Raw genomic sequence first — 258,392 nt, 5'->3', positions numbered from 1 at the left:
TCAATTGATGGGGCATGTTGAGAGTGTGAAGTAAAAGCTGTTCAGTTGCCTTCCAGACATTGTTCACCATTTTTTTTCAATTTATGGCCAACCTGTATGGACCCGACTGTGTTTCATTCTGATGCTGGTCATTCTCTCTCATAATATCCAGTCTGTATGCCCCACATAAGTGCTTGTGGACCTCTTTGATACTTAGTACAGAGCAACTGAAAACATTTTTGATATATTTTCCTCATGGATCCATAAACATTTTGCACAATTTGTTGCTCAAATTCACTTAAGTTATCTTGTGCTAGTCTTCACATTTGTGACTTTCATGTACCAACTTGGCCTCACAAGGAAATACTACAGTTACAGTGTGATTGCTCTACAGTTAATGATTTCATAACTCATATATTTTCTCCAGATCAGTAAGATTCAAAACAAAATTTGTCTCTGTACCTACTCTTTATGTTTGTTAGTGTTCAACCTTCCCCAACATTTTTTATTACAGAGCTTATTCCACCATACATTGTTGAAGAGTGATGCTTAATTCTTAATAAGAGATTTAGAAATTCGGTATGTGGGTTCCATTTTGGATCCAAACAAAGGCAGGGAGACAAATGTTGACTCTGGAAGTGCCCTGTCTTTTCAGGCAAGTCTAATGTGGCTAACATGTACCACATCCTCCAGCAGTTGCCTGTGATCAGTTGAGGAGACATCAGCCTCCTCTCCGACCATGGGACTCAACTCACCATGGCAATGTGTTCTCACTTTCTCAGTGGCATTTGACATGTATGAAATTTAGGAGATAACTCAACATCAACAAGTTCCAAAAAACTTGGTCCATTGCCACATCCAGTGGTGGTCACTGAAGCATGCTGGAAGCTCTTCATAACAGAGGAATGGTAAAACTGATCAGTCTCTGAATGGTTAACATTTAGCACTACCAAGAGGAATTACGTAGATTGTGGGATGCAAATAGCAAAATATGTTGCAAGTATGAAGACAGTAAAAGTAAAAGGAAATGTCAAATGGAAAAAAAGGAACTGTTAATGAGGAAATGTAAGTTCAGGCCAATGATAATAGGAACTTAATAGAATAAACCGAAATAAACAAAACTACTTGGAAATAACTTCGAATGACTGTGAGGAGGTACAAAAGCACAGTAAGAGTGTAATAGAAACTAAACACAAAGTAGGCAATACATTTCATAAGTTTACATGGCAGGTGGAACAGCAACTAACGACTGAAATAAAATTTTATGAGGCTGCCAAGATTTATTTAGATGTCTGTATAGTTCAAGAGATAAATCCAACCCTGACATTTTAATGATGAAAGTGACATTCCAAAGTAGTGTCAGAAGTTTATGGGCAGGAAAGGTGAACAGAAATGAGGATGTTTCAATGTACTAATGTCGGAGAGAAAACCATACAGAAGGAACTTGCAAAATTATTCATGGAATATCTGCACAGTAAGATAGTTCTACAAAAAGGAACAATATTGTGAGGATATTACTCAGCAACAAAGGAGACACACAAAAAAACTAAAGACCAGCCAGCCTCCTCTGTTTAACATAAAATATATTTACTAAATTTACACTAACTGTGTAGAAAAGCATAAGGTTTTAACCAAATAAGTGAACAAGCTGGTTTTAGAATGTACAGAATCAAGGACAATGTGCAATTAATAAATGAAATTATTGAACCCAATGATGATGGCGAAATACTGCTTTGGCAGGGCCCATAGATTACAAGGGGAGGGGGGGGGGACGACGACACTGATGACTCAGTTCTGACAATGTATTTACAATAAGATGTTGAAAATACAGCATTCTCTGCTAGTATATTAAATGTTATACACATATAATAGAAGGAAACATTCCACGTGGGAAAAATTATATATAAAAACAAAGATGAGGTGACTTACCGAACGAAAGCGCTGGCAGGTCGATAGACACACAAACAAACACAAACATATACACAAAATTCAAGCTTTCGCAACAAACTGTTGCCTCATCAGGAAAGAGGGAAGGAGAGGGGAAGACGAAAGGAAGTGGGTTTTAAGGGAGAGGGTAAGGAGTCATTCCAATCCCGGGAACGGAAAGACTTACCTTAGGGGGAAAAAAGGACAGGTATACACTCGCACACACGCACATATCCATCCACACATACAGACACAAGCACCCACTTCCTTTCGTCTTCCCCTCTCCTTCCCTCTTTCCTGATGAGGCAACAGTTTGTTGCGAAAGCTTGAATTTTGTGTGTATGTTTGTGTTTGTTTGTGTGTCTATCGACCTGCCAGCGCTTTCGTTCGGTAAGTCACCAAATGTTATACACATCAATGCAACAGCTTACACTAGACCTAACAACAATAGTTGGAAACTCAGAACTGAAAGAGGAGTCAGACAAGATTACTCTTACACCCTTAGAGTGGTGGTCATCAAACTGCAGCCCAGATCATGTTTTCATGCGGCCCGGGACCCTCCCCGGCTTCGCACGGGTAACATTAGTTATCTACCTGTCTGGTGTAGCGGTGTTTTGTTTAGGGAAACTGCATAGTATTGTGATTAAAGTCGGGGAAGTAATTAAGTAACTGAAAACCATCAACCACTTTCATTTAATGCACCACTTGCCGGTGTTTCGCAGTGCTAAAGGCGTGAGCAGCCTGCTAGCCAACAATGTGAGCCGTGCATCAAACGCGCCGCATGCCCACGGCCGCTTGTAGAGGAGATGTGTTTCACATTAGCAAAGATGAAAGAATGGTCATAGCTCCTCAGGTACGCAATTTAGAGCCCACGTTTACTGGACATTTTTTCTTGTTTTTGTCCACACTACCACCACTGAAAGTTACCAGCCCTACACTCTTCGCAACACAAGAACCGGTACATGTATTCAACTGTCAGATGTATCAGAATGGTTTTCATTTATAACTTTCAGCCCATTCGTTTCTGGTACAGTGACCCTTACTTCAAATTAATACATTTATCATTCTCCATCATCCTAGAAAGTCTGTAACATCATCATGGAATCACCCCGTGTACACGTATATTTACAGACGTCCGTGCCTATAACTTTGATGCTCTGTAGTCTCATTGGATGACGTTTCCAGACATGGGTTCCTATTCAAAATACGATGTACTCACTCCACTCTACAAGTCCTAGAAGTCTGTAACAGGAATTCCCGACCACCCTGTAGAGATGGAGAGATGGCCAGTCATATTTGGTACATATTTTTTTTGTGTGTGTGTGTGTGTGTGTGTGTGTGTGTGTGTGTGTGTGTGTATATATATATATATATATATATATATATATATATATATATAAAAAAAGAAAGATGATGAAACTTACCAAACAAAAGTGCTGGCAGGTCGATAGACACACAAACAAACACAAACATACACACAAAATTCTAGCTTTCGCAACCAATGGTTGCCTCGTCAGGAAAGAGGGAAGGAGAAGGAAAGACAAAAGGATATGGGTTTTAAGGGAGAGGGTAAGGAGTCATTCCAATCCCGGGAGCGGAAAGCCTTACCTTAGGGGGAAAAAAGGACAGGTATACACTCGCGCACACACACACATATCCATCCACACATACACAGACACAAGCAGACATTTGTCTGTGTATGTGTGGATGGATATGTGTGTGTGTGCGAGTGTATACCTGTCCTTTTTTCCTCCTAAGGTAAGTCTTTCCGCTCCCGGGATTGGAATGACTCCTTACCCTCTCCCTTAAAACCCATATCCTTTTGTCTTTCCTTCTCCTTCCCTCTTTCCTGACGAGGCAACCATTGGTTGCGAAAGCTAGAATTTTGTGTGTATGTTTGTGTTTGTTTGTGTGTCTATCGACCTGCCAGCGCTTTTGTTTGGTAAGTTTCATCATCTTTCTTTTTAGATATATTTTTCCCACGTGGAATGTTTCCCTCTATTATATATTTTTTCCCCACGTGGAATGTTTCCCCCATTATATATATATATATATAGGACAGATAAAGGGATGCAGAGATGGTGAGTGAGGGGAAAGTCGAGATGGATGACAGAGAGTGAGGGAAGGGAGAGACAGAACAACATAAGATTGGAATAAATACATACCTTGGCAATGCCAGGTACCTCATGTAGTATGAAATAAAATTAAGGCTGTTGTAGTTCAGTCAAGTGAGTTGAAGAAAAATGACTTTCAAAATATGTAGAAAACAGGTGTGATCACGTCTCACGATACATAATACATTTAAGTATAAGTCCATTTGCTGTTGCTAACCATCTGTTCACAAAGGCAATGCAGCAACATTCTGTCAGGCAATTACAGTGTTACAATTTACGGGTCATTGAGGGTGGCAACAATCTGAAACAGAGAACATTCTACACCTAGTGGTCCGAATGGTATCGACTTTAACGATAAGTGCTAGAAAGTCAGTGGTAAACCTCTCACTTCTTTACTGTAACTAGTCTATTGGAGGTACATAAACAACATTTATGTGGTTTTCCAGTTAATAAAAAGACCTTTAAATATGCGGCCCGAGGTGCCTCATCATATTGTTAGTTTTGGCCATTGAGCAAAAAAGTTTGATGACCATTGCCTTAGAGGAAGTCATCAGATTCCTAGAATCAATTAAAGAATGAGGAATAGTGTTAAAGAAACATATGAGAGCCTTCTTTGTTTACCTGATATTGTGGTATTTGTCTCTAGTACAGTTAAATTTTATTGGCAAATGGATGAAAGTAGCAGAGTAAGTGTAAAAGTAGGCCTGATTAGTCAATTTTAATTAGACTGAAATGCTGTGTATCAATACATAAAAAATAAAATTGTACAAATTAACTTTCTTCATCTACATCTATACTTATATTGTGCAAGCCAGCTTAGGGCGTGCAGTGTAAAATACTTCTGGTGCTATTACCATTTTCCACATTTCTTGTTCCATTTGTGAATGGTGTGCAGGGAGAATGGTGGTCAGTGTGTCTCCATATGAGCTCTTATTTCTCTGATTTTTCTCCTCTGAGGTCATAGAATCAGTTGATGATTTTTTTTTTTTTCTGTGGGACAGCTACTGGGTGAATGACAAAAGAACTAACAAGAATAATAAAACTGGGCTACAGTGTTTGTGGTAAACCAATGAATATTTTCAAACTCTGCTCCCCATTTGTTTGGAACAGGAAGTTTACTCCCAATATTTCTTAACAAATTTGACGTGTGGCATTAAAACATGTACTTTCTACACAAGAACCGTTCAAAACCTGAAATGAGACTGTGAGATGTTGGTCACAGTTGCACCATTTCACAATAAGGCCCCTTCATGTCCTTTATCACTAGTTGTGCCTCCTTATGTAAGTTTTGATAAGATGATAGGACATTTCTGATAATATAATAATGTCATTTTCCCCCATTTTTCTGCTGTATTCCTTGCTTCCAAACTTACATTCAGGATAGCAACCAACTCCTGGAAGGAGATTCTTGCGTCTTATTGACAGCATTGTAATTGTTTATGGCTGCGCCCTTGTGCCATGTTGGCAGGAGTAAGAAATGTGATGGCTTAACTGGCAACAGCATATTTGAAAGTGCGGCTGACACTAAACTTGGAAGGTATGGGAGGAGGCTTGTACCATGGACAGAGCACACCCAACCCAAGTCCCGACATTGCATCTTGCAAGCACCAGGGAAACTGCCCCAGAAAACCGGGCACAGGATACATCTAATGGCACAGGTAGGAGCATGGGGGTGCAGGTAACTAGCCAACAGTGATGGCATTGATGTCCCTGCGAGAGGCAATCTGCAGAGTTGGTGGCAACGGCGTTGCAGTTAGGCAGGCTGAGACTTCCATTGGGAAACAGCCACAGATGGTGGCACCTGCTCAGGAAGCTGTGTAGCAGCAGACAAATCTGCCCCAGAAAACCAGGCACAGGTTGCATCTAATGGCACAGGTAGGAGCATGGGGGTGCAGTTAACTAGCTAACAGTGATGGCATTGATGTCCCTGTGAGAGGCAATCTGCAGAGTTGGTGACAACGGTGTTGCAGTTGGGCAGGCTGAGACTTCCATTGGGAAACAGCCACAGATGGTGGCACCTGCTCAGTAAGCTGTGTAGCAGCAGACAAATCTGGCTGCATCACAGTGGCCAGACATCATGCAGTAAAGAAATCTGAAACAGTTTGATCTTTGGCAGGATCGCTGAATTCATGGAGTTTTAGCTGATTTTGTTGGTGCTGATGTGTGCCTGCACTGCCGCAAATAGTATACTGTACTCTGCTAGCTGATCTGAGAACAACATAAGGTTCCCATAAGTGTGGCCTGTTGTACAGTACACTTGATGTTGAACTCCATGATGAAGTCTGAAGCTGGAGCAGAATGGTAAGGACAAAGCAAATGCAGTAAGGTCTGACGGCATCTCCAATGCAAATATTCTGTTGGTGAAATGTCAGGATTAGGCAAAATATGGCATGAACTCAGAAACACCAGTAAGGTATCTTCATGTGAATGTGGAACATGAAGTATTGGCTTTTATCTCTTGAGCATTCGAATGAAACGTTAGCCTTGCCGTTTGGCAAGAATGGTGCTGTCCTGACATGCTGGATTCCATTGTGTTTGTAACATTGTGCAAATTCCTTGAAAGAAAAAGGAGATCTATTCAAAAACAATTGTGTGTGGCAATCCTTCTGGAGAAAATACAGCATTCTGATAGTGCTGGCAGCATTCATTGAATGCACTGGGGTATTTACTATAGGCATCAATGCTGATCAACCAATATGTCTGCCAAAGGGGCCAGCAAAGTCTATATGGAGACATTGCTGTGGAGTGTCAGAATGTGATCAGGAAAAACATTCCTGGTGCAGAGTGGCCTCATTCTCTTCATAAGTGCAACATTTTACCATCACATACTGTATTTGCTTATCTAACCCAATCCACATACAATGTTGGCACGCTAGCTGCTTAGCGCGAACTGTTACCCAATGGCCTCTATGTAGAAGACTTTAACACTTGCTGTTGCTGTTGCAATGGGGTGGGGATTAGCACTATGGTCTGGTCATTAGGCATGTGAAGCAGAATCACATGATTCAGAAGAGATAATCAGTTGTAGAGCACAAATTATCTTCACACTAAGGGATTGGAAATACATTTTTGAGAGTACCTGACCTTTTTAGCAATCATAGTGATCGGTCCTGCTCTGTGGCTTGGGCAATCCGTCGTGAATAAATAGGAAAATAATCCAGTGCATGTGAATCAGAAGAATCAAAATGTAAACAAGAAGCTTCTGATGTGTCGATTGCTGCATCTGTGCAGACAGATAAATGAGAAGATCTGTCAAAATTTGTGTGTTGAAATTTGGTCTGTGGCCAGGAAAAATTTTCTACCGTACAGGTAATGATGAAAGTTGGTGTCAATGTGTATTATAGCCAGGGTTTCCCTCTCCAGCTGACAGGGTAATCTGAGCATTGTTCAAAGCTTTGGAAGCAAATACAATGGGGCATTCTGTTTTGCCAATTTTGTGGGATAAAAGAGCCCTGATGCCATAGGATGAGGTTTCTACTGCAAGCCCAAAGCACCGTTGTTGTCAGTTATATGTCTTAAGTACTCATTCATCGTGTTGAAAAAAGAATGTTCCTGCAAGTTACATTTGAGGCGCACCTCAGTTAAAAGTTGAATAAAACAGTCCAAATTTTTAAGGTGTTATTCCAGTGTTTGTCTGGAGATGATTATGTCATAAAACAAGAAGGCACTTGTTCAAGAAATGTTTGAAACAACACAGACATGGAAGCACCTCTGAAAGGTAGCCATTGACATTCAATCAAGCTGACATGAGTATTCACAACAAAAATTTTCTTTGTTTCTTTATCCAATGGTAACTGAAGATGGAATTCTACAGAATCAATTTTTGCAATGCACATTTGAAATGTAATCCAAAGTTTTCAGTGTGTCCCCTGAATATAGTTGTCCATTTCGTGTTGAGAAAAACTTCTTTATTTCCATCTGTGTACTGAATTGTTTTTGTGAATTTCAAGATTGGGAGAGGCTTTTTGAGGTGTGTGGGTCTGATTTTTGAGGAGGTGGCGGCACAGAATCTTAAGATGAAATGACATTGATTTATTTGTCCCTGTTTTGCTTGATTCCTGTACGAAAGAGAGGAGGGCTTTCTAGTCTTTTGCAGGCAGACTGTTTTTGCATGTCCCATGCAATGACAAAACTTGCATTCAGCTTGTCTGAAGAGCCAATACCTTCACAGAGCATTTAATCCTGATAAATTGCACTACAGACACAATTGAATTTACAGTCTCTAGCCATGCTCTGTAAGTCTGCAATCCATTTCTTATAGAACTGATCATTCTGATGTGTGCAGAAAATTTTATACCGTGCAAGAGCAATATGTATTTGAATCGCAAAATATTCATCTAATTTTGCAATTACAACCCTATAGGGCTGGGTTTGGGGCTCAATGAGGGGAAATAATTTCACTAAAAGTCAGTAGGTGTGCACTTCCACATATGAAAAGGAAAATGAATGGTGTGATTCACCTATGATTTCGTAGGCATTGAAATGCTGATGCAGCTGTGTTATGTATTCTTTCCATGTTTCCTTTGTCTCGTCGAACTGTTGGAAGAGTGGAGGCAGCAGCTAAATTCCTTCTTTAGCTTCTGGCACCTTTTGCTGCTGGGCTGCTTACACTTGTGTGAGGCAAGAAACTGCTGACAGCAATTCTGCCATTTGTTCGCTCTGAAACTGAACAACCTATGTTAGATGCTGCTGAAAAAGCTCCTTGTTCCACATACCATCCTTGTTGCTAGTCTGTTGTGACTTCCTTGCACACTGTGTGATTCTTCAGTGGATACAGGAGTGAGGAACAGATACTGTTCACGAACAAAGAATTCAGGTATTAATTTAGTCTACATCTAATATCAATAGTAAAAATAACACACAACTTTGTTGCTGTGGTTGCAGCATCTGTTGCTAACAGTAGCTATGAATGGTAGAACATATACAGATACTGCACATTTACAAATCAGACAGTCTTCAATACAATAACTATTCCGTAGATGACAAACCCTGGCCACTATGAAAGTCTGTAAATGTTATTCAACTGGCAAACACACAAAATGGGGGCAAGTGCGTGGATGTTCGAATTTAAGTACACCTGCTGCTGGAGCTCTGGATAGGGGATGCTTGCATCTCTTTGATGGTGGCATAATCATTCATGGCACCACTTTCATGTCACGGTTACAGCTGTGGGAAACTCTGCAGCATAACTGATAGGGCATGTATTTGAAAGTGCGGCCAAGAGGTTAGTAGCCGATACCGCATACAGGTAAGGGGATGTTCCACAGACCACAGTTGAAAGTAGCAACACACTACTGATACACTGTGCTCAACATACACACCAATCTGTTGATATTTTCATACAGTTTCCCACAGGCTCACCATGTGACCACTTTAAAATGGCTGAAACTGTTCAACCGGAGTACATTCCTGTCAGTGTGACATGTTGTGTCCCAAAATGAATGTTGCAAACAGTATTCACCTCTAAGCACAGCAAAGTTACTGCCTGCACAGCCAAAAGAGAGACTGCACAGACCAACCTTGTGAGTTCCACCTGCTCGCCAATGACTTTGTCAAATGAATCACTAACACTACAACCCATCAGTATGCACAGTGCCCCTGAACACAGTCTGTGAGGGTGCTGCAGTCTTTCTCCATCAGTGTACCAGTAACGCATCACTGCTGCTTTTTTTGCTGTTACTGTTGCTGTTGATGATGGTGCCATATAGCAAGATTGATGAAACTCCTATTTGGAGCCCACCGTGTTGGATTGCTCAGAGGCCATCACAGTATACATGATGGCTAGTGAACTGATCGTAATGTCAGCTGTGAAGAAATTCCAGAAATAGGCCTTTGAAAGTATGTCATTCTTCCACAATACAACATTCCCCCTCCTTTTGGAAAATTTGAAAATTTCGTCCCTGAATTTTACATCATAGTTAGTTCTAAAGACTGCATACATGTGTGCTGGGAACAGGCTCAGTTATTTGCTACATCTATACGTTTTGGCTCCAACTGTTCTCACTGTCCTCACTTACTACTCTTACTTCAGCTATTTACACTGTCCCACAAAGTCACTGTTTAACACTAGTCCATGCAGCAATGGCACTGTGTCAAATTCCCTTGCCTTTATGCAGCAATGTCAGTGTAGGCTTGCAGAATAAGGTAGCTTGGATTTTGACTCGTGGGGGGGGGGGGGTTTCCTTCTCTACCTATAATTACAATATCTCTACATCAGCAGCAGCAACAGCACCACCACCACCACCACGAATGCTGCTGCTGCTGCTGCTGCTGCTGCTGCTGCTGCTACTATAATATTTTATTTACTTATTTTCATTACAGCCATCTATGGGCTCCGTTTACACAACTTCCGTCACTTTCTAAAGTTCCCTTCCTTCCTCTTTCGCCAGTACTCCTTCATCCATTGGCTCACACATGCACATTCTTCTGCCGAGAACACTCTGTTCTTACTCATTTTCTCCTTGAAGAAATCCTTCACCTCCACAACCTTTTTCCTTAAGATCTGTCTGTTCACTATTTCTTCTGCCATGATCCTGCATTTTTCTAGATCCCAGTGCACCTATGGAACTAGCATCTTCCTGTTTTCCTGGAAGAGAAGAATCTTGTTGGTGAGCCTCTCTGATTCCATTCTTTTAATATGTCCATAGAAAGACAGTCTTCTTTTCTTCATGGTGGTGGTGATATTTTCAAATTGTTGATAAAGTTCTTGATTTGATCTTAGGCACAACATAAATTCATTAGATATTTTTCTGGGCCCAAGAATCTTTCTAAGGAATGTCCTTTCTTTCTTTTCCAAGTCTGAAAGTCCCTTCCTGGCCATTGTCTCTGATGCATATAAATATTCAGCTTTGATGTCTTTGCTGTAGTGTTGGAATTTGGCCTGGTATGAGAGTAATTTAGAATTGTATGTGTTCTGACACAATCTGAATGCTATTTCCATTTTTATTGCCCGTTCTTCAATTGCTACCTTTTTTTATTATTGTTTGGAGTCAAAATCTCTCCTAGGTACTTGAACTTTTGAACTCTTTCGATGTCGCCATAATTGGTCCTCATTGTCCAGTCTGGATCAGTGGCATTTATGTTCATATATTGTGTCTTCTCAAAAGATATTTGCAATCCTGCTTCCACTGCTGTTTCCTTGAGGACTTCAATCTGGTTAGTTGCAATTTGCAGATTCTCTGCGAAAAACACTATATCATCTGCAAACGCGAGGCATTCAACTGTAAGCCCAGACTGTTTGCGGCCTAGCCTGATTCCATTTGGAAAGTTGAACCGACTCATTTCTTTTTGCCATTCCCTGATAAATTGTTCTAAAACACAGTTGAACAAGATCGGAGAGAGTCTGTCTCCTTGTCTCAAACCTGTTTTGATTTCAAAGTGCTCTGACAGTTCAACTAAAAATTTAATTTGTGATTGGGTGTTGGTTAGTGTTTGCGGAATGAGCCTCATTGTCTTATTATCTATTCCAAATTCTTTCAGCAATTCTATTAATGTGTCTCTATCTATGGAGTCCATAAATGTCGTGATCACTTTCTTATCAGCTGCTAGTGTCTTTGTTTTGATTAAGGTTTTGATGGTAAAGGTGTGCTCTGCACATGATCTTCCTGTCCTAAAGCTGGCTTGATATTCATCTAGTCGTTGACCTATGTGTTGTTCTATTCTATGTTTGAGAGCAATGGCAAAGATCTTGTATGCTACTGGTGGAAGTGATAGTCCTTTGTAATTATTGACATTGGATTTGTCTCCTTTCTTGTGCAATGGGTGGATGACAGCGTCTCTCCATTCTCCTAGAATCTCTCCCGTGAGCCAGATTTTTTTGAAAGAGTGTTTCAAGTCATTTCTGGAAACTGTCTCCTGCATACTTCAAAAGTTCTGCAACAATTGAATCTTTGCCAGACACTTTGTTGTTTTTCAAGCCCCTGATGATCTCTCTCGTATTTCCTTTTTATCTGGTGGGGTAGAATCAGGAAGTTTGTTTTGTGGTATATTATTATTATTATTGTATCATGTATTGATAACAGCCCATGGGTATCAAAGTTGGCAACGAATTGTATCTGTCAAACACCAACAGCAGTTGTGCAGGATCTGGTGGACCCAATGGAGAATGTACACTGAGTCATGCCCAATGGCTCTGGACTACAAGCTCCCCCTGCCATTGCAATATAGGATGGCCAGCAGCAGCCACTTGCCCCACTCGCATTTGAAACCACTTCACTACATGAAGCTATGCGCATGCCACCTAGTCGAGGCTCCAACACTGACGTCCATGCTTTAGCTCATGGAGCCTCAAATTTGTGAAAGGTGGTTTCTGTTCCTTTCTGCATTATTTGTGATACGTCTTTGTATTCTTGGAGTAATACAAGTTAAGTAAATCTTCTGTTTATTGTGTTAACTTGTTCACTAGTCATTTGTGTTCCTGTCCAGCATTACCATGATGACAGTTGCTGCACCACTCTATAGCCCACTTTGCCTTACCATTGTGCACAAAGTCATACACAACAGTAACAACAAGAATAATAACAACAATAAAATCTCAAAACTGCACATCTTTTAAAATAAACTAAAAAAATTCGTACTGTAACGGTAGAATTCTACGGCCATAGTGCTGTGTGCTTATCATGCGCAATGCAGACGGGAAATGCAATTTGAGTCGCGCGCCGTGGCGTGTGCACAGCCACTGGCTATGAAGAGCAGTCTGAGACCGGCCAGTTGCGAACATGTATCGCTCTCAACACAGTGATGACGGATCACCAGACGCGCGTAATGCATTGTTGCACCGCCTTAATTAATAAATGGTAAAAATAAGTTTTCTGTGTTCCACGCATCCCATCCTAACAGTAAATGGACGCAATAACATTTTACTCGGCTGTCCAAGAGACCCTATTAGGATACAATATAATCATCTCTCTCGTACCACCACTGCAAGCTAATATTGGTTACACGTACGAGGGTAATCCCAAAAGTAAGATCTCCTATTTTTTTATAAGTACATAGACCTGTGTATTTCTACAATGTTTTACATCAGTTTACAGCTTGAACATTTAGCTGTTTTTCGACATAATCACCATTTTTGTCGATGCATTTTTGTAGATGCTGTGGCAGTTTTTGTATGCCCATGTCATACCAGCTCGCTGCCATGCTGTTCAGAAAGTTATGAACCTCTTCTTTCACCTCGTCATTGGAGCTGAATCGCTTTCCGGCCAAATGTTCTTTTAACCTAGGGAACAGGTGATAGTCACTGGGCGCCAAGTCAGGACTATAGGGTGGATGGGTGATTATGTTCCACTGAAACTGTTCCAGGAGAGCAACGATTTGCCAAACAATGTGTGGGCAAGCGTTGTCATGGAGAATGTGTATGCCAGCATTCCTCTTCTCCGGTTCTGAATTGCCCGTTTGAGTTTTTTCAGAGTATCACAGTACCTGTCAGCGTTAATTGTGGTTCCACCAATTGTACCTGGTGATGCAGCCCCAGTTGCTGAGCAGTGGAATGTGCAGTCACCAGCTGGAGACCATCGCATCTGGTGAGGCACTGTCATATTCTCCGCACTGCCCACTAATAATTGTAATCAAGCCTCAGTGAAGAAGTCATTGTAACCATTATCAGCCCTTCTTCAGCTGCCCAACAACCCCCTTCAGCAGTGAATCCTAACCCACACTAAGCCATCAGAATCATCCAGTTATAATATAAATACATATGGGCACTTAATATAAAGAGCCTGCTAGTAACAACCAAAGAGATATTGACTTCATGCATCATACGTGTGACATTGTGTATCAGTTTTTACACTAAAGTAATGTTTTGGGTTATGTACTAAAAATGAGTGAGGCATTGTCCAGTTTCATTACAAACTCCACCTTTACCAAATTTTAGCCAACTTCTCTACATTTCTCTGGAGTGGCTTACCCTGGTGTAGCCAAACTGAGCTGCATGGCATGACAGTGAACACATCCATCTTGACTCCAAGCATTTTCAGCTCGGGCTCAAACTCAAACTTTATAGAGAAGATAAAGTAGGTCAATACTATCAAAATCAAGGGGAAACAAACTAAGGTTTTTGGGCAGTGTATGAATGTACAGTACAGTCTGGTAAACAACTCTGATACTTCCATGATGGCAGTGCATAAATTCTATATTCTATCGGATGTCATCAATGGAGCTACATCTGGTTGCACATTCTGAAATTTGATTTCTGTGACAACTACCGTTTAGTGGAACCAATGATGTTCATAAGTAGCTATAGAGTAGACTGACAGAAAATAGAAACATGTGACTTTAGAAAATTATTTAAATTATGAATGCCTCAGAGATAAGACCAAAAAGATTCTAAAAACAGGAAAAGAAAAAAGTTGTACCAAAAGGTTGGCTTATTGGAAGTGTGGAATAGAAGATAAGCTTTTCACTGCAATCACCACAGGAGAAAATTCAGGCATAGATGATTCTTCTTGACTAGAAACCTTCTTTGATAATATCAATGGTACCAAGGTGGTTTACTTGAAATCCAACATGAACAGAATCCTATATCTCTTGAAATGGTATCTTGCATAGGCAAAACCTCATAAAATTTTATAAAACAGTTCCTTGAAGAGAAAACTGATAATAAACACTCTGATCTTTTTATATGCAGATATTTTTAATGCACTCACACAAAGAGAAACTATAACACCAGCCTTCTTGGATATTACTAAAACATACAATATTGCTTAAATTTTTGTATTAGTTTACAAATGGGAAAGACCGAGACTACCAATCTAGGTTTTACTTGGTATCTACAATTTCATATTCAAAAGGATATCGCTGTGTGACATTGTTGTTATTTTGTTTTGGTCTTCAGTCGCAAGGCTGGTATGATGCAGCTTGTCATGATAGTCTATCCTGTGCAATCCTCTTCACCTCTGAATAACTACTGCAACTTGCTGTACTCATGTTTACATCTCCCTGTTCAACTGTTGCCCACCACACTTGCTTCCCTAACAGAACTGAATATTCCTTGAGACCTCACAGAGTGTTGTGTTAACAGATCCCTTCTTTTAGAGAAACGTTGTGCCATAAATTTCTGTTTTCTTCATTTCATTTCAATTCAGCACCTCCTAATTAGTTATTTCATCTATCCACTTAATAATCAGCATTCCTTTATTGGCACTACATTTCAAACACTTCTGAACTACTTATATCCATGTTTCACTTCTGTGCAAGGCTACATTCCATATAAATAACTTTAGAAAAGACTTCCAAAGATTTAAATTTATATTAAATATGAATGAAATTCTCTTTATTAGAAATGGTTCTCTTGCAACAACAAGCCTGCATCAGTTATTTTGTTGCTCGAATAGCAAAACTCATGTACTATAAGGGACATTCAAATGGAAATGAGATAGATGAGAAAAAAGTAAACTGTTTATTATTTCAAAAGTAATCACCATAACTATAAATACATTTGTCCCACTTTGTGACAAGGCAGTTGATGCCTTCATGGAAAAAGTTTGCAGTTGCCTATAGTACCATGATTGTACCCTGCATGCATCTCTTCGTCCAAAGGAAATTGATGGCCATGAATGTCTTTCTTCAGGCCTCCAAAAACATGAATATCACATGAGGAGGGATTGGGTCTGCACACTGATAATCCAAAACATTGTGATCACTGACCACTGTGATGATGGATACCACCAGGTGGCACTGTGGGTATGTGACATGGTAACAAAATTATATAAGCAGAGCAGACATGGATGCAGGACTGCCCTAGTGAAGATATGAACTGCAAATGGGGAAATCCATTTAGATGAGTTACTTTGAAAAAGGGTAGATTATTATTATACAGAGCCTGTGAATGGTCAGATTATTATTATGCAGAGCCTGTGAACAAGTGTCTCAGAAACAGTAAAACTGTTCAAATGTTCATGCACTGTTGTTGTGAGCATCTATAGGAAGAGGTAGAAGGACAGTGAAACTAACACTAGAAGCTAAACGGCATTCAAAGGAGGTTACAGCAGAATTAGCCGCCATCCCAGGCTATCCCAATAGCAAAAACGATGAAAACTCAACACTAGTAGAAGTAAGAGTAACATCAACAAAAATAGAGGCAGAAACACCAGCACAACTGCCACCAGTGTCACTAAAAGCAGCAGTACCAGAAACAGCAGACACAGCACCGTCAGCAGCAGCACAATCAACAGAAGCAGTACAGACAACAGGAGCAGCAGCAGTTCCAACATCAGCAGTGGCAGAAAAGTACACAACCTCACATGGAGCAACAAGCAGACGGAAGAGAGTGCCTCCCTCCCATCTGCGAGATTTTTTAGTCACAAGCATGATGAAAAAGAAACCTCCAAGATAAGTAACATTAAATCTCTAACAGTGCTTCACCAAAACATTCAGAGTATAAAAAGCAAAGTGCAACAGCTAGAAGTTGAGTTACAATCCTTAGACAGTCCAGTTATCTGCATCACAGAGCACTGGTGCAAAGTCAATGAAATTCAATACATAAATTTGCCCTCATATGTACTAGCTTGTTCTTATTGCAGAAACTCAATGAAAGGTGGAGGATCATGTATTTTTGTTAAGAGTGGTATTTCATTTAAAGTCAGGAATGATATTATCCTACTAAGTGTAGACAAGCATTTTGAAGTGTCAGCAGTAGAGATACCAGCTGTAGATATGCCCAAAAAACTAATTGTACTATGTGTATACCGTTCTCCCAGTGGTGATTTAGAAACATTCTTTTCAAAACTTATGCAAAGCCTAGAACAAGTGTCATCCCTGAAAAGTAATATACTCTTGTGTGGTGACTTAAACATTAACACAGCTAAGGCAGATGAAACCAGTAACACTTTTCTGAATATTCTGAATAGTTTTGGCATGTCTTCTTTAGTTAATTGTGCAACAAGAATAACCAAACACTCAACATCTACCATTGACCATGTAGCTACAGATATAGGTGGGGAAAACTGTGTCATAACTGTCAAAAATCTTGGACTGTCAGATCATTTATGCCAAATCATAAAAGTAAAAGCTTCTGTAGAAAAACCAGTAAACCTCCACATGTTTAAAAGAGTCTACTCAGACGCAGCAATACAAAAATTTTGCTTACAATTAAGACATGAAAGATGGGAAGAAGTATATTCAGAAAATAATGTGAATCAGAAATTCTCCAAATTCATGTCGGAGTTTAAGATAATATTCGAAGAAGCCTTCCCCAAAGCACTAAGTTCTACTGGAACATCCACCAAAAATAAGTGGATTACCACAGGACTTAGAAAATCTGCCCAAACTTTTAAATACCTAAACTCTATAAAAAACAACAACAGTGATCCAGATTTTCTTCATTACTACAGAAACTACAAAAAAATCTATAGGAAGGTGCTCAATGTTGCAAAAAAAAAAGGCCAATGATAGACTAATAAATCTAGCTAAAAATAAAAGTAAAGCTACATGGACTATAGTGAAACAAGAGACAGGAACAGCAACACAAAGGCAAATAAACACCCAAATCAGGAACAAAGAAAACCTAACAAGTACCCCAAAAGAACTAGCAAACTTTGTTCATTCTTACTTTAGTAGTATAGCTACAAAGTTACAGGAAAATTTTTCAAAATCTCATAATCCACGAACACGGGAATATACATCAAATTCAATGGTATTGCTACCCACTACTGAGGAAGAAGTATGTAATGTGGTAAGGAAATTAAAGAGCAAAAATTCAGCAGGTTTAGATGAAATTCCAATGTCTGTGCTGAAAAAATGCATAAATAGTATCAAAGCCCCCCTAACCAATATCATAAATGAATCTTTCAAAGCCGGTTGTTTCCCTGATTATCTGAAACATGCAAAAATTTTACCTCTACACAAAAAAGATGATGTAGAAAACATTGAGAACTACAGGCCAATTGCCCTACTGTCATCATTTTCCAAAATAATAGAGTCCATAATGAAGAACAGACTTATGAGCTATCTAAATAAATACAACCTTCTTTCAAATGACCAATTTGGTTTCAGACCAGGCAGAGATACAGAAATGGCAATAGCACATTTCACTAAAGTGGTTCTAGAAGCACTGGATGAAGGCAACTATGTATCTGGCATATTCCTTGACCTGTCAAAGGCCTTTGATACAGTTGACCACCAGAATCTATTACTTAAGTTAGAAGCACTAGGAGTAAGAGGGGTAGTCAACAAATGGTTCCATTCATACCTTAAAAATAGAGTACAGTGGGTAGAGATCTCGCATGTCTCCAGTAGATCAAAGTTCATAGAAAAACACCTGTCAGATCCACAGCATGTTAATATTGGGGTCCCTCAGGGAAGTGTGCTGGGTCCGGTGTTGTTCTTGATTTATATAAATGACTTTCCACAATATATCCGACATGGAGAGAAGATATTGTTTGCCGATGACAGCAATATTATAATCACCAGTGAGACATCAGCACAAATGTTGGAAAATTGTAATGAATCACTGAAAGATGTCTACAAATGGTCTACAGAGAATAAAGTGACCTTAAATATTAAGAAAACAAATAGCATACGCTTTAGAATAAACAGAAAAAACAGTCCCCTAAAGTTAAAGCTACATAACACCTCTGTAGACGAAGTGCCCACCACAAAATTCCTAGGGTTGCATATTGACAGCCAGCTTAGGTGGAGTGAACATGTTAAAAAACTCACAAAAAAGGTATCTACAACGTGTTACGCACTTAGAGTTCTCTCCTCAGTATGCAGCGATGAATGTCTAAGAACTGTATATTTTAGCTATGTACATTCTGTCATAAGCTATGGGATAATTTTCTGGGGAAATAATGTACTCAACTTACAAACAGTTTTTAAAGTGCAGAAGAGAGCAGTCAGAATTATAACTAAAAGCAGTAAGTGGGCTCACTGCAGAGAACTATTCAAAATACTTGGTATTCTAACTGTTCCCTGTTTATTTATGTTCCACACTATAGTATATATAAAGAAAAATATAGTGAATTATAGTACAAACAGCATTTTACACAGCTATAGCACAAGAACAAGCCACTGCCTTCATCTAGATAGGAGAAACAAGCATAAGACCCAAAAAAGTTTCTTGTATCAGGGTGTAAAATTTTATAACAAGCTGCCACAGGAAATCAAAGAAATTAACAGCATGTACTGTTTCAGAAAAACTCTTAAACTGTATTTTCAGGAACACTGTTTTTACACAGTAAGTGAATATTTAAATGTTTGAATGTAATTTAAGTGACATAATGACATTGTATTGTATATTCTGTAAATGTATAACAAGCTGCACAGGACATCAAAGAAATTAACAACATGTACTGTTACAGAAAACCCTTAAACTATATTTTCAGGAACACTGTTTCTAAACAATAAGTGAATATTTAATTGTTTGAATGTAATTTAAGTGATAAATGTCATTGTATTTGTATACTCTGTAAATGCATATAAAAGTGTCAATGTATCTGCAAAAATCACTGTATCCAAACTGACAACATCCATACATTGCAAAATGTCTACGGATGGCTAATCAAATAAATAAATAAATAAATAAATAAACTGAGTGTTTACAGGAGGCCTGGTATGTATCTTGCCTTCTTGCCATATGCTTCACACCTCAGTCAGCTTTAGGTTAGACTTAAGCTTTTACACTTTGACTTGCTCCCTAAAGCATTAGCTGTTTAGAGGAAATAACGCGAGCTAAAGTCTTTTGCACTCACTGAAAAAGTGTGTAGAGGTTTATTGTAAAAATAAATACTGCTACAACTACCACTACTTCTACTACACAAAAGCAAGGAAATATGGCCTCCCTTGCCTCTTCCAAGCAATCACCACTGTATTTAGGTACATTTGTTACAATATTCCTAACACAGCAATGGAGATGTCTAGTAGCTGTCACCTTCTTGTGCAAAGACCTCCTATGCTGGATGTAGTAATCATAGGAAGATGACAATGAAACATCCGTATCCGACAATGACATGACATTTCCGCATTCCCTCTCCTCCTTTACAAGTACACTCTCCATACTTACAAATGGGCAGTGAGCAATATGGCAACCAGCATTAACAACGTGTAAATGACTTATCATTGCCTTGTTTCCAATTATAAACTCATTAGTAACAAAAATTATGAAACCTCTACGTACAATAGTGAGGCCAGAATTATATTTTTTGCAGTAACAGTTAAAGGAAAACCCTGTAAAATACATTTCAAATCAGAAGTAAATGGATGCCACTTCAACCAGCCAGACTCATCAAATAATATTAATTTATGAATCTTTGACTGAAAGCTGCCAAATCCAAATTCAGCTTTGACTGACAGCTGCCAAATCCAAATTCAGAAAAAAAGGCATATAGCATATATAATTTATTTTATTATCAATAAGGACAGTGGAGAAATGTATGTAGATACAGGTATGCACATATAGGTACCATAATTTAAGGAAAGCCAAATTTCTACTGTTATGATACAAATATAAACGATTATGAACCCTTAACCTTAACAAAACTGTTCCACCTAATGTGTAAGATATATGAGACAGGGTATATATTCCCAGACTTCTACAAGCTTGTAATAATTCCACTTCAAAAGAAGGCAAGTGCAAACAGGTGTGAATACTACCAAACCATGAGTTTAATAAGTCACTGTTATAAAATACTGAAGAAAATTATTTATAAAAGAATAGAAGGACTGGCAGTAGTGTTATCTAGGAAGATCAATGTAGAGAAAGGCAAGAAAACAAGAGGCAGTACTGCTGATATGACTTATCCTGGAATATAGGTTGAAGAAAGACAAAACTAATTTATAGCATTGCAGATTTAGGGAAGATGTTTAACAATGTTGACTGGACTACACTCTTTGAAATACTGAAGACAGCAGGGATAAAATACAAGGAGCAAAATGTTATTTACAAGATGTACAGTAACAGGGCTGGATTCATAAGAGTCCAAGGACATAAAAGGAAAGCAACAGTGGAGAAGTGAGTTAGATGGGGTTGTAGCCTATCACCAATGTTGAGCAAGCTGCAAAAGAAACCAAAGAGAAATTTGAAAAGGTAATTAAAGATCTGTGACAAGAAATAAAAACTTCCATCAGGATGTAAATGTCTTTATGTGTATGAATCAAGGAGTTGACCTAAAAGATTATTGGACCATGAATATAGGTCTATTGAGCATATGTGCAATAAGAGAGAACAGTTTAGGAAACTGGACAATGTGCAAAGGTTACTGAAAATTACTGTGGGTTATGATAAACTCCATGCTGTGACTGGGCATGGTACTGTAATAGGATGACCGGAGTGGGTGACATGGTCGGGGTTAAAAAGCTGATCGTAGTAGCTGATATTCCCCCTGTGTGTCATTAAACTTTGACTGATTAGCCACCATGGAATGAAGTTCATCAAATGTATCCTCTAATTTACAGATTTTGCCGTCAACTGCCCAACTGCTGGTCTTACCAGAACATCATGCCTCCTGAGAAACAAAAGAAAAACAACTCACATTAGCTCTTCCTTTTTACATGTGGCCTAAGACCATAATAGCATGTCTGATCGCTTTCACAATTAGCTTGGTTCTCTTGTTTATCTACTCCTTTCTTATTCTTTTTCTTAGATTCATCTTTCTCTCCACTAGAAGTTACTGCAGACAAAGAAGGAAGTTCCTCAAAATTCTCCTTGAAAGGCCTAATTCGGCTCACATGCACAATAGTAGGGCGAGTTGGAAGCTGTAATTTTACATTCACTAGCGATGTCATCTCGATCACCTCGAGAGGACCTTGATAACGGGATACAATTTTTTTTGTTTTGCCTTTTGGCACATGCGGATTAGTCATCATCACCCATTGCCCTACATGACATTTGGGTAAAGCCGCCTTTCTATTGTGAACTTTGTCCTGTCTCTCTAACGCTTTAGTGTTTATTTTTTTCACCTTCCACCAGATTGTTTTCAACTTTGTGGATAAATCCTTAACAGCCAAAATATCGGTTCCTGGTGGGGTCTTGATCATTTCAAACGGAGATGGCATCTTCCGACCGAACAGTACTTCATATGGAGACAATCCTATACTTCATGCACTTTTGAGTCATACACTGCAGTTACAAATGCCAGTAGGGTACCCCAATTGTTGTGTTGCAAATTTACATAATAACTTAACATCTTAGCTATTGCAGGATGAACACTCTCGGTCCGACCATTAGCCTGTGGGTGTAACGCGCTTGTTCTCAATTTCTTTACATGCAACAACTTGCATAACTGTTTCATCAAATCAGACATAAAGTTTGTCCCTTGATCTGTAATTATAGTTTCAGGTGTTCCAAATTTCAATATCCATTGATATACCATGGCATGAGCCACTGTTTCGGCTCGGTGGTCTGGAATAGCTGTCATAGACACATAGCATGAAAAATGATATATTATTGTTAAAACATAGTGATTAACCGCTGGTGTTTGCACAAACGGTCCCAAGACATCTAAGCCAAGTAATTGAAAAGGTCTATCCGCTTCCGGTAGTCATTGCAACACAATTTTCTGATGACTCAATTCTGCCCCTTGAGCACACGGAATGCAATTCTTTACGTACTGATCAACATCTTGCCTACGTGTTGATCACCAATAATGCTGTGCTACCCTCCTTTCCATTGCTCTTCGACCTAAATGACCAGAAAACATTGAATCATGTGCTTGCCTTAAAATTTCGCTTCGTAATTTTTCTAGTATGACTATGCATGGACCGTTCCTAGTTTTACGGTACAATATTCCGTCTTCCACGGCGAACTGTCACTGTGAGGTAAATCGTTGACAATCTTTGTCGGCGGTTTGTGCCTCCTCCCATTCATTCTCATTTATTCCTGTGCATTCCATGGCGCTTACTTTATGAGTCAGACCATCCGCGTTTCCGTGCTATTTACCCGGTCGATGAATCACTTCAAAATTGTACTCAGTAAGACGCAAAGCCCACTTAGTTAATCTACTCGTTGGGTCTTTAAGCCCTAACAACCACTTAAGTGCCGCATGGTCAGTTATCACCTTGAAACGTCGTCTGTACAAATAACACTGGAAATAGGTTATTCCGAAAATTAATGCCAATAACTCCTTCTCGGTTGTTGAGTAATTTTTTTCTGCATTGTTTAGCTGTCTGGAAGCATATGCTATCGGGTGTTCTTGCCCATCTATTTCCTGAGCTAATACAATACCCAAAGCAAAATTGCTAGAGTCACAAGATAATATAAACTGTTTACTAAAATCTGGAAAAGCCAAAACCGGACTAGATGTTAACAAATTTTTTAACTTTTGAAAAGCCTCTTCGATTTCTGCTGACCAGTGAAATTTTGCTCCTTTCTTCAACAACTGTGTGAGGGGCCCTGCAATTTCCATGAATTTTGGAATATACCTCCTGTAAAAATTGGCGAGACCTAAATAAGACTGCAACTCTTTTACTTTTGTAGGTGTCGGAAAATTCATTACCGCCTCTACAAGTTTTGCATCTGCCCAGACACCCTCCTGTCCTATAATATGACCTAAATAATGGATTCCTTGCAACAAAAAATGACATTTTTCCATATGAAGAGTTAACTGCGCTGCTTTTAGACAATCAAAAACTTCGCGCAAACGGCGCACATGTTCTTGCACGTCATTTGAGAAAACAATTATGTCGTCCAAATATACCATACACTGATCAGGTTTCAGCCCTCGTAACACGCTATCTAGTAACCATTGGGAACGTTGCTGGAGCATTTTTGAGTCCGAAAGGCATTCGCCGATACTGAAAATGACCTCTAGGTGTTGAAAAGGCTGTCTTCGGTTGATCTTCCGGGGCGACCTCCAACTGGTGGTACGCGCTTCGAAGATCCAAGGTCGTGAAGTACTCACACTGACCCAAATTATCCAGAGTTTCAGTGATATTAGGCATTGGGTATGCATCCGATACAGTTTTTTGATTCAGGAAACGATAATCACAACAAAAACAACATGCCTTGCCCCCATCAGGTGATTTTTACCCATTATTATGACAGGAGTGGACCAGGGACTACTACTAGATTCTATTATCCCATCCCTAAGGTGTTGATTAATAAATTCTTCCATGACAGGCTGTAAACATTTTGGAACACGATATGGACGTTTATACACCGGTGCTTCATTCCCAATGTGGATGTACTGCTGAACTAACGGTGTGGCAGGCAGTGGACCATGAGAATTAAATAACTCTTTATATTCCATTAAAAGGTTCTCCATGACTTCTCTGTCTTGCCCTTCTAAAAGTGCTACTTTAACCCTCAGTGCGGACCAGCTGACAGACTCTCTGAGCATTGTGTAATCTGCTGCGAAATCCTTATCCAGTTAATCTTCCCCTATTATCTCCAGATTCGCTATTACGGTACCCCGTGCTAACTGCACCTCTTCAAGGCCAAAATTATCAATACTGTCAGGCACAACCTTTTTTACTTCTATCTCCTGCACTTAGGACATGCTATGGTGCGAAAAACACTTCATTTTATCCAGCGGCTCATTCTCAGACAAAGGTTCAATGACACACAATGAATTTACCGGCACGCTAGCTCCAACATCTGCCCAGATTATTTTCCCTGTACCCTTCGGTATAGCATCCCGCGAGTTAACCCTAAGGGACCTTGTACGCAGTTCAGGTGGCCCACCCGATGTCTGGGCGGTTCCTTGCGACAGTAATGGTTTTTGGACCGCAGAACCTAGGCGAAATTGCATTCCGTCCAGTTCTACTGTATGCCATTCCAGGTTAACTTTTGCGTGATGCGCAACCAGGAAATCCAATCCAAGTATGACATCATAACTGCTGCCAGCAACTGGAAGAACTTCTACCTTCACCTGGAAGTTCCTCATTTCCACTCGGAAGTTTAACACCGCTGATCTGAGTGACTTCACCTGTTCACCACCCACGCCACTTAACGTCCAGCGTGGTGGTTTTAATTCTACTTTACTGAGTACATTTCTACTTGCCATGGATACCTGAGACCCGGTATCCAATAAAAATTTGCACGGTCTGCCCCTCACCAAACCGATTAGAAAAAAGTCTGCCACTGATTCTGCACTAACATTAAACCTTACTGGGGGTGTTGCACAGTGGACACACCACCCCCTGCCCCGTTTAACTGAGGGGGATGAAGCCCACCTTGTGGTTTCCTATCATGTTTCTGCCAGGATCCATTGCAATTACGCTCCCGATAACCCCAACGTCTGCATTTTCTGCACTGTACTTCCTTGCAATCATGTCTAATGTGTCCCATCTGACCACATCTGAAACATTTTATTTGTGCATTAAACGCTGCTTTCCTGTCCTGTGTTGTTGTTACTGCTTCAACTTCCTCTAACGCCACAGCGATTCTGACTGCCTCATTGAGAGTCTTAGGGAATTCCATCCTAATCTTGCGGGAGGTTTCATGTTGTATTCCCCGCAAACTCCCCAAACATGAACATTATTGAGCATATGTGGAAAGCCTTGCAACGTGCTCCGCCCACTAGTACTCTACGGATTTATGGACAGTCCTGCAGGATTCATGGTGTCAGTTCCCTCCAGCGCTACTTCAGACATTAGTCGAGTCCATGCCACGTCGTGTTGCGGCACTTCTGCACGTTCGCGGGGGCCCTACAGGATAGTAGACAGGTGTACCAGTTTCTTTGGCTCTTCAGTGTATGCCGATGATGTATTATTTCCAATACTTTTAAAAATACTGCACAATTATGCGCACAAATGTCTTAACAGTGCTGTCAACGCAAAACTTCTATCAGTTTACTCCCCGGCGAAAAGTCAGTCATTGCGGTGCATTGTCCCTGACACTGCCGAGTCCACAGCATGAGCTTCTGCTTCTGCCCCACTACCAGTTCTCACGGTAATTGGTTTCAAATGAACCACGCCTTTAAAAATGTGCTGGAACTCAAACAACGTGCTCTTCTCCTTGGAGTGAAAAAAAGTTCAGCAGAACCGATGTGGGATTGCCACTAAACGTTTCCTGGCTGATCTCAGGTGATAAAGCACAGGAACGTTACAGGCGAGGAAGGTGCGAAATGAATGACACGGAGATTTATCAAAAAGAGTAAAAAATTTATTTAGAAAAGTGTCGCTATGTACAAAGAGAGCGGGGCCGCGTCAGGCGGCTTCCGGGGGCGGGGCGCCGGCGGCGTTCTCCTCTGCGACCTTGACGAAGGCGGCGCTCAGCTCGCCGCGCAGCCTGCTCACCCCGCTGGCCGCCAGGTCGTACATCCAGATGTCCTTGTCCTCGCCCGCAGCCGGCTCCGACCTGACAACAACAGGGCCGCGTTTAAGAACCACGGGCTCCTACAATGAACCTGTGGTTCGGGTCATCGCCTGGAGAAGTTTCGTGATAAGGAATCCGCAAAAATAGCATTAGAGCACAGTGCGGCTCGTACATATACATTCTGGATGTTCACAAATTTTTAAATTCAGATAAATGTGAGAGAGCGAAATTAGTAGCATCTGCTATATAACAGTTATGCTGAGCAACATATTTATACGACTTCAGTTGCTGTCAATACTAATAATAACAGTAATAATAATAATAATAATAATAATAAGCATAACTTATCTGAATAAAGAACGAACTGTTTTTGTGGAGTTTTGTTTTGTACATAATTACGTACAGTTTATGGCAAGAAGGAAATAATGTTTAAGCTTTCGATACTGCTGCGGAAATTAGATTAGGAAATGAGACGCTTAAAGTAGTAAAGGAGTTTTGATATTTGGGGAGCAAAATAACTGATGATGGTCGAAGTAGAGAGGATATAAAATGTAGACTGGCAATGGCAGGAAAGCGTTGCTGAAGAAGAGAGGTTTGTTAACATCGAGTATAGATTTAAGTGTAAGGAAGTCGTTTCTGAAAGTATTTGTATGGAGTGTAGCCATGTATGGAAGTGAAACATGTTCGATAAATAGTTTGGACAAGAAGAGAATAGAAGCTTTCGAAATGTGGTGCTACAGAAGAATGCTGAAGATTAGATGGGTAGATCACATAACTAATGAGGAGGTATTGAATAGAATTGGGGAGAAGAGGAGTTTGCGGCACAACTTGACAAGAAGAAGGGACCGGTTGGTAGGGCATATTCTGAGGCATCAAGGGATCACCAATGTTGTATTGGAGGGCAGCGTGGCGGTTAAAAATCGTAGATGGAGACCAAGAGATGAATGCACTAAACAGATTCAGAAAGATGTAGCTTGCAATAGGTACTGGGAGATGAAGAACCTTGCAAAGGATAGAGTAGCATGGAGAGCTGCATCAAACCAGTCTCTGGACTGAAGACCACAACACCAAAACCTCTCCGTTTCGCATTTTCGTGTAAGTGGGAGTTTTCGTGCATTTTTCTTTTTATGGACAAAAGTACAAGTTCCCTAATTCATGTATTAGTTAACCAACACACCTAACGTACAGGTAATGCAGCACGATCTTAACTGATTATTGTTATGACGAAAACTTCCGTAATCCATGCTGACTTACCGAATTCTATGGTAGTCAAGATGTACAAGAGCCGAGAGGGAATAAAAAGAGTGGAAGACCAAGAATGAAGTGCCCAGATTAAAAAGTGTGTAAGATAGGAATGTAGCCTCCCACCCTTACTGTTCAATCTGTACATCGAAGAAGCAATGATGGAAATAAAAGATAGGTTCAAGGGTGGAATCAAAATTCAAGGTGAGAGGATATCAGTGATAAGATTCGCTGATGACATTGCTGTCCTCAGTGAAAGTGAATAAGAATTACAGGATCTGCTGAATTAAATGACCAGTTTGATGAGTACAGAATATAGATTGAGAGTAAATCAAAGAAAGACAAAAGTGTTGAAAAGTAGCAGAATGTGAACAGCGAGAAACTTAACATCAAGATTGATGGTTACGAAGTAGATGAAGATAAGGAATTCTGATACCTAGGCAGCAAAATAACCCGTGACAGACGGAGCATGGACGACATAAAAAGCAGATTAGCACTGGCAAAAAGGGCATTCTTGGCCAAGAGAAGTCTCCTAGTACCAAACATTGGCCTTAATTTGAGGAAGAAATTTCTGACAATGTAGGTTTCGGCCACAGCATTGTATGGTAGTAATGGAAATGAGCGTTTGGTGTAGTAACCACAACCAACAGCGGGAACGCCTTGGGCCGCGGATCGGAGCCGCCAGGCGGGGAAGCCCCCGGCGGTGGAGCACGCACCACCGGGTAAACACAGGACGAGTCGGACGACAGACCAACGACAACTGACAACAACCGACCACGACCGACTATGAGCGACACAACAAGGAAGAGATAAACAACGGAGGCTTGTGGAAACCACCACACCAAACACCAAACGTAAATCCACTCGGAACCAGAGCCAGGCAAATGTCAACAACGAGCAACGACCAGAACGCAGTACCGCCGAGATAGAAACGAAATCCAGAGTGAGTACCAGACTGGCTGGACTAGGGCAGAGGGGGTCCCTATATACGAAACCAACCGTAGGGAGCGGCTATTGGCTGCTGTCTGCACTTGGCTTAGCGGTGGCGCCCTCGCTGCGCGAAATTGCCGCCGCGGAGGCGGAGCCCTCTATGGGCTGACCACGTCCATTTGTTCTGCTTCGTGTTCGACTTCCGTGGCGGAAGGTACTAGATCCCTCCCTCCCGAAGTTGGTGCATAGGGGCAGAAATGCCCCGGACGATGCCAAGGCGGGTGGAACGAGGGCACGGGTTGTGAGACGTCCAGAGAGACCACTGAGGGAGGGGAGGGCAGACTGTCTGCGGCATCCATCAAGGTGTCACCAGAGGGCAGGGGGTGACTCTATACCCCGGCGAGGCGGAAGGGGTGCCTGCAGAGCCGGCGAGGAGATGGAGGTTGAAGGGAAGGGCCCCACCTCAAAGGACGTGTCTGCACCAGGAAGCAGGGAAGGCGGTGGGGGAGGAATCAAGGCAGGGGCCCGAGGGCGGAGTTGGTTATGGTGGCGACGCTCGAGCCCTCTGTGTCTGTACGGTGGTCACTCGCCGACTATGAGCCGCTGTCATCGTAGCGGGCGTCCATGCAGGTGTGCTGCCATAGGAGCGGGCCCACACGGCCATACCTGGGGCGTAGCGCTGGGAAGGGCGAGAGCGGGGCCCAGAAGGGGATGGTGTCAGCAGGTGGAGGAAGGTCCAAGGTTGTCGCCGGTGAAGGAGTTCGGCAGGACTATGACTGGCCACCGGTGTAGTGCGGTAGGTGCTTAGAAACAAGGTGAGGGCCGAGGTGGTAGCCGACGGCTCCACTGATTTCATCAGCTGCTGTTTGAAAGTGCGGACCAGGCGTTCCGCCGCGCCATTGGATGAAGGATGGAAGGGGGGAGAGCGAATGTGTTTGATACCATTAGCGGAGCAGAAGGCCTGGAACGAGGACGCCGTGAATTGGGGCCCGTTATCTGTGACCAACGTCTGAGGAATGCCTTCAATGGCCAACACCTGCGCCAAGGCGGTGAGGGTGGCGTCAGTGGTGGTGGACGCCATGCGAACCACATATGGGTATTTGGAATAGGCATCAATGATGAGGAGCCACATGGAGCCTAAGAAGGGGCCTGCAAAATCGAGATGGATCCTGTCCCAGGGTTGGCTGGATGTTGGCCAAGGTGCGAAAGATTGCGTAGGACTAGCCTGATGACGTGGACACACTGTGCAACCACGGACCAGGTGCTCAATGTCTCCATCGACCCCTGGCCAATAGACACGTCGTCGAGCCAACGCCTTCATGCGAGACATCCTCGAGTGTCCGCGGTGTAGTAAGTGCAGGACGCGGTGGCCTAAGTCCGGAGGGATGATCACCAGATGGGCGTCCGAGTCCGTGGACAACAGGAGGACGTCCTCCATCACCGAAAGTCTGTGTGAGACATGACGCCACGGGCTGAAGTCAGTTTTCAAACGTCGGGTAAGGTAGGGAGGCCAACCATGGGTCACATAGCGGAGGACTTGCCACAGAATGGGGTCCCTGCGCGTGGAAGCGGCGATTTGCGTGGCTGTCAGAGGAAATCCATCGAGAGTCTCCTGGCGGGCAGAGTCGATGTGGAAGCACAGGACTTCCTGCTGGTCGAACGCCGGATCGGGTCCTGCTGGGAGACGTGACAAGGCATCTGCATTAGTGTGTTGACTGGTGGGCCTATAGCGGATGGTGTAAGTGTAATTACGCCAGAACAACGCCCAGCGCTGAAGACGCTGAGCCGTCCGTTCTGGGAGATGCGAATGGGGCCCGAAAAGCGACACTAAGGGCGTGTGATCCGTGAGGAGGGTGAACTGCACCCCAAACAGGTAAATGTGAAATTTCTGAACTGCAAAAATAATGGCAAGAGCCTCCTTTTCGATCTGAGAGTAATTCCTTTGCGCAGGGGTTAACGTCTTGGATGCATATGCCACAAGTTGTTCCGACCCATCCTCATTCCTGTGTGCCAGGACTGCTCCAATCCCGTACGCTGAGGCATCGGCCGCCACCACCAAGGGACGATCCGGAGAGAAAGGCATCAGGCAAGGGGCAGATTTCAGCATCGTCTTCAGGCGGGTGAAAGCCTGATCGCAGGCAGAAGTCCACGTGTAAAGTACCCCTTTGCGACGCAGGCGATTTAGGGGATGTGCGATGTGGGCAGCTTGGGGTAAGAACTTTAAGTAATAATTGACTTTCCCCAAAAATACCTGGAGTTTGGATAAGTTTTGTGGACGGGGAAGGGCATCGATGGCTGCGACATTGCGATCCGAAGGGCGAATGCCATCTTTACTGAGCCAATGTCCTAAGTACTCCACTTCCGGTTGAAAAAAACTGCACTTCTCCAGTCGACAACGTAAACCCGCAGCCTGCGGGGCGTGAAATAAGGTACTGAGGTTGCCCAGATGTTCCTGGCGCGTGCGCCCCGTGACTAAGATATCATCGAGGTAGCTGACACAAACCGGTATTGGTTGCGTAAGTTGCTCGAGATACCGCTGGAAAATCGCAGGGGCAGAGGAAATGCCAAACGGAAGACGCTTGTATTTATAGAGACCGAAAGGCGTGTTGATGACGACGACGACGGCCTGCTATTCCTCATCCAACGGCAATTGGTGATGGGCTTCTGCCAGATCAATCTTAGAAAAGTACTCGCCACCTGCCAGTTTAGCGAGAAGGTCTTCTTGTCGAGGAATGGGATAAGTTTCGACCAAAGACTGAGCGTTGACCGTAGGCCCAAAATCCCCACAAAGACGAAGCGATCCATTGGGTTTCTTGATGACCACTAAGGGCGTTGCCCAGGCACTCGATTGTACTGGCTCGATAACCCCCGCAGCCTGGAGCCGATCGAGTTGCTGCTTGACGGCCGCGCGCAAAGCTACAGGAATAGGCCGAGCCTGACAAAAGCGAGGCCGTGCGTTCGGCAGTAAAGTGATGTGTGCCTGGAAATCGGAAGCGCAGCCCAGGTCTGCCGAAAACAGAGAGGAAAAGGACGCGCACAGATCGTCTAGGTCCTGAAATGGAACCGCAGTCGAAACGAACTGCACTTCGTCTTGAATGGAAAAGCCAAACCGTGTGAACGCATCGAGTCCAAAAATGTCCGAAGCCGACGGGTGGTCCACCACAAATAGGGTAAGGGGCCGGGGAACGTTTTTGTAGATGGCCATAACAGAAAACTGCCCACGGAGAGGGATGGAACCGTCGCCGTAGGCGACCAACCTCCGAGAGGGTGGGGACAATTCTAGAGACCCGAGACGTGCATACGTCGTCAGATTGACCAAAGAAACTGTGGCCCCCGTATCGACATGGAAACGGACATCCTCGTTAAAGATGCGTAGGGTGAGGAATAACTTTTGAGCCTATGTGTCGGTCCGAGGAGCGACTGCGTGTAAAGCATGGACGGCCTCCTGTTGGCCCGCAGGGTCGTGACGGGGGCGGGTCGAGCGGCTCTGACAGACAGATCGAAGGTGGCCCTCTTTCTCACAGAGCGAACAGGTCTTCCAGCGATGGGGACATTCAGCTCGAGTGTGGGCAGAGAAGCACTGGGGGCACGACGGGAGGGGGCCACGCGGCCGACGTCGAGAGGCGACCGGCGGTTCGGACGCCATAGGGACGTCAGACAGTGAGGAATCTCGACGACGGTGCCCTCTGGAGACTGCGCCCAGTCGACGGCGATAAGGAGTGGAGCGGGAAGTGGACTCGACCGCTGCCGCCTGGGGCCGCGCCATGAGACGTTTGTTCGGCGCTTGAGCAATTTCGAAGGAATGGGCAATATGCAGAATGTCTTCCAACGAGGTGTTGTCCAACTTTAACGCCGCAGTGCGGACCTCTGGATCGGGCGCCAGTTGAACGACCACATCCCGAATTAACGAATCTGCATATGACGCCTTGCACTGCTGATTGGTGCACGTGAAGTTGCATTTGCGGCTGAGGCCTTGCAAATCCGTCACCCAGGAACGGTAGGACTGACCCGGCTGCTTGTAGTATTGATGGAATTCCAAGCGAGACGCAACCACATGGTATCGCTGGGAATAATAGTTAGCAACACACAGATCTCGTGAAAGGAGAGAGCCACGGGGTCGGCCAATGGTTCCAACTTGCGGAGCAAGAAAAACGTGTCCGGTGAGGCCCAAGACAAGAACAACGACCGCTGCAGAGAGTCATCCGACACCTGAAAGGCCGTGAAATGTTGCTTCAGACGATGCAGGTACGTTTCCCAATACTCTTTTGCGTCGTTGAACGTGGGAACGACGGCGAACGTGGGAACGTGTCTGAAAGCGGGGCACCTGGGGAAAGAGGTGGGAGGGAATCCCGCTTATTGACCCAGTCCGAGAGTAACTGCTGCTGCTGCTGTCGCATGAGCTGCTGCTGTTGCTCTAAGAGAGTGAGCAATTTCTCTTCCATACTCCTATGTTCCGTTTACCCCGTCGCCAAATGTAGTAACCACAACCAACAGCGGGAACGCCTTTGGCCGCGGATCGGAGCCGCCAGGCGGGGAAGCCGCTGGCGGTGGAGCACGCACCACCGGGTAAACACAGGACGAGTCGGACGACAGACCAACGACAACTGACAACAACCGACCACGACCGACTATGAGCGACACAACAAGAAAGAGATAAACAACGGAGGCTTGTGGAAACCACAACACCAAACACCAAACGTAAATCCACTCGGAACCAGACCCAGGCAAATGTCAACATCGAGCAACGACCAGAACGCAGTACCGCCGAGATAGAAACGAAATCCAGAGTGAGTACCAGACTGGCTGGACTAGGGAAGAGCGGGTCCCTATATACGAAACCGTAGGGAGCGGCTATTGGCCGCTGTCTGCACGTGGCTTAGCGGTGGCGCCCTCGCTGCGCGAGAGCCGCTGCGCGGAATGGCCGCCGCGGAGGCGGAGCCCTCTATGGGCTGACCACGTCCATTTGTTCTGCCGCGTGTTCGACTTCCGCGGCGGAAGATACTAGATTTGGCGTCATTGGCTGCGAGGCCCCTTGTGGGGCCACGTCCGGCCGCCTTGGTGCAGGTCTTATTACATTTGACGCCACAGTGGCCGACCTCCGTGCCGGATGGGGATGGAATATTGATGAAGACAGCACAACATCTAGTCCCTGAGCGGAGAAAATCCCCGACCCAGCCGGGAATCGAACCCGGGCCGTAGGACGGCAATCCATCACGCTGACCACTCAGCTATCGGGGCGGACATTGTATGGTAGTGAAACAGGGACTGTGGGAAAACCGGGACAATAGAGAATTGAATCATCTGAGGTGTGGTGCTAGAGACGAATGTTGAAATTTAGGTGGACTGATAAGATCAGGACTGAGGGGGTTCTGTGTAGAATCGGTCAGAAAAAGAATATATGGAAGGCACTGACACAAAGAAGGACAGGATGACAGGACGTCTGGTAAGATGTCAAGGAATAACTTCCACAGTACTAGAGGGAGTTGTAGAGGGCAAAAGCTTTAGAGGAAGACAGAGATTGGATTATAAGCAGCAAACAATTGAGGACATATGTTGCAAGTGTTACGCTGAGATGAAGAGGTTGGTACGGGAGAGGAATTCGTGAGGGGTCGCACCAGGCAAATCAGAAGACCGAGCGATGACTAAAAAGGTGGTAGCCTACGGTAGTTTTACAACTCTAGTGACAAGCATTACGAAAAAGACGACAAAGTGATTTTCGAGGTGGAACGTTTCCTGAACAGCCGAGAGGCTATCTGGTAAAACCGAAGTCTACGTCAAGGCATCCATCGTTGGGAAAAATATGTCATAGAGAGTAACGATCACCAAGTTTCATGTTCTATGCTAGATTTTCCCTTCCTACGAGGGCCACTCCAAAAGAAATGCACACTATTTTTGTAAAAATACTGTTTTTGTTCTGCAAGTTTTACAGTGTGTAAACAGAGAACCGACTCGTGGAGATAACATCTTGGACCTACTGATAACAAACAGACCCGAACTTTTCGAATCTGTATGTACAGAACAGGGAATCAGTGATCATAAGGCCGTTGCAGCATCCCTGAATATGGAAGTTAATAGGAATATAAAAAAAGGGAGGAAGGTTTATCTGTTTAGCAAGAGTAATAGAAGGCAGATTTCAGACTACCTAACAGATCAAAACGAAAATTTCTGTTCCGACACTGACAATGTTGAGTGTTTATGGAAAAAGTTCAAGGCAATCGTAAAATGCGTTTTAGACAGGTACGTGCCGAGTAAAACTGTGAGGGACGGGAAAAACCCACCGTGGTACAACAACAAAGTTAGGAAACTACTGCGAAAGCAAAGAGAGCTCCACTCCAAGTTTAAACGCAGCCAAAACCTCTCAGACAAACTGAAGCTAAACGATGTCAAAGTTAGCGTAAGGAGGGCTGTGCGTGAAGCGTTCATTGAATTCGAAAGTAAAATTCTATGTACCGACTTGACAGAAAATCCTAGGAAGTTCTGGTCTTACGTTAAATCAGTAAGTGGCTCGAAACAGCATATCCAGACACTACGGGATGATGATGGCATTGAAACAGAGGATGACACGCGTAAAGCTGAAATACTAAACACCTTTTTCCAAAGCTGTTTCACAGAGGAAGACCGCACTGCAGTTCCTTCTCTAAATCTTCGCACAAACGAAAAAATGGCTGACATCGAAATAAGTGTCCAAGGAATAGAAAAGCAACTGGAATCACTCAATAGAGGAAAGTCCACTGGACCTGACGAGATACCAATTCGATTCTACACAGAGTACGCGAAAGAACTTGCCCCCCTTCTAACAGCCGTGTACCGCAAGTCTCTAGAGGAACGGAGGGTTCCAAATGATTGGAAAAGAGCACAGATAGTCCCAGTCTTCAAGAAGGGTCGTCGAGCAGATGCGCAAAACTATAGACCTATATCTCTTACGTCGATCTCTTGTAGAATTTTAGAACATGTTTTTTGCTCGCGTATCATGTCATTTCTGGAAACCCAGAATCTACTATGTACGAATCAACATGGATTCCGGAAACAGCGATCGTGTGAGACCCAACTCGCCTTATTTGTTCATGAGACCCAGAAAATATTAGATACAGGCTCCCAGGTAGATGCTATTTTTCTTGACTTCCGGAAGGCGTTCGATACAGTTCCGCACTGTCGCCTGATAAACAAAGTAAGAGCCTACGGAATATCAGACCAGCTGTGTGGCTGGATTGAAGAGTTTTTAGCAAACAGAACACAGCATGTTGTTATCAATGGAGAGACGTCTACAGACGTTAAAGTAACCTCTGGCGTGCCACAGGGGAGTGTTATGGGACCATTGCTTTTCACAATATATATAAATGACTTAGTAGATAGTGTCGGAAGTTCCATGCGGCTTTTCGCGGATGATGCTGTAGTATACAGAGAAGTTGCTGCATTAGAAAATTGTAGCGAAATACAGGAAGATCTGCAGCGGATAGGCACTTGGTGCAGGGAGTGGCAACTGACCCTTAACATAGACAAATGTAATGTATTGCGAATACATAGAAAGAAGGATCCTTTATTGTATGATTATATGATAGCGGAACAAACACTGGTAGCAGTTACTTCTGTAAAATATCTGGGAGTATGCGTACGGAACGATTTGAAGTGGAATGATCATATAAAACTAATTGTTGGTAAGGCGGGTACCAGGTTGAGATTCATTGGGAGAGTGCTTAGAAAATGTAGTCTATCAACAAAGGAGGTGGCTTACAAAACACTCGTTCGACCTATACTTGAGTGTTGCTCATCAGTGTGGGATCCGTACCAGGTCAGGTTGACGGAGGAGATAGAGAAGATCCAAAGAAGAGCGGCGCGTTTCGTCACTGGGTTATTTGGTAACCGTGATAGCGTTACGGAGATGTTTAATAAACTCAAGTGGCAGACTCTGCAAGAGAGGCGCTCTGCATCGCGGTGTAGCTTGCTCGCCAGGTTTCGAGAGGGTGCGTTTCTGGATGAGGTATCGAATATATTGCTTCCCCCTACTTATACTTCCCGAGGAGATCACGAATGTAAAATTAGAGAGATTAGAGCGCGCACGGAGGCTTTCAGACAGTCGTTCTTCCCGCGAACCATACGCGACTGGAACAGGAAAGGGAGGTAATGACAGTGGCACGTAAAGTGCCCTCCGCCACACACCGTTGGGTGGCTTGCGGAGTATCAATGTAGATGTAGATGTAGATGTACACCCTTCCCGCCTGTTTTCAAACTTAGTTCAACCTGTTCCTGTGAGTGGCGCCATCACAGCATGTCTTCAAGATGGCTGCTACACTTGACGTTCGTCAGAAGCAACGTGCTGTCATAGAATTCCTGTGCTGTGAAAACGAGACAGTGGGAAACATCCACAAGAGGTTGAAAAAAATGTATGGAGATGCTGCTGTCGATCGCAGCACAGTTAGTCGGTGGACAAGCAGGTTACGTGATGAAAGCGGGCACGGCAATATTGAGGACTGTCCTCACAGCGGCAGGCCTCGTACTGCACACACTCCAGACAATGAGCAGAGAGTTAACGAATTGGTGACTGCTGACAGACGCATCACAGTGAACGAATGGTCACGCTACGTTCGGATAGAGGAAAGAAGTGATTGCAGAATACTGAAAGTGTTGGCGTTAAAAAAGGTTTGTGCCAGGTAGGTTCCCAGGATGTTGACAGTGGCTCACAAAGAAACAAGAAAAACGGTATGCAGCGAATGTTTGGAACAGTACGAGAATGGTGGAGATGAATTTCTTGGAAGAACTGTGACAGGTGATGAAACATGGCTCCATCATGTTTCACCAGAGACGAAGAGACTATTGATGGAGTGGAATCATGCAAATTCACCCAAGAAAAAAATTCGAAATCACACCTTCTGCTGGAAAATTTATGGCTACAGTGTTTTTCGATTCCGAAGGACTCTTGCTTGTGGACATCATGCCAAGTGGAACAACCAGAAATTCTGATGCATATGTGACGACACTGAAGAAACTTCAACCTCGACTGAGTTGTGTTCGACCACATCGGCAAAAGCAGGATGTTTTGCTGTTGCACGACAATGCACGGCCACGTGTCAGTCAAAAAACCATGTAAGCGATCACAAAACTCGGATGGACAACACTGAAACACCCGCCTTACAGTCCTGATCTGGCTCCATGTGACTATCATCTCTTTGGGAAACTGAAAGACACTCTTCGTGGAACAAGGTTTGAAGATGATGACTCCCTTGTGGACGCTGCCAAACAGTGGCTCCAACAGGTTGGTCCAGAATTTTACCGTGCGAGTATACAGGCGCTGGTTCCAAGATGGCGTAAGGCAGTTGAGAGGGATAGAAATTATGCGAAGAAATGAAAATATTATTCCTAAAGGATGCCTCTACACACTGTAAAACTTTCAGACATGTAGAATGAAAGATGGAATTTAAAAAAAAGAATAGTGTGTATTTATTTTGGAGTGACCCTCGTATGACGTAGTGAATTTGAGTAATCTTTGAAAGAGAGCCTGTAGAATGTGGCAGGTGAAATGGTGTGGGTACTCACGGCGGCGTGACGAGCAGCACGATGCTCTGCTTGGTGGAGGGCAGCTGCCTCTCGGCCGCCAGCCAGTCGTCGATGTTGTTGCGGTCGGCCACGGCCAGCACCTTGGCCAGCCTCGCGGGCAGCGATGGGGGGTCCTCGTCAGAGCGCGCGCTCGCCGCGCCCTCCTCCTGCAAACAGGGAACAGCGTCAACCGGCTGCACGGTAGCGGCAGCCACACCACCTGGACGAGACTCCGTGCCGGCAGCGTAGACCTACTGTCAGGTGCCCCACTATGACTGCGACTAATAACCAAAATACGATCACGCGGACAGATGCGATTAGCTAGAAGAAGTCTTAAGTAATAGAACCCGATCGTTATATCACGGCACAATAGGCCATTGTTAAACCCCCTCATAAGAGAGGTGACTGGAGAGACGTCAATAAGTACCTACCTTTATCAGTAAACTCTTCCGGGCTAAGTTGCCGTGGTCGATCTGTAGAACTTCTTCTCCCTGACGTTTCGTTCTCAACTACGGAGAACATCTTCCGAGGTGAGTCGACGACTGGCTGCTAGGAGCTGGGGCCGCCGCTTATATAGAGATCGTAGGGGGCGCCACCACACGTCACGTGAAACAAGCGTGCTAGCGAGGACGTCGCACTATTATACACGTATGTATAGAGAGGCAATTGAAATCCACAAACATCAATACAATTTTAATCGTAAAGAAGAAGGATTAAAATTGGATAAGATATGGCGGTCGACGTTGCATCAATCACGTGACAATCGATTGCCTGCAATCGAGAGAACAGACGATAGCCAGAGATAGCTGCACATCGACGCCACGTGACGTGTGGTGGCGTCCCCTACGATCTCTATATAAGCGGCGGCCCCAGCTCCTAGCAGCCAGTCGTCGACTCACCTCGGAAGATGTTCTCCGTAGTTGAGAACGAAACGTCAGGGAGAAGAAGTTCTACAGATCGACCACGGCAACTTAGCCCGGAAGAGTTTACTGATAAAGACGCCGGCCGTGAAAGCCTACATGGAATGAAGTACCTACATGTTCGCTAATGACATCATTCTCCAAAATATCTGAGAAGGCGATGTACTCTAAAACAGTATCTTACAATAATGTCCTTAGTAAATAGCAGTTTGGGTTTCATAAGAGCAATCACCTGAGAAGCATTACAAGCATTTTCTGTGACCTATCTAACACATTAGACTGTAGGAATCACAGTATCATCCAGTATAAACCGAGGCTTAACGGAAGTGATGATATAACCAAGCAGTGGATAATGCTAATGAAAAGAACGCTGGAAGCTGTATTTAGTAATTCAACCAATGTAAGCAGGAGAAATTCTTCTGAGCACACACTCACACACACACACACACACACACACACACACACACACACAGGCAGACAGACACAATATTTGAACAACAAAACCCAACTCATATGCCACGACACAATCAGCCACTGTTAAACTCCTGTATAAGAAAGGTGATACATGGTGGTTCAGCTGCCCCTGCCTATAGATTTTATGCAACCTGCAACGCCTTCAAAAACCATATTTGAAATTTTATTATTCTCTTGCTCTCTATGTGCAAACTATTAGTGCTACAGATAAAATTAACAGGACTTTTCATAGGAAATTTAATTTAGTTAGATTTTATACTGGGATATGCTTTTGCTGATTGCCAGTTTTCGTATTATTCAAGAAAAACCTGTTTAAAGTTCACTTTTGCACGTTATTTTTGAATAATTCGGAAACTATGGTCTCTGGCGAGAACTTATCATAGTACAGAATGTAACTACATTAAATTTCTTGCCGAAAGGTCCTGTTAATTTTTTTGTAGGACTATAAGTTTGCATGTAGTGAGCAAGAGAATATGAAAATCTAATGCTTGGTATTTGAAGTCGTTGTGGGTTGCAAACCCATAGGCAGAAGCAGCGAATATATATATATATATATATATATATATATATATATATTCGCTGCTTCTGCCTATATACATATTTATTGCCTTCCTCCGAGCATAGAGGAAGGCAATGGCAAACCACCTCCGCCTAAGACCTTGCCTAGTCGGCAGTGCAGGTCTCCTGCATCGTCCCCTACACTCCTCGGAGTATGGGACCTCACCACCACCGCCATAGATATGCTACCCATTCACAAGCTTTTCCTCTAAAAATGACTAATTATTTCGATTCAAAACCATACAAGAATTTCTCTATTGTATAGAAACTCTTGTTAAGGAGGAACATATTTAATCTGCATATTAAAACATTTCTACTACCCGTCAGATATTTTATTTTCATCAGTAGGTTGTCAGAGTTGCATAGCTTCATATTTCACACATTTATGTGCCAAAGTTAGTTACATTAAAGGGCAAATGCGGATAGTTTATCCTTCTAATCTTGTACTTGTGAATATCTCTGTTACTGTCAAACTCAGATGGATTGTTGATAACAAATTTCAGTGAATAAATGTATTGTGGGGCTGTGGATAGTATTCCCAGCTGGTCAGAGAAGTGTCTGCAAGCTTTAGAGAAGTGAACCACGCACATAATTTTAATTAGTTTCTTTTGTGCAGTGAATACTTTTTATCTGAGAGGAGAGTTACCCAAGAATGTTATCCTTCAAGATATCAGTGAATGAAAATATGCAAAATATTTTAATTAACTGTCTTCTGCATCCCCAAAATTGGGTATTATTCTTATGCCAAAAGTAGGCAAACCTAAACTTCTTGGCAAGTCTACTAAGTAGTTTTCCCCGTTTAAGATTTCATCAATATGGACACCTAAGGCACTGAATGAATTGCTTTTTTTCTTGTTTCTCTTCTTTTTAGTTTAAAGCTAGCACATTCATGCAAAACCATTCAGTAAATTTGAGAAAAAGATAAACTAGTATTCTCTCTGTTCATAGTTTTTTCATGGCTTCACAACAATGCTTGTATCATTTGCAAACAGGACTAATTCTGCCTTCTGATGCAAACAAAATGGCAGAGACTTGACAAAAGAAGGTGTTTCAGGGTTTTGCTTCAAACATCTAGGGGTGACAGAACAAGTCATGGGGAACAACTTTTGTCAGGGACAATATGCTCACTGATAACTCTCGGCAATGCTACATTTCTTTTTACTGAATTCGCCAGCATGTGATGACGAGGTTTCTCCGAACTATCAGTATCTACTAACTACGTGTGCTGCGTTTGCATACTAACTACTCCAGTAAACTGATAGAGTGATTTCCAACAAGAAAACCTCAAGAATGAGTGTCTTTAATTTGGAAAAAAGTATTTTAGAAGTAAATCAGGAACCCATCCTACCCCCTCTCATGCAGAGCAGATGGCTGGATTATTTAAGGAGCAGTCAAATGAAAAGCGACCATGCACCACTACGAGACCATGGGATGGTTATATTGAAAAGTGATCGCCACATGTTAATATATTTATTCCACTTGGAGACGAGATGAACAATTTCTGTTTCGTAGAACGCGGTTGCCTGTTGACAGATCCACAAACACAGCCACTCTTGCACTTCCTTGTCCGACTAAGACTGATGTCCACACACGTCTTTCTTCAGGTTGCCAAAGCTTTAAAAATCACACAGTGAAAGACTGGGGTTCTACAGAGGGTGTTGCAGTGTTTCCCAACCAAACTTCTGAAGAGTAGCCTTCGTCCGATTGACAGTATGGAGGCGGGCGTTATCGTGTATCTTACAGGAACTTGAGTGAATAGCTTTGGATTTCGTTGACGGTGGAGATGTGGGATATTTCCTCCGACTGCTTTGTCATTGAGCTCGAGGTGATGGCACCACGTAAGGCCATGATGACCTCCTTGTTTGACTGTAGGCACCCTCTGGTTGTCGAGTTCCTCGAGAATGGAACCACAATCAATGCATAGTGCTACGAAGACACTATCCAAAACTACGACGTGCCATAATATCTAAATGCTCAGGAATGGTGTCAGATGGAATCATCCTGTTGCTAACGCTCGTTCCTCAGTGCCAATCGGACGAAGGTTACACTTCAGCGATTTGTTTGCGAAATATTGCAACATCATCTGTTCACCCAGGATCTTTCAGTGTGCATGAAGAAAGACATGCACAGACGTTGGTTTTGGTAGCTGACCACGTTCTATGAAAGAGGAATTGATCATATTGTCTCCTTGTGGGATATATGTCTTAACATTTGTGGTGATAGTGCTGACGTAAGCTGCTGCCAGCACAACCATCGGCAAAAATGTAGCAAGAAGATCGATAGTAGGCCGGATGAAGCTCGCATATCAGGAGAGAGGCCAAAGACAGACTCACAAGCAACATGCCGCCAACGCCCTCTCGACCCCAAGTATTTAGATCGCCACCGCTGACTGGACGGCTCAGTCTCAGTCACTAGCTCAGTCTCAGTCACTACCTCAGCCACTCAGTCACTGGTGCACTAACTCACACTCTAAATTGGGATCTGTCAGTATGTTATGTTATGTGTGCCTCACTGCTTTTTTTTCTTTAACTAATTTGTGCCTGATTTTATTCTGAGAAGCTCAGTAATGTATGTAACTACCGTAAATGTAAATATGATTAAACAAAAAGCGCAGCTGGACAGCAAGAAACTCTTTAGCGCGCAGTCCCCACAACGATAGTATTAGAGAATCTTTGAGTATGGACTCTAAAAAAGAAGACAATTGATTTTATTTAAAAAAAAAGACTGTTAATCGGTATCTTGTGGAAAGAAGACGTGTTGCTAGGCCGTCGCCCAGAACGTGTTGTTACAGTTAATGAAAATTGATAAAACCGAGTAAAGTATGTGAAAGAGTTGCCACACGGTTAAGTATGCAAATTTTCTGGAAGTGAAGAATAGAAACATCTTATTTTTGGAAAAGGACTAAACTTCATTGTCGTTGCCGTCTATCAATCGACGGAATTGTAAGTGTACAAAGTTCACTAAAATTCAGGAAAAGAAATGCATTCTCTATAGTTTTCATTCAATAAGTAACAACCTCTCAAATTTCTTAATTACAGTAATTGGATTATGTTCTTGTACAATAGTATGGTGCTGAACTCCACTGACCAATTTTAATGTAGCAGGACGTGTAGTTTGAAGGAAGTTTGTGTGCCAAGCAATCTCCTTTTCTCACGGAAAGCACATTGCTGTTTGATCTTTCTTACTTACAACAGTGGTCCCGTAGGTACGAAAAGCTGCGAAAACTTGGGCTCAAAGCTATCCGCAATACGGCCAAATAACTAACAGAGGCGTATTTTAAACCTTAAAGAACAATAACTTCCTCCAAATTGCAATACGTCAACAACTGGTGCAGAAGCTGATCATTCAAGGAGACAGCAACCAAAATTCAGGTACCAGTTACGACTTAAAGCAAAAATCTCAATCAAAAATCAATCTCTCTCTCTCTCTCTCTCTCCAAACACATATATAATCATTGATATTATTATTATTATTATTAAAAAGTCATTTTTATAAGTACACTGCGACCAGATTAGTGTAAATAGCGGGACTTGTACTTCACCAGCAGTGAGGCTAACGTGAATTAATATTGAAGAGCTTGTACCCAACACATGGATGCTGTTAAAGTATCTGCTATCTGTTAAACTAAATAAAGAAGCCTGTTAATACACGTGTGCAGTTGTGTTGTAAAAAGAGGACACCGGCCACCGAACAACATCCTCTTCCTCGACTCCTATGGTACAACACTCTACCATGGCAACGAGGATACAACAGTGATTATTTTTGAATGCAACGATTCCAAGGCACCATTGTGGCAGGTGTTCTGTTTTCATTTGACTTGCCCTGATAGGTAACACACATCTCACACACAAGCTGCATGTCGCTGGAAAACGCTAGCGAGCATTTTGTCTCCAACAAAAGTCGTTCCCGTGTGGTCCATTACCCCTAGACGTTTAATACGAAGACTTTTCTCTCCAAGTGTCAGTACCACCCTGGTCTGCTCTCTTGTATCTTTTTCCCCATGGGTCCCACTTTCACAGCTCCTCTAACAAATTCATTTCTAATCCTGTCCTTCCTTGTTACCCTACACATCCACCTCAGCATCCTCATTTCCACCACTTCCATCTTCCTTTCCTGGGCTGCAGTGATTGGCAGAGACATGGTCATTTCTTGGCCTACTGCGATTGGCAGAGACATGGCCAATCACAGTTGCCCGGGGTAGGAAGATGGAAGTGGCGGAAACGAGGATGCTGAGGTGGATGTGTGGGGTAACAAGGAAGGACAGGATTAGAAATGAATTTGTTAGAGGAGTTGTGAAAGTCGGTTTAGCCGGCCGCAGTGGCCGAGCGGTTCTAGGCGCTACAGTCTGGAACCGCGCGACCGCTACGGTCGCCTCGGGCATGGATGTGTGTGATGTCCGTCCTTAGGTTAATTAGGTTTATGTAGTTCTAAGTTCTAGGGGACTGATGACCACAGCAGTTAAGTCCCATAGTGCTCAGAGCCATTTGAACCATTGAACCAAAGTGGGTTCAAAATGGTTCAAATGGCTCTGAGCACTATGGGACTTAACTTCTGAGGTCATCAGTCCCCTAGAACTGAGAACTACTTAAACCTAACTAACCTAAGGACATGACGCACCTCCAAGCCAGAGGCAGGATTCGAACCTGCGACCGTAGCGGTCGCGCGGCTCCAGACTGAAGGTGAAAGTGAGACCCATGGGGGAAAAGATACAAGAGAGCAGACTAAGGTGGTACAGACACTTACAGAGGAAAGGGGAAGAGTATATCGGAAACAGAGTTGAAGATATAAAGATTGAAGGAGCGAGAAGGAGAGGAAGACCATAGATGAGGTGGAAGGATAAGATATCCGGGGACCTAAGGGAGAAAGGATGGAAGAAGGAAGAGGAAATGGATAGAGTACTATGGAGGAGAAGGATCCAGAAGAGCAACGCCGACCCTACGTGACGTAGGACAAGGCGACGATAAAGAAAGAAAGAAGAAAGAAAGAACGTTTAATACGAAGACTTCGGAACTCCCCGTATTCCGAGATCAGATGTACGCCAAAGACGTAACTTTTCGCAGCCTGCTTGTGAAGCAGCGGCGGGGTGTTTCGTGGCTGACCTGGGACGGGCTCTCGAGCGGCGCGAGGATGACGACGCTGGTGATGTTGCGGCCGCGCAGCGCGTCGGGCACGGGGAAGGCGGCGCCCGCGACGCTGAGCGGCAGGTAGCGGCTGTAGCCGGCGGCGGCCTGCTGCAGCTGCGCCTCGGCGCCCGCCTCGCCCGCCACCACCACGGCGCGGTCCAGCGTCTCGCGCGCGTCCGCGGGCGCCGACAGGTGGGACTCCACCACGCGCCGGCCCTCTGCTGTGCCGGGCGTGTACCGCACCACCTGCCGAAACAACAGCACCGGCGTCACACTCGTGTTTCTCTCTCTCTCCGTACAGACGCTGCACAGTCGTTCATTCCGAGAAAATGACGTAGGGTAAGTTCGCTCAGGTCCGACCCCTTAAGAGAGAATTAGTTTTGGTTCTTTTTGTTATTCTCGAGTCAGAAACATACAAATTTACAGTAGCCATATATATATATATATATATATATATATATACAGGGTGAGTCACCTAACACTACCGCTGGATATATTTCGTAAACCACATCAAATACTGACGAAACGGTTCCACAGACCGAACGTGAGGAGAGGGACTAGTGTAATTGTTTAATACAAACCATAAAAAAATGCACGGAAGTATGTTTTTTAACACAAACCTAAGTTTTTTTAAATGGAACCACGTTAGTTTTGTTAGCACATCTGAACATATAAACAAATACGTAATCAGTGCCGTTTGTTGCATTGTAAAATGTTAATTACATCCGGAGATATTGTAACCTAAAGTTGACGCTTGAGTACCACTCCTCCGCTGTTCGATCGTGTGTATCGGAGAGCACCGAATTACGTAGGGATCCAAAGGGAACGGTGATGGACCTTAGGTACAGAAGAGACTGGAACAGCACATTACGTCCACATGCTAACACCTTTTTATTGGTCTTTTTCACTGACGCACATGTACATTACCATGAGGGGTGAGGTACATGTACACACGTGGTTTCCGTTTTCAATTACGGAATGGAATAGAGTGTGTCCCGACATGTCAGGCCAATAGATGTTCAATGTGGTGGCCATCATTTGCTGCACACAATTGCAATCTCTGGCGTAATGAATGTCGTACACGCCGCAGTACATCTGGTGTAATGTCGCCGCAGGCTGCCACAATACGTTGTTTCACATCCTCTGGGGTTGTAGGCACATTACGGTACACATTCTCCTTCAACGTACCCCACAGAAAGAAGTCCAGAGGTGTAAGATCAGGAGAACGGGCTGGCCAATTTATGCGTCCTCCACGTCCTATGAAACGCCCGTCGACCATTCTGTCAAGGGTCAGCCTAGTGTTAATTGCGGAATGTGCAGGTGCACCATCATGCTGATACCACATACGTCGACGCGTTTCCAGTGGGACATTTTCGAGCAACGTTAGCAGATCATTGTGTAGAACCGCGATGTATGTTGCAGCTGTTTGGGCCCCTGCAATGAAGTGAGGACCAATGAGGTGGTCGCCAATGATTCCGCACCATATATTTACAGTCCACGGTCGCTGTCGCTCTACCTGTCTGAGCCAGCGAGGATTGTCCACGGACCAGTAATGAATGTTCCGTAGATTCACTGCCCCATGGTTTGTGAAACCCGCTTCATCGGTAAACAGGTAGAACTGCAACGCATTCTCTGTTAATGTCCATTGACAGAATTGCACTCGATGATTAAAGTCATCACCATGTAATTGCTGATGTAGCGACACATGAAACGGGTGTAAGCGGTGACGATGCAGTATGCGCATGACACTACTTTGACTCAGTCCACCGGCTCTCGCAATGTCCCGTGTACTCATGTGTGGGTTCATGGCAACAGCATCTAACACACCAACTGCACCCGCTTCTCCTGTGACGGGCCTGTTACGGACCCGTTTGCGTGCTGTTGCATACAGTTGGCGGTAGATGTTTTGCAATGTGCGGCACGTTGGATGCTCTCTGTCCGGGTACCGTTCTGCATACACCCTGCAGGCGTCAGCTGCATTTCGTCGACACTCGCCATAGATGAGTATTATCTCCGCCTTTTCAGAGTTCGAATGCACCATGGTCACAGTTCCTACAACACTGCACTATCACAGACGTCTGGTAACACGGTGTACTACAGTTGGTCTGCGTGCGGAGACGAATGCAGAATAACAATAGCAGCAAGCGCTACATGCGGACACTGCGACAGCTAGACCAAACCACAACAGTGCACTACAGCCACACACGTAAACACGGTCGTCATCGTAAACATGTCCCTGCAGATGCTGCTCGCCGACCGTGGCCCGTGTTTGTTACAACACGCAACTGAACGTCGTAGGTTTCAAGCGTCAACTTTAGGTTACAATATCTCCGGATGTAATTAACATTTTACAATGCAACAAGCGGCACTGATTACGTATTTGTTTATATGTTCAGATGTGCTAACGAAACTAACGTGGTTCCATTTAAAGAAAACGTAGGTTTGTGTTAAAAAACATACTTCCGTGCATTTTTGTATAGTTTGTATTGAACAATTTCACTAGCCCCTCTCCTCAAGTTAGGTCTGTGGAATCGATTCGACAGTATTTGATGTGGTTTATGAAATATATCCAGCGGTAACGTTAGGTGACTCACCCTGTATATACAGGGTGTTACAAAAAGGTACGGCCAAACTTTCAGGAAACATTCCTCACACACAAATAAAGAAAAGATGTTATGTGGACATGTGTCCGGAAACGCTTAATTTCCATGTTAGAGCTCATTTTAGTTTCGTCAGTATGTACTGTACTTCCTCGATTCACCGCCAGTTGGCCCTATTGAAGGAAGGTAATGTTGACTTCGGTGCTTGTGTTGACATGCGACTCATTGCTCTACAGTTCTAGCATCAAGCACATCAGTACGTAGCATCAACAGGTTAGTGTTCATCACGAACGTGGTTTTGCAGTCAGTGCAATGTTTACAAATGTGGAGTTGGCAGATGCCCATTTGATGTATGGATTATCACGGGGCAATAGCCGTGGCGCGGTACGTTTGTATCGAGACAGATTTCCAGAACGAAGGTGTCCCGACAGGGAGACCTTCGAAGCAATTGATCGGCGTCTTAGGGAGCACGAAACATTCCAGCCTATGACTCGCTACTGGGGAAGACCTACAACGACGAGGACACCTGCAATGGACGAGGCAATTCTTCGTGCAGTTGACGATAACCCTAATGTCAGCGTCAGAGAAGTTGCTGCTGTACAAGGTAACGTTGACCACGTCACTGTATGAAGAATGCTACGGGAGAACCAGTTATTTCCGTACCATGTACAGCGTGTGCAGGCACTATCAGCAGCTGATTGGCCTCCACGGGTACACTTCTGCGAATGGTTCATCCGACAATGTGTCAATCCTCATTTCAGTGCAAATGTTCTCTTTACGGGTGAGGCTTCATTCCAACGTGATCAAATTGTAAATTTTCGCAATCAACATGTGTTGGCTGACGAGAATCCGCACGCAATTGTGCAATCACGTCATCAACACAGATTTTCTGTGAAGGTTTGGGCAGGCATTGTTGGTGATGTCTTAATTGGGCCCCATGTTCTTCCACCTACGATCAATGGAGCACGTTATCATGATTTCATACGGGATACTCTACCTGTGCTGCTAGAACATGTGCCTTTACAAGTACGACACAACATGTGGTTCGTGCACGATTGAGCTCCTTCACATTTCAGTCGAAGTGTTCGTACGCTTCTCAACAACATATTCGGTGACCGATGGATTGGTAGAGGCGGACCAATTCCATGGCCTCCACGCTCTCCTGACCTCAACCCTCTTGAATTTCATTTATGGGGGCATTTGAAAGCTCTTGTCTACGAACCCCGGTACCAAATGTAGAAACTCTTCGTGCTCGTATTGTGGACGGCTGTGATACAATACGCCATACCCCAGGGCTGCATCAGCGCATCAGGGATTCCATGCGACGGAGGGTGGATGCATGTATCCTCGCTAACGGAGGACATTTTGAACATTTCCTGTAACAAAGTGTTTGAAGTCACGCTGGTACGTTCTGTTGCTGTGTGTTTCCATTCCATGATTAATGTGATTTGAAGAGAAGTAGTAAAATGAGCTCTAACATGGAAAGTAAGCGTATCCGGACACATGTCCACCTAACATATTTTCTTTCTTTGTGTGTGAGGAATGTTTCCTGAAAGTTTGGCCGTACCTTTTTGTAACACCCTATATATATTACACGTGCCCAGTACTTTGCAACCTCCAAGTCGCTTGGAGTGGCTTGCAGATCAATCTTCGTGCAGGACGCAGGGCACAAAAGGCACTGGAGAATGTGGCTTGTGGTTTCTTCTTGTCCACAATCACAGGACGTATCTTCTGTTATGAAGCCCCATCTCTTCAGGATGTCTCTGGATCGTCCAACTCCTGATCATAATCTGTTTAAAGATTTCCACTCGAGCCACCTCTCGTTGTGTCCAGGTGGTAGTTATTCAGCTTCTGGCGTGTGCAGGTAGCGTAATTTACACTGAAGCGCCAAATAACTGGTATAGGCATGCATACTCAAATACAGAGATACGTAAACAGGCAGAATACTGCGCTGAGGTCGGCAGCGCCTATATAAGACAACAAGTGCCTGGTGCACTTGTTAGATCGATTACTGCTGCTGCAATGGCAGGTTCTCAATATTTAAATGAGCTTGAACGTGGTGTCACAGTCGGCGCGCGAGCCATGGGACAGAATCTCCGAGGCAGAGATAAAGTGCGGATTTTCCCGTACGACCATTTCACGAGTGTACCGTGAATATCAGGAATCCGGTAAATCATCAAATCTATGACATCGCTGCGGCCGGAAAAAGATCCAGCAAGAACGGGACCAGCGACTCCTGAGAGAATCGCTCAACGTGACAGAAGTGCAACTCTTCTGCAATGTGCTGCAGATTTCAATGCTGGGTTATCAACAAGCCTTAGCGTGCGAACCATTCAAACAAAACATCGTCGATGTGGGCTTTCGGAGCCGAAGGCCCACTCGTGTACTCTTGATGACTGCACGACACAAAGCTTTACGCCTCACCTGGGCCCGTCAACACCGACATTGGACTGTTTATGACTGGAAACATGTTGCCTGGTCGGACGAGTCTCGTTTCAAATTGTATCGAGCGGATGGGCGTATACGGTTATGGAGACAACCTCACGAATCCATGGACCCTTCATGTCAACAAGGAACTGTTCAAGATGGTGGAGGCTCTGTAATGGTGTGCGGCGTGTGTACTTGGAATGATATGGAACCCATGACACGTCTAAATACGATTCTGACAGGCGCGACATACGTAAGCATCCTGTCTGGTCGCCTGCATCCATTCATGTTCATCGTGCATTTCTACGGACTTGGGTAATTCCAGGAGGACACTGCGACAACCCAAACGTCCAGAATTGCTACACAGTGTCTCCAGGAACACTCTTCTGAGTTTAAACTTCCACTGGCCACAAAACTCCCCAGACTTGAAAACTATTGAGCATATATGGGATGCCTTGCAACGTGCTGTTCAGAAGAGATATCCAACCCCTCGTACTATTACGGATCTATGGACAGCACTGCGGGATTCATGGCGTGAATTCCGTCCAGCACTACTTCAGACTTATCCGAGTCCATGCCAGGTCGGGTTGCGGCACTTCTGCCTGATCACGGGGGCCCTACACGATATCAGCCTAGTGTACCAGTTTCTTTGGCTCTTGAGTGTAAATAACACAACTTGCTTTGCGTACACTGGATCTTTATTTTTTAAGCTATAAATTAAAAACTCTTTCCTCAAAACCAGTTTTCAACCTTTTACACTGGATCTTTATTTTTTAAGCTATAAATTAAAAACTCGTTCCTCAAAACCAGTTTTCAACCTTTTTCAGATCTATACCCTCGGTACAGTGAAGGCGCCAAGTTTCCTAATCCGAACCCCCTATAGCCTAAGCCGCACTTAGGATGCGAAGTCAGCGACGACGTAATAAATCCATAGAATAATGCAACAAAACATCACAATAACAAATTAAAAACTGTAAACGTTAGCTTACTTCCACAGCTAGACGTAATGAAATTACACAAAATAAACAAAATATAAATTCTCAACAAATTAAGTTCCTTAAATTTGCATATCTTAAACTGACTGATTTGAACATAGATTTCACTGAAAGATCTCTTAATTTTGCTTTTCACACCTAGCGCGTATGTCACATATCCAAACTTTACATTTCGTACACTGAATCATGTCATCTCAATCTTCCTTACATAGCTGACGTAACTACTCTGTCCTTCATTTTTTCATTCCTTTTAAAGTCTTCATCTATCTGTCTCTTTTTTACAGGTCAGTGCAAAGAATATGTTTTTTTATTTGCCCTTTCTGTGGATTCTATTTCATTTCTGCAAGGACTTGATGTTAATTCCATTGCTGGCTCCGGTCGTTTCGCATTTTTCTTGATTACTGTTGTTATATACGGGATGGGACGTAAAGTGTTCAACTAAGACTTTATTTATTGGCTGTTCATTTCGGCAACTGATGCAGTATTATTTTCGGATCCATATTCTTGAGACATTGTAGAAAGTCCACACTGATCATATTGCAACATTAGGAGGCCTACCAGATTCTCTCATTGTCGCTTCAGTTTCACCGGCCGATTCTTGATATGATTGATCAATAATATGTACATAATAGCTACAAAGTCCTCTTCTTTCGCGACATTTCGATCACATGGCCACAGACCTTCTGCCTGAAAACTGCTTAGTTCTGTGTCCATGCAAACTGTTCTGAAGTATGCATTCGTCAGGGGTTCTGCAATGTTAGTTTGTTTTATGACATTCCATGGTGTGAAGGTAGCCAAGGAGATGCCACTTCACTGTAGCTGGTTTTAATTATTTTAAAGAATGATCTGTCCAAAGGTTGTAGACGATGACTCGTTTGAACAGGAAATGACACCATGATTATACCACAACCATGAGCCAGCTGAAATGTCTCTAAATTTTTGGTGTGTTTACTATGATCATCCAGTACAAGCAAAATTGGTTTCTGATCATTTTTTCTACTTTTGGACGTTATATGAAATGTTCAAGTCACCGGACAAACAGTTCTGATGTTATCCATCCATTTGTCAAGCAGCCAAATGCTGTATTTGGTGGAGCTCCCCTTTATAGCACCTCATTCATTTTGCTGCACTTAAATATTAACATTGGAGGTATGAATTCGTCTGCTACATTCATTACACGTACGTATGTCATTATAAGACTTCTTTCTCCACTTGTGATTGCGTCCATCTGTTGTTTGCTTTTCGGGCAACTTCTTTACACGGTTTGTGAACTGTGGATTGTGGGTTTTCATCCATGTTATGTATTTGGTCAGCAGTAAACTTACGTTCATCTGGTATTTCCTCATATTTATCAAAAAACTTACTACCACAATCTTTTTCAACCCCCCCCCCCCCCCTTCGTGGTATCGATATTGTTTCAGGAACTCGAAAGGACGAAGTGGGATGAGTTTTCAGAAACCTGTAATACCATTTTTTACCTGCCATCTTTCGTTCTTTATTGAAGCGATGCGCTAGATGACATTTCTGGGGAAATTGGTAGGCAAATGTCCTTAATTGAGTAATAGTTACTCTGGAAAAGTAGACTCTTAAATTAACTATATGCTGTGCTAATACATCTTCTCTTTCTGCTGTCATATCATTAGGTCTTCCAATTTTTTATGTTTTATTTAAACCCTTCAAATGCAGTGCAGGCTTTAGTATATTATATCTTCTACACGTTTCCTTAAAACCAATTTCACCATTCTGATTTTTCAGTAAAGCTTCGTCCATATCCTCCTGCTTCCACTTATTATTCGCTCTCTTCGCCATATTAATCAGCTGAAACAAATAATTTTTGATTGCTATGTAATTTGCATCAACGCCTAAGTCGTATTGGTACGATTAACGAATTCACCACAGTTACGACTTAGGCAATGAGACCTCTACCGTTTCAAACCAGAACTACAGACATAACCTCAAAGTTTTCTACCGTTTGATTATGCTTTAATGAATGGCAGAGTACTACGAAAATAGACATGATATAAAACTATCACGACATTATTTCCGGAAATTACTTACGAATGAATGAGACGGTGTAACAAAAACAGTCAAACTTATTTGTTAATTGTTCGTCTGTCAGGATACCAGCGGTCCTTTTACTTGTTTTTAAGTCTTACACCACTGTTTAGTTCAGTTTTATACAACTTGATGTCGCATTTTATAAAAGTGGGATCAGATATTACTGGAATACGACTTAGGATGTGGTACGACTAATACAACCTTACCCTACATAGAGTTCACGCAAGATAACGTCGCACCAGTGTTCAAAAGCATTCTAGTCGTGAGCATTCAACTATTCCGAAGAGGCGACAGCCTCAGCTAATTGTCACCTGCCGAGCTGCAGACCTCGATCGCTGCCATTTCTATCTCATTACTTTATAGCATGGCAGAACAGTCCTTGACCGACCCAGATAGCTGAGAGCATTGAAATGCTGCTTCCAACATTTGGGGAGGCAAACCTGCTCGGGACGCATCTGCCTCGCGGATTAACAACGAGGGATGGTGAGTTGGCTAGCCTGGATATGGTTTTCAGATAGTTTCCCTCATACAACTAGGTACCTGTGCTGTGCCACAGATCCACACAACGAAAATATTCTCACACTTACACAAGCGATTTACTCTGGGTGCATACAGATGGGGTACACGAATTTGGTCCCAGGGAGAGTGGTGGCGTTAGGAGGGGCATGTGGCCACCAACTGCCACAAACTGTGCAATTTCAACCCGTTAGAGATACAAGAAAAGGCGAGAAAGGCAGCAATACAGTCTTCACAAACCTTAGTTGCAGGGAAGGTTTCCTCATAATCTGGCCCAAGAATCTGCCACTGTGGCCGAGGTCGCTAACACACACTTCTGTGGTGGCACTTGATCCAGGGGTAAGTCGGTTCAAATACTGGTGGTGGAAAAAGTTGTCACTGCGACCATTTGGCTGGTAAGGGAGGAGAGGTAGTAGTGTGAACTTCCTGGTCACCAGACTTTGTACTAATGTCCTGGTTTAAATATGAAACCTGTCTATAGTGTCTCATGAGGTGAGGACATGTGACACAGTTAATGGTGATTCGTCTGTCAGATGGGGACATTAAGCGTGGCTATCCCTTTAGCATTATTCGCAAGGAGTAGGCTACGTGGTGGCACTGGGTTCACCCTTTCCCTTCTCTCACCATCATTGTCATCATCATTATACAACAGAAATACTGTAGTACACACACACACACACACACACACACACACATACACACACACACACACACACACACACATACATACATACACAGTACATGCACGTAGTATTACAAGTATTATAATGAGCATGTTGCAAAAAAAGAAAAAAAAAAGAAAAAAAGAAAATAAAATCAGGCACAAGTGATTATATGCAAGGTCATCTAATTTTTGTTGTAAGAGGAAACGAGGAAGCAAAAATTGCTTGAGAGGGTTGCAGGGACCACTAGCAATTCTAGTTGCACTATAAAGAGAAGTAGCCTGTTCTCTGCAGCTTCGACTGTGTATGCATTTGACACATATGTTTAATGCACCTCCTTCTCACCCTACCTGTATCCACCTCTTCCTTCCTGTGTCTGTCCTCCTCATTCTCCCAACTCCACCTATCTCTGCCTCCTAACTCTCTCTGTCCATTTCCTCCTCCCCCTCACTCTGTACAGTCATCCTCTATCTATCTCAACCTGTCCCAAGCCATACGCATCAGTACATGTAGCTCTTGCAATACAGCAAAGCAGTAAGTCAGTAAAGCAGGCTGATGTTACACCTTCAACACACCAGACATAAAGGGCACGTTACACATCAGGGGATTGACCTTCATTTGTTTGCTCCTGAAGTGCAGGCTGCCATGCAAAGCAGGCTGATACTACTACAACACAAGACATTTGCCATGGATGGCAGCCTGCATGTTGGCGACCGGAAAAACCAGTTCTTGTCCCTGACATGTAGGCTGCCTTGTAAAGCAGCTTGATGCTGTTCCCACATAGCGTACCTATCATGCCGGCCAGCCTATGTGCCAGGGGCTGGAATATAAATATTTTACTTAATAATTCAGTCAACATGCACATTGCGAAAGAAGTTGAAAGAGAATAGATTATCCAGGCGTTTAAGCGGATGAAGGTAGGAAAAGCGGACGGGCCTGATGAGATCCTACCAGAATTCTTGAAGGAACTAGGAACATTGGGAAGAAGGTGGTTGGCCAAACTCTGCGCAGAATGCATCAGAACAGTCACAATCCCTAAGGTCTGGAAAGAAGCAGAAGTCATACTGGTGCTAAAACCCAAAGAATTTCAGACTAATATCCTGCTGTGAACCTCCTACAAACTATTTTAGAGAATATTACTGACTAGTTTAACTGTATACATCGAAGTCAACCTTCCTACATACCAAGTGAGTGTTAGAGCAGGTAGAAATTGTTGCGATCAAGTGCTGTCCCTCATAATCTGTACTGAGAAAAGCTTTTAAAACAAGACGAAAACCGGTATGATCGTAGCTCTTACATCAGCTTACGATACAGTATGGACTGAGGGGCTATTGCGTAGGCTAATTAGAATCATAAGATGCAGACTATCTTACACCTTAGTCAAAAACTTGTTAACAGACAAGAAAACCAAGATTTCCCTTAACGGCTTGAACAGCAAGACCATGGTTCTCAATAACGGCCTGCCACAGGGTTCGGCACTAGCACCCATTCTCTTCAAACTATATATTGACGTCATGCCAGACACAAATGACAACTTGGCCATCCAATATCAATGTAAAAATTTTAATGACCTCGACAAAATATTGAATGCAGACCTGGAAGTACTGAAAACCTACTGCCTCAATTAGCATCTACATCCAATCCGCTGACCAGCACCATAACGCATCTTAACAATAGAGATACAAACAGAATACTACAACTCTCTATTAATGGCCAGCACATCAGGCTTGAGGATAAGCCTAAATACTTGGGAGTGAAATTAGATCGCATTCTAACGTATAGCTCATCTCTAGAAGATAGAAAACAGAAGCTAAAATCCCGTAATGCTATCCTGTCGAAATTGTCTGGAACGGCAAGGGGTTGTGGATTAGATTAGATTAGATTTACTTTCATTCCAATTGATCCGTAGTGAGGAGGTCCTCCAGGATGTGGAACATGTCAGAAAAACAACAATACATGACAAATATTTACAACTAAAACAAATAAGCTAATGTACCATTCCACAGGTCCCAAGTGGAATGATCGTCATTTTTTAATGAACACTAAGAGTCATTTTACAAATACTATTGCACTGAATTTAAAATAAAAAAGTTTTTTATTTATTTATAAGGTAAGAAACATGTAATACAACTACTGTAATACTTATTTACAATGAACACATTACTGCACTGAAATGGTGCAGAAGTTAGATTATACTTACACACACACAAGCACACACAAGCACACACACACACACACACACACACACACACACACACACACACACACACACACACACACACACACACACAAATTTTCAGTGAACACATTACTGCACTGAAATTGTGCAGAAGTTATGTTGTACTTATATACAAATCAGTTGGTTTTCCTAAGAAATTCATCAATGGAGTAGAAGGAGTTGGCCACCAATAAATCCTTTAGGCTTCTCTTAAACTGAATTTCATTGGTTGTTAAGCTTTTTATGGCTGCTGGCAAGTTATTGAAAATGTGTGTTCCTGAATAATGCACACCTTTTTGTACAAGACTAAGTGACTTTAAATCCTTGTGAAGATTATTCTTATTTCTAGTATTGATTCCATGAATTGAGCTGTTGGTTTGAAAAAGTGATATATTTTTAATGACAAATTTCATTAAGGAATAAATATATTGGGAAGCTGTAGTTAGTATCCCTAGTTCCCTAAACAGGCTTCTGCAGGATGTTCTTGAGTTCACACCACACATAATTCTTACTGCACGTTTTTGTGCCCGGAAAACTTTAGCTTGGCTTGATGAATTACCCCAGAAAATAATCCCATATGACATTATGGAATGAAAGTAAGCATAGTATGCCAGCTTTTTCATTTTTATATCCCCTATGTCTGACAAAATTCGCATTGCAAACAGAGATTTGTTAAGACGCTTCAGCAGTTCTGTGGTGTGCTCCTCCCAGTTGAATTTATTATCAAGCTGTAATCCCAAGAATTTAACACCGTCCACTTCTTCTATCTTCTTGTCATCATATGTTAGACATATACTCTTGGGACACCCCTTACAAGTTCTGAACTGCATGTAGTGTGTTTTTTCAAAGTTTAGTGACAAAGAATTGGCTAGGAACCAGTGATTAATGTCCACAAATATTTTATTGGCTGATCTTTCTAAGACTTCACTTGATTTGCTATTTATTGCAATGTTTGTATCATCAGCAAACAAAACAAACTTGGCATCTGGTAATGTTACTGATGAAAGGTCATTGATATACACAAGAAAAAGTAAGGGCCCCAAAATGGAACCTTGTGGGACCCCACATGTAATTAGTTCCCAGTTGGATGATGCCTGATAGCTTGATACATGTCTCTTTCCTAATAACACCCTTTGTTTCCTGCCAGAGATATAAGATTTGAACCATTTTGCAGCATTTCCTGTTACACTATAATATTCTAGTTTACTTAAAAGGATATTGTGATTTACACAGTCAAATGCCTTTGACAGATCACAAAATATACCAGTTGCCTGCAATTTTTTGTCTAATGAATTAAGTACATTTTCACTGTAAGTGTAGATAGCCTTCTCAATATCAGAACCTTTTAGAAATCCAAACTGTGACTTTGACAGTATGTTATTTGAGATAAGATGGTTATAAAGACGACTGTACATTACTTTTTCGAAAATTTTTGAGAATGCTGGCAACAGTGAAATTGGACGGAAATTTGATGCTATTTCTTTATCTCCCTTCTTAAACAGTGGCTTAACTTCAGCATATTTCAGCCATTCGGGAAATATTCCACTGATAAACGACTGGTTACACAGATAGCTTAATATGTTACTTAGCTCAGAATCACATTCTTTAATTAACTTTGTTGATATTTCATCATACCCACTAGATGTTTTTGATTTTAAAGATTTTATGATGGACGTTATTTCTGTTGGGGTAGTGAGGGTCAAATTCATATTATGGAAGTTACTTGAAATGTCTGGTCTAAGGTAATCCATAGCAGCATCTACCGAACCTGACAACCCCATCTTTTCAGTAACAGTTATAAAATGTTTGTTAAAAAGTTCTGCAACACTATACACATCTGTCACCAATGCATCATTTACTCTTAATGCTATTTGTTCCTCTTCATGTCTGGTTCTACCGGTCTCCTCCTTCACTATATCCCATATTGTCTTTATTTTGTTATCTGATATGACTATCTTTTCCTTGTAATATATTTGCTTTGACATCCGTATTACAGTCTTTAATATTTTGCAGTATTTCTTATAATGTGCTATAGCATCAACATTGGAAATGTTTCGGATTGACAGATACAGTTTTCTTTTTGTTTTACAAGATACCCCTATTCCTCGAGTAATCCATGGCTTCTTTGTAGACATTGCTCTAACCTTGGTAAGTTTTGGGGGAAAGCAGTGTTCAAATAAGGTAAGCACTTTATTAGCAAAAATGTTATATTTTTCATTCATGCCATGAGCACTGTAAACATCAGTCCAGTGAATGTCTCTGAGGAGTGTCCTAAAATAATCAATTTTTGGCTTACTGATTACCCTCTTGAGCTCAGATTTAACAGATTTTATATCCTGTTCAGTATTAACATTTAACAGAAGGAACTGCATGTCATGGTCTGAGAGGCCATTGACTATTGGTTTTGTAATATAATTTTGTTCATTTGACTTTTCTATAAAGATATTATCAAAGGCTGTTTGTGAGCAAGTGGTTATCCTAGTGGGGAACTTTACTGTGGGAATTAAGTTGAATGATAGTGTTACTAACTCAAATAGGTTCTTATTGGGAGAGTCTTTAAGGAAATCTACATTGAAATCACCAGCAACCACTATTTCTTTGTTTTTGGTTGTTAAATGGGCCAGTACAGCTTCAAGGTGGTTTACAAACAGATTAAAGTTACCTGCAGGTGCTCGATATACACTTAATATTATGAAAGATTTTTTGTGAAAATCTAATTCTGTTGCACATGCTTCCATATGCTGTTCTAGGCAAAATTTATGAATGTCTATGTTCTTAAATTTATGACAGTTCCTGATGAATGTGGCAACTCCTCCTTTCTCCATTTCTGATCTACAAAAGTGAGATGCTAACCTAAACCCTGTAACACTTAAAAGTTCTATACCAGTGGTCACATGATGTTCAGAGAGGCAGATTATGTCAGCTGGGTTTGAAGACTCTAATTCATCTATGCAGATAGTTAATTCATTAATTTTATTTCTCAGTCCTCGAATATTTTGATGCAATAAAGATAGCTGACATTTCACATTGACTGACTTAAAATTGGGTGGAGTTAAAATATCTGCTGACAGTTGAAAATTCTTAACCAATGGCTGTTTATGTTGATGTAATAAGCTGGAATTATGTTTTTTGATTTCTTTCTCAAACTGAAGGTTTGTCTCAGTTCTAACTTCTCTTAAAATTTGTTTTCTTTCTGTCCTCCCTACCCTAAAAAAGGGTCTTTTCTGAATCCTATAACCACTGGTATTTTACCACTCATGACAGTGCCTCCCCCCTTTAACTTTCTTGCTATTTCCCCAGCCAATTTACCCTTCCCCTTCCTGTTGAGGTGAAGGCCATGCCTAGTATAATCCCACCTACTGATAGAATCAACATGAACCACACCAATGTGTGACCCCGCACCCGACATGAGCAGCCGTTCCAGCTCCAAATTAACTCTCTTGACAGAAGAGTTCAAATGAGGTCGGTCATGGCGCCCAAGAACAGATACAAACTCAACACTGGTATGCCTCGATGCTGATGCAATCTTCGCCAGGTCACACTCTATGCTGTACCCAGGATCTCTGTCAATACTGTTACCTGCCCCACCCACTATAACCACGGTGTCTTCCTTAGTGAAATCTTTGCAAAGTGATCCTAAATCCTCTGTCACCTGCTCCAGACCAGCACTAGGTTTAAAAAAATTGGTGACCTGGTATTCTGATCCTAGTTCATCCTGCAAGAGTTGGCCAACACCTCTTCCATGGGAACTACCTAACAACAACACTTTCTTTCTCTTTACTGATTTCCCTACATTCTTACTTTTCAATTTGCTGCTGAAAGTTTGTTGTGCCCTGTCTACACCTGTAACTGCTTGAGGCTCACCAGCTTCTAACTGAAGCAACAGGTCAAATCTATTTTCCACATTCACCATAAAGCTGTCAGACAAAGTTCTAGGCCTGTTCCTCCTGTTGCCTGTTGCCACTTCCCACCTCTCTTTACCCTTCTCCCTCCTTAACCTGTCAAGATCTCCCCTGGCCTTGTCTAACTCAGCCTGAAGGGCAGCAATTTTCCCCTCCTGTTCCAGTATCTTCCTATCTCTACTACAAATCCTACAAAACCACTGATGAGTCTCATTTACTTCCCCTATTCCCACGCCACTACAGTCACCCACATGGAAAAAACTACAGCACCCAAAACACCAAAGCCCCGACGTAACAATTCTACGGCAAGTCAAGCACTTTTCACTCATGATAAACGTAATAATTTATTAAGAATAAGTCAGTTAAATTACAGATAAACACGAAAATATGGTTACACAAATTTGGCCTATACGCAACTGTGTGTAAACAAAAACAAAAGTGCAAAGTTTCTGAAACAACAAGTTAAACTTTACGCTACTTTCCGGAAATGCTAGTTAAATAATGAAGAGGTACGCTAAGTTAAATTGCTGGAGAGAGCAAGGAACAACTAAACGAAATTCTATAGATTTGCTGCAGCAGAACGTAAACAGAAAATACGACTGTACGGTCTTTTCGCGTTTTCTGCTATATTACGTAAAGAGAAATGAAACCTTTAATGGTACACTTAAACGGCACACTAATACACTTATTTACCACGTAATCAGTACTAATCTATGTGTTTTATAATCTAAAATAACTTATCTTTACGAGAACACCAAACCTCGCACTAGTCGCTTGGCTGCAGGGCTGCCAACCTAGCGAGCATACTGAGGACTTCAGCACTAGCCTTTGGCTACAGTGCTGCTGAATACTGTTTGCCAGTCTGGGTGAGAAGTGCTCACATAGAGGAGGACTTCCAACTGAAGGAGACAGTCTGGATAATCTCTGGAACACTCAGGGCTACACAATATGACGGCTGTCCGTCCTAGCAATCACAGAGCCCCCTGAAATTAGGTGATCTCAGTTAGTCACAAGATTATACCGAAAAATCATAGACGACCCAGAACTCCTCTACACCAAGACCTAGCAAAGCTCAATAGCCTTAAATTCAGGTCGCCTTTACGGAAAACTGGGAATAACTGCAAGGCTTCGACTCGAAGACAGCTTAGAAAGAACTATGAGCTTTAAGCAGGCATAACTTAGTGGAGGAACCCGAACAAGCAGATCGACGGATTCAATCTCCCGAGGAAATTGTGGAAAACTTTGAACTGTGTCAGGACTAGTCTTCACAGATATAAACAACTGATGTACAAAAGGGATCTGTCAAACAGTCGTGAATGTGAGTGCTGGGAAATTCAGTCAACGGACATTTACTGGTCGTGAAGTTCATGGCTATGAGGGAGATCTGAAGAACATACACAGACCCTCCGATTCAGCAACAGAGTGGCTCAAGAATATTTTTGATACTGTATAGTATTATAAGAATATTGTGACTTAGTATAGAGCAATCAGAATATTTTAATTAATACGTTGTATGATGAATACCTTTGTAAACCCCGAACGAGTAAATAAAGAAACTCTCTGATGACTTTATGCGTGTATTACTAGGATCACCTGAATATCTTTTATCTGTGGGAGGCACATATACTCTACATCTGGAACTGTGTACGGAAATGTCATATGAGACGATGCAGAAACTCGTACATACAGAGCATACGTAATTTGTCTTGATCTTAGTGAGAGAATACTCTTCGTATTCACATGAAGTGTTTGAGAAGACTAGCTTGTTGCTGAGCGCTTAGATTGCCTCAAAATAAGACGCGAAAAATCTGTGGAAGAGTTCTCGTATAAATGTTGCAGTCAAATTACTGGTTCTCGTCCCTTTATTTAATGCTATTTGTCACATTCGATCTGAGAACTGTAGATCGACAAAATGTTACCCATGAATGCACTGTTTACGTATTACTGTTAAGGAAGAGTAAGTGCTGAACAGTCAGGAATGAGACAAAATAACGCCGTTGTTAAACTGCATACTACGGTCCTTAGATTAAGGAAAGCACGCTAGTGCCACTAACGAGAGGAATATCGTTGTACAACAGATATCTTGTACGCTACTGGTAATTTCTTTTCGCAGTACCTTTGGGCCAAGTATCAAGGTGCTGCTGCTTTCTACACTGAAGAGCCAAAGAAACTGGTACACCATCCTAATATCGTGTAGGACCCCCACGAGCACGCAGAAGTGCCGCAACACGACGTGGTATGGACTCGACTAATGTCTGAAGTGGTGCTGGAGGGAACTCACACCATAAATGCTGCGGGGCTGTCCAGAAATCCGTAAGAGTACGAGGAGGTGGAGATCTCTTCTGAACAGCACATTGCAAGGCTTCCCAGATATGCTCAATAATGTTCTTGTCTGGGAAGTTTGGTGGGCAGCGGAAGTGTTTAAACTCAGAAGAGTGTTCCTGGACCCCTCTGTAGCAATTCTGGACGTGTGGGGTGTCGCATGGCCCTACTGGAATTGCCCAAGTCCGTCGGAATGCACAATGGACATGAATAGACGCAGGTGATAAGAAAGGACGCTTACGCACTTGTCACCTGTCATAGTCGTATCCAGACGTATCAGGGGTCCATATCACTCCAACTGAAGACGCCCCACACCATTACAGAGCCTCCACCAGCTTGAACAGTCCCCTGCTGACATGCATGGATGTGTGTGTTGTCCTTAGGTTAGTTAGGTTTAAGTAGTTATAGTTTCTAGGGGACTGAAGACCTCAGATGTTAAGTCCCATAGTGCTCAGAGCCATTTTGTCACGCAGGGTCCATGGATTCGTGAGGTTGTCTCCATACCCGTACACATCCATCCACTCGATACAATTTGAAACGAAACTTATCCGACCAGGAAACATGTTTCCAGTCATCAACAGTCCAATGTTGGTGTTGACGGGGACAGGTCAGGCGTAAAGATTTGTGTAATGTGGTCATTAGGGGTACACGAAGGGCCATATCGATGATGTTTTGCTGAATGGTTCGCACACTGACACTTGTTGATGGCAAAGAATTGAAATCTGCAGCAATTTCCGGAAGGGTTGCGCTTCTGTCACGATGAACAATTCTCTTCAGTCGTCGTTGGTCCCGTTCTTGCAGGATCTTTTTCCGGCCGCAGCGATGTCGAAGATTTGATGTTTTACTGGATTCCTTGTAATCTCCCCACGGAAAATTACCCTCTACCACGCAATAATTAATAATGGTCAACCAAATCATCCACATGTATTTACGTTTGAAAAGTATCTGATCAGATTTTCTAGTAATATATGCGCCGACAGCTCGTCGCCGCCAAGGTATTTTTCTAGTACGTTTATTCTTTGGAACAACAGAGGTACAGAAATGTATGCTCCATGGTTATTATAGTGAGAGAAAGGAACAGCTTCGGAAAGTATCGGTTGGAAGATTGTCGGATTGCTAAAGGAGATTTATTTACTCTTCTTCGCGCTAAAGCGAGCTAGGAAAGTTTGTGCCGCTAGCGTGATCGATAAAGAGAAAGAAAAACCTGTAAAAGAAAATTACATGAGACTTGGAACCAACAGAAAACGGAACATGTACGGAAATGGATTCAATATACAATTTTCCTCAGAAATAAGGTTTGTGACCATTTTATTCTAGAGTGAATGATGAATGAGTTCTCTGTCTGAATCACTGATGATTGTCTGGGCCCTGTAATTAATTGGGAAGTTTCAGCTGTGACGAAGAGAGCCTGCAATCCCTGAGTTTTTATAAATCGTCCAAAAAGGCTTCGTCCACATCTGAAATTTTAGATCTGTCGTAAACTGAACGAATTGTTCAAACGATCGATTTTCCCAACTGAATGCAGCGCTTAATAATAATAACAAATGTAAAGATCTTTTCCAGCAAGCCAGCCGCTGAACATTAAGACGAAGGGCTCCACCAGAGATTCTACTAGGCTGATTTCACGTAATTAATATATTTAAACTGTACACAGATAAAGGACAGAGAGAGAGTGAATGGAATTCGAGAAATTACTCAGAATCCTCCATTAGCATAATTGTTTGTCTGTCTTTTCACGGATCAGCCTAACTAGAAAACACGAAGCCCTGACTTTATTGTACCGATTTCTGTGTGAAAGGGAAAGAGCGATAAAGGCGACAGATACACTTCTGTACAGACAAAACATTACACCAAGTTAGCGGCAAGCTGCATTCACATAGACTTTCATCATTTACAGAGTAGAATTCATTATAATGGCCAATCCGTGACAGGACACGTTTTTGGACGTTGTTAAAATAATTTTGTTCTCTGTTTCATGTGAACTACGACGAGACAACTTAACTTGGCAAAGAGAAGAAATACTCGCAGTCATATAAAGTGGATATACAAATAAAAGCAACACGCTGGGCGCAGAAGACAAGGCCAGGTCTATAATTTTTTATTAAAGATTGCTAGTATTGAGGAAGTAGACGTAGAGTTGAACATATACTAATTGTGTTCATGCCAGATGTAGATTGATTGACCTGCCCTAGTTGAATTTGCCAAGCTTGCTAGTATTGAGGAAGTAGACGTAGAGACGTAGAGTTGAACATCTATAATTTTTTATTAAAGCTTGCTAGTATTGAGGAAGTAGACGTAGAGTTGAACATATACTAATTGTGTTCATGCCAGATGTAGATTGATTGACCTGCCCTAGTTGAATTTGCCAAGCTTGCTAGTATTGAGGAAGTAGACGTAGAGTTGAACATATACTAATTGTGTTCATGCCAGATGTAGATTGATTGACCTGCCCTAGTGGAATTTGTCTGTATAAGTACTATAAAAAAGTAAACACAGAAGTATTCTTGTGTGAAGGGAGAGATATATACATATTGACTGCAGGACATTTATATGGCTTTAACTAGGGCAATGTTTAAGATGAGTCAAGCAGAGCAGAGCAACACGCAACAGCCTTCAGCTGTTAGCACTGATGATAATGATGTAGTAAGAAGTGTTGTAGAACCGATCGCTACAGATAGCGCAATAGAACGCCCTGTAGACACGGCTGGAGATGTAACAGCAGGTATGCAACATGGATTAGATCCATTAGTAATTGTCATGAGACAGATGCAAATGATAACCGAGAGTATGAATAATATGAAAACCGACATTAACGCGAAATTAGCCTCAGTTACGGAGGGGCAGGAAAATCTGAAAGCTGAGATTAAGCAGCAGTTACACGACAGTTTTTCCGAATTAGAGCAGCGGATAGAGGCGAAGACAAAGGAACTTAAAGATCAGGCCGAAGAGACGGAACGAAAATTAACTGCACAAATAGAATTGGTTAAAGCTCAATGTGAGGAATCTACTCAACGCGTACGTGTAGAAATGAAGGAGTATGTGGCTCTTAAGATAGATACCGTACGGGAACAGGTGGAAATGGTTCCGCAATTAGTACAAAAGCAAGATGCCATGTCATGTGCAATTGCGCAACTTCCTGAATTGGCACGTACGCAGACGAACCTAAAGGAAAGTGTTGAACATCTGACCGAACGTCAAGACGTTATAGACCACCAAATTAATGTATTAACGGGTAAATTATCCGAAATCACATTAGAAAACAAAAGGCTAATGTGTGAAAACGTTGAGCAAAATGTTAAAGCAGCATTCCAGAGTCTATGCGGCAAACAGAAAGAGAATTTGTTTGCGAAAGGACTTGAGGAAGTGCGACAGCAGTTAGGTGCTGATTTCGAGCATTGGAAACAAACGATAGAAGAGTCGATACGCGTTTCACAACAAGGCTCAGAACAAATGAATACCGGCCAGCAGCAGAAGTTGGCAGCGTCTGTAGAGCCAGTTACTGCACATTCGCACACGATACCGACTTGTGTGAGTAACTCGAATATTAAACTGCCACGAGCTAGTTGTTCGCGTGAAGTTTTATCTGACGGAGATGACGAAAGCCTTTGCGATGCCGAAGAAAAATTGATAAAGCATCGGCAATTCCAGATTTTTAACACTGACAAAAGGGGGGTACATCCGATTGTTTTTATCCGAAGTTTTAGAGGAGTGCTACCCAGAAATTGGTCGGAGTGGCAGAAAATCAGTTTCGTGACTGGGTATATACAAGGTTCGGGGGCGATCTGGGCCTCGGACATGACTTCTGTTTGCTCGACATATGACGATTTTGAGAAAGCGTTTTTAGCAAAATTCTGGTCAGAAGGGGTAGAGGAACGCCTAAGGCAGGAGGTGCTCTACCCAGAGCCTTTCTCTTTTTCAAAAGGAAGCCTTAGGAAGTATTTTGAAAAATATATAAACAAAAATAGATATTGGGACAGACCTATGCCTTTGCCAGACATAATAAACATACTTAATGCAAGATTACCAACTAACATCCGGAATCAATTAATTTACGGGAACGATAAAGACTTGGAGTCGTTCCTCACGACGTTAGATCATATAGACATTATAGAAGAGAGCAACCAGAAAGCCCGTAATAACAGATTTCAATATAGGGAGATAGAACCTCCGCCAAATGGTAGGCAAGGGAACGCACAGAGATCGATAAATAGTGGAGAAACCCCTCAAAATCTCAATAATAATACCGGCAATAGTCTTGCGAGGGGCTATCCAAGGAACAACAGGAATGGGAAACGATACAATCCCGTATGGGGGAACGAAAGGAATTTCAGACCGCAGGCCTGGAACAATAACAGTAATAGAAAGTGGAATCAACCGGGGGGAATAGATTCAAGTAACCAACATCAGTGGGGACGGACATCTACGAATCAACTGGTAATTACCGAAGTGACGGACGATGTCAACCACCAGGCGAATCAAAATCCAACAAACTTGTAAGGACCCACTCGTGCCCCGGAGGAGCGGTCAACAATTGGTTGAGGGGCAACAGGATATGTGTACCCATGCTAACGTATAATGATGGACGATTACTGGCAGATGAATTGACCGAGGACTTAGAACTCCAAGATGAGGATAAGGAACAGGTGGCAGTAGCCGAAGTGCAAGTCATTTTGGAGACTGTACCTATAGTGGCGGTTTTGGACACAGCTGCAACCACGAATGTTATTTCGGAGGCTCTATTCAACAAGATCAGAAATATAAGACGAGTACCAATTTTTCCAGTTCAAAATTGCAGAATAATAGGCGCCGTTGGGGCTAGATCGGCTAATGTAAAAGTGCAGTCACTACTTAGTGTAGAAGTCGGAAATGTAGCAATATTAAGCACATTCCTTGTTGTAAAAAATTTGGTGGTAGACTGCATTATAGGAGTCGACAGCCTACGTCAATACGGATGCAGAATAGATTTTAAAACAGGAAAAATTTGGTTAAATGTAAATAAGCAAGAAATTGAGTTGGACTTGTTGAAAAAGGAAAGCCTTACCAGAAAATATAATAGTGGGATCAGTGTGCAAGTAATCAGGACTGCACAAAATTCTAAACAGCACGTAAATAATGAGTTCCAAGTCAAAGGAGACTTCGGTCAATTAGTGTATGAGAAGTTAAAGGAATCCGACTGCATTATTGAAGAGCAGAAGAAGCAGCTCAAAGAATTATTATTAGTGTATGAAAACGTGTTTGACGAAAGGCCAGGAGTTATTAAGGGATAAATATGCCATCTCTACGTTAAGCCACACGAAACGTATTGTAGAACTTTCTATCCTGTTCCCTGGAGGTTAAAGGCTCAAGTTCAAAAAGAAATAGATCGCATGTTGAAATGGGGTTTGATCGAATCCTCTACAAGCCCATACTGCTCCCCATTGTTGGTCGTGCCAAAAGCAAAATGAACGCTCGTAAAAAACATAACAATAAACTGTGTGTGTAGTGATAGAAACCTTTAAATTGAAGTAGTTAATCAGTGACATAGAGTATAGAAATAGTGACTAACTATTATTATCGAGTGTTGTAAAGAAGATAGTGCAGATAGGCTTCACCTGTGGTTTCGGTGAACATAGAACTTTAGCATTGCTAATGTCATCAAGAATGATTAAGGATCTAACTGACCTTCAAGAAGAATGAAATGTTTCCCGCAAATGACGCGGAATAATCAAAAGAGGTTCCGAGTGAATATTCATATATAATCTCATGTGAACGCTTACATGTGTAAACGTGTGAAGGGATGTGTTGTGGTAGTGAATCGTGAGTGACGGTTAACGCCGCAAAGATAATTTCCCGCGCAAAACAGTTGACGTCGGCGCGAGAATTAAAATCGATATAGACGATACAGATATGCTTTGTAAGAGACTCGCACCAAACGCGAGGATAAACTGATTCATGTTGAACTTTAAAAGGAATAGGTGTTATAATTAGAAGTTAAGAGTTTTTAATTTATTAACGAATGATTAAAGAAAGTAATATTCATAGATTCAGTAGTAATTTAATGGTTCGTGTTCGTTTGGGAATTTTGTGTGAAAAATCCATTTCCATATATGAGCATGGATGAACGCCGTATGAATCAGAGAGTAAATGAAAGAAGTGAATCCGCATTCCTCAATGCTAATAAATTTTACATTTCAGCACTCAAGCGTAAAAAATATATGTATTTAGAATAAAAAGTTTTGAGTATAGCTAATTTATATGACTTATCAAGGAAATATGGATGATGTCTTGGTATAAAATGAACTACACTTTCCATTATTCGATGATTTGAATCCAAAATCTATAGTAAGTTACATGAATCCTTTAAATTACGAAGAACAAATCAGTGATAGAAAATGTGTCAGAACTTTTGGACTTATAAGCACAAGTGGGGAGGCAAAGTCAAAAGGAGTATTCAAAAGGGAGTAAATCGGATGATGCTTTTGGCAACATCATTAGTTAATGGTTGAATTCCTTGAAGTACGTCGTAACAAAAAGGATCCATGAAGCCATAAGGATTTTGCTTTCAAAAAGGAGAATCTTGGACGGTGCAACCTAATCAGTTCTCTTACAGGAAGAGTTTCCCTTTTGGTCATTGCTAATTCTTTTGGAATGAATGTTGCATGTGAATTCGAGTATCCCTGTTCCTTCTACTCTTCCCATTGTGGGCCGCGTAGAAGATCAACTACAGAGGGGGCCGCGTAGAAGACCGACTACAAATGTGGACGTCGGGGACATGCAAGACCCGGGGGAGTTTAGCACCGCAAGATATTGTACCAGGAGCAAGATTGTAAAACGAGAATTCACGTTATTTATTGTAAAACGTTTTTTTTTTGTTAGAGGCACAAACCACTCTTCTCCAAATCGTGATACAAATTGATCCCTGTCTTTCCTTTAGAGATCTATTTCAAAATTATATTCTTTTTTTCTTCTATAGGCTTTCCTATCTTCTATGTACCGTAGGCTGGGGGTCTAGGCTTAAGAGGTTTTCCAAGGTTTTCCTGCTTAAGAAAGTTCCCGAATGGGTAGACCCTGACATCAGTTCATGAAAGATCATCTTCCTTGGTTGTGCACAGCAAATATAACACCTAGATGCACGTAAAAGCAATACAGCCGCGGTACCGGTCTCTTCATTTCTTCTGTCTTCAACATTTCTTTTCTTCGTCTGTCTCAAATATAATATTCTTTTTCAGTCGGAGGACTGACAATCATCACTTCCGGGTTATCCACGCTAATAGATAGCTCGCGAAGTGTGTTCGGTGAATCAAAATTGAGCTCACAAACTTCGCTCGCTGCGAGGGGCATTGTAATCTCCCCACGGAAAATTACCCTCTACCACGCAATAATTAATAATGGTCAACCAAATCATCCACATGTATTTACGTTTGAAAAGTATCTGATCAGATTTTCTAGTAATATATGCGCCGACAGCTCGTCGACGCCAAGGTATTTTTCTAGTACGTTTATTCTTTGGAACAACAGAGGTACAGAAATGTATGCTCCATGGTTATTATAGTGAGAGAAAGGAACAGCTTCGGGAAGTATCGGTTGGAAGATTGTCGGATTGCTAAAGGAGATTTATTTACTCTTCTTCGCGCTAAAGCGAGCTAGGAAAGTTTGTGCCGCTAGCGTGATCGATAAAGAGAAAGAAAAACCTGTAAAAGAAAATTACATGAGACTTGGAACCAACAGAAAACGGAACATGTACGGAAATGGATTCAATATACAATTTTCCTCAGAAATAAGGTTTGTGACCATTTTATTCTAGAGTGAATGATGAATGAGTTCTCTGTCTGAATCACTGATGATTGTCTGGCCCCTGTAATTAATTGGGAAGTTTCAGCTGTGACGAAGAGAGCCTGCAATCCCTGAGTTTTTATAAATCGTCCAAAAAGGCTTCGTCCACATCTGAAATTTTAGATCTGTCGTAAACTGAACGAATTGTTCAAACGATCGATTTTCCCAACTGAATGCAGCGCTTAATAATAATAACAAATGTAAAGATCTTTTCCAGCAAGCCAGCCGCTGAACATTAAGACGAAGGGCTCCACCAGAGATTCTACTAGGCTGATTTCACGTAATTAATATATTTAAACTGTACACAGATAAAGGACAGAGAGAGAGAGAGAGAGAGAGAGTGAATGGAATTCGAGAAATTACTCAGAATCCTCCATTAGCATAATTGTTTGTCTGTCTTTTCACGGATCAGCCTAACTAGAAAACACGAAGCCCTGACTTTATTGTACCGATTTCTGTGTGAAAGGGAAAGAGCGATAAAGGCGACAGATACACTTCTGTACAGACAAAACATTACACCAAGTTAGCGGCAAGCTGCATTCACATAGACTTTCATCATTTACAGAGTAGAATTCATTATATCCTGATATTCACAGTACACTCGGGAAATGGTCGTGCGGGAAAATGCCCTCGTCATTTCTACCTTGGAGATGCTGTGTCCCATCGCTCGTGCGTCGACTATAACACTACGTTCACACTAACGTAAATCTTGATAACCTGCGATTGTAGCAGCGCCGTTTTCTGCCTGTTTACATATCTCTATATCTGAATATGCAGGCCTGTACTAACTTTTTTGGAGCTTCAGTGCACAAGGTGCCTCGACCGAGTCACAGACATCAACTTTTCAATCACTCTGGTTGGGACGATGTTGTATTGACGAGTCTATCGAGTATTGCTACAGAGTGGAGAGCTACTCCAAGTCGATTTCTCTCTTTTAACTGCACATCTCATTTCCTGCCTCAGAAGATGGGTGACTTCTGCTTCGCTGCCCTCCTTTCCGGAAGAACTGGTTGCGTTCTGCGTTAATTTCGGCGTAAAGCTTGTGAACCCGCCGTGAAGCGTAGGCGGAGAAAGCAAAGAAAACTTGCGTCCATCCGAGCGCAGTAAGCAGTTCAAGGCCTTATTTCACGCCGCGTTGAGAACACATTCCGGCAAGGAGTGAAAGTAATTTTTATCGCCTCCATATTATGTGAAGTAATCGCGGAAGCCGGGAGAGCACTGGCTTTGTATTCGAAAGCAATTTCGAACACCGACCATGAAATACCGTGTTGCATCGCGTGCCTTGAATTATAGGCAATGAAGCACCATTCGCCATGGCGAGTGAGATCTGATGAGTTGCTGTTGTCGAGATTACATTAAGTACTGCTGGGAATGGAAACTGCGAGCAGTAAATCTCAAGTAATGAAAAGCAGTCGACAGCACTGCATTAAATGCAGTATCAGATCGAAAGTATCCGGACAACTGTTAATGTACACTACTGGCCATTAAAATTGCTACACCACTAAGATGACGTGCTACAGACGCGAAATTTAACCGACGGGAAGAAGATGCTGTGATATGCAAATGATTAGCTTTTCAGACCATACACATAAGGTTGGCGCCGGTGGCGACACCTACAACGTGCTGACATGAGGAAAGATTCCAACCGATTTCTCATACAAAACAGCAGTTGACCGGCGTTGCCTGGTGAAATGTTGTTGTGATGCCTCGTGTAAGGAGGAGAAATGCGTACCATCAAGTTTCCGACTTTGATAAACGTCGGATCGTAGCCTATCGCGATTGCGGTTTATCGTATCGCGACATTGCTGCTCGCGTTGGTCGAGATCCAATCACTGTTAGCAGAATATGGAATCGGCGGGTTCAGGAGGGTAATACGGAACGCCGTGCTGGATCCCAACGGCCTCGTATCACCAGCAGTCGAGATGACAGGCATCTTATCCGCATGGCTGCAACGGATCGTGCAGCAAGGTCTCGATCCCTGAGTCAACAGATGGGGACGTTTGCAAGACAACAACCATATGCACGAACAGTTCGACGACGTTTGCAGCAGCATGGACTATCAGCTCGGAGACCATGGCTGCGGTTACCCTTAATGCTGCACGAATGGCAAAACGTCATTTTTTCGGATGATTCCAGGTTCTGTTTACAGCATCATGATGGTCGCATCCGTGTTTGGCGACATCGCGGTGAACGCACATTGGAAGCATGTATTCGTAATCGCCATACTGGCGTATCACCCGGAGTGATGCTGTGGGGTGCCATTGGTTACGCGTCTCGGTCACCTCTTTTTCGCAATGTCTTGCACATTGAACAGTGGACGTTACATTTCAGATGTGTTACGACCCGTAGCTCTACCCTTCATTCGATCCCTGCGAAACCCTACATTTCAGCAGGATAATGCACGACCGTATGTTGCAGGTCCTGTACGGGCCTTTCTGGATACAGAAAATGTTCGACTGCTGCCCTGGCCAGCAGATTCTCCAGATCTCTCACCAATTGAAAACGTCTGGTCAATGGCGCCGAGCAACTGGCTCGTCACAATACGCCAGTCACTAATCTTGATGAACTGTGGTATCGTGTTGAAGCTGCATGGGCAGCTGTACCTGTAAATGCCATCCAAGCTCTGTTTGACTCAATGCCGACGCGTATCAAGGCCGTTATTACGGCCAGAGGTGGTTGTTCTGGGTACTGATTCCTCAGGATCTATGCACCCAAATTGCGTGAAAATGTAATCACATGTCAGTTCCAGTTAATATATTTGTTTCTTCTTGGTGTAGCTATTTTAATGGCCGGTAGTGTACGTTAATATGGAATTTCCGCTCCCCGCCTGGCCTTTGTTTATCTCTGTTTGCTTCTTCGCGTTTCCACTTCGCAATCACATCACAAAGATTCGACCTGGGCAGTCTTAGAAGGGTCCCTGATGAATTTGTTACTCAGGTGACATCCAATGACTACTCTATGTTCGAAGTCACCGAGATTTCCTGATCGATCCATGCTGATGTTACTGCTTCTTTCTGACATGACAGTTTCTCTTTATACTGCGCGGTCTAGGTTGACCAGCCACGGTTCGCGCGGCTCCCCCCGTCGGAAGTTCGAGTCCTCCCACGGACATGGATGTGTGTGTTGTCCCCAGTGTAAGTTAAAGTTAGATTAAGTTGTGTGTAAGCCTAGGGACTGATGACCTCAGCAGTTTGGTCCCATAGGAACTTACCACAAATTTTCAAATTTTTCTCTTTATACTGCCAGGCCCGCCTCTCGTGACTCGAGGGGTCTATTCGTATTACATAGCAGTGTCCGAACAATTTGCATCAGCTAATGTATTACAAGGAACAGGATATAATGGTCGTAATCGAGGATAAATGTATTCTCGAAATTTTCATGCGTAGATAAAGCAAGCACCTATCTTTCTAGAAATAAATACAGTTTGATATACGAGGTCCGCTCGACGAATTGCTGAACATACGTAATATCACGCCAATGGTGTGTTGGAGTGAAATGCGGTTGACATGCTTGCACACGCTTGCCTTTAATGTGTAATTGTCGGTAGTTTCATTGTTCTGTGTCTGTTAGTTATTGATCAATGCAGTGTTGAGTAGAACATTTTGTCGCACAGTTTTCGAATTTCGAGACGGCAGAGTTAAAGGAGCAACGCGCCTGCATTAAATTTTTCGTAAATCTCAATAAAACCTTTACAGGGACACTCCAAGTAACTCAGGAAGCCTACGGTGATGAGTGCTTAAGCCGTACTCGGTGTTGCGAATGGTTCACACGGTTTAAAAATGGCCGGACGGAAGTTAAAGATGACTCTCGTGCGGTACACCCTTCGACGTCTACCGACGACACTCATGTCATTGCTTCAACTAAATGGTGCATGGCAGTCGAAGACTGACCATCCAAGAGATTGCAGAAGAATGTAACCTTTCAGTTGGACCATATCATGAAATTCTGACACAAAATCGGAATGCCGCCAAATTTATCCCACGACTCATGAGCAAGACGAGAAAGACCTTTGACTATTGCACAAAAAGGGAAATCACTGTTCCTGCCTCTTCCTCCGTACTCTCTACACGTGGCCTCTGCGGACTTCTTTTATTTCTAAAGTTGGAAACCCGTTTGAAACGACGAAGATTTACAACGATAGACGAGATAAAAGAAAATTTGCAGACGGCACTTCGCGTGATCCAGCAAGAGGCGTACCAAGACTGCTTCCGGATGTGGAAACGCCGTTGGGAGCGGTGTATCAATTGTGGAGGAGTGTATTTCGAAGGAGAGTACGAACAAGAAGTACAAGGTAAGCGCAGAAAAGCTTTGTGGACAAAGTTCCGGAATTTTTTGAACAGACCTCGTATCTTCACAAGATTTACTAATTAAAGTAGCGGAACGCGATCCTGCAGCATACTGTTATCGTAAGGTTCTCACAACGTGACTATACGAGGAGACTCCAAAAAGTAAGTTGCTCATTATTACGGCATGGCAAGAAACTTCAAACTGATACAGATACCTATCACTATTTTTCAAAATCGTCAGCAACTCTCTGTAAACATCGGTCGGAACGCTCTGCGGAGCATTCAGTCACCCGACGACAGAAATCAGCTCCTTGGTCATGGCCGCAGACCAGATCTCGTGATTGAGAATGCTGACACGATACAGTGTATCTAGTGATTTTTATATGATTGGCTTAACACTGCCTTTGAAAACTAAATAAATTCGTAACGTGTAAGATGCTTTTGGAAATAAAAAAAGTCTGGTCAAGACATAAGAAAAGTTATTAAAGAAATGCGTGTACCTGAAACCGATTAATAACCTGGAAAATATGTGAATGAATTGCAACATCTCAAGATGGCGTTGCAAGGACCGTAGTGCTTTGTGTAAGAACCAGATACAGAAAATTTGTAGAAGAAGGCACTTTTTGACACATTCGTTTTGGATGTGTATGCAGTCACAGTTTGTTATTGGTCAGCTGTCTTCTGACTAGTGTGGCGCGACCCCGCACGACTTCCTCTGTTGTGCCAGCCTCTTCGTCTCAGAGTACCAGCCCGCGTCCTCGATTAATTGTTGGCTAAGCTCTGTCTTCCTCTATGTTTTTTTTTTACCTTTTACAGCCTAGAGCTGTCTCTAGGACCACAGAAGTTATTCCTTGATGTCTTCACACATGTATTGTCAACCTGTCCCTCGTTCATGCAAATGTTTCCCACCCGTTATTCTCCCCGTCGATTTTGCGGAGACCTTCCTCATCTTTTATCACTTCATCTAATTTTCAACATCCTTCTATAACGCCACATCTCAAATGCTTCGATTCTCGTTCACCATTTCCCCACAATCCATGTCTCACTGCCATACAGCGCTGTGTTCCAATGTACATTCTCAGAAATTTGTTCCTCAAACTAAGGCCCATGTTTGATACTAGCAGACTTCTCTTGGCTAGGAATGCCCTCTTTGCCAGTGCTAGTCAGCTTTTCATGTCCTCCTTGCTCCGTCCGTCATGGGTTAGTTTGCTGCCTCGGTAGCAGAATTCCTTAACTTCATCTGCTTCGTGATTACCAGTTATAATGTTAAGTTTCTCGATGTTCTCTTTTCTGTTACTTCTCATAACTTTCGTCTTTCTTCAATTTATTCTCAATCCATATTCTGTTCTCAGTAGACTGTTCATTCCATTCAACAGATCCTATAATTCTTCTTCACTTTCACTGAGGGAGGCAATGCCAGCAGCGAATCTTATTGATATTCTTTTACCTTGAATTTCAGTCCCACTCTTGAAACGTTCTTATATTTTCGCCGTTGCTTACATGATATGTAGACTGAACAATAGAGGTGAAAGAGCGCATCCCTATCTTACATCCTCTTTAATCCGAGTATTTCGTTAGTGGTTTTCCATTTATTGTCCCCTCTTGATTCTTGTACATATTGTATATTATCCGTCTTTCTCTATGACTTACTCCTATTTTTCTCAGAATTTCGAAAAACTTGCAATATTGTTTTACATCGTCTACGCTTGTTCTAGGCCGACAAATCCTATAAGAGTGTCTTCATTTTCTTCGATCTTGCTTCCATTAGAAACCGCGACGTCAGAACTGCCACCCTGGCGCCTTTATATTTCGTCATCTAACAGATCTTCTATTTTATTTTCCGTTCTTCTGTATATTATTCTCGTCTGCAACATTGATGCATGAGTCATTAACTGTCTTATTTAACTGCCCTTGCTATTTAAAGGATTGGGTGGATGACATATTTTCTGGAAGTGCCTTAAGTCTCATAGATTCTAAACAGTCACAATTACGACATATAATAATCGGTAAAATAGACTTGGAACAATAGCGATCTCCATAGAGAGGTGTCTGCAAGACTTAGATTTATAGGAAGAGTACTGAGTACTTGTTGGACGAACTGTAAGGTCCCAGATTCTCGGTATACAACAAAAGTAATCTCACTTGCCAAGAAATTGTAATGACTGTAAAAACTATTGTGGCATCGGTCTTCTAACACTGGCTGCAAACTACACTCCTGGAAATGGAAAAAAGAACACATTGACACCGGTGTGTCAGACCCACCATACTTGCTCCGGACACTGCGAGAGGGCTGTACAAGCAATGATCACTCGCACGGCACAGCGGACACACCAGGAACCGCGGTGTTGGCCGTCGAATGGCGCTAGCTGCGCAGCATTTGTGCACTGCCGCCGTCAGTGTCAGCCAGTTTGCCGTGGCATACGGAGCTCCATCGCAGTCTTTTAACACTGGTAGCATGCCGCGACAGCGTGGACGTGAACCGTATGTGCAGTTGACGGACTTTGAGCGAGGGCGTATAGTGGGCATGCGGGAAGCCGGGTGGACGTACTGCCGAATTGCTCAACGCGTGGGGCGTGAGGTCTCCACAGTACATCGATGTTGTCGCCGGTGGTCGGCGGAAGGTGCACGTGCCCGTCGACCTGGGACCGGACCGCAGCGACGCACGGATGCACGCCAAGACCGTAGGACCCTACGCAGTGCCGTAGGGGACCGCACCGCCACTTCCCAGCAAATTAGGGACACTGTTGCTCCTGGGGTATCGGCGAGGACCATTCGCAACCGTCTCCATGAAGCTGGGCTACGGTCCCGCACACCGTTAGGCCGTCTTCCGCTCACGCCCCAACATCGTGCAGCCCGCCTCCAGTGGTGTCGCGACAGGCGTGAATGGAGGGACGAATGGAGACGTGTCGTCTTCAGCGATGAGAGTCGCTTCTGCCTTGGTGCCAATGATGGTCGTATGCGTGTTTGGCGCCGTGCAGATGAGCGCCACAATCAGGACTGCATACGACTGAGGCACACAGGGCCAACACCCGGCATCATGGTGTGGGGAGCGATCTCCTACACTGGCCGTACACCACTGGTGATCGTCGAGGGGACACTGAATAGTGCACGGTACATCCAAACCGTCATCGAACCCATCGTTCTACCATTCCTAGACCGGCAAGGGAACTTGCTGTTCCAACAGGACAATGCACGTCCGCATGTACCCCGTGCCACCCAACGTGCTCTAGAAGGTGTAAGTCAACTACCCTGGCTAGCAAGATCTCCGGATCTGTCCCCCATTGAGCATGTTTGGGACTGGATGAAGCGTCGTCTCACGCGGTCTGCACGTCCAGCACGAACGCTGGTCCAACTGAGGCGCCAGGTGGAAATGGCATGGCAAGCCGTTCCACAGGACTACATCCAGCATCTCTACGATCGTCTCCATGGGAGAATAGCAGCCTGCATTGCTGCGAAAGGTGGATATACACTGTACTAGTGCCGACATTGTGCATGCTCTGTTGCCTGTGTCTATGTGCCTGTGGGTCTGTCAGTGTGATCACGTGATGTATCTCACCCCAGGAATGTGTCAATAAAGTTTCCCCTTCCTGGGACAATGAATTCACGGTGTTCTTATTTCAATTTCCAGGAGTGTATATTCGAAGACGACCAATAACCGAGTGAGGAATATCACAGAAGCTATTCTTTCTGAAGAATAAAATGTATTTAGATCAGACCGTTCATGCACAGACTACGTGTTTGTAATGAAAAACATTATAGAAAAAACATAGAATTTAACATAGAAATACATTTAGCCTTTATCGACCATGAGAAGGTTCTTTACCGTGCGAGCCGTGACAGCCTTTAAGATTATGTCTGAACCTAACAGAGGCAGTGAAAAGTCTTAATAAAAATACACGCATTATAATAAACATAGGTAGGAATCGATTGGAAGAAATAATTAACTGTCAAGGTGTTAGACGAGGGTGTGAAGTATCATTCTTTGTAAATGGAAAAGTAAAGTAAACAAAAGAATTAAGATGGCAAATGAGCAATACCGGAATGTACTTCTGTTTGCTGGTTATTATAGCTATTAACCAAAAGAATGAAGATGACCTCCAAATATCAGTATACCAGCTGAACGGAACATACGAGAAATACAACTATAAAATGTCTGGTAATAAAGGAAAAAAAATTGAAACAGCAAAGATGAGGTTTCCTAGGGAAGACGAAGGGCTACAAAAGGAGAGACATAATTAGAAACTGAATCTATTAGAACAGAATAAAATATTTTCAGCATGAATACAAGAACTCAACAATGTCGTGAAGACTATAGGCAATACCTCATGAGAATGTCAGGCCACAGAATTTCCCAGAATATCCTGAACGACAATCTGAACGGGAGAGAGGTGTTCGAAGACCTTGAAAAAGATGCGAAGATTTTGTTTGTGAGTTGGGAACAGGCAACAGCCTAATCCTTGAAAGGAAGTTGGTGGTGGTGGTGGTGGTGATGATGATGATATATTGATGATAATGATAATGATAATACTGAGTACGTGCTGTGGATATGTAAAGGAAATCGCATGCAAGATGCTAAGTCGACATGTTTTAGACTATTATTACGGCGTTGGAATTCTTATCAATTAGGCTTGGCAACATACGTTGAACGCATTCAGAGGCGCGCTGTCATGATCGCAACAATTTGGTACAGCTCATACGAAAGTGTAACAGAGAGCCCCGGGGAACCTGAAAGGCAATCTTTCGATCAAAGGCGAGGTTATTGTCGCGAACTCAAGTTGCGCAAATTTGGAGGACTGGTATTCAAGGATGATAGCACGACAATGCTTCTGATCTAACGTTTGTTTTGTGTAAGGTTCATTGGGGAAAGGGGCAACAAAAAGACTATACACGCTGGTGTGTAGAAAATATGAATCTGACGATATACCATCTGACTTTCGAAAAAATATCGGCCACATAATTCTGAAGACCGCAAGAGTGACAAGTGCTGGAATTACAGCACAGCTAGCTTAACAACTCATGGATCCGAGTTGCTGACAAGAAGAATATATAAAAGAATGGAAAAGAAAATTGATGATGTGTTAGGTGATGGTTAGATTGGCATTAGGAAAGGTAAAGGCACCAGAGAGGCACATCTGACGTTGCGAGTGATAATGGAAGCAAGACTACAGAAAGATAAAGAAACGTTCAAGGATTTGTCGACTTGGAAATAGCGTTCGACAAAGTCAAATGGTGAAAGATGTTCAAAATTCTGAGAAAAATAGGGTTAACCTGTAGGGAGAGACGGGTAAGATGCAACATATGTAAGAGATGAGAAGGAATAATAAGAGTGGAAGACGAAGAACAAAGTGTTCGGATTAAACTGATGACATTGCTATACTGAGTGAAAAAGAATTACGGGATCTGCTGAATGGAATGAGCAGTCTAATGAGTACAGAATATGAAATGAGATTAAATCGAAGAAAGACGAGAGTAATGAAAAGTAGCAGAAATGAGAATAGCGAGAAACTTAGCATCAGGATTGGTCATCACGAAGTAGCAAAATAACAAATGACGGACGGAGCAACGACATCAAAAGCAGACTAGCGCTGGCGAAAAGGGCATTCCTGGCCAAGAGAAACCTACTAGTCCCAAACATAGGCCTTAATTTGAGGAAGAAATTTCTGAAAATGTATGTTGGAGCACAGCAGTCTGTGGTGGTGAAACATGGATTGTGGGAAAACCAAAACATAAGAGAATCGAATCATTTGAAAAGTGGTGCTACAGACAAATGTTGCACTGACTAGAAGAAGGATAGACTGATAGGACATCTGCTAAGATGTCAGAGAATAACTTCCATGGTACTAGATGGAGATGTAGAGGGTAAAAACTATAGTGGAAGGCGGAGATTGGAATGCATCCAGCAAATAACTGAGGACGTGCTGCTCTCTGAAATGAAGAGGTTGCAACAAGAGAGGAATTCGTCAAGCCAGTCAGAAGATTGATAAAAAAAAGAAAGAGAGAGAGAGAGAGAGAGAGAGAAGAAAGAAAGAAAGAAAAAGCATGTGAATGGAGTATGGAAAAAATCGAAAACTGATAATTGTGGTACGATGTACCCTTCGCAGTCAGTCAGTCTGCAGTGGTTTGCGAATATATATATATATATATATATATATATATATATATATATATATATATATATATATATATATATATACGTAAAAGCTGATTGCTCTATACGGATCCCCATTAGGAGCAATACGCACACTCAATTTCATGTTGCGTTCAGACCGGATGGGGCCCCTTCTGTGGCGTATGGCGGTGTCCTGATCACGGAGCTAGCGACGAACTGACCACAGATACCCGGGAGAAAGGAGCAGAGCCTGAGGAAATACGGTCTGACCCAGAGGCGGTGGTTACCGCAGTGAAACTCTCACTCACTGCGGCGAGAGTTACGGTCCAGGGAGAGGCCTCACGCGCTGACTGATGGGCGAAAGTCCGCGCCTGCGCACACTGGGAGGACATCGTCCGCGGAACACCACTGGAATACGCCTCTCGTGCAGAGCTGACAAACGATTTCATCTCATTTGTCCCGAACTGTAAGAATACAACAGCAAGGAATAAATAAGCTCACCAGTCAACATACGAGATACGTTCAATAAGTATCGCAACGCATTTTTTTTAAAGCAGGTTGGTTTTATACGGGATTCCTATACACTATAATATTCCCCACTATTTTGACTACAAAACCCTATTTTTCAACATTATGTCCGTTCAATGTGACGGCCTTAAGACACCTTACCGGAAGAGCCTGTATGCCCGCATGATACCACTGTGCTGGTCGACGTCTTGCTGTATCAATCACCTCCTCATCATCCACGTGCTGCTTCCCGGAGCAGTTGGAAGTCGGGAAGTGCGAGTACCGGGCTGTAGGGTGTTTGAAGAAGTACAGTCTAATGAGGTTTTGTGAGCTCCTCTTGGCTACGCAGAGTTGTGTGAGGCCTCACGTTCTCATGGCGACGAACACGCTGAAGTCGTTTCTTCAGTTTCCGGAGGGTAGCACAATACAGTTGAGAGTTGATCGTTGCACACACCTTGGAATGCCCCAAATGGTGGACGAGTGTGTCAACACTACCAACAGAGACATACAGTTGAGTAGCACAGTGTTTTTGATCCTCCGGATCAGCTTGAATGGGAGTGCCCGCGCATTCCGATATTGCAGGAGTCACAGCCATGAGGGGACAGCCGGGGCGCGAGAGATCAGTCACGTTTGCACGACCTTGTTGCGCTGATGACAGACGCCGCGCTCAACGACTCACCGTGCTTTTGTTCACAGCCGGCCGGAGTGGCCGAGCGGTTAAAGGCGCTACAGTCTGGAACCGCACGACCGCTACTTCGCAGGTTCGAATCCTGCCTCGGGCATGGATGTGTGTGATGTCCTTAGGTTAGTTAGGTTTAAGTAGTTCTAAGTTCTAGGGGACTTATGACCACAGCAGTTGAGTCCCATAATGCTCAGAGCCATTTTTTTTGTTCACAGCCAGATATTCGTAGACATTGCGAATGCGCCTATGAATATCTGCGATGCTCTGGTCTTCCGCCAAAGGAAACTCAGTGACAGCTGTCTGCTTGCAACGCACTTCCACTACAGACGGTATTTTGAACGCTACGTGTAGCACTACCACCTATCGGAATTTTGTTCAACTATAGGGACTGAAGCGGGAATATTCCACGATGTTCCACAATAAATTTAACACTTTTTCCACCGAAACTGGCCGACGAAAAAAAGTGCTGTGTTACTTATTGCCCCTCGTATTAGTCACCCACTTAAAGAACCACAGTGGTCGCATCGGAGCTGTATGGATGGTGGAAAGTACCAGGCGACCGCCCAACGCTGGGGTTATTTATGACAGTGAAATGGTCTGTATGTGCTAGTCGTTTGTGTGCAATCATCGCATTAAGATAGGTCGGCCGCGCGGGATTAGCCGAGCGGTCTAAGGCGCTGCAGTCATGGACTGTGCGGCTGATACCGGCGGAGGTTCGAGACCTCCCTCGGGCTAATTTAGGTTAAGTAGTGTGTAAGCTTAGGGACTGATGACCTTAGCAGTTAAGTCCCATAAGATTTCACACACATTTGAACATTTTTGAAGATATGTCGACGAAGAGATGTAACAGAATGGCAGGAAGGAGCTATCGTGTTTCGTCGTCCCCATTACCACATCGTGAATGAAGTTGGCCCATTTGTTGCTTCATGCCGGCCGTTGTGGCCGAGCGGTTCTAGGCGCTTCAGTCCGGAACCGCGCTGCTGCTACGGTCGCAGGTTCGAATCCTGCCTCGGGCATGGATGTGTGTGATGTCCTTAGGTTAGTTAGGTTTAATGAGTTCTAAGTCTAGGGGACTGATGACCTCAGATGTTAAGACCCATAGTGCTCAGAGCCATTTGAACCTTTTTCTTTTGTTGTTTCATCATGGCGGAATGGGGTATCTCCCGCAGCTGTGTAACACGGCGCAAGAGCACTGATCATAGAAAGATCCTAACTGACAGAGACTGGAGACGAGTGTCACGCCCTGTCAATGTAATGCGTTTCGGTCTCTACAGTAATCGGTGCTCTTAGTGAATGCTGGACCATCTTAATCAGTTTCCGAGGGAATATAGCGACGAAATGCATGCAATAGGCATTTGGTGTCAGTACCTTGCAAGAGAGCATTGCTCACACCAGCACATAAAGCTGCACGTTTTCAGTGGGTCAAACAAAACAAAACATGGACAGTAGCTGACTCTGGTCGTGTAGCGCACTCCGACGAGTCGTGATTTTTCCTCTTGGAGCGTGAAGCGTGCTCCGACGAGTCGTAATTTTTTCCTCTTTTCAAATGACGCAAGACGTCGAGTACACCAGTGGCCCAATGAGACGTCTAACCTGCAATGTGTGTAGAGGGTGTAGTTCAAACTGGAACAGATTCTGTGACGTTTTGAGACAATTTTTCGTAACATGTTTAGGTCCCGCTCATTCACGTTATCTTGAACATGAACCAGTATGTTTATGTCAACTTTCTCGGTGACCAAGTGTTGCCCTTCTTCTACATCTGCGTGATGAGTGTACTGTGATCACTCGCGTCTTCCAAGATGACAATAGTAATGTCCACAGGGCTTTAACCGTACGTACCTGGTCCGGCCAACATTTAGCCACCAAATCGCACCTCGACTGGCCCGCTAAATCACCCGATCTCGGTCCAATAGAAAATATTTAGGACTACCTGGAACAGCGGGTGAAATGTAGGAATCAACTATTTGCAATTTGGGATCTAGTCATCATTGAGTGGTTTGAAATGGGTATAGCGTACATAACGGAACTTTCGGACTTTCTCCCTCGCCGAATTGAGTCCGTTACCGAGGCCAGAGGCGGCATTATCCAGTATGCTTTTGGAGGTGACTGATTTTTGTCCGTTCTGCTTACCTCGAGCTGCAGCTGTATGACTAAATCAAAATAAAGTATAACGATAAGGATGACAATGAGAGGTTGACGCTAACCCCGAAGGAAACCATGGCTAGTTTACACACGATTATTTAACGGCCCTGTCACAAAAAAGTCGTGTGGAACACTATGTCAATAGTTAGAAATACCGTGTCACATATTGACGACATAATGTCTTGTACATTGTTACGCTTAAGGCTATTTGGAGCCATCAAAGGCTATGCAAGGTAGGAAATTAGAGACACAATGCAGAGACCAGGCAAACGTAGTAGCAGTTAGGTTACCGGAGATAAATAGTAACATTAGAGACGTTGTAATATTTCTGGCTTAGTCAGCCATCATATTAGGCTCCAAGGAGCTGTTCCCAGAGCAGTGGAGATGCAAGAAGTATATGGATGACGAAATGTGGTGTGAGGTACCTGTGACACATGTTAGATTCGGTACCATTCCCGTGAGAAAGACCGCCAGCATAATGTTATTGCTCTGTGATTGGCTGCTGTGTTCGAAGCAAGGGCGCCAAAACGTTAAAGTATAGTTATTATTATTAGTTAAACTATTCACTGGAATGACTTCACGTTTTAATATAAATATCTCTCAACAGCTGACTATCAATCAGTCATTTTAGAATTATTAAAAACAATTTAAACCAAAAACAAAAGACTGACGAAATTGCAGACGAAGCACTTCAGAAGCGTTCGGGTCGCGCCTTTTCTGGTATGGCGAGCGAAGTGTTTCGGGCTGCTCGTCACTCTGGATTAGGCAGTCGTGAAGAACAGACATGTTGTATGTCGTAGGATGTGTTTCCAATTTTTATTTAAGTTCCTGTTCGTCACTCTGGATTAGGCAGTCGAGAAGAACAGACATGTTGTCTGTCGCAGGATGTGTTTGCTAGTATTCAGTATTAAAAGATTCACTCTGGTAGCCATGAGGCACAGACGCGTGCCACAAATAGTGCAAAGATACATTTTCGTAAACATTGTGTTTGATCATGTACTTTGCTGTATCAGAAGGTGTTGTATTAATGTCATGTAGTCTTCTCGTGTGGCTATATTAAAAGACGCGAGTGGCATCCCAAAGAAGTGGTATATTATTTCAGAACAGAACCTCGCTAAAAGTCAGTTTCAGCCTCAAGATACAGAACCTACGACCTGCGTGCTGTTTTCTGCGCTGGGGACATCAACTTGAAGACAGCAGGTTAGTGAACTATAACAGAACCTTCGTATTCCACACAGTGAAGTGGAAAGAACTAGGCGCCTCACGTGTACTGCATGCACAGAACAAATGTGCTCAGTGACACGTCATCTGCAGTAATGCAGAGGAGGTAAAGGAGGATGGTCGTTATTAACACCAACAAACGATTCATTCTTCCTTTCTTGCCGTAACGTGAAATATCAGACGCTCTGGGCAGCTATCCCGGGGGGGGGGGGGGGGGGAATATAACTTCAGAGAATTAACCGGTTAACTCTATCCACCGCCTAGACGATGTCGTAAGGCGTCACTGTAGAAGATGGTCACGAAAAGGCACGTCTTAGCAGAGGCAGCAAGCTCGACACTTGCTCCTGAGTACTGCAACGTCAGTGGGTCTACACAGGTTAGAGTACTACTACAGCAGTTCCCACTCAGAGAAGGACGGAGCGCCGGGCAAAATGAAGTAAAACATTGTTGTTGCCGGCCATAACAGCATGGCAGTGAGCTTAGATTTCAGCTGGACGCTATTGATACTAAAGTTGGAGTTTGTTAGCGTAAAACCCAGAAGCATACCTACCTACCGAGTAGGAATAGGGGAGAAATCTACACTACTGCCCATTAAAATTGCTACACCAAGAAGAAATGCAGATGATAAACGGGTATTCATTGGACAAATATATTATACTAGAACTGACATGTCATTACATTTTCACGCAATTTGGATGCATAGATCCTGAGAAACCAGTACCCAGAACAACCACCTCTGGCCGTAATAACGGCCTTGATACGCCTGAGCATTGAATCAAACAGAGCTTGGTTGACGTGTACAGGTACACCTGCCCATGCAGCTTCAACACGATACCACAGTTCATTAAGAGTAGTGACTGGCGTATTGTGACGAGCCAGTTGCTCGGCCACCATTGACCAGACGTTTTCAATTGGTGAGAGATCTGGAGAATGTGCTGGCCAGGGCAGCAGTCGAACATTTTCTGTATCCAGAAAGGCCCGTACAGCACCTGCAACATGCGGTCGTGCATTATCCTGCTCAAATGTAGGGTTTCGCAGAGATCGAATGAAGGGTAGACCGCGCGACCGCTACGGTCGCAGGTTCGATCCTGCCTCGGGCATGGATGTGTGTGATGTCCTTAGCTTAATTAGGTTTAATTAGTTCTAAGTTCTAGGCGACTTATGACCTCAGAAGTTAATTCGCATAGTGCTCAGAGCCATTTGAAGCATTTGAAGGGTAGAGCCACGGGTCGCAACACATCTGAAATGCAACGCCCACTGTTCGAAGTGCCGTCAATGCGAACAAGAGGTGACCGAGACGTGTAACGAATGGCACCCCATACCATCACGCGGGGTGATACGCCAGTATGGCGATGACGAATACACGCTTCCAATGTGCGTTCACCGCGATGTCGCCAAACACGGATGCGACCATCATGATGCTGTAAACAGAACCTGGATTCATCCGAAAAAATGACGTTTTGCTATTCGTGCACCCAGGTTCGTCGTTGAGTACACCATCGCAGGCGCTCCTGTGTGTGATGCAGCGTCAAGGATAACTGCATCCATGGTCTCCGAGCTGATAGTCCATGCTGCTGCAAACGTCGTCGAACTGTTCGTGCAGATGGTTGTTGTTTTGAAAATGTCCCTATCTGTTGATTCAGGGATCGAGACATGGCTGCACGAGCCGTTACAGCCATGCGGATAGGATGCCTGTCATCTCGACTGCTGGTGATACGAGGCCGTTGGGATCCAGCACGGCGTTCCGTATTACCCTGCTGAACCCGCCGATTCCATATTCTGCTAACAGTCATTGGATCGCGACCAACGCGAGCAGCAATGTCGCGATACGATAAACCGCAATGGCGATAGGCTACAATTCGACCTTTATCAAAGTCGGAAGCGTTATAGTACGCATTTCTCCTCCTTACATGAGGCATCACAACAACGTTTCACCAGGCAACGCCGGTCAACTGCTGTTTGTGTATGAGAAATCGGTTGGATCTTTCCTCATGTCAGCACGTTGTAGGTGTCGTCACCGGCGCCAACCTTGTGTGAATGCTCTGAAAAGCTAATAATTTGCATATCACATCATCTTCTTCCTGTCGGTTAAATTTCGCGTCTGTAGCACGTCATCTTGGTGGTGTATCAATTTTAATGGCCAGTAGTGCAAATGTGGTTGGCCTGAGGCGCCCTGGAGGTGAAGAACGGCTTACCTGATTGGGCAAAGCTTGTTAAATGCCGGTGGATTGGTGGGTCGACTATCGGAAGAAAGAAATGGTTCCACGCCACGATAATTTAAAAACCCATGTTTTTGTATTCAGAGGGAGTTGTCAGTCAGATCGCTGAGGCGCCGACTCCGTGTCGCTCGTGGCCAGCCTCGGTAAACTCCTACATGTCTGTTTTCTTCACTTGGAGTGCTGCTCCCAAGTTCGTACGTAACGTGCTGCTAGTGTTCACTACTTCTGTTAGCATCTGCCCCCGTGGCTTCAGACATTGAGTTCTGTTGTACAACCAATTACCTCCTTTGCTTTTTTCTAATGTTTAGAAGTAGCCTTTAGTGTAGTAGTTAGTGTGATCGCAAATAAATAGTGTTAATCAGGCCCCTGAATTGCATGAGTCTCCTGACGAGTCCCAGAATCTGCATCTCTCGTACGTGCCCTGTGACAGTGTTTGGTGCTGATCCAAGTCATCAGCCAGCCTTCACGGGGAATTTATCTTTCTGCGTTTGCTCCTCGCAGCTCGGAATTGTAGACTGACCTTAAACCCCTAAACGTCCTCCATCCTGTGCCAGAATACGACAACCGTAAGTCATCACAGGGCTACTTAAGCAAAGTAATGCCTGGAGTTACTGTACCAAAAATACGATATGTTAGTAAACTTCAAAAACCGGAGGATCAGAAATTTTCATCGTGGAAATGGGCGCTCCCGGTGGTGGTGAGCAGTGACGTGACGTACCTTCATCTGCACTGGCTGCGCCTGGGGCACGCTGCCGGCGCTGGCAGTAGAGTTGTCAGGCCTCACAACGGAGGGGACAGGAGCGCTGCCCGCCGCGTAGAAGTTCTCCAGGGCCTCCTTCGGCAGCTTCTCGATTGGAATGTCGCCAATCTGCAGCAAGGCGCATCAAATTAGGTTATCCCCAAATCTTCCATTTGCAGAGACTACACATTGGAATGTCGCCAATCTGCAGCAAGGCGCATCAAATTAGGTTATCCCCAAATCTTCCATTTGCAGAGACTACACACACACACACACACACACACACGAATATACAAGCTTGCACATTCAGTCAGACATACACACACAAAAGGCAGAGAGAGAAACACCAATGATTAACTAGTCCAGTACTTCTTCTTCTTCTTCTTCTTCTTCTTTCGCTTACGCCATAATCCTGCAGCGATCGCAAGCTCGGCGTGGTTACAATGGATTTGGCAATGTTAGTGTTAGGGGTGGCCGCATGTTCTTCCTTCCACCACCCCGTACCCCCCAGGACGGAATCAGTGTACCCCAACTGTCTGCGTATAGTGTAAATCGTGAAATAGTGCGGACAAGTTTCAAATGTCTGCGACGCGTGTAACTGAGGCGGAACGTGGGGACCAACCCGGTATTCACTTCGGGATGTGGAAAACCGCCTAAAAACCACATCCAGCTGGCAGGCACACCGGCCCTCGTCGTTAATCCGCCGGGCGGATTCGATCCGGGGCAGGCGCGCCTTTCCGAGTCCAGGAAGCAGCGCGTCAGCGCTCACGGCTATCCTTGCGGGTGAATAATTAATCCAGTACATAAGCATTTAAGTGTTATACGATGCTAGATGAAAAAGTGATGCCAGCTGCGTCATAAAAAAGGAATAATGAACATACACTGAAGAGCCAAAGAAACTGGTATAGGCATGCGTATTCAAATACAGAGCTATGTAAACATCAGAATGAGGCGCTGCGGTCGGCAACGCCTATTCTATATAAGACAACAAGTGTTTGGCGCAGTTGTTAGATGGGCTACTGCTGCTACAATAACAGGTTACCAAGATTTAAATGAGTTTCAACGTGGTGTTACAGTTGGCGCACGAGCGATGGGACACAGCATCTCCGATGTAGCCACGAAGTGGGGATTTTCCCGTACGGTCATTTCACGAGTGTACTACCCTGAATATCAAGAATCCGGTGAAACATCAAATCTCCGACATCGCTGCGTCCGGAAAAAGATACTGCAAGAACGGGGCCGACTGAAGAGAATCCTTCAACGTGACGGAAGTGCAATCCTTCCGCAAATTGCTGTAGCTTTCAATGCTGGACCATCAGCAAGTGTCATCGTGCGAACCATTCAACGAAAAATCATCGATATGAGCTTACGTAGCCGAACTTTTTGTTTAATGTTACCGCCGCGAGACTCTGCATTCTTACAGTATTCTAGAACTGGTACACTTGAGGACTGCACGACACAAACCTTTACGCCTCACCTGGGGCCGTCAACACCGTCATTAGACTGTTGATGAGTGGAAACACGTTGCCTGGTCGGACGAGTCTCGTTTCAAATTGTATCGAGCGGACTGACGTGTACGGATATGGAGACAAACTCATGAACCCGTGAACCCTGCGTGTCAGCAGGGGACTACCAAGCTGGTAGAGGCCGTGTAATGGCGCGGGGCGTGTGCGGTTGGAGTCATATGGGACCCTTGATACGTCTGCATACGACTCTGACATGTGTCACGAACGTAAACATCCTGTCTGGCCACCTGCATCCATTCATGTCCATTGTGCATTCCGACGGACTTCAGCAATTCCGGCAGGACAATGCTACACCCCATACGTCCAGAATTGCTACAGAGTGGCTCCAGTAACACTCTTCTGAGTTTAAACACTTCCGCTGGCCAGCAAATTTCGCAGACATGAACATTATAAACCATATCTGGGATGCCTTGCAACGTCCTGTTCAGGAGAGATCCCCACCCATCGTACTCTTACGGATTTATGGACAGCCCTGACGGATTCATGGTGTCAGTTCTCTCCAGCACTACTTCAGACATTAGTCGAGTCCATACGACGTCGCGTTCTTTTGCGTGCTCGCGGGGGCCCTACACGATATTAGGCAGGTGTACCAGTTTCTTTGGTTCTTCAGTGTATGACAGTGGAACTAGAACAGAACATAGCCTCAAATGTGTTCTACGAAACATTAGAGATCAACGTAGACACCTTACATTTTCACATTTCCGATATCGTAAGTATAGCCATGGTAACCAGGCAATAACCTGGCAGTACCGGAATTCGAACCCGGGTGCCCCAGATGACAGTCAGCCGCGCTAAACACTTGGAGGAGGACCTTCCGTATGGCTGAGTGTGGAGGAAACAAAGCACAATTCCTGACTCAAAGTTATTCGAATACTTTGTTTATTAATCGTAAAAAGTTCTACTACCCCTATTTTTTCTGAGGTTCAAATCTCCTGTCGTCGTTTGTGGTGTTAGTGCATTAATATCAGTTCCTTAAAAATACTCCGCGTTCTGCGTAATATTTTTCTCATTATTTAGCCACACAAACACCGACACCTAGGTGTTATAGTCGGTAGATTTGTTTTTCTTTTTCTTTTTTATTTCTGAAGCTGCATTGATTTAAAGGATGGGTTGCACAGATTCCCTGTTGCTACCACTTAGTAATAAGTAATATTTACCTACATTGTTCATAAATGAGAGATTATAATTCATAAGAGATTTGTAGGTATCATTTTGTTGTCAGACAGGTGGTGTTCAGTTACATGCTCCCTGGCCACCACTCATTACATGTTCTGACTTTCTTCAAACTGATGCTGAATTGTTACGGTCTGTGTAACATGTAAGGTTGCGAGCTCGATTTGTGTAAAAGATAATTACTTTACTGGCGACCACGAAGGCCACCGATAGAATACAACAAGTGCTAAATGAGGTGCTAAATGGAAGATATTTGAGGCGACCAACGAGGCCAAGAAAGAAGTGGGGTCTGTCATCCAAACAAGCAGTCAAAACACTTCTTATGGCTGATGCACCGGTACTGGATAATGGAGACGTACAGTGCCTGATACCACAGTACACCCTTAGAGTTCTCATGTAAATACCAAACATCTCACAAGATCACATGGAGAGATGACAGGTAATCCTCTCTATTTAGGGTGTCATCGGCGATTTTTATTTCAATGACGTCTTTAATCATACAGCCCCGCAAGCCGTTACTGCGAGGCACGAAGGATGTTTCATGAAATTTTAACCGGACACGGACAAGGGATAAAATTTGACGAAACATCCGTCGTGACTCGCACTAACGGCTTCCGGAATTGCAAAATTAAAGAACTCATTGAAATAAAATTCACCGATAAGACCCTAACCAGAGAGGATGGCCAGCAGCTCACAACGGCGTGGGATCCAGCGATCGGGGCGTTGAAGAGGACGCATCGAACGCCGCAAAGTCAACGCGGGCGCCAGTGACGTCACAGCCGGCAGCTAGTGTACATGAGGACCGAAGGTCGTGTAATTCTAATCACTTAACGCGGCTGGGAAGTCAAGGTCTTTTTATTCAGTATTACCGCCGCGAGATTCTGCATTCTCACAATACTCTAGAGCTGGCCGCAATAGTGTATTTTTTGCGATTTCTTTTACAGGTGCAGAGCATTTTCTCACAACCTATCGAACAAATCCTTCCGCCTCCCAGATACAGATAATAAGTGAACGTCCTGTTTCATACCGCTTGTTAGTGTTACCTATAAAATATAATGTGGCATGTTCAAATTGTTCACCACAGATTTTGTAATCGGACATTATCAGGTTGTTTATCTTTGTTACAGACTTCATCTGACATTCATCCACATTTTTTAAGTGTGGTGAAGTTGAATGAGCATTCTTAAAAGTTATCTGGCAGACTGGACTAACCTTGTCGTAGTCGAGGATCGAGATGTCGGCGTTTGACAGAACACCAGACGACAGCAGCTGCTGGCGCAGGTCAGCTGGAACTTCGTCTGGCAGCGAAGCGAGCGCTGCCGCAGTCTTGTTGGTCTTGTCACCAGCTTTGCTGTCGCTGCTGCTGCTGCTGCTGTCGGCTGCGCCAGTGGTGGGGCTGCTACTGCTGCCGGCTTGCCTGCTGTCACTGTTCCTGTTGTCACGTGGGCTCTGTTGCTGCAGAACTGGTTGCTGCTGAGGCTGTCTCTGCTGCTGTTGCAGGAAGTATTGTTGCTGCTGCAGCTGCTGCTGTTGTTGCTGTTGCTTTTGTTGTTGTTGCTGTTTTTGCTGTTGCAGCAGCTGTTGCTGTTGCAGGAAATATTGCTGCTGCTGCTGTTGATACTGCTGCTGCTGCTGCTGTTGCTGTTGCTGTTGCTGCTGCTGCTGCTGTTGTTGTTGTTGTTGTTGCTGCTGCTGCTGCTGCTGTCGCTGCTGCTGCTGTTGCTGTCTTTGTTGCTGCAGGAGTTGCTGCTGCTGTTGTAATAAAATCTGTTTCTGTCTCTCCTGTTGCTGCTGCTGCTGCTGCTGCTGCTGTAGCAAGAGCTGCTGTGGCTGTTGTTGCTGTCTTTGCTGTAACAACAAATTCTGTTGCTGATTCTGTTGGAATACAGCCTGCTGAGATATCTGCTGCTGTTGTTGTGTTTGAGGTTTCTGCGTCGCTCCAGGGCCTTCCTGGAGATGCTCTTCATATCGTGTTACTGATTGGACGACGGTGGGCAGCTGTGATTGTGCAGGGGCTGACTGACCTTGCCCAGTAGGGTTCTGGAAAGAATTTTGTCCATTGGACTGGAAAGCGTTTAATGTTGGACGCGGCTGGGTTTGGAAATTGCTCTGAGCGAGATTGCTGCTTTGCAGTGTGTTCTGGAAGGGACCCGTTGGTTGCAGTCCACCCTGGCTGGGGAATGTTGATTGGAAATTGTTCTGTAATGGCTGAGATGGTCTGAATGATACCTGATTTGAGACAGGGTTTTGGAATGAGGTCGGCCTCTGGAAAGGATTTTGACTGAATGACACTTGTTGTTGCTGGAAACCAGTTGGCCTTGTCTGCGAGGCTTGTAAAGTATTCTGGCTTGGTACCTGTGATGTCTGTTGGAAACTGTTTGGTCTCTGGAATGAAGTCTGGAAGTTATTTTGCGAGAAGGTGGGTTGTGAGGACTGTAAAGGATTTGGCCTTTGGAAAGGAACTTGCTGCTGCTGTTGGAAGGAGGCGGAGTTCTGCTGGAAAGCAGTGGGAACAGATGCGGGACGTGACTGCTGGAAGGCGTTCTGGGTGGAGAGCTGCTGTCTTTGGAAAGCAGTGGCTCCAACAGCAGTCGGCGACTGGAAGGGGTTTGGCCTCTGAGTGGATCCCGTGAAGGTCTGCTGGAACTGGAAGCTTCCCTTTCCATTCTGATGGAAGGTGTTGGGCTGCAGTGGCGCCAGACCAGGTCTCTGGAAGGAACTTTGAGCCTGTGCCGATGGCGGGAATGCGGGCCTCTGAGATTGCTGGAAGGTGCTGTGCTGCGGCCGGAAGCTCTGTGGCCGGAACTGCGGCCTCTGTCCCTGCGCAGTCGGCGGCTGCGACTGCTCAAACGGCCGCGGCGTGCCGAATGGCGATCTGCAAACAGATCCCACCGACGTCTAACCGTCAATGATGTGTTATTTCTAGAATGTTTAAGAAATCTATGTAGCAAACACTTCGTCCACATCTGCATCTGTACATCACAAGTCCTCTTTCTTTTTTATCAAATGATTTAATGTGGTCGAGAGAAAATTTATATTTTACTGCTCTACTGTGACATAGATCGCCACCTATATGAATGTGGGGCGTTAGGAATTCATTTCTACCGGGAGTGTGCTCATCAGAATGACGCAGGCATCAGACGACGTACTCGTGTTAGTTCGCCTTCCCATCACATTTCACCATTAATTGTTATATTTATTAATTGTAGTTTATTCGCTTATTTAACGTGGTCAGAGTAGGGTCTTCAGATCCTCTCTTCTACATCTACATCTACATCTATACTCCGCGAGCCACCTTACGGTGTGTGGCGGAGGGTACTTATTGTACGACTATCTGATCCCCCCTTCCCTGTTCCATTCACGAATTGTGCGTGGGAAGAACGACTGCTTGTAAGTCTCCGTATTTGCTCTAATTTCTCGGATCTTTTCGTTGTGATCATTACGCGAGATATATGTGGGCGGTAGTAATATGTTGCCCATCTCTTCCCGGAATGTGCTCTCTCGTAATTTCGATAATAAACCTCTCCGTATTGCGTAACGCCTTTCTTGAAGTGTCCGCCACTGGAGCTTGTTCAGCATCTCCGTAACGCTCTCGCGCTGACTAAATGTCCCCATGACGAATCGCGCTTCTTTTCGCTGGATCATGTCTATCTCTTCTATTAATCCAACCTGGTAAGGGTCCCATACTGATGAGCAATACTCAAGAATCGGACGAACAAGCGTTTTGTAAGCTACTTCTTTCGTCGATGAGTCACATTTTCTTAGAATTCTTCCTATGAATCTCAACCTGGCGCCTGCTTTTCCCACTATTTGTTTTATGTGATCATTCCACTTCAGATCGCTCCGGATAGTAACTCCTAAGTATTTTACGGTCGTTACCGCTTCCAATGATTTACCACCTATGGCATAATCGTACTGGAATGGATTTCTGCCCCTATGTATGCGCATTATATTACATTTATCTACGTCGCACTAGAGTTTTGCACGTGAAGTTTTTTTGCTTCGTAATTTCTTAAGAGGTAACAATAATTTTAAAACGATAAATAGTACTAAAATGATATTAATAAAATTGTTTGGAATGTAGCTAGTAATAGTTTGAATAACAGCGCTAGGAACTGTTGACATTAATAATACGTCTAGTATAATAATAATAATGATAATAATAATAATAATAATAATTATTATTATTATGATAGCAACAGTAATAGTATTAGTGAAAGTGACAGTACAAGGTACAAAGTGTGTTTGTACGGAAGTCTCTGGCCTTTTCTGCACGCAGCCTGGGTAGCTGCTGATAAGATGGCGAAATATGATAACGAATTCTAACGTCACACGTATATCGTACACAGGCGTCACTCAGTACCACACCTATATTTATTACCGAAAGTACGATCATATGAAGTACGAAGTGAAATCTGTGACTGGACTGAGGATGTAGGAAGGACGCAGATTATTATCTTGGATGACGAGTCATCAACTGATTGAGAAGTAAAGTAAGGTGTGTTCCAAGGAAATTTGTGTTGCGAGCCATGGTGTTCATGCTGCACGTTAATGACCTTACAGACAAAGTAAAAACTAGCCTCAGCTTTTCCACAGAAGCGATTATCTATAACGTACTGCCTGAAAAATGTTGGATAAATATTCAATCGGATATAGGGGAAATTCAAAGTAGTACCAAGATTGGCAAGTCTCTTTAAATGTTCATAAATGTAAAATTGTGCAATTAAAAGAAAAAAGAAAAAGCGTGGTATGCTATGCCTATAATATCAGTGAGACAAAATGGAAACGATCACCTCATAAAAATACATGGATGTTACGATGTGTAGGGCTATGAAATAGAACAATCACATAGGCTGAGTTGTAGGTAAAGTTGGGGAGAGACTTCGGTTCATTGGCAAAATACTAGGAAATTGCAATCAGTCTACAAAGGAGATTACTTGCAAAACATTCTAGAGTATCGCTCGAATGTGTGGGAGCCATACCAAACAGGAAACATTGGATGTATGCACAGAAGTGCAGCACGAGTGGCCACCGATTTGTTTGATCCACTGGAGAGTTTCCCGCAGATGCTGAAGAAACTGAACTGGTAGGTGCTTGAAGACAGATACAAACTATCCCCAGAGAGCGTTTTTGCAAAGTTACAAGAACTAGCTTTAAGTGGTGAAGCTGGAATTATACTACAGCCGCTTGTGCGTCACTATTCTGTGGATAGCAAGGACAAGATCGGATTCATCACAGCGCGCACAGAGGCGTTTAAACAATCATTCTCACCGCGCTCCGAGTTTGTGTCACTTGTATGGGATGACTCTTATGCGGAAACGGAGTGCACTGACATTTCTGCGGAAACGAAGACATTTCATTTAGTGTTTAATAAAAGAATACATTGTCCGTTGTAGGTTGCGTTATGTTTTATTAAAATCGTGCTGTTAGCTAATTTCGGCCGTGAGCCCTTGTCAAGCACATTTGCTATGTCACGTATTACATATCACGCTCATCACATTCTTATGCAACACATATAAAAGCAGAAGTCGTACTCCATCGTAACATACTCTAAGTGCTGGGGAATGTTTTAGTTGTCAGTCTGCAGCACTTAGAGTGTGTTACGATGGAGTACGACTTGTGCTTTTATGTCTGTGAGAGAAAAGAATGTGATGAGCACGATATGTAACACATGACATAGCAAAATTTTAATGAAGCACAATACAGCCAACAACGAACACTGTATTCCTTGATTAATTTACTTCGTTTAGTTTTTAGCTTTTGTATACGTTGGCTTCGTTAATTCAGAACCATGATGTCACATTGTAAACGATACCAGCCGGAAACTGATGAAGACAAATGAATTATTATAAAAAAGTGACTGGTCGCAGTTTTTTCAACATTTTAACATACAAGATGCGTCTGAACAGATCGATTAATGGTCTCAGAAGATAAAGGAAACAAGAGTTAGAAGCAAAATACCTTTGTTGGCCTTGAAAATAATCACCATTAGCTACACCTCATTTCTGACAGCGGGTATAAAACTATTGGAACCTGCTAGTATACGCTTCTTGTGGAATTTCATGACGCATCCTCGTCACGAGATATGTCTGAGAAGCGTAAGCCATTCAGGGCTGATTTAAGGCGAGGAAACAAAAAGAGCCGGCCGCTGTGGCCGAGCTGTTCTAGGCACTTCAGTCTGGAACCGCGCGACCGCTACGGTTGCAGGTTTGAATCCTGCCTCGGGCATGGATGTGTGTGATGTCCTTAGGTTAGTTGGGTTTAAGTAGTTCTAAATTCTAGGGGACTGATGACCTCAGATGTTAAGTCCCATAGTGCTCAGAGCCATTTGAACCATTTGAAACAAAAAGAAGACTACTGGCGCCAAATTCAGAGAATAAGGAGGGTGTTGAAGAACAGCCACCTTACATTGAGCGAGAAAGTAGAGCACGCAGACGTTGCGGATATCCAACAACGCGTGACCACGGTGCTTCGCGCGATTCCACAACAAGCTGACAGTTTCCAGCAGCTTCACAGCCGATGTTAGAAGCGTACTGTAGCTAGTGGCGATTACTTTGAAGGCCAGTAAAGGCTTTTTCTTTTTGTAAGTCTTTTTTTCCTTTATTTTCTGAGACCATTCGCTGAACTTTACAGGAGCACCTTGTATATGGTTCAAATGGCTCTGAGCACTATGGGACTCAACTGCTGTGGTCATCAGTCCCCTAGAGCTTAGAACTACTTAAACCTAACTAACCTAAGGACATCACACACATCCACGCCCGAGGCAGGATTCGAACCTGCGACCGTAGCAGTGGCACGGTTCCGGACTGCGCGCCTAGAACCGCGAGACCACCGCGGCCGGCACCTTGTATACTAAAGCTAATTCCTAGTACACGTGCTGTAGACTGCAGCACGCTGTGCTACAGTGCTAGACGGGAAACATATTATACTGTGCCTTGAAAAGGCGCCTGTAAGGACCAAGAGCCATAGACTACACAGAATGGTCACTTCCCACAAGTTTTCCATCCCCCGCAATCCGTCTACATCTACATCTATATGGATACTCTGCAGATCACATTTAAGTGCCTGGTAGAATGTTCATCGAATCATCTTCACAATAATTCTCTATTCCAATCACGTAGAGCACGCGGGAAGAACGAACAGCTATATCTTTCGGTGCGGTCTCTGATTTCCCTTATTTTATTATGATGATCGTTTCTCCCTATGTCAGTCAGCGTCAACAAAATATTTTCGTATTCGGAGGAGAAAGTTTGTGATTGAAATTTCGTGAGAAGATTCCGCCGCAACGAAAAACGCCTAACGATGTCCACCCCAAATCCAGTATCGTTTCAGTGACACTCTTTCCCCAATTCGCGATAATACAAAACGTGCTGCCCTTCTTTGAACTGTGTCGATGTACTCCGTCAGTCCTATCTGGTAAGGATACCACACCGCGCAGCAGTATTCTAAAAGAAGGCGGACAAGCGTACTGTAGGCAGTCTCTTTAGTAGATCTGTCTCATTTTCTACGTGTTCTGCAAATAAAACGCAGTCTTCGGTTATTCTTCCCCACATCATTTTCTATGTGTTCCTTCCAATTCAAGATGTTCGTAATTGTAATTCCTAGGTATTTAGTTAAATTTACGATCCTTAGATCTGACTGATTTGTCGTGTAACCGAAGTTTAACGGATTTCTTTCTTTTTTTCCACGCACGTCTGGATGGCCTCACACTTTTAGTTATTCAGGGTCAATTGCCAATTTTCGCACCATACAGATACCTTTTCTAAATCGTTTTGCAATTAGTTATGATCTTCTGATGACTTTCCTAGTCGATAAACGATAGCGTCAGGTGCAAACAACCTATGACGGCTGCTCAGATTGTCTCCTAAATCGTTTATATAGACGAAGAACAGCAAAGGGGCTATAACACTACTTCGGGGAACGCCAGAAATCACTTCTGTTTTACTCGATGACTTTGCGTCAATTACTACGAACTGTGACCTCTCTGTCAGGAAATCACGAATCCAGTCACATAACTGAGACGGTGTTCCATAGGCACGCAACTTCTGTACAAGCAGCTTGTGTGGTACAGTGTCGAAAGGCTTGTGGAAATGTAGAAACACGGAATGAATTAGAATTGTCAATAGCACTCAGCATTTCGAGTGAGAAGAGCTAGTTGTGTTTCACAAGAACGATGTTTTCTTACGTAAATGGAAAGGAAAGGAGCCCTAATGACTGAAACAATGGAAAGTAGATTCTGCCATTCCCTTCACAGTGGCTTACAGACTACAGATATACACTCATGCTCATAAATTAAGGATAATTGCAGAATGTGGTGCCACGCAACGTGGCACTACACAAAACTGGCGCTAACAGCATAGACACATAGGGAACACACACGACACACATCTGTAAGTCCACGGTATTGGTGATAAGCTGAGAGAACCATCCCTAAACACATGTGCCACAGAACGACACTGTTTCCTGAGCATGTACCCCGACATCAGTATAGGATATGATCACCATGCACACGTACACAGGCCGCACATCGAGTTGGCATACTCTGGATCAGGTGGTCGAGCAGCTGCTGGGGTATAGCCTCCCATTCTTGCGCCAGTGCCTGTCGGAGCTCCTGAAGTGTCCTACGGGTTTGAAGACGTGCAGCGATACGTTGCCATTAGCCTGATATCTTCTGTTTCAAGGTTCTCCTCCACGATGGCACCTCGGTGGGGCCGTGCGTTATCGTCCATCAGGAGGAACGTGGGACCCACTGCACCCCTGAAAAGGCGGACACACTGGTGCAAAATGACGTCCCAATACACCTGACCTGTTACAGTTCCTCTGTCAAAGACATGCAGGGGTGTACGTGCACCAATCATAATCCCACCCCACACCATCAAACCACGACCTCCATACAGGTCCCTTTGAAGGACGTTAAGGGGTTGGTATCTGGTTCCTGGTTCACGCGAGATGAAAGCCCGGCGAGAATCACTGTTCAGACTATACCGGGACTTGTCCGTGAACATAACCTGGGACCACTCTTCCAATGATCATGGAATGTGTTCTTGACACGAGGCTTTACGGGCTCTCCTGTGACCAGGAGTCAGTGGAATGCACGTTGCAGGACTCAGGGCGAATAAACCACGTCTTTTCAGTCGTCTGTAGACTATGTGTCTGGAGACAACTGTTCGAGTGGCTGCGATAAGGTCCCGAGCAAGGCTACCTGCAGTACTCTGTGGCCGTCTGTGGGAACTGATGGTGAGATATGAGTCTTCTTGTGGTGTTGTACACTGTGGACTTCCCGTACTGTAGCGCCAGGGTGCGTTTCCTGTCTGCTGGAATCGTTGCCATAATCTAGAGATTACACTTTGTGGCATACAGAGGGCCCGTGCTACGACCTGCTGTGTTTGACCAGCCTCCAGTCGCCCTAGTAATCTACTCCTCATAACGTAATAGACATGTGTTCTTTGAGCTATTTTTAACACACAGTCACCATTAGCACGTCTGAAAACGTCTGCACACTTACTCGCTACACTGTACTCTGACATGCACCAACACACCTCAGCGTATTTGGACTGCTCCCGGCGCCACCGTGCGACGACCGCAGGTCAAATGCACCGCATGCTCACACCGCGAGATGATTTAAACCCGCAAACCGCCCACCAGAGCGTTGTTTCATCATGTATAAGCATTATCCTTAATTCATGAGCATGAGTGTATATCAATGGGGAAAGTTGAAAATTTGTGCTGAACCAGGATTCTCCTGATTACTAGGCAGATACGCTGACCTCAATGCTATCCTTCTTTCTTTCTTTCTTTCTTTTTTAGTGGAACCTTCCTGATGCCCAAAGGGAAGAACAGCGGCAAAGTGGGCAAGGACAAAATGTTTCCTCTCTGCTGGAATCGTTGCCATAATCTTGAGATCACACTTTGTGGCACATGGAGGGCCCGTGCTACGACCTACTGTATTTGACCAGCCTCCTTTCGTCCTAGTATTCTACCCCTTATAACGTCATCAATATGTGTTCTTTGAGACATTTTCAACACACAGTCACCATTAGCACGTCTAAAAAAGTCTGCACACTTACTCCCTGCACACTGGACTCGCATTCGGGAGGACGATGGTTCAATCCCGCGTCCGGCCATCCTGATTTAGGTTTTCCGTGATTTCCCTAAATCGCTCCAGGCAACCTGTGAAAGGGCACGGCCGACTTCCTTCCCTAATCCAATGAGACCGATAACCTAGCTCTCTGGTCTCCTCCCGCAAACAACTCAACCCAACTTACTCTCTGCGCCGTACTCTGACATGCACCAACACACCTCTGCGTATGTGGACTGCTGCCAGCGCCACCGTGCGACGACCGCAGGTCAAATGCAACGCATGGTCATACCCCGAAGTGATTTAAACCCGCAAACCGCCCACCAGAGCGTTGTTTCACCATGTATCAGCATTATCCTTAACTTATGAGCATGAGTGTAGATGTACAGGGCGTCCGAAAAGACTTTCCCCGATTACATAAATTGATAACTCAGGCTAGAAGTAAGATACAAATATGAAACCTGTGTCGAATTGTTTACAACTATCAAAGTTTTTTTCTGCTTTAGGTTCGCATTACGTAAGTAGTGGATGAGGTGCAGTGCCCAAGAAGCCATGTTAACCAGTCAGGAGAAGGCACAGTGTGTCCTATGGTACCATGAGACACGATCACCAATCACAGTGCAGAGACCCTTCCAGACAACATTTGGAAGGAATCCACCTGATGTCAAGAGCATTAAAGCCTGGTATGAGAAGTTCAAGAACACGGGATCGGCTGCTGACCTTCCGAGGTCTGTTCGACCAAGAACCTCGGCAGACAGGGTGGAAGCTGTAAGGCTGTCTTTTCTGCGAAGTCCGAAGAAATCGGTGAGCAGGGCCTCACGTGAATTACAGACGCCAAAATGCTCTCTCCATGACATTTTACACAAACGTTTATTGTTTCGTGCATACAAAGTGCAAATCGTTCAGGCCTTGTTGCCCATGGACAGTACACGTCGATATGACTTTGCGGTCGAAATGCTATCACGTATTGAGGACGATGATGGTTATCTCAGACGAATTGCCTTTTCCGACGAAGCGACCTTTTTTGTCAGTGGAGTAGTGAATCGCCACAATGTGCGCATTTGGGGCTCACAACCCCCTGGCGAGGTCATGGCGTGCACCAGAGGCAGTCCAAAGGTGAATGTTTGGTGCGCGCTATTGCACGACCGAATTATCGGGCCATTCTTCTTCGCTGAGGCTACCATCACATCTGCAGTGTATCTGGATATGTTGCAACTGTATGCTGCTTCTCAGCTGCCTCAGTATCACCCAGATGTCTTGTTTCAGCAAGACGGTGCACCGCCTCATTGGGGTTTGGACGTCCGTGCCTTTCTCGTTATGGCCTTTCCTGGGCGATGGATTGGTCGTGATGGGCCAACGGTTTGGCCTCCACACTCTCCTGACATAACCCCATTATACTTCTTTTTCTGGGGTTATGCCAAGGACGAGGTCTACCGAACACGCGTAGCAGATCTTGAAACCCTGCGGCAACAGATAACCACAGTCGTTGAATCGATCCCTCCAGTGATGTTGGCTAATGTGTGGACGGAAATTGAATATCACCTAGATGTGCTACGTGCTACCAAGGGTGCTCATGCAGAAGTTTACTGATGTGTGAAAAAAAACTTTGATAGTTTGTAAACAATTAGACACCAGTTTCGTATTTGTATCTTACTTCTAGCCTGAGTTATCAATTTATGTAATCAGGGAAAGACTTTTCGGACACCCTGTAGATCATCAGTTCCAAAAGCTGGAACTTGGTTGAGAAACGCGGTGCAGGACGATCAGAGTTTGCACGTAGGCCGACTGACCTGGGGAACTGCTGCGGCGGCACCTGCTGCCGGTTGATCCTGGAGGAGGCCTGTGCGGTGGGGCCCACGCCGAGCCCCGTTCCGGTGCCGGACGGAGCCGCAGCGACGGCGGGTTCCGGAGCGGACTCCTCGCGGGCCGACTCGTCGGCGGCCGCCCCGAACGTGACCCTGAGGCCGGCGGAGCTGTGCGCCTGCTCGGAGTCGGGGCGGATGATGGCGCTCAGCGTGGTGGTGGCCGGCTGTGGGGGCGGCGTGGCCCCGGCGGAGTCGGGGGCGGACTCTTCGGCTCCCTGCGCCACGCGCAGCACCCGCGAGCCGTAGCGCCCGCCGCCGCCGTTGCCGTGGTGGCCGTGACCGTGACCTCCCTTCCCGAACGTGACCTTGAGGTTGCTGGAGGTGTGTATCAGCTCCGAGTCCGGCTTGACGATGGCGCGCAGCGTGGTGGAGGGCGGGGGTGGCGGGGGCGGCGGCGGCGGGTAGGGGGACGGCTGCACCCCGTAGCCGGCGCCCGCTGAAGGCCCCGGGTCGGCCTCGTTCTCCACGGCGGACTGCACCGGCTCCGGCGTCACCGCCGGCACTGGAGCGTCGTAGGCGATGCCGCCCGCCGGGTCCTTCTCGTACTTCACGTAGAACACGTGCACCTGCCGGCGGGAGGCGACGGGTTACACGCGGCACGTCTTGCAGCTCAAACACTTTCTTTCCTTTGTCGTTGTATCATCCATGTCGCCCACATGGGCGGGTGGTGGGCTGCAGTTACACTACTGGCCATTAAAATTGCTACGCCACGAAGATGACGTCCTACAGACGCGAAATTTAACCGACAGGAAGAAGATGCTGTGATATGCAAATGATTAGCTTTCAGAGCACTCACACAAAGTCGGCGCCGGTGGCGACACCTACAACGTGCTAACAAGAGGAAAGTTTCCAACCGATTTCTCATACACAAACAGCAGTCGACCGGCGTTGCCTGCTGAAACTTTGTTGTGATGCCTCATGTAAGGAGGAGAAATGTGTACCATCACGATTCCGATTTTGGTAAAGGTCGGATTGTAGCCTATCGCGATTGCGGTTTATCGTATGGCGAAATAGCTGTTCGCGTTGGTCGAGATCCAATGACAGTTAGCAGAATATGGAATCGGTGGGTTCAGGAGGGTGATATGGAACGCCGTGCTGGATCCCAACGGCCTCGTATCACTAGCAATCGAGATGACAGGCATCTTATCCGCATGGCTGTAACGGATCGTACAGCCTCGTCTCGATCCCTGAGTCAACAGATGGGGACGTTTGCAAGACAACAACCATCTGCACGAACAGTTCGACGACGTTTGCAGCAGCATCGACTATCAGCTCGGAGACCATGGCTGCGGTTACCTTTGACGCTGCATCACAGACAGGAGCGCCTACTCTGGTGTACTCAACGACGCAGCTGGGTGCACGAATGGCAAAACGTCATTTTTTCGGATGAATCCAGGTTCTGTTTACAGCATCATGATGGTCGCATCCGTGTTTGGCGACATCGCGGTGAACGCACATTGGAAGCGTGTATTCGTCATCGCCATACTGGCGTATCACCCGGCGTGATGGTATGGGGTGCATTGGTTACGCGTCTCGGTCACCTCTTGTTCGCAAAGTCTGCACATTGAACAGTGGACGTTACATTTCAGATGTGTTACGACCCGTAGCTCTAGCCTTCATTCGATCCCTGCGAAACCCTACGTTTCAGCAGGCTAATGCACGACCGCATGTTGCAGGTCCTGTACGGGCCTTTCTTGGATACAGAAAATGTTCGACTGCTGCCCTGGCCAGCAGATTCTCCAGATCTCTCACCAATTGAAAACGTCTGGTCAATGGTGGCCGAGCAACTGGCTCGCCACAATACGCCGATGAACTGTGGTATCGTGCTGAAGCTGCATGGGCAGCTGTACCTGTACACGCCATCCAAGCTCTGTTTGACTCAACGCCCAGGCGTATCAAGGCCGTTATTACGGCCAGAGGTGGTTGTTTTGGGTACTGATTTCTCAGGATCTATGGCACCCAAATTGCGTGAAAATGTAATCACATGTCAGTTCTAGTATAATATATTTGTCCAATGAATACCAGTTTATCATCTGCATTTCTTCTTGGTGTAGCAATTTTAATGGCCAGTAGTGTACAATTCGCCACTCTTCAGTCGAAAGATGTTAAAAACTTAAAAAATTGTAATAATGTACGAGACGTGTTTTTTAAGTAAGTACCGTTTTGAAATTAAAAAAAGACGTGCTAAGTTATCTCAATAATTGTATTTTCACATAAAAACCTTTACCTTAATCTACGCACTGACACCATAACTGTCTGATCCTTCCTTGTTTACGTTGTGTACTGAGTGTTTAAGATGCCTCCGATAATCGTGAGTCCCGCCGACTGTGAAGTACGGGCTCTTATAAGATTTCTTAGTGCTAAAGGCCTAAAAGCGATCGACATTCGTCGTGAGATCTGTGCAGTTTACGGAGAAAACTTTATGAGTGATGGAATGGTAAGAAATTGGGTGAGAGAATTTAAAGATGGCCGCACAAATGTGCATGATGAATAACGGAGTGGGCGTCCTTCGGTCGTTAATAAAAGTTTGGTGCAGGAAGTGGACAATAAGGTGAGAGGAAACAGACGCTTTACGATTTCCTCCTTGCGGGATGACTTTCCTAATGTTTCTCGTTGTGTTTTGTATGGCATTGTGCCCGAGCACTTGAATTACCTTAAAGTGTGCGCACATTGGGTACCGAAAATGTTGCCGGATGTGTACAAAACCAAACGTTTAGACAGTGCATTGACTTTCCTTGAGCAGTACCACAACGACGGTGACGGTTTCTGAAGCCAAATTGTTGTTGGCGATGAAACATGGGTGGCCTACGTCACACCAGAATCAAAGCAACAGTCCATGGAAGTTGAGCAAGGGCATCGTTTTGCTGCAAGACAATGTCCGTCCGCATGTGGCGAATCAGACCAAAGATCTCATCACATTTTTTCGATGGGAAACTCTAGATCAACCTCCGTATAGACCCGATCTTGCGCCCAGTGACTACCATCTGTTCCTGCACTTTAAGAAACACCTGGACGGTGAGAGTCTTCAAGACGATGACGAAGTCAAAATAAAAAAAAAATGTTCAAATGTGTGTGAAACCTTATGGGACTTAACTGCTAAGGTCATCAGTCCCTAAGCTTACACACTACTTAACCTAAATTATCCTAAAGACAAACACACACACCCATGCCGGAGGGAGGACTCGAACCTCCGCCGGGACCAGCCGCACAGTCCATGACTGACGAGGTCAAAACAGTGGGGATGCAGTGGTTAACAAGACAGGCAGCAGACTTCTATGAGGAGGGTATTCAACAACTGGTACAATGTTATGACAAGTGCCTCAATATTGACGGAAATTATGTAGAAAAGTAGATTAAGGTACAGGCTTTCATGTAAAAATAAAATTATTGAGATATCTTAGCACGTCTTTTTTAAAATTCAAAACGGCACTTACTTAAAAAACATGCCTCGTACATCGCGTTAGAAAAAATGAATGTTTACTCAAAATAGAATACCGATTGTCACTTGCGTGAATTAGAAGATATTAAACTGGTTTGTAGCTTGATTAAGATATACCGGGAGAGAATTTAAAACCGTTGTTGGAAATACATAAAAAAGCTACAAATTAGATTAAAGAAGATTTTAATAAAAGTCGTTCATCTCAAAGGGGGACATCCAACAACACCAAACTCGACCCCTGACCCATCCCCAGGGGACGGGATGGCGGGCCAACTTCGAAATCTTAAGGAGAAATCCCCATTTTTTATTGCGGGTTCGGATATTCCGGAAAAAAAGTAACTTTTGAATCTAAAATTTTTTTTCGTTAGTGACAGATGTCTCTGTAAGCGACAAAAATCAAAGTGGGTTAGAAACAGTTTAGAAATGATAATATCTCAAGAAATACCTATAACATTAGGATCACAGAGGGTTTAAAAGACAGTTATTCTAAAATCTTTAATGAGAAACCCGATTTTTATACCGAAACAACTTGAATCTCCAGAACGAAATACATTACTTTGTCCACATTACTGGTGGTAGTTGTTTCACAAATGTCGTCTAAATGAAAGGCAGTTGAAACGATTTGTTGCTTCGTGTTTCACCAAATTCTTCCAACTGCTTTCCACTTCAGCGACATCTGTGAAAGAAATTGCACCAGTAATGTGGACAAGGTAATGTATTATGTTCTGGGGACTCACGTCGTTTTTGCTCCAGCGACGTCGTGCTGCCCTCTCATTGCATTCAGTGAATCCACACACGAGGTTCATACTGGTGAAATATTCATCCGTAAACCTATACATATTGCTGTGTACTATTGTCACGGTACAACTAACAATGTCGGAAAACAAAAGCCTAGACAGAACCGTGCAGTACTGAACACAAACTCGAGAGCGAAGAGTATAGTGTGCATTACTGAAGAACCGTGAGGGAATGATTCAAGTTTGTCCCCAAACAAGACTCACAGCCCATACCTCCGATATTGATACTGCGGTACAGATATTTTCAATGCACTACTGATGGAAACATACATCAGGATAAGAAATTAAATCTAATACAATTAACTAGTAATGACTCACCAGAGCCCGTAGGTCCGTTGTACCAAAATACACCGAGAACATCCCTGAACAGCCTCTGAAATTCTGTCGGCTGAGGTCGGGTGTGTAAGATGAAGCAACGGTAAACCTGCTGGACCCGTTTTCGGAAAGAACGAGTTTCAAAACCCGTACCACCGTTCTTCCTGTTTTCCCTAAGTCGATTAAGGCAAATGCCGGAAGAGTTCCTATCTTAAGGAATTAGTTGATTTCCTGTCCATTTGCTGCTTCAAGAAGCTCTATAGTTATGCCGCAGAAAGAAAGAACATGACAATACCTTCAGTGAGAAAGAAATAGTTCTCAAGTTAGACACAACTAGTTTCTCTTTTCTCTTCAGTTTATCCAGACGGTAGTTACAGTTTTTAGTCATTCAACGACCGCTTGTGACAGTAAACTACGATCATCTTTATGTCTATAAACAAGAAAACCAAACTAAGTAATACTAGCAACTGAACGGTAACATTATAAAGGGAAAAGTTAAAAATACGATACCAAAGCAGTAATTACCTCCTAATATCTAAGTTGTCTGTCTAATCATTCTGTCTAAGGTAATCACTTAAGGACGATATATACGAATGTACAAAGGAACAGTGTATGAAAAAAAAAACACTTTTCGTTTCGGACATCTCTCTTAATATAATGTTGTTGAATATAATATGTTATATAACTTTTCAGTATTTTACCAGTTTTTTCCTTTAATGTTATTTTATCGCACTCGTCACTATGGGAGGAGGATGAGCCATTGGCGATACAATATTCCGCTCTTCAGCCAACCGAATTAAAAAATATGGAATGAGAAACAAAATTTGGGTCTGTTTTTATATTTTAAATTAAAAAACAAAGACGGACAGCAAAGAAATAAAAATATATATGTTTTAAAAACACATCACAGAGAGGTAAAATTCTTCTGATAAAAACAGTGAAGCACTGCTCTTTCACTTAAAATCTGAAGGACCTGCATTGGATGAGAATATTGTCGGAGGAGACAGTACGATCCATAGGGTTGTGGGAGTGGGTAAAAAGATAGGGGTCTGTTAGGTACGAAAACTATGGAGATGACAGGCAGGACGTGAGGTGGAAAGTGGGGAATAAAGTCCGTGGGAATTTTACCAACACTGTCAGGTACCTTATACTGACTTGTTTTGTTACTATATGTGTGTTCTCGAAGTTTTCTTGAACATCATTTTTATGTTGTTCGTTTAACATTACTCATAAGCAGTAACTGAGGACATATAATTTATCGATTGTTGCTTTTGTCTTATTTTATAAGCACCTGCAGTTGATATGTACTTATGTTTGATTTGTTAACATATTTCATGTAATTCTTTTATGTCATCGATTGTGTGATCTCACTATTTCATCGCTAGAGGGGTTATTGGTATTAGTCTGACCTTTATTTGGCTATAAGTAAGCTCTTTCATGTGTTACCGTAAACATAGCAACTTCAAGAATAACAACGCATGAGCCTCTGTTGTTAAGACTTTCTTTTCGCTGCAGCATTTGATATTACACTTTTAATCTTTCCTTTTATAATGTTATTTTTAGTTTGTTAGTCTTTCTTAATTGAATTTTTCTAGTTTACAAAACCAGAGATTACTGTAATGCTGCTGTCTTGGGCATACACACAGAAATTTATCGAAAAAGGGGAGGGGAGCAGCATTCTAAAACCAAAATAACTGATTCTGTGAGTCTGAGAACAAATTGTTGTCAAGAATGAAATTTAATAAGAAGAACGCAAATGTTGTTGTGTCTCAGACAACTGATGCCACATTTCTCATTTAACGATCTGAAATTACATTGTCATGTCATTAAATTTGACCTATTCAGTTGGCTAGGTAACAGAACTACAAAATATTAACAAAATATATCTTTATCCGTAAAGCAGCAATGTTAGGCTGACACTGAAAATGAAACATCTGAAACTGGATCAAAACTCGGAAAGAATATGGAAATCCTGTTGTATATCAACAAAAATAATCTAGAATTCCACTGATGGAAAGCTCACAGAGTGAAAAAATATGAAAAAAGCTTTTAGAAACGGTTATTTAACTTTAATAACATTTGCAAGTGTTCTTTTAATTGCAGCTCTTGAATGTGATCATGTAAATGGATTTATTGCATTATGTTCACGCCTTCTTTTTTTTAATGTTGACTGTCATAATCAAAGCGGAACAAAATATGTTTCGAGATCAAAATGTTTTGTATTGTTCGAGTAAAATGTAGTCCATGGCCAACATTCGACGACGTGAATACGGCATTGAAAATCTCTGAAAACAATCTTCAAATTTTGCATTAAACCGATTATAACTGATGAAACATGAGTCTTGTCTCCACATTTCGTTAAATTATAATGCAACCATGTCAAGTGGACTGTAGGACTAACAACTCTATGATTACATATTGTCCTACATTGTGCCCCATAGAGTTTGAGAAACTCCAAACTGCTGTACAGTTTCCCGTAAACAGCCTGGCAGTCTAACAAGGGATCCGACTTGAATGAAACAAAGTTTTGTTTTCATTTATTTTCATACTCAGACCTGTTTTGCTGAAGTTTCAGCGTCATCAGTGGGCTTTTTTTTCCTTATGTTAAACAACAGGAAAAGTGCTCTTACTACTTATACATACGTAAAGTCGAGTTTATGAGAAAGTATTTACAACTTTGGAAGACAGCTCAAATTTTGTATTTACGCATTACATTACGCGAAAGACAGATTCTGATGAATTTTATGTTCAGAATAGTTTGATGTAATTTTGCTGTGGTGATTCGGAATTAATTGTAGAGCTTACTTGGAAATAGCTGGCAGAGCGTTGAAATAGTCATCTTGAGGTTGAAGCTCTTGTGTCCGCGTCTACTCATTATCAAATTTATTGGTGAGCAAAACACAATTTTTCTTGCCCACTGATGATGCTGAAACTTCAACAGAACATCTATGGCTAATAGAAGAAAAGGAAAAAATTGATTTGCTCAAGGTGGACCCCTTCCAAAAACAATTTATTTGCAAGCAAACACTGAACGAATAGCAGTTATGTAGTGATGCTAAATGCCGCTGTGCACAGTAGTGTTAAATCTGAAGTTTAATAGAATCAGATACACTTCTAGAAATGCGTGAGGGCTCTGTAATGAATCATCAAAAATGTGTACCCTACATTCCAAAAGGGGGATCCCACTCTCTTTTACCCCCTCCGCCGCTCACCACCCAGCCGATGCCTATAGCCATCCAAGAAAAGTGGTGGAAATTTTCACTCTTCGAAATAGTTGGCTTCTGAGAAAGATATTACATTCTCAATAGTCTTTGCGGATTCCTCCGATAGCAGGAAACGAAATTGAGGGGTTTGGCTCTAGAAGGAGACAGCTCCACTTTTTGGTTCTATTGAGTTGAACATTCTATCACATACAAAAAAAAAGCCTCTTCATTTGGTGCAAGAAAGAGGCAGCTCCACCCACTAGTTTCAGAGAAATCCAACAGATGGAGCTGCCTGTACTCAGAGTTTGCATGAAAACAGGGGCAGCTCCGGGAGCTTCCCCGAAACTATAGCAGGAAGGAGGTTGTAATACGTATTGTTCAGCAGACCAGTTTAAACATCACGCGTTCTCTGTGAGGGACATTTTTTATCAGGTTTACAATCTGTTTCGTGACTTTATCGTCATTTGATTTCACGGTTTCTGAGAATATGCGTGAAACAGTAGAGGAAGGACTCTTCAGAAAACTACGAGCCTGGTGGAGATGAGACTTCTACTGATTCAGAAGAAGATTCAAGAAGCAGAGACGCAGTTGTTGAACCACCGAAGAGGAAAAAAAGGATCGCACAAGGAACAACGGGAACGGAACATAAGAAAACAGCGAAAGGTTGATGGAAATAAGTACAAGAGCACGAGTGGAAAAAACATGCTTCGCCAGACTACAGGTAATTATTGCAGTTGCAAATACAACTGTTCTACTAAATTTGACGTTGAAGCAAGGCATCGTATTATTAATGCTTTTAATGGTCTAGCGACTAAGCATACCCAAGATGTGTATTTGGCTGGATGCTTCAAACGATCCTGAGGTGACTGAAGGGGAGCTAGAAGACTGAATAAGAACTGTAGTATTAATGTATTATGCCAATAATGTTGTACTTTATTTATTAATAAATGTTTTTTAGACTGACATATGGTTAGTTATTAAGAAAATGGTCCTACAAAGAGTTTTTCATTCACTTTGGAGCAAAACTGAGGCAGCTCCAAAATTCAAAACTCTATTGCACCTACCTGAGTGCATGCATTTGTGTGTATTCTCGTCAGTAGTATTAGATACCCCATAGCCTAAAACAAGGATGACAATTTTTTCGATTTGGTGAACTGAATTTTTAAAACTTTTTTTAACTTGCCACAAACTGGATAAAGTGGAGCTGCCTCCTTCTTGCATCAATCCCTTCAACTATAGACAGGAAAGTATGCTCGACATCACTAAGCGTGACACAACAACAAAAATATCCAGTTGGCACCTAGTGAGGGAAACAGGAGTTTTGAGCGGGGCGAGTGAGGTGTGTTGAGACGAGGTAAGGTGTGGAAGGCTACTCACGGGCTCCTTGCTGGACTTGGTGGGCGGCAGGGGTGGCAGCTCCGGCGCGGGGGGCGGGGGCAGCGTCGTGTTGGACTCCTTGACGATGATCTCGATGATGGGCTCCGGCTCCCGGATGTAGTAGGGCACCACCTTCACTGGGGGCGGCGGCGGCCCATACACCGGCCGCCCGTGCTTCGACACCACCGCCGACGCCTGCAGACCACACGCATACAATCACTCTACCGTGTATTGGGCACAGCTAAGTACTGGGCTGCGCATCTTCTACACGCTGCTCGAGAAACAACATACACATAACAAATCAACAGTCAATAATTCACAAAATATCACAGGGTGATTCAGCTGCTGCTATCAGTGGATTTTATGCAGCCCGCAACGCCTTCAAAAACCAAGCGAGTGATTCTCATATTCTGCACTCACTATGTGCAGACCACAAGTCCTACAGAAAAAGTGAACGAGCCCTCTTTTGTAGGAAATTTAATGTGGTTAAATTTTGTACTGTGGTACGTTTTCCCTGGAGGCCACGTTTTTCAAGAAACACTCCTTTGAAGGTCACTTTTGTAGGTTTTCCTTTTTTTAAATTATTCGAAAACTGCGGCATTCAGCAAAAACGTATATCTCTACAAAATTAAGCTACATCAAATTTACTGCTAAATGATCCTGTTAATTTTTTCTATATGACTAATAGTTTGTGTGTAGCGAACAAGAGAATATGAAAATCTTGTGAATGGTATTTGGACGCGTTGCGGGTTGCATTAAACCTATCGTTTGATCGTCTAGGGCAGTTGGATCTCACTGTATATCCAATACTCAACGTTTGTCAAGCACATATGCATATAAATTGTGTGTATGTGCGATGGAGACAGAGACAGAGAGAGAGAGAGAGAGAGAGAGAGAGAGAGAGAGAGAAAGAGAGAGAGAGAGCGAGAGAGAGAGAGAGAAAGAGCGTGTGTGTGAGTGCGAATGTACTTTTATTTCTGTGTTCCAACATAGCTCTGGAATACCTTGAGATGTGTCCACCCTTCACCTTTACAACATCTTGAACTCCCCGTGGGGACAGTTTCAGCGAGATGTCTGAATGTCTCTGGAGGAACGGTAACATATTCTTCCTTAAGAGCCGAAACCAGATAAGGTAGTGGTATTGAACGCTGGTGTCAGCACCGAGTCGACGTTCTAGCTCAATCCAAAGGTGTTCCATTCGTTTCAGGTGTAGACTCAGCGCCAGGAAGGGTTTTGTCGGCAGAGCAATGTCTGTCACGCCGGCCGTGGTGGCCGAGCGGTTCTAGGCGCTCCAGTCTGGAACTGCGCGACCACTACGGTCGCAGGTTCGAATCCTGCCTCGGGCATGGATGTGTGTGATGTCCTTAGGTTAGTTAGGTTTAAGTAGCTCTAAGTTCTAGGGGACTGATGACCTCAGAAGTCCCATAGAGCTCAGAGCCATTTGAATGTCCGTCGCACCCGTCATGATGACAGAAACAAACATAGTCTCCGAACTGTTCCTCTACTGTACGCAGTACACTATTCTGTAATATGTGCTGATATTCTTCCGTATTTTCGTTTTCTTAAGCACAATAAGGGCACCACACCCTAACAGCGGAAAACATCCCAGTATCGTAACATCACGTCCTCCGCACTTCAAGGTTGGCAGGACACATGACGGCAAGCAACTTTCTCGAGGCATTCGCCAAACACAAGGCCTTCCATCGGACTGCAACGGAGTACACCGTGATTCATCACTCCAGATCATTCTTCCCAATCACGTATCGTTCAGTGGCATCGTTCCTTGTACCATCTGAAGCGTCGCCTAGAACTGGCTGCAGAAATGTGTCTTACGAGGAACGCTCACTATTGTAGCCCAACCTTCTAAATTCTCTACTCACAGTCATTATGCTATCTGTGCTGCTGGTAGCACTTGGGAAATCATGACGATTTCTTCCGCCGGTTTTATGCCATTTTTTACAAACGCTTTCCGCAATTCTCTACGGTCGTTGGCGTCAGCTTGGTGCTGCTTTAGCAGTAGTTGTTCTTTGCACTTCCCCTTCACAATCACGTCACTAATAGTAGACTTGGGTAGCTTTAGATGGGTTGAAATGTCCCTGATGGACTTATTAGTGAGTGTGTGAAGGTGTGTTTTTTTGTGGTGCTGACGGGCCCTCAACGGCGAGGTTATCAGCGCCCTTACACACTTTAAAGAAACGAATATGGATAAAATTACTAAAATGTGATCATTCATGATAAGACAAAGGGAAAGAATAAAAGATGCTATACATGAGGCCAAAACGCAGGTAAATAGACGAAGGATCTAAAAGAAAGGCACAGGGAAATGTAACTGGCTGATCACTTAAGTAAAATATGGGTGAGCCAGTCACCCTGTTAACACATTAAAACCAGCTCCAAGTAGAATATGGTTGAGCCAATCACCCTGTTAACACATAAAAACCAGCTCCCTAAAATCTTGAAAAAAAAACACTGGACAATTCACAAAACTTTTAAACTGTGATCACATTGTTGGAACGTTACCTAAAATAGACTGCAGATCCATCGGCAAATCAGCCGCGGCCTGCTGGTCGGTAAATAAAACTCAGTCGAATAACATGTAGCGCACAGTGATCTGAACATCACATGCACCACACATTGGAGATGGCTCTCTTCGGAGCAAGAAGTCATATGTCATAGGACTGTGTGACCTCTGCGAAGACGAGTGAGGAGGAAATACACCACGACCACGTTGTGAGATTCACTATACGAATCATATTGTCTTTCACTTCCGCCACTCATCCTCCCGCCGACGCAAGAACCACGACCACGTTGTGAGATTCACTATACGAATCATATTGTCTTTCACTTCCAGCCACTCATCCTCCCGCCGATGCAAGACTCTGGAGCTCAACAGCGAGGTTATAGCGTGCAGGGGAATGGCATACTGAAGTACCTGAGGATCATGACACGCCTCCTTGGCTGCTAGATCCGCCCTTTCGTTCCCCGCAATGCCCATGTGCCCTGGCACCCATCAGAAAGACACCTCCTTCCCCAGTCGTAGTTAGAGGAGGCCATCCTGGATAGTCTGGACTACGCTGGGTGCAAACGTTTCGGAGACTGAAGGACACTCAGAGAAACGGAACAGACAACAAATTTAGCACTTGAAGAACGTCTCATCTGCTCCATTGCCCGCAAGATCGCATATAATTCTGCACGAAAGACAGGAGAGTGTTGCGCAGTTGGACCTTGAAGACACGAGCCGGTAAAACAACAGAGCAACCAACCGAGTCCCCCTGTTTCGACCTACCCGTAAAAAGAACCGTATCGTTGTGATGATCATATAAAATGACAGAAAATATCGCATTAGAAACAGAACCAGGAGTGCCATCTCTCCTGTACTGCACTAAATCTAAAATGACGCTGGGCCTCTGCAGTAACCAGGCCGGAAGACGGTTAAAACCCTGGATTTAGGGTTGCAGTAGTTCCACACAGAGTGACTCCAGCACACGCTGCATGTGGATCCCAAACTGCTCAAAATGGTTCAAATGGCTCTGAGCACTATGGGACTTAACATCTGAGGTCGTCAGTCACCTAGACTTAGAACTACTTAAACCTAACTAACCTAAGTACATCACACACATCCATCCCCGAGGCAGGATTCAAACCTGCAACGGCAGCGGCAGCGCGGTTCCGGACTGAAGCGCCTAGAACCGCTCAGCCACAGCAGCCGGCTCCCAAACGGCAATGTGGCTCGCGGATGGTCAGAGAAAAGGCGTTTCAGAGGCGGACGAGCAACAGTATGGTATGCGGGAAAAGTCGGGGCTGCGAAGAACTTACACACCTGACGCTCCATGAGGAGCTGTCGCCGGATGGTGAATGCCTGTTCCCCGTCCTCAGCAAGAGACTGGATATGGGTCTGGTCCTATAACCACCCGTGGCCAGCCGAATCCCACCGTGGCGGACAGTCTCAATGACGTCAAATATGAAGGCCTCTCCGATCCATAAACCGTGCACCCATAGTCCAACCGTAGCAGCTTTACTTGTCCACATGAGGAAGGAAACGTGGCGACATGTAAGCGCAACTATGGAGCACCTGGACAAATTTTAAACAGACATTCGGTACACACCGTGGTGGACAAAAGTATTTATATTTTACTGAACGTCGTAGTCAGAAGCAACAATAAGAAAAAATATTTCCCGCTGCTATGTTTTTCATTGCGGGGAGGGGTGAGATGTACGGGGTTATGCATAGGTGTCTCCGCGGCTCCAGAAGACGGCTGTGCAGGTACTATTAGACATACAGGTAACAGTGCCAGCCGGTGTCGCTGTGCGGTTCTAGGCGCTTCAGTCTGGAACCGCGTGACCGCTACGATCGCAGGTTCGAATCCTGCCTCGGGCATGGATGTGTGTGACGTCCTTAGGTTAGTTAGGTTTAAAAAGGTCTAAGTTCTAGGGAACTGATGACCACAGATGTTAATTCCCATAGTGCTGAGAGCCATTTGAAACATTTTGAACAGGTAACAGACACACATCAATGGACGGAGCATTTCTTCAATTTTTTGACTCACATTACACGTGGAATATGGGCACCGTTAGTGACGCTGCAAACTTCAATAAATGCGTGGAGTTCATTGACACGAATTGTTTGGGGAGGGGCGACAGCTACCTGCTTTGCTTTGCAAATCTTTTCATTTCGTTGTACATCTGCAGGGGCGAAATAATTCAGGACAACAATAGGGAGCGGATGATTTGTCTACATACGGGCTTAACAACTTGTTGAGTTTGAGTGTGAACACTCGAGCCTGCTCAGGCTCTTGCTCGCGAGCAAAGCTGTTTAACGTTGTGGGGAATGAGGGATATGCGCGTTCACCACGTGGTCACGACAGCATGTCCACTGTTTGCGTCATTGTTCTGTAAGCCTTGTAGTTTCCGCGTAGTCGTCTTATGAACCCGATGGCAGTTAAAGGGTTGGAACAAGAGAGCCCAAATGGAGCCGTGCCGTAGCAGGAACAGTTACCGCAGCGGAAGTCTGCGGTTTGCCCCCCCCCCCCCCCCCACTCCCCCACGCCTCTTCCCTGCTCTTCTTGCGTTGCGCAATCGCGACGGCCAGTGTCACGAACAGCGCCCCGGAGGCGTCGCTTCTCATTAGGTGCTCCAGTTTATGTTACCGCACTCCTTTCACTTAATTTGCATCTCTACAACACGGAAGCTGGAAGAGAGTGGTCTCTTCTTGATTTCCGTCAATTTCTCTCACAACACACATTTATACACAGTATCACGCGGTCCGTATTTTGTCCGTGAAACAGTTGCAGTGCCCACATTAGATTTGGCCAATAGCACCGCTTCAATATACTCCTGCGGCTGGGCCCGGTATGTGACTGAAATAAATTATTCTATTCGATATCAAAGAGATAATTCTTTCTACTCATATTAATCAATAATTGACTAGTTCTTTCTCACTTGACATCTTAGTTTTACAAATACTTCATTACACCAAGAATGTTCAGATGTTTGTGAATTCCTAAGGGACCAAACTGCTGAGGTCATCGGTCCCTAGACTTACACACTACTGAAACAAACTTAAGGTAAGAACAACACACACGCCCATGGCCAAGGGATGACTCCAACCTTCGGCGGGAGGTGACACGCAATCTGTGACATAATACCTCTAACCGAGCGGCTCATTACACCATATACAAGCATTACATGCCTATTAATTCGCTATAATTCATTATTATTTTCTGAAGTAATCTCTGTCATGCTGAAGGTATAAGAAAGCGGAATGATCATATAAAATTAATTGTTGGTAAGGCGGGTGCCAGGTCGAGATTCATTGGGAGAGTCCTTAGAAAATGTAGCCCATCAACAAAGGAGGTGGCTTACAAAACACTCGTTCGACCTATATTTGAGTATTGCTCATCAGTGTGGGATCCGTACCAGGTCGGGTTGACAGAGGAGATAGAAGATCCAAAGAAGAGCGGCGCGTTTCGTCACAGGGTCATTTGGTAAGCATGATAGCGTTACGGAGATGTTTAGCAAACTCAAGTGGCAGACTCTGCAAGAGAGGTGCTCTGCATTGAGGTGTAGCTTGCTGTCCAGGTTTCGAGAGTGTGCGTTTCTGGATGAGGTATCGAATATATTGCTTCCCCCTACTTATACCTCCCGAGGAGATCACGAATGTGAAATTAGAGAGATTCGAGCGCGCACGGAGGCTTTCCAACGGTCGTTCTTCCCGCGAACCATATGCGACTGGAACAGGAAAGCGAGGTAATGACAGTGGCACGTAAAATGCCCTCCACCACACACCGTTGGGTGGCTTGCGGAGTATAAATGTAGATGTAGATGTAGAAATACCAGCTGGAAAATTGTATCACTGGAGAGGATGTAAAGGGTTATAAATCCATTCTGAGCTTTATGCATGTTGATGAAGTAATTTTCACAACTAATGAAGAGTTTTACAAATGGTATTGTTTCATCTCTATAACACAACTGAAGATTTAAATTTGATCGTTTCTTAAACAAAATCCTTTGTAATAAAATTGCCTGTTATGTGCAAAGATACTCTAGAAGAGAAAATTGTTGAAAAAGTGACCTTAACTTTCTATGAAGATATCGGTCCCAGGAATTCTAATACTTTCGAGCATTTTTTAATTTATTTTTTTCGTGTGATATGATTACAAATTCACAATTTTCTGATTCTTTCCCTTTGCTTGTACTTTAAAACCTTTATCCTTGCCACGTTTTGTGATTCGATGCCAACATGAAGTAATCTGTAGGTTTTAATGAGTGAGTTTTCCGTACATCAAAATGTGTGACGTAAATGGCCGTATCTTTGGACTGCATTGACTCAGAAGCTCAACAATTTTACGTCTCCAAAAGACTATAGACCCCAGTGCACGATTCTAATTTCAACTTGATACGCTTGCCTCTCCCTGAGAAAAAAGTGTCTTAACACACGAACGGAAAGACAGACAATGAGTCTGATGACAAACGACAAAATAATTTTTTCGTGTGATATAATTACAAATTAACGATTTTCGGTGTTTTTTCCTTTGGTTGTATTATGAAACTTTGCTTCTTGCTAAATTTCATGATTCTTGACCAACGTGAAGCATTCTATTGGTTTTGATAAGTGAGTTTGCGAATATCAAAATATGTTACATAAATGGCCGCATCTTTTGAATGCATTGACTTATAAGCTAACGTTTACTATACCACCAAGGGACCATAACTGTTAGTATGTCGTATAAATTTCAACTTGCTGCGTCTACTGGTTCCTGAGAAAAAGGGTTTTGAACAGATGGCCAGGCAGAAGACGTCCAACAAAGTGATCCTATAAGGGTTCCGTTTTCACCGACTCAGGAACGGAACCCTAAGAATGAAGCTAGCAAGGACATACCAATAAAATTTTACAAAAACATAATAATTTCAGGGGTCTCTGAGTACGTGGAACAAAGACACTGAGCAGTTTGAGCAGCCGAAATTTGATTTTTTGAACGGGTGGAAAGAATCTCACGGCTATAGCAAATAAGGGAAGAAAGAGTCAATGACAATCTCAGAGGGCATAGTACTCTGGAGACATTTGACAACTACGAAAATAAATCGACAACCCACATACAGTCGGACGGGCGGGTCACGTCAATCTCCCCTTAAAGTATCAGAAAAGTAGCACTGAACTACCTACTAAGAGGAGTACTCATAAAGTTTTAATTATCACCTCACCAACATACAACTGCGTAAAAAAGATTTTGGTTCGCTTGCAGCTACATGTATGCACCCTGGTGCACACTGAAACCCTGCCATAGTACCTTAGCACGCCGCTACAGCAGCCAAAGCAAAATACCTCAACCATCTGGTGAAGTGGGGTATAGTGCGCTAAATTGTTTTCAGTAGCAGCGGAAACGTTAAAGCTGCGTCAGACTAATAGAGACGGCAAATGAAGTTAACCGGGCCGGTCCGGCTCAGCTGGGTCATTTACGCTGCTGCCGAAATGAATTACTGCACGGTAATCCACGTTACCAGAGGGTTGAGGAATTTTCCTTTGGCAGCTCTAGTGCCTTGTTAAGGTACTACTGCGCGAGGATTTCAGTGTGTACCAGGACTGCTGATACGTACCGGCAGACAAACAAAAAATTTAATTATGGAGTTGTACCTTGCTGTGGTGATAATTATAATTTTATAATTACTTCTCCTAAGAATGGAAGGAAAGTAGGAGCTACAACACGCCTGTTTAGTATCTAATGCGTGAAGGGAGAAGAGAATGAAGCATAAGAATCTTCAGCCATGTAATTGTTTTTATCTACTATGACGAAAAGAAAATCGCAACACCAAGGAGTTGTGCGACACTAGATTGGCATGTTTTTACATTTGAAAGATGATGCCTTTTCAGATTTCGTGCCAGTCGCATAAGAGTGGCGCCAGTAGTGCCACTATGAGGTCGCAAGTTAGGTTTGTTTTAAATACGCGTTGTAATGGTCCTGAGCGGTAGTTACCTTTGAGTTTGGACTTGGTGAGTTGATGTTAGTCAAGAATGGCATTAAGGCGACAAAGACGCCATTATCAGCATCTCACTGAGTTTGGACAAGGTCGTGTAATAGTGCCACCAGAAGCTGCATTTTCCTTTTGCGATATTGGAAAAGATAGTTTGCAGATGATGCTGTCATTTACTGTCTTGTAAAGTCATCAGATGATAAAAACGACTTGCAAAATGATTTAGATAAGATATCTTTATGGTGCGAAAAGTGGCATTTGACCTTGAAAAAAGAAAAGTGTGGGATTATTCACATGAGTACTAAAAGAAATCAGCTAAATTTCGATTACGCGATAAGTCTCACAAATCTGAAGGCAGTAAATTCAGCTAAATACTTAGGGATTACAATTACTAATAACGATCACATAGATAATATTGTGGGCAGAGCAAACCAAAGACTGCGATTCATTGGCAGAACACTTAGAAGGTGCAACAGGTCTACTAAAGAGACTGCTTACACCACGCTTGTCCGCCCTATTCTGGAGTACTGTTGTGCGGTGTGGGATCCGCATCAGGTGGGACTGACGGATGACATCGAAAAAGTACAAAGAAGGGCAGCTCGTTTTGCATTATCGCGAAATAGGGGAGATAGTGTCACAGACATGATACGTGAGTTGGAGTGGAAATCATTAAAACAAAGACGTTTTTCGTTGCGACGGGATCTTCTCATGAAATTTCAATCACCAGTTTTCTCCTCCGATTGCGAAAACTTCCTGTTGGCACCCACCTACATAGGGAGAAATGATCATCACGATAAATCAAGAGAAATCAGGGCTTGCACAGAAAAATTTAAGTGCTCGTTTTTGCCGCGTGCCGTTCGAGAGTGGAACGGTAGAGAGACAGCTTGAAGGTGGTTCATTGAACCCTCTGCCATGCACTTTATTGTGAATAGCAGAGTAGTCACTTAGATGCAGATGTCTCCAATCGAGCGCATGTGGGATACCATCGAAAGACAATTCTAGCGACATAAATAATTAGTATTAACTGTCCCTTTATTGGTCGACCAAGTGCAACAGGCATGGAACTCCATCCAACAAAATGACATCCGGCACCTGCGCAGCACAATGCATACACTTTTACGTGTTTGTATTCAACAAGCTGGCGGTTACACCCGGTTGTTAATCTACCAGCATTTCACAATAGCAGTAGATTGTCTCGCGCTAACATTATCCTGTGATATTGCTATACCAATCGCTCCAGCATGTTATCTAGATAAACGTATTCTCGAATTGTGGTTACTGAATATCAATTAATTTTTGGTGCTGCGATTTTTACCGATATTGTATTTCAGTAAGTTTACACAAGACAGCGGAATACAGAGGTAAGGTGCCTGTTCTTCCTTAGTTACAGCGTGTATCTGTTCAGAATAGATGGCTGTAATTTTACTGCTTGTGCTGTGTGAAGCTGTTTTTGTATTGCAGCAGTTGGCTGTGGAAATGAAAGAACCGAGTCGGCGAGAACCAGCACCGCCTCGCAACTCCCTCCGCTTGAGGAGAACCGAAGGGACAGCAGAGCTGACTGTCACCGAGCTACGGGCATTTTACCATTATCCGTGTCAGATTCCTTCACTGCATGACACACTTATACCCAAATGTCAGTGGTGCTAGGAGAAAGCTCCACCACTAGAATTTTGCTGCCAAAGAAGGACGGGTAATGGCATACAATTTCTGACCTTTTAGGAAGTGCGTCGATGTCCAAGACATAATGCGAAAGGGTTTCGTGACCTCATGCAATGTGACACGGATAATTCAGATGCGGTGGTAAATTTTATGTTATTAATTTATTTCTGTGGCCGCCTCATAGAACAACTTCATATTTATAAATGAAATGCACAAAAATTAGTGTTTACTTTAGCATTAATTTATTTAGTTAACCGGTCGTCGACTCAAAAGGCCATTATGCGACACGAACTAACTATTGTCAACAAAGGGGATGTAGCACTGGTGGCGAACTTTGAAAAAAGGTAATAAACACAAAGAGTGAGATGCAAAAAACAGCTAACTAAATAAATTAATACTATGAAACATCAACATTCTTGTCTTTTCATTCATAAAAGTTATGGGACGTGATGGGGACCCGTCTACTGCATGGGAATGTCAAGCTTTCCAGCTACCCCGAACAGAATAGATTATTATGTGCCAGCACTTTCTCCCCTCTCCCTTCCTTTAATTTTTAGAATCATCTGTAACACCACAAACATATCGCTACACCACAAACACATCCATTATTGTCATGATAACGGTAGAAGGATGATGGTACACAAAACCGAAGAGACTAGGTAACTCCTACTTCAGTACTTTTATACTCCACAAAAATTCATACAAATATGTTACAATATTCGAGCTGAAGCATATGGACTTTTACTAACTTGAAGTAACAAATTTAAAAAAAGATATGGTAAACTGAAGAACCTTCTAAAAATACAATGTTTAATCGTTGCTCCCTCTGGTGAAGCACAAATTTTTTTGGTACGTATTCTAAGCCGTGGTGATGAATCTACCCCTTTGCAGGGGCCCGTTCTTTCCAGACAGATCTTAGCGAACAGAGAGTGTAGCAGGTGCCATTTGTTCCGGCGTTTGGCTTACATCCAAACCTCCAGATGTCAGACACTCAGATCGGTACCAAACGTTGTACGTCGGTAGAGTATCAACAAAAACACCGATTTAGTTAGTGTTGTGTGCTGTCATCCAGTGGACCATGCGTAAACGGTAATTAAAATTAACACCAAAACTAAAGAGTAGGGAAAGGGTATCAGTGAAGGATAGCTTTTTAAATCTGGCATGGGTGACTTGGTAGCATATCAGGCCGTCGAACCTAAGGTCCTACCTCTAAACCCAGCTGACGACTATTTATATCAACTGTTCACACGTGATACTGTTATATGGAAGAACATTTCCATGAAGTCTAAAAGGACTTTTCGGAGTTCGTAGCAATGTTCTTTTGGCAGTCTGCTTTCGCTTCTTTAGCTGAAAGTAGCAAATCTATAGAGCACATTTGTATAGATAGGTGTGGTGTTCTGTCGGACATGTGGGGCAGAACGAGGCACCACTCGCGATGAAACAGCTAGTTCACTTGTGATTTCACAGAATAAACATAGACAATCGGAAAACTAGAACAAAGAAACAATTGCATTACACGTGCGGAAGTATTAATAGCCCCAAATAACACTTTCAAGCATAACACAGTAAAAAAATGTCATCTTTGGGGTGCGTTGATACGACGATCTATCGCTCTACCGACTTCCTCACGGGAATCATACGTATTACTTATTCAAAGTTATGCTTTTCCTGTGCTCCGTAGTTCTGGTGTTACTTTTAATTAACATTTACGCCCGTTCTGCCGGACGGCAGCACATAGTACGAACTAAATCGGAATTTTGGTTGATGCTCTGTCGAAATACAACATTCGGTGCTGATCTGAGTGTCTGAAACCTGGATGTTTGGAGGTTAGAACCAAGAGAAACGTATCGTAATCTTCTTCGAAATCGGGCAGTGCAGCAATTTCAAATTTGTTCCTGGGAGAATGTGTCGCGTACAAAAAATGAACGCACAGTGTGAATATGTATATTTGTTAGTGGGTATAAGAGAGTGAGGTAGTTGATTTGATCGATATGTAATGTCCTTAGATACTCATGAGTATATGTAGGCCCACAGCACTACAATTAGTCCCCACTGCATTCAACCATGTAACACCCCCCCCCCCCCTCTAGCATTGACAATCGCCACAATTCGGTGTGGGAGAGAATCCACAAGTTTCTTTGGATATATCACATACAGCTAAAGCCACACTCCGGAGATTACATCTCGTAGAACTAATAAACTGCGAAGAAGTTCGTTGTTAAGTTTCAGGTGTTGTTCCAGATAGTTCCAGACATTTACTGAGAGGTTAAGATACTGTCGCATGAGAGATAACACATGAGGACGTAGGATGTCCCTGACGTACCGTTTCCTTAGTCCCTAGCAGCCGTCACCTGAAGTCATATCTGATGGCTCCCATCACACCAGGAGTAACACCACTGTGCTCTCAAAACAAAGGAAGAATGGACCTCTACTCAAGTCGCCGCCCGAGTAGTGCGAAACGGCGAATCATTGATGAACACACAGACTGGTGATCTCGCCGTTTGATCCCCAATCCCAAATCAACCATTGATGAACACAATGCCACGGCACTCATCAGCAGCCCATGCTTCCCAGTAGCGATACCACTCCAAATGCATCTGTTTGCAGTGTGACGTTACGGGCAGCCTACGCAAGCTACGTAATTTCATAGTTGGGCTGCTGCTAGTTTCTGACCAAAGGTGCGGGTTGACACAGAATGTTGCATTCAGACCATCACTTGTTCTCGTACGTCGAGCGTCGTTGTGATGGGGTTACGATGTACTTCGAGCACAATATTGTGATCCTCCACTGTGGTGATCACACATGGTCGATCGGAACATTGACGACCCGTATGCATACCCTCACGTTTCCACGCATTCCAACATCGGACCACTCTCACATCTGGATATTGTATGATTCATCTAGCTGGCCAGTCCCACCTCCTATCTCCATGGCTGCGAGTGGTTCTTACCATCCAAAGAACTTCTTGCTAGGTACTAAGTGATATACTACCAAGTTCGGTTTAAAAAGAAATTCAATCGCTTAAGAGGAGATGACTTACTTCTTGACTTAATTTCCTTGGCCGCTGTGGGGGCTGGAGCATCCAGAAGAATTCGCCATCCATCTCTGTCTTTGGCCATTTTCCTTCAATTCCGCAAACGTCTTATCAACTCTCCTTGCCTCCCCTTCCACCATTCTCTTCCATGTACCTCTAAGTCAGTCTTTCTTCTCCCCTGGGAATTCCATTCCAGTGCCTTCTCGATTGCTCCGTCTGGTTTTCTCACTGTGTGCCCCAACGATTTCCACACTCTCTCACATATCTTTTCTTTTATAGATATTTGGTTTGTTCTTCTCCACAGCTCCGCAACACTTGTTTTCAAGGTTACCAGGTATTCGTGATATGCCGGAGACACATTCGTATTAAAAATAAAAATTTTAGTTTGCATGTGATGTTTCTGTTTCTTCATACTAGATACGGTTGTATGAAGGCAGCATTTACCTTATGCGGTTCTTTAAATCTTCTCCCGCTCCGCTCCGGAATACCCAGATACAGCAATGAATTGACAGTCGCCAGACGGTGTGGCCGAGCGGCTCTAGGAGCTACAGTCTGGAACCGCGCGACCGCTACGGTCGCAGATTCGAATCCTGCCTCGGGCATGGATGTGTGTGATGTCCTTAGGTTAGTTAGTTTTAAGTAGTTCTAAGTTCTAGGGCACTGATGACCTCAGAAGTTAAGTCCCATAGTGCTCAGAGCCATTTGAACCATTTTTCAGCCAATTGACAGTCTCCACCTGCTACTTCTCTATTAACAGCGGCACTTCAGTGGTCCCAGATATTACAAGAGAAGGTTTATAAATTAGTCGTATTCCATTGATCCCGCCGATAGTTGTCTCCGGAATGTGGGAAGAAATCAGAGATCTGCATTTACCGTAATTCACGTGCAACACGATGAAACTACTTGACATTATGAAAGGCATTTGTACTACAGTGACAGTTCTCATTATAAACTAGTGTACAAGACGTAAGTGCAATCAATTTTAGAGTACTCATCAACGTAGCTGTCTCGAAAAGCTACTGAGTTAATTTTGAGAAACGTTGTTCGACCATCATGGTGTCAATATCGTATATGCCACTTAGAGATCACGAGAGTAAGATAAGATAAATAAGGACAAATATAGAGGCATACTGACAATTTTCTCTCGCTCAGAAAGCGGATAAAACAAGTAAAAAGATCAATAATTCTGATACATTCATCAGACCCAAGCAGTATATACTGGCGAATTGCGTGACTTCCGAAGGGCGTTTAGTAAACTTCCACGCGGCTGTCTGACGAACAAAATACAAGTTTAAGGAATGTCGATCATTTGTTTGAATGGGTTTGAGAGTTCCCAGTAAACAGAACACAGCATGTAAGTCTCAAAGGAGATAAATCTTGATACTAAATGTACAATGAAGAGCCAAAGAAACTGATACATCTACATTATATTGTATAGAGCCCCCGCGAGCACACAGAAGTGTCGCAACACGACGTGGCATGGACTCGACTAATGTCTGAAGTGCTGGGGGGAACTGACACTATGAATACTGCAAAGCCGTCCATAAATCGGTAAGAGTAAGAGGGGGTGGAGATCTCATCTGAACAGCACCTTGCTATGTATCCCAGATATGCTCAATAATATTCATGTTTGGGCAGTTTGGCGGCCAGCGAAAATATTTAAACTCAGAAGAGTGTTTCTGAAGCCATCCTGCAGCAATTCTGTGCATGTGGTGTGTCGCATTGTCCCACTGGAATTGCCCAAGTCCGTCGCAATGCACAATGGATATGAGTGGATGCAGGTGATCAGACAGAATGCTTATGTACGTGTCACCTGTCAGAGTCGTATCTAGACGTATCAGGGGTCCCATATTACTCCAACTGCATACGCCCGACGCCATTACAGAGCCTTCACCGGCTTGAGCAGCACCTTGCTCACATGCAGGATCCATGGATTCATGAGGTTGCCTCCACACCCATACACGTCCATCCACTCAATACAATTTAAACGAGACTCGTCCGACCAGGCAACATGTGTCCAGCCATCAACAGTCCAATGTCGGTGTTAGTTAGGTTTACGTAGTTCTAAGTTCTAGGGGACTGATGACCTCAGATGTTAAGTCCCATAGTGCTCAGAGGCATTTGAACCAGTTTCTCTGGCACTTCAGTGTATATTTTTGCATTTCATAAATCGCGACGTCATATTTACTGTACTTAGCGTGTCTGCTGTACTCAGCTTCGACTGATCAAAATAAGACTCCTGAGAAAATTCTTTGTATGCCCAATGAGGCACTTTCGTATCTTCGGAAGGTCGGTTTGGCTCTCAGCTAATAGGAAACTTTAGCATTTTAGAAGCTACGTGGTGTCCCTTGTGCCTCCACCATTCTTTGCCATGTTCTGGTTGTCTTTAGAGATCTCCGTGATTTGGGAGGATGACTGGTTTTGTCTGGTTGGTACGAGCTCTATCGAAGTTTCTACAGTGGTGAAGAAATCGGATGAGATCGTTCCAATTACTTTTGGTGGTGCATACTTAGGTTCTTTCGGGAGTGTTCTCTAAATTTCTGCAAAGTTCGCGCGATTACTCCACACTCAGGTATCTGGAAATATCCATTTGCATGGCGAAATTGAACCTATTAGGTTATTCAGTTTTGGTAATATGGAAGGTGATTATTAGAACGAATTTTATTTTTTTCAGTCCGTGGTACTGTAAATTCAAAGTTATCATCATTTCTCCTCATTTATAATAGTATATTTTAAAGTTGCATACTGAGAATATAGTATTCCGCTTGTTGATTGCGACATTCAGTGTGTGTACTGCTCTAAGCACCCATGTTGGTTTCTAAATCAAATGTAGTCTTTTGATACGAATATATATATTAATGAGATTGTTTTCTGAATTATTTACGTCCAGATAATGTAATATCTTTGTTACTTGTACTTGATGTATATTTGCCTGCTGCCGCTGGCGTCCATAAATAATAGCAGTATGGCTCCACGTTGCATCGGAGACAATCCACTGAGTTAAGTCTGCAGTTGCAAACATTAAGAATAATTATTTTCTTTTTGCATGAAATGTGGTTCCAAATGAAGAAAGGTAATCGATGGCTGCCGTTACGGACAAGCTCTACTTTCCCAGTATGCTACAGGGTGATACAGCATTTTACTGATGTATTAGGTGGAAATGGCATTCATAACTTGTGTGCTGATCTTAATGGCTCAATTATTCCCCCGTGCTAAGAATCAAACACAAGAGAACTTCATCTGCATTGTTGGAAACAATAAGTCATAATCGGAAAACAGACACTTTATTCAGTTCTTAATCAGTTCCTTGATGACGCATTTATCGTTTAACGTTTGAGCTGTAGGTACGCAAAATCCATTTTTGTTTGGAAAGAAGATTGAGTTTTAACGTGCCGTCGACATCTAGATCTAGACGTTTGCAGCAGCGTGGACTATCAGCTCGGAGACCATGGCTGCGGTTATCCTTGATGCTGCATCACAGACAGGAACTCCTGCGATGGTGTACTCAGCGACGAACCTGGGTGCACGAATGGCAAAACGTCATTTTTTCGGATGAATCCAGATTCTGTTTACAGCATCATAATGGTCGCATCCGTGTTTGGCGACATCGCGGTGAACGCACATTGGAAGCATGTATTCGTCATCGCCGTACTGGCGTATCACCCGGCGTGATGGTATGGGGTGCCATTGGTTACACGTCTCTGTCACCTCTTGTTCGCATTGGCGGCACTTTGAACAGTGGACGTCATATTTCAGATGTGTTACGAGCCGTGGCTCTACCCTTCATTCGATCCCTGTGAAACCCTACATTTCAGCAGGATAATGCACGACCGCATGTTGCAGGTCCTGTACTGGCCTTTCTGGATACAGAAAATGTTCGACTGTTGCCCTGGCCAGCACATTCTCCAGATCTCTCACCAACTGAAAACGTGTGTTCAATGGTGGCCGAGCAACTGGCTCGTCACAATACGCCAGTCACTACTCTTGATGAACTGTGGTCTCGTGTTGAAGCTGCATGGGCAGCTGTACCTGTATACGCCATCCAAGCTCTGTTTGACTCAATGCCCAGGCATATCAAGGCTGTTATTACGGCCAGAGGTGGTTGTTCTGGGTACTGATTTCTCAGGATCTATGCACCCAAATTGCATGAAAATGTAATCAGATGTGAGTTCTAGTGTAATATATTTGTCCAATGAATACCCGTTTATCATCTGCATTTCTTCTTTTAATGGCCAGTAGTGTAGATGTAGATGTACACTCTTAATTTGCACGCCGTCTTGTTATCGGGAGTTCTATGGCGCTATCCCTTCGCCTCTTGGTGGCCTAATGCTGGTAATGAAAAAATTTCGTTCACAGTGAGGATTAGAACCTGTTACTTGAGGGCAACGTGCGTTGGCGGTTTCGTCCACTGGGACGCGTTGCAGTGCAGTCTGCGACGGCGGGAGGAAGCCTGCCCTGCAGCAGCAGTGAGTGAGTGCGGTACTTTCTCCGCTGAAGGCCGTCCGTACAATGCCAGCGGCGGGCGTGAAAGTCCGCACGTGAGAGTACGAGCGCCGGCCAGGTGCGGCGGCCCTGCCAGCGGCAGCCGGCTGGCACGCACTCCAACTACCCAGTCTCTACCCGTCCTCACACGGGACCTAAAAGCTGATACGGACGTGGAGCTGTGCGTGTTCTGTGGCGTCAGTTCTTGTTATTTCACGACGAGGAAGCACTGCCGAGCAAGAAACGCGAAATAAGCTCCGCGGCATTTCGGCAGCGTACGACGACTCTTTTAACCAATATGATGCAAGACCGCTATCTATGTCAGAAGCAGAACTTGGGAAGCTCATTACTGGATTTCGTTGTTTATAGTCAAAGCCCACATTTGGCGGGCTTCAAATATAACTTACGTGCTATGAGTACGTGCCGTTTCAAACCACCAGAAAATTCAGGATCGCTCGAAAACGCCTCATTAGTGGTATGATTTGCTGTACTGAAATGATGGGAACCGTCGTATTGGTGGTTAAAGAATTTTCGAATTTCGTTGCTTTTGGATTATACACTCCTGGAAACGGAAAAAAGAACACATTGACACCGGTGTGTCAGACCCACCATACTTGCTCCGGACCCTGCGAGAGGGCTGTACAAGCAATGATCACACGCACGGCACAGCGGACACACCAGGAACCGCGGTGTTGGCCGTCGAATGGCGCTAGCTGCGCAGCATTTTTGCACCGCCGCCGTCAGTGTCAGCCAGTTTGCCGTGGCATACGGAGCTCCATCGCAGTCTTTAACACTGGTAGCATGCCGCGACAACGTGGACGTGAACCGTATGTGCAGTTGACGGACTTTGAGCGAGGGCGTATAGTGGGCATGCGGGAGGCCGGGTGGACGTACCGCCGAATTGCTCAACACGTGGGGCGTGAGGTCTCCACAGTACATCGATGTTGTCGCCAGTGGTCGGCGGAAGGTGCACGTGCCCGTCGACCTGGGAACGGACCGCAGCGACGCACGGATGCACGCCAAGACCGTAGGATCCTACGCAGTGCCGTAGGGGACCGCACCGCCACTTCCCAGCAAATTAGGGACACTGTTGCTCCTCGGGTATCGGCGAGGACCATTCGCAACCGTCTCCATGAAGCTGGGCTACGGTCCCGCACACCGTTAGGCCGTCTTCCGCTCACGCCCCAACATCGTGCAGCCCGCCTCCAGTGGTGTCGCGACAGGCGTGAATGGAGGGACGAATGGAGACGTGTCGTCTTCAGCGATGAGAGTCGCTTCTGCCTTGGTGCCAATGATGGTCGTATGCGTGTTTGGCGCCGTGCAGGTGAGCGCCACAATCAGGACTGCATACGACCGAGGCACACAGGGCCAACACCCGGCATCATGGTGTGGGGAGCGATCTCCTACACTGGCCGTACACCACTGGTGATCGTCGAGGGGACACTGAATAGTGCACGGTACATCCAAACCGTCATCGAACCCATCGTTCTACCATTCCTAGACCGGCAAGGGAACTTGCTGTTCCAACTGGACAATGCACGTCCGCATGTATCCCGTGCCACCCAACGTGCTCTAGAAGGTGTAAGTCAACTACCATGGCCAGCAAGATCTCCGGATCTGTCCCCCATTGAGCATGTTTGGGACTGGATGAAGCGTCGTCTCACGCGGTCTGCACGTCCAGCACGAACGCTGGTCCAACTGAGGCGCCAGGTGGAAATGGCATGGCAAGCCGTTCCACAGGACTACATCCAGCATCTCTACCATCGTCTCCATGGGAGAATAGCAGCCTGCATTGCTGCGAAAGGTGGATATACACTGTACTAGTGCCGACATTGTGCATGCTCTGTTACCTGTGTCTATGTGCCTGTGGTTCTGTCAGTGTGATCATGAGATGTATCTGACCCCAGGAATGTGTCAATAAAGTTTCCCCTTCCTGGGACAATGAATTCACGGTGTTCTTATTTCAATTTCCAGGAGTGTAGTTTGCATGCTCTGAAAGTAAGTCGTTTCGGGACAACACCATATTTTCGATCAATCAAACACGCATCGTTCTCTGTCAGATACGTTATGATCGAATGCCAGTTAATAACATATCGTAAATTAAAGACTTCCGGAGGCTGAAACATAAGAGACATGATCAGTCTTACCCAAGTCCAATATAGTATAAAGGATAGAGGTGCGGAGTTGCAAAGTAATGTGTAGTTGGTTCGCATATTGCAATATCCAAAAAATCTTTATTTATCAAATGGCTCTGAGCACTATCGGACTTAACATCTGAGGTCACCAGTCCCCTAGAAGTTAGAACTACTTAAACCTAACTAACTTAAGGACATCACACACATCTATGCGCTAGGCAGGATTCGAACTTACGACCGCAGCAGCAGCGCGTCTGCGGACTGAAGCGTTTAGCACCGCTCAGCCACAGCGGCCGGCAGATGTGTTTTATACTCACGGTAAGTGTCACACAGTGAATCGGAGACTACCAAAGTAATACTCGCGTATATCTACACCTGTGGGACACGTCGACTCAAATATCATCCTCATGCTAGCTCACTGCCCGTAGGGGAGACTGCTGCACGCAGATGTTAGTCTACCTAGAAACACACTATGTTTTTTAGTCAGTAGTTTAGTCTAGTGACTGATGTTAAAGTCACACGAAGTACTGCGTACTACAGACTGCCATAAGAAGTGTCCGTCATTTTTCACAGTTTGTTGTTGCTAGACACGGAGTAACTTTTTGAGCAGCATTTGTAAATATTTCACGTTCTACACGTTTAAGTGCTGTATAATATATCAAACTTATTTGAAATATATTTGTTTTTTATTCAGGTACAGAATTTTATGGTGAGTAAAGTGTTATCTAGTTTTAGAGATATTTACATAACATATGGCCAGTTATGCCATACTTTGTCGATTGTAGACAATCTTGTGCCATGAAACGGAAGGACGTCTTCTATCATGGAACACGTAATTTTTGCAAATGAACTGAGTTTCTTTAATGTCTGAACAATTTCATCTGTCTTGAAAAGGGAAATTTATGTTAGGTGCCAATAGCTTCTATTTCAAAATGTTTTTGTTTGTAACTGTTTTTTTTATAATTAGTACAACTGGAAAGGCGACGTCGATTTTGATTCGATGGCAGAATATCCCACCTGGGTGATAGTAGATGTACTGACAATGGTCCCAAGTCGTCCGCCAAAAGATGGTGTAGTGGTATAGGTACCAGAGCACCATCTGTATCTTCTTTTTAATACGAAATGTTCACAGTGAGGAGGCTCAGTGTGGTGCAAAAGTGTGAAACAAGCAGACAGTCATGCCGCAGAGACGCACTCGTGCTTCCTACAACCAGGTAAGCAAGTCTGGAAGGGGTCAAATGTGGCCTTCCGAGTTGCGGGGTGGTCCTTTCGGAGAACTGCCACACAAGCTGGACGTGCTGTGTCAGTTTTGTAACAATGCTGACATCAGTGGTGACGTGAACGTTCTCACACCCATAGACGAGGTACTGGACATCCATGCAGCACAGACGCCCGCCAGGATCGTCGTATTGTAAGGGCAGCAGAGGCAGATATTACAGCACCACAGCACAGATAAGAAGGCTTGTGAATCCAGACGTGTCAGTACCAACCGTTGCGAACTGGTTATTAGCAGTGGGACAACGGGCACTGTATACGTGTATGTCGTCGTTGTCGTCTCTTCTTTCCCTCGTCGATATCAGAGCATGAGAAATGTTTATGATAGTGTTTGCCTATTTGCTGTCGACAATACACAACTACACGGCCACGGTATCACCTGATTCCGGAATAGCTAGCTTAATATAGTATAAAGATAGTTGATTTCGATGTTGCGTTATTTAAGTGTGATATTATTCTTGACGTAACCTTTGAGACTTTAAGAGCCAGCTACTCTTAATCAGGCCCAAAACTCGACTTGTAACGAGACCACTTGCGATCAGTCTGTCACAATATCAATAATACGTAAGGCTCTACACCACTAGAAGAAAACATCACTGTTCATGAAATAACAAAATATACCAATAAACTTCTTTATATTTTTCCTTTTTATTTAATCAAATGCTTTCAAATGTTTATTTCACGCCCACAAATCATCCACACCTCGATGTAGAGTGTAAACGTGTGCATGAAAAATAGTACACTGTTTTTGCTGATAACCACGTATGAGCTTTTAGGTTGCTAGGCTACTTCGATCAACAGGATTTATGTTGGATTTTGAAAATGATCTTTCTATCCAAACTTGTGTCCTCCATAATGGCTCATCAAGTATTCTACCCTTTCACGATAATTAAGAATTAGCGTAAATAGTATTTTCGCGAGTTTAAAGCAAACCATCGGCGGCGCGAAAGCAGTCTTGATGCCGCGACACACTCGCGACGCTTACTAGCCTGTCACAAAACCGAGCGAGGTGGCGCAGTGGTTAGCACACTGGACTCGCATTCGGGAGGACGACGGTTCAATCCCGTCTCCAGCCATCCTGACTTAGGTTTTCCGTGATTTCCCTAAATCGTTTCAGGCAAATGCCGGGATGGTTCCTTTGAAAGGGCACGGCCGATTTCCTTCCCAATCCTTCCCTAACCCGAGCTTCCACTCCGTCTCTAATGACCTCGTTGTCGACGGGACGTTAAACACTAACCACCACCACCACCACCACCACCACCACCACCACCACCACCTGTCACGAAATTGACCTGCATACATCTGCAACCAATTTCAAGGTCACACGAAATTGACCTGCATACATCTACAACCAATTTCAAGGTCATAATTCGCCCTACACGATTGTGTACAATTGAACTTCGTCCAATCAATTATTTCTGGAATCGTAATCACTGATCTCGACACTGACCGTACATAAACGCACAATTAACACTCTTTTTTTCTTTTTTTCTAAGAGTAAACAAATGACGTCATGTCATCTACATAGTTATTAAAATATTATTCCAAATGATCTCAAACATTTATCGTCATTATATTTTAACGGTAATCAGAAAAAATATGGTTTACTATCGGAAAGTAACATATAACAGATCGCAAATTGCATGTAACTAAATGACAGCTTTACATAGCGTCGGGACTTAATCACGCAAAATTAAGGAATCCCACAAATTTCAATTTCTCCATAGCAACTGACAGATACAAATAAGATATTCAAGACCTCATTGGTCAATCCCGACCTGTAATGTTATAGCACGCACATTTCTGGCCCATCCTTCACTCACGGGACAGCATCGACACGCACGGCTTTGCTGGTGCCGTCAGAGGATTGCTTGTAAGATGGAAAAGCACGCCGTGGTCTTCAGCGATGAAAGCAGATTCTGCGTGTGCCCAAGTGATGGTGGTTTGCACGTACGCCTGGTGAGTGCTGTCTTGTAAAGTGGATTCGTCGAACACGCATTGGTCCCGACCTAGGCCTTGTTGTCTGTACAATTCTTGTTCACCGTTGATATGTTTGGAACAGACGCTAAGCAGCACTTGATACGCGCTGAATTTTGTTAGATCCGTTCTGTTTCTGTTCTTGCAACAGGTACGTGATGTGTCGTTCCAACAGGATAGTGCTTGCCCACTCACTGCCAGTGAATCTCAACGTGCTCTGCAAGATGTGCAGCAACTTGCCTGGCCAGTGGCTCGTGTGACTCGTCAGCCAACAACTCATAAAACTACGTGAACAGGTCGATCAGGCTTGGCATAACGTATCCCGGGACAGTATTCGCCAACTGCACGATCGACTGGACGGTAGAGTCAGCCCGTGCATTACTACCCGTGGAGGCTACACCACATCCTGATATTGGTCTCAGCATTGGTCGATATCTGGTACCTCAGAACATGTGCTGTAACATGTAATCATTTCATGTACTTCATATGAATTGTTGCAATAATAAATCTTGAATGAATTGGAAACCTCTCAAAAATGGTTCAAATGGCTCTGAGCACTATGGGACTTAACATCTGAGGTCATCAGTCCACTTGAACTTAGAACTACTTAACCCTAACTAACCTAAGAACATAACACACATCCATATCCGAGGCAGGATTCGAACCTGCGACCGTAGCGGTCGCGCGGTTCCGGACTGAAGCGTCTGGAATTCTCTAAAAGAGGTTTTCCAGCAGCGTACTTCTCCTTAATTTCATTTCACTTACTGATTATTGGGATGTAGCAGACTAATAATGTAGCACATAGACATTTACATACAAAATAGACAAGATTTTCTCAACTGCAACAATTTTAAACTTTAATATAATGTTTATTCCTAGGAAACGAACCGTATTGTGTCTTGCAACAGTTTTTGATATTTGGTAGGACCTTGTTTTTGCGAAGCGATTTTTGTACTTTCAGAGAAAGACTGCAGCACACATTGGCGCCGGCTGTTGGCAGTTCTAAGCGCTACAGTCCGGAACCGCGTGACTGTTACGGTCGCAGGTTGGAATCCTGTCTCGGGTATGGATGTGTGTGATGTCCTTAGGTTAGTTAGGTTTAAGTAGTTCTAAGTTCTAGGGGACTGATGACCTCAGGTGTTAAGTCCTACAGTGCTCAGAGCCATTTGAACCACACATTGGCTCTATAACCCATGAGGGAATCGGGCTAGCCACGGACGCTCACAGCAGCACCTCATACACGGTTTGTGCTGAGGCTGGTGAACCGCCACTTACCATCCGGTACCAACTCCTTATGGTGCATCAGGCATGTAAGTTCTTCGCTACTCCTAATTCGCCAGCGTACCGTATCGTTGTTTGTCCAGCTATGGAAATCCTCTTAACTAATCTTCCACGGGCAACGAGGCCTTCTGGAACCCGCCCGAAGTGTGTGCTGGAATCCCTTGGTGTGGATCACTTGACAACCAACCATCCCACTTCATCCGTGTTGTTACTTACGAGGCCCAGAGTAATTACAGACTTAGTGCTATACAGGAGAGGCTGAATGTTGGGCGGCGGCAGATTTGTCGACAGACTTGCCCTCTATTTTAAGTACTGTTCAAATGAGTGCGATTAGAATGTTAAAGTTCTATGTCCAACCCGTTTACTAAAAATTTAGGGAGATGTTCTCAATGTGTTAATATGGTGACTAGCTCACACTTGCTTTTGTAACGGGTCAGCGAGTCTTTTTCTCTGCGCTGTTAAGTTAGCTCCTCTGTCGTTTTACTCCCAGGTGCGGCACCTTTCACCCTTTCTCCTTTCGCTTAAGGCCTGTGAGATGGTGATTGTGTGGGACAACACGGATGAAGTGGGATGGTTGGTTGATTCGGGGAAGGGGAGCAAACAGCGAGGCTATCGGTCGCATCGGATTAGGGAAGGGTTGGGGAGGAAGTCTGCCGTGCTCTTTCAAAGGAACCACCTCCGAATTTGCCTGAAGCGATTTCGGGAAATCACGGAAAACCTAAATCAGGATGGCCGCACGCGGGTTTGAACCGTCGTCCTCCCGGATACGAGTCCAATGTACTAACCACTGAGCCACCTCGCTCGTTGGTGAGGTGGGAGTGGGTGAGTACCATTTTGTAAATTTACGCCTCACTATGACACAATGTTTTTAGCCATTTTTATCCACATTCGTTTTTTTAATCTTTATAAGGACGCTGATAACCTCGCTGTTCAGCACCTGTGAACTCACACACACACACACACACACACACACACACACACACACACACACACGCGCGCGCGCGCGCGCGCGAATGCTGTCATTTCAAAATAGAATGATAAAAGTTGTGTTAAAGGTCTGGTTAGAGGTGGAAGTCTAAAAAATGTACCATGATACAGCTCACTTCCCTAGAGAGAAGTCATTCCTACATATGACGGATAATATATAATTGGACTTTCCTAATGGAGATCGCAACACAGCATGTCCAGAGGACGTGTACGTCTAGTTTATCGCCATTTTCGGACTTTTAAAAAGACTGTATGCTAGACGCAAAGGACACGGGAGCTTCATACCGTTACATCGCACAGATTATGGAGCTTTCGACAGTTGACTACGGAGCACTGAGCACTGAGCACTGAGTGCAGAACGAATGGTGATGAAAGGGACTCAGGACAACAGTGGGGGAAGAAGCGTAGGCACCAATGTTTCCAGGACTACACAGTAACACCATCTCCTTTATACTACACTGTTGACAGTACACCTTATGGCCGGTAACGTTTTCCTGGCATTCATCAAACCCAAACGCTTCTATCGGATAGCGACTAATTACAGAGTGATTCATCGTTCTAAATCACTCGTTTCCAGTCATCCATCATCCAGTGGCGGTCTCACATTACACCACCTCAAGCGTCGCTTAACATTGATTACAAAAGTGTGTGTCTTATGAGTAACTGCTAGACCCTTCTACCCCATTCTTTTTAACCCTCTACGCACAGTCATTGTACTAGCTGGACTGAAAGGAGCACTTTGGAAAACAAGAGTGATTCTTTCCGCTTATCTTATCCAAATTTTAAGGTTTGAACCACTTTCGGTAAAAACGGAACCCTTGTAGAGTCACTTTGTTGTCTGTATGCCTGTCTGTGCGACTGTTCAAACCCTTTTTCTCAGAAACGCGTTGACGAATCGAGTTGAAATTTAAGTAACATATTAAGGTCTATGATTACTTGGCGGTATAATAAACATTAGCTTCTAAGTCAATGCAGTCGAAAGATAAAGCCACTTATGTCATATTTTGACACTCGCAAACTCACTCATCAAAACCTATAGGGTACTTCCCTTCGTCCTAGAACCATGAAAATTGGCAAGAAGTAAGTTTTCACCCTACAACCAAAGAAAAAAATCTGAAAATTCGGAATTTTAAGTATGTCACAAGATTTTTTTCATTTGTTTTCAGGCTGACTGAAGGTCCTTCTGTTAAGCACCGTTTTCTGAGGAACTGAGAGACATATCAAGTTCAAATTTATACCAATTACTAAGATCTGTGATCCCTTGCCGGTATAATAAACATCAGCTTCTAAGTCAGTGCATTTAAAAGATACGGTCATTTATGTTACATATTTTGATACTCGCAAACTGACTCATCATAACCTATTAGAGTACGTCCCGTCGTCCTAGAATCATTAAATTTGAGAAGAATTAAGTTTTCACTGTTCAAGTAAAGGAAAAAGTCAGAAAATTGTCAATTTTTAACTATACCACACGATAAAATTCGTCTTGTTGATCTACTGCACACTGCAGGCAATGCGTACCTTCAGTAAGAGAACGAACAACCTCTTCAGTTCCGTGATCTGTTAGAGTAAGTCAAGAAACACTCCTTGGACATAAGTGATTCTGTCTGTATGGTCATCCATACGGACCTTAGTGCTATAAAACACGACTGGGAAGCAATTGTACGAGATATGTACGCTTTGGGCTCAGCTAAGATATTTGAGCATTTGCGGGCTGCAGTTGAGCGGCCGTTGCTCCAGAATGCTCTCTATTGTTTTTGTTTCTGTCTGAGTCCACGCCATGACGGTTGGCACCACTATGAGCTCGAGACGGTGTGCTCCAAGCCACTAATTAGGTGTTTCTAATTTAATTGCTCAGGATTACATATCTAATCTTCGAACTGCACCTGTTCAAAAGGCACCTGTCAATCCATTTTTGTGCGCTATTGCAGTTTTTCCAGAATTTGCCTACTTTTGCAGTGCAGTGAGAAGCGAAATGAAAAAAAAACCAAAGCAAAAAAAGAAAAAAAAAACGAGCAGGTATAGGATGAATCAGTTAAATGCAGGTCATTAAATAACCAGAAACTCATTGTGAAACTTCCTGGCGGATTAAAACTGTGTGCCGGACCGAGACTCGAACTCGGGGCCTTTGCCTTTCGCGGGCAAGTGCTCTGCCAACTGAGCTACCCAAGCACGACTCAGGCGCACTCCTCACAGCTTCAATTCCGCAAGTACCTCGCCTCCTACCTTCCAAACTTCGCAGGAGAGCTTCTGTGAAGTCTGGAAGGTAGGAGGCGAGGTACTGACGGAACTGAAGCTGTGAGGAGTGCGCGTCAGTCGTGCTTGGGTAGCTCAGTTGGCAGAGCACTTGCCCGCAAAAGGCAAAGGTCCCCAGTTCGAGTCTCGGTCCGGCACACAGTTTTAATCTCCCAGGAAGTTTCATATCAGCGCACACTCCGCCGTAGAGTGAAAATTTCATTCCAGAAATTCATTAACGGACGATGTTCTCGCTTTCTGCGACCGCGTAGTCCGTGAGTCATGCCAAGTCCTGGAAGGCAGTGAAAGAGGTAGCTGAACGCTTTCTTTTGCTTGGAGAGCAACAGAACTCCAGATGAGATACTTTTCGCCTGATAATTTTCTTCAGGCTAAAAGTAATTAATTATCTTGAGCAACTCAGAAATGATTAGTCCCTTTTTGTCGCAGATCTACAGATAAAAATAACGGAATAGAACAGAAGACTTCATTTGAGAAAAGAGTCGTTGGAATATCGAGAAACAAAATTCTGTTTCAAATAATTACGTGTGGATCTACGGCCTGACGCAATCCTTCCAATTGGACGCCACTACTGCAAACTGCGTGTCTATAACCTACCTCAACAGTTCCACTGAGGGAAGGGGAACACACAGTTTAACCTGTAATTCCAGCCACTTACGGTTATTGTTGAATTTTCACGCACTGAGAAGAAAAGGATAGGTTAAAACCAGACTGAAACATTCCGTCGTCCGACCAGGATTTGATCCTGCAGCCTTTCGATTTGCAGGCAAGCTCTTTTACACTAGACCACCAGGCTGGTTTTTTAGTTTAAAAATAAATGCTTCTTTGTGACATTTCTATCAACCAGTAAATGATGGTACAGATAGATACAAATAGAAAACGTGATATGACTACCGGTAAAACGTACTACAGCAGTGATTCAGATGACACACTTAAATTAAAACAGGATGCTATACTTACCAGTAAATATTAAACAGAGATTCTCATGATACTTCAATAAAGAATTTTTCACAAAGTCATCACCATTTTCTTATGCCTTTCTCCATCATTGGGGCAGGGTTGGCACGCTTACTGAACGGATTTGGCATGCTCAATTTATAGGGTGGCCGTGTGCCCTTCCTGTCGTCACCCCCTTATCCCTGGGAGGAATAGGTGTACCTCAACTGTATGCGTGAAGTGTGATCCGTGTGAAAATGAGCTAAGGTTTGCTAGATGTTTGCGAATCGTGTAACTGAGGCGGTAGATGGGTACTAGCCCGGCATTCACCTAGTGTGATGTGAGAAACCGCCTAAAAACCACATCCAGGCTGGTCGGTCCACCAGCCATCCTCGTTAATCCGCCGGGCGGATTCGATGAGGCGCTGGGGCACCTACCCGACCCGGAAGCGGCACTCCAAAACGAAGGGCTAACAGGGAGGGTAAAGAATTTCACTCGAAGTAGTTCTAAAATACGCTATTTTTGCGAAAACTGACGTCATGAGACAACGGTTTTCTATTGAAAGTAAAAACAGAAACCAGACATTATTAAAAACGAAATTAGAATTGTTTATTAATACCTTCAGCTGTTGACGGGCGTTGATGTATATCAACGGGGACAGGTGAAAATGTGTGCCCCGACCGGGACTCGAACCCGGGATCTCCTGCTTACTTGGCAGACGCCATGTCCATCATTTTTTTTTTTGTTGCTCTTATTTTGTTCTAAATTGTTCGTTGAATTTGTTTGTGGCGGACGTCCGATGACACCCGTTCAGGTTGTTCGTTGATCCGTTCACTCAGTTTTTTTTATTACAGAGCGTAACTAAATCCTCTGACCGAACACACTAAGCTGCCGTGGCGGCTTCATCTGAGCCACTGAGGTCAAGGAGGATAGTGCAACTGCAGGGAATGTTTCGCGCACGCCTCCTGCAAAACCCACATTCTCACCTTTTATGTCCACAGACTACGTATGTAGTGTCCCTACCAAACACACTCATTGCTCATGGAAGACGTTCTTACCAAGTCCCGTAAGAGTTCGGCAATGTGTGCGCATCCGCACAGAAGAAGGAGGTCATGGCCGGTATTGCCAGAACAAACACCATATCCATATAAGTATACTGTTAAAAAAAAAGTTGAACCTTTGCCGTTTTAGAAGCTACATGTTCATACTCAGACCGATGTTTACTTTTAATTAAGCTGCGAACGTCAACAGCCGTCTGATGACGAACCCGTGTGTTCGAAATCAGTAACAGCGGCATTTGTTTTTAATAAATTGTATTATTAACGTTGGCTGGTTGCTGCTTTTCCTTTCCGTGTGAATGAACCAATAGTTATCAAATAGCAGCCACAATGTATAGATAGTTTACTGAAGAAATTGTACCACAGAAATAACAACTTGGGTTCACTTTTTTTTTAAAATTGTGTGTCCAGTTTCCTTGAAAAATCATACATCGAGCTAATCTCTCATCATGGAAAGCTCGGAGAGCAAGAACAACTTTTCTAATGACGCCCACTGGACTGCCAGGGCGGAAATTCTTAGTCAACATTTTGACTGCGTGTCGTAGATTTCTCCAAGGCCGGTACTGGTCATAGCGGAGAAAGTACAAAAAAGAAAATGCCTCAGCCGGAGTGGACAGCATTTCTCTAGTGACGTCACCTGTTACGGACAGGCGTTACCTCGCTACTATCTACTACGTGGTCAGGAAACAACCAACACGCATTTTAATGATAGGTCGAAAGTACCTAATAAAGATCTCCGAGAAAGGTAGCGTAGGCCGGTATGGAAGAACCGGTTCACCGACCGCATATCGCAGTGGGTCTGTGTTAGGTTTTCTTCCGCTTTGTGAAATTTTTGTCGCTTTTCCTCCTTTTGCAACAGTAGAGACATGCTTGGTTCATCTGCACCAACTCACGCTTGCTTCGTTGTCCTTGTTGTCGTTGTTCTGGTTGTGGTCTTCATTTCGAAAACTGGTCTGATGTATCTCTTCATGCTAGTCTGTCTTGTGCGGGTTTCTTCATCTTTGTATAGCTAGTACAATCAATATTCATTGGAACCTGTTTTTGTATTCGACCCTTGCTCTCTTCCTATCGCACGATCCCTTCTTTTAGTCAAGTTGTGCTATAAATTTTTTTCTCCCCAATTCTGTTCAGTACACCTTCATTGGTTACGTGATATAATCATGTAATCTTCATCATCCTTCTTTAGCACCACATTTCAAAGCCTGTATTCTCTTCTTCAATATTCTTCCATTCTCTTCTTGTCTGCACTGTTCATTGTCCGTATTTCACTTCCACATAAAGCTACGCTCCCGACAAATAATTCCAGAACAGACTTCCTAGCACTTAAATTTATATTTGATGTTATCAGTTTTTATGCACAAGTAACAAAACTCATCTATCACTTCTAGTGTCTTATTTTCTAGCCCCGTTCATAGAATCACCTGAACATCTAATGTGTTATTTTCTAGTCTTTACCGTGGCATCACCTGATTTAATTTTACTGTTTTCATTACTGTTGTTTTACTTTTGATGATTTTCATTTTATAACCCATTTTCAAGACATTGGCTATTCCATGCTCAACCAAGTACCTTGCGTCCCTGACAGAATTACAATGTGACTGCAAAACTCAGTTTTTTTTCTCGCTTGATTTTAATTCGCTATCCAAATTTTTGCGTTAGTTTCTTTTACCTCTTGCGCAATGTATTGACTAAATAACGTCGGGGATAGGCTGAAAACCTGTGTCACTTCCGTCACAATTACTTTTTCCCTTTCATGCCTTTCGACTTTTACAAGTGCAGTCTGGTTTCTGTACAAGTTGGAGATAACGTTTCGCTCGCTGTATTTCATCCCTCCTACCCTCAGAATTCCAAAAAGTGCATTTAAGTCTACAATGTCAAAAGCTTGCTATAAATATAGAGATACTATAAACGTAGGTTTGCCTTTCTTCAGCCCATTTTGCAAGCAAAGTAGCAATGTCAGTACTGCGTCGCGAGTTCCTACTTTTCTCCGAAACCCAAACTATTGTTTCCCGATGTCGGCATCTGCAAGTTTTTCCATTCTTTTGGAAATAATACGAATCATTATTTTACAAGTATGACTTAATAAACTGATAATTAGGCATCCGTCAGCAATTGCCTTCTTTGAAGCCGAAGTTATTTCATTCTTCTGAAACTCTCATGGTATTTGCCCTGTTGCAGATATCTTGCACACTATGTGGAATAGTTTAGTGATGGCTGGCTCTCCCAAGGATATCACTAATTCTGAGGGAATGTCGTTTACTCCAGGGACCTTGTTTTGACTTGGGTCCTTCTGTGCTCTGTTAAATTTTTCTTAGACTTTAACAGCCACCATCTCATCTTCTTTTACTTTGTCTTCCGTTTCTATAATACTTACTCATGTTCGTTTCCCTTGTATAGCCTTCTTCATACTCTTTTCATTGGTTAGTACTTACTGGCTTGTGATCTGAGTTCTTGACACTTATACAGCTGCTTCTCTTTCTTGAAATGCTCACTTTATTATTCCTGTATTCGGCAACTAATTTAAAGTACAAAGTACAGTGCTATAAAGCCACTCTTACACTGAAGAGCGAAATAAACTGCCTAATATCGTGTAGGGCCTCCACGAACACGCAGAAGTGCCACAACACGACGTTGTGGCATGGCCTCGACTAATGTCTGAAGTAGTGCTGGAGGGAGCTACACTATGAATCCTGCAGGGCTGTCCATAAATCCGTAAGAGTGCGACGTGGTGCAGATCTCTTCTGAACAGTACGTTGCAAGGCATCCCTGATATGCTCAATAATGTTCATGTCTGAGGAGTTTAGTGGGCAGTGGAAGTGTTTAAACTCAGAAGAGTGTTCTTGGAGCCACGATGTAGCAATTCTGGACGTGTGGTGTGTCGCATGCCCTGCTGGAATTCCCCAAGTCCGTTGGAATGTACAGTACACATGAATGGATGCAGGTTATCAGACATGATGCTTACGTACGTGTCACACGTCACAGTCGTATCTAGACGTATCTGGGGGTCCCACATCACTTCAACTGCACACTCCCCACACCATTACAGAGCCTCCACCAGTCTGAACACTCCCCTGCTGACATGCAGGATCCATGGATTCACAAGGTTGTCTCCATCCCCGTTCACGTCCATCCGCTCGATACAATTTGAAACGAGACTCGTCCGACCAGGCAATATGTTTCCAGTCATTAAGAGTCCAATTTCGGCAATGACGGGCCCAGAAGAGGCGTAAAGCTTTGTGTCGTACAATCATTAAGGATGTGTGTGTGTGAATTCCTAAGGGACCAAACTGCTGAGGTCATCGGTCCCTAGACTTACACACTACTTAAACTAACTTATGCTAAGAACAACACACACACCCTGCCCGAGCGAGAACTCGAATCTCCGGCGGGAGGGGTCATTTAGGATACACGAGTGGGCCTTCGCCTTCGAAAGCCCTTATCGATGATGTTTAGTTGAATGGTTCGCACGCTGACACTTGTTGATGGCCCAGCATTGAAATCTGCAGCAGTTTGCGGTAGGGTAGCACTTCTGTCACGTTGAAAGATTCTCTTCACTGGTCATTGGTCGCGTGCTTGCAGGATCTTTTTCTGGCCATAGTGATGTCGGAGATTTGATGCTTTTCCATATTCCTGATATTCACGATACACTCGTGAAATCGGCGTACGGGAAAATTCCCACTTCTTCGCTGTCTTGGAGATGCTGTGTACCATTGCTCTTACGTCGACTATACCACCGTCCAAACTCACTTAAATCTTTATAAACTGCCATTGTAGCAGCAGTAACCGATCTAACAACTGCATCACACACTTACTGTCTTATAAAAGCGTTGCCGACCGCAGCGCCGTATTCTGCCTGATTACGTATCTACGTATTTGTATACGCATGCCTATACCAGTTTCTTTGGCGCTTCAGTGTATTTGCGATACACATACGTGTTTGGTAATGACGTTGTTGTGTTGAGTGAGTGGTTGATTCAGGGTTACTTGGGACAGAATGTCCATTTGGTCCCATAAATGAGAACTTATTTTAAATGTGGATAGATGTAAATTAATGCTGATGAATGGGAGAAATATTTCTGTAACGTGTGGATGCACGATTAATTATACGCTGCTTGACTGGTCCGAAACGATTAAATATCGGGTTGTAAAGTCGGGAAACGACATGAAGTGGAAGTTAAGCGAATGGCTAACATCGTTTCATTGGAAGAATTGTAAGGAAATGAGATGAGTAATCATAAAGGTCTGTTAGGACGTCCCGTGTAAGTCTTTTTAGCTGATGCTCCTTCGGTGACTTGCTTGGTAATGAGGATGAGATGAAATGATTAAAACAATACAGACATCCAGTTCCTCCGATCTGGCCGGGAATTGCACCCAGGGCCCTGGGATCTAGAGACAGCAAAGCCAATAACTTGACCACAAGTTGAGGACTTTAGGAAAGTGCAGCGCACCTATAAAGGCGCCCGATTATAGACCCATTTTGTAACGCATTTTTGTGCATTCTTCGAGCGTTTGGGATCCGAACTAGGTCGGATTATAGGATGATATACAAGCAACACAAAAACTAGATGCTGTATTGGCTATTGGTCTGTTTGAAAATTACGTGAGTGCTACGGAAATCCTCTGTGAATTTAAGGGGGAATCTTTGGAGGAGTGAGACATTCTTCTCGCGAAACGGTATTGTGGAAGTCTGCGACAGACTACAGGAAAGTTCCAGTTTTTCCGCCGTACATAAGCACACCGAAAAAGAAATTAATCCCCCCTCCCCTCCCCCCCCCCCCCCCCTGCCAGGAGATATACTGCCTCTAGTCTTGCTAATGACCTCCGTCAGCGAAGGGAGTCCACAAGTTTCTTCAGTCGTGCCATATCGAGTCGTAGCCACTTCCTGATTATTACATCCCGTAGAGCTAAATAACTATGGATATACTGACTGCTACGTTTCATATGCTATTCCACATAGCCCATACATGTTTATTGGATTAAATTCAAGTGATTTGGCGGTCACTCGGGATGCGATGGGTACCTGAGCGTTCTTCAAACGAGGAAAATATGTGTGCAGCATGTGAACACAGCTGTTGTCAGTTTGGAAGACAGTATGATCCACAGAATACAGGGTGAATCACCTACATGTTGCACCGTAGATATTCCGGAAATGGAAAGTGCTAATGATGTGCGGTTTTCACAGAATGGATTGGTAGTCGGGGACACGTATTATTATCCAATCAAGAGATTCTAATAATACTTAGAAGGTGTATTTTTTGTGCAAACATATACTTTTTAAATGGAACAATGACTATTGACATTAAAAAGATAAAATTAGGGTAAATCAGAATGTCAGTGGTGTCTGTTGCAGGATTTTAGCGCAAGTCGTTTACGAGATATCGTATTTTGAAAAGTTCCCACAGCGACAGTTGTGCAATACCTGTGGCAGCACACACTAAAAAACACTACAAGTGGATTTTGACTGGTAAGGGGACAGATGACCATCACAGGCTGTGTTCAAAATGACCACCCGTAGCGGCAATACACGCTTCCAGTCTGGTATGGAATAACTGCTGCTCACTTGCTAGCATTTAAGCGGAGATTCCGAGCAGGCTGCAGTAATACGTCGTTACATATCATCGAGTGTAGCTATGTACTTGTAGACAGCGTCTTTCAGCTTGTAAGTAGCCTGTTTATGTGTTTGTATGTCGGCAGCGCTATGCAGCCCTATAGACTGCATTAATATCTCTGACAACACTGTGCGCCCTCTGTAAGAGACTCTGTGGCTGGTCGGACTCGCAGCTGGAAGTTAATAGTCAGCAGTGATGGAGGTAAGAAGCAGTATTAGCGCGAGCGGACGGTCTAGACTTGTGCCCCTTAACTTGGACATGGATTGTAAAAGATGGGTAATGGAATTATAGACGATTATACAATTTTTGAAACTGGATGTCACGGACGATTATATGATTTTTCGAACTAGATGTCGCATGATTAAGGTAAAGTATGCTAAATACATTGTTTGCTCTGCAACAAAATCTTTCCTTTGATAACCACATGCCGATTAGTATTTAGAACCTACAGTAGTTAGAATCTTTTTGTTTAGCTGGCTGTATACTTGCTGTATCTGCTGTAGTTCGTGTCATGAAGATTTTCTATGAAGTAAGTGACTTATGAAATGTATGGGTTATTGTTAGGATTTCTTCTAATTCAGGGCCATTCTTTTGTGTTAGTGAATAGTCAGATTGCGTTGTCCTTTTATATTGTGGGCCATTAATGAATATAATAAGTCTGTGCTGTATTTGTCAGGGAAATTCTGTGGGTCAATGTTCAAAAAGTAAAGATAAGCAAAGTGGCAGTACGTTCACTTGCATTCGATTTCTCTCAGCAGTTTCAGAAATAAATAAAGAAGTTTCAAGATTTCCCCAGGGGAAAAAGTCTACAAGCGTCAAATCCGGCGAAAGGGCTAGCCAAGGTACAGGTCCACTGCGCCCATTCCAACGATTTGCAAACAATTCGTAAAGACCTGCTGTATTACTTCCTGTACTAAGAACGGAAAGCTATCATATTGGTACCACAGGTTTCTCCTAGTCTGCAGAGGGACGTCTTCTAGCATCCGTGGAAGATGTTCTGCCAGGAGGCTGCGATTCTTGTGCGCGTTCAGTGCCCCGTCTATGAAAAACGGGCCTAGGAGCTGATGGTTCACTATCCCACACCACACGTTCACACTCCATGGACACTGACGTTCCACCTAACCAAGCCAACGGGGATTGTCAATGAACCAATAGTGCATATAGTGCGGTTTACGTGGCCATGATTGGTAAAGGTGGGTTCATCACTAAACGAGGTACATGATACATCGGTAGTGTCCCGTCGTAATGCCCTTGTACAAAACTTAACACGATTCTCACAATCGTTTCCATGCAGCACTTGATGGAGAGGGAGATGTGATAGGGCTGGAACCTATGTCGATGGAGAATGCATAGGACACTTTCCTGACTCATGCCATTTCCTTGGGCTACTTCGCGGGAGCTAACGTGCGGGTCCACTGCAACAGCAACAAGAACTAAAATTTCTCCCTCTACTATTGTCACTTGTATCCTTCTGTTACTCTGCCTAAGTGTTACACTACCACTTTCACGTAACTGGTTGATCAGGTTGATAAAAAATTGCCGAGATGTTTGACATCGACTGGGATATCTTGCCGCATACACCGTACAAACAGGAACTGCATTGTTCCTACACTCTCCATACACATGAGCATGTCTGCTTTTTCTGCATTGGTAAATCCCACCGTCCACTCATAACCTACTGCTTGGACTGTGACAAATTAACTGACTAGCAAGTCGCAGTGAACTCAAGCAACACACAAGCACACACTAAGCAAACATTACAACATCTTACCAAGCGACTACGCAGATTGAATGGCACAAACAGGTGTTAGTGTAGAAACTTTCAAAATACGATATCTCGTAAACGACTCGCACTAGAATCCTGCAACAAACACCACTAACATTTTTATTTCTCCTATTTTTAGTTTCTTAATGTCAATAGCTATGGTTACATTTAAAAAGTCTATGTTTGCACATAAAATACACTTTCTACGTATTATTACAGTATGTTTACTGTATAAAAAAAAATGGTTCAAATGGCTCTGAGCATATGGGACTTAACTTCTGAGGTCATCAGTCCCCTAGAACTTGAAACTACTTAAACCTAACTAACCTATGGACATCACACACATCCATGCCCGAGGCAGGATACGAACCTGCGACCGTAGCGGTCGCGCGGTTCCACACTGTAGCGCCTAGAACCGCCCGGCCACTCCGGCCGGCTTACTGTGTAACAATACGAGTCCCTGACCACCAATCTGTTCTGGCAAAACCGCACATCAATAGCACTTTCCATTTCCGCAATATCTGCGGTGCGAGTTTTAGGTGAGTATGCCTGTATATAGTAGGGAATTGCAATACTAGATTACCGAGATTGCTGAACTGAACGTACTGGTTAAAGTTCGCGATAACACGAAGTAATGCGCCTGAGACATGTTATGAAAAACACCACCGAAACATCACAGAACCATCTCAGGCTGGAACTACGGCCTCACTGGGCCCCCAGGTTTTGGCTAAGCCATGGCTCCGCAATATCCTTTCTTCCAGGAGTGCTAGTTCTGCAGGGTTCGCAGAAGAGCTCCTGTGAAGTTTGGAAGGCAGAACTGAAGATGTGAGGACGGGTCGTGAGTCGTGCTTGGGTAGCTCAGATGGTAGAGCACTTGCCCGCGAAGGGCAAAGGTCCTGAGTTCGAGTCTCGGTCCGGCACACAGTTTTAATCTGCCAGGAAGTTTCAACGGTCGGAAGTTTCTACCAATCGTTCAGTTCCTCGACGATAGATATCCGCTCCTTGCTCACGGAGTTGTTCGAGAAACACTGTGTGAACGTTCACATTATCGTGAAATCTGCGGTTGCTTCGAATCAGTTCCTCGCCCGCTTGTACTTCGTCGTCTGTGCTCGATGTCGATCGTCTTCCTTCCCGATGTGCGTCACCCATATGTAGGCGGCCTTGGTCAAATTGTTGACACCACTTCACCTGGGCTGCACGTGTCACTGCACTTGGTCCACATACCGTCAGAGCTTCAGAGTGGATCTGTGTACAATTTAGACGTTTTTCTCACGAGAATCGTACTTGTCACGTACTCCAACTTTGAAGTACGTTTACAGTTGCCGCGCATTTCACTCTCATACTGTGGTGCGCCTCAGCAGAACTCTCTCTGCAGAAGACACACACTATACTATCATCTGAAAATGTGCCGCTCTTGTTGCGCAGTGGTCTTGCCGTTACGTCAGCTGCACCTTACTTTTTGAAATCACCACGTAGTTACGGAGCGAAAGGGCTGTGCAGTGGCGTTTTGAACGTATACATTTCCGCCGGTGCGCGGTAGGTGGACAATGCGCTGGAGCGCAACAAGAGGCGTACCTTTCTTTCATTAAGAAGACATTAAAAACACGTGACTGTGCGCGCTTGCGTCTCTGCAGTGTCAACGGAGTGAAGGGAATGTGCAGCAGTAATTTTCTATATGGTCGACCTAGATGGACGTTGCACACCTTATTTACTGTTTAGTTGCGTATTACTGAACACAAAATGCTGTATAACTGACTGCTGAAGAAGGTCCTGTTTTAGAACTATCATTACTTACTAGTAAAATTATGTGTACATAAATGGAAGCAAGATCTTACTTACAACACGCAATGAAAGATTTCTACTGTATTTCTATGAAATACAGTTCGGGATTCAACTTTCACTACTTCAGAATGCCCGCACGACCAACTAGTGATTGCAGCACAAAGCAAATTTTTAGAAACAGTTGTATGGACATGCGGAAAGGAAGTAATGAATAAGCCAGTGAAAGAAATGCATTTTAATTTCCACATGAGACCGTAATATTTAACTGCGTAATATGTTTACATTCCAGGTTAGAAATGTTGCTCAATGTGACGACCATGGGCCTGGACTCACAATAGATATTGTTTTACTACTTCCCGGAACGACAGTGGTGCATGTAATATTCAGCTATCGCTACACAGTTCGTGCTCCATTTGAAAATGGCACATTTCGTCCAGCATTCTCAGCCATGTCAACAGTAATTTCTTCAACAATTTTTGGTCGTCGACCTCTCCCAGGAGCAATCCCCAAATTGCCAGTTAATTCGTACATATCGAAGCATGTTCTTCAACGCCGAGGAGGAAAGAGGACTTCTCCATATTATCTTAATGCGTCGATACAAGCGAATAACGGCAGGACTATTTCTATTTTGATAAAACAGCTTCGCGAGTAAAGGCCTGCTCAAATTGTCCAGACTCATGTGGCCTGTCTGCAGCTGTAATGCACACTGACGCGTGTTTCAACCCGACGTCGCCGTACCAGAACCGGTGCCTAACGCCAAGCCGTCGCACTGACTGTACTAACAACTCGTATTCTTCGGCGCACAGTCTGAACATCGTAGCTAGAAAGTTTGGTACCTATACGGTAAATAGTTTTCCGATTACAATGGCTCAAGTAGCGAAAATATAATTATAACAACCCAGTAGAAATGTGGATTAAGCAAGGTGTTCCACTCAGTACGAATGCTCTCTCTCTCTCTCTCTCTCTCTCTCTCTCTCTCACTCTCACACACACACACACACACACACACACACACACACACACACACACACACACACACACACACACAGACAAGTAGATATTTTGGCGTCACAGTTGCACCTCTAGGAACAGAAGGATGGAAGGAGTCCACTGATTGTGTAAGAATTTAGTTGTAGAGCGCAGGTAGTGTGCTCGTAAATTATACTACTGTAGTGCTGGAGAACACGTAAAGGCCTAAAAGTGTATAATGGCACTAAATGAAATTAACCCAGAAGCGAGAGATGGTGCTGTGCCAAATGTAGAGCCTGCGGATTTCACAGCTGGAGCCGGGATCACCAAAAAATGCGTCGTTTCAAACACATGATTCGCGCCTTGGCTCCACAACATAGCAGGGAGCCCTTTTAATGCATGACCGTACCATAGCCGCCCCTCCTCACAGGGGTTAGTGGTTCCTGAATCAACGCAAGCGAATCCTTCCTGATAGCACTCTAGATGTAATCCATAAAAGGATTATAAGTCTCCGGACCTTTGCGTCTGTGCCGGCCGCTGTGGCCGAGCGGTTCTAGGCGCTTCAGTCCGGAACCACGGGGCTGCTACGGTCGCAGGTTCGAATCCTGCCTCGGGCATGGATGTGTGTGATGTCCTTAGGTTAGTTAGTTTTATGTAGTTGTAAGTCTAGGGAACTGATGGCCTCAGATGTTAAGTCCCTCAGTGCTTAGAGCCATTTGAACCATTTGAGCTTTACGTCTGTGATTTGTTCATCGGGAAACTATGACAGAACCGACATATAGCCTTCCAGGACGTTCAATTCTGTATTAAAATGGGGGACTCGGGAAAGCTTCTGTCAGAACATCCTTAGTTGAAGTATCTCCGGTTTTGTCGTCTCCTAATGAGTGGTAACGTTGCTGTCCAGATATTTTTAACGGGTATAGAGTGTAGGCTACTAATGCAAATATTCACTTGATGAATATCTACTTTCATAAGACGCAGCTATTTGCCATAAACAGCAATACTGGAACTTAGTGACTACGTTCGTATAATAATGCAAGGAACCTACTGCTATTTATTTTTAAACCAGTTTTAATATTCTCCTTTGTGCCGCCATGTGAAGATGTATTGATACAAAAAAAGGTGGAAACCCATATCGTGACAATAAAAGAAAAATTAAGCAGACTTTTTCTTAATTTCATGGTAGATTTTTATTTCATTGATATCTGTGATTTAGGGAATGTAACAACCAATACTAGACAACAGAGTAGTTTACATAAACTCCCTTTTTTGCGACAGAGGGCCTACTACTGCGTGGGCAAGGCCGGACATGTAGATGTTTCTCTTGTCACGGTTTTAACCTAAAACAGGACACTAACATTCTTCCATCAATCAATAAAAAATCTGAAAATGGAACTCATCTATTGAGGAAGGTGTTTTCCGAAACAACTTTAAACGTTTCAGTCATTACTTTGTAAATTCAGAAGACAAGAACAGAAAAGCACAACATATTCGAAAAATACGATTTCTTAAAGTGATAACCAAGGTGCACTTACACTCATAAATACTAAGTCAGCGTCGTCGTCTAAATCTGCAGCGGATGATGTGATTGTGGGCAAAAAATTTCGAGTCGCGCTCATAACAGGATCTGGCTCGGACATTTAACTTATAGGAAACCTCATGCGGTGAAGAAAGCGGCTTGTCGAAAGTCGCTGAATGAAAGATACATGAGGATGTAGCTTTACTGAGGAGTGGGAACAGAAGATCTTGACCACGCATCGAAATTTGATGCCGCTGTTCATAAACCAAGCGGTTTACCTGCATACCATAATTTCTACTGTACGATCTTAAACCTGTTATCTCGAGTAGTAAATGACACAGGTGCTGATGGTCTGCAGTCCAATGTGACGAGCGAGTGACTTGGATACAAGTTGGAACGACCCATAATGCCGGTGATAAAATTTTAGGAGCGGGCTTCAGAATACGTGTATAAGCTTGATTTTCCTTTGCCCTCTCGTAACGCAGCACATAAATCTAAATGTTAGAAGGTTTAGTTTTCTTGGTTCCTACGCTGCCTTTGAAAGACAATTTCGAATTATTGCTTTCCATACTAGAACAAGTATGAAGTCTGCCATAATACAAGAATTACCAGAAAATTGTTTGTCCTGCTAATTATAAATGCCCTGGTCAGCCTTGAACTCTAACCTAAATTCCATGAGATACTTCTGGAAAGAAAGAAATGCGGATACATAACAACCCATCAACCACGTGGAGATGTAAATGGAATTTAAATAAAAAGCATAATATTCATATTTCACTACTGTCAACTAATACGCAGGAAAATCTTGAAGTGTTTTTCAAACAGCTGTTGGAATGTTATTCCTCGGACAGTGAGAATTAATTATTAAGTTTTCTAATTGACAGTCTGATATTACCACGTCAAAATAGTCCTAATTATTTATTTTATAGCAGGAAGCCACTGAAAGCTGAAATAAAAGTTTTTGGTGTTTCATTACTTTTATTAAGATGTGGAACAGTTTTGTTATTCGATTACTTTTTTGACATTTTGTTGCAATTACTACTATTTCGTCTAATGAGCTTTTTTGTGCAGTAATACTGTCTTTATGACGTTTATTCTTCTTTAAAATCACTAGTGGCACGATAACTCACCGTCTCGTAACTGATAGATTTCGCAGCTAGGTGTTTATGAAATGTGTATACTAACGAATTATTTTGTTGAGACAGTTGTCGAAAGAGATAGAAGATTTCAACCTTCATTTACACGAGTCCGTAAGAAACTCCTAGACCCAGTCTCCCTTATCGCATACTTCTAAGTATACTACTTAACAGACTTACTTTTATTTGCATCATTAAATATTATTCTATTCCAATTAGGTCGATATTTTTGACAACGTTTGGGAAGCCACAGAAACGTGTTACTGTAAAACACATATTCCTTTAGTTGCAATAAAAGTGAGCATCTAACACACAAGAGAAAAGGCAGAGGAAGGCAACGTCCATACCAGTGCGAGGAAGCATAACTTGATTCACCGAAAGTAATCTACGGAAACCACGAAAAAACCTAAAACAGGATGATCTTCCGAATATTACAACCTTACTGCTTTTGAATACTAGAGTCGCTTCTTAAGCTCTCGATCTTCCTCGTGCATGTAAATATTATATGTTGCTTCAGTTTTTTTGAAGCTTTTTTTCGAAGGACGATTGTGTGACACCATACCTTTAAAAAGGTCACTTAGGACTGGGCTATCGACACAGGCAAGCGAGGAACAAAAAATTCAGCTTCCCGTCGTCTTTCTCACGAAGCTGTATCCATTCAGAAAATGTTTAGTCTATCTGACGACTGGCAATTAATGGAGCTGCAGTGTGCTCTCCTGCCGCTTCCTAAGTGCTTAAGTCGGCGGGTGATAACATCTGAGACGCTGAGACGAAAAAACAGTAGACGGGCTTTTCATGTTTTCTCTCACTTTATCACGACCACCTTTCCCTACCTAGATAAGCGCGAGTTTGTGACCAGTTTATGACTCAGAAGAGGAGAGTTTCTTTTTTTGTATATACCTTCAACACATAATGTTTTCTTGCATACTCCTCTACAAATAAATTTTAAATGGGTCCAGTTTATTCGAGAAATAAACATTCATTAATTCATGCTGTTTGGCTGGCGAATTGGTGGAGAGCCCTTGCACATCATTATACAAGTAGTGCGAGCTAATATTTTACCTAACAATTAACCGTCATCGTATTTGTTACGATTAGTTTCGGCAGTCGGACTCAAAATTAATTATTATTCTCCGAAACATACCGTAACCAGTGTACAAACCAATGCGGAGTGCGAATCCTTTCTCTTGAGCCTACCGGAGCTGTCATTAAACAGGGTGTTTGGGAATTTCCGTTACAAAATTCTGCGACTTGTCGAGGGGAGTGCGTACTTAATGTTTTGAATAGGAACCCACGTCCGGAAACTTCGTCCGACGAAGCTACAGAGCGTCAAAATTACTGGCGCCGGCGTCTGTAAATGTATCGATTTATAGGTAAAAACTACCTATGAAAGCCAAAGGCCATGCCGCATTGGTAATACTGGTTCCCGTCAGATCACCAAAGCTAAGCGCTGTCGAGCTGGGCTAGAGGATGGGTGGCTGACCATCCGGTCTGCCGAGTGCTGTTGGCAAGCGGGGTGCACTCATCCCTTGCTAGACAAATTGAGGAGGTACTTGATTGAGAAGTGGCTGCTCTGGTCTCGTAAACTGACAAAACGGCAGGGAGTGCGGTGTGCTGACCAATACCCCTCCATACCTGCATCCGTGACTCCCGTGATCTGAGGATGACATGGCGGCCGGTCGGTACCGTTGGGCCTTTATGGCCTAATCGGGCGGAGTTCAGTTAGGGGTTGAAAGCAATCAATAGTGCCGCCAATCTGTCTGCCTCTTCACCCGGAAAGAATGACGGGCTTTTGATTTGCAGAGAAACCAAGACGCATCCTTGGTGATGACCAGCTGAAACTTTACCGATGCGACGAGTGTGTGTGCGGCCAGAATCCGCCGTCTGAGGGACTTCGGCTGACGGGCTGAAAGCTGCCTACGGTCTTGCCTTCTAAACACCTAGACGTCATCGGTCAGCGTATCGGTCGATCTCTAGGGGTTAAAGCGCGTGACATGGGAAACAGGAGTAAGCGCGGCAATACACAAGTATAGCTGACAAGACTCCGAAGGAAATGGCCGGGCCGCGCACGTTCTTCACCGCTGGCGACACGCACGGCGCCGTCTCCTGGTGGGCCGCTCGGTACCGCGGCAGCTGCTGCCCACTACCCAGGACAATAGACATCACAGGCGGATCGAGGCGTCAGCGCATTCCGCGATCGGTTGCGTTTGTATGCACACAGCGCGGCCGCTAGGATGGCCGGAGTGCTGTTTAAGACTGCTCGAATAAACGCCTGTCAGCACTACCGTTGTTTGACTATACCCCCCGGCGTAAATTTTCCCTCTCCTTCACCATTTCTCTCACCCATCCTGACGCGTAGTTGGGCGGATAGCCAGGGTCGTTACAGCTGTTTAGTGCGGAATCAACCACTAGACGTCACGTGAGGCAGACCCTCCAGTATAGTAGAAGGTAGGGAGCATTGTGTTGCGATATGGAAGCAGTAACAGCGGAAGAACTCACTGACTTCCAACGTGGACTAATCATTGGATGTCAGCTGAATAAAAAATCCTTCAGAAAGGGTTCAGCCCTTCTAAAGCTGCCCAAGTCGACTGTTGGTGATGCTATTGTGAAGTGGAAACGTGAAGGTACAGCAACAGCTGGCCGAGCGGTTTTAGGCGCTTCAGTCTGGAACCGCGCGACCGCTATGGTGGCAGGTTCGAATCCTGCCTCGGGCATGGGTGTGTGTGATGTCGTTAGGTTAGTTAGGTTTAAGTAGTTCTAAGTTCTAGGGGACGGATGATCTCAGCAGTTAAGTCCCACAGTGCTCAGAGACATCTGAACAGCCACAGCCAAAACAAAACCAACCAGACCCGAAGTACTGAGGGACAGGGACAATCGTGCACTATGGAAGGCGGCTGTAAAAAGAAGCACGAAATTAGCAGAAGGAATCACTCGTGAGTTCCAGCGTGCTACCTGCACTCCAGCTAGCACATTGATTGTCCGCAGTGAGTTAAATGGGATAGGGTGCAGTGGTCGAGCAGCTCCTCATAGGGCACCGACATCGGCAGTCAGTGTTACGCGACGCTTGAGGTGGCCTAAAGAGAGATGGCAATGCACAGTAGAAGTTATTTGTAGGCATGAATCGCGCTATACACGGTGGCAATCCGATAGAATGGTTCGGGTTTGGCGAATGCCTGGAGATCAATACCTGCCATCAGATGTAGTGGCAACAATGAAGTACATAGAAGGTGGTGTTAAGATATGGGGGTTTCGTTCGTAGATAGGTTGCGGTACCTTTATTATGCTCAAGAAAATGATAAATGCGGAAGGATATGAACGCAGCTACGCGGGATTAGCCGAGTGGTCTAGGCGCTGCAGTCATGGACTGTGCGGCTGTTCCCGGCGGAGGTTCGAGTCCTCCCTCGGGCATGCGTGTGTGTGTTTGTCCTTAGGATAATTTAGGTTAAGTAGTGTGTCAGTTTGAGTCCCATAAGATTTCACACACATTTGAACGCATTTTACAGCAGACTGTAGGAGAGGAACAGTTCGGAGATGATGATCGTTTGTATCTGCATGAGGATGCATCCTGTTATATAACAGCATCTGCGAGGCAAAGGTTTTTGGACAATAACATTCCTGAAATGGACAGGTCGGTCCAGAGTTCTGAACTGAATCCAGTGGAACACCTTTGGAATGAATTAGAACGTCGACCATGCTTCATACCCCACAGTCCAAATCAGTACCTTCTCTCGTTTCGGTGCTTGAGGCTACCATTCATCCACAGACATTCAGAAACGTCATTGAAACTGTCCTCACCAGAGCCTTAGCCGTTACAAAGGCGAAATGTGGACACATCCATATTAATGTCCACTAGCAGCGTCCCTATATTATTGACCAGATATTGTGCTAACACGCGGTACGTCGCAATGGCCTATATAGACAGTCAGCCATTGATAATTCCTCCCATTGTTGATCCGCTGAAGGTCTTCTTACATTTCTCGATCATTTTCAGTCATTGTGATATTCTTCTACACTACAATACCGTCCGCGACAGATTCATTAAGACACCGTTGCTACACAACCACGTCAGTTACGCACATCGTGAACAGTAACGATGTTATACTTCGTTGGGATACGTCTGAATCTATTTACACTTCTGAAGGTTTCTCTCCACTGGAACAGATATGCTCCTTGTTATCCTTTGCTCGTTATCAGTATGATTATTTATCAACTGGACACGTGACTTTAATCAGTCGATGTACGACAAAAACTTGTTTTACTGATTTTATGATTCGAGAGTCTGGCTAACTCGTCACTCCCGCTCACCTGCTGGGGATTGCCGTTACTTTATGTCGATGAAACCATCGTTTACCAGAATGATATTGCACCGTTCTATTGAGGGCACAGGAGGGAAAAAGCACGAGTGCTTGCCGTCATAGCGATAATATCGTTAAATTCTTTCAGTAACTCTTTACCGCTGTTGTATTCACCAGTGTACTCGTAGTTGACGCCCAACACGAATGTCACGGGAAGAGACCGAAAGCAGCAGCTGTTATGAGGTGGCTTGCTTGCACATAGTCACTGTGCAGCCTCATCACAGGACCAAATAGGTTTAGGTACACTATGACAAAACAGGAGGCCACACAAATCAGCAAATATTTACAACTACCTTTCGGGAGAATACACAAACAATATTCTCTCAAAAGAGTATTCTAGATATTACGTATCTTGAGTGCGAAGTTCACTAGGACTGATCTAATTTTGAACGCTGGTCTATTCCTGAATCCAATAAATGATGACTGGTACAACTAGCAGTATGTCCAATTGGGCGTTTCTGGACAACAGCTGTAGATGATCCATGGTGTTGTCTTCAGGCACGACGTTGATTCTGTAGGATTAACTGTTCATACATTCTACACTATGTGATCAAAAGTATTCGGACACTGAAAATGACTTACAAGTTCGTGGCTCCCTCCATCAGTAATGTTGGGGTTCAGTATGTTGTTGACCCACCCTTAGCCTTGATGAAGCTTCCACTTTCGCAGGCATACGTTCAGTCAGGTGCTGGAAGGTTTCTTGGGGAATGGCAGCCCATTCTTCAAGGAGAGCTGCACTGAGGAGAGGTGTCGATGTCGGTCGGTGAGGTCTGGCACGAAGTCGGCGTTCCAAAACATTCCAAAGGTGTTCTATTGGGTTCAGGTCAGGACTCCGTGCAGGCCGGTCCATTACAGGGATGTTATTGTCGTGTAACCACTTCGCCACAGGCCATTCATTATGAACAGGTGCTCGATCGTGTTGAGAGATGCAATCGCCATCCTCGAATTGCTCTTCAACAGTGGGAAGCAAGAAGGTGCTTAAAACATCAATGTAGGCCTGTGCTGTGATATTGCCACATAAAACAACAAGGGATGCAAGCCCCCTCCATGAAAATCGTTATCACACCATAACACCACCGACTCCGAATTTTACTGTTGGTACTACACACGCTAGCAGATGACGTTCACTGGGCAGCATTCGCCATACTCACACAATGCCAAATGATCACCACATTGTGTACCGCAATTCGTCACTCCACACAACGTTTTACAATTGTCCAATCGTCCAATGTTTACGCTCCTTACACCAAGCGAGACGTCGTTTGGCATTTATCGGCGTGATGTACGGCTATAAGCAGCCGTTCGACCATGAAATCCAAGTTTCTCACCTCCCGCCTAACTGTCATTGTACTTGCAGTGGATCATAATGCAGTTTGGAATTCCTGTGTGATGGTCTGGATAGATATATACCTATTACACATTACGACCCTCTTCAACTGTCGGCGGTCTGTCAGTCAACAGACGAGGTGGGCCTGTAGGCTTTTGTGCTGTACGTGTCCCTTCACGTTTCCACTTCACTACCACATCGGAAACAGCAGACCTAGGGATGTTTAGGTGTGTAGAAATCTCGCGTACAGACGTACGACACAAGTGACATCCAATCACCTGACCCCGTTCAAAGTTCGTGAGATCCGCGGAGCGCCCCATTGTGCTCTCTCACGATGTCTAATGACTACTGAGGCCGCTGATATGGAGTATCTGGCAGTAGGTGGCAGCACAATGCACCTAATATTAAAAACGTATGTTTTTGGGGGTGTCCGGATACTTTTGATGACATAGTGTATCTAAGAGTATCCTTGTGTCCTTTTGCATCTGCGTTTGGGGGATGGATGTTCATTGGATGGATGTTACTTGTGAACAACTTGCGTGACGTAAGGCGGAGATGTATAACATCGGCTGTGCTGTTTGTGCTCTTCATTTTTCACCTGGATGCTCGACATGTGATGTGGCACACCCTCTGTGTATTGTTGTGCACCATACGTTCTGGTGGACACACCAGTATATATGGTGATCAGAACCAGTATGAAAAGCTTGTTAAGATATTGCATGGTAGGCTGTGCTGAGAAATATCCGTTAAGAAAAAAATTGATGCATTTCGACGTTTCCGGTACACTTAGCATTAAGTTAACCAGTAGGGCCATTGCTCACGCAAATTCAAGCCGCCCGCCAGAGGCGGTGTCACCGAACGTCTTCTTCGTTTGGTTTTATAAAACCGAACAAGAGAGCGGGACAGAAGTAGAAATCGAACCCGAGCTAAAGGCACAGCAGTCTCGTGTGCAACATCTACGCTATGAGAACAACTGACACTATTTTATTGTATCTGGAGGGCCGCTTGACTCTGCACACGCAACGACCTGATTGCCCAACTTCAGTGCTGATTAATTCGTAAACGGCGCAACTTATTATATTTTTTCTTAACATTTATTTCTCAGCAAAAACTACCCTGCCACATTCTTACAAGCTTTCCAGACAGTTTCTGGCCACCCTGTGTGTATATGGGATGTAACGAGTACAAGTGCAGAGATTTTTATGTGTGGTACCTTAATGTGTACACAAAAAATGGTTCAAATGGCTCTGAGCACTATGCGACTTAACTTTTGAGATCATCAGTCGCCTAGAACTTAGAACTAATTAAAACTAACTAACCTAAGGACATTACACACATCCATGCCCGAGGCAGGATTCGAACCTGCGATCGTAGCGGTCGCTCGGTTCCAGACTGTAGCGCCTAAAACCGCACGGCCACTCCGGACGGCAATGTGTGCACACATCAGTGTGTTAGTTGTTTTTTCCTCTGTGTGTAACACTCTTCCCATAAACACGTCATGCAAGTTACTACTTGATATTTTCTGCACGGTCGTAGCCGCATCACCAAGCGGACTACGCATGCCAGTATAAACTCTTCGTTTTACAACCACACTTCAACACCTGACCTGCTGCCTAAGGGAAAATAAGCATTAATGGCATACTCTTGCCAGATGTACTTGGAGGTAATAACCAACCTAAAACATACTACTGTTAATAGCCTTCAAACGAAGTAAATGCGAACGTAATGTTGATTCAGCACACTGTCCTGGAAAGTCCTCCGCTACCAGGAAGTTAGTACGACGTGCCACTAGGGCAACTACGCTTAAAGTATGTGAGTCAGCGAGACACGCCCAGATCCTAAACGCCGAATTATGCAGCTGATAGACATCAGAGCCTTTCTCTTTGATGAAAGGTTACAGGACGCCCGTTTTGTACGAAAGTTTTGTACTATCACTAGCAAGATGGTCATCATGTTTCAATAAATTGTAATTCAGCATTATGAAGCAATGTTCGTGAAATTAGTTGAACGAACAGTTCCTTCTACGATTAAAATTCTACATCTTTTCGTTCAGGAATACTATTTCGTAGTGTTTGACAATACTTGACATTCGGCGGCCTCTTTCGTTAAAACTGTTAGAGGTTTAGTTCGCATTTAAAAACCAAGGAAGGGAGGAGGTCAATAGTGACAGAGGTCAGGATGATTTTGGACACTAATAAGGTTATAAATAGGCCTTATTTTTTCCAAAGGAATCATCCCGGAATTCGTCTTAATTGAGAAACAACACGAAATCTAAATCTGGGTTGTCGTACGGGGATCTGAATCTCGCTCTTCCCTGTTAGGTGAAAACAGAGGGTGTGTTTCTTATAGTTCCCCCCCCCCCCCCCCCCCCCTCCCCTCTCCTCTCTCTCTCTCTGTTTCTCTCTCTCTTCCTCATTCCATCAAATATAACTCAGTATCATCCCAACTTTTAACGTGCCGCGTTGTTTTGATTCAGGCCTACTAAGGCCCACGTCAAGGTAATATTTTTTCTCTTTTCCTTCATCCTTCTCCAAAACTCTTCCATTTTCCTCTCATCTGACCATCTGACACCAGTTGTTTCTCCGTTTGCTTCATCTTTCTGAAAAGCTTTGAATTTTTTGGTTTCCATTCTGAATTTGTCTCTGTCGAGAAAAGTCTTGTGGAAAACTTGCATTCCTTCTAAGTTCTTCTTTGTCTTGCCTCCATGTCTCATCTGTTATTTTAGGGCAAAATTAGTATATGTCCTTGTTTCGCCTCAAAATCCAATAGCCATTTTTGTTCTTCATTGGACATAATATAATGTCAATAATTTTAGTAATTTCATTTTGTCACTTTTTACTATATCGCTTTCCCTTAATGTCCAAGAAATCGGAATGCAGACAAGTATGGTACCTGAAAAGCTCATATCTGAAGATTTGAGAAGTACATGAGTGATGCAATTAATTTAAGAGCTATGACAGGAACAAATTCTCTCGACTTTGACAACATAACAATGTACATAGTGTAAAATATCAGGGTGGAGTCACTATTATCAGTATGTCACTAAGCACTACGACTGTGAAACCAGATTTGCGGTCTACGGCTACATGAACGTGCAAGTGAGGGGAATGCTTTGTCTTTCAAATCGTTTCCACTGACGTCCGAGATGTTAATCTTTCTGATTTTTTGAAAAGTGTAGGGTCTTTCCCTTTCTGTGTTCCTTGTGGTTTTCCAGGTGTACCTGTAGACTTACGAAGTGGTTCAGATTTGTTGTTGACAGCATACGATGAATGTGCGCCTTCCCTAGTTACAGTGTTACCGATCAGACTGCAAGAATATCCACGTAGGCAGTTCCTCGCGTAAGCAACTGGAAAGTACCGTGCTTGTAATTTCTGGAATTCCTCGCCATGTTACGACACTTTTACTTTTCATACTACTTCGTTCTCTGAAAGTTAGCTATGGAACTTGGAAAATGGTACACTTAAAATGGTTGAAATGGCTCTGAGCTCTATGGGACTTAACTTCTGAGGTCATCAGTCCCCTAGAACTTAGAACTACTTAAGCCTAACTAACCTAAGGACATCACACACATTCATGCCCGAAGCAGGATTCGAACCTGCGACAGTAGCGGTCGCGCGGTTCCAGACTGTAGCGCCTAGAACCGCTCGGCCACCCCGGCCTGCTACACTTAAGTTTAAACACTTCTATTAAAAGTTTTTTTTGGGAGAGGAGTGGGTCGTGACTCCCATGAACCCGCTACCCCCTCCCCAACCCTCTTGGATCAGTGTCTGAGTCCAGTGACTTGACTACTGATACATCTCGCTTAGTAAATTGGATCTAATTCGCGAGGATACATACAGAATGCAAAGGACGCTTTCCTTCGATAGAAGAAATAGTTCACGCTTATGAGCAGATGAGGAGTGTCATGAACAGGCTCAGGAAACCTGGAGAGGTGACAGAGCGAGGAGTAGGAGTGGTTGCATACGGGGGGCATTCAGTAACTAACACAACACTATTATCAAAAAGCAGGTTAGTTTTATTCAGGAACCAATACATCATATTATTCCCCACTCTTTTGCCTACAAAACCCTATTTTTCAACATAATCTCCGTTCAGTGCGACGGACTAACGCAACCTTACTGGGAGTGCTGTATGACCGCATGGTACCACTGTACTGGTCGACGTCGGAGCTAAAGTCTTGCTGAGTCAATAATCTCTGCGTCATCCACGCACTGCTTCTAGCCGAGTGCATCCTTGAATGGGCCAAACAGATGGAAGTCGGAAGGTGCGAGGTTCGGGCTATAGGGTGGATGAGGAACACAGACGGAAGTCGGAAGGTGCGAGATTCGGGCTGTAGGGTAGATGAGGAAGATTAGTCCAATGAAGTTTTGTGAGCTCCTCTAGGGTGGGGGCTTGTGAGGTCTTACGTAGTCATGGAGAAGGAGAAGTTCGTCTGCATTTTTGTGGCAACGAACGCGCTGATATCGTTTCTTAGTTTTCTTGAGAATAGCGCAATACACTTCAGAGTTGATGAGGGAGGACTTGAAACAACCCGTTCAGAGTCCCAGAAGACCGTCGCAATGACCGGTATTTTCTTCCGAGGAGGGGTGGTGTGGCCTCCCTCCATGGATTACCGCTTTTTTTTTATTTTTGGTCCGGAGAGATGAACCCACATTTCATCGCCTGTGGCAATTTTCGAAAAAAAAATTTTTGCGATCGGCCTCGTAACTTTCAAGCAGTTCCGCGTGTGTATCAGGCCTTCTTTGGTCTTTGCGAACTCTTGTTAGTCGCGAGGAGTCCAGCAGGCACATACCTCTGATACCCCAATTGCTGGACGAGCATATCAGCACTACCAACACAGATGTCCAGTTGAGCAATGAGGTGTTTCATTGAGATCCGTCGATCACCTCTGCATCTACATCTGCATCTACACACATACTCCACAATCCACCATACGGTGCGTGGTGGAGGGTACCTCGTACCACAACTAGCATCTTCTCTCCCTGTTCCACTCCCAAACAGAATGAGAGAAAAATGACTGCCTATATGCCTCTGTACGAGCCCTAATCTCTCTTATCTTACATTTGTGGTCTTTCCGCGAAATGTAAGTTGGCGGCAGTAAAATTGTACTGCAATCAGCCTCAAATGCTGGTTCTCCAAATTTCCTCAGTAGCGATTCACGAAAAGAACGCCTCCTTTCCTCCAGAGACTCCCACTCGAGTTTCTGAAGCATTTCCGTAACACTTGTGTGATGATCAAACCTACCAGTAACAAATCTAGCAGCCCGCCTCTGAATTGCTTCTATGTCCTCCCTCAAACCGACCTGATAGAGATACCAAACGCTCGAGCAGTACTCAAGAATAGGTCGTATTCGTGTTTTATAAGCGGTCTCCTTTACAGATGAACCACATCTTCCCAAAATTCTACCAATGAACCGAAGACGACTATCCGCCTTCCCCACAACTGCCATTACATGCTTGTCCCACTTCATATCGCTCTGCAATGTTACGCCCAAATATTTAATCGACGTGAGTGTGTCAAGCGCTACACTACTAACGGAGTATTCAAACATTACGGGATTCTTTTTCCTATTCATCTGCATTAATTTACATTTATCTATATTTAGAGTTAGCTGCCATTCGTTACACCAGTCACAAATCCTGTCCAAGTCATCTTGTATCCTCCTACAGTCACTCAACGACGACACCTTCCCGTACACCACAGCATCATCAGCAAACAGCTATCCACCGTATCCAAAAGATCATTTATGTAGATAGAAAACAGCAGCGGACCTACCACACTTCCCTGGGGCACTCCAGATGATACCCTCGCCTCCGATGAACACTCACCATCGAGGATAACGTAGGATTCTATTACTTAAGAAGTCTTCGAGCCACTCACATATTTGGGAACCAATCCCATATGCTCGTACCTTAGTTAGGAGTCTGCAGTGGGGCACCGAGTCAAACGCTTTCCGGAAGTCAAGGAATATTGCATCCGTCTGACACTCTTCATCCATGGTTCGCAAGATATCATGTGAAAAAATGGCGAGTTGCGTTTCGCAGGAGCGATGCTTTCTAAAGCCGTGCTGATGCATGGACAGAAACTTCTCTGTCTCAAGGAAATTCATTATATTCGAACTGAGAATATGTGTGAGAATCCTACAACAAATTGATGTTAAGGATATTGGTCTGTAATTTTGAGGATCCGCCCTTCTACCCTTCTTATATACAGGAGTAACCTCGAATGAGACTGTCCTCGCACTCCAACGTTGCAGGAGTCACAGCTGTGTGCAGCCTGCCGGCACGAGTGAGATCTGACAGGTTCGAACGACCTCGTTGCAATGATGACAGACGCCTCGCCCGACAACTCATAGTGCTTTAGTTCACTGCCAGGTCTCCGTAGACAATCTGCAAGCACCTACGAATATCTGCGATGCTCCGGTTTTACGCCAAAAGAAACTCAATGACAGTTCGCTGCCTGCAACGTACCTCCGTTACAGACGCCGTTTTGAAGGTTACGTATAACGCCGCCACTTAATGGAACTTTTTTAAATCGTTGAGGCTAAGGCGGGAATATTCTACGATTCTACGCATTTTTTTCACGCGAAATTGGCCGAGAAAGAATGTGTTGCATTACTTATTGAACGCTCCTCTTACAGCTCTCGTAATCTGGAGCAGCCGGCTTCGTTCTCCGTCCGTCCATAGAATTTAGATTTTGCGTAATTTCCCCCAAATCAATGTAGGTGAACGCGTGCTGCTTTTTTGAGCAGTCCAAGGTCGTTTCATCTTCTCTTCCTTTTCCTCTTTCGTTCCCGGTGTCTACTAATACACATGTTATTAGACGTCAAAAGTTCTAATTTTCCTTTTCTTTATTGGAGACTTGACAGTTGAGTACGTAGGAAGAAAGATTTTTTTTTCTCAGTAACGTTACAGACGCACAAAGTAAGTAACTAGACACGATCTGCCAAGTATCCTCTTGACAATAACAGCGTTGTTTCAAATAATCGGCTTCTTTTTTGTGTGCGTTAATGATAACATAAAACGATAACTCTTGATCAGAATAATGTTGTTTTTAACGCTATTTCCTTTCTTGTGGAGTAGCTATTGTTTCAGTTAGCCTGCAGCTCACGAGGTACGTGACACGACATTTCACAAGAATCACCGCGATCTGTTGTCTTCTGTGTGTCATTAATAAAAGGAATCATAGAGGTAATTAAACTTGCTAGAGACGCTAGTGCCTTAAAATGGTGTTACACGATCCAGAAATCTATAGGATTAAGAATTATTAGACCAATAAAAAACGAAACTTCCGGGAAAGTTGTTTATACATAGGAACGTTCAACTGATGATGGCAACCTCCTATTGTGTAGTCTCTCTTTCCATTGAGGAACATATTAAGTTATAGTGTATTGTGCTTAATTGCTTCCCTTCCAAAAGTGGGGAAATGCTGGCAGCGAGGAAAGTGCTGCAGAGCTCTGTGCGAACGCCTTAACAGTCGAGGTGTTTTATTGCTGTTTAATGACTGTAACTAGGCATCTTTTCTTTCCTAACAGACGCAGAGAGGAACAGATCGTGGTCATCGTCGTCCTGGTTGTGGAATATCGTGTCACGTACCTCGTGAGCTCCAGGCTCCAGCACAAGAACGTTATTATGGTCTGGAGCTATCGTTTTTTATTATTTCGTTAAATTGTATGGTTATTGAGCACAATAGTGATCGACAAATCAGTTATGCAACCAGCTTGTACCGACAATGCGATACATGAACTAATGTGCACTTTAGACTGCCACAATTTCCCATACTTATAGCAAAATAAACGCTTATTATTTAAATTTTGCAATGAAGATTTATGACGTTTCGTTTTGTTCGTAAACAAAATTTCAGACTACAAATGCGTATTAATGTCTCTGAACATTAAGAAAAACGGGGACACTTTATTGGCGCGAATGTAATGGATGCAGCAGATGACGAATACTACTCATTTTCGAAAACTTTTTGATAGCTTTCGGTTGCTGACCGCTCGAGAATACTGTCAAGCATCTGTAGTCTCCCACTCGTTTTTCTTACGACTGAAGTGGTGTGGTTTTGTCAGTTGACATCGTTTCAGAGATAAGTATTTTTTAAAAGCATTATTTTGCTGTAAACACCATTGAAAACTTGGCTGCAGGAGATGACGAAGGATTTCAGACGAATGCAGTGAACGACGTATCGTTTTTTAATAATGCCTATCAATTTGGGTGAGAAGGGAGGATCAGAAGAATGAGCAAGACGGAAGTCACACTCTGCAAAAGGATGTTGCCTCCGTATTGGGCATTTAATGCAGGTCGCGTAGAAGCTGCGAAGACAACGCAAAATTACCGCCCGTGTTAGAAACAGTTCAAGCTGCACATAACTTCAGAAATTACTGCCAGATACTAAAGAGCTTGAAACTGCTCGATTCTTGTACGAGTATTTATCAATTTCTCTCACGAACCAATAATTTCGATTTTATTGAAGCTTCTTCACTCGGAGAGTTTTCTGTCGTAACACTGCGTAATTCCCATGCATCATGAAAGCTGAATGATTTCATCTCTGGGCTTCCTGAGCTATTTTCAAGCTCACCCCTCTCTTATATTCATGTTTCTCTGGGTAAGCATTCGTGACATCTTTCAGGTGAGTGTCAATAATCTCGTGATTCTCTATACTGCTTCACGACCAGTTCGTTTTAGATGTGCACATCTGCTGACTCCGGTTTCTTCGGCGTCAAGAGGCCCTTTCACTCTGCTTCCCACTCAACTTTCTTCTTGTTGACTTTATCTCTTCTCCAACAAGAGAGAACGCTTCGTAGAAACATTATAGCCATAACTCCCTCCACCCTTTCTGCTTCCACCTCCAACTTTTCCTTCTTTCTCCTATCTAATCGTTAATAATCATAAAAGTTTATCACAGACAGTGACTGGTTGGGAACCTGCCAATTCAAGTATAATGGTTGTTCATTTGGACTCAGTAATTGAAGCGTCCCACATTCACATTAACACACCAATTGAAGATTCCAGCTAAATAGAGGAAAGAAAAGCTAAACAAGTATTTCAGTGAGTATGCAGGGTGGAGCTGGACGAGGAGGATCCCGCACCACGTGGAAGGACGGGGTGGAGAAACTGGGACAAAACAATCGTGCAAATGAAGAAATGGAGTGGAATGGAAGAAAGGATAGAGCGAGACTATTCCCACACTTTAAGGCATAAAGAAATTGAAGGAAAAAAGAAAAATCAACAGCGGTGTATTAAAACTACTTTCCCTTAGTTTCCTCTGCTTGTCTGGCTGTCTGCGAGGGATTTAACAGCCTGTGCTCCAGTAGTTACCCCGACGTACTGAATATTCTATGATGTACAGGGACTGCAGCCGGATTATGTTGACTTCTTGCAACAATATTTCGACTGGAAAACGTTCAGCCATCTTCAGGTGGGTTAGGGACACTTACCTGAAGATGGCTGAACGGTTGACAGCCGAAATATCGTGGCAAGAACTCAACATGATCCGGCTGCAGTCCCGGTACCTCAAGAATAGTCTATGCTCCAGATGCAACGGGTAGATTCCGCGCTTGATTCAGAGTAAGCTTCTGCACTCCTAGCTGTTCTTTTAATACTAAACCTACATTTATATCTGCATCTATATCTCGCAAGCCACCTTATGGTGTGTGGCGGAGGGTACTTTGTGTACGGTTGATACTTCCCACATTTCCTATTACAGTTGCGAAATGTCCGTGGGAAGAACGAGTGTCGGTAAGCCTCTGTGAGGGTTCGATTCTCTCTAATTTTATCTTCATGGTCGTTTCGTGAGAGAAATCAATATATTTTTTTAATTCTTCTAGGAACGAAAGCTCTCCGAACATTAGTAATAAACCACACCGTGGTGCAGAACGCCTCTCTTGCAGTGTCTGCCACTGGAGTTGATTGGTCATCTGTGACGCTTTCGTGCCTACTAAATGAATCTGTAACGAAACGCGCGGCTCTTCTTTGGATCTTCTCTGTTTCCTCTGTTAGTCCTATCTGGTACAGATCTCACACTGGCGAGCAATATTCAAGTACTGGTCTAACGAGTGTCTTCCAAGCTAGTTCCTTAGCTGATGAACTACATTTACTGAGATTCTTCCAATGAATCTGTCTGGCGTCTGCCTTACTCGCGAATAATTTTATGCTGTCGTTCGGTTTCACATCGCTCTGCAAGCATACTACTAGGTATTTTATGGAAGTAACTGCTTCCAGTGATTTTTCTGCAATTGTGGTCTCATAAAATAAAAGGTTTTTCTGTCAATGTATTCGCAATACGTCACATTTGATTATGTTGAGGGTCAATTGCTACTACCTGCACTAAGCCTTTCTGCATTTCGCTACAATTTTCCACCGTCGCGACTTCTGTGTAGCGACAATAGCGCCATCCACGAAAAGCCTCTGCAGGGTCATTTATATACACAGCGAAAAGTAATGATCCTATAACACTCCCCTGGGACACGACCGACATTACTTTTACATCTGAAGACTTGTTTCCGTACAGAATGAGATGCTGTGTTGTGTTTGCTAGAAACTCTTCATTTCAGTCAGACAGCTGGTCTGACATTCCTTACTCTCGTATTTTGTTGATTAGGCGGCAGGGCGGAACTGTATCGAATACCTTCCGCAAGTCAAGGGGCACGGTTGAACCTGGGTGCTTGTATCTTCTATTTTCTAGGTCTCGCGGCCGAACAGAGCGAGTATGGTTTCACAAGATCGTTGTTTTCGGAACTCATGTTGCTTCCTACAGAGGAAATTTTCGGCCACCAGAAATGTCATACTACGTGAGCAAAAAACATGATCCAGAATTCTACAACTGGCTGACATCAGAGATATAGACCTATAATATTGTGCCCTTCTTCAACGACCCTTCTTGAAAATGGGAATGAACTGTGCTTTTATCCAATCATCAGGACCACTTCGCTCTTTCAAAGACCTACGGTACACTGCTTTCAGAGGAGGGCAAGTTCTTTCAAATGCTCTAAGTAGAATCGTATTAGTATCCCAGCAGGTCCAGTGGCCATCCCCCTGTTGAGCAATTACAATTGATTTTCTATACCATGGTTACTTATTTCGATATCAGCCATTTTGTAGTTTGTGCGGCGATTTAAAAGAGCCACCACAGTGTGATCTTAGCCTGTGAAACAGTTTTGGAAAAAATCGTTTACCATTTCGACCTTTTCTGTGTCATCCTTCGCTTCACTACCATTATGATTACAGAGCGCCTGGGTAGACGGCTTTGATCTGTTTGCTGATTTAACATAAGAATGACACTTCTTAGAACTTGACTTTCGAATCCGTTGAATGCTTAACTCATGGCTCTCCTTACCCTAATTTTAGCGTTTTTTGATTTTTGTCTATCTGTTTGGCTTTGATAACGCTTAAATTTGCAGTGAAGATCTCTTTGCTTACGTAGCAGTTTTCTAACTTTGCTGCTGAACTCTGATGGGTCTTTCCCATCCCTCACACCTTGCCTGGGACATACCTATTTAAAGCGCATTGTAAAATACTCTTGGACTTTGTCCACTGATACTCAACGTTGTTAGCGCTGGAAATAAAATTTTAGTGCTCAGCGCTCAAGTAATTTGAAATCTTATATCAGAGGTCGAGCTATTGATGCAGTTCGTACCGTACGTTGCACGATTCGGTTACAAGTTATACAGTGGGTCCAATACACCATCTGCAGGTCGTGGTACATCACCCCACACGAAAGCAGCAAAGCCTCACGTTCCGCTCATTTGTAACTTGAGACGGAAGCAGGCTACTTGAGACGGAAGCAAGCTACGTGTCAGCACCGTCTTTTACTTTCACTCATTTCTATTACACCTCGCGTAATGCACACTCATCAGTCATCTGCACTGCGCAGCTACGCAACAGACATAACAAACTTGAGTCTGGAGAAGGTGAAAGAGCAAGATGGCGAAGCAATGGAGAATATGGAACTGTATTTGTGAAGAGCAGAGTTCAGTTGCGAGACTGGGCGTATTCGCGTACATATTCTGCGATGGACCTGAAAAGTCTTGAATTTTTGTTGTTGTGATCGATGCAAGTTGGCAGAGGTATTGGAGCGTGGGCTGTTGGAATTATTAAACCACTCCACCGTACAGAACTTCCTTCTTATACCATCTCTCATTGGAGTTTGTTGGGTGTTCTCGCGCTGACTATACAAACTCGTTACGAATCGTGCGGCCCTTTTTGAATCTTCTCTGTCCCATTAAGACAGTTTCTCCAAAATTAACGCTGACAGATTTATGTTGTTAGTCCACTTTAAGCTGTGTCTTGTTCCAGTGAATCATTCCAGAAAGTATACACAAACAAGATCGGATCTTTTGTTGTATTTACGAGCATTATATTTGCTTATTATTATTTTGCTCACCATGTTCTTCGACGTGGACACGGTTATCTGCAACAGTAGCAGTAACTAATAGATCCGGTTTATAAATGTATTTTGTGTCACCGTTGGTTTTGGCTCCTAGAAATGAGAATCACATAGCGGCTGAAGAAAGCGGTTGCGACACAAAATATATTTTACCCTCCTGTAGCTGCAGTTTATTCACATTTCTCTTCTTGAGGGTTAATTGTCAGTCCTCCCACCAACCACTGACACTTTTCAAATCTTCCTGCACTATTTAACAAACAAATGAAAAATAAAATGCTCATATGGCATTACTGGCCGTTTGGTGCAAGTCTTTCCATTTGACGTCACTTCGGCGACTGGCGCGTCTTCGTGATACAGGTGACGCGAAATGATTAGGACAACACAGATACCCTCCCCGAGCGAAGAAAATCTCCGACCCGGCCAGGAATCGAACCCACAGCCCTGCGATCTAGACAACGAACTGGGGACATTCGTTAACAATTTTCTAACCACATGTCCTCCCTGTACAAAAGTGAGTAAATCAGCTAGTTACAGCGGTCAGTGATAACGTAGTGTAAGCTACACCACTAATACGAGGTGGTCAAAAAAAACGATTGGAGAAATATTTTCTGGCGTTGAAATCAATTGTAAATCCTTCGCGATTTGTGCACGCTACCTAGATTGGACCATTGTCAAAGCGATTTAGCGAATTCGTCCGTAGGTCAGGGAGGTCGTAGACAATGTGTGATAAATATGAAAGGTGTAAAAGAAATGGACAAATTGCCGCTGATGAAGGATTTGGCACAAGCGCTGTTAAGAGTAGCAGCCCATATCCTTATAGTATAATCAGATGGTCAGAAACCTCCATCGGAAAACTACACTGAAGCGCCAAAGAAACTGGTATAGACATACGCATTCAAATACAGAGTATGTAAGCAGGCAAAATACGGCGCTGCGGTCGGCAACGCCTACATAAGACAACAAGTGTCTGGTACAGTTGTTAGATCGGTTACTGCTGCTACAAGGTTTAAGTGGGTTTTAAAGTGGTGTTACAGTCGTTACACGAGAGATGGCACACAGCATCTCCGAGGTAGCGATGAAGTGGGGATTCTCCCGTACGACCATTTCACGAGCGTACCGCGAATATCAGGAATTCGGTAGAACATCAAATCTCCGACATCGCTGCTGCTGGTAAAAGACCCTGCACGAACTGGACTGACGACGACTGAAGAGAATCGTTCAGCATGACAGAAGTGCAACCCCTCAGCAAATTTCTGCATATTTCAATGCTGAGCTATCAACAAATGTTAGCGTGCCAAACATTCAACGAAATATCGCCGACGTAGGCTTTCGGAGCCGAAGGTCCACTCGTGTACCCTTTATGACTGCGCGACAAAATGCTTTACGCCTCGTCTGAGCCCGACATTGGACTGTTGATGACTGGAAACATATTGCCTGGTCGAACGAGTCTCGTTTCAAATTGTAACGAGCGGATAGACGTGTACGGGTAATGGATACAACCTCATGAATTTATGGGCTCTGCGTGTCAGCAGGGAACTGTTCAAGTTGGTGAGGGCTCTGTAACGGCGTGAGGCGCCTGCGGTTGGAGTGATATGAGGCCCCTGATACGTTTAGATACGACTCTGACAAGTGACACGTATGTAAGTATCCTGTCTGATCACCTGCATCCATTCACGTCCATCATACAATTCAACGGACTTGGGCAAATCCAGCAGGACAATGCGACATCCCACAGGTCCAGAATTGCTACAGAGTGGCTCCGGGAACACTCTTCTGGGTTTAAAAACTCTTGATGGCCACCAAACTCCCCAGACATGAATATTGTTGATTGTATCTGGGATGCATTGCTACATACTGTAGGATTCATGGTGTCAGTTCCCTCCAGCACTACTTCAGACATTAGTCGAGTCCATGCCACGTTGCGCTGTGGCACTTCTGCGTGCTCGGGTGGGGGTAAGGGGGGGGGGAGCTACTCGATACACGATATTTGGCAGGTGCACCAGTTTCTTTGGCACCTCACGATTTTGGCCAGCTACTTCAGGATCAAAGGTTCCCACAAAAATTTAATGAACTTGCTCGGAGTGTAGCTAGACACCGATACCTCGTGTTCACCTTCGTCTTATATTATGCGCTGACAGACTGGGTCAGACAAATGGAAATGAAATGAGCGTACGGCGTCGTTGTCCGGGAGGGCCCTATTCGGGGAAGTTCGGCCGCCAAGTGCAAGTCTTATTTCATTCGACGCCACATTGGGCGACTTGCGCACCGGTGATGAGGATGAAATGATGAGGAGGACTACACAACACGCAGTCCACAAGCGCAGAAAATCTCCAACCTGGCCGGGAATCGAACCCGGGCCCACTTGCATGGGAGGCGAGCACGTTACCATCCAGCTAAGCAGGCAGACAGGGTCAGACAGAATCAGTGTATGGCGTTCGGACGGATGGTTGCGGTGTACAAACACGGTAGTGTTCTCATTAACTGCAAGGTTAGCAATACAAAAGAGTGACGAATTTCGTAAAAGAATCTAAGAAGGTCTGGTGAACAGGACGTGCCTGACTGTAGGAGAAATATGCAGGATGATAAAGCTGCCCCTACAGCTGTAATTTTATGCAACACGCATTGTTGTTCTGGCCTACATACTCTCTCAATTGCTATACGCATACTATTAATCCTACAGTAGAAATCAACAGGAGCTTTCTTGTAGTAAATTTAATGTTTTCGCTGGAGGCCACGGTTTTCGAAGTATTCAAGAAAAACGTACAAATATGCCCTTCAAACGCACCTCCACACCCACACTTATCCCTCATCAGATTTCCAGTTTGTTATTCGTGGGGCACTCTCTCCTGCTACTGTACAAAAATTTTTGACTAGACACGAACTGTTTCCGATATTCGACCTTCTTTGGTCTCTATCGATTGGTCTGTTACCAACAACATATTCAGCTGTTTCGTTAACGTTGTTGATTTAGTGAAAGAAAAAAGACTTTTCTGAAGATTACGCCAAAACTAATTACGTTGACAAACGATCCATAGTTAAAACTTGCAAGCGCAGTAGTTTCTGAAGTCAGAAGGCCTGACTAATACAATGATGTAAATGTTCATTTTCCACAGTTAAAATTCTCAATATTGTTACATAAAATTTACACAAATGCCAGTTTTACAATTTGTAAGTGCTCGACTGAGCCGGTGACGTAATAATGCCAGTCAAAGACAACTACGAGGACTAAAAAGAGGAAATAATTCGTGCAGTGGTAGGTGAGAATCCCATAAACAACATACTATAAATTCTGTCTGGGGAGGCTAAATGCAGGAGTGAAGGTGAGTTTAAAGGCCAGTTTTGTATTCATTCTTGAAGCGAGTGAGAGAATATGAAAATCTCGCATGTGGGTTTTAAAGGCCAGATATAACACTGCGTGTTGCATAAAACCACAGCGGTAGCGGCAGCTGAATCGCCCTGTATAGACATTGACGCTATATTACCAAGCCAACAATTGCACGGTCTCTGAACTATTTTTGTAATAGAATGAGCGAAACAAAAATGTGTATTTAACCACGTCGAGGCTGAACTAGAGACAGTGCGATTTTAGTAATCACAAATAGAACTGCACATAATTACCGTGAAGCATTCTAACGATGATCTACCAACAGCAAATCAGCGTATGCAGGGTCTTTCACAATTCCTATCACAGGCTTCTGCGAGTTGTAAGGGTGATTTACCACATAAAGTTTTGATAAGGAACACATGTTCGGATGTGAAATAAATTTGAGTATCGGATCAGTTTCAAATCTCCCGCTTCATGGTACGGACACAGCAGAGACAGTGAGCTGTGACCCGTTTGCTCTACTCGAGCCCTTGACCTTGACCTTGGCATAGGCAATGTTTCGAGTACTCGTCGTCGGGTTGTCTTCCACGTGTCGTAGGGCGTCCTCTTCAAAGAGCTCCGTCCGTGTCCGTGGAGCACCACAGTCCTTCTTGAGGACGTACCGCAGCCGTTGTTGTAGTTCGACAAGAATGGTATGTGATGTTATCCACATCTGCACTGTATCTACAAATGTACTCCGTAAGCCACCTTGCGGTCATTGTCACATCCTCCTTTCCTGTTCCAGTCGCGAATAGTTCGCGGGAAGAACGACTGCCAGTAAGCTTCCGTGTGGGCTCGAATCTCTCTCTGTCCGCAGATCGTGTTCTAGCGGCTAGCGTTGCTACCTCTGAATCACGGGGTCCCGGGTTCGATCCCCTGCCGGGTTGGAGATCTTTTCTGCCAGGGAACTGGGTGTTTGTGTTGTCCTCATCATTCATGGAAGTAGCTAGATTGGGCTGTGTACAGATTTTTGCGTGTAGGGGTGTTGCAGCGTAGGCTGCGCTGAGAAACAGCTGTTAGGAACAAATTCTATGCGCCGCGCCTTTTCCGAGCAGATAAGCATCAAAGATGCCCAATCAGGGCCATTCCGCGCTCAGATTCAAGCAGCTCTCTGGAGACGGTGTCGCCAAACATGTTTTACGATTCGTTTCCTAGAACCGTTTCCTAAAACCGAACAAGAAAACGGTTTAAAATTAAACATGCGATGTTACTTTGGATCGAATGCGAACCAAAGGCTAAATAGTCTCGTGGATTATTATCTAACTGCGAGAACAACTAACACTAGTTGTATCTGGCGAGCTGCTTGAATTTGTGAGCGCAACGGTCTGATTGGCTAACTTGAACTGCCTCGGAAACAGCGCAACATATCGAATTTTTTTCTTAACAATTATTTCTCAGCGAAACCTACCATGCAACATACTTCAAGCTTTCACACTGTGTCTAATCGCCCTGTACTTATTAAGTCATCGAGGAAGCTACGATCTCGGAACTTCAACAGAAAAACCACACCGTGATGCACAACGCTTCCCTTGCAGAGTCTGCAACTGGAATTGGTTGATCAACTCTGTGACGCTTTCGCAGTTATTAAATGCACCTGTAACGAAAGCTGCTACTATTCTTTGAATTTTCTCTATTCCTCTATCAGTCGTATCACTCACGAAGAAATGAGTGCTATCGACAAGAGATGTCATACTGATTCCATAGTTTTAGATTTACAGAAGGCTTTACGCGCACGAGACCTCTCATCAAATTGCGTGTCTATCGAGGAAAGCCTCAGTTGTACGACTGGTTTCGTGAGTTTGTCAGAAGCGTCACAGTTCGTAGTAATTAACGAGAACTCATCCATTAAAAGTCAAGAAAGCCTTATAGGCTCTTTGCTGTTCCTCATCTACATAAATGACATACGAGACAATACGGAGCAGCCCTCTTATATTGTTTTCAGCAATCATTTACCGTCTTGCAAAGTCATCAAATGTTCAAAAACAATTGCAAAATGATTAGGTAAGATATCTGCATGGTGCGAAAAGTGACAGTTGACACTAAATTATGAAGCCATCCAGATGAGCACTAAAAGAAATAAGCTAAATTTCGGTTACACGATAAAACACACAAATCTAAAGGCTGCAAACATATCTAAATACTTAGAGGTTACAATTACGAGTAAATTAAATTGGAATGATTACGTAGATGCCGGCTGGAGTGGCAGAGCGGTTCTAGGCGCTACAGTCTGGAACCGCGAGACCGCTACGGTCGCAGGTTCGAATCCTGCCTCGGGCATGGATGTGTGTGATGTCCTTAGGTTAGTTAGATTTAAGTAGTTCTAAGCTCTAGGGGACAGATGACCTCAGATGTTAAGTCCCATAGTGCTCGTAGCCATTTTTTTGATTACGTAGATGGAGCTGTGAGGGAGCAAACGAAAGACTGCGGTTTATAGACAAAACGCTTAGAAAATGCAACAGGTCTACTACACTACGCTTGTCCGCCCTCTTTCGGAGGACTGCTGTGCCATGTGGGATCAGCATCAGATGGGACTGACGGTGGACATCGAAAAAGTTTAAAGAAGGGCAGATGGTTTTGCGTTATCGCCAAACAGGGGAGAGTGGACAATATATGTGAATTGGGGTGGCAACCATTACAACAAAGGCGTTTCGTTGCGGCAGGATCTTCTCGTGAAATTTCAATGACCGAGTTTCCCAAAACTTGGTTCAAATGGCTCTAAGCACTATGGTACTTAACATCTGAGGTCATCAGTCCCCTAGACTTCAAAACTGCTGAAACCTAACTAACCTAAGGACATCACACACATCAATGCCCGTAGCAGCGCGGTTTCGGACTGAAGCGCCTAGAACCGTTCGGCCACAGCGGCCGGCACCAAGTTTCTCCTCCGATTGCGAAAATATTCTGTTGACGCCCAGCTAGATAGGGAGAAATGATCATAATGATAAAATAAGAGAAATCAGAGCTCGCACGGAAGGATTTAAGAGTCGTTTTGCCCTCACTCCTTTCGAGAGTGGAACGGTGGAGAAACGGCTTGGAGATGGTTCGATGAACCCTCTGCCAGGCATTTAACTGTGAACTGCAGATTAATGATGTAGATTGAGATGTATCTGGTACTGACCTCATATGACGACCAGCAGTCAAGTAGTGATCGAACGATTGTTTTGTAAGCTGCCTTCTTCGTATATGGACTACACTTCCTGAAAATTCTTCCAATGAACCACAGTCTGGTATCTGCCTTTACTGCAATTAGTTTTATGTGGTCAAATGGTTCAAATGGCTTTGAGCACAAAGGAACTTAACATCTGAGGTCATCAGTCCTCTAGAACTTAGAACTACTTAAACCTAACTAACCTAAGGACATCACATACATCCATGCCCGAGGCAGGATTCGTACCTGCGACCGTAGCGGTCTCGCGGTTCCAGACTGAATCGCCTAGAACCGCTCGGCCACAACGGCCGGCTTTATGTGGTCGTTCCACTTCAAATCACTTCGTACACATCCTCGTAGACAGTTTATGAAGTAACTGTGTCCATTATTGTTCTACAATCGTTTAATGCTGACGGCGCCCTCTTCTCATTTTGTGTGGGTACCGCGAAGCAGGAGATTTGAACGTGATACAATCTTCATTCTTTTTTTATATTCAGCGCTTCCGGACATAAGTTCGCTATCAAAACTTCAATTACAAAGCCGCTTTACAACCCATAGAAGCCTGTAATAGAGATTGTGGGAAGTTCATAGAGAGTATCGGAGTAATTTGTTTGAAGCACTTTCAGAAATACACCAGTGGGTTCGCTACTTGTGGAATGTTATTTGCCGGCCGCGGTGGTCTCGCAGTTCTAGGCGCGCAGTCCGGAACCGCGTGACTGCTACGGTCGCAGGTTCGAATCCTGCCTCGGGCATGGATGTGTGTGATGTCCTTAGGTTAGTTAGGTTTAAGTAGTTCTAAGTTCTAGGGGACTGATGACCACAGCTGTTAAGTCCCATAGTGCTCAGAGCCATTTGAATCATTTGAATGTTATTTAGCGCACCCTCTACCTGCGCACTGCAGTGAAATTACAGGTGCTCTACGGAAAAGTCTTGGCGTATGACTGAATTGTGAATTAACCCAAAGCTGTGTGACTGATCAACTGAATACGAATGACATTCACACTCCCTACAAAACTGCGTAGGTCCAAACACTTTATTTGTAACAGATGAAGCGCAAGGTTCAGTTGAACGGTCCATCAACTAAAGAACGGTTTACAGTCGTACTAGCAGGGATAGGAGACCGCTAACTCCGGCCGTTCAGCAGTATGGGCACTCACACAAGTAATCCTACATTAGACCACAATTACTGTCCGAAACTGAGAAGAAGGCGTGCGACAAGAATGCGGCTGGGAGTCTTGTAATAATAATAGTTTTATTTGGCTGAAGGGCCTGGCCTGTCCATGCGAGTCTTGTGATGTGCTTTAGACAGAATAGTACGAGCCATTCTAAAATGTGTTCATAATTTCAGTCACATCAACATTGTAACTGTGGCTTGAGGAGATCTGAGTGACGTAAGTAGAATAAATCTTCCGGCAGGATCGTCCACACCCGAGTATTATGGAGACGCTTCTCAAAGTCAAATGGGGTATGTGGACGAAAGACGACGTTCTTTTCCCAAAACTTTATTGAGAAAATTTAGAGAACCGACGTTTGCGGCTGACTGTGAAACGTTTATACTGCCACCATAGTAAATTTCGCCTAAGGGTCACAAAGGCAAGATAAGAGAAATTAGGGCTCGTACAGAAACATTTAGACAGTCGTTATTCCCTCGCATCTGCGATTCGAACAGGAAAGGGGATTACTACGAGCCGCATTCAGTAAGTAATGTAACACATTTTTCTGCTGAAAGCAGATTGGTTTTATTCGGGATTCCAGTACACCATATTATTCTCCACTAATCTGGCTACAAACCCTACTTTTCAACCTAATATCCGTTCAGTGCGACGGCCTTGAGCCACCTTACTGGGGGGGGGGGGGGGGGGGGGGGGCCTGTATGCCCGTATGGTAACACTACTCGCCCACACCGGAGCCAAGGTCGTGCTGCATCGATAACCTCCCCATCATCCACCTACTGCTTCTGCACAGTACATCTTTCATTGGGCCAGAAGGGTGGAAGTCGGAAGGTGCGATATCCGAGTCGTAGGGTGGTCAGGAAGAACGGTCCAATGGAGTTCTGTGAGCTGCTCTAAGGTGCGCAGACTTGTGAGGCCTTACATTATCACAGAGAAGGAGAAGTTCGTTTGCATTTTTGTGCAGATGAACACGCAGAAATCGTTTCTTCATTTTCCTGACGGTAGCACAATGCACTTCAGTGTGCTCGCTGCACCGAAAAAAGGAGGACATCAGAGTAGCCTCTTCAGAGACCGAGAAGGCATTCCCCAAGACTTTACTGGCTGAGAGAGTGGCTTTGAACTTTTTCTTCGGAGGAAAGGTGGTGTGGTCTCCCTCCATAGACCGCCGTTTTGTTTCTTGTTCGAAATGATGAACCCACATTTGATCGCTAGTGACGATGTTTGACAAAAAATTGTCACGACGCGCCACCTTGTTCAGATGGGATAGATGCCTTGCCCAACGACTCACCGGGCTTTTGTTCACTGTCAGGTCTCCGTAGAAATTCTGTAAGTGCCTTTGAATATGTGCATGCTCTGGTTTTCCGGCAAAAGAAACTGAATGACATCTCTCTGCTTGGAACGTACCTCCGTTACAGACGCCATTTTGGAGGCAACGTACAGCGCCACCACCGATTGGCAATTCATGAAACTATGGGGACTGAATTGAGAATATTCCACGATGTCCCCCACACACATTCCGCTTTTTTCAGCAGAAACCTCCCAAAAAAGTGAGGGTTGCATTACTTATTGAACACCACTTGCTGTAGTGATATATGGTACGCTCCGCCATTCACCGTATGATGGCTTTCGGTATTTTTATGTGAATGTAGATGCATATATCGACAAAATTCTTCATTTGTGTGTAAATGTTGTCAGTAGCTTCTGGCTCAATAATGCTTTAATATTGGTGATGTTCATGCGGCTACTGAAATGCGTTTTGCATAACGATACATACTTCGCTTCATTCATTTAAAACTGTGGCCATGGTAGGATTTTGCGCGCCCTTTTATTGCTTACGATAAGGCTGCCATGCCTATGCATCTGTCACTAAAATTTTCCTTTTTATAACTGGTGCGGTATATATTGAACAAAACATACTGCGAGATGGTGCACAACAAACACAACGAGGTTCACAATGAAGTGCAGTAGTAAGGCAATATTTTTCTAAAGTCCAGTAACCAGGCCACGGGCAACCACGGGTTGGAAGGAAACAAAGGGTCCCACGAACACTACTCGCCGTTTGCAGACAAAATTCTCAACTGCCTGTTGTAGCTGATCCATTGGGGACCTAAATCAAAAGGCTGGAAACAGCTTTCGCCATCTGCACTTGGTCTGGCTATCTGACGATAGAGCTTTTACTCAACGACCTAGTGAACTCATCCATAGGAAAGCCCTGGATGGTCCCTTAGACAATATATGATTAAAGGACATCTCGGCGCCGGCCGAGGTAGCCGAGCGGTTCTAGGCGCTACAGTCTGGAACCGCGCGACCGCTACGGTCGCAGGTTCGAATCCTGCCTCGGGCATGGATGTGTGTGATGTTCTTAGGTTAGTTAGGTTTAAGTAGTTCTAAGGTCTAGGGGACTGATGACCTCAGAAGTTAAGTCCCATAGTGCTCAGAGCCATTTGAACCATTTTTGACATCTCTGCTGTTGTTTACGCGTGTTTGCTTCCCTTAATTTGGCACGATTGGCCAATTTCGTCCTTTCAGGCCATTCACGAGTGCTGGGGTACCAACATGTCGTACTATATCCGCTCACAAATTGTTGACATCTACTGCACTTGAGAATGGTCTGTAGGAACGAAACTGGCCAATCGTGCAAAATTAATCGAAGCAAATACTCGTAAAAAACAGACGACGAGGAACCAAAACAATGTCTTTAAAAATACACGGCTGAGGAGCCGCACGTGAAGATCAATTCATAATTTTTAAAAACGATGCACGAGTTGTCGGTGGTGTACAGGTCGGTAGGGTCGCCGGCGGTGGTGAGGTACTCACCGCGGGCGAGGCGGCCGCGACGGCGGCGAGCAGCAGGAGGTGCAGCAGCGAGACCTGGGGCGGCAGCGGCATCGTCGCTGGCGGAGGGTCGGGCCTCGACTGAGGATCCGGGTCACCCCAGCCGCAGCTCCAGCCGCCCGCTCGCCTCTCACATACGCGCGCCGCCCGGCTTTCTCCTGCCCCGGGCGCGGCCAAAGCGTCTTCACGCAATCGAAAGTCGCCTCGTCCGATGAGGAGGGGCGCCTCGGCCGCTGCCAGCGGGCCGCTCTCCTCTCCGCCGCCAGCCTCCCTTCGAGGGTCGGTGACGTCATCAGCCCCCATCGCGCCGACAGCAAGCAGCTCAGAAGGCCTGCCGAGAGGTGAGGCGGGTGCCGGCAACCTCTCCTTCCCCTCGGCCCCTGGCGTCCTGTGGTAGCCAGATATTAGTGATACTGGATATCAGAAAAATATAATTGGTGATAGATAAATAACTCTACCACGATAGTTGTGAACTACACTATGTGATCAAAAGTATCCGGACAACTGGTTGAAAGTGACAAGTTCGTGGCGCCCTCCATCAGTAATGCTGAAATTCAGTATGGTGTTGGCCCACCCTTAGCCTTGATGACAGCTTCCACTCTCGCAGGCATACGTTCAGTCAGCTGCTGGAACGTTTGTTTGGGAACGGCAGCCAATTCTTCACGGAGTTCTCCACTGAGGAGAGTTATCTATGTCGCTCGGTAGGCCTGGCACGAAGTCGCCGTTCTAAAACATCCCAAAAGTGTTCTATAGGATTCAGGTCAGTATGCAGGCCAGTCAATTACAGGGATGTTATTGTCGTGTAACCACTCCGCCACAGGCCGTGCATTTTGAACAGATGCTCGATCGTGTTGAAAGATGCAGTCGCCATCCCCGAATTGCTCTTCACCAAAAACATCAATGTAGGCCTGTGCTGTGATAGTGCCACGCAAAACAACAAGGGATGCAAGCCCCCTCCATGAAAAACACGACCACGCCATAATACCACCGCGTCCAATTTTACTGTTGGCACCACACACGCTAGCAGATGACTTTCACTGGGCATTCGCCATACCCACACCCTGCCACATTATGTACCGTGATTCGTTACTCCACACAACATTTTTCCACTGTTCAATCGTCCAATGTAAAGGCCCCAATGTTTACGCTCCTTTTGCATTTACCGGCTTGATGTGTGGCTTATGAGCAGCTGCTCGACCACGAAATACATGTTTTCTCACCTTCCGCCTTACTGTCATAGTACTTGCAGTGGATCGTGATGCAGTTCGTAATCCTGTGTGATGGTGTTTATAGATGTCGTCTGCCTATTACACGTTACGACCCTTTTCAACTGTCGGGGGTCTTTGCCAGTCAACAGACTTTTGTGCTGTACGTGTCGCTTCATGTTTTCACTTCACTATCACATCGAAAACAGTGGACTTAGGGATGTTTATGAGTGTGGAAATCTCGCGTACAGACGTATGACGCAAATGACACCCAGTCAGCTGACTCCGTTCGAAGTCCACGAGTTCCGTGGAGTGCCCCATTATGCTCTCTCACGACGTCTAATGACTACTGAGGTCGCTGATATGGAGTAGGTGGCAGCACAATGCACCTAATATGAAAAACGTATGTTTTGAGGGGTGTCCGCATACTTTTTATCACATGTATAGTTCATATCTATCGTGGTAGAAATATTTATTGCATCACCAATAATTACTTAATAGTTTTCTCTTTGGCGGCTGTTTGCTTCAGGCTATATTAGTCCACTGTTGTTAACCCGTCGGTTACATATTCTTGGTTCAGTTCCTACCATATTTTCTAACAATCTGCATCTACAATGCAGTCATTATGGCTGATACATTGAAATCAGAAGATGGGCCATCAGTGGAATTAACGCCAAAGAAGAAAGGTGCTATACTTGCTTATGTATCAGTTGGTCGAAGCACAAGAAAGATATCCTCTAAGATAGATTTTAATCAGTCCATAATTTAGAGGTTACTGAAGAAATATCAGGAGAAAAGGACTATTGATTGTGAGAAAGGCAGTCGTAGAAAAAGGCCGTCTGTCAAACAAGGAAGGGTGTTGAAAAGACTTTCTCTCGTGGATCGTAGTCTGTCATAAGCTGAACTAAATCAAGACAGGGAAGATATCTGCGACGTCTCAGTAACCAGTAGAATTGTTACAAACCGACTGCTGAAAGTTGAACTCGCTACCCATTGACACTGAAAGAAGCCTTTATTGACAAAAACAATAAAGTGGGCAATAGCACATATGACGCGGGCGCCAGAGATGTGGAGCAGAGTAAGCTTTTCAGAGGAGCTTAACTTTAATCTGCATGGCTCCGATGGCGAAGTGGTTGTGAGTCAGAGAGTACAGCATTTTCGCACTCGTGTGTAACACAGGACAGATGAATAAATGACACAGTTAATGTAAATGTTATATATCAGCATGCTTTAAATGAAGCTTATTACCTTAATAAGTCAGTGTGGAGATGTGTCCAGTTGCGTTTTCGAGGAAGATTCTGCTCCCGGAGACGGAGCTTTGAAAGTAATTCCTGTGATCAATGTTTGTATCAAGCATGAAGCAGATGATGTTCCAGCTTAATTGTTACGCATTACTACATTTTAGATGCACATTTTCGTTAGACAAGAGTTCAAATATTAGAATGGCATGGAAATAGCCCTGATCTGAATCTTACTTTGAACTGTTGGAAAGTTATGAGAAATGCTGTAGAAAATTAGAATCCATGGAATAGACAGGACCTGCTGGAGATTCTTTTGCGTGTGTGGTTTCATCAACTGAGTGACGAATGCATTCACAAGTTTATCTATCAAAGTCTACACGGTACAAAGCGGTGATTAAGACACGTGGAGGACTCATCAAGTATTAAATGCCAACAGTGGATTCAGATGAGGTAACTATCTATGTACAAACACTAAAAAATACCAGAGTTATACGTAAAATTGATAGTCAATGTTTCTTCCGAGATTAACACTGATATTTCAGAAGAAAAAACATCAGATGACATATGCATTTCCACTCTGTTTCTTACGAAAACGTTAAAATGCAAATAACTATTTTTATAGAAATCAAGAGAATAAAATAAAGTTCATTCAGATTATTGTGTATATTTCCTTCCTATAGAAACAATGGCAAATCAGACCAGTTTACCTAAGATATTCAACCATTATAACAAAATTATTGAATCACAGAAGGTGATGCAGCAAATAATTCCACCACTGTGGTAGACTTCATTGTCATTATTGGGGGAGAGGGGGTCGTAGTTTTGTACCAGATCCACGCCCATTAGCCGCCTGCCTGTAATTTACGGGTTTTACGTGACCCTATGCATAGACATCTGGTGTCACAAGTCACCGCCTTTATCTGGACGCCGAGTCATCAGCTGGCTGGCAACTAGCCACAGAATGAATGGGGACGAGAACACCAGAACTAGACATTCCAAATGCTGACTTAATGGCATGCATCAGCCGCCACATCCTGAATAAATGGGAAAACAAATGGCAATATAGTTGACAATCCAATAAATTACGGACTATCAAACACACAACCTAGTTCTGGAAGACATCGCCACAAAGCTCAAGAAGGAAAGGTATTGCCTTGTGTCATCTCAGAAATGGACACACAAAAACAACTCATGAATTTCTACTACAGCAAGAGGAACCCCAGCAGTGTGTCTGTGGAGAAACATTACCAGTTCGCCACATCCTCGTAGACTGTACAGCTACTCAAGTTCTAAGTCGTCAAATGGGCCTGGGACACCACCTATCAGAGATACTAACGAACGATGAAACATATATAAGCCGTGTGCTACACTTCGTACGGAGTAGATATTACAACGAGACGAAGTAAAACACTGTTACGTGTCGGCTTAGGGGTGGAGCTCGGAGGCTACGTCTCTGGTCGTGATTTAGCCCTGAGTTACTGCCCAGTTCGTTCTATGCACCCAAACCTCTCACGGACAACAAAATATCTCTGTTTCTACCACTGAACATAAAATACCAGCTGCACCACCCGTACCTCTCTCAAGAGGAAGACCGAAAACAGAAATTCATGGTGAATTTCCACTAATCAACCTGATGGTTGAAGACCTAAGAGTAGGATGGCTTGAAGTTGAGCAAAATATCGGCCGCATTGGACCCCGGAAAGGTACATTGAGGTGTATGGTGTATGGTGGTGCTGTCTCTGTCGTCATGACTGTACCCTGGAGTGTAAGTGAGCAGGCAGCCGCTATACTAGGATCTGTCACTTTGACGGTGAGGAACTCTGCCAAAAGCTTGTACGTTCTAAACGATCAAGAGCTTCACAAACATACAAATGTTTCATAAACCTTCGCATCATTTGAACGCTTTCATCATGTTCCCTCGTTTTCACAAACACGAATGTGTGTAGTCTAAAAGACATTGTTTGGCACGTAGCAAAAGGAGCATATATCTTTATTAGTCTTTCGTGTAACAGCTCTTAGGAAAAAATCAGGCTTAGTCTCCTGGTTCCGAGACGTAGGGTGAGACAGAAGCAACAGTCTTTCTTCTTCGTCTTCTTCTTCTTCTTCTTCTCTCACTTTCTCTTTCCGTCTCTCTCCCTTCTGCTTCCACCCCCCTCTCTCTCTCTCACTTCCTTTTTTTTGTTGTCTACCAGGATACCTGATCCTATACTGCACTGTCAACAGTCTCAGACGAAAAGAACACATCCTGCCATTCACATTGCTAAGCACTGCATACAACCCTCTTACTGATAATATTGATCAGTCTGAATCCTAGCAAAACGCTACCGAATGCATTTTCTCTCTTCCTTGAGAGGGATTTGGAGATGATTCTAAACAATGAATAACTACTCACGAAAAGCTTGTAAGAGGTTCATGCATGTGATCTGTTGTGTAGAGCCGGCCGGGATGCCCGAGCGGTTCTAGGCACTGCAGTCTGGAACCGCGCGATCACTACGGTCGCAGATTCGATCCTGCTTCGGGGATGGATGTGTGTGATGTCCTTAGGTTAGTTAGGTTTAAGTAGTTCTATGTTCTAGCGGACTGGTGACCTTAGAATTTAAGTCCCATACTGCTCAGAGCCATTTCAACCATTTTTTGAAAGACCTTTTAACATTTCTGATGAGTGTTTAGACGGTCTGACAGGCTGCTGACTGGCATTCTTTAATAAGATAAGGAGATCACACACATCCATTCCCGGGGCAGGATTCGAACCTGCGACCGTAGCAGCAGCGCGGTTCTGGACTGAATGGTGCAGAACCGCTTGGCCACAGCGGCCGGCAAAGGTCTTTCAGACGAGGAGTAGACTCCAGGAACTCGAGCAGGAGATACGGCCTTCATCTAGAAGTCGGGATCATGGTTATGATAATGACGGTGGTGACAATGATTATGATATAAATCATTAAAATATGAATGCTACATATTGTGGGGCGCTAGGCCGCCTTACCAACCTTTCGAAGTCAACAAAAACGAGATGAAGAAAACTGTGAATGAAGGAGCAAGGAGTGTAGAGTAATGCTACGTGCTTCACGAATTGTTGAACAGGTCGCTAGTCATGTTTCAGTGTTGTATCTTAAACTACAACCTGACTCCGCATGTCTTTACGTTACTCAGTGCAGTGATGATCTTGCCGTTGAAGAAGAAGATCGTGCCTTTAATGGCTTAATTGCGCCGCAAAGTGCTTCAGCGTCCGGTAACTTTATTCGTAAATGTCGTTCTTGATCACATGTAGTATACAATTCACAATGTGCGGTTCCATAATCAGATCTGTTACAAAATAGAAAGAACAGTGATGTGACGATAATAAGTTAGATGTACAGAAAATTTAAGAATACATGAAAGATGACATGACTGACAACCACAAAATACCAATAAAAGTAATAGAGATCTACGTACTTAGAAAACAGCAACTGAGCTATTGCTTAGTGAACAGAGCGAATCGAATGCCTGTTTCGACGCATTCAGGAAGTAATCAGTGTGAACGGCATCGCATGCTGCAGGGGCTCCGCGTATGGCTGGGTACTCTGGCCACTGGCGTCACAGAGTGGGACCTTCCAATAGAGTAAATATCGATGGAGTGGGCATAGCCTACTGAGCGTGGTCTCATTATCAGACCGGGATAGTCCGTGCTATTAGGACGACGCTGTTTGATAGCGTGTTGTGACAGCAGCGAAACTTGAGTATTATACGTACTTACCTTGTTTTACGTGGCTTTCTGTATGTTGGAGTATTAGTAGCAGTACTGTTGCTGTTACGGATGCAACGAAAAGTACGTGAATGAAGGACGAGTTACTTTTCATAGGTAGGTACAGTTTCCATTTACTTGTAAATGTAGTATTGGTATGAGGCACTTTATATGTTAAAAAATATCGAGACGCGACATTACATGGTCTAATATTTTAGGACTAACTATTGAAATTTTTTGGCCATGTGTTTACGAGAATGGTGGTACATAAATCTGAAGCATGTTTGAGTAAACTGTCAGTCTGTGTATACACATTCGTGCTATATTCATCTGCAGCTAATATTTATACAGAAAAGTAAAAAGGAAGAATTTCGTCCCTAGAAAATAATCAAAAGTATGCTCTAAGAACGTTTTGGTAGGGAGGGATTAGGAGATGCGTGATTAAAGGCTGATGCTGTTGCCAACAAAATGAAATTTATCAAATTTTTTTTTTCACTTGACACTTGCGCGTCTTATTCAATGTCTCCGTAACGCAGTCAATTAGAACAGAGATTCGACAATTTGAATAACTGCAGTAGTGAACAAAATAAAATTATTAGCAGTCACTTCGTTTTCCCATAACAGGAAAAACTAAGTAACATGGAAGCTGAGCTGTGACACGGAGAAGCACAATACCTTCGATCTCTGCATGTTTAAACGAATATCTGTTCCAGGTATAAAATTGTTAAGATGTCAATAATTGGGTATAAAAAGATCCACGATATTTCTTAAGGTGGTCTACGTGTACTAGTTAACTAATAACACTCAAAATGAGCTAAGAGCTATACGAGCTGCTACGTTCCATCCCAATAACACTTGACTTCAGCACGGGAGATGTTGTGGTCACAATTCTGGTTCTGCACCTCTGAATGTTACATAGATATTGATACACTATCGTGCTGCCTCCTGCAAGTACCATCATAGGTACTATCTAAAATAAGTATTTTCTGCTTCATTTAATAACCCTTCATAGAAAGATACATTTTGTTTACTTCCTTACGCCAGAAGAAATATGTTAATAAATTTTATGCCGCTTTTTACACCATTTATCTTGAGATAAGTACGGCTTTTAGCTCTACATGGTGCATTTTAATTTATATTTATTTTTAGGAACACATTCTGCAAAGTGAAACCATTTTAATCAAAGACTTTGCAACTGGTATGCTGATTTCTTAGTACTATCATACCCGAAAGTATCAGAACGACCTAAATTGCATGCGTGCAATTGGATGCAGCCCACATAACGTAGCTGTCTTGCAAGTCCTCTAATCTGTTTGCAGTACAGTCGTTTGTGGAAAATGGATACCAAAAGAGATCACTAGAGAACACAATTCTTTAAGGTAATCGGCCCAGATGTAGATCAAAACCACGATATGATAAATACTAGGAAACGCGTTATTATAGATGAGCCAATCTTCACCGTTTATGAACTCAATTTCGTTTCAGTAAGTGACATTTCAAAATCACTACCACACTCATTACAATTTGAATTAACTAACTTCATCATATAAGTCATTCCACCAATCTTTAGGCAAGATTAAATATTTTTGTGATAAAGAGATTTTGAGGCAACATCTTTAGTCCTGACGTTCTATGACAATTCGAAGTTTTTTTTTTTCTCTAAAACCTTTACCCACACCTGTGAAACGTCGTTCCTGATATGAGTGATTTGTCATTGACTGGATGTAGAACTAACCAGTTGAGAGCAACGCGATTAACAGCGGCAAGCGGTCTATGGAAACCTCAAAATTAATATCGTATCACCAGTAATTTCTCTGTACTCACGATTGAGCAATTATTTGTGCACATGCCTGAACTTCAAACGATACGACGAACTTCGTTGTTCTGGATCTGTATTGAAACCAAACACCGATACCCGTTCTAACTAAGCAAAGCTTTCGTGCCGGTTGCAAGGCATAAAGAGACGAGAAATATCGAAGTTCTCACCAGTATCAGTTACCTAATCATATTTTTGTGCTCTGCCTGAATCGTGTCAACATCCTTACCTCCCGGTTAAGTAATCACAAAAAACGTTTAATATACTTTCAAGTGACTAAGTTTGCACCTGTTTAAAGGGAAGTGCATGATGCAAAATTTTGAGAGAGAAACTCGACCCAGTCTGTAATTTGATTGTCAACTAAATAAAATTAGATATCACATATCGAATTTTTTCACCAGAAGCAAGATTTCTGAATTTGAGATGATTTTGCCCCGGCAGCTACCGTCATAATTTTCTGTCCACGAACTGTTTGCTGACTAGTAGCGAAACGTGTGCATGTTTCACTAGAAATAATGGCACCTATCGTTACTGTTGATAATACATTATAAATGAAAATTATTTATCACTGGTAGTTCGGTGTGCATATGGTAGGGCATGAAATGAAAGCATGGAATTTTCATGCTGGATCAGGACTCCAAACCACATATGTGTTTTTCGTGGTGATGATCGAACTGTATCGTTCCGTGTGGGTCAGATACCACGAGAGAGGAGATCTGAATTCAAATCCCAGGCCAGCACCAAATTTTTCAAAGTCTCAAGTGCAAATAAAATAAGAGCCCAGTGATGTTAAGTGACCATTGGCCCATTAAATAAAATGTTTCTAGCGTAAGGAAGTGCACGGGCCACAGAGTTTCTGTTTGCCGCGAATTTCGCCTCTCCCTCTGCTAAACCTGCTCTGCCCAATCTGAGAGCGAAGGCATATGATGCCTATATTCCGGATTCTGAATTTCGGTGAAACCTGACTTTCCTCATTTGCCATTACTAGGAGTGCAGGACTTCTATTCGTGTGTGTGTAAAATGCACGCCAGAAGTGGGAATAAAACCCATATCTCACAACTAGGAAACTAGGATCAATCCACCAGACCACCGAAGCCCAAACTTGCTACGTACATGTTTGTGTCGTAACGTATGACGCACTTAGATTACAAATTAGTCATAATGGAAGATTTCAGTTCTCTGTTAACTAGTTAGTTGTCAGGAGGCTTCTGGCACGGAAATTATGCTAGTGTCATGTCAACGGCATGTACAGATGCCATCATAGCCTCGATTCGAATACATTCTGAAATTTTCACTATGTCAAAAAATTTATGAGATCGAGAAATCCCATTAAAGAGTATGACGTTACCAAATGTACATTGCGTTGCTTTAACTCTGTATTTCATTTCTTTTTCATGGAAAAGGTATGACATTACAGACCATATCATAACCTTTCGTAAGCGTGGCAGACGATATTGGTAGAATGGCGTGGTGGGTAAGGTGGTCAGTTTCTAATGTGCAGACAGGAGTTTCGATTTCTCTCATTTCCATGAATTTTAATTAGTTAATAGTTTAGACGGACAACAGGAATCAATAAATATCCATACTTTTAAAGTATTACATCTACACCGCTGCTCTTGCACCACTTTTTATCTGTATGTACTGCGATTTCTACTTCGCAGTAAAGTAAAATGGTATCTTTTTTGTGGTTCTGTCGGTAGTGGCAACGTTTCTGCACATAGATAAGACGCATTTCCTCGACGAAAAAGGTAAATACTTTTTCTTTGTTGCCTTCATAGAAATTTCCGTCATGCGGTAGGTAACAAAAAATAGTTTCAAGTTTTTCTCGGTCGTTTTGGTCAAAGGTCGTAAAATAAATTAAAATCAAGAGACTACTGAACGACTGAAAAGAATTAAACAGACAGCCTAGTTTTTATGCATACTCTACTCCTCTTTTCTTCTTTTTTCTTTTTAAATGAGAGATACGTCAAACAAATTTTCGTCTTCTTTAAAGGATGAAAAAACCTTTGTTTGTCATTAACAATTTCTCCCTAACAACACAATAGCTCGGTACTGTGCCCAGTATCCGGAATCACCTACAACTGCATTTAACAACTGGTGAATAGACGCAACAAGTTTCCGGATAAATATGTCAATCTGTGACAACTCTACCACGCGTCATGAACTCCTTTGGACAGCGCTATCTTGGTTGTCGGTGCTGGCCTTCTACACCTAACAATTTTCTCCATCTCTGCTCATACGTGCTCTATGGGACTGAGGTCAGCACCTTTGGGAGCACAGTCGAACAGCTCAAAGTCCCCGTTCATTTGGAATCCGAGTTTTACACAGTTCAATGTATGTACAGGAGAACGGTCATGTTGGAAGGTTATTCTGCCTCCTGGAAATCTCTGACGAACAGAAGGAAGCATTCCGTCTCCAGTATTTCGCAATAGTAATGACAATGAAAAGGACGGTCCAGTTTCCACAGAAAGCCACAACCATTTGCTGCGAACTAAATATTTCTAAAAGTGACCAAGAAGCATCAAATGTTTCCTTCAAGCACACGTGTAGCAGCAGCAGAATGAAGGAGTTAATAGCGATAATGGCCATAATAATCATAATATTTGGTAACTTCATACTCTTGAATGGCGTTTCCCGATCTAAGAAATTTCTTTAAATAATGAAAATTTCTGAATGTCTTCGAATCGAGGCTATGATAGCAGCTTTACGTATCGCTGACATGAGACTAGCATAATTTCCGTGTCAGAAGTCTCCTGATAATTAACCAGTTAACAGAGAACTGCATTTTTTCACTGTGTCCAATTTGTAAGCTAGGTGCATAATACGTTATGAGTTATGACACAGTCAGGTACGTCTGGTGGTCTGATGAATTGATCTTAGTTTCCTAGTTTTTAGATATGGGTTTCATTCCCACTTCCGGCGTGCATTTTAAAGACACAGGAACAGACGTCCTTCACGCCTAGTTATGGCAGGTGAAGAACCAGAGCCGCTATAGTTTGGGCCATAGCAGAGGCGGAACTCACGGCAGACAAACTCTGTGGCCCATGAGCTTCCTTACACTAGAAACAATATTTTTTTTAATGAGCCAATGGTCATTTAATGTCACAGGGCTCTTATTTTACTTGAACTTGATTAGTTGAAAAATTTTTTGCCGGACTGGGATTTGAATTCTGATCTCCTCTTTCGCGGTACCTAACCCACACGGAACGATATAGCTCGGTCATTTAGTTGTTTTTCCCACGACTGCAAACTTCTCAAGGTCTCCACAAAAGGCGCATATGTGGTTTAGAATCCTGGTCCATCACAAAAATATCCATGGTTTCATTTCAAGCCCTTCTACATGCACACCGAACTACTAGTGACAACCAATTTTCATTTTTAATGTCTCTTCATGCGTTTTCAACAATAACGATAGGTACCGTTATTTCTCGTCAGATATGCACACGTCTTGGTACTGGTGGCTAATAATTCGTGTACAGAAAACAACGACGATAGGTGCCGGATCCAGTTCCTAGTAAGGCAAAAAAAAAGAGAAAAAAGTATCCTCATCCCAAATTCAGACATCTCGGTGCTGATGGAAAAACTTGATATCTAAAATCTAAATTTACTTAACTAACACTCAAATTACATGCTTCGCTCGAGTATCTCTGACAAAACTTTACATCATGCACTTCGTTATAACAAGTGCAGACTTAGTCACTTGAAATTGTACCAAACGTTCCTCGTGGTTACTGAACAGGGAGATAAAGGTCTCGACAGTATTCAGGCAGAGCACAAAATTTTTTTAGTTAAGATTAGCTAACTGATATTGGTAAAAACTCTGATATATCTCGTCTCTTTGTGCCTGGCAACCGAAACGAAAGCTTTACTTAATTACACTACTGGCCATTAAAATTGCAATACCAAGAAGAAATGCAGATGATAAACGGGTATTCATTGGACAAATATATTATACTAGAACTGACATGTGATTACATTTTCACGCATTTTCGGTGCATAGATCCTGAGAAATCAGTACGCGGAACAAACACCTCTGGCCGTAATAACGGCCATGATACGCCGTGGCATGGAGTCAAACAGAACTTGGATGGCGTGTACAGGTACAGCTGCCCATGCAGCTTCAACACAATACCACAGTTCATCAAGAGTAGTGACTAGCGTATTGTGACGAGCCAGTTGCTCGGCCACCATTGACCAGACGTTTTCAATTGGTGAGACATCGGGAGAATGTATTGGCCAGGGCAGGAGTCGAACATTTTCTGTATCCAAGAAAGGCCCGTACAGGACCTGCAACATACAGTCGTGCATTATCCCGCTGAAATATAGGGTTTCGCAGGGATCGAATGAAGGGTAGAGCTACGGGTCGCAACACATCTGAAATGTAACGTCCACTGTTCAAAGTGCAGTCAATGTAAACAAGAGGTGACAGAGACGTGTAACCAATGGCACCCCATACCATCACGCCGGGTGATACGCCAGTATGGCGATGACGAATACTCTCCCAATATGCGTTCACCGTGATGTCGCCAAACACGGATGCGACCATCATGATGCTGTAAACAGAACCCGGATTCATCTGAAAAAAATTACGTTTTGCCATTCGTGCACTCAGGTTCGTCGTTGAGTACACCATCGAAGGCGCTCCTGTCTGTGATGCAGCGTCAAGGGTAACAGCAGTCATTGTCTCCGAGCTGATAGTCCATGATGCTGCAAGCGTCGTCGAACTGTTCGTGCAAATGGTTGTTGTCTTGCAAACGTCCCCATCTGTTGACTCAGGGATCGAGACGTGGCTGCACGATCCGTTACAGCCATGCGGATAAGATGCCTGTCATCTCGACTGCTAGTGATACGAGGCTTTTGGGATCCAGCACGGCATTCTGTATTACCCTCGTGAATCCACCGATTCCATATTCTGCTAACAGTCATTGGATCTCGACCAACGCGAGCAGCAATGTCGCGATACCATAAACCTCAATGGCGATATGCTACAATCCGACCTTTATGAAAGTCGGAAACGTGATGTCACGCATTTCTCCTCCTTACACGAGGCATCACAACAACGTTTCACCAGGCAACGCCGGTCAACTGCTGTTTGTGTGTGAGAAATCGGTTACAAACGTGCCTCATGTCAGCACGTTGTAGGTGTCGCCACCGGCGCCAACCTTGTTTCAATGCTCTGAAAAGCTAATCATTTGCATATCACAGCATCTTTTTCCTGTCGGTTAAAGTTCGCGTCTGTAGCACGTGATGTTCGTGGTGTAGCAATTTTAATGGCCAATAGTGTATAACGGGTACCGGTGCTTTGTTTCAATACAGATCCAGAACAACAAGGTTCGTCGTGTCGTTTGAAGTTCAGGCATGTGTGCACTTAACTGCTCACTTATGAGTACAGAGAAGTTACTGGTGATACGACGTTAGTTTTGAGCTTTCCACAGAACGCTTGTCGCTGTTAATCGCGTTGCTTTCAACTGGTTAGTTCAACATTCAGTTTATGACAAACCACTCGTATCACGAACGACGTTTCACAGGTGTGAGAAAAACCTTTTAAAGAGCAAAAATACTTCGAACTGTCATAGAACTTCAGGAGTTCAGAAATTGTCTCAAAATCTCTTTATCGTAAAAATATTTGATTTTGCCTAAAGATTTCTGAAATGACTTACGAGATGAGGTTAGTTAAGTCAAACTGCAATAAGTGGGAGCGATTTTGAAATGTGACTTACTGTAACGAAATTGAGTTGACAAGCGGTAAGGAGGGGCTCATCCCTAGTGACGAATTTTCTAGTATATAATATATCGTGGTGTTGATTTCCTTAAAGAACAGTGTTCTCTAGTGCTCTCTTGTGGTATCCATTTTGTGTAGTTAAACGACTGTACTGCAAAGAGATCAGATGACTTGCAAGACAGATACTTGATGTGGGCTGCGTGCAAATCAGGCGAGGTGCAATTCAGGTGGTTCTCATACTTCTGGATATGATAGTGCCTCGGGGCTAGCAACCTCTACCGCCTATGGCGTGTCTACATAGATGAGTATAGGTCACCCCAGGCCATCACTAGCACTTACTATCAACCTGCGTGTAGAGATTTTTTGACAGTGATACTTGTATAATATTATGTCTGTCAACCACGCTATCTTTTTATGTATTCTTAGATTTTCTATATATTTGGCATTGAACCACTTGAACTGATTATTGTCACATTAGAGGTTCACGTTCTTTGTAACAGATGTGAATTGGAATTTATAATGCCAATGAGACGAACGTTTATAAATAAAGTGCCAAACATAATCGCAGACTCGTTCACAGACTTAACGTTGCAGTAAGTCAGGTAAATGTCCATACCTCTTGGAGTCAACGTCCACACATTAAACGAGTTTACAGGACTAAATAATGAGTTGGTGCATACGCTCGTAGCGTTTTTCAATAAGTTTAATAAACACATCAGGAACACGTAACAGAGAATTTAGTCATCAGTAATATGTTCTCCTTCACTATTTACAACAGTTTAACACTGAGGTAACTTTTCGATTCCGCGACTGTAGTAATCACTTGGTTTTGAGGTGAAGAACTCGTCGATCCATGTTCGGAGCTCATTTTCATGCGGTAAGGAATTCTTTGAAGGTTGTTCGATAGAGAGCGGAAAAGGTGTAGCATCGCTTTACGCAGTATTCCTGGTCGTTGTTCTTGGACTGCGTCTGCAAGTCGTCTCAGTTGTTGTCAATAAATGACAGCAGTGATGGTTACACCTCTTGGAAGCAATTCGTAGTACACCACATCGTGGTTGTCCCACCAGATGCACAACTTTATCTTTTGTCGAGAGGTTGCTGCATCGTTTGTGCTCAGCCATTCCTTTCTTTTATTTATGTTAGCATAAAGACTCCATTTCTTGCCACCAATAACGATACAGGATACGAATGATTGGTGTTGTTCAGGAGCAAATTGGTGACGAACAGTAAGAAATGTTCATATGGGCACACGATGATGTTATTGATTTTGGCTTACAGCGTGCGATATCCATACACCCGATTTTTGAACCTTTTTCATCATTTTGAAATGATCATAGTTCATGACACCTGCCATTTCTGGAGTACACTGATGTGGATCATTGTGGATTAATCCGTTTAAACGATCTTTCTGAATGCGGAGAGTCACTAAAGTCGAAAAAATTCTTCTTAAAACGAGAAAACCATTTTCTTGCCATGTTCTGCCCAACGGCGTTGTCCCCATACACGATGCAAATGTTTCTGGCTATCTACGCTGCTGTCACCCCTCTACTGAACTCAAGCAGAAGAATATGTCGGAAATGTTCCGATTTCTCCACTTGGCACTCCATTTTGTAGCATGCACAGCCCCACTCAGTATCTCCAAATGACAAAATGACAATACCTGGACTCAGACAGGAACATTGATCTTCAAATAAAAAATGACAATTGATAAATAAACCCATAACAACCGGAATACCAACATGCAAAACTTTGGAGTGCTGTAGAAGGTGTAGAAATGACACGAGGCAATTTTCTAACCGTCCATCTCTGACATAAGATACTGCAGTGAAGTCATGTGTATGCACCAACCGACTGTGTGGTTTCATAGCAGTAAGATAATTAGACGTAGAGACGCGACCGAACGGCAGAAAAGAGTCGTCGTGTTTGAACATACCCATGATTACTGCATCAGCGAAGTTGCCCGATTTACTGGTTTGTCAACGCAGACTGTTCAAACTTTCTATAAGTAATGGTGTATCACTCGCAGCGTCGTGACACAACATAGAGCAGTGACTGTAAAAAGACCCTGCGACAGGGGCAGGAGACACCTTGTCAATGACAATAGGTCTCAAAACGACAGCAGCTGTTGTAGTCAGTGAATGTAGGTCCTTCTAAATCTGTTCCATAGGTAACATAACGAAGGGAACTTTCGGCATTTGGCGTCGGGTACCTCACAAAAGGCCGTTGGTCACAGGGACACATGAAGTAGTCAATGATACAAGCCGTCGACTGCACCGACGGACCATTGAGCATGATATATAGACAGTGTATTTCAGACCGGAGGTGGTCCTGTAATATTTTGAATTTGTTTTTCATACGATTACTCTGATCTGCTCATTCAAGTTGTCAGAAAAATAAACCGGGACGTTTAACTCAACTTCATAGCCGACAAAGTGTGCCAATTCCTATAGATTTTGATGATGAGTACGGTGCAGACACTGCCAAGGCGGCAACAACTGTGTTTACAGGGCTCCAGTCGTACCTACCTACCGTACCTCGACTGTGACCCGATGACAGTCCCATAAAACCACGAACTTCTTTAGTTCAACAGTATCTAACCCCACCTCATCTGGATGTGGCATACCTGAAGAAACTTCTCTCTTCTCTGTAGAACTGAATCCATTATCGATGTTACAGGCGTCGTCACATGATATTAACATGACGCCTCAAGATGTGAATAATTTTTTATCTAGGTTACTTAGTAGAGCGATAACACGAGGACATCTGTGGAAAGACAGTCACCTGCATACTATATGTTTCGTGTGTACTTTAGCGATAAGCATTATTGGCTCATTACTTAACTGATTAAAGAATATTACACTGAGATGTCCAAAGTCATGGGTTACCTCCCAGTATCATATCGGGCCTGCTTTGGCCCGCGTAGTGCAGCAACTTGACGTGGTGTGGTCTCACTAAGTCGCTGTAAGTCCCCTGCAGAAATACTGAACTGCCTCTACAGTCGTCCATAATTGCGAAAGTGTTGCCAGTGCAGAATTTCATGCACGATCTGACCTCTCGATTATGTCCCATAAATGTTCGATGGGTTTCACGTCGGACCTGGATGGCCTAATCATTCGCTCGAATTGTGCAGAATGTTCTTCAAAGCAAATGTGGCCCGGTGACGTGGTGATCCATAAAAATGAAGTCATGAATGGCTGAAAATGGTCTTCAAGTAGCCGAACATAACCTTTTCCGCTCAACGATCTGTTCAGTTGGACCAGGGGACCCAATTAATTCCATGTAAACAGCCTACACCATTATGGAGCCACCACTAGTTTTCAAAGTGCCTTGTTGACAACTTGGGTCCATCGCTTCGTGGGGTTTGCGTCACACTCGAACCCTACCATCAACTCTTACCAACTGAAATTGGGGCACATACGACCGGGCCAAGGTTTTCCAGTCGTCTAGGGTCCAACCGAAGTGCTGACGGGCCCAGGGGAGGCGCTGCAGGCGATGTCGTGCTGTTACAAATGTACTCGCGTCGGTCGTCTGCTGCCTTAGTCAATTAACGTCAAATTTCGCCCCACTGTCTTAACAAATACCTTCGTCTTACCTCCCACATTGATTTCTGCCTTTATTTTACGCAGTGATGCTTGTCTGTTAGCACTGACAGTTCTACGCAAATGCCACTGTTCTCGGTCGTGAAGTGAACACCGTCGACCCTGCATTGCCAGTGGTGACAGCTAATGCCTGAAATATGCTATTTTCGGCACATTCTTGACACTATGGATCTCCGAATATTGAATTCCCTAACGATTTTCGAAATGGAATGTTCCACGCTGGTAGCCGCAACTATCATTCTGCGTACCAGGTCTGTTAATTCCCGTCGTACGGCCATAATCATGTCGAAAACTTTTTGACGTGAATCACCTGAGTACAAAGGCAGGTCCACCAACGCACTGCCGGCCGCTGTGGCCGAGCGGATCTTGGCGCTTCAGTCCGGAACCACGCTGCTGCTACGGTCGCAGGTTCGAATCCTGCCTCGGGCGTAGGTGCGTGTGGAGTCCTTAGGTTAGTTAGGTTTAAGTAGTTATAAGTTCTAGGGGACTGATGACCACAGATGTTAAGTCCCGTAGTGCTAAGAGCCATTTGAACCATTTGAGCCAACGCACTGCCGTTTTATACCTTGTGTATTCGATAATACCGCTTTCTGTATATGTGCATGTCGCTATCCCATGACTTTTGTCACCTCAGTGTAACTACCAGAATTGTAGTAAAATACTGTCTCTATTATGCTGAGGACATGCACGAAAGTGGAATTCATTGTTTGAATTGATTGTTCCCTTAGAACAGAAACGGTTTATCTTCAGACGTGCCTTCCTCTTTAGTGTAGCACGCCTGCTATCCTCTACACGTTCTAAGAGTTTTCAGGGGAAATATAAAAGTACTGTGCGTTGCATTCACTTTCCAATCTTGCATTACAGAGATTTTTTTAGCTGAAGTGAGTAGATATTACGAAACAGTATTTGATAGTCACGGAAAAAAAAATGAAAATCCGAAGCCCAGCAACTGATTGAACTATGTCACACAATAACGTTGTAAACGCATTGCATAAACGCAAAACGAGAGGCATTGGTCATAGTTGCACATATCTATCTTAATTCAATGTCTTTCTCGACCAGTGACCCAACGTATCGAGAAATGAACGAAATATTTGTTATTAAGATGCTGTTGTTGTTGTGGTCTTCAGTCCTGAGACTGGTTTGATGCAGCTCTCCATGCTACTGTATCCTGTGCAAGCTTCATCTCCCAGTACTTACTGCAGCCTACATCCTTCTGAATGTGCTTAGTGTATTCATCTCTTGGTCTCCCTCTGCGATTTTTACCCTCCACGCTGCCCTCCAATACTAAATTGGTGATCCCTCGATGTCTCAGAACATGTCCTACCAACCATCCCTTCTTCTAGTCAAGTTGTGCCACAAGCTCCTCTTCTCCCCAATTCTATTCAATACCTCCTCATTAGTTATGTGATCAACCCATCTAATCTTCAGCATTCTTCTGTAGCACCACATTTCGAAAGCTTCTATTCTCTTCTTGTCTAAGCTATTTATCGTCCACGTTTCACTTCTATACAAGGCTACACTCCATACAAATACTTTCAGAAATGACTTCCTGATATTTAAATCTATACTCGATGTTAACAAATTTTTCTTCTTCAGAAACGCTTTCCTTGCCATTGCCATTGCCATTGCCTCTCTACTTCCATCATCAGTTATTTAGCTCCCCAAATAGCGAAACTCCTTTACTACTTTAAGTGTCTCATTTCCTAATCTAATTCCCTCAGCATCACCCGACTTAATTCGACTACGTTCCATTATCCTCGTTTTGCTTTTGTTGATGTTCATTTTATACCCTCCTTTCAAGACACTGTACATTCCGTTCAACTGCTCTTCCAAGTCCTTTGCTGTCTCTGACAGAATTACAATGTCATCGGCGAACCTCAAAGTTTTTATTTCTTCTCCATGGATTTTAATACCTACTCCGAACTTTTCTTTTGTTTCCTTTACTCCTTGCTCAATATACAGATTGAATAACATCGGGGATAGGCTACAACCCTGTCTCACTCCCTTCCAACCACTGCTTCCCTTTCATACCCCTCGACTCGTCTGACTGCCATCTGCTTTCTGTACAAATTGTAAATAACCTTTCGCTCTCTGTATTTTACCCCTGCCACCTTCAGAATTTGAAAGAGAGTATTCCAATCAACATTGTCAAAAGCTTTCTCTAAGTCTACAAATGCTAGAAACGTAGTTTTGCCTTTCCTTAATCTTTCTTCTAAGATAAGTCGTAGGGTCAGTATTGCCTCACGTGTTCCAACATTTCTACGGAATCCAAACATATCTGCCCCGACGTCGGCTTCTATCACTTTTTCCATTCGTGTGTAAGGAATTCGCGTTACTATTTTGAAGCTGTGACGTATTAAACTGATAGTCCGGTAATTTTCACACCTGTCAACACCTGCTTTCTTTGGGATTGGGATTATTATATTCTTCTTGAAGTCTGAGGATATTTCGCCTGTCTCATACATCTTGCTCACCAGATGGTAGAGTTTTGTCAGGACTGGTTCTCCCAAGGTTGTCAGTAGTTTTAACGAAATGTTGTCTACTCCGGGGGCCTTGTTTCGACTCAGGTCTTTCAGTGCTGTGTCAAACTCTTCATGCAATATCATATCTCCCATTTCATCTTCATCTACATCCTCTTCCACTTCCATAATATTGTCCTCAAGTACATCGCCCTTGTATAGGCCCTCTATATACTCCTTCCACCTTTCTGCTTTCCCTTCTTTGTTTAGAACTGGGTTTTCGCTCTTAATATTCATGCAAGTGGTTCTCCTTTCGCCAATGATCTCTTTAATTTTCCTGTAGGCAGTGTCTATCTTATCCCTAGTGGGATAATCCTCTACAGCCTTACATTTGTCCTCTAGCCATCCCTGCTTAGCCATTTTGCACTTCCTGTCGATCTCATTTTTGAGACGTTTGTATTCCTTTTTGCCTGCTTCATTTACTGCATTTTTATATTTTCTCCTTTCATCAGTTAAATTCAATATTTATTCTGTTACCCAAGGGTTTCTACTTGCCCTCGTCTTTTTACCTATTTGATACTCTGCTGCCTTCACTATTTCATCCCTCAAAGCTACCCATTCTTCTTCTACTGTATTTCTTTCCCCCATTCCTGTCAATTGTTCCCTTATGCTCTCCCTGAAACACTGTACAGTCTCTGGTTCTTTCAGTTTATCCAGGTCCCATCTCCTTAAATTCCCACCTTTTTGCAGTTTCTTCAGTTTTAATCTACGGTTCATAACCAATAGATTGTGGTCAGAGTCCACATCTGCCCCTGGAAAGGTCTTACAATTTAAAACCTGATTCCTAAATCTCTGTCTTATCATTATATAATCTATCCGATACCTTTTAGTATCTCGAGGGTTCTTCCATGTATACAACCTTCTTTCATGATTCTTAAACCAAGTGTTAGCTATGATTAAGTTATGCTCTCCGCAAAATTCTACCAGGCGGCTTCCTCTTTCATTTCTTAGCCCCAATCAATATTCACCTACTATGTTTCCTTCTCTCCCTTTTCCTACTGACGAATTCCAGTCACCCATGACTATTAAATTTTCGTCTCCCTTCACAACCTGAATAATTTCCCACGAACCATGGACCTTGCCGTTGGTGGGGAGGCTTGCGTGCCTCAAACGATACAGATAGCCGTACCGTAGGTGCAACCACAACGGAGGGGTATCTGTTGAGAGGCCAGACAAACGTGTGGTTACTGAAGAGGGGCAGCAGCCTTTTCAGTAGTTGCAGGCGCAACAGTCTGGATGATTGACTGATCTGGCCTTGTAACACTAACCAAAATGGCCTTGCTGTTCTGGTACTGCGAACGGCTGAAAGCAAGGGGAAACTACAGCCGTAATTTTTCCCGAGGGCATGCAGCTTTACTGTACGATTAAATGATGATGGCGTCCTCTTGGGTAAAATATTCCGGAGGTAAAATAGTCCCCCATTCGGATCTCCGGGCGGGGACTACTCAGGAGGACGTCGTTATCAGGAGAAAGAAAACTGGCGTTCTACTGATCGGAGCGTGGAATGTCAGATCCCTTAATCGGGCAGGTTGGTTAGAAATTTTAAAAAGGGAAATGGATAGGTTAAAGTTAGATATAGTGGGAATTAGTGAAGTTCGGTGGCAGGAGGAACAAGACTTCTGGTCAGGTGAATACAGGGTTATAAATACAAAATCAAGCAGGGGTAATGCAGGAGTAGGTTTAATAATGAATAAAAAAATAGGAATGCGGGTAAGCTACTACAAACAGCATAGTGAACGCATTATTGTGGCCAAGATAGACACGAAGCCCACGCCTACTACAGTAGTACAAGTTTATATGCCAACTAGCTCTGCAGATGATGAAGAAATTGATGAAATGTATGATGAGTTGTTAAGTTGATGCAATTAAATTATATAATAATAAAGGGCACTGACTTTCTGTACAACGTAAAGCCATGTAAAAATTTCCAATAAAGTTTATCATCGTTTCCTCCCCAAGCCTTACCCGTCAGGTTTCAAATGTCTTCCCGTTGACAGGCTATTAAACTCCGACCTTTCCTCCTGACGATCGCTTCCTGTCTCCAGACCACAGGCAAATCTGTGCTGTAATATACGGTATCTGGCCAAAATCGTACGAACATATATAAGTAAATATTAATGTGTAGTGTGTCCACCCTTCAACTTTGGCAGCTTGAACTCTACTGGGGATATTTTAGATGAGATGTGTGAATGTCTGTGGAGGAATGGTAGCTCATTCGTCCTCAAAAGCAGAAACCAGAGATGGACGCTGGGGTCTGGAGTGAAGCTGACATTCGAACTCATCGCAAAGTTCCACTGGGTTGAGGTCTGGACTCTTGAGCAGGCCAGTGCATTTCAGGGAGGTAAATGTCCTCAAAACATTGCATTATAGTTGATGCTTTATGACAGGGTGTATTGTCGTGCTGATACAATTCATTTTGCTGTACAGTACAGAATGCTGTAAAATGTGTTCCTCCACACTTAGTGTTTGCTTAAGCGCAAAAAGGGAACCATACGCTAACGAAAAACAGAAAAAAAGAACATCACTATACTGTAACGCCACTTCCTCCGTACTTCGCTCTTGGTACAATACATGACAGCAACTAACGTTCTCAAAGCATACGCCAAAGCCAAACCGTTCTGTCGGCATGACCTGATTCATCACCCCAAATCACTTGTTTCCACCAATTCACCGTCCAGTGGGGTCGCTCTTTAGCATTAGTCGGTTAGCATCGACTACAGAAATGCTCGATGGTCCCTCTCCGTCAGTACATTAGGTCTGCCTGATAGTAGTTTAGCTATGGTTTTCACGTTTCGCGTTTCGACATCAGAGTCATATCACCGATCGTCGAACAACTTTAGAAGGGTTGAAGTGTTCCCGATGCATTTATTACTCTTGTTACATCCAGTGACTGGTACAAATTTGAAGTCAGTGAGCTTTCCTGACTGATCCGTTCTGCTGTTACTGCTAACAACGTCTTCACTGCTCATCGAGACGTAATTCGAAACTGGACTCGTCACTGAAGACAATTCTACTTCAGTCAGCGAGCCTCCAGGCCGAAGAGGTGTCTGGGAACACCACGGACAGCGGTGGAATACCAACCTGACTGTCACTTGACAGCCAGGCGTCATGGTCTGGAGAGTCATTTTGTTTCAAAACGACCCCCCTTTGTCTGTCATCCGCCGTACCCTTACAGTACAGCGGTACGTCGACGGTGTTCTACGCCCCATTTCGTTTCCATACGTGGTAGGCCAGCCTGGGCTCATATTTCACTAAGATTATGGCAGCCTGCACGCAGCGAGAGTTTCTATTGCTGGTCTTCGTGCTTGGTAAGTCCTCCCTTGGCCAGTAAGGTCCCCGGATCTCTCTCCAAATGAGAACGTTTGGAGCGTTGTGGGCAGGACTCTCCAGCCCGCTGGAGATTTTGACTACCTAACGCGCCAGTTGATGGAATTTGCCACGATTCTCTCAAGAGGACGTCAATTATTGTCAAGCCCAGAGGTAGAACAATGCGAATTTGATATGCTCAGTTTGTGCAGTTCTTTGTCTTGAACAAATCGTCCAATTTTTCTGAAATTCTAATCATTTCTTCGTCAGTACATGTGAATCTCATCTAACGATTTCCGTCCCATTTGGGTAATTCCTTCGTAGTACGTCTGTTTTTTGTCTTACAGCATAAATTCCTTCATGGTACAATTCTTATTTTATTTCTTAGATTGGATTAAAGAGTTTGTCACCGTCGAGTTTCATTGTGGAACACGTACATTGTCCTATAACATGAAAATATTTGGCGATTGATTTCAAGACATATTTACTCTTTCCAGTCTCTTAATATCATTCTGGAAATAATGGATTTTGTATTTGATTGGACACTGGAGTACGACGCAGTAGAACCGAGAAGCTCAAAATGTAATTCTTGATTGTTAAAACTACCTGCGAGAAATTTGATACGGATGGCCATTAACTGCGAAAGAGATTAAGAGATTCGCCAGAATAGCATGAGATAATAGCTGTTATGAAGGAAAAAGTCAGCGTTCCATACTGTTGTGGTACAAGTAGTCAAAATGGAAGCACTGATGCTGTTGTAAAAGTGACAACTGGAAAGTCCTTGGCATTAGGAAAGCTTTTTATTTTTTTAAAATTCCAGACAGAACTGTTAGAACTCCTAGGATTATAATGTTGACAAAAGCAAGTTGTTAGTAATTAATAAGCAATCAAGATGTGTTATTTCTCGATCTATCAAGGAACTCAGTAAACATTTTAATTGGGACCATTATTTGCTGCATTTTGTATGTTTCTATGATTTAGCTGTCGTATGCACAGTTTGGTTATACTTTATAAGTTGATGAGAGAAATCTATTCATTTACGTTGTTGGATACGGCTCCTGCCCTGTAAGTAAACTCTCGGCGCCACTCGTGCAGCAGGCTCCATTGTTTCCTCTCGTTTAAAGCTTTTAGTGTGCAGTGCAGACGCCCGCTGAGAAACTTTCCCTGTTGCACTTTGCCAAACATTTTTTCTAGATAATGAACGCTTGTGTGAATCCGAAGTGGATTCCCATGCTCTCTCCGGTAATTGTGTGTATGGTTTTTAAATGGCTCAGCTCCGATTCCACTTGTGTGAAGAGCATACATTTTTTAAGCGAGTTGTCTGCATTCTTCGCTGTATACAAAGTGCTGATATAACTATCGCAACCGAGGCCGTGAAAGGCTACTAGTAGAAACTATGGGCGTCTACAGAAACTCATTCAATAGGGGCCAAAATACTGAAACTGAATCTGAGAACGCATTATGCCCCTAAAACTGAATCTGACAGCAAATGCAATGTACCTCGAACGACTGATAAGTACCCACTCAATGTTCCTTAGGCAGATTATTTGATTCCTAAATAGTAACCATACAAGTATATCATTAGTAAAGTATATCATGTTGTTTCATTTCTTTTATTGCATATTTAAAAACCTACTGCCTATTTTAAAAAGCAGGTCGTACATTTTACAGTTTGTCAAGTTATAATGCATGCTTCCATATTTCTGACAAAATTTATTTTGAGTGATAAAACAAGAGTAACAATAATGAGTTAATACTGGTATAAAATGAACGTAATTTTTAGGAAAAGAAAACAGTAACAATTTGTTTATTTAAGAAGTCACTAACAGGTGATAGCAGAGGTTATCAGTAGATGATGTCCCACTACCTGGCTGTTCCAGGTGGGAGGGCCTCGGAACAACTTCGATCCGCTCCCAGAGAGAGCTGCAATTAGCTTAAATCTAAGTACAAATGTTATTAATATATTATTTACAATTTTTCATTATATATAATAAATTAGTATAAATTTTTCATATTAATTTTACTGTTATAGTGCAATTTCTGTAAAGCATTACGGAAAATGATCTGTTACAGGAAATTCTCAACTTAGATGCCCTTTGACAGCAGTATGACATTCTTGGATAATTACTGGAAATGACATGGCTTTTTATGTGAGCGGCGAACAACCTTGGAAGTTCGTCGTGCCTCGCCTCCCCTAGAAGTTTTAGCTCAGTGTATTTCCGTAGTGTAAGCCGTAATGATATTAAAATTAGCAATTATTTTTGTGTTACTTACCTATAATTACAATCCTTATACATTTTCTATCGTTGGTAAATGTTCTAGACATACTTATATTTCCATTGTTCTATTATTTACGTTTACAGTGCTCTGTGTATCCTTGTTTTCTTGTTCTGAGTTTGTTGAGGCACCAGAGCCAGTAGCTGCGATGTCGGAATCGTTGCATGTGTTGCCTTGTCTTGTAGGGTGTGTCTCTATTATCCGTCTCATGTGGGGTCGTACCTGTCTGTATGCTGTGTGGAGTGCTTATGAAATTTTGTCTGTGATGGTGTTTAGTTCTAACCAATCATCCAGCTGTCTTATTTTTTGCCATATGCCATTGTCGTGTGTGTCTAAACATGTCGCAGTGTAATCGGATGTGTTCCGCTGAGCCAATTTGTTCACGTGTGTATATGTCTGTATTACTTACTCCAACGCCATGGAGATGTGGGTACGGTACATGCCCTGTAAGAAAGTGGATCTATATATTTCATTCTCATTCGTTCTCGGATGTTCGAAAAGAATGTCTGTGTACTCTGCGTCCTTTGTCTGTGTCCCATTCGGTCTGCCAAGTATCATTTCGCCATTCATTAAGCTGTTTCTTGCCAATAATTTCTTGGCCTGTAATTTCCTGTACTGTTTCCTATCGACCCTTTTTCATCCAGTATGCTGCAGCTCCGAAACGTACCGTAATGTCTGTTGTGTATACACCCAGGACGACGCATAATACCTCTATAGATTTCGTCCCAAATGCCCCTGACATTCTTTAAAGGATGCTTCTTTGTCGGCGTCGCACTATGGTTTTGTGTGATGTGAGGTAGAGATGATGGGCCCATGTGCTAGCTGCAAAGCTCAGAATGGACTCAAACAAGGCTCTATGGTAGGTTCGTATCATCTGTCAATTTGAGTGATAATTTTTTCATTCAGCGATTTGAAATTACATCACTGTTATGGTGTCGTCCGAAGAATAGGGTGTCAAGGCAAGGCTGGCACTCGGCAGCGGAGCCACGGAAAACGAAAACGATAGTGGCTGCACCCCGCACCGGCGAGTGAGAAACACCGGCGTAGCTAAGACTTCTAGGGCTACTCTGTGCCACCCGCCTTGCCTACGAATGAGCCTATGTGATCATTCCAATTCTTGTTCCTTTAGGTATCCGCACTAAGGAATTTGTATGAGTTGAGCGAATAGCTGTGAATCATTGACAATGTAGTCATAGGATACTACTCAAATGCCCTGCTTAACCCGCAGGACAGGACAGAGAATAAATTGTGGAAAGGGGCCAAAATAATGGGCTGTCAGTTACACTCGAACATACAACTTTATTATTTGATCCAACATTACAAGAGCCCAAAAATTTTTTTAAACACACATCCTTAATCTTTGGGACTTAATTAATTAATTCAAAAACGGCTGAAGGCCAATGACTTAAAACGCAAGCGTAATCAGAAATTTAAAAGGCAAGCCTTATCTTAAAACAGCTGAAGTAAAGAAGTTAAATTCAAATCGGAAAACTCCAGAACATTAATTCTTTTTTTAAAAGTATCAAAGTCCTCACGCGAAACAGTTCTTTAATTTAGGCTGAAGGCGTAAGAACAAACAACTGAAACTCAAGCCGGCTAAACCCCGAAGACTTAAAAATTCATTCGGTTGAAGTAAACAAGTTGAATTCAAATCGGTTGAAGCCGAAGACTTAAAAATTCAAAAATTTTAAAATGCCAAAGGGCTTACGTGAAACAGTATCTTAAACTAGGCTGAAGGCCTTAAGAGTAAAACAACTCTACTTTAAAACACCAAACCGGCTAGAAGCCATACAAGTACCAACAAAAAGAACAATTAAAATGAAATAAGGCAGTACACACAAGGGCGTCCAGATGTTCGAGGGTCAGCCTCGAATTCAAACACTAATGCTTTCTTAGGTGAGACAGGCAGTCGGGCCAACCATTCACGATCCGAAGACAACCCAAAAGACCGACAGTCAGTGGACCCACCGACAAGATAACTTCCACTTCACCCGACCAGGGCACAATAGGGAGTTCAACGGAACAACCAATCATACACTGAGTTGTAAAACTACACACCGTACTGGACACCAACAACACGATGAGGAAACTACACTGCCTGAAATTTACGTCAACGGACAGGGCAGGTAACCGGAACGTTAACGGCCACAAGGCAGAAAATTCCGCTGGTGCACTTCAGTTCAAATAACCAAATACAGTGAAACTCCACCGGAGGGTGGCTAGAATTTTCCAACTTGAAAACAACGTTGTTGCTCGCGGGAATATCTCAACAGCCGACAACGAACTCCAAACAACACAATGTGAACAGTCTTGACTTGCTGGTAGGTTAAATCAAAATTCAACTTTCATGTTCAGGGTCGGTGAGCCACGGATTTCGTAGCAATGGGAACAGCGCCACACACTCAGACATCGCGTAGAGACCGCCAGCGGGCCCCGGCCAAACTACGCCCCGCCGAGAATTCCTCCCTACACGCCAACCGACAGACTCCTCAGAGCCAGTACTCCGACAACATTTAAAATAACTTGTCAGTCAGAGGGGATGTTAAATAAGAGATGGCACGAAAACGAGCCACGCAGGGTTCAACTACTTTTTTTCGTTTTGTGAATTGCATAATTTTATATTTCTATACGTTTAAAACAAGTTACCAGTTTTTGGCCGGCCGATGTGGCCGAGCGGTTCTGGGAACTACAGTCTGGAACCGCGCAACCGCTACGGTCGCAGGTTCGAATCCTACCTCGGGCATGGATGTGTGTGATGTCCTTAGGTTAGTTAGATTTAAGTGGTTCTGATTCTAGGGGACTCATGACCTCAGAAGTTAAGTCCCATAGTGCTCAGAGCGATTTGAACCATTTTTTTGTACTTCCGTGTCACTGCGGCTCGTACAGTACACGCTGCTTCAACAGTGAAGCGTATGTGGAACCAGTGGAGAGAAGAGGGCCGTACACAGCGCCGACACGGTACTCCCGACACAATGTGACCACAGCGCGAGATGACAGCCATTTGCCCGTATCTCGTGGTCGTGCGGTAGCGTTCTCGCTTCCCACGCCCGGGTTCCCGGGTTCGATTCCCGGCGGGGTCAGGGATTTTCTCTGCCTCGTGATGGCTGGGTGTTGTGTGCTGTCCTTAGGTTAGTTAGGTTTAAGTAGCTCTAAGTTCTAGGGGACTGATGACCGTAGCTGTTATGTCCCATAGTGCTCAGAGCCATTTGAACCATTTTGACAGCCATTTAGTCCACCGTAACATACAACATGACCGCCATCTTGTCCGCCGTATCGGACAGAACAGTGTCGTCCACACTGTTGTTGGAGCACTGCAACGGGTGTGGACATGATGGCGTCGAACTGTCAACGCAGACATCTGACGGCTGGACTGGTTGGATGCATGCCATTGTGTCGGCTTGCACTGACCAGAATCCTCCAATACTGCAGACTGCGATGGGCACGTGAAAGTTGACGCTGGCGGGCAAAGTGGTCAAATGTAGTGTTTTCGGTCGAGAACCGCTTCAGCTTGCCCTACAGTGACGGGCGTATACGCCTTCGACGCCTCGGTGGCGAAGGCAATCGGGCAGATTGTGTTGTTGGGCTGCCATGTTGGGGCGCCATTGCCTATAACACGCGATTTCGCTTCCTACGCCTTGAGGGCAGTCTGAACAGCTACCGTTACACCAGAGAGGTCTTAACGCCCGAGTCACTGACCCTCCTGCAGGCCATTCCACACGCCATATCTCAGCAGGGCAATGCCGAGCTATATGTGGCGAAGAATGTGCAAGCCTTCTTTGACATCCATAGCCAGCCCGTTCGTCTGACATGTCTCCCATCGAACATGTCTGGGATATCTCTGTTGGTGCATTACGACCAAGGGACATCAGCTGGTATGTACTTTTCAATGTCAACAAATTTTACCAAGAGCTGTACACATTAAGATATTTTATGCTGAAAGCAACCAGTTTCGGCAGTTCAGTTTGCCATCTTCAGGATCTCAACGCTTTTTTTCAAATCAACGAACTTATCGTATAGCCCCATAAAACTGGATGCCGTGAATTCCAATCGTTGTGCAGATGCTTCATACGAAGACGTGACAGCAATATAATGAAATAAAATAGAACATCTTAAAGTGTACGGCTTTTGGTAAAGTTTATTGACATTGAAAATGTCTGCGATATTGTCGGTCGTCAACTGGCGCAACTTTGAGGTCAATTTCTACAGTCACGGTGTATATACAGGTATGTAATGCTAATCATTTGGGTAGTGTCATGTTCCTAATTGATGGAATAAATTTCATTGTAGTCTCATCTCTCGGTCTTGGTGATACACTTTTTTCCAAACAGTAGTTTATTCTATGTGGACGTCAATGAGTTTGGCCAGTGATTTTGTGGATCAGTTCTGTTCCCTATCGTATCCGGTGTGAACTGCGATTTTTTCCAGTTTGCGGGAACAGTTTTTTGTTGAAGGGAAGTACGATATTTTGTGGTTGTAATAGGAGTTAACTGATGTGCAGATTCTGTATCGACTCTGACATGAATACCGCTGAGAACTGAATGCTTGTTTAATTTTAGGGGTTTCAGCTGTTTCTCAGTATCTCTGTCAGTAATATCAGTGTCACTGATCTTCAACTTTGGCATCGTACTCTAGAGCAGCGTGATCGAATCCCTGTGGTGCTGTCCAGATTTTTTTGATGACACCGCTAGAGCGTGTCAGGTGCTTTATTCAATGAGGCAACTGCTTATTTCAACCTCTACCCTTACGCGGCCGCTACTAGCAACCCCTATGTTGGCGGGACGTTAAACTCTGACCTTTCTCCTTCAGCACATCTGAACTAAAGCACTCCCAGTAGAAAATGCCACAGTTTCTCGCATCGGCTCTGTAATTTGGAATGATAAGCAACAGTGTGACTTGGAATTCCATATCGCAGTTCATGCCCCTATTGATTCGATACTACCCTCAGTCATTTCAATATAAGTCTTAGAATGCGCAACGGAAAGTGTTTTGTCTCTTACCTAATTTCTCCCCCCTCTCCTCCACGCCATCTCAGTAATCTACTACCTGCTTCGACAGAAGAGGCCCAGTTGTACGAAACATTTTCAGCATCGGAGCTCGCTTCAGATTGACAGACGCCTATTGGCTCCCATTATGAGGATCGAGGAGTAAGTTCATGTGATGCCAATAAATACTGGAAAATAAATCTGACTGAAGCTAAAGTACTTTTATTTTGTAACTCTTCCTTTATGTTGTTTATATTTCTCGGTTTGCCTCGTGATCAGTTAATTGTGGAATATTATTTATCACGTTTAGTATTCTTAATTGTCTTCGAAGTTTTTGTTGAATTGTTTAATTAATTCGTCCTTCGTAATCCAGGAAATGATTTTACTGCAGTCTTGATCGCGCTGATTTTGTAGCACTTCCATTTTTTCTTTTTTCGGACCCTCCCAAACCTTGCAGCGTCATTCAGTTCTTCTCTGGAAATGTGCTCTGATGATGGTTTCCCCACTGATCATATAACAGGGCAACGTGGAAATATGAGTCTAGCAGTGTGGTTTTTATGTCAAAACGCACTTATTCTTCAGTGAAAGTATCCATTTAGATCAATGAAATTTATACTAGGGAGTAGATACCATCCAAGAAATGTGATAAAATTACGAGAGGACTTCAAAAAGTAAGTTACACTTTATTGCGATAGGACAATCAAGAACATCATAAGAAAAAAAAGAAAAAAATGAAAAAATAAACACCACCAACGAGGCACCATAAACGAATTATCCGAATGAGGCGGAAATTGGTCGATGTGATATACACAAAAACTAATGATTACAATTCCAGGAAAACTGGATGATTTATTCAAGAGAAAGTGTTTCATAAATTGAGCAAGTCAATAAAGCATTGGTCCACCTTTGGCCCTGAAGAAAACAGTTATTCCACTTGGCATTGATTGATGATTGTTGGATGTCCTGAAGGATATCGCACCTAGTTCTGTCCAATTGGTGCTTTAGATCGTCGAAATCTCGAACTGGTTGGAGGGTCCTGCCCATAATGCACCAAACGTTCTCAACTGTGGCGAGATCCGGGAATCTTACTGACCAAGGTACGGTTCGGCAAGCACGAAAACAAGCAGTAGAAACTTTCGCCGAGTGCGGGCGGGTATTATCTTGCTTGATAATGCATTATCTTGCATTGTTTTGCTACGTCACACGTGCCACATCGATTTCCACGGTTACTTCAATCAGTGCCGCTTTTCTGTTAGCACTGACAACTTTACGCAACACCATTGCTTTCGGTCGCTAAGTGAAGGCTGTCAGCCACTGCGTTGTCGGTGGTGAGAGATAATGCCTGAAGTTTGTTTTTTCGGCACACTTTTGACAGTGTGGATCTCTCAGTATTGAATTCCCTAACGATTTCCGAAATGGGATGTCCTATGCATCTAGCTGCAGCTACCGTTCTGCGTTAAGAGTCTTTTAATTCCCGTCGGTAGTTCATAATCATAATGGAAACCTATTCACATGAATCACCGGAGTGCAAATGACATCTCACCTAATGCACAGCTCTTTTATGTCTTGTATGTGCCATTCTACCGTCACCTGTGTAAGTGTATATCCCTATCCCATGATCCTTGTCACTTTGGTATATTTACTTAGCCTTCAGTGTGGGTCATTATTTAGCCATCAGATATCACCCAGTTTTACATTTAACAGTTATACTAATCAGCCGTCAATAATTATAAAAAAAATGATTTTTAAACACACAAATTCTCGTATTACTTAAAAATAACCAAACGATATTTCTTCACATTAGCAGAAGAAAAGCAGAAGTAAATGCACAATTAAATTTAAAAGTAAGAACTAAATTTTTCTTTACAATATATTTGCAAACAGTTTTGTATAGTCACTGTTCTTTGAAATACAAAAAGTTATGTCAACTAAAACAAATAGACATTTAAGAACTGCCTTATTATTCTGTGGTAAAAGACAAGAAATGGTTGTAGGTAATAGTACATTGAGCTTTCTCAGTTCTGCGAGCAATATTTCTCTCTACGTTGCTGGAACTTCTAACAAGCGAAGGTTAAATGATTAATATCTTAAATATGGAGTTGTAACCAAAAGATCGTGAATTTCTTAATTGTAGGCGTTACAAATGAGGAAGAAAGCTTCCGTTTTTATAATTTCATCCGAGTGATTGTAGAGACACCTCTGCTGTCTGCTGACAAGTTTCGAAACAAAGATAAGCGACGTATGTGCGGTTGAACCCATCAGTACTATTTTCTCTTGTTTAAATTTGTTTTTTCTCATTCTTCTTCCCTCTGGGACATAACTTCCATTTTTACTTGATGTAAGAAGATTGTGAAATAAACTACGCGTATATATCAGTTAAGCGCTGGATGATGTAGCTTGATTGCCCGTATGGTCTCCTGTTTCCTTTTAGAAAACGCCTTTGTGATCTTCTATCCAAAGCATGTTTGCTTCTTCGAGAGCGTTCCGGTACTTCATGGGCTATGTCGAGAACAAGTCCATTGCCGTGTTTTCCCCAATTCCTGCTCTTCATGGGACTGAGAACGCTTTTTGAATCATAAATGATCAAAATCTATTCGCCGTTCTAAGTTCAAAAGTACTTCATGGCTTTCGTGACTGGCACTACTTCCGCTGTATGAAAAGAAGCTGACGATGGAAGCTTATACTATTCATAGCAACTCGTTCTTGGACACAAGAAAGTACACCCAGCTTAAAATTATGACGCTAGTGTTTATACAGGGGGACGAGAACAGTGCAACACTTGGTTGTCAGCATGCGATTCCTCATACAAATTCAAGACAAAAGCGTATCTAACAAAAGCTAGTACCGCCAAGAGGTTTAACATAAACGCTATTAAAAAAAGAGTCTCTGAAAACGCTGTAACTGCGTGCAGTATGACCAAGAACAGGCAGCATGAACTCTGCACTGTGCTGGAGGTGTCCCATTAGATCAGTGTATCATGGCAACGCCGTACAGAACAAATATGCAGACTCGCCGATGTTCGAGTCGCGTTCAAGTCGAAATTTTCTCCTCAGTTTCAGCATCAAACTGTATTCGATTTACTCCTGCACAATGCAGTATCTTGTGTATTTGACATTAAGACACAACATGAACCATGACACAAATAAGACCATTAGAAAGTAATAATGGCTATAGTAACATCGTCTGTATCCAATGAGGTACAAAAAGCACAAGAGGTAGGCTACGGAAGATTGCACTTTGTGCTACTCACAATAATTCCGTTCAGTACGTTTGACGTCCAGGCTTATCTTCACAGAGCCAGTATGTACACATATGAGCAACGATCACTTTAGAGAAAATGTTCAAAGTGACTACCTTGCATTTGCAAACACTTCGATATTCGCTGGACCCTTTACAACACAACTGCATTCACCACTGCACGAGAGCTATTAGGTCGTGTTCATCCATAGGTGGGGTACTACACTCCTGGAAATTGAAATAAGAACACCGTGAATTCATTGTCCCAGGAAGGGGAAACTTTATTGACACATTCCTGGGGTCAGATACATCACATGATCACACTGACAGAACCACAGGCACATAGACACAGGCAACAGAGCATGCACAATGTCGGCACTGGTACAGTGTATATCCACCTTTCGCAGCAATGCGGGCTGCTATTCTCCCATGGAGACGATCGTAGAGATGCTGGATGTAGTCCTGTAGAACGGCTTGCCATGCCATTTCCACCTGGCGCCTCAGTTGGACCAGCGTTCGTGCTGGACGTGCAGACCGCGCGAGACGACGCTTCATCCAGTCCCAAACATGCTCAATGGGGGACAGATCCGGAGATCTTGCTGGCCATGGTAGTTGACTTACACCTTCTAGAGCACGTTGGGTGGCACGGGATACATGCGGACGTGCATTGTCCTGTCGGAACAGCAAGTTCCCTTGCCGGCCTAGGAATGGTAGAACGATGGGTTCGATGACGGTTTGGATGTACCGTGGACTATTCAGTGTCCCCTCGACGATCACCAGTGGTGTACGGCCAGTGTAGGAGATCGCTCCGCACACCATGATGCCGGGTGTTGGCCCTGTGTGCCTCGGCCGTATGCAGTCCTGATTGTGGCGCTCACCTGCACGGCGCCAAACACGCATACGACCATCATTGGCACCAAGGCAGAAGCGACTCTCATCGCTGAAGACGACACGTCTCCATTCGTCCCTCCATTCACGCCTGTCGCGACACCACTGGAGGCGGGCTGCACGATGTTGGGGCGTGAGCGGAAGACGGCCTAACGGTGTGCGGGACCGTAGCCCAGCTTCATGGAGACGGTTGCGAATGGTCCTGCCGATACCCCAGGACCAACAGCGTCCCTAATTTGCTGGGAAGTGGCGGTGCGGTCCCCTACGGCACTGCGTAGGATCCTACGGTCTTGGCGTGCATCCGTGCGTCGCTGCGGTCCGGTCGCAGGTCGACGGGCACGTGCACCTTCCGCCGACCACTGGCGACAACATCGATGTACTGTGGAGACCTCACGCCCCACGTGTTGAGCAATTCGGCGGCACGTCCACCCGGCCTCCCGCATGCCCACTATACGCCCTCGCTCAAAGTCCGTCAACTGCACATACGGTTCACGTCCACGCTGTCGCGGCATGCTACCAGTGTTAAAGACTGCGATGGAGCTCCGTATGCCACGGCAAACTGGCTCACACTGACGGCGGCGGTGCACAAATGCTGCGCAGCTAGCGCCATTCGACGGCCAACACCGCGGTTCCTGGTGTGTCCACTGTGCCGTGCGTGTGATCATTGCTTGTACAGCCCTCTCGCAGTGTCCGGAGCAAGTATGGTGGGTCTGACACACCGGTGTCAATGTGTTCTTTTTTCCATTTCCAGGAGTGTATAAACTTGTTCTTTAAGTGTTCCCACAAATAAAAATCTAATGGATTAAGGTGCCAGGAACGTCCAGTCCAGAACATTCGACCTCTATGACAGTAGAAGGACAACCTTCATATGGCCCCACTCTGCATTGTTGCCAAATTTATTCAAGATGGCGGATCTAAGATGACAGCGATAGATATGGCAACGTTGCAATGGCGGTGGGAAAATAGGTCAGAGCTACCTCCACTAACCTAACCCCTTCCCTCCCCTCCCCCAGAAAATGGCGGGAAGTTCAAACTTTGGCGGGAAAAAGGTCACTTGGGATTCCTCCACTAACCTAAGTCATCCGACCACCACTTCTTCCTTGGAATTGGGGTGGAAAAGGAATCAGCCTATGCTGGGCTGCTGGATAGGATGGATGTAAGTCTTTACTTTGCATACAGTGTTCATTTAAACAATTTGAGGCAGTAGCTCCATCCAGTGCGTTCACCATGTCGTCCAGAGTTCAACTGACCTACTACACAGTACTGCCACCAGAGGGCGCTGTTGTTCCATGGCGGTCTGGGGGAGAGATGGCAGGAACCAATAAGAACCCTTTATTCAGTCAGGTGTTAGACTCCATATAGGTAAGAAAAGGGTGTACTACACTTTCAACTATCTAGTTTCAACTACTTTTCAAGGACATCCAATCAGCCACTCCTCCATCCAAAAAACGGATGACCTTGAACAGTAGTTGGAACTAGGTATTTGAAAGCGTAGTGGACCACTTTTCTTACCTATGTGACCATTTCGTGGAAATGGGAAGATGTTGTCTTAGCTCCGCCAAAAGTGTACAATGTGTAAGGTCAGCACCAAATAAAGCATGCTGCTGCAACACGAGGTAGTATAAAAGACAGTATGGGAACTGAGAGAAGGATGAAGATTTTGCTACTGCATTGTAGTACGTCCCCAAACTACATACACGTATGGCAGTCTGAAGCAGATCCATGTCCCTCAGAGCCCATTCACGTTTATCACCCTAACATTCTATCATTGTTATTCTGTACCATCCAACAGAGAAAAATTACTAACTATAGAAGCTCCACTAACTTCATCTGATAGAGAACTCAATAAGTTTTTACCACGTCTCTCTCCTCCCATGTATGGAAAACAAATACTGTCTGCATGCTGGCATCAAGCACATGTGATGATCCTATTAAATATACAGGTATTGATCCATTCCACAGACCAGTTTAAACTGGTATCACCTGTAGTGTAGGAGGATGGTTGTAACCCACAAACTACACTATAAGTCGCAAGAGATGCTCCCTGTGACCCTGTGTCGTTGTTTGAAACTTTTTTTTCTGCTGTAACATGCTTTGTACACTGCCATACATTTTGATTTTTCCTCCACAACTTCGAGGTCTGTGTCAGGTTCTAACGTGACAGTAACACAGTCTGATCCATTGCTTCTCACAGAAAACTAGACGTCGCACAGTGTAAATCATGTTGTTACTGCTGCTGCCATAACACACCACACACACTGGATGACATTAAATAAAAGATAGTTACAACATAAGGAAACTGGAAGAGTTTTGCGGCGTTGTGGAGCGTTTCCAAACTGCTCTCCAAAGGTGATTCACGACCTCTACACTTAAACTCACCTGTCACAGTTATGGGATAGCTGATGACTCTGTGTTCTGTTTCGATTGATTCCTCATAATGCAGTCATGTACGTGACACTGTTTCAGTGCTAGCTGCCACCCCCTCCCCCTCCCCCAGAAGGTGTTGCCCCTCCACCAAGTCTCTTTCTCCATTTCAAACAAGCGATGTCAGTCAATCATTACGTGGTAATCAACAGCGTACCAGTGGATAGAAGGTATAGAAAAGAGACTGTCAATATACTGTAATGATAAGCATCACAGTCGATAGTGTGAACAATTTTTGCAATTTTACAGTAATTTCAACACTGACCAGTGATGCGACAGCATGCTTCCCAACTGTCCCTCCTCTACTTCAGGAGTACCATTGCGAATGTAGATAGATTACTGTGCCGTACATCCATTCATTGTTAATTATTGAACATATACATCATCAAAGTATACCAGTTAGCGATCTACATATTTCTAACACCTTGAGCATAGTGTGTCATTTATGATCTGTCTCTATATGGATGGGAGTCACAGGCTATTCTAATAGTCTTAGGATATACTTCGAGACTGAAAGATCCCATTGCACAGTCTTTGACCAACCTGCCCTGTAGCACTGTTACCGATTTAATCTGCAGCTGACCAGGAGCAGACCACTACATTCAGCATCTCGTGAATGAATGAAGCTTGCCGAGTCTGCACCCATCGAAGTGCACAAGATTTCTCCAGATGCGCCCGGTGTACGGTAGTAGATTTGGAAGTGTTGTGATGTAATAGCCGAAAGTTAAGAAGAACAAGAAGTAGGTGGTTTTTATGCATGATGGAACTCCAGACGGATGGAGTTCGAAGCAACTACGCTATCAATTCTAAAGTATAGTTCTAGTGTCTGGGATCAGTACCAGGAGGCTATTGGTAAAAGAGAACATAAACACATGCACTCCTAAGGCTACACGATTCCGCACTTAAAGCTGGCTATGTTAGATTGCTTCAGTTTCGGACCTATTAGTTATGTGGAATGCAGTGCTGTTAATATTCCAATGTAAGAAATCTTCTTCCAGCACATGACATACATCCTTCTTGCAGGTTTCTCTACGATGAACTATGGTAACAAACCGTACAATGAAGAAACTACTTCCCTAAAACATCGGCTCTGCGTGATACATGCACAATATAGCTTTCCAGAGATGAATAGCGTCCACTGTTCACATCCGATCACAGCTCTGAAATTATAATATGCCTGCATCAGTCCTATATAAAATGATCGATGGTAATGGAGAATGCCTCCTACAACGAGAAAGATAAACGCATAGCAGCGGTGTCTGACTTGTGAAACTACACATCATTCTGCCACTAACTCTGTAAACAGCACATCTGTCAAACAGATGTATACACAGGGATTGCAGTGTCTCACAAACACCTATTACTAACTTAGAATAATCTCAGTTATGTAACTGAAGTCACGATTTTATACCCAAGGTGCCACAGTGGAATGGAGTACATCACATAAATCTTCGTTCATTTAGAGGAATGTGCCGATACAGCATGGTCACGTTTCATCACACATGACATGGTAGTCCTCTGGTGACCGAGACGTTTGCTGTTAACCATTGCAAGTAGACAGTGCTCTAAGTCACATACAGAACACATGTTTGTATACGAGTCGAACACAGGCTAGGTCACACAAATGATGCATCCTGGCAGAACAGCGGAAAAAATGGTCAAATGACTGTCAGCAACATCTCCCTCTCTAGAATGCATAATCAGTCTGCCATTAAATCATACATCGTTAGAGCTCCATCTCAATCGATCATTCCATCCCTTCTCTGTTATTCTTTAATGCAGATGCATGTAAGTTTAGAGGCAGATAGGTCTCTGTTTTCCTGAAAAGCATCAAATCCAATAGTCAACTTGCGTGTATCACTGTTACCTCAATAGGCATACAGTAGAATGCTGCCTCGACGGAAAAAAGTGACTGTTTCCCTGGTTCTCTTCACTTCCATGTCGATGTTTTCTCGGATTCCTCTTGCAGTAGCATACTTGTTCCCATGTACAAATTGTTCTGCGCCAGCCAGAAGGCACTCAAGTACTTCCTCAATTTCCCCGCATTTCGGTGTATATTCCCTCAATTCATATGTATTTTCCATCATTTTTCGCAATTCTATCGATTTTATGTCAGTTCTACCCATGCAATCATGACATCACCTCTCGGTCTCTGTTCTAAAATTGCTTGTAAATGTTGTACAGCTGCCAATATCTAGCGCAAATGCACTATTTTGTCATCGGGTGGCATAGTATAGCACTAGTCGATTACATCCAGTCGCTTCCACCCACATATTCCACATTTGCAGTACACGGTGATATATTGCTGGGTTGGAGATCGGTTTCACACTGTAATATTCAAGCTTCCATCCTCAGGGGCAGAGAATTGTAACTGAGCAAGTGTCTTCCCATATTTGACGATCTGTAGACCATACTTGCATGGTTTAGCTGTCAGTGCAGTATGGTGATTTGTACAAAATAGTTTTGTTGATGAAAGTCTCGTAAGAGCCAATCAGTATGCTCCATTCATTTACAAGACATCCTTTATGCTGGGATGCAGGAGCCTCTACATAAGTGACAATGTTTACCATTTCCGAGATGCACGTTGAAAGCAGGACATTACGATGTCCAGGAAGGGTAGCATGGAATGTCTTGTTAGCACCATCAGGAGGAATGAATTCAGTGTTATTATGTGCTATTTTCGTAAACAGCTCCTGTTAGGGCAAGAATTTCCATGCAGGTACGCTGAGGGATCACAAAAGCTCCTACAAAAGTGACCGTTAGCTATTTCTGTGGCACTTTGCTATTTCCGAGAGGTAGTCCTGGCTCTTATTTACATGGACATCTGACATCAGAATAGCCATATAGATGAGTAGCTAGCCAGACATCTCTCCCTTGATGCTGGACTTAAAGCTATGCATCAGCCATAGTAAACACGTGCACAGCTAGACGCATCTCACATGTCCCATTAGGATCACTAGGGACAATGCACCCTGTGCTATCCTATTACAACAGATTTCTATAGATCGACCTGTGGCATCAGTATAACACTGACAACCTTTTATCTGCACCTACGAAGGTGAGTTGCTCGGCAACTAGGTGTTCGCTGGAGCACACGTAGACAGGCATTGCACCAGCCATGGTAAGCACGTGCGGGAGGCCCAGAGGCGTCTCTCATATTGGACCGACGTGAGCGCACCGCCCGGCGTGCGTACCTTGGGGCTGATACGTTGTCGTTGACGGTAGTGTGAAAGCGTTTTTACGTGCTATGTGTGTTTGTGCAATGCATCATTTTCAGCTGTTTAAGCAGTGTGAGCGTGTTTGCATAGTGTTACACATGCATTATTTTTTGTCAATTAGAGTTGTTTTCTTGTCTGTTGCTTTATTTTGTGAACATGTCTGTGGGCTGTGCAATTAATTATTTCGACAGATTCAAATTAGTGAGCGTGTTTGCATACCATTTTACATGCATTATTTTGACAATTTATGAGTTGTTTTCGTGTCTGCACATCAAAATGGTTCAAATGCCTCTGAGCACAATGGGACTTAACTGCTAAGGTCATCAGTCCCCTAGAACTTAGAACTACTTAAACCTAACTAACCTAAGGACATCACACACATCCATGCCCGAGGCAGGATTCGAACCTGCGACCGTGGCGGTCGCGCGGTTCCAGACTGTAGCGCCTAGAACCGCTCGGCCACTCCGGCCGGCTGTCTGTACATAAATGTATTGTGTATTTCGCTGATTTACGAATATTTTGCAGGTCTGTAGGCTGTGAAATGCATTATTTTGACAGTTTACAATTAGCAAGCGTGTCTGCAGATCGTTTTACACGCATTATTTTGACAATTTACGAGTTGTTTTCGTGTCTTGAGACTGTGCAATGCATTATTTCGGTGATTTAAGAGTAATTTGCGTGTCTGTGGGCTGCGCAATGCAGAGCATTATTTTGACAGTTTACAATTAGTGGACATGTCTGCAGAGCGTTTTGCATGAATTATTTCAGTGAACTACGAGTAATTTGCAGGTCTGTAGGGTGTGCAATGCATTATTTCGGTAATGTACAGGTTGTTTGCGTGTCTGTACACCAGTGCACTGCACTATTTCCGTAATTTACGAGTAGTTTGCAGGTCTGTAGGATGAGTATTGTCACCCAAAGCACGTCAGAGCGAGTGTTTTGTATCGTTGTAATAAATAAACTAGGTGAAATCCATCCCTAAATAAATTGTTCCAAAATAAATAAAGTACACTCCTCCCTCTCTCCAGCTGCTGGACACAGACTGAGTACTTTTCCCGCCATTTTCCCCCTGGCCACCATGGGACGACAGCGCCCAGCCCAGCACAGGCTGAGTCCTTTTCCCACCACTTCCAAGGAAGAGGCGGCGGTCGGATGACTTAGGTTAGTGAAAGTAGCCCAAGTGACCTTCTTTCCTGCCATTTTCGTAGGTTAGTGGAGGTAGTCCAAATGCCCTTTTTTCCCCACCAAAATTTGAACTTCCTGGCATGACATTGCGATGTTGCACATCTATCGCCGCCATCTTAGATCCACCATCTTCAATAAATTTGGCAACAATGCAGAGTGGGGTCTTACGAAGGTTTTCCTACTACTTACGACCAATACATTTCCCCTAGACGCGCTTTATTTAAATGGAGTGTACATTCATTCCAACTTGTGGCGGTGCACCATCATGCTGAAATCAAGGCATCGCCAAACACCATGTTGAACAATTTACAATGCTTCAGGCAAAGTACTGCAAGGAAACGTACTATACAGAGGCGCATTCAACTTTTATGACAACAGGTAAGGGCCTAAAAGCATGCCTCCAGCGATTCCAGCCCGCATGTTTATGCTAAAGCTTGCCTGAAAGCCACATTCACGGGTGGCATGCGGGTTGCATTTCGACCAATAATTGCTGTTGTGGATGTTGAAAACATATTCACGAGTGAAGCTAGATTCGTCAGTCCATATCACGTTATTTACAAAATGTTCATTATCTTCCACTTGGTGCAATAGCCATTCACAAAACTGTACTTGTCGAATACGGTCTTCTGGCCACTGGTGTTGAGCTAACGTGAATGATACGAATGTAGTTTTTCATTGCACAACATTTCAGAAAGTAGTCTTTGAGGTATCTGGAACTGCCTTGCAATATCATGGGTATTTAGTCGACGTGATTGGTGAAGGGCTTCAAGCATCGCGTACTCTGTTTGTGAAGTACGTCTTTTCCTTGGACGACCTCTGTCCATTGCTTGTGGACAAGGATTACCGGTTTCACGAAGTTGTTGCTCCAGGTGACGAAAACGATGTTATTGGGATGGAGCCTTTGAGGGTACCGTGACCGTGCGGCATACGCACAACAGCAGCAGCAGCAGCAGCTTGGTCGTGGATGCACCAAGCCCCAAAAACATATCCACGTACGCATCGTTTCTGTACTTCAACGGGAAACCGCCCTATATGCACCTGACACGACCAGTTACGGTTGTACACTCCGCACTTAGTAGACACATGCAAGCAGTTTAATGGATCCCGCTGTCACGTGAGACCCTATTGTCACGTGACAAATTGATGTCCTGCCTATAGACGATGAGCACTAGGGAACGGACGTCTGAAAAGTAAAACAGGAAACTGCCGAGGATTCAAACTATAGCTACACGGTGAATGTGGATTTGATTTCCCAGCAGTGTACTCAGATTTGTTTTTATTTCTGCAGGAGAGAACAGACACAGTCAGCTTCAGGCTGGGTGGAGACAAGGTGGGCAGTACGTGTCGAATAGCGAGGCGTCGACCCCCTCCCCGCCCCACCCCCCTTACCGACTCCTGTCACTGTGCTGGTCACTCACATCGTACTGGCCCTTTTATTTTTATTTACTTATTTTTTTTCTTCGAAAACTCATGAAGTTCTACTTGAAAAAGGAAGAAACAAAATAGTAGTTAATCCTACATGATTTTGCCACTGAAAAACGAAAAAAAATCATTCCCAGTCCTTACCTGCAGAAGTTTTTTGTTTATTATTTTATTAAAAAGACAAGTCAAACGGGGCCACGAAAATGAAACAAACTGTGTAACGGTACTCCTGAAAAGGGACCGTCACTAGAATACCACGTGTAACAGTTAAATCACTACGATTTTTTTTTTCCAGAAACAGGGTAACAGCAATGGAACATTCTACACAAAAGGGGTTCTACACATCATCTAACACCCTGACGATTAAATACGAGATACAGCATATTTGCAAAAAGCGCAACATAGCGTGGTATCCTTTGTCACGTCGAAAGAGCCGTAAGCATATACTGGTAAAAAGCGCAAGGGTCCGGGTCATACCCGCTCCCCACCACGTAGTGAACACAATGCCTGACAAGCCACATAACTGTAATGTTCTTTGTGCTGGGATACATGGCTGAGCCGGCATGTGTAACCGAGCGGTTCTAGGCGCTTCAGTCTGATGACCTCAGATGTTAAGTCCCATAGTGCTAAGACCCATTTGAACCATTTTTAGATAGCTGAATGGACGCGCAGGAGAATCTCACCGGAGATTCCCACTTCCATCGTCCTGGCAAGAAAGGCCAACTGACGGCGGAGCCAACTCCAATTTCTCTGTGTGCGCGGGCAACCAAAGACATAATGAATCCATTTCATGGGAACGACTGCATCTGTCTCTCTCACTAAGACCAATGCGAAAAAGTCGGACTTTGATGGGGACAAGGTTATGAACGACTTCGTACTATGAGGACGCCACTTCCATCAGATAATAGGCAGGCTGACCTAGGACCAAACAACCTTCCAGTCTGTCTCTGGCGACAGGGACTCCACAGAGGAAACGCGATTTGGAAATGTTCAGCGACATAACAGCACTTTTACAGAGAGATGCGACGGGGGAAGAATATAAACTCCCAAATAACTGATATCAATAAAAAATTCTCGAAAATACCTTAATTTGTTATTTATCCTACCAACATGTACTGGAGGGGTTAAGCTCGCAGGTCCGAGACAGGCTACAAGGCGAGGTGTAAGTGATTGGGACACACGTTAAAATAAAGCAGAAGCCTTGGCCCAACCAGGGAGGCGCAAACCTCCCACCAGCCTGTGACTCGCCATAACCTCATAGCGCATCCGAAAAATAGTTTCGGCAGATAATCTTGCCCGATAAAGATTGTAAACAGGCCGCGGTGGCCGAGCGGTTCTAGGCGCTTCAGTCCGGAACCGCGCGACTGCTACGGTCGCAGGTTCGAATCCTGCCTCGGGCATGGATGTGTGTGATGTCCTTAGGTTAGTTAGATTTAAGTAGTTCTAAGTTCTAGGGGACTGATGACCTCAGATGTTAAGTCCCATAGTGCCCACAGGCACTGGAACCATTTTTTGAAAGACTAACTTTCAGGACATCATGGCAGGGGAGGCATATCTGCACTTCCTGCGGATGACACTGTCTGCCCTGCTGGAAGACTGTTGATTACTACGTGATGCTGCTAGAGCTCGTGTCCACATTTCGTGTGGAGCGCTCTCGGCAACACGATCAATGGATCCAACAAGAGGGGGCAGGCACATGTTCTACCCGGTCAAAAGATTTCTACCTGTGGAGACACGTGAAATATGTCGTGTATGCGAATTCCACTCTGGTCGCGCAGACACTGGAACAAGTATAGTCTGCCTCGCTTCACCTGTCCTACATGGCGCTAATAACGTTTAAAAAAACATTCTCATAATAATACTGCCGGTAGACTGGACTATCGTGCTTCGTAAATGAAATGCAGCGTCTTACTCGTGTGGTAAAAACAACCATATAATTAGATTTCTTTATTGAAATAGCACTCCATATAAGTCCACGATGCTAAATATGCCATAAATTTGATTGCAAACAACGATGAAGGCCCTTTATTGACTTTGCAATTATGGAGCTGAGTGCTCCTTAATTAACTTATACACGCCACCTAACGTGACCTGACGTTCATCTTATAATTACAGGTCGAGGTTTAATTCTGAATAATCAAAGAGAACATCTACGCAGGTTATGACCTTTTTATTGTGTCATAAAAACATCATACCGGAACAAAACGAGCGATCAGTAATAATCAGTGGTGTGTGTGTGTGTGTGTGTGTGTGTGTGTGTGTGTGTCTTGATTGGTTGTTTGATTTGAGGGAGGGGACCAAGTAGCGAGGTCATCGGTCCCATCGAATTATGAAAGGATGAGGAAGGAAGTCGACCGTGCCCTATTGAAGGACCATCCTGGCAATTACCTGATGCGATATAGGCAGGTCACGGTAAACCTACATCACGATTGCCGGACACGGGTTCGAACCATCGTCCTCCCGAACGCGAGTCCGGTGTGTTAACCACTCCGCCACTCCGCTTGGTATATGTGTGTGTGTGTGTGTGTGTGTGTGTGTGTGTGTGTGTGTGTGTGTGTGTGTGTGTGTGAGAGAGAGAGAGAGAGAATAAGAAAGAGTGGGCCTTAAGCCACATTACAATTCGTTTTATATTATGCAGTGAATCAGCGAGTGGACGCCAAAAGTAGCGCGGTATTCCTACATTGATAAATAATACTGTTTCTCTGGATGGCAGCGCCTCAGGGCAAAGCATCGCTGCTGTTCCGAGTGCCCGCTCGCAACGCATTTCAAACGAATTTTAAAGCACCCTATTACATGGTATACTACATTCGCCCCAAATATCCAAAGATTGAGCCATTTTACATCCTCTAACAGTCGTGGAGGTGGCACATTGCGATCGCGTCACTACCAATGTTTGGGCAGAAACTGACGTGACAGACTCACAGGCCTACACGCTTTACCCCACTTATTAAAGGTGATGTGTGTCACCGATTTTTGCGCGATGAATTACCAGAGCTTATTGGAGAACATACCAGTGCAGAAAACGACCGTGGATTATGCACAGCCGGCCGGGGTGGCCATGCGGTTCTAGGCGCTACAGTCAAACCGCGTGACCGCTACGGTCGCAGGTTCGAATCCTGCCTCGGGCATGGATGTGTGTGATGTCCTTAGGTTAGTTAGGTTTAAGTAGTTCTAAGTTCTAGGGGACTGATGACCATAGCAGTTAAGTCCCATAGTGCTCAGAGCCATTTGAACCATTTGATTACGCACAACAGGACACCACCCCATTTTCTACGGAACGTGTGACACTACTTCATCGTAACGTATCAAGGGCGATGGATTGGTCGAGGCGGCCCAGTAGCATGGCTTCCCCATTTACCGGACTTGTATCTATTGTATTTCTGGCTACGGGGACATTTCAATGCATTGGTGTTTTCCCAGCCCGTCAACAATGTGCAGACGTTACAGGAGCGTGGGATCAATACTCTTCGCGAAATCCGAATGGAGCCACGTGTGTGTGAAAGAATGCGTTATTCAATGCAAAGAAGGCCTGACGAATGTTTCGGGATGCGTAGCAGCGACGTGCAGCGCTGTCCTTAGTGTCTACTTCCATGTAAGAAACGGAACGGAACAAAAGGACAGAGTGGCCCATATTGCAACAGATACTGGTTCCTGGACATATCATTACAGGGACTTGACTTCTAGTTTTGACCAGTACTACCATCCGTACGAATATCAAGTTTTTAATGCAGCCTGTGCATGACTGTAGAGTTCAAAAATGGCTCTGAGCACTATGGGACTTAACATCTGAGGTCATCACTCCCCTAGAACTTAGAACTACCTAAACCTAACTAACCTAAGGACATCACGCACATCCATACCCGAGGCAGGATTCGAACCTGCGACCGTAGCAATCGCGCGGTTCCGGACTGAAGCGCCTAGAACCGCTCGGCCACCGCAGCCGGCTGACTCTAGAGTTTATGAGGTGCTTGGAATAATTAGAACGAAAATTTAAATGTTTTTGCACATCTCCTTCATAATCATCACATTATCATCATCTTCTTCTTTTCCCTTTTCCCTTTTCTATACGAGTTCGGCGTTATTATACGGGTTGTGTCAATGTTTCCGGTAAGAGTGCAGATGTCCTCCCTGACGTCATGTTTTTGTACACAATTTGACTTAAATTTGTTCCCAAGTGATTTTATCTACATTCTCTTCATTGTACACTTCTTTAGAGGTGACTTATACTTTTCATTGTACAAAATGATCGAAGATATCACTGTCATCATCATCGTCATTACTTAAATCAACGACGAACAGCGCCCTGTTAGGCGGAAAGCCTTATTATTTACTCTCATGTCACATCGTATTTGAATTTTAAGATCCAAGGTTTTCCCCCTGTGTTCTACAATGTTGACGTTATCAAGATAACTATCTGTTTTCCAGATTCATAAGTTCTGTGCATGCACTGGCATAAAACATGACCAACACGTTCTACATTTTACCAAAGATCATTACGTATTTGCTTTGTGCACAACATTTTTCAACACAAATCTGGCATTGTCAGTGGGAGTCTATTTATATCCAGTGAACAATTAACAAATGCTCACTAATGATGCAAGAATTGTGGGGATGTATACTTGGGCACAGACAAATGTTTAAGTGTATAGCTATGTTACGTTTGACACAGCTGGTCTGCTAGATGCGGAAGAAGAAGTGGACAGAGAAAGGGAAGGGGGATGAGGAGACTGACTTAGGAGGAGGGCGAAGAGAGGAACTTAGAGAGGGGAAGAGGACATAGTGAGGGGAAGAGCAGATGAACTTAGAGTGGAGTAGAGGAGATGGAGTTAGTGGCGGGAAGCAGGTGATGAACAGAGAGAGGTGAAGAAGCTGGTCTTTGGAGAAGGGCAGAAGGAGTAGAAGGAAAGAGAGGGAGTGGGGGAGAAGGAAATGGACAGGGAGAAGGGCAGGAGGAGATGGACAGAGAGTGGGGGGAGCAGAACATGGACAGAGGGGGAAAGAGGAGATGACCTAACGGAAGACTGGGATAAATACATATCTGGGCATCGCCGGGTGCTCAGTTTTTCATAAAGAGAGAGTCTGCTTTCTTTTATGGATGGCAGTGAAATCGTGAAGAGAAAGATGAGGACACTGCACAAGAAGATGTGTTGAAATTCTTATAATGCACTCTAAACTGCTTTATTAATCCACCTATATTACGTTCACTGTGGAAAATGGGACCCTGTGATCACTAGTGAAAGATTATTCTAGCCTAACATTTTGGAGACTTGGAAGGCTAGAAACCTGCCTCTGGCATTTGCAATAACTTATACAGCCAGTTACATTAGAGTTTCAAGTTTAACAAGAAATTCAAAGCACATTTTCAATTAGAGAAACAATTCCTAGAGGTTATTTGAAGTTTTCATGAAGTATGTCACTATCAACCCACATTACAATATTCTGGAGAAGCTATGTGGGGAGGGTATCTGGCACTAGTAATAGGTATGGGGCAAAATACATTGAAGTGAAACACATATACATTAATGGTAAAATTAACTGTACAAAAAATGGTTCAAATGGCTCTGAGCTCTATGGGACTCAATATCTGAGGTCATCAGTCCCCTAGAACTTAGAACTACTTAAACCTAACAAACCTAAGGACATCACACACATCCATGCCCGAGGCAGGATTCGAACCGGCGACCGTAGCAGTCACGCGGTTCCGGACTGAAGTGCCTAGAACCGCACGGCCACCGCGGCCGGCAATTAACTGTACAAATAAATTATGGTTAACACAGTTCGCCTGCTAGATGTGGAGGAGGAAGTTGACAGAGAAAGTGAAGAAGTTGAGATGGATGGTGAGAGGGGGAGGAGGAGGTGGACAGCGATAGGACAGGCAAGGAGACTGACATCTCTCTGTCACCTCCTTGTTATCCCTATCTGTGTCCATGTCGTCCTTCTCCACCCATCTCCTCCTCTACACCTTCTCCCACCGTCACCAAGTAATCACCCCCAACATAATAGCACGCTGGCGGTTCTTACCACCACAGTTTTCCTTTTCAAATAGTAATATGTGCACCAAATTTGGTTGAAACCGATCCAGGAGTTTAGGATAAGCTTTTTCCTGCGATTTTACCGAAGTACGCAATGTCACAGATATTTAACGTTTGTAACACATAATTGAACGTATATTTCAACTGTACCTGTAGCAAATTTCTCCCGACAGTTTAGTTTTCACGTAGCTCAGTGCTTATGACGTCATATATCCTGAAAAATGTGTCGCACAATAGTATAATTTTGCAGGCACATTCAGTAGGATGGCGATATGCAAATGTACAGCTGGCGATAGTATCGCGTTCACGAGGTATATTGAGCGGTGCATTAGCGGACATGTCATTTGAACTAAGGTGATTCCTGTGAAAAGGTTTCCGACGTGATTATGACCGCATGGCGGGAACTAACAGACTTTAAACGCGGAATGGTAGTTGGAGCTAGACGCAAGAGATATACCGTTTTGGAAATCGTTAAGGAATTCATATCACGTACAACGCAGTGGCCGACGGCTTTCACTTAACAAATGTTCAAATGTGTGTGAAGTCCTAAAGGACCAAACTGCTGAGGTCATCGGTCCCTAAACTTTTACATTACTTAAACTAACTTATGTTAAGAACAACACCCACACTCATGCCCGAGGTTAGGACTCGAACCTCCGGCGGGAGGGGCCACGCAATCCGTGACATGGCACCTGAAACCCCTCGCCTTCACTTAACATCCGAGACCTGTGGCGTTTGCGTAGAGTTGTCAATGCTAACAGACAAGCAGCACTACGTGAAATAATCGTAAAAACCAGTGTAGGACTTAAGACGAACCTGTCCGTTAGGACACTGCGGCGTAATGTGGCGTTATGGGCTATGGCAATAGACGACCGACGCGAGTGCCTTTGCTAACAGCACGACATCGCTTGCACCGCCCCTCCTGGGCTCATTACCATATCGGTTGGACCCTACGCGACTGGAAAAGCGTGGCCTGACAGATGAGCCTTGATTCTGGTTAGTGAGAGCGGATGGTAGCGTTAGAGTGTGCCACAGACCCTACGAAGTCAGGGACTCAAGTTGTCAGAAAGTCACTGTGCAATCTGGTGGTGTGGGTTGTTGACATGGAATGGACTGGGTCCTCTGGTCAAACCGAACCGATCATTCATTGGAAATGGTTATGTTCTGCTACTTACAGACCATTTCCAGCCATTCATGGACTTAGTGTTCCCAAACAAGTATGGAATTGTTGTGGATGACAATGTGCCGTTTCACTAGGTCACAGTTGCTCGTGGATTCTTTGGGGTTCATTCTGGTCAATCGAGGGGATGATTTGGTCACCCAGATCGTCCGACATGAATCGCATCGAAGGTTTATGGGACACAGTCGAGAGGTCAGTTCGTGCACAAAATACACTCCTGGAAATGGAAAAAAGAACACATTGACACCGGTGTGTCAGACCCACCATGCTTGCTCCGGACACTGCGAGAGGGCTGTACAAGCAATGATCACACGCACGGCACAGCGGACACACCAGGAACCGCGGTGTTGGCCGTCGAATGGCGCTAGCTGCGCAGCATTTGTGCACCGCCGCCGTCAGTGTCAGTCAGTTTGCCGTGGCATACGGAGCTCCATCGCAGTCTTTAACACTGGTAGCATGCAGCGACAGCGTGGACGTGAACCGTATGTGCCGTTGACGGACTTTGAGCGAGGGCGTATAGTGGGCATGCGGGAGGCCGGGTGGACGTACCGCCGAATTGCTCAACACGTGGGGCGTGAGGTCTCCACAGTACACCGATGTTGTCGCCAGTGGTCGGCGGAAGGTGCACGTGCCCGTCGACCTGGGACCGGACCGCAGCGACGCACAGATGCACGCCAAGACCGTAGGATCCTGCGCAGTGCCGTAGGGGACCGCACCGCCACTTCCCAGCAAATTAGGGACACTGTTGCTCCTGGGGTATCGGCGAGGACCATTCGCAACCGTCTCCATGAAGCTGGGCTACGGTCCCGCACACCGTTAGGCCGTCTTCCGCTCACGCCCCAACATCGTGCAGCCCGCCTCCAGTGGTGTCGCGACAGGCGTGAATGGAGGGACGAATGGAGACGTGTCGTCTTCAGCGATGAGAGTCGCTTCTGCCTTGGTGCCAATGATGGTCGTATGCGTGTTTGGCGCCGTGCAGGTGAGCGCCACAATCAGGACTGCATACGACCGAGGCACACAGGGCCAACACCCGGCATCATGGTGTGCGGAGCGATCTCCTACACTGGCCGTACACCACTGGTGATCGTCGAGGGGACACTGAATAGTGCACGGTACATCCAAACCGTCATCGAACCCATCGTTCTACCATTCCTAGACCGGCAAGGGAACTTGCTGTTCCAACAGGACAATGCATGTCCGCATGTATCCCATGCCACCCAACGTGCTCTAGAAGGTGTAGGTCAACTACCCTGGCCAGCAAGATCTCCGGATCTGTCCCCCATTGAGCGTGTTTGGGACTGGATGAAGCGTCGTCTCACGCGGTCTGCACGTCCAGCACGAACGCTGGTCCAACTGAGGCGCCAGGTGGAAATGGCATGGCAAGCCGTTCCACAGGACTACATCCAGCATCTCTACGATCGTCTCCATGGGAGAATAGCAGCCTGCATTGCTGCGAAAGGTGGATATACACTGTACTAGTGCCGACATTGTGCATGCTCTGTTGCCTGTGTCTATGTGCCTGTGGTTCTGTCAGTGTGATCATGTGATGTATCTGACCCCAGGAATGTGTCAATAAAGTTTCCCCTTCCTGGGACAATGAATTCACGGTGTTCTTATTTCAATTTCCAGGAGTGTATTATTCCAGCAACATCTTCGCAATTATGGACGGCTATAGAGGCAGCATGGCTCAGTATTTCTGAAGGGAACTTCCAACGACCTGTTGTGTTCATGCCACGTCGTGTTGTTGCACTATGCCGTACAAAAGTAGGTCCAATACGATATTAGGAGGTATCCCATGACTTTTGTGACCTCAATGTATGTGAATATTGCGTTCAAAATGTCTTGAATAAATTTAGTAGTAAAGAGGAAATGAATTAAAACTTCGCAACCGATGTGGCAATTTTACTACACGAACAGCGAAAACGTGGCAAGCGATTAACGTTTTTCCTTTTATCATTTCGTGGAGGTTGTCAACTAGAAGAAGTTTCGGAAAGGTCTGAAACTGTGTGTCAAGCTGGTTGCAAGTTAAGTGCTCTCATTCTCAAATTCTGGACGAGTGAAGTCTGGGAATTCGCGTTTGGTGAGCTACTCTCCTTTTTCACCCGCATCCCTGCTCCTTTGATAGGTACATGGTTCTTACGCCCACAGTGTTTCATTCCAGACACTAAGTGATACGTGTACCAAGTTTGGAACATGAATACATACATACATGCTCATATATATTCATTTTTGTCATTTTTGTAATATGTATTGATATTGCGACAGTGTAGATAAACTCACTTCTTCATCCAGACGAGGCCACACATTTGATGTCGGATAATCGATACTCGATCGGTCTACCAAATTGGAGTCGAGCTTAAAATGTTAACGCGGCAGCGAGAAATGGTTTCCGAAATTCGGTTATCGTCTTCAGGGATCTGTGCGGCGAGTAAACAGAGTGTGAACTGGATCGCTACATTTGTTCCTTTTCGAAAATAATGAGCAGCCATAATTCCATCTCTACAGTTATATGCTGCCGAGGCCCGCGAGAAAAATAGGCCCTGGTGTGTACGTGGCAGCATATGACACTACAGGTTTAATAATTCTTGACTCCACGTTTAAGTGCACTCAAGCTTTCGATGGCCCGCCCAAAACAAAGTTAAGATCTTTAGTGAGTACCTTTTTCAATTACGTATTGATTTCCCACGGACCCTGCACAGAGCTGAGTGTTCGCAAAGTGAAGTGTGGTTGACAAGCCGACTCGAGGCCCATGAGAAAGACAGGCCACAGCAAGTACATCACGAAGGTAAGCCTGAGCTTCCTGGCTCGCTTAACTCCTCAGACAAAATGCGTGTTTAAACCTGTTAACTCTCAACTGGGTGTGTACTTACTAAGGAGAATAGCATCTTCTACTGAAATCTGGTATTATGAATTACTGATTACTAGTCGTACAACAAAATTTAAGATCGATTCTCAACATAAATGGCTCGTTGCAGCATTTAGTCTTTCTGTTTAACAGCTTTCATTTCATACAGATGTGGTGCCTTATGCAATTGATAATCATTTTGACATGATTTTAATTGTATTATACCCCAGTACAGCCATAACAAATTATTCGTTGGTCTTTGTACTTTCTATCTTTGTAGGACTAATAACAGTAAGATTGCCGGCCGGTGTGGCCGAGCGGTTCTAGGCGCTTCAGTCTGGAGCCGTGCGACCGCTACGGTCGCAGGTTCGAATCCTGCCTCGGGCATGGATGTTTGTGATGTCCTTAGGTTAGTTAGGTTTAAGTAGTTCTAAGTTCTAGGGGACTGATGACCTCAGATGTTAAGTCCCATAGGGCTCAGAGCCATTTGAACCACTTTGAACAGTAAGATTCATAATAATGGATTCCAGTAGAAGATACAACTGTCGTTTGTACATACACTCCCAGTTACAAGTAAACAGATGTAGAAATGCAGTTTATCTGCTGAGTTGAGCGAGCGAGCGATCCCAGCCTACTTTCGTGAGGTACGCGCCGTGACCTGTCTTTCTCGTGGGCTTCGAAGCCGACTAGAGTGACGTCACAAGTCCGTTGCGGGGCCCGTATTTCTCGTGGATGCCGCTTGATGACGTCACGCTGAGGGCAGAGTGCACAGCGGTTCTTCAGCGCAGAGCTTTCCGCGATGCTATCGGAGGCGTCGCCCCGTTTCCGGCGGCAGGCAATTGTGCGGACGCCTGCTGCCACGCGCTGAGGACGGCCTTCCCGCGGAACAATTTCTCTCCCACGGCGCCACGCCGTGTCCGGTACTTTCACAGACAGTTGCCGCGGACCCACAGCCCATCTTGCGACACTCCGGATTTTCCGTGTAATCAAGCATTCCCTTTCTGGAAGATCGTTTCGAAAAACTGATTTGGGATGGAAGGAGGCCCTTCATTTGTAGGAAGTCAGTTCGAGGCGAAGTAGACTGTCAGCATCAGACGCTGCCATTACTGGTCTGCGAAACGCGCTGTGAGCAGCATTGCTCCTGACGGCACATGTATAAAACCAATTGTGGTTGGTGATTTAAGTAGTTCTTCCAATCACTTATTTTTCGCATATTCTGCATAGTTTAGCCCAAAACACTTTTATTCATGAGCATGAAAAAATTGTTTCTAAGCCGTTGCTTTGCATTCATACGAGGGTTGGAATTTAATAGAGGCAACTATTTATTCACAACCGATAGAAAAGAGTTACATGTTTGCACCTGTTACTGTCCTTCAAAGTAGTCACCAGCGTTGTGTAGAACCCGTTACCTGCGATGTGGAAGGCGTAGTATACCGTTAGCAGAGCCTGTTGTGTTGATGGTGCAAATGGAGCGGTCTACTGCCTGTCGAATCTCTGGAATAGTTCCGAAGCGAATGCCACGCAGTGGTTCCGTCATCTGCGGAATCAAATCAGTCACAAGAAGTCAAGTGCTTGGAGTATGGTGGATGATACAATACTTCCCAGTCCCATCGACCGAAGAGAGCAGCCACAGCTTGTGCTGTATGCGCCCGCGCATTGTCGTGCAAGAAAGTGTCGCCGCTTCTTTCGCAAAGCAGGGCGCAGGTGATGCTCCAAAAACGAACAGTAATACTGTGCATTGACGGTCTGCCGTGGAGGAACGTAATGCGTTAGGATAACACCATCACAGTCGTACACTAGAATAACTGTCACCATACTGGGGCCCTGACGCACTTTCGACTTTCGCGGCGATCCATAATCACGCCGTTCGCTGGATTGGCGTTTCAGTTTTGGCTCGTACAATTTGGCCCATGTCTCATCCAGTGTTACGATACGGCGTAAGAAAACCTCTCCTTCGCGCTCATTGCGCTCCAAGTGCGTCTGAGCAGCGTCGCAACACATCCATTTCTGCATGTCTGTCAAGTCATGCGGAACTCATCGTGATGCAATTTTTCGCATGCTCAGGCGTTCCTTCAGGATGCGAAGCACAGTCGTGTGCGCTAATCCGATTTCGTGGGCCAGCTCACGAATCGTATGGCGTGGATCACTGTCCACTAACGCGGCAATAGTATGCACTTCTTCTCCATAGATGCTAGGACGACCTGCCCGATGCATGTCTGCCACAGTTTGCCGACCATCGTTTAAGGCTTTTACACAACGTGCCACTGTTCTATACGACAATGCCGATTCCCCGTACGCCTCTTGAAGACCTTGATGACACTGTCGTGTTGTACGACCTCTGGCACATTCAATCTTGATCCAACTCCGTTGTTCCTGTTTCGAAAACATAGTGAAAGTTACTATACACCGCTCGCTCACAAGTGACTTGTTTCCCTCGATTGTGCGCACGCCAGTGACGTGGGACGGGCGAGTACATTTGCTCGGAGGTGATGCAGGTATGTCAACAACGTGTGCTATCAGCGACAATAGTAGACTCCATTGCATAGCGCTTCCACAGCAGTGCTGCCACTATTTAAGTTCCAACCTACGTACGTACGTTTCTTAGAATTAAGCAGTTTTTTCCAAGGAGCTTAACGGAATGATAATATCCGGTGAATTTTGCTTAGAATACGGTTATTGTTCATACACTACTTTAAATTTTTTTGTAGTGATTCAATTAATTCTTTCTGTAAAAAGTGGAAATAGGTTTCTTTAGAACCAAAAAATGGTTCGAATGGCTCTGAGCAATATGGGACTTAACATCTGAGGTCATCAGTCCCCTGGAACTTAGAACTACTCAAACCTAACTAACGTAAGGACATCACACACATCCATGGCAGAGGCAGGATTCGAACCTGCGACCGTAGCACTCTCGCGGTTCCGGACTGAAGCGTCTAGAACCGCTCGGCCACAGAGACCGGCCTTTAGAACTCCTGGCTTGTTAATGCTGGATAGAGGTACCATTTTTGCTGGGCGTCGAGGTACAACAGAGTGAAGTTCATGTGTATTTTCTGGATATTCAAGGTCTACTTGTAAAATGTGACAATCTATTTCTGCATCATCAGGAATGCTCATTACATCAAAATTGCCCACAATTTCTGCAGATAAGCTTGCAGAAACAGAGTGAGGTAGGTGTTGCATCATTACCCAGCTGTAGAGACTATTAACACCGAGATATACAAGACTGATCGTTATTTTCATTATAATCATCCACGAATGTATTGTTTGCTATATCGTCGACGTACCGCTGTGCTGTAAGGATGGTGCGTATCACAACTTAGGAGGTCCTGCTAAGGAATGAAATGGCAATCCACACCATCACTCCTGATTTTCGGGCTGTAAGGCGGGCAACAGTCAGGTTGGGGTTGGAACCCCACCGTTGTACGGGGTGTCCGCGGAAATGTCTTCTCAGGTCGCCAGCGTTCAGTTCGAAGCGGGGCTCATCACTGAAGACAGTTCAACTCTAGTTAATAATATTCCACGCCGAAAGTGTTTTGGATAATTCTACAAAGCCCGCAGCTACATGTATGATGCATCCCTCGATAAAGCGAAGTGTAGACGCTGCCATTACGGGACGCGACTGGGGAAACCACTTCCATGTTGAAAGAGGTGCACGTTCACACGTCTTTCAGACGTGGAACGCAATAGTGGAAAATGTGTCAGGGGACGGCTGAGATGGCTGTTCGTTGTTATTTATGGACAGTTGCCTAGCAACAGCCGTACCATAGCATTCCTCTCGCACGTTCGCTGGTCTGGTCGTCCTGCAACTGACTGGATGTGCACCGTACGCGAGCGAAATTGGACAACTCAGAGTTTCCTGCCTAACAGTTTGTACCTTTCTGGTGACAGAACTCTACCAAACTAACTGTTAACGTTGTGTTAACCTCCCTTCTAAGCGAGTGATGGACGGCCGTTAGTCTGGTGAAGGCGGAGATTCAACTCAACTGTAAGTTATTAGTATAAACGCATACTAGCATAAATCGCGCATCCTCCTATCTCTGCCATGCGTTGCAACCAACATTAAAGACACGATACCGGCGGAATAAGGTCTAGTCACTGTCGTTAAGCGCCATACGAAGTGGAGCTGCCAGTTTTTCTCACTTATAGTTAAAATTAAGCACTGACTTTAGCAAATGAACGAACTATTGTGTTAGTAATATGCATGTAACACTTCAGTTACCTCAATTTCTGCTTAATTCTACTTGTTAGTATGATGACTATCGTTTCACGATTCTGTCAGGTAAAAGTGAAACATAGTTCGAATTATTGTATTCAGATTTCTTAGGCCTTCTCGGGAAAATTATGGTTTGCAAGGTTTGGGATTTGCTGCCAAGATGTAATTTCTATCGCAAACGCAAAAAACTTCTAAACCATTGTATTTAGAGTTATTTCTATATACAAGCGCTAGTATCACCTTTTATCCTGTAAATTCCTCGTTTTTCGGTTCAGTTTGCATTATCCTATGCACCGTTCACACAGGACTGCAAGACAATGTATCAGTTTCGCAGGAGACATTTGGTTTCCAGATGATTCTTCAAAAAAACTTGTAAATTATTGTTAGAGTAATACTACTGGCTGAAGACACGTCCGCTTTTATCCATTACGTCTGCTTTTTAGGCATTTACGTTTTATGACTTTAATTACGAGTAAATATAGTAGGAAGAAAGGAAGATTACGGTTTAAAGTCCCGTCGGCGACGTTCGAACTGGGGATGGTGTCCTTCTCATTCGCCTTAATCGATTTAGGGAAACCATGACAAACTAAGTCTGGATAGCCAGACGGGTATCTGAACTGCCACCCTTCCGTATGAAAGCAGTAAATGTAAATAAATTTTGAGAAAAATACTATGGAGGTATAATGTGTAATGGTGTCAAAAAGACTTCTTGGGACATAAAAGTGATTCATTAATGTATTTATAGTCCAAAGCACAATGGTTTATCTCTGACATGACAGCCACGCGTCAGTGCCCCGTTTCTGATAGGATAAAACTGATTTTTATTATAATATTCACTCCACACCGATAATACATTATTGATTTACTTTTCGGAAGTAAAAAATGATTCAAATGACTCTGAGCACTATGGGACTTAACATCTGAGGTCATCAGTCGCCTAGAACATAGAACTACTTAAACCTAACTAACCTAAGGACATCACACACATCCATGCCCGAGGCAGGCTTCGAACTTGCGACCGAAGCGGTTTCTGTATAGTGCCTCATTAATTAAATAACAACTTCTTTTTCTTCATTCCGAACTCCGTCATAGTTTCTTGATATTACTGCATTAACCATCTGCTTTCCTAATAATTGTTGCTGTGCTTGACGAAGGTATTTATATACGCTGCCTGACAAAGCAAAGAAAGCGACGATAAAGGGAGTAGGGAACTAAATGCAAACTCAGTGGTTGAAAGGGTATGCTTGTTGTGTCAGAGATTACAAAATCGAGTCGAATTTACAAAGAATTTGGCAGTTTGAGTCCCCTTATCAACATCACGTTGCACGTCCTCTGGCCAACACTCGTGTGCAGATTCGTTTGGCTAGGCTGTCAAAGTCGTTGTACCTTCTCCTAAGGGTGCGGAGTTGGCGGCCGAACAGGTCTCAAACTTGTGCCATGTGTGGATGAGCAGTGTCCTGCTGAAAAACAGCACCACGATACCGTCACATTAGAGGCATGAAGACGCAGGGTGTCCGTCACCTACAGTTGTGTCGCCACAGTTCTCTCAATCTTTACCGTCCGTGACCGGAAGTCATGTCCCGTGGCTGTCCACACCACGACTACTTTGTCTCTACAAAGCTTTGGAAGAATAGGACGTCTCCCGAGGTCGCCTTCACACTTGCCACCAATGATAATACGGGATAGTGGAGAAACGCGATTCATCTCTGAATGCAGCGCGAAGCCGTTCATTATTCAAAATTATGCTTTATGCTACAGAATTGGTATTTATCTACTTTTGATAACCAATATTAGTCACTACCAACGGATCTCTACACAAAAGGGACATTTGGGAGGCAGAGGCATACGGTCTCGCTTGGAGTAAGGTAGCAGAGAAAGAGGAAGGAAGATTAGCTCATTAAGAGACGAGTACGACATCGTATGGAGGAAAAGTGAGAGAAAACTGGGCGTGTCTTTTTAAAAGAAATCGCGAAAAACTAGACTTGATTTCCGGAACTGGATTTGAACCACTGCCTACTGAATACGATTCCATTGTGTTACCATCAGTTGGCAGACGTGATGTGAAGCAGTGCGAAAAAAATGTTAGCTTTTTCTTATTCCTCAGGCTTTCCTTGGCATATGTAAACACACCACCGAAAAATGAACTGCAGTTTTCGCAAGGTCTATGTTTATTGGCACATGGGCGAAATACATAGACACTAGTTTTAGCAATTAATGTGTCTCGTCGAATAGAAAATACGGACGTTGGCTCTCCAATACCTGCAACCATTTATTTACAAGTGACACAACACAGGTGCATGTTTCAAAGTTCTACCGTCCTTCAGAGTAGTCACCAGCATTGTGTGTAACAAACCGTTGCCAGCTGTGTTGAAGAAGTAGGCTACATTTAGCAGCGTCAGTTGTGGTGCAAGTTAGAATGGAAAGAGGCACTGGCCGACGTATCTCTGTAACGGCTCTAAGGCGAAAGCCACCTTTATCTTAGGAAACAAGTTGAGTCCGGGGAATATGATAGATGGTAAAGCACTTCCCGGCTCCATACAGCGAACAAACTAGTCGCAGCTTGCGCTGTGTGGACCCGGGCATTGACAGCAAAATGATTGGTGCTTCCTACAGAAAGTGTAGCCGCTTTTTCCTCAATCAAAGCTCGTCGCAGGTTGTGTTAAAATAACGGACAGTAATAGAGCACATTGACGGACTGCAATTCAGGAACGGTATACGTTGGGATAACACCATCATAAGTCTACACAAGAATTACCAGAAGTTTCGCATAAGTGGGATTTTGACGAACTTTCGATCAACGTGGTGACGTCATTTGTATTACTGGCGTTTGAGATGTGGGCCGTACGGTTAGGCCCATGTCTCACACAATTTAATGATATAAACTAACGATAAAGACTCAGTTTTTATAGTTTCTAACACACAATTCAACAAAACGCGACGTTTTAATTCCACAGAATTGGCATATGATTAGTGAAACTGAACAGTGCAAATTTCTAGGTGTTCAGACAGATAGTAAACTATCATGCAAAGCCCACGTTCAGGATCTTGTTCAAAGACTTAATGCTGCCATTTTTACTATTCGAACGATATCTGAAGTAACTGATCGTTTGACGCAAAAATTCGTCTACTTCGCTTATTTTCGATCGCTTGTGTCGTATGGTATTATATTTTAGGGTAATTCTTCACACTCTAAACGGATATTTTTGGCTCAGAAACGAGCTGTTCGGGCAATAAGTGGTGTAAGTTCGCGACCTCTTGTCGACCCATGTTCACTAGTCTGGCTATTTTGACAGTGGCCTCTCGATATATATAACCTTTATCTTAGTTTCTTGTTTACAGTATCAGCTTATTACCAAGAATTAGCAGCTTTCACTCACTTAATACTCAGCAGAAATCCGATCTGCATTTGGTTCGCACTTCCTTTACTCTTGTGCAGAAAGGTGTGCAGTATACTGCTGCAGTCATTTTCAGTAAGCTACCACAAGAATTCAAAAATCTTAGCAGTAATCCACGTGCTTACAAATAAAAACTGAAGAGTTTCCTCATGAGTCACTCCTTCTATTCTCTTGAGGAGTTCCTTGAAAAATTAAGCTGATTTTTGTGTTATATTGTTGATTGCGTTTACTTAAACTTATGGCTTGACTTTTTTGGGGTTCATAATTTTATCTGTTATTACTTTTATGTTGTAATTTAATGTACTGACACGGTCCATGATCTTGAAGATTTACTCCTCAATTTGGTCCTACGGAACTAGACGTGTAAATAAATAAATAAATAAAGATATGGCATAAGAAAACCTCTCGTTCGCGTTCATAACGCTCCAAGCGAATTCAATCCATTTTTGTATTTCAGTCATCTTGCGGAACCCACCGTGATGATGTAATTTTTCATCATACCCAGGAGTGCCTCCAGGACACGGAACACTGTCTTATCCGCTAATCCTGTGTCTCGATCAGGCTCACAAGTCCTTAGGCGTTGATCACTGTCCTGTAGCCCGGTAAGAGCAGGCACGTTTTTCCCTGACACGGAGGTGACCTCACCGTCAAACGTCTACCACATTTGCGCTTCCCTGGTTGAAAGTTTTTACCCACTTTGCCACTGTTCTGAAGGCTATGGAGAATTCATGTAAGCGCTTCTTGAAGACTTTGATGACACTATTGCGCTGTACGTCCGATGGCACATTCAACTTTTATCTGACTCCGTTGTTCCTTCAAATAAAATAATGTTGGGTAATAGGCCGTGTCATCATAAAACAGTAAAGCAACGGAATTGCCGACGTTTCGTCTGACTATGCGGCAGTCGTCTTTAGTGTGGTTAACTGGTGAATACTGCTAAATGTCTTCCTCTGTGTACTATCTATTTCGGAAATAAATAGTATCCAGAGTTAACCACCCTGAAGAGGATCGCTGCAAAGTCGGCCGAAACGTCAACAATTAATTTGCTGCCGACCGGAGTGGCCGAGCGGTTCTAGGCGCTACAGTCTGGAACCGCGTGACCCCTACGGTCGCAGGTTCGAATCCTAACTCGGGCATGGATGTGTGTGATGTCCTTAGGTTAGTTAGGTTTAAGTAGTTCTAAGTTATAAGGGATTGATGACCTCATAAGTTAAGTCCCATAGTGCTCAGAGCCATTTGAACCAATTAATTTGCCTTAAAGTTTTATAATGACATGAACTAATGTCTAAAATTATTTTATTAAAAATGATATCGGCTGTGGAAGCCTACGAACTTATATCCGTTGTTCTTCTTTCGAAAAAAGTGTGACAGCTCTTCGTTAGACTGTCGCTACACAAGGCTATGTTCTCCTCGCAATTGCAGCGGTGGGTGATGTGGGAAGAGAGAGTTCATTTCCGCTGTCGTAAGATAGATGCATTTAACTAACACGTGATGTAAGTGGCGTTATTCGATCCTATTGCGTTGCGTCTCTACGGCAGTGTTGCCACTATTAACGTTCCAACCCTGGTAGCACAAAACCTGACTATCAGGGTGCCCTCTATGTCGAATTTGCAGCAGACCTTATGGTGCCTTTTAGGTGGCTAGCATGTTTCGTTAAAACTATGTCAGAAAAACCTGTATGTAGTCGTGTTGTACATTTCAACAAAGTCTAATTAAAGGTCTTCGAGAAGCCGTATACACCTTTCGACTGACTGCAACAAATGTTGGTCATATTGTATCAGTTTCGCATCGCTGCTTTCAACAGTGGTCTGTGGAACAGATTTGGCTTGGACGGCCCGCGTGACACAAACTGACCTCAAGGGGCACACATGTATGATCTACGGTGGCGTCCGAATAGCGCAGAGACAGGAGGTTTAGGACATGAAGCAGTATGAGCATCAGCATTTACTGCTAGGACACACCTCCTTGCAGCATCACTACAATCACGCGTTGGAGGACAACAGTCGGACAGCTTTATCGTTTCCTCGAGAAAGCTATTTTTATTATCAGGCCTAACGTTATAAACTGCCTTCGATCGTGATGGGAGTGGTTGGGGAGTGTCCTGCCGTAAGCTGGGCCCTCGATTTTACCTCCTCTGTCAGCTGCCCTGGTCATCCATTTTTTATTCTCTGTTTTATTACCTTCATATGCAGTCAGCATGTTTTTACCGCCGCACCATATTTTACCTTTTTTAGGAGTGCCTTTCACATAGCTCTCCAACGAAGATAAGACGTTAAGGCTTGAGACTAGCTTAGACCAAAAGAACAGATGAACAGGTTTTTCACTTTCTACTCTCTTTGAGAGTTCTAATCCCTTTGTAATTGGACGGAGCATGTACATAAGGAGACGGCTAGTTTGTGTTCAGGTAATGTGATTGCGCTGAAAAATGACGTGATGGCGGATACTGGAGTAGAAATCAAACAGCTAGATTTGCAAGGGTTTTAAGGGTCATTAGTACTTTGTGAAAGGGCAGGTCGAACGCGACATGTCGGTTTTCACCGACAGGATGACGCCAGGTGTAACATTGACCGCTAGTGGGGGGGGTGGGGGGGTGGGGAGTGGGAGAAGTCTAGTACAGCTTTCCTTGAAATGTTTGTGCTATTTTAGTATAAAACTAAAACCTAAGTTCAAGACGTATACACAAAGGAGGACGGTCCCACCAAGTCATGTGCTTGATTTTGGAGGAGCATTTGACACGGTGCCCATTGCAAACTGTTAACAAATGTACAAGCATACTGAGTAGGTTCCATATATGTGAATGACTACTTAAGTAACAGAATCTAGTATGTTATCTCGACGGCGAGTGTTCATCACGAGACAAGAGTATTATCAGGAGTGCTCAAGTAAAGTGTGATAGGACGTCTATTATTTTCTATGTACATAAATGATCTGCAGATTGGGTGGGCAGCAGGCTGCGGTTATTTTCTGATTACACTGTGATGAACGGGTACGTTCAAATGGCTCTGAGCACTATGCGACTTAACTTCTAAGGTCATCAGTCGCCCTAGAACTTAGAACTAATTAAACCTAACTAACCTAAGGACATCACACACATCCATGCCGAGGCAGGATTCGAACCTGCGACCGTACTGATCGCTCGGCTCCAGACTGTAGCGCCTAGAACGCACGGTCACTCCGGCGCGCCGAACGGGTAGGTGTCGTAGTTCATTGACGTAGGAGGATACAAGATACTTAGACAAATATCTAATGGTATCATGAATGGAGGCTAGCTCTAAAGTAGAAAAATGTAAGTTAACGCGATGACAAGGCGAAAACCAAACTCCGCAATGTTCGAATACAGCATTAGTAGCGTGCTCCTTGAAAGTCAATTATTTAAATATCTGGGAGTGACGTTTGCAAGACGGTATGAATGGAACGAGCATGTGAGGATTGTGATAGGGAAGGCGAATGGTCGACTTCGATTTATTGGGAGAATTTGTATGTTGTTCGTCTATAAAGGAGACCGCACATAGGACGCTAGTGCGACCTATTCTTGAGTGATGCTCCAGTGTTTGGTATCATATCAGGTCAGATTAAAGGAAGACATCGAAGCAGTTCAAAGACGGGCCGCTAGATTTGTTAGCAGTAGGTTCGAAATACACCAAGATGCTTCGGGAACTCAAATGGCAATCCTGGAGGGAAGGTGGGCGCTCTTTTCGAGGGACACTATTGAGAGAATTTAGAAATCGAAAATCGGCATTTGAAGCTTGCCTACCGAACAATTCTACTCGCTAACGTACGTTGCGCGTAAGGACCACAAAGTTATTGGTACGAGAAATTACGGCTCTGTAGCGAGGCCTATAGATAACCGTTTTTCCCTCGCTCTGTTACAGAGGGAACAGGAAAGGAAATGACTAGTAGTGGTACAGGGTACCTCCACCACGCACCGTACTGTAAGTATGTAGATGTAAATGTAGAGAGCAATTACTTTTTCATAGCTGCAGTTACTATGAAATGACATTTTACATCTACACGATTACCCTGCAATTCACACTAAAGTGCTGGCAGCGGGTTCTTCGATCCACCTTCAGACTATTTCTGTACCGTTCCACTATCTACCAGTACGTGGGAAAAATGAACATTAAATCTTTCTGTACGAGCTCTGATTTCTGTTAATTATTCATAATGATATTTATTCCAGTATTTTCACACTGAGATGAGCTAAAGTACCGTAGAAGGAGGTGCTGGCCCCTGTTCTGCTGGCCCGAAAATACGTTGTGCATTCAGACTGTAGACAACACCACTCGAAAATGGACACTTCTTCCTGGGCACTCGCGAACGGCGGATGTGCGAGACCTCATCGACACTCCTGAGCTGGTGATAGGCTTCACTATAGTGATACACCAAATAATACTGAGATATTGTGGATTTATCTTGGTCTAATGGCGTTGGTTTTCCCTGTCCAGGAACAATTTATAGCCTAATTGTTTTTGTACAAGCAATTAGCGCAAGATATAAATGGTGCTTCCGAAAAGTAAATCAATAATGTATTATTGGTGCGGTGAGAATATTGTAATAAAAATCATTTTTATCCTGTCTTAACTGTGTTCATTCACAGATGGATTCCTGGTGGCTGCCTTGACGTGTTTAGTAATGCCCGCTGACGTTCCACTTGATATATATGGGGTGTTATGTGTATCCAGGGTACAGTGGTGAAAATGTAGGTCTTCGAGAAGTACGAAGCATATCTCGGCCCGTTGGATTTCGTAGGTTGCGAAATCTGCAAGTACAAGCACAATACAACAGCAGCTTTTAAAAACCCTAATTCCACAAGTACCTTATACTATCGCACCATCTTCAACAATTTCACTTAGCAGATTGTGTGAAGCACAGTTCTGGGAGGGACGCATCCCGCCCAACGCTGAGCCTTCCAGGGCACTCAACTGTGCCCAACCACCTGACTATTTCTGTCATTGTCCAATGGATGTTCATTACGTTTTTAGACTTAAGGCGCCCATTCACTACCCGACTGGTCCGCCGACTCAGGATGGGAAAAAACCGACCGGTTAAACCTGATACTGGTACTTTAGTTCTGAATAACCGGTAGTTTTTGTATTTGTTTAGTCTCAGTTATGAAAGGCTTTTCTTTAATTTTTTACTAATAACCGGATAAAAAAACCGGGCATATCAATTTGCCATAGCAACAGTATTACAATTTTTGATTTTTAAATAAAATATTATTTAAAAACGAGTTAAGTTTAGGCGTAAAATTTCCATTACCTTGAATTATTGAGTTATTACAGGATATGGGAGAGGCGATCAGTATTATTTTAATAACAGCGTCAACAGTTGGAATCTAGCAACAAACATGTAGAACAAGACTCGGTACAGCTATGCCGAGACCTGAGACAATAATGTAGCCATTGCCGTGTGGACTGCACATTAGACAGTACCCGTGTGCGAGACTTGCCCCCACCTGGTCTATACGGTAGTTCCTCGCTGTCGTCCATGGAAAATGGTTCAAATGGCTCTGAGCACTATGGGACTTAACTTCTGAGGTCATCAGTCCCCTAGTACTTAGAACTACTTAAACCTTACTAACCTAAGGACATCACACACATCCATGCCCGAGGCAGGATTCGAACCTGCGACCGCAGCGGTCGCGCGGTTCCAGACTGTAGCGCCTAGAACCGCTCGGCCACTCCGGCCGGCTGTCGTCCTTGGGCATGGGTCGTGTTGCAGAATGGCGCTGTGCCTAAGTCTGGAAGAATTTTACAAAGAGCTGTATCGGTGAAGTACAACGCACAATTTGCTTTAAAAGATTAAAAACGGGAGGAGTCACAACAAACTTGCGACATCATATAAGGAGGAAACATCCACGGCGTTCCTCGGAAAAGTAAGTTTGATGGATCTATCTATAATTTTATTGTCGTTTTGTAAGCTTGGTATAGTGACTGAACCATTAATTTTGTGCTTGCTTGGGGTTGAAAAAATTGACCCCAGCCCAAAGTGACTATGCAGGGAAGTCATCAGTTTGAGTGATAACTGAAAGTAACAGCAAATGAAAAATCGATTATTTCAGAAACAGGTTATTTTGAGCAGTTTCAGTATTTAGGGTAAACTGGAGACGAAAAAAGCCAATTTAACTGGAAATCTGTTGTTTCAGAGATAACTTCTGGTAAACCTTCCGGGATGTAAGGTCGTGGTCCATGAAACTCTTCAGCTACTAGCGATTCGTCCAGAGCTGCGCTGGACATCTTCAGAGGGGTGTCAGTCGGCAAGACTCACCGGAGGAGAAACACCCCTCTGAAGATATCCAGCGCAGCTCTGGACGAAACGTTAGGAGCTGAAGAGTTTCATGGACCAAGACCTTACATCCCGGAAGGTTTACCAGAAGATATGTCATCCGGTCGTGAAAGCTTTCATACTATGATCAGAGATAACTGCCATCCCTACCGCAGACCAGTCCGCCATCACGCTCGCTGACACTTTGGACTACGCGTGGACACCGACGACTGCTTGGTCGACCCTAATTACCTGCACTGACAGGGTACGTGCTAGCGGTAGCGGTCAGGACAAGCGAGTAGACGTCTGCCAGGCGGACGGAAGCATCCAGGCCACAGACCCGACCAGAGATCCACTGCCCACACACAGGTGTATGGATCGGGGCAGACACTCGCCGAACGGGTCGGCGGACACGTCTGTATCAAGTCGGCAAGGGGTCAGGCGTGGGGTGTTGCCTCTCACCGCAGATGAGCTCTGGGGATGGCATGGGGGTGGGGGTTTAGTTGAGGGTGAGAAAGGGTGGGGGTGGGGTGACATGTCTGCTGCCTGGCTCTGCGGGCTGGCCCGATCTGTATACTTTTATCTCTTCTCATTGACAGATTTTGAAGGCTCTCACGCGGCATCTGCATAGAACTAATGACGATAAAACGGTAAAGGAACTGATCGGAAGAACGAAGACAAAAAAGGAAAAGAAAATTGGTTAGCGTCGCTGTCTTTAGATCACGGGGTTCTGGGTTTGATGTTCGGTCACGTCAGAGATTTTGGTTCAAATGGCTCTGAGCACTATGAGACTTAACTTCTGAGGTCATCAGTCCCCTAGAACTTAGAGCTACTTAAACCTAACTAACCTAAGGACATCACACACATCCATGCCCGAGGCAGGATTCGAGCCTGCGACCGTAGCGGTTGCGCGGTTCCAGACTGTAGCGCCTTGAACCGCTCGGCCACTCCGGCCGGCGTCAGATATTTTGTTCGTTTGAGAATAGGGTGTTTGTATTGTTCTCATCGTTTCAGCTGATCTTCATCAACCAGCAATTCGCCGAAGTGGCATAAAACAGAAAGACTTGTACCAAGCAGTCGAACAAGCCCAGACTGTGTCTCTGGCCAATAAAGTGAATCATTTCATTTCACTTCTCATTCAGTTATTCCTCATCTATGGCATTTACATTGCTTTCAGTGTCTCGACTTTACCCTTCTGACACTGTTCTTTGGTCATCACATAGTATCAACAATAAGGAATCCTTAAGGTCATTTCTTCGTCGAAGTGCCAGATGAAGGTCAACTCCTAAAAAAGTAAGACACGATGTGGCAGAAGAAAAGGCGAATAACATCTCAACGAAATTAAGGAAACGAGGGTCTAATGATGTCACTGTTTATTTCCTTAACCACCTCCCCTCTTCCCAACAAAGTAACGAACCAATCAACAGAAAATGGTTCAAATGGCTCTAAGCACTATGGGACTTAACATCTGAGGACATCAGTCCCCTAGACTCAGAACTACTTAAACCTAAGGACATCACACACATCCATGCCCGAGGCAGGATTCGAACCTGCGCCCGTTAGCAGCAGCGCGGTTCCGGACCAAAGCGCCTAGAATCGCACGGCCACACTGGCCGGCAACCAACCAACAATCACGAGTGGTTGTGCCTATTTATATGTTATACCACAATATCGTGTGCGTCCTTTCCTGTGTCTAGAGAGTGGAGTGAAGCGTGAAGAGATTTTCTGATGTCAACAGTGATGAAAATGAGTATGACAGTACAGAAAATATGCTCCCATACGTTTCCTACATAAATCTTGTAATCGTCATCGCCAGAAAACATTCTCCCGTGGCATGAAACGCTCAAATCCTGGATGCGTGGTGTGACGGGACAATTGGAGAGCCTTCAGCTGAAAATCACATTCGAACTTGGCGAATCGTTCTCAGGATACTGTACATCGACATTCGTTTATTGTTCTTCCTGTGTACCGAGCGAAGTTACCCAATGGTTAAACAGCTGAACTCACATCTTTGAGGAACTGAGCTGAAACCCTCATCAGAACATCCTCATTCAGGTTTTCTACTTTCCATCTAAATGGGTTACGGCGAATGTGGAGACGTTTCCCATCTTGTGCTCCATTTTCGTTACCTCCTCGTAAATCAGCCCTAATTTCCTTCGTTCCTCCTTTGTGGTAAAAAACTGTTCTTATCAGTGGGATCCACAGCCCTTGCTTCCACTGGACACAGTGGTATAATTAGACTGAAATCGTGACTCTTGTATTAAATCAAAGATCGGTTGCAACCGCTCGATGCGTTCCAGTCAGAGGAGAACTGCTTTGAAATCTACGACCTAAATAAAATTCGACGTAATGTAACATAACAGACACTTTCGCCCGATACATAAAGTTGCCTGAACTTAATCGTATCTTTCTGCACCGACCTTATAACTTTTATTTATATTATCAGCTTTCTTCGTGTGGTTCAAGTTTCCGTTTTAGTTTCTTTTTTTTAGAAATCATCCACAGCTCATTAAAATCTACTGGAACCCAGAACCACCTCCTATTCACAGTGACATAACAGGTTTTCTTTCGTTCGCATTCGTAGCTGAGCAATCAGCGCAGCTGATAGCCATAAGGGAGACCCCGCGTTCAATTCCCAGTACTTTCAAGGAACTTTTCTTAGTGGGAGGACTGGTACGGTGTGCACCGAACCTCGTGGGGCTACCTGAGGAGCTACTCGAGCGATTAGCAGTGTTTCCAACTTCAAGAAACCCGAAAACTACATGCCTCTCCATTCTGCTGTCGCCATTGGTGGAGGAAGAGATTATGGTCAGCTGTGGCGGATTTGGTCCGGCTAGGCTTATAAAGTTTTTGTGGGTGATAGCTTCCATAAACCAATCCTGCAAAGCTTGAGATGGGAGTACTGCTCACCTTAATTTCGACATTTTTCTGAGGAAAGTATTTTGAAGCAATTGATCTATTCCAATCGAAGCACGAAATCACAATATCTCGAGTCTGATAACTAGTTTCACTTAAGACGATATTCAGTGTGTAAAGATTTGAGTGCTGATATTTCTGTTGGTAACTGAGATACTGCCTACAGGAAAATTAACGAGACCTTTGGAGAGAAGAGAACCACTTGTATGAATATCAAGAGCTCAGATGGCAACCCAGTTCTAAGCAAAGAAGGGAAGGCAGAAAGGTGGAAGGAGTATATAGAGGGTTTATACAAGGGCGATGTACTTGAGGACAATATTATGGAAATGGAAGAGGATGTAGATGAAGATGAAATGGGAGATAAGATACTGCGTGAAGAGTTTGACAGAGCACTGAAAGACCTGAGTCGAAACAAGGCCCCGGGAGTAGACAACATGCCATTAGAACTACTGATGGCCTTGGGAGAGCCAGTCATGACAGAACTCTACCATCTGGTGAGTAAGATGTATGAGACAGGCGAAATACCCACAGACTTCAAAAGAATATAATAATTCCAATCCCAAAGAAAGCAGGTGTTGACAGATGTGAAAATTACAGAACTATCAGTTTAATAAGTCACAGCTGCAAAATACTAACGCGAATTCTTTACAGACGAATGGAAAAACTGGTAGAAGAGGACCTCGGGGAAGATCAGTTTGGATTCCGTAGAAATGTTGGAACACGTGAAGAAATACTAACCATACGCCTTATCTTAGAAGAAAGATTAAGAAAAGGCAAACCTACGTTTTTAGCATTTGTAGACTTAGAGAAAGCTTATGACAACGTTAACTGGAATACTCTCTTTCAAATTCTGAAGGTGGCCGGGGTACAATACGGGGAGCGAAAGGCTATTTACAATTTGTACAGAAACCAGATGGCAGTTATAAGAGTCGAGGGGCATGAAAGGGAAGCAGTGGTTGGGAAAGGAGTGAGACAGGGTTGTAGCCTCTCTCCAATGTTATTCAATCTGTATATTGAGCAAGCAGTAAAGGAAACAAAAGAAAAGTTCGGAGTAGGTATTAAAATTCATGGAGAAGAAGTAAAAACTTTGAGGTTCGCCGATGACATTGTAATTCTGTCAGAGACAGCAAAGGACTTGGAAGAGCAGTTGAACGGAATGGACAGTGTCTTGAAAGGAGGATATAAGATGAACATTTGATTTTCATTTTGACATTTTTCTAGCGATTTTTGTATTTTTTAAAATTTTTTAGCTCTTCCAGGACTTTTCAACCCGAGTGAACGAATATACTGGTATTATAAACACGAACGGCATCCAGACAGGGATGGCAGTTTGTGAGGCAGTCCCCATGTCATTTGGATGCAATAAATTATTTATATAACTGGCCGTCAGTACAGCTTGAATTTTACTTCAAACTTTATTTGCTTCGTAAGAGACGTCGTAATTCTAATGTAGCGCATGTTTGACGCCGTGGAAACGTCACAAGCCACTAGAATCAATGTAGCATCCTCTGCTGAAGGATAGGCAGTTGAGTAATGACAGTTCTGGAGAGAGTTCTGACACAATATCGACGAACGTAGGTAGAAAACGCTTTGGCAGCTACAGATGAGCAGGTTTTCAAAATGGTACTGTATCGTTTTTACCTAGGGTGATGTTAGCAACATTAAGGGAGCGAGATATTTCATTGCATCGTACTTGTCTTATAGTTTTTGTACTGAACAATAATATGCGAGTGCAAACATTGCTCGAACCTTTTGTCTGTTATTTATAAGGTGTAAGATCATATCAATAGCTAATGCAACAGGGTACTTGCAACCCCGGACAACCAGCGACCACGAGACAAGAATATCCAGAGGAGTTGAGAATTTGGGATTCCACGTTAGTATTGTAGGCTCGTATTAACGCCATTTCAAATAGAAGGTAATGCGTGTCGGATGTGGTGAGAGAACAGCTGCCTTAGTCTCAAAGGACAATCATAATAATTTCTGAATTCTAAATCCTGGTGAACGTTCAGGGTTTGGGCAAAAAATACGGAAACACCGCGAACCTACTTTCTTGAACGTAAATGGGGATCCTATCTAAGACTGCAGGTCGCGCTGTATTATTTGACCACGAACAGGACCTGCGCAGTGTCCTCAATACGTCACAAGTGTCACTCGTGGTCAGAACTGTGTTCTGTTTAGTTGTGAGTGCATTGTGTCGGGGCCAAATACATTCCAACTTGGACAAATTGCTGGTGCTCGTATGGTGGTGCTTCCGTAGCCAAGGAAGCCGAAGTGCTCGGTGTTTCAAGAGGCACCGTGTCCGAGACATACACCGCGTACAGGGAGAGTGGAAAAATACTATCCGCAAAGTGACAACGCGGACGATCGTGTGCATTGAGTGATTGTGACAGACGGTCAGTGAAGAGGGTTGTGATGAAAATTAAGAGGACGACAGCTGCAGAGGTCACTGCGGAACTCAATGTCGCACTTTCTAAACTTGTCAGCATCGAAACAACATGGATGGAGCTCTATAAGCAGGAAACTGCAGCGCGAGCTGGAATTCCAGAACTACACATTAGTGATGCAAATGCCTGCGACAGAAAATCGTGTTCCTGAAGTCATAAAACCTGGACTATGGAACAATGGAAGAAGGTTATTTGGTCGGATGAGTTTTGTTTCACACTGTTTCCAACTTCTGGCCGAGTGATACATGGCAGGAGTTTGGTGATGATTTGGGTAAACGTTACCGTGGTATTCCTTCGGACTCGTAGGTTCTCTGCGAGGTCGCATTACTGCCAATGGTTGTGAGACCGTATAGATGATCAGTTCCGTCCTATTGTACAGTGTTTGTTCCCCAGTGGTGTTGGTCTGTTTCAACAGGACAGGGTCTCTGTTCACACAGATCACATCGTTCAAGACTGTTTTTGTGAACACGAGAGTGAATTACCGCATCTTCCCTGCTCACGACAGTCACCAGAACTCAATATTATTGATAGTTTGTGTTCTACTTAGGAGAGCAGGGTAGACGATCACTATCCACCTTCACAATCGTCACCTGAATTTGTCACTATTGTGCAGGAATAATTGTGTAAGATTCACTCGGGAACCACGCAGGACCTATATTTATCCATTTAGACACGACTGGTAGCTGTTTTTTGAATGCCAACTGGTTTCGTGCACCGTACTGGGCTTGGTAATACCTAGTGGTTTTGTGTTCCCCCGTTTCTGTTAAGCTTTTGTAGAATGTACCACAGGGTACCATGCGCCATCTGTATGTTCGTTTGCACGGTGGAATATCAGGTGCCCCGAGGGTGGTGCATTGTATGTTTATGTTAATTTTAGTACGCTCCCCAGCGTGAAATTTTCGCCGGATTTCCTCTGATTATCAAACAACAAGGCCCCGGGAGTAGACAACATTCCATTTGAATAACTGACATGTACTTGAGGGCAATATTATGGAAATGGAAGAGGACGTAGGTGAAGATAAATTGAGAGATATGATACTGCGTGAAGAATCTGACGGAGCACTGAAAGACCTAAGTCGATACAACGCTCCCAAAGTAGACAACATTTCATTGAAACTACTGATAGCCTTGGGAGAGCCAGTCCTGACAAAACTCTACCATCTGGCGAGCAAGATGTATAGACAGGTGAAATACCCTCAGACTTCAAGAAGAATGTGATAATTCCAATCCCAAAGAAAGCAGGTGTTGACACATGTGAAAATTAGTCACGGCTGCAAAATACTAACGCGAATTATTTACAGACGAATGGAAAAACTGGTAGAAGCCGACCTCGGGGAAGATGAGTTTGGATTCCGTAGAAATATTGGAACATGTGAGGCAATACTGACCCTAGAAGAAAGATTAAGGAAAAGCAGTGGTTGGGATGGGAGTGAGGCAGGGTTGTAGCCTATCCCCGATGTTATTCAATCTGTATATTGAGTAAGCATTGAAGGAAACAAAAGAAAAATTCGGAGTAGGAATTAAAATCCATGGAGAAGAAATAAAACCTTTGACGTTCGCCGATGACATTGTAATTCTGTCAGAGACAGCAAAGGACATGGAAGCGCAGTTGAACGAAATGGACATAGTATTGAAAGGATGGACATCAACAAAAGCAAAACGAGGATAATGGAATGTAGTCAAATTAAATCGGGTGATGCTGAGGGGATTAGATTAGGAAATGAGACACTTAAAGTAGTAAAGGAGTTTTGCTATTTAGGGAGTAAAATAACTGATGATGGTCGAAGTAGAGAGGATATAAAATGTAGACTGGCAATGGCAAGAAAATCGTTTCTGAAGAAGAGAAATTTGTTAACATCGAGTATAGATTTAAGTGTCAGGAAGTCGTTTCTGAAAGTATTTGTATGGAGTGTAGCCACGTATGGAAGTGAAACATGGACGATAAATAGTATAGACAAGAAGAGAATAGAGGTGTTCAGGATGTGGCGCTACAGAAGAATGCTGAAGATTAGATGGGTAAATTACATAACAATGAGGTATTGAATAGAAATGGGCCCGCATCTCGTGGTCGTGCGGTAGCGTTCTCGCTTCCCCCGCCCGGGTTCCCGGGTTCGATTCCCGGCGGGGTCAGGGATTTTCTCTGCCTCGTGATGGCTGGGTGTTGTGTGCTGTCCTTAGGTTAGTTAGGTTTAAGTAGTTCTAAGTTCTATGGGACTTATGACCACAGCAGTTGAGTCCCATAGTGCTCAGAGCCATTTGAACCATTTTTGAATAGAAATGGGGAGAAGGGAAATTTGTGGCACAACTTGACTAGAAGAAGGGGTCGCTTGGTAGGACATATTCTGAGGCATCAAGGGATCACCAATTTAGTATTGGAGGGTAGCGTGGAGGGTAAAAATCGTAGAGGGAGACCAAGAGATGAATACACTAAGCAGATTCAGAAGGATGTAGGTTGCAGTAGGTACTGGAAGATGAAGAAGCTTGCACAGGATAGAGTAGCATGGAGAGCTGCATCAAACCAGTCTCTGGACTGAAGACCACACAACAACATCGAACTACACTACTATGGTCACTTCTGTTTTTACTTAATTTAAACTAAGCTTGAGAGTGTTGCAACAGTTTTTTTCGCAATGCTTTATACTGTCAGATGTAAGAGTAGAGGTGACAAGGTGTATGCAGACTGTGAGAGAGGCCTTTAGTCAGCTGCAGATCTCCCAGAGATAGATCAAAGACGGCTGCACCGGAGTTAGCGGCGTTGCGCGAAACAGCGAGAAAGTGCGCCGCGGAGGTGGCGGCTAGAACACACGGCATTAACTCATCGCTGGCGGTTGCGTCACGCAACTAAGGCGTGCGGAGGACGTGGGGGACGGTCTGGCGTGCAGTGCGAGAGCTCAGAGCTCATCACGGCACACCGCGCGTTCGCACGGCCCACTTCGAGCGGTCCCGCTGGTGCGGCGCCGTTGTGATTGCTACGATAATCCCCTCCGACGGCCTGGCGGTCAACGACTCCTTACTGTGAGAAGCCATCAAAGATGAATAAATCTACACTGTCTGATAAAAAAGTGAAACATTCAGAAAAGGAAGACGAAATGAAATGAAACTTCACGGATTGGGAGAGTATGTATGTCATTCCAATGATTAGAAGACTGAATCAAATTTAAAAATAACTTGGCAGTATGAGCTCTGTTATCTGTAGCACTCTCAGGCCTGGACGCATGCACTAATTCGGTTGCGGACGTTGTCAT

General features: G+C 43.9%; 1 protein-coding gene across 1 annotated transcript; it reads right to left on the bottom strand.

Annotated features, from left to right (window-relative positions):
* Positions 1-26,099: 26,099 nt before the first annotated feature.
* On the bottom strand, positions 26,100-183,393 carry LOC124799058 (histone-lysine N-methyltransferase 2D-like). Its single transcript, XM_047262597.1, has 9 exons — positions 183,229-183,393; positions 112,177-112,371; positions 102,971-103,611; positions 92,315-93,977; positions 88,383-88,532; positions 45,131-45,232; positions 44,963-45,091; positions 37,912-38,078; positions 26,100-26,250 (listed from the first exon to the last, which is right to left on the bottom strand). The coding sequence occupies exons 1-9, from the start codon at positions 183,391-183,393 to the stop codon at positions 26,100-26,102; spliced, it is 3,363 nt and encodes a 1,120-aa protein (XP_047118553.1).
* Between the last annotated feature and the right edge of the window lie 74,999 nt (positions 183,394-258,392).

This window comes from Schistocerca piceifrons, chromosome 5 (assembly GCF_021461385.2).
Source record: "Schistocerca piceifrons isolate TAMUIC-IGC-003096 chromosome 5, iqSchPice1.1, whole genome shotgun sequence".
Lineage (NCBI taxonomy): Eukaryota > Metazoa > Arthropoda > Insecta > Orthoptera > Acrididae > Schistocerca > Schistocerca piceifrons.
This window is presented reverse-complemented; position numbering and strand designations above follow the sequence as displayed.

What these genes read in the sequence shown, in the direction of transcription:
- LOC124799058 (XM_047262597.1), bottom strand. Translation starts at nt 183,393, where the DNA reads ATGGGGGCTGATGACGTCACCGACCCTCGAAGGGAGGCTGGCGGCGGA. An exon ending in CGCTGGACCGCGCCGTGGTG is followed by an intron (nt 45,092 to 45,130) that starts GTGGCGGGCGAG and finishes CAGCTGCAGCAG; the next exon opens with GCCGCCGCCGGCTACAGCCG. An exon ending in GTGCTGCTCGTCACGCCGCC is followed by an intron (nt 26,251 to 37,911) that starts GTGAGTACCCAC and finishes TGTTGTTGTCAG; the next exon opens with GTCGGAGCCGGCTGCGGGCG.